The sequence below is a fragment of the Arvicola amphibius genome, chromosome X (assembly GCF_903992535.2).
Source record: "Arvicola amphibius chromosome X, mArvAmp1.2, whole genome shotgun sequence".
In the NCBI taxonomy this organism is placed as follows: domain Eukaryota; kingdom Metazoa; phylum Chordata; class Mammalia; order Rodentia; family Cricetidae; genus Arvicola; species Arvicola amphibius.
Window position 1 is genome coordinate 99,914,295 of NC_052065.1, and position 288,358 is coordinate 100,202,652.

General features: G+C 39.7%; 2 protein-coding genes, 1 non-coding gene and 2 pseudogenes across 7 annotated transcripts; 2 read left to right on the top strand and 3 right to left on the bottom strand.

Annotated features, from left to right (window-relative positions):
* Positions 1-47,587: 47,587 nt before the first annotated feature.
* Positions 47,588-161,817, bottom strand: Pls3 (plastin 3). 5 transcript variants are annotated; one of them, XM_038316026.1, is made up of 18 exons: positions 161,665-161,817; positions 151,698-151,753; positions 148,444-148,530; positions 90,460-90,540; positions 73,479-73,642; positions 64,642-64,771; positions 64,031-64,163; positions 61,650-61,731; positions 60,749-60,914; positions 59,531-59,673; positions 58,219-58,314; positions 56,473-56,668; positions 55,409-55,487; positions 54,752-54,866; positions 54,370-54,503; positions 52,486-52,609; positions 52,167-52,291; positions 47,588-48,819 (listed from the first exon to the last, which is right to left on the bottom strand). In XM_038316026.1, the coding sequence occupies exons 4-18, from the start codon at positions 90,530-90,532 to the stop codon at positions 48,687-48,689; spliced, it is 1,893 nt and encodes a 630-aa protein (XP_038171954.1). In that variant the 5' UTR covers positions 90,533-90,540; positions 148,444-148,530; positions 151,698-151,753; positions 161,665-161,817; the 3' UTR covers positions 47,588-48,686. The 5 variants fall into 5 exon arrangements, with proteins under 5 accessions (XP_038171954.1, XP_038171956.1, XP_038171952.1 ...); XM_038316028.1 differs by lacking the exon at positions 148,444-148,530 and adding an exon at positions 151,864-151,944 and having other exon boundaries at positions 161,665-161,798; XM_038316024.1 differs by lacking the exon at positions 148,444-148,530.
* On the top strand, positions 151,725-151,855 carry LOC119805641. Its single transcript, XR_005283955.1, has one exon. It is a non-coding gene; the product is annotated as a small nucleolar RNA SNORA40 (small nucleolar RNA).
* An 18,118-nt stretch (positions 161,818-179,935) lies between the features above and the next one.
* On the bottom strand, positions 179,936-180,033 carry LOC119805591 (annotated as a pseudogene).
* A 4,215-nt stretch (positions 180,034-184,248) lies between these two features.
* On the bottom strand, positions 184,249-186,253 carry LOC119805010 (TSC22 domain family protein 4). Its single transcript, XM_038316792.1, has one exon. The coding sequence runs from the start codon at positions 185,847-185,849 to the stop codon at positions 184,686-184,688; it is 1,164 nt and encodes a 387-aa protein (XP_038172720.1). The 5' UTR covers positions 185,850-186,253; the 3' UTR covers positions 184,249-184,685.
* Positions 186,254-212,422: 26,169 nt separating this feature from the next.
* LOC119804136 lies at positions 212,423-213,337 on the top strand (annotated as a pseudogene).
* Positions 213,338-288,358: the final 75,021 nt, after the last annotated feature.

Here is a 288,358-nt window from a genome sequence, read left to right on the forward strand (position 1 = left end):
ATGGTCTCTGGGGAACCCCCCCCCCAGAGCCAAGCCTCTTGCCAACAAGAAAATGTCTCCTTCAATTAAGATATCACTTTTCCTGTCTTCCCATACCTGTCCTTCCTCCATCTCAACTATCTCCTTCGCCCAAGCTCTTCCCAACCTTCCCATTCTCCCTTCTCTCTCTCCCCTTCCCTCTATCCCCCACTCCCATGCTCCCAAATATTGCAAGGTGATCTTGTCTACTTTCAATTTCCAAGTAGACCTATATATGCTTTTCTTTGGGTTCAATTTATTATTTAGTTTCTCTAGGATCCTGAACTACAGGCTCAATGTCCTTTATTTATTTATTGCTAGAATCCACTAATGAGTGAGTACATACCATATTCATCTTTTTGGATCTGGGTTATCTCAATCAGGATAGCATGCACAATTCAAGATGTCATTGGTTTTTTTGTTTGTTGTTGTTGAAAATACTTTCTATTTTTATTTTATTTATTTATTCATTAAAAATTTCTACCTTCTCCCATCCTCCCATTTCCCTCCCAGTCCCCTCACTTCCCTTACCCCTCACTCTCCACTCCTAAGAGAAGTCAGGGTGCCCTGCTGTGTGGGAAGTCCAAGCCCCCCCATCCATCCAGGTCTAGAAAGGTGTGCATCCAAACAGACTAGGCTCCCAAAAAGCCAGTACATGCAGTAGAATCAATATCCAGTGTCATTATCATTGGCTTCTCAGTCCACCCTCATTGTCAACCACATTCAGAGAGTCTGGTTTGATCACATGCTTGTTCAGTCCCAGTCCAGCTGGCCTTGGTGAGCTCCCATTAGATCAGTCCCACAATCTCCGTGGGTGGACACACCGCTCGTAGTCCTGACATCCTTGCTCATCTTCTCCCTCCTTCTGCTCTTCATCTGGGCCTTGGGTGCTCAGTCCAGTGCTCCAATGTGGGTCTCTGTATCTATCTCCATCTCTTGCCAGATGAAGGTTCTATGGTGATATATGCAAGATATTCATCAGTGTGGCTATGAGAGAATGCTAGTTCAGGCACCCTATCCTCTGCTGCCCAAGGACCTAGCTGGGGAAATCCCCTTGGACACCTGGCAACCCCTCTAGAGCCAAGTCTCTTGCCAAACCTAAAATGGCTCTATTAGTTAAGATATCTTCTTCCATGCTCCCATATCAACCCTTCCTCCATCTCAACCATCCCATTGTCCCAAGCTCTCCCCAATCTTCCCCATTTCCCTTCTCTCTCCCCATTTCTCCCTGCCCCCAACCCACCCCCACCGCCCTGCTCCAAACTTTTGCCTTGTGATCTTGTCTACTTACAATATCCCGGAGGATAAATATATGTTTTCCTTTGGGTTCACCTTCTTATTTAGCTTCTCTAGGATCATGAATTATAGGCTCAATGTCCTTTGTTTATGGCTAGAATCCACTTATGAGAGAGTACTTACCATATTTCTCTTTTGGGGTCTGGGTTATCTCACCCAGTAAAGAGTTTTCTATTTCCACCCATTTGCATACAAAATTCAAAATGTCATGGTTTTTTACCACTGAGTAGAACTCTAAAGTGTATATGTGCCACGCCTTCTTTATCCATTCTTCATTGTTTTCAGGTTCTGGCTATTCCAAATAGTGCTGCTATGAACATAGTTGCTTTTGCACTATGGTTGGGCATCTCTTGGGTATATTTCCAAGAGTGGAATTGTGGGATCCTGAGGTACATTGACTCCCAGTTTCTTGAGAAACTGCCACACTGATTTCCAAAGTGGTAGCACAAGTTGCATTCCCAACAACAATGGAGGAGTCTTTCCCTTACTCCAAAACCTCTCCAGCATAGGGTATCATTAGTATTTATAATTATAGCCATCCTGACAGGTGTAAGATGGTATCTCAAAGTTGATTCCACTTGCATTTCCCTGATCACTAAGGAGGTTGAGCATGACCTTAAGTGTCTTTTGGCCATTTGAACTTCTTATGTTGAGAAATCTCTGTTCAGTTCAGTATCCCATTTTTTAACTGGGTTAATTAGAGTTTTAATGTTTAGTTTCTTGAATTCTGTATATATTTTGAAGATCAGACCTTTGTCTGATGCAGGGTTGGGGAAAATATTCTCACATCGGTAGGTTACCTCTTTGTCTTAATGACAGTGTCCTTTGCATTACAGAAGCTTCTCAGTTTCAAGAGGTCCCATTTATTCATTTTTGATCTTATTGTCTGTGCTACTAGGGTTGTATTTAGGAAGTGGTCTCCTGTGTCTATGTGTTGCATACTACTTTCCACTTTCTCTTCTATCAGGTTTAGTGTGGTCATATTTATATTGACATTTTTAATTCATTTGGACTTGAGTTTTGTTCATGGAGATAGATATGGATCTATTTTCATTCTTCTACAGGTTGACATCCAGTTATGCCAGCACCATTTGTTAAAGATTCTTTCTTTCTTCCATTTTATAATTTTAGCTCCTTTGTCAAAAATCAGGTATTCATAGGTTTGTGGGTTAATATCCAGGTCTTTGATTGAATTCCATTGGTAATCAACCCTGTTTTTATGCCAATACCAGGCTGTTTTTATTACTGTAGCTCTGTAATAGAGTTTGAAGTCGGGGATGGTAATGCCTCTGCAAGTACTTTTATTGTATAGGATTGTTTTGGCTATCCTGGGTTTTTTGTTTTCCCATATAAAGTTGATTGTTGTTCTCTCAAGGTCTGTGAAGAATTTTGTTGGGATTTTGATGGAGATTGCATTGAATCTATAGATTGCTTTTGGTAGAATTGCCATTTTTACTATGTTGATCCTCCCAATCCACGAGCATGGGAGATCCTTCCATTTTCTGGTATCCTCTTCAATTTCTTTCTTCAAAGACTTAAAGTTCTTGTCAAACAGATCTTTCACTTCCTTGGTTAGAGTTACCCCAAGATACTTTCTGCTATTTGTGGCTATCCTGAAAGGTGATGCTTCCCTGATTTCTCTCTCTGCTTCTTTATCCTTTGTGTATAGGAGGGCAACTAATTTTTTTGGAGTTGACCTTGTATCCTGCTACATTACTAATGGTGTTTATCAGCTGTAGAAGTTCTTTGGTAGAGTTTTTGGTGTTGATTATGTACACTATTATATCATCTGCAAATAATGAAAGTTTGATTTCTTCCTTTTCAATTAGAATTTCCTTGATCTCCTTATGTTGTCTTATTGCTATTGCTAGAATTTCAAGCACTATATTGAAGAGGTATGGAGAGAGTGGACAGCCTTGTCTTGTTCCTCATTTGAGTATAATGTCTTTCAGTTTCTCTCCATTTAATATGATGTTAGCTGTCGGTTTGCTGTATATAGCTTTTATCAGTGCAAAAATACAATAAGGTATGGGAAAGAAGACAGATGCAAGACCTTGTTGGGCAAAGGGGAATGCCATTGCTTACCTTCTGGAGAGAAGGAGGTCCAGGCACTCCCTAGTCCTTCTCCAAATCTTCAGTGATCTCTAGAAAATCCTTATCTCTGAGGACTCCTTTTGAGGTTAGAGAGCAATCAGAGGGTTTCTATGAAAGGTTGAATCACAGTTCTTAGGTGTGTTCCCTGTTTAAACTCAAAATAACCTGTGTAGGTGTGGACATGGAGGGCAGGCACCTTTCTGATGAGTAGCTTGAAAACAGATGGCCTTGGATTCAGGGTGATGATTTTATTTTTGTGCCATGTGACTCCCATCTAGAGTTTCATGAGGTTCCTTTGGTGGTCAAAAGTGTATTTTCTAGCCACTTCGGTTTAGGGGGAGAAGCTATAGTCTCTCTGAGTTGTTTGACAGACATGAGTTGGCTATGAACACAAAGAGACTCAGTCTCAAGTACCTGTTAGTCAGGTCTAAATATTTGAGACACACTGTTCAGTCACAGGGCCAGTTCTGTAGTTTGCTTCATCAAAGGGATGTGTCTCAGACCCCTACAACACAGACAGAGGAAGGCTAAAGTTGTATTACTCAAAGAACATATGTTACTGCAGCCCCCATATGGCATATGATGAAAGTCAGGGGCTACTGCGGTTTTGGGAAATAAGGCCAAGTCTCTCTTCAGAAGATATTTCAAAGATGTGTCATCTCCCTGAATTAGTGAGTTAGTTTACTTCTGAGGAAAATAACTAAGACCTGATGGAGTTTTTAACTAAGACATGGATCATCCTGGTTCTGGAAGAATAAGTCTGAAACCACAATGTGACTTTGCCAAAATTCTATGGCTCATTGTTTCAAAGGGGGTTGTATTTGTGACCTTCTTGCAACACTGGAGATGTCTGAGTCCATTGCTTCTCAAGCTATATGTCCCAAGTGTGATTCTCATGGGGAACTGCAGGCACAGAGGCAAAAACTACGTCTCCTAGAAGGCCTCTGTGCACAGAAAGCCACTGTGCGCAACACGCATATCATAGTTTCGCCCCACCGGACGGGAAAACTACATTTCCCAGGAACACTGCAACTTGTGATAGAGCCTGCGCAAACCCCCTTTAAAAGTAAAAAACCTGCCATGCTCTTCCTCTCTTTCCACTTTTCCTTCTGCCCCTTCACCCCCACTGTCGAACACCCCCCTCCCTAATAAATAATCTTTCCACACACGTGGTTCCTGTCCCGGGTCTCCTCCCGCTCTGCGGTAAACAGCAGCTGTGCAAAAATCATAACACCCTGTCCCCTTGAGTCATTAAGGATGTGTGTGACTCCCTTGTTCTGAAGTTGTAAGAATGAGGTTGTTTAGCAATTATTACATGCCTGAGATTTCCTGGATCTCAAGGGAAAATAGTGACAATGTACCCTTGATCAATGTGAAATGGCTGAAGGACAGTTTTTGGTATTGAGGGGATACTAGTTTGAAACTCCCTTTGCCTTGAACCAAACCAAACCCCCTTGGTTCTAGACAGATAAGACTGAGGCCACCTGGGCCATTAGGGAACATCTGAGAGTCTCTGGTTCTGAAGGACAGGTCAGAAGACCCCTCCATCCTTATAAGAGTTTGGAATATCTGTGGATCTGTAGTGGTAGGGCTATAGCCTCCTTGAGAATTAATGGAGTGCATTCTGCTTCCTGGTTCAGAAGAGATATGACTTAGAACCCTCTGAGTCCTTGACAAAAGTTTGAGGTTCACTTCAGTCACTGGGGAAAGTACGAGTAAGTACTCCTGGGTCAGAAGGAATAAGTTTGAGGCCCATTTGTTAGAAATCCAGTTTTCAGAACACTAGCACAGAGTGAGGATATTTGAGGCATCTACAGAAAAAAAGGAAATTTGAGAACAACTTTCTTTAGAGACAACTTCTCATTCTGTGTTTGAGAAAGCAGAAAAGTTAAAGGTTCTGGGGGGAGCAGGGGAACATCAAGAGTAAATCTGGAGATTAGAGAATGCCTGAATATTTCCTTTTCTAATCTTCATGAGAATCTAGAACAACCATGTCATGCAGTGTGATCAGTCTCCAAGATGCTAGGAGGCAGTTTTCAGCTATGTCTCTGGACAAATTCAGCTATCTACTTCTGAACATGAAGGGTGTAGCTTCTGCTGATCAAGTTAAGGCACATATACTGGCTTTAGGGCACTGATGGATGCTCTAATATTCTAGGACTCCAGGTACCAGGGTCATTTTAATTTTGGACAGAGGCCATGAAGTCAAATGACTAGAACTGGAAACACACTGAGGATCTTAGACAGTGAGAGTTGTTCTGTCACCTACTAGATCAGATGATGTCAGTCTTGGGCCACATTAGTCAGAAGGAGCATATGCTATTCTCTGTGGGTCACAGATTGTATAGCATGTTCTAGGTAGAAGCTATGCCCTATTCTTAATTGAAAGGGAAATACCTACATTCTGAAACCTATGTGATACCTCAGTTTGCATCTGAGGTAGCCAGGAGTGGAAGTCAAAGGTTTCATAGATGTTTGATGACAAGGAAACATCCTAAACTACTATTGTTCATGTGGAGCACACAGTCGGGAAAGATGAACTAAGTTTATAGATAAGAAGATCTAGAGATGCCATGATAAAATAGAGTAGGGCCCATGCTCCCCTCTTGAGATGAGCATCTTTAGAACTTCAGTTTGACAGACTTGTAAGGTTTGAAGCCTTCATGGGCACAATGAGTATGTCAGGAGTTTCCTAGGGCAGAAAATTATGATTTGGTCCATTCTTGAATAGAAGGTACATTTCTGAATTCCATTTGGTCACAAGGAGCATACCTGGGGTTCAATGGTGTGGATAGGCTAAGTATGATGCTCACTCATTCAGATTGAAACAGTCTAAGGCTGCTTTGAACAGTGTAGCCATTGGAAAGTCTGAGGCCCCTTTAGTTACATTGAGATGGTCTGATACCTTCTTGAGAGGAGAGGCTATAACTCCAGTTCTATTTTTGAAGCTGGATCCTTTGGAGACTGCATGGGAAAGACCATGAATGTCTGTGGTTTCCATGTACAGAAGGGTCAAATATGGGTGCCCCATATTTATGCTGGAAGGGTGTGCCTCCTCCATGGTAAGAGAGGGAGTATTCCTGGACCTCTGGTTCAGATAGGTATTTCCAGATACTTTTGGAAAACAGGGAATGTTGTGGGACTCTCTTTTTGACCTGATGAATATATGAGTCCCAATTGAACAGGTAGCAAAGCCCCCAGTTCCTCTCTGACACTAGTGGAAGTTTTTCATCCCTCTTGGACAGAAAGAGCATGTCTAAAGATCTTCTTCATAAACATCAATGCTCTGTGGTGATGAGGAAGGTTTGGCATTCCCATTGGGGCTGTTTCCATCCAGAGATAAGCTGAAGCTTTATTTAGCTGTTGGGGAAGTTTTGATTGCTTTTTGAGTATACAGAGAATGTCTGAGTCTTGTCCTGATAGATTAGTAGAAGTAAGGCTGGAAGGCTAATGGGGAAAGGTGGAATGTTTAAGGAGAGGGAGTAGTTTCCATGTCCCCTTCTGTAGATATGGAACATTCTATGTTTGCTTCAAGATTAGCTTTTTGGGTCTGGTCCATTTTGATGGATGGAAAATGTCTGAGACTTCTTTCTGACAAAGCAGAAAGTTTGCAGCCCTCGTGTTATGAATGGGAAATGTGAACATCTGCTTTGCCAGAAGGGGCCTTGTTTGATTAAGTTTTGGTAGATTTGGAATGTCTTGAGATGCCTCGGGAAGAAGGATGCCTTCTGTAGCCATCCAGAGATCGTGAGGATCTGCAGGCTCCCTTGGAGATGGCAGGTCCTGTTTTTCTCTTGGAGAGTAACTTTTGGGTTTTTTTCTCCCTTTTGGAAGATGAATGTCTGGACTCTTTTTGTTTCAAAGAGGGTTGTTTGAGGCCCTCGTCTTTAGAGGGGGAAGCATGAACATGTGTTTGTTAGAGAGGACCTGCTCCAATTTGGTTTTGATAGACCTGGAATATTTATAGCTGCCTTGGGAAGATGCAGAACTTCTACCACCCTCCTCATGAGATCGTGAGGATCTGCAGCCTCCCTTAGAGATGGAAAGTTCTATCTACCCTTGAGGAGTAGGTTTCAGTTTCCGATCCCTTTTGGAGGATGAATGTCTGGACCCTGTTTTTGACAAAGACCATAGTTTGTAGCCCTCGTGTTCTGAATGGGAAACATGAACATCTGCTTTATTAGAGGGGACCTGTTCCAATTTGGTTTTGGTAGATCTGAAATTTCTAGGGCTGCATTGGGGAGATGGAGAATATCTTTGGCCATCCTCATAAGATCATGAGGATCTGCAGCCTCCCTTAGAAATGGAAGGTTCTATGCTCTCTTGCTGAGTAACTTTTGTTTTCTGGTCCCTTTTGGAAGACAAATGTATGGACCCTATTTTTGACAGGCAGGATTGTTTGCATTACTCATGTTCTGACTGAGAAACATGAACATCTGCTTTGGTAGAGGGGACATGTTCCAATTTAGTTTTTGTAGATTTGGAGTGTCTAGGGATGCCATCAGGAGACAAATTCTGAGGCCCTCCTCATGAGATTGTGAGGCTCTGCAGCCTCCCTTGGCAGAGGGAAAGGTAGTGAGGGTCTCTTTGGACTCAGTTTTAAGACTTATCCTACCTTTGTCAGAATTGGAAGCTTTGCCCCCCTTTTTGGAAGAATGATGAAGTTTCAAGTCTTCATCTTCTGATGGGACAGATTTGAGGACTGCTTCTTTTGAAGCATGTCTCGATTTTGTTTTCTTCATTTTAGAATGTGTGAAGCCACCTCCTGGTGAGGGATAAATTAGGGGAACAAGATAGGCTCAATACTGATGATGCTGGGAGTAGGATGCTCCTTTGAGGAATAAAGGTACAATTTGAGTCCTTTTTGACATATACAGAAGATGTGAGACTACATTTGACAGAAGGAAAAGATGTAAAGCCATCAAGCTGTGAAAGTGAATATCTGATATCCCCTTCAGGAAATTGGACATATCTTTTTTTAAGGACAAAACAATTATATTTATTTATTATAAGGGGAAAAACTCACAAAACAGGAAATGAGAAATCCAAGCACAGCTATGTCCCTCAGGAAAAGGCACAGAGAGAGTCAGCACCTGGAGATTCACACATTTTACCTTGAGTCCCAGCGAAGCTACGCCTTAACTAAGACTTAAAGATGATTGGCTAACAAGGTTCCCCATCATCTCCCCCTTTTGTCTAAACAAGAGTGATCCAAACCCAATACAAAACTTTATGCAATAGGAACATATATCGAGTATAAAATGACAAACAATGTAAGCAATATTAAGCAAGGAACACATGACAAATGTTTTAATAAGCATTCTATTTTAAGGAGTTTAAATCTTGCATCAGAAATAAGCTTGGCTAAATCATAAGAGGAAGGTTACTACGACTATCTAATCTTCAACCCCACAGAAGGCCAGAGAAGGGAGATAATAATACCTGAGTAGGCAAGAAGTGCAATCAAGCAGCTTCCAAAGTGAGCAATATATGACAGAGACAATTAGCTACCTGAGCAATCACCCAAAGTTTCATTTTCAGTGTTGAAGCAACCAACTTTGGCTAAGGCCTGGCATAACTGACAGACCATTTTCAGTGGCAGGAAATTTTTAAAAAATTTTTAAAAAACGTCTTACCCTGTCTTGGTAAGATTTGATAGTCTTTTTCCTTGTGATCTGTTTATACATTTTCGGATACCATGTACTTTGTCGGTGGTTGAAGTATGGACAGTTCCTTGCCTTGCCCAAAGGCCAATTGTGCCAAGAAGAAAACAAGCTCTAAGTGGAGTGTCTTCGGTGCTCAACATTCTCTCCAGAATAGATTGGTGCTATCAGGAGCAAATCATGTCTCATGTCAACAGAACCCTAAATTATTTAAATGCCATATTCTACAGCCCTAAATTATTTAAATGCCATATTCTACAGATCCTTGAAGTGACTGAAGATTACCTATCTATGCAGAATACAATATCTATGTATTTAAATAACCTAATTAATCTGACTGTATGTATAACAAACATGAACGACTATTGACCTATAATACTTAATACCTGTATAACTTGAAGACTAAGGCTTCATGTCAGTATATTAAATAATCTGTAAACAATTGTGTAGCAAATGAAGACAATGACGTCAAAATGTAACAATGTATAAGTATCATGTTCAGAGGTAAGAATAATGTATAATACAATACAAAAATATATCCTAAAGAGTGTATCGATATACAAAATATCCTAAACAGAAGTAGAAATTGATCTGAAAGAATAACTTTGCATAGGTGTACGCATATTATAAACAGAAATAAAATATAATTTGAACTTGTATCAATATACAGAAACTATACCAATGTAAATTATCTATAAACAATAGCTCACAATTATTCACTCTATTACCCAGTATTATTATCCCTTTTAAAACTTTTTTATTTTTTTCCTCATTTTTTTATTGAAAATTTCCACCTCATCCCCTCCTCCTCCCCCTTCCCTCCCCTCCCTTCCAACCATAACCCCACTCCGCCCCTCTCCAAGCCAAAGAGCCATCAGGGTTCCCTTCACTATGTTAAGTCCAAGGTCCTCCCAGCTCCCCCTAAGTCCAGGAAGGTGAGCAACCAAACTGACAAGGCTCACAGTGAGCTCGTCCATGCTGTAGAGTTCATGCTCATCACCGTTGTCCTTGGTTTCTCAGTCCTCCTCCACTGTCAGCCACATTCAGAGAGTCCAGTTTGGTCCCCTGTTCCATCAGTCCCATTCCAACTGGACTTGGTGGTCTCCCGTTAGATCTGTCCCACCATCTCAATGGATAAACGCACTCCTCACGGTCCTGACTTCCTTGCTCATGATCTCCCTCCTTTTGCTCCTCATAAGGACCTTGGGAGCTCAGTCCAGTGCTTCTATGTGGGGCTCTGTCATTTTCTCAATCCAATGCCAGGTGAAGGTTCTATGGTGATATGCAAGATATTCATGAGTATGGCAATAGGATCTGGACATGTGTGGCACCCTCTCCTCAGCTGCCCAAGGAACAAGCTGGAGGCGTCTTCCTGGATACCTGGGAACCCCACTAGAGTCAAGTCTCTGCCAACCCTAGAATGGCTCCCTTACTTAAGATATATAATTCCTTGTTCCCATGTCCACCCTTCCTATACCCCAACCATCCTATTCCCCCAAGCTCTTCCCATCCTCCACTTCACACTTTTCTCTCCCCATCCACCCATCCTCCGATCCCACCCGCCCCCAAGTTCCCATTTTTGTCCGGCAATCTTGTCTACTTCCAATATCCAGGAGGATAACTATATGTTTTTCTTTGGATTCACCTTCTTATATATCTTCTCTAGGATTTTTTTTTTTTACGAATTATAGGCTCGATGTCCTTTATTTATGGCTAGAAACAAATTATGAGTGAGTACATCCCATGTTCATCTTTTTTGGGCCTGGGTTACCTCATTCAGGATGGTGTTTTCTATTTCCATCCATTTGCCTGCAAAATTCAAGATGTCATTGTTTTTTTTTACCGCCGAGTAGTAGTCTAATATGTATATATTCCACAGATTCTTCATCCATTCTTCCACTGAAGGGCATCTAAGTTGTTTCCAGGTTCTTGCTATTACAAATAATGCTGCTATAAGCATAGTTGAATAAATGCTTTTGTAATATGATTGGGCATCTCTTGGGTAAAGTCCCAACAGTGGGATTGCTGGGTCCTGGGGTAGGTGGATCCCAAATTTCCTGAGCAACCTCCACACTGCATTCCAAAGTGGTTGCACAAGTTTGCATTCCCACCAGCAATGGATGAGTGTACCCCTTACTCCACATCCTCTCCAGCAAAGGCTATCATTGGTGTTTTTGATTTTAGCCATTCTGACAGGTGTAAGATGGTATCTCAATGTTGTTTTGATTTGCATTTCCCTGATTGCTAAGGAGGTTGAGCATGCCCTTAAGTGTCTTTTGGCCATTCGAACTTCTTCTGTTGAGAATTCTCTGTTCAGTTCAGTGCCCCGTTTTTTAATTGGGTTAATTAGCATTTTAAAGTCTAGTCTCTTGAGTTCCTTATATATTTTGGAGATCAGACCTTTGTCTGTTGCGGGGTTGGTGAAGATCTTTACCCAGTCAGTAGGATGCCTTTGTGTCTTAGTGACAGTGTCCTTTGCTTTACAGAAGCTGCTCAGCTTAAGTGTTATTATTCAATGTTGCCCTTAATGTCTGTGCTGCTGGGGCTATAAGTAGGAAGCGGTCTCCTGTGCCCAGATGTTGTAGAGTACTTCCCACTTTCTCCTCTAACAGGTTCAGTGTGTTCAGATTGATATTGAGGTCTTTAATCCATTTGGACGTGAGTTTTGTGCATGGTGATAGACAAGGATCTACTTTCATTCTTCTACAGGTTGACATCCAGTTATGCCAGCACCATTTGTTGAAGATGCTTCCTTTCTTCCATTGTGTGCTTTTAGCTCCTTTATCAAAAATCAGGTGTTCATAGGTTTGTGGGTTAAGATCTGGGTCTTCTATTCGATTCTGTTGGTCGACTTCTCTATTTTTATGCCAGTACCAAGCTGTTTTCAATAGTGTAGCTCTGTAATAGAGTTTGAAGTCAGGGATGGTAATGCCTCCAGAAGTTCCTTTATTGTATAAGATTGTTTTGGCTATCCTGGGTTTCTTGTTCTTCCATATAAAGTTGATTATTGTCCTCTCAAGATCTGTGAAGAATTTTGATGGGACCGTGATGGGGTTTGAATTGTATCTATAGATTGCCTTTGGTAGTATTGCCATTTTTACGATGTTGATCCTCCCAATCTAAGAGCAAGGGAGATCCTTCCATTTTCTGGTATCCTCTTCAATTTCTTTCTTCAAAGACTTAAAGTTCTTGTCAAATAGATCTTTCACTTCCTTGGTTAGAGTTACCCCAAGATATTTTATGCTATTTGTGGCTATCGTGAAAGGTGACGCTTCTCTGATTTCTTTCTCTGCTTCCTTATCCTTTGTATATAGGAGGGCAACTGAATTTTTGGAGTTGATCTTGTATCCTGCCATGATACTAAAGGAGTTTATCAGCTGTAGGAGTTCTTTGGTGGAGTTTTTCGGGTCACTTATGTACACTATCATATCATCTGCAAATGATGAAAGTTTAACTTCTTCCTTTCCAATTCGAATCCGCTTGATCCCTTGTGTTGTCTTATTGCTATTGCTATAACTTCAAGCACTATATTGAAGAGATAAGGAGAGAGTGGACAGCCTTGCCGTGTTCCTGAATTTAGTGGGATGGCCTTGAGTTTCTCTCCGTTTAATTTGATGTTAGCTGTCGGCTTGCTGTAAATAGCCTTTATTATATTTAGGAATGACCTCTATATCCCTAATCTCTCCAAGACCTTTATCATAAAGGGGTGTTGAATTTTCTCAAATGCTTTTTCTCCATCTAATGAGATGATCATATGGTTTTTATCCTTCAGTTTATTTATATGATGGATTACATTGATAGATTTTCGTATGTTGAACCAGCCCTGCATCTCTGGGATGAAGCCTACTTGATCGTAATGGATAATTTTTCTAATGGGTCTTCTTTTAGAAGTTCAATTCACCCCAATGAATTCAATTCACTCACCCCAATGAATGATGGATCTTCTGGTAGACAGTCAGGTTTCCTTGCTGGCCAAGCAGATCACTGACAAAGGGCCTACCTTGCTGCAGGCAGGCTATTGAAACAGGGGACCTCCCACCGGCCTGGGTGCACTCAATTCCAGGTCCCCGGTGCCCAAACAGGCTGAGCTGTGGGATTTTGTGGCCCCACAGACGGGAGGATGAAGGGGGGGGGGGATTCTGGGTGCAAGCTGGGACAGGACAGGAAGAGTGAGGCAGTATCTGCGGAGAATAACCCCTGCAGAAAGAGCAGGAAGTGTGTGGGGGTGGGGTTGGGGAATGTCGGTGATCCCTCTCCTGGCAGGTGCCGCGGTTCAGGCACTCACTCACCCCAATGAATGATGGATCTTCTGGTAGATAGTCAGGTTTCCTTGATGGCCAAGCAGCTCGGTGACAAAGGGCCTACCTTGCTGCAGGCAGGCTATTGGAACAGGGGACCTCCCACTGACCTGGGTGCACTCAATTCCCGGTCCAGTCGCCCAAACAGGCTGGGCTGTGGGATTTTGTGGCCAATTGGACATATCTTGATTACTGTTTTTGTTGCACTGAAATATGAAGAGCTTATTTTGGGATAAGAGGAATGTCTCAGCGAGTCTTCATGAGAAGGAATATGAATAAAGTTGCTAGGGGCACAAATGAACATTCTTGGAAAGTCTTGAAAAGCAGTGTTCCACTAATTCTTGGGTAGATGGCACAGGTTTCAGGGTCCCTTGGGCTCCTTTGGGATGTTCCTAAATATGATAGAAAGATGTTGGTGGTCCAAGATTCCCTTGGTCAGATATCAAAGAGCCCAGAACACCTTGGTTATATTTGAAAAGTCACAGAGCCCCCAGCACAGTTGGAAATGATTATAGAGTGCTTGACACAGACCTTGAAGGTTTACAAACTTCTTTTGTAGATGTCAATGGTTCTGTTCTTTTTGGAGTAACTCAGGAAGGTTGCAGAGTCTGTGCTGAAGAAGGTGGAAATCATAGAACATCTTGGGAAGTTGGAGAAGCTTCTATAATCCCATGGGTAGAAGATGGTATTTCTAGAGTACTTTGGGTAAATGGTGCTATTTCTGGTGTCCCATGGGGAGAGTCAGAAAGCCCAACTTCTCCTGAATCAGCTGATAGATGTCCTAAAGGCCCTTGATCCAGACAAGGGCATGGAGCATGTTGGGATGGCAAGGAAGTATCTGGAGACACTTGAGCAGATGGTGAATGTCCAAGAGATTGTTGCACTGATGTAGACAGTCACAGAGCCTCTTGTGAATGGAATGAAATTCCCACAAAACTATGCTGAGATTGTGTAGCTCCTTGTACACTTGAAGATATTGTCTGACAACCATGTTCTGAGGGTGTGGGTACCATAGTCTCATGTGCAGGTGGAGTGGGCCTCAGAGATCCTTAGTCAAGAGGAGAAAGTTCCAGAGTTTCCTTGGGAGACATTGATGGTCCTAAAATTTCATTTTCAGATACAGAAGGTGCCAGAAAATACCGGGCAGATCCTGAATATCTGAGAGACTCTTGAGCAAATGATGAATGTCCAAGAGAATCCTGTGTTGGTGTGGCCAGTCCCAGGGCCCCTGGTGTAGAAAATGCATTTCCTAAATAGATTTGCTGAGGTGGTGTATCTTGCAAAGTTACTTTTCCACCCAAAGACATTTCCTTTAAATGTTGGTCTCTTAGTGAAGATCTTCTAAGCCCCATTTGAGATGGGGCAGGTTTCACATGGAGACATTCCAGAGTTTCCTGGGAAAATGTTGGGGATCCCAGTATCCCTTGGTCAGGTATAGATGAGCCCCAAGCACCTTGGGCAAATGATGAAAGGCTCAGTGCCTCTAGGGCAGAGACCAAATTTTCTAAAAACCTTGAGACAGTTTTTAAAATCTCATACAGCTCTTGGTAAGCTGAAAAAGGTTCTGATGCCTTTAGTGTACATTCAGAAGGACCAGGAGGTCGCTCCAAAGGAGCCTGGATTCCTGGAACACTTTGAGATGATGGAGCTGGTTCTACAGACTCATGGACAGATGATGATATCTATCTAGTGCCTTGGGTAGATGGTGATGTTCCTAGAGTATGTTCTGACGTTTGAGAAAATCTGCAATCTCTGGAAGAAGATGGTGAATATGCTAAAAATCTCTTGGGCTAAAGAAAGGCTAAGATCCTCTTGGGAAGATGGAGAAGTTTCTGGAGTCCCTTGATCAGGGTTTGAATGTTGTAATACTCTTGTACTGATATGGAAGATCTCAGAGACCCTTGAGTAAACAGTGAATCTTCTAAACACCCTTGCTGAGGTGGTGAAGGTCCTAGAGACCCCTGGGTAGTTATAGACAATTCTGGACATAGTTGGTCTGACAATAAAGATTCCAAAGTCTCTGGTACAGATGGAGTAGGTCCCAGTGAACCTTTAGATGATGGAGAAAATTGAAGAGCTTCCTGGAGAGAAGATGATGATCCCTGAATCTGTTTGTCAGGATCACAAGGGCATAAAGCACCATGAGCAGATATTGAATTTCCCAGAGTTGCTGGGAGAGGTGTCATAGTTCCTAGAGTTCCTGATAAAGATTCTAAAAATTTCAAGACCTTTTGGTGAGATGGCAAAGATTCTGATGTCTTTGGGGTACATTGGGAAGGTCCCAGATACCCTTGGAAATGAAGCTGAAGGGGTAGAGCACCCTGCACATCTAATGGAGCTTCTACAGCTCTCTGGGCAGAAGATGATGTTTCTAGAGTAACTTCGGAAGATGATAAATTTTGCAGTATCTCATGGCAAGAGAGAGAATACACAGTTCCTTGGAGAGATGGGAAATGTGCTACAGCCCCCTGGTTATAAGAAGGGCCTACCACTTTGTGAGAAGATGTGGATGATTCTGGAGACCATTGGGAAAATGAGGAATATCCAAGAGACTTTTGTGATGGAGACAATTCCACAGTTCCTTGGGTAGATGAAATATTTCCTTCATAACCCTCCTAATGTAGTGACTGTCCTGGAGTCATTTTGGTGGGAGCAGACAATTTCTGCCACACTTGGTCTTGTGGGGAGTATACAAGAGTACCTTGTAAAGAAGATCCAGATTTCAAAGATCCTAATAGCACCTGGGTATTTTTGATAGACCTCAGAGGTCCTGTCATTGATGGAAATGGTCCTACAGTCTGTTTTGCAGATGTCAATTTTCCAATTGTGCCTTTGGCAGATCAGAGAAATTCTCCAGTGCCCTGGAAAGCAGAATACTCTAGAGTCCCTTGTGCAGATTTGGACATTGTCAGAGTCCCTTGTGATGATGGGCAAGTTCCCACAGTCCTTTCATCAGAACGAGAAGATAGTGAAGTCACTTGTGTTGATGGCAAGAGACCCAGATGCCCAGGTTCATATGGGAACATTCCCCTAGTCACTTGGGTAGATGGGGAATTTGTATATGGCTCTGGAACTGCTTGGGAAGGTGCTGAAAGTTGTAGAGTCCTTTCAGCAGATCTTGCTGAATGCAGCATTTCTTGGGATGACATAAAATGTTTCAGAGGCCCCTAGGCAGTTTTCAAAGATTCTAGATACCCTTGGCCAGAAGGGAAAGATTCTACAGGTCCTTGGATCAAAGTTAAGTGTCCTCTAGGCACTACAGGGAATGGAAAAAACTCCTATAGTCCTTGTAGCAGACTGAGAAGTTTTCACACACCACTCTCTCACACGTGACAAATGACCCAAGGTATTCTGAGAGTACTGGTGCTGTCTCAAAACACCTGAAGAATATACTGGATGTTTTGAAGACCTTTGAATATTTGGCAAAGAACTTAGGACTGAAAAAGTTTCCTCTATAGCTGTGGAGAGTTCCTCAAGTACATTAGAAGATAGGAAAGGTACTAGAGTACATGGATTAGATAAAGAAATTTCATGAGCACCTGGAGCAGATGATGAATGTTCTGTGTGCACTAGGGAAGACAAAAAGGATCCGTGAGGTGTCTGGCTAGATTGAAAATGTTCTGTAGTCCTAAGGGAACATGCTGAACTTTGAACAGTATGTTGGGCAGATGCAGAAAATTGTTGGGACTCCTGGGATGAAATTGGATGTTTCAAAGCCCTTTGAGAAAATGACAAAGTTCCTACAGTTCCTTGTGTGGGTGTAGATAGCTTTAGAGACCCTTGGGAAGATGATGAAGGCCCTAGAGACCCTTGGGAAGATACCCAAGATTCTAGAGTTCCTTGTGCAGATAAACTAATTCTCAGAGGCCTTTGATGAGATGGTACAGATCCTAATATGACTTGGGCATTGTGGGTAGATGCTAGAGGTTCTATAGTTGTTGTTAAAGGTCCTGAAGTCCATTTTACAGATGTGGACTGCCCTGCTGTGCCTTGGGAAGATATGAAATGACCCTCAGTACACTGAGTAGATCAGAAAAACCCTAGAGTACCTTGTGCAGACTTGGAATATTTTAGAGTCCCCTGTCCTGAAAGACAAAGTTCCACAGCCCCTTCATCAGAATCAGAAAATAGAGTTGTTTGTGATGGCGATACAGAGAGACCCAAATGCCCTGCAACAGATAGGGAATTTCCTCAGTTTTTTGGGTAGATGGAGAATTTATATATGGTTCTGAAAGTTCTGAGGAAGATGCTGAAGACTATAGAGCCCCTTTAGCATATCGTGATTCCTTTAGCATTGCCTGGGCTGAAATGGAATGTTTCAGAGACCCTTGGGAAGGTGTCAAATTTTCTAAATACCCTTGATCAGAAAAAAAGGATTCTGCATCTTTTTTGGTAAGAGTTGAATGTTCTATAGGCACTACAGGTGATGGTAAAACTCCTATAATCCCTGGAGTAGATTGAGAAGATTCCAAATCCTTTTTCACATGAGACAAATACTCCAATGTATGGTGGGAGTGTTGGTATTGTCCCAAAATCCCTGAGGTCTGGATGGATGACAAAGAACTTTGCACAGGTAAAGTTCTCTCTGGTGCTTTGTAGAGTTTCTTACATCCTTCACAAGATAGCAAAGGTTCTAGAGTCCCTGGAACAGATAGAGGTTGTTCCTAAGCATGTGGTATAGATGGTGAATGTTCTATATCCTCTGGGAAAGACAAAAAAAGTTCTTTGACTTTCCGGTCCAGATAAGAAAGATCCTCTAGTCCTTGGGGGAAGATGCTGAATCTTGGACAGTATGATGGGCCAATGGAGAAAATCTTGGAGCTACTTTGGAAAAAGTTGGATGTGTCAGTGTACTTTGCACAGATGGCACAGTTCCTACAATTCCTTGTGTGGGTATAGTTTTAGAGACCCTTGGACAGATAGGGAAGTCCCCAGAGCCCAATGGTCAGATGGACAAGATCCTAGAGTTCCTTGTGTAGATAAGGAAATTATCAGTGGCATTTGGCCAGGTGGAGAAAATCCTAGTTCCTTCTGGGTACTTTGATTAGTCCTTGACTTAGAAGCTGGATATCCTTCAGTACCCTGTGCCCATGTGGGCTTTACCAAAGTGGGTTTTGCATAAAGAGAAGGTTGCCCAGGTACCTGAGTAGTTGGTGAATGTTTTAGACCATCTTGTCCTGGTGTGTTCACTTCGAGAGTTGCTTGGGTAGATAGGCAAAATTCATCATCTTTTTGCAAAGATGGGGAAGGAACTGGACTTGATCGTGTTAGTGAAGAAAGTCCTGGAGTCACTGGGGTTTGTAGAAATGTGCCTTTAACCACTAGGACAAATGGAGACATTCCCAAATCATCTGAGACAGGAGACAAATAGCTAGGTGTCAACGGGTCAAACTTGGATGGTCCCAAAATCTCTTGGGAAGATGCTGACTGTTGTAGTACTTGTTGGCTATATGGTGAAGAACTCAGAGTTCCCTGAGTAGATACATAAAGTTGGTTTGATAGAAAATGTGATAGATCTTTGGATGCTGATAAAGAAGATTCATAAGATCTTGTGCCATGTTGTAAATGTCCTGTAGTCCTAGAAGGAAATGACAAAGGCCCTGTAGGCCCTTGGAAAGATGGTGATGTATCTGTGCAATACAAGTGTCCTAGCTTATTTTGGAAAGATGCTGATGGCGCCAGAATCAATGGAGAGGATGCTGAATGTTCTAGAGACCCTGATCTGGATGAACAAGAACGCAGTGTACACTGGACAGACATAGAATTTTCAAGATGCCCTTGATTAGATAGGCGAGTTGGTCGATTCAGTAGAATAGTTTGGAGAGGTTTATTAGCATCTGGAGCAGATGATGAAGATTTCACTGCACCTGGAGAAGAAAACAATGACATTTTTGTTCCCTGGTTAGAACACTGTCTCAGAGTCTCTGAAGCAGATGTTGAATCTTGCAGAGGACCTTGGACAAACAGAAAATGTCTAGAAGCTTCCTGAACAGAATTGGAAAGTTTTGTAAATTCATGATCAGATTGAAAACTTTCAAATTTCCTATTTGCAGATATGGGAAGTACCAGAGATCCTTTAGGATACAGGGAGAACTTTTGGGTAGATGGCAATATTCCTGGAGTTTCATGCTCATATGTAGTAGATAGTAGAACTCCTGTTGTACATGGCAATGATCCTAAAATGCCCTGTACTGAAAAAGATGGTTCCACAGTATCTTTTTCTAACTGAGAATTTCTCCCATCCCCTCAGGCAGATGCAAAAGCTTCTAGGGTCCCTTGTGCCAATGACAGCACTTCTAGAGCTCTTTGTGAAGGGGGTCTATTTCCCACTATCTTTTGGTCAGTTAGAGAAGTTTCTGAAGTCACATGTAGAAATGAAGAAAGTTCCAGAGGTTGTGGAGCACATGATGAAATTACTGTAGTCCCTGAAACTGATGTAAAATTTCTCACAGGCTCTTCTTCAGGTAAAAAATATCCATGAATCCTCTGGGAGGATGCGTGAGTTCCCACAATACCTTGGGAAGATTCAGAAGGTTCTTGAGACTCTTGGGCAAATGCTGAAGGATTCAACATCTCATGAGTCAATTTAAAGGGTTTCTGAGGCCCTTGAGAAGAAAACAAAGTTGCTCTATACACGGGGCCAGATTGGAAAGGTTCCTGAAAACTTGGGGCAGATGATAAATGCTCTCCACAACCTTGGGATGAGGACAATTTTCTTGTAGTCTGTGAGGCTGTTGAAGAATGTTCTTTGCCCTGTCCTACAGTTGAAAAATATTCTAGTTCCCCTTGTGCAGATTGGGATGGTCCCAGACACTCTGGAGGTGATGTGGAAAGCTCTACAGTCTCAGACTCTAGGGAAGATGGTAAAGGACACAGAGAGTCACAGAGAGAAAGGCAAAGTTTCAGAGGCTCTTGTGTAGTTTTCAAAGTGTCTTGAGGTCCTAAGGAAGATAGAGAAGGTTTCTGCACCTGAACAGTAGCTGCAGATGGTGGATGTTCCGTGTCTTCTGAGGAGGATAACAATAATTCCTCAGTTTCCTGATCAGGCAGAACAGGTACCAAAGGCTCTTTGACACATGGTGAAGGTAGTAGATGATTTTGGTCAGATAGAGAGGATTTATTATCCTCCTGGGAACAGGTGGAAAGTTTTGTAGGTCCTAGAGCCACTGATAAATTTTCTAGAGCCCCTTCTGCAAACTTGGTCATTTCCAGAGTCCTTTCAGCAGACCAAGAAGCTTCAATATCTCCATGGAGAGATAGCAAAAATCCTACCTTCATCTGGTCATAATATTTAGATGCTGAAGACCCAAGGGAAGATGGAAAATGGGCTTTGGTCACTGGTACAGATGCAGATAGGTTTATACTATCTGCTTCAGATAGGGAAGGTCTCCCAGCTTCTAATGTAGATGCCAAAGGTTCCAGAGAACCATTAGCAGATGGAGACTGTCCCAAAGACCCTTGTTCAGATAGCAAAGATCCCACCACCTCTTGAGGACAAGGGGAAGTGGCTTGAGTTGCATTTTGTAGGGAGGAATGTTCTGAAGGCTGTGGAGCAAATAAGGAGATTTATTTAGTTCCTGGAGCAGAAAGAAAAAATTCCTCAGACTCTCCTCTACTAGAAAGATGGTCAAGAACATTTGGGAGCATTTGGGATCCTCTTTGAAACCCTCTAGAAAAAGTAGAATGTTCTACATCCTCTAGTGTAGATGGCAAAGGTCACATAGTCTGTTTGGCAGGTGTGTAAATTTGCAGAGGCCCTTGAGTAGTTGCAAAATGTTCTAGGGCCTGGGAAGTAGATAAAGAAGGTTCCTGTGCATGTGGTGCAGAGGGACTGCCCTTTGCATCTTCTCTGTAAGATAACAAAGACCCTTGAAATACCAGGCCACATGAGGAAGATTTGAAAACTTCTGAGATGAAAGGTGAATGTGGAGACAAGGGGGAAGTTGATTTGCCTAGTTTTCTCAAATGGAGAAATTTCTCCATCTTTTCTCACATATGACATATGCCCAAGTTTCCTATGTTCTGATTCTGATGGTTCCATGATCCCTGGGGAATATACCAAAAGTCCTAGAGTCCCTTGGTTATATGGTAAATGATCAAATATTCCATGTTCTGATATGGACAGATCATCGAGTCCTTCAGCAGATTGCAAATGATCTAGAGTTTGTAGGGTTAATGGGCAAGATTGCCAAGAACCTGGTGCACTTGATAAATTTCCTCCAGCCTCTGGAGGTGACAAAGGTCCTTGAATGACAGAGCCAGTTTGGGTAGGTCCTAGAGTCTCTTGGGCATTTAGTGGATGTTGGTGAAGGCCTTGGATCAATGGAGAAGGTGGAGAAGGTCTTGAAGAATCCTGTAAAGAAGTAGGAGGCTTCACTGACATTTCAGGTGATGATATATTTTCCAGTCTCCCTTTGTGGATGAGAATATTTCCAAAGCCCCTTGGGAAGAAGGCAATGTTTCCCTAATCCCTTTCCCATATATGGAATTTTCCAAAGACTTTTGGGGAAATAACATAGGCCCTCGAGCTCCTGTGGCAGCAGAAGTAGATTCAGCAACCAGTGAGTGTTCTGGTGACTCATTTGCTAATGAGGAAAGTCTCATATGCTCTAGAGCAGATGATAAAGCTTCTAGATCCTCTGAAATACTTGGAACACTTTCCAGAACAATTTGTGAAGGTACCAAAGTTTTTAGTCCCTCCTTGGCAGATTGGCAAGGTTTCAAATTTCCTATTAAAAGTGCTAAGTGTTCTTGAGCCTTTTGGGTAAACAATGAATTACCCAGAGACCACTGGGCATATATAGAAAGTTGTTCAGGCTGTTTGTCAGCTAGCATATGTCCAAGAATCCTTGGACCAGATAGAGAGGATTTCAGACCACCTATGGCAGAAAGAGAATTTTTGACATGTTCAGAGTTAGATGACAAAATTTCAAGAAACTCTTGGGAAGATTTCAAACTTTCTTGAGTCCCCTGGTGGGTTGAAGAATGTTTAAGAGCTCCTACACTAGGTGGCATATATTCTAAAGCATATTGGGCACACTGAAAATGTGTGGTAACCCCTTTGAAAGATGATGGGTTTACCAGAGCCACTCTTGCTGCTTCCACATCTTGTATAGACCTTTGTTCCAATGTGGAGAGTTCTGAAGCTTATTGGGCAGACAGGGAAAGTTCCACAACCCCTTGAGCAGATGGCAAATGTCTGAGAGTTCCTGGTGCAGGTAAAGAAATTACAACAGGATCATGGTCAGTTATCATAGGTCTTGGAAACCCCAAAATGTTTTTCAATTGTCCTTGAGATCCTGTGTTGTGTGAATATGTCCCCATACCTACTTCCACAAAAGACAATGGTCCCAGCGTACCCTGGGAAGACAGGAAAGGTATAATATCATTTAGAGCAGATAGAGAATTCCCTGGAGTTCCTTTTGTAGATGTGGAAATTTCTACAGTCACTTGTGCAGATAGGGAATGTCCCACAGAACCCTGGGCTGAGGGCACAGGTGCTATGCTAACTTCTGAGGATGAGAGACTTCCCTTAAGCCCTTGTGTAGATGACATTGATGGTAGGGCCACTAAGCCATATTGAGGTAATTCTAGAATTCCATGAACAGGCAAGAATGGTGAAGGAGCTTCCTGAGACAGAGTTGAAAGTCCCTCAGACTTTGGAGACACTGGTAAGTGCTCAAGAGGTGCAAAGTCTGAAGATCCTAGAGCCTTTTGGGTAGATGGGAAAGTACCAGCACTTCCCTGAGTAGATATGGAAATATCCAGAGGCCTTTTTAAGGACACCAAGGGCTGTTGCAAAGACACCCCAGGTGAGCATGAATTTTCCAGAAAGCCCTGAGCAGAGGGGAAATGTTCTAAAATCCCTTGTTCTAATGAAGAAAATCCCTGATCTCTTGGGAGGTGGGGCAAATGTCTTGAATAATTTGATAAAGTTGGAAAACTTTCCCAAATCCCTTGGGTAGATGACAAAAGTTCTCTTGCTCCCTGGGCAGTCTGGAAACAACATGGGGCTCCTGGGGAAGATGATGAATGTCCTAGAGACCCTTGGCCAGATGATGAAGTTCCTAGATACCACTGCTCAGATGTTGATGGTACTGGAGTCCCTGGGGGAGATGGTAGGTGTTCTGCAGCAAGAAGGCAGGAGGAGGCAGAAGGATCTTTAGATGGTTTGGAGAACATAGGAGATGTCAGGTCCTCTTGTCCTAATGACAAAAGTCCAAGATGTCTTTGTTAAGATTTGAACTTTCTTTTAGACCCTTTGGCTAATAAGAAAGAGTTCAAGCATCCCAGGTCAGATTTAGAAATTGACAAAACCCCTTGGGTATAGGTAGAATTTGCTGGAGCTTTTGACAGGGATGGAGAATGTCCCTGAAGGCTTGGGACAGATGGTAAATGACATAGACCCTTTGGGACAGACAAAGAAGGGCATTGAGCCTCTTGGGAAATTATGGGATGTTCATGAGGCCCTTGGTTAGAATGGCAAGGTTCCAGAGTCTTTTGTTCAGGTGAGGAACATTTTAGGGCTTTTTGGACAGATATAGAATGCATAGGACTCATGTGGGGAGTACTTGTAGTAATTGATGTTTGTGTCAGAGCAGTAGAAGATGCACATACCCTTTTTGAGGAAGGGAGGGGTATGAAACTGCCTTCCTCAGATAAGGAAGTTCCGAAGTCTCCTTTATTAGAAACATCATCTCTCAACCTCTTTTTGGTAGAAATGGAATGTCCAGAGTTCACTTGAGAGAGAGCATGTTTATTATTCCCTTCCTGAGAAGGGATACGCATGAAACTTGCTTGTGTAGACAGGGAAGATGGTAAAGTACCTTCTTTAGATATGCTAGATCCTATGGCCTCTTGCTCAGAAGGGTAAGGTACTACTGTGTCAGGTGTACATGTGTGTATTTTTACTACAGATTCAGAATGAGAGGAAGTTACCAGAACCTGTGTAGGTGTGATCTCCCCTAGAGTTTCCTGTGCAAATGTAGTAGGTCTAAAATTCTCATGGGCAGCTAAGGGTGTTACTAGAGCTCCTTGTGTAAATATGGAAGTTTCAGGAACATTTTCTTTGGGTACAGAAGATGATAAAGACTTTCGTACAGAGACATTAAGTTTTAGAGATAGTTAGATAGGGAAAACAGGATCCAAGGGCCCTTTGGAAAATAAGGTAGAATTCAGAACCTTTGGAGCATTTGTTGGAAGTTCTGGAGTTGCTTGTGGGCATGTGGAAGGACTAACATCCCTTTGTGCTGATAGCAAAAGATCTATAGCCTCTTGTGTAGTTGTGACATACTGCTGATACCCTTGAGGAGATGAAGAAATTCCCACAGCCTCCTGTGAAGAGTGGGGAAGTCCTGTGGGTATTTGTGTGCAGGGAGAATTTAAGGAATCCCCTTCTCTCAATGTGAAATTTGCTACAGAATCTTGTGTACAGGTGTCGCATCTGAGAGCCATTTCTAAGAATGGGGATGAGGCTGGAACCCCTACTGCAAATACAGTCCCTGTATCATATATGGTAGAACCCAGAGAGTGCTGGACACATTGGAAATGACCATGTACTTCTTGTGTATATGTAGAAAATCCAAGAGCCTCTCCTACACATGTGGAAAGTCCTAGAGACACCTGAGGAAGAAGGGGAGGCTGTATTGTCTTAGCACCCTGGGTAGTTGTGGAACTTGCATGGCTCACTTGAACTGTCTTAGCATATCTTTGGCTATTTGTCTCCCATGATGAATCAGAAGGGCCTTCTTGGATGGCACAGTATATGTAAAGCTCTCTTGGTCTGATAGAGACACTGAGAATCTACCTTGCTCAGAGGGAGGATCTTTCCTTCTCCTTTTGCTACAGTGGGAATATAAAGAATATATTTTCATATCTGGATTAAGTTTGAATCTCCTTTTGTGAGAGAGAATAGGTCTTTGACCCTCTTCTCTAGATGTAAACAATTCTAGAGTCCCCTTGACAGATACAGAAAGACTCAGAACCCCTAGGGACATTGATGCAGGTGCTAGAGACCTTTGTGTACGTTGAGAAGGTACAAAGGTCCCTTGGGTAGACTTGGGAAATCCTAGCCTCTCCTGTAGATATGTGGACCTTTCTAGGGCCACTTCTGAAGATGGCAAAGGTTCCGGAATCCCTGATGTAGATATAGATAGTTTTGTTTCTGCTTGGGTAGGTATGAGTGGTGTGAGACTCACTTGGGGAACACTGATAGGGCTTGGTCCCCCTCTGTGCTATAAGAGAAGACCTGAGCCCATCTTCTGGTGGAGGACATTTAAAGCCCTCTTGCTTTAATGGGAAAGTTATGAAATTCCCTTTGTCAGAGGAGGCAGGATTCAAGCTCACTTCAACATATATGGATTGCTTAGGAACCTTCTGGGGAGAGGGAAAACAGGCTTGGCTTTCTTCATGAGAAGGTATAGCTCTCCAGTCATCTTTGGCAGCCATCAAAGGTGTTAAACTCCCCTGGGGAGTGGTGGTAGGACTCATTCCAGTTTGGGAAAATGAGAAATCACTAAGTACCCCTTTTGGAAGAAAAGATTTGGAGCTCTCTTTGAGTAATGGAGCCTGCTGTAGACCCCCTTGAACAGAAGGGGCTTGTCTAAAACTCTTTGGTGGAGAATTGGAATGATTGGTGACCCCTTGGCTAGAGGATTAACTTCTGAAAACCTTTCTTTAAGAGGAGACATGCTTGATTTTCCTTTCAGCACAAGGGAGAGGTATCTGAGATGCCTGGGCAGATATGTAGTGCCCCATCAACCTTTGATCACATTGGGTTCCTCCCAGAACCTCTATGGTGGATAGGGATAGTCCCTGAGCATCTTGGGAAGAAGTGGAAGATCCCAGAGCTTCTTGGGTAGGGACCCTTGAAATTGTGAGGAAATTACCAGTCCACATTGGTCAGTGGAAGAGTCAGCAGAAGACGGCCCAGGCAGTGTCATCCTCGTTGACCTTTTCACTGGCATCTCCAGCACAGTGTCTTGGAGATGTTGCAGATACTCTGGTGCCCGAATGGTCGAAGTCCATAGGTTCTTCAAACACAGTAGACATATCCAGCCTTCTTTGCACCTTCCCAGGTCTGTGCACAGAAGTTGAGGCCACTCGTTTTCTGGTGGCAAGAGGTAAGGCAGATGGTCTGGGTTCCCTGCTCAGTGGGTTACTCCTGCAGTCAGGAACCCCTGGAGGAAGTTGAACTTGTCCTTCCTTGATCTCTTTCAGCTCTTTTAAAGGGTCCAGGGTCTTCTTACTGGATGTAGTCTTTATAAGAGCTCTAAGATTCCGCATTCTATCTGCAGTACCAATGTTGGGGATTTTGAATGTTTTGTCCACATAAGGCTTTTGGCACCTGAACTTGTGCCGTGCAAGTCGAAGCACCAACAGTGGTGCAAAGTCCCTCGGGAATTTGGTGCTGGTCAAGTATGTCTCCCATAGGATTGTGCTGTCATCAATCCCTTGGGGGACACTGAAGGGGGTCCCAGGCCGGCAGCCTCTGAAAGGGGACCCAGGGCTATGAGGCAAGCACTATGGGGGCATTGGGATAGGATGTCATCATCCCATTGGGGGACCCAGAAGGGCGACCCAGGACGGGGAGGCTGGGAAAACTGTGGTCTCTGGTCAGAGTGTGACTGACCAGCTGAAGCTCTCTGGCCTCTCTCCACAGGTTTGGTCATTTAGCCAATAAAGTAGTTGAAAAGTAAAAAAGGGAAATTACCCCCTCACAAGGGGCAGCAAATGTACTTGCCAATGGTGACTCGCAGCAGGCAACATCTAAGCAATATCCTTGGAAAGAGGCTCTCCTTCCTGAGAAGCATGGACACGTCCGGTAGGCGAAGCACGAGTGACAGTTGGCCTCAGAAATCGAGCAAAGTTGAAGAGCCGCACTTGGAACCGATGTCCTCGGATCTGCACAGGCCAGTCCCAAGCTGTCTCAGCTGGCAGTTCTGCATGCACTAGCCAGGCAAACATCCAAACTTTCTGAATGAGGAACGCACCTAGGACCTTCTCCTCTTATTAGGGTCGAGAGTCCTAGGTAGTCTGGTGCCCACTGTCAATGGCAAGGACACAGACTGTTGAAGGGACAACATGATTGGGAAGGCAAGGGGTGCTTGGGAGACTTAGCTTTCCATTCCTCTTACACCAGTCTGGACCAGCTGTCAGAAGGTTGTCAGTGTTACAGTTAGGTCTGTTTGAGCTTCATAACTGAATGAGAAAGGGTGATCCAGACATTTGCTTCTCAAAAACTTTGGGGCCAGTCAATCACTGGTTGTGCTAGGGAAAGAATAAGTAATAGTGCTTGAATAGAACAGAGGATGTCTGGAACTGATATTACAAAGGGTATTCTGTATATCAAGGATGACCTCTCCTGGGATTTTATAGTAAATTGTTGACAACTTCAGTGAATGTCAGCCTGTATGCTGAAACGCATCTCTAGACCGCTTAATAGTACTTACTGCAGTGCTATTATTATGTAAATGTTAGTGTGTATGTATGTATATCATCTCTACACTACTTAATAATACTTACAGCAGTGTTATCATTATGTAAATATTAGTATGTATGATGTATATACATATATATTTATATATCAGGGAACAAGGATAAGAAAAATAATCTTCTTATAGTACAGAAGCAAGTTGTTTTTCAAATACTTTTATCACTTTTGGTTAAGTTCACCAATTCAGAACACAGACACAGTTGGACTCCTGAATGTAGTCCTTATGGCCTTAAACAATTGCTTTGTCTCTGTTTACATGTTGGATGCTATAACATTTACATATTGGATTGTTTGGGAAGGTCATATAATTTCCCTGAAGGCACAATATGGCTAATGGCTCATATTAGTGGCTCTGCATGGGCCATTCACTTCCATTCTAATGATGAAGCTGAAGTATAGTTACACAGAATGAATTTGGAAACCCCTAGAGAAGTTGATTCTTTGAAAGGTCATGTTTATTGAGCAGTTGATATACTGAGAAAGTGTAAATTTGAGGATATGGATTAAGACGTTATCTTATTGATAGAGAAACTTGCTTTGCTTATTGCATGTTTTTCCAATTTTACTTGGAGCACTTTTTGTTCTTGCTGGATAAAAGACTTTTGTTTATTTATTTTGGTGCTACGTCTGATTTGTGTGAAGGATTTCTGTCTCCCTTTGACTACACAGACAAGAGGGATTCAGAGGCAGTGGGGGCACTTTTCTATCATTCAGAGGCAGGAAATTTTTCAAAACCATCTTATCCTGTCTTGGCAAGATTTGACAGTCTTTTTTCTTGTACCCTGCTTGTTCAGTACAAACATAATGCACTTTCACAGTGGTCGAGGCATGGGAAGTTTCTTGCCCAAATTCCAGTTGTGCCAAGAAGAAGGCAAACTCCAAGTGTAGTGTCTTTGATGCTAAAGATTCTCTTGGGAATAGATCAGTGCTGCCGGGGCAATCATGTCTCATGTCAACAGAATCCTAACTTATTTAAATGTAATATTTTACAGTTCTTTGAATTGGTTGAAGGTTACCTATCTATGCAGACTACAACCTCTATGTACCTAAAAAACCTAATTATTCTGGCTAAAAGTATAACAGACACAAATGACTATTAACCTATAGTACTTAATACCTATATAACTTAAAGATTAAGACTTCATATCAGAATATTAAACAATCTTTAAACAACTGTGCAATAAAGGAGGAAAATGGCCTCAAAATGTGAACAATGTATAAGTATCTTGATCAGAGGTAGAAATATATAATGCAATATGATAAATATATCCTAAAAGTGTATCCATATACAAAATGTCTTAGAGGTAGAAACATGCATGCATAAAATATGACATAATAATTTTGCATAGGTGGACAAATATTGTAAACAGAAATAACAAATATAATTTGAACTTGTATCAATATACAAGAAACTATACCAGTGTAAATTGTCCACAAATATTAGCTGACAAGAATTCATTCTGTTACTCACTATTATTACTATTATTAGTGTGATAAGTTCACACTAAATTACCTATTATCCCATTCAATCATCCCTTTTTGTTGAGATCTCTAGGCCTACATAATTTCCACCCAACTCCCAACCCTATGCATGCCATAATCAACCCTTAAATAGTGTCTATAACTGTGAGGACAAACTTTCTTGGGAGAGGAGATATTGCTTTTTAGAATTGCTTCCTGCTGTGATGGGGACGATGCTTTTTCTATGGGATACTGTTAAAGTAAAATGATGCTTAAGAATGCTGTTTTATACAATTACAAATGGTTTCTCTGTAGTCAATAGGGGCTGTTTGTTGTTTGTTTGTTTTGAAATTCTTCTTTGGAGTTCTGGCCAGAACTTTGTAAGAATGTGTACCATTCCCGCAGCTAGTACCCAAAAACCAGTCTCATAGTATATCACTATCAGCATCATTACATATCAACCAAGTGGAGTTGTTGTTGTGAGGCCCCAACTTATTCCTGGAAGCTTCAAAGATTACTGCAGGAAAATCTACTGTTCATTGTGGAAAACTTAAGCATTATTCATATAAACATATATTCAGTGAAAGATATGATATAAACAAAATGGACATGGAGAAAAGTATATTATTATGTTAAAATCTATCTTCTTTCTATCCCATACCAGATGGCTCCTGACATGAGACAGAAAATCTGAATTTTTCTTTTAACAACATGCTTAGATTTAGAGAAGGATAGTCATTGTCCAGCTCCAAAGTCAACTCTTGTTTTTAATAGAGATGTGTATACATGTCCAAATAATCAAATTTTAACATGCTGATAATACAGCATCATAAGGTAGATTTCTCTTTGCTTGTTGATTCTTTCTGGATAGCTATCTTTTTATCTTTAGTCAACTAGATGTCCAAGGTCTCTCCAATCTTTGAAGATAAATATTTTCCTGCAAAGACAAGAACAGAAACCTTCCCCAACCCTTAAGAAGTTTTCTTAGCATCTGTATGATTGTCACCTCTGTGAATAAGCCATCATATTTGCTTCTCAAGAGGTTTATCTTTTTCAAACTGAATCTTTATCAATTTTGAAAGTAGCCATAGATTTTCTTCTCCTGTGGAAACAAGCACGAAATCCCTTCTCCAATGTAGCACATCTCCTGTTTTCTATTGTGAGGTCAGCACATCCTTGAAATATCCTGGCAGATTTAATTCAGAAGTTTTTTTCTATTATCTAATGTCTCTCTGTTGTTCCTTTCTCATTAGCATTAAGAATATTCAAGGTTAATAAAGTATTATGCAATCTATTTCTGGTGGTATTTTCCATCTCTTTCTGTTTGTTTAACATATCCTTTATAGTTCATTTTGATCTCTCTATAACTGCCTGTCCTGTAGGGTTGTTTGGTATACCTGTAATATGTTTTATATGATAATAAACAAAAAAATTATTTCATTTTCTTAGACACATATTCTGGACTATTGTCTGTCTTTATTTGTGCAAGTATACCCATGATGGCCAAAACTTCTGCTAAATGCATGATTAGTAAATCAACCTTTTCTAAGCTCAAGGCAGTTGCCCACTGAAAACCTGAATAAGTTTCAAAGATGTGATGTACATATATTAATTTCCCAAATTCTGTAAAGTGAAACACATCCATCTTCCAGATTTCCTTTGAGTCCCCTTAGGGTTACTCCCTGCTGGTAATGGTGTCTGGTTACAGAAAGAGCAAGTAGAACATTACTTTATAATCTCCTTAGCTTGTTGCCATGTAATAGAAAACCCTTTCTTTGAACCTTTGCTATTGACATGATGTTTCTTATGAAATTCTGAGGCCTTCAGCACACTTTCAATCAATAATCAATCCGTTTCTGCATTACTTTGTGCTAGAGAACTGAGTAGAACTGTATGGGATCAGATGTGTGTTATGTATATGTGGCAAAGCCTATTTCTGATTATATCTTGAACCTGTATGAATAATGAATTCTGTATCATCTGGTATAAATACGTCAGTTTCAATACGCAAGACAACTCTTTCTGCAAATACCTGTCTGGATACCTTGTGATATTGTTGAAAGAAGTGGCGGGGCTGTGTCCCGCCACCCGGCTAGCTTTACCCAAAATAATTACACGGAAACTATATTCATTTAAATACTGCCTGGCCCATAGTTTCAGCCTTTTATTGTCTAATTCTGACATCTTCCTTTAACCCATATTTAATAATCTGTGTTGCACCACGAGGTGTGGCTTACCAGGAGAGATCTTAACCTGCGTCCATCTCGGAGAGGAGAAGCATGGAGCTTCACTATGGTGACAGCCTGAAGCGGCTCCCCAACTCCTGCTACCCAGCATTCTGTTCTGTCTACTCCACCTACCTAATTTTCTGTTCTCTTAAAGGGCCAAGGCAGTTTTCTTTATTAATAATAAAAGTAACACATAGACACTCCTCCATCATGATATACCTTGTTCATTTGGGAAATGCTGTTCACTGCTCAACAGGAATCCTACCCTTGCAGGCACTCAGAGGCCCACCTCCACACTTCCACACTTCCGACAATGTCAATGAAGACACCTAAAAGATGAGCACTCTCCCTGCCTCCTGGAGACAACCCTTTCTATGCTCTTCCAACTCACCCTCTCTACCAAGACTCCTGGAGGCATCTTCTCTGAGGCTAGAAATGAAGCTCCCAGGGAGTGGGGAAGGGAGTGTCTGTGTTGGGCAGTGGGCTCTGACTTCCTAGATATGCCAGGCAGGCCACTCAGAATGAGGGTACTGCCACTTCCATATGGTTCCCACAAAGTGTTCTCATCCACCAAGCTGCACTAACATATACCGCCCACCCTGCAAACACACACCGTGTACTCGACCACTCCATACTCATACCCACATGAACTGGAACTGAAGGATGGAGCCTTAAAAGTCTTCAGCCACATGCCTACTTGCCATACACCTTTAACCCTGAGCTTACCAACAGAACTGTTACACACTGTGACCTCTGAGGAACTTCTTATGGCCTCACCCGGGACTAGTCTCCTGACCAGGGACAATGTAAAACCAAACACACACACCAGAGTTAAAAGTTCAAGGAGGCCAGGTGATACCCTCTGTTAATTTCATAGCCTTCTCTGAGTATTCTTGTAGCTGAGATGATGCTTGGACAGCACAGAGAGGGAGAAGAGGCTTTTTAACCCTTGACCCAGTGACTTCTCCCTGGGTATTATGCAGGGTGGCCTAGGCAGGAGAAGGCAGGTGTATGCCGCCTGAATGGGGGCACCTTATCAAAGAGAGGGGGTTTGTCAGGGGATGCAAAGGCAGTGAAACCTGGTCTGGATGGTATCCACAGGCCTGCCTGGCCTCTTCTGGGCAGCCTCCATTCCACACCCTACTCTAGCTGCTTCTACTGAGATTCACCCTGAGCCACCACATCGATTTGAGCTCGGTGCCCACTACGTATACACAAGCAGGTGGTACATGATGATGTTGGTGGCAGGTACATTCCAGACCTCTTGTAGGGTTTGGGGGATGTAGTTGTTGATCAGAAACCTCTTCTGGCAGGTCCAGGTCCCTGAATTGTGAGCACAGCACAGCTCAGAGAAAGCAAAGGAAATCCAGAGAGAGCCCTGCAGACAGAGAAGAGAGAGGATGGCAGGGAGGGAGTTATGTGGATGACAGACATTTAGCCACAATGGTTACCTGGCCCTGAGTACCTGGCCAGAGATGCTGGATAGTGTATGCAGTTTCAGGAAGGGAGTTGCATGTGCTGCTTTGGATGCTCAGCCAAAAGATAGGGGTTCCCTGGGCAGGCCTGTGCACACAATGCGGGCTGGCAGGCACCACAAAGTCCTCAAAGGAACCCAGAGGCATCCCAGGATGCAGAATCGCCTGAAGAGTGGTTCTCTGATCCTGCCAGACAGGGCAGCCTCAGGACCCAGGAGAATGTGCTTCCTGTGGAGAACAAACCAAGGGCCTTGTGCTTGTGCAGTTGACCTAGGTCCAGCTTGCTCCAACACCTCTCATGGGTCATGGAGATTCAGGAGATTGGCTTAGGTGCACTGGGTACATTCTAAGAGCTACGCTTTAGCCAACCCACAGTCATGTTCACAGAAGCACGGGGGAGCTGCTGGTGGGATCAGCAAAAACAATTCCAATTGATGGCAGTAGTGCACTGAGAACGCCAACTGTCCCAGGGCACAGGTACACTCCCTCTGCCCTTTCCAGAGAGAAAAAAGAAAAAAAGAAAAGAAATGCCAACCCCAAGCTAGCCACGCTCCAAGATGGCAGGCAGTCAACCAAGCAACTAGGCCAGGACTGGCCAGTGATGGGTGTCTAGGCCTGCTGCAAGGGACCTGTGGACCTTGACGGGTGGAGGAGTTCTGTGCAGAGATGGGCTTCATGGACCTCAAAGGCTTCTCCACCACACTGTTTTGAGACACTGTGCTTTGTGCTTGGGCCAGCCCCTGAAGGCTCTGCCTTTGGTTCCAGGGGAGCTCTGCTTGCCAGCGTGCAGGCAACTATAGCCACTGCATGCCATTCTGGATCACAGGGGAGAAGCCTTAGAGTCAAATTCCAATTCATGGACTTGGGAACCCTAGAGCCCAGGATCACCACCTAGCTGTGCAGCTAGAGTATTCTGAGAGCCGCCCCCTACCCCTGTCAGAGATTCAGCAACTCAGTCCTTAACTCTGTCCCCCAGTGTGAATGTGACAGCTGCCAGGTTGGCCTTGGCACAGGTCACCTAGGACCCATGGAACAGAAACAGGTGTCCATAGGCACAATGGGTCTGCCTACTAACCTCCATGGTAAAACACCAGCACACATAAAATGTTGGGGCAGCTGGCCCAATCCCTGCGTTCAGGGGCGTGGCTGCCCCAGGGGAGTAGGATACCCTTAAAAAGGATGGGGCACCGGAAGGAGCCCTGTTTTGCTATTCCCCGTGTTACCTTCTGCTCCGCTGGACCCTTGGTTCTGTAAGTTCCCTTATTTCCCCTTTTATTAAAACTGATTTATTATAAAAGGACTATTTTGGTTATTTCCAAACCCCTCCGACCGCCGGCACAAGCCGGTACCCTCCGGTACATTTGGCGCCCAACGTGGGGCAGAACCCAGGGGCAGTAAGTCTGCTGCGGTCTGCTCGCAATTCACAGGCTGGCTGAACCAGCTTAATTCTAATTCACATGATTGAGCCGGAGCACGCACTTTTTTTTTTTATTTCCACGTCTCCATACAGAGACAGCCCGCGGCCGAAAGACACAGTATCCTTTGCTGTGCCAGGCCTGCTGCTTTGCTCTGCCCAGGAGCTGTATGCCCGTGTGTGGTTAGGCCACCTCACGGGCCGCTCCGCACCGTGGGACCAGACAAAACCACGGCTCGCTCCTGCCCGTGGTGTCACCATAGCCACCAACGCGCTCAGCCCTGTCCAGCCGCCGGCCGTTGGGAGCCGCGCACGCGCGTGCGCTCACACGTCCCCCCTCCTACCCCCAGGGCGCCCGGTCGCCCACCAAATTGTTTGTGAAGCTCTTGCAGAGATTCAACGTTGATACTAAGGTAGCGGATCGCTACCCCCTCGCCCGCCAGCTGTTTGTGCAGCTTTTGCAGAGGTTCAGTGTTGATTTTAAGCTAGCGGAACATCGCCGCCGCTTCCACAGCTACTGTGAACTCTGCGAGGGATGCCATCTTTGGTTTCCGAAAAAAACGTGAACCTAGGTGCACTGCGCCATCTAGTGGCATACAACGGTAATTAGAGGTAATTTTTCATTTGATTGAAATTAAGCATTCAGATTGAAAATGTCTGATAATATCACTATTAAAGGATTCTATAATTTGTTTAATTACACGATGACTGAATTTTTGAGCGATACAGATGTGGTTTCCTTTGGCTGGATATTTACAGGGCTTGGTATCTTCTTTATTTTTATTTTTTTCATTACAACGTGGTTGGAAGATAGAAAAGTGATAGAGTCCCTACAGGCAGGAGTTAAAAAACTAAACAAGGACACAACTGGTTTGGAGAACACTAATAAACAGCTTGAAAAGATGGTTGCAGCTCTCGAGGAAAGGAATAATAGAGTCTCCTCTGAGATGGCTTTGTTAATTGAGAAAAATATGCAAGAGTTCTGTAAACGGTTTGAAACTTTCGAGGAGAAGTTTGAATCTCATGAGGAAAGGAATAACAGATCTCTCTCTGAGATGGCTTTATCATTTGAGAGGAAAATGGAAGATATGGAGGTAGGAACAGCTGATTAGAATCATAAGTTGCAATCCCTGTCTGTAGGAACTGAAACACTGTCTGAGAATTTGAATCATAAGTTGCAATCCCTGTCGGTAGGAACTGAAACATTATCTGAGAAGATTCGAACCATTGAATGTATTAACAAGACTTTATCAAAGGGCTATGAAAGATTACTGGACAGAATTTCAATACAAGATGGCACCATTCATGCCATAAAAATTCTGTCCAAGGATGAGACGTTATCGGTGTTGGACAAACTTCATACCTTTGAATCCTCTATGAAAGCCTTGGAACATAATACTGGGCAAGAGATTGAGGAATTGCAGAAGGCAATGGTAAATAGATTTGAAAAGATCGAGGAAATTATGGACTCTCATGAACAGGAGCAAATAGTACAGAAGAAAGTCCCAACCCCATCGATAAATAGAACTCTCTGGGATAGCTTTAACAGAACTCTACCTATTTTCCCAGTGATAACTACAGAAAAGGTGACTGGTTCTAAAAACCCTAAGGTCACCAAGGAATATACATGGGAACCCATCCATATGAATGATCTCAAAGAAATTAAACAAGCTGTTATGAATTTTGGGATGCATAGCTCCTTTGTTAAGGAGATGCTAAAGTCTTGGTCCATAACAATTAACCCCACCCCAAGGGACTGGTTGGACCTAGTCTCGGCAGTTTTAGAGAACGGACCTCAATTGAGCTGGAAGTGTATGTTCAGACAAGAGGCTAGGCTTTTAGAACAGCAGGAAAGATCAAAGGGAGTTGACATCACCCTAGATCAAATTATGGGTGAAGGACTTTATTCTGATCCTCTAGAACAAGCTAATTATGATGAACACACTTTATCCATATGTACTACCACAGCCTTGAAGGCTTGGGACAGGGTTCAAGACCCAAGACAGAGAACGGAATCATATATCAGAGTTAAACAGGATCCGAGAGAACCATTTGTTGACTTTTTACATAGACTAACTAAAGCTGTACAAATAGGGATATCTGACCCAGAAGCAAGGCAGGTAATAATTGAGTCCTTGGCTTATGAGAATGCCAATGTAGAGTGCAAAAGGGTTTTGACGCCTCTAAAGATCAGATCAGCACCCCTGGAGGAGTGGGTCTTACATACAATGAATATTGAATCGACTGAGTTTCACACCGATACATGGGTAGAAGAAGCATTGCCAACGGTAAAAGGAGACATCAAAATACCAAATGTTTTAATTGTGGCAGAATGGGACATATGAAACGGAATTGCAGACAAAGGATTTACAGAAATAATAATAATAATAATAATGCCTTTTCCAGGAATAACAGGAATAGGAGGCCTCAGCCTTCAGGGTTATGTAGGAGATGTGGAAAAGGTAGACATTGGGACGGTGAATGCAGATCGTCAAGAGATAGGCAAGGAAATCCACTGCAGGTGGGAAACGCCATGGGGGGCCTCTCGCAGGCCCCCATGGCGAATGTGGTCCAGTCATTTCCCATTACAACAGAGAACATGCCTTGTCAGGACAATTAGAAATCCCCATGTCTGCTGTTGGAAGCAAAAATAGCCCAAAAGATGAATTACGTGTATTTTGGCAAACTTCTATAAGTGATCAAAGACCGAAGTTAAGAGTGTGTGTAAATGGCATTTTCATTACTGGCCTGCTGGACACAGGCGCGGATGTTAGTATCATTACTCCAGAATCTTGGCATCCGTATTGGCCACTACAGGATGTAAATGTTTGACTCTTGGGAATTGGGACCCTATCTCGAGTAAGACAAAGCACGAGATGGGTTAAGTGCATAGGACTAGAAGGACAAATAGGAAAATTAAGGCCATATGTAGCTAATATTGCAGTAAATTTATGGGGTCGTGACCTATTGCAGCAATGGAATACTCAAATTAACATTCCTGCTGCCTCTAGAGCATATATTTCTGAGGAAAACATCAAAAGGTATTACAGATGGCGAAAACCAGCCTTTCGGGCTGTACAAGAACACAAACCAATGGATGCCCCTCCAGAATCACCAACGGCCCTACCTCTAAAATGGTTGACTGAGAAACCGATATGGACAAAACAATGGCCTTTATCTGAGGAAAAGTTGCAAGCTTTAGAACAGCTAGTACAAGGGCAATTGGATGCTCAGCATATAGAAGAATCTACCAGCCCTTGGAATTCTCCTGTATTTGTGGTTAAGAAAAAATCTGGTAAATGGAGAATGGTGACAGATCTCAGAGCTATTAACAGGATTATTCAACCTATGGGCTCTCTGCAATCTGGACTTCCTCTGCCTTCTTTATTACCAAAAGGATGGCCTCTCATAGTTATTGATTTGAAGGACTGTTTCTTCACCATACCTTTACAAGAAAAAGATAGAGAAAAGTTTGCCTTCACAGTGCCTACTTATAATAACTCTCAACCTACCAAGAGATACCAGTGGACCATCCTCCCACAGGGCATGTTGAACTCTCCCTTTGTGAATCAACCATTACAAATAATACGCAAGATGTTTCCCAAATCCATTATCTACCATTATGTAGATGACATTTTATTGTCTGATTCAAATGTGGATACCTTAGAGAGACTGTTTGAAGAGGTGAAAATAGTTCTACCTAAATGGGGATTACAGATTGCTCCCGAAAAAATTCAGAGAGGAGATTCTGTTGATTATCTAGGTTATAGAATAGGCTTGCAAAAAATTAAGACACAAAAGGCACAAATTAGGAGGGATCAACTGCAAACACTTAATGAATTTCAAAGGTTGTTGGGAGACATTTCCAGCCTTCGACCGGCTGTTGGGATAACACCTGATATGATAATTCACTTAAACAAAACCTTAGATGGGGAAAGAGACCTAAACAGTCCCAGAGAATTAACAGCTGAAGCAGAAAAAGAACTGACAATGGTTGAAGAAAGATTGCAGGAAGCACATGTGGATAGGGTGAATCCAGAACTCAGTTGTATTCTCGTCATATTGCCTTCAAAAATTTCTCCTACAGGAATTTTAATGCAAAGAGATGATATTATCTTAGAGTGGATCTTTCTACCTCATAAGCCAAGTAAGAAATTAAAAACCTATGTGGAAAAGGTTTCTGAACTAATCATAAAAGGCAAATTGAGACTTCGTTAACTAGCAGGCATAGACCCAGCAGAAATCATAGTGCCTTTCACCACTGATGAGATACGAAAATTGTGGGAAGATAATGAACCATGGCAAAGAGCTTGTGCTAACTTTTTAGGAGAAATTAATAACAACTATCCAAAAAGCAAAAGGCTTAACTTTATAAAGAGAACTTCTTGGATTCTTCCTTGAATTGTCCGTGATGCTCCAATAACTGGAGCCCGCACGTTTTATACTGATGCTAATAAATCAGGGAAGGCAGGCTACAAATCAGAAGACTTGAGTAAGGTGGAACAAAGTCCTTACGATTCTGTCCAAAAGGCAGAGTTATTTGCCATTCTTATGGTGCTAAGGGATTTTAAGGAACCTCTTAACATTATTACTGACTCACAATATGCAGAAAGAGTTATCTTACATATTGAAACTGCTGAATTCATACCTGATGATATTGAACTAACCTTATTGTTTATCCAGGTACAAGAAATGATCAGGAACAGACTTTGCCCTATGTATATAACACACATCCGATTCCATATGGGTCTGCCAGGTCCTTTAGCATGAGGTAATGCAGATATTGATCAGTTATTGATTGGTAGTGTGCTGCAGACTTCCGAATTTCATGAAAAGCATCATGTCAATAGCAAAGGCTTGAAGAAAGAGTTTTCTATTACATGGCAACAAGCTAAGGAGATTGTAAAGAAATGCCCTACTTGCTCTTTCTATAACCAAGCACCACTGCCTGCAGGGACTAACCCAAAGGGCACTAAAAGGAATGAAATCTGGCAGATAGATGTGTTCCATTTTGCAGAATTTGGAAAATTAAAATATGTACACCATACCATTGACACTTATTCAGGATTCCAATGGGCAACTGCTTTAAGCTCAGAAAAGGCCGATTCAGTAATCACTCACTTATTAGAAGTTATGGCCATCATGGGTATACCTGCACAAATAAAGACGGATAATGGTCCAGCTTATGTCTCTAGGAAAATGAAACGGTTTTTTGCTTATTACAACATTAAGCATGTTACAGGTATACCCTACAATCCTACGGGTCAAGCAGTCATTGAAAGATCTAATAGGACTATAAAGGATATGTTGAACAAGCAAAAGGGGGTGGAAAATACCCCCAGAAATAGATTACATAATGCTTTACTAACCTTGAATTGTCTCAACGCTAATGAGAAGGGGACAACGGCTACAGAAAGACATTGGATAATGGAAAAGTCTGTTGAATTAAATCAACCAGTTTATTTCAAGGATGTGCTGAACTCACAATGGAAGCCAGGGGATGTGCTGCGTTGGGGAAGGGGTTTTGCTCTTGTCTCCACAGGAGAAGAAAAATCGTGGATACCATCAAAGTTAATAAAGGTTCGGTTTGAAGAGGAGAAGCCCCTTGGAAAAGAAAAATAACAATTCATGCACAAGGATGGTGAACATACTGATGGTAAGAGACCTATAGTTTGGGGGCAGGGTTCTTTTCTTATCCCCACAGGAAGAAGCTCACCTTCGAAGGATCTGAGGGACCCTGGATACCTTGAACACTGATGGATGGAAACCAATTGCAACCCAACAAGGATGAGCATTAACATTGGGTAAGCTCCGTGAGTATAAAAAACAATTTTTTGAATGTGTGTCAATATGCATTTCTTTATAGATATTTAGAGCTGGTTTCTTGGAGTTGGACTCTGGCCCAGTCCCTCTCCAATTCCAAGCTTGTTTATAAGAGATTTCTCAGAGTTTCTGTCTCAGGTTAGGAGTCATGTTATGAGACAGAATACTAATAACAATAATGTTGATAATGATACCAATATATTCGCCTTCTTTGCCTTCCTTCATATCTATGGTTGTCTTTAATGCACCTTTCATTGAAGATATGCACGTATACGTCTGTATGAGTCTTTGTAGATAATGCTTATCCTTCTCGCAACAAACGACACAATTTTTCTTCAGTAACCTTTGCAGTTTCCAGGATGAAGACGGGGCCCCGCAACATCAACTCCAACTGGTTATTATGACGTCATGTTTTTGTAGCGCTAATATTTGGCCTTTTTTTTGGTACCAACTGCACAGAACACTTTTGAATAGTGCACATTTTTGACAATATTCTGGCCTGATTTCCTCAAAATATTCAAAGGCTGGACACATTTTTCCTAGATGAAATGTTACCCTGGGTACTCTACCATCATTCGCTTTCACAGGAACCCCTGAGAAGAAAAGTCGCCCCTATGTCAGCTGGAAGCAATCTTAGATGACGACGCCCCCCCCTCCCAACAAAGTTTACCCTCAGGTTTAGGGACACTAATTGGTGGCTGGTATAGGGTTGTCGGGTTGTGGAAGGCTTTATATGGACTCGGGGATATAAATTATGTGTGTGTGTGTGTGTATATATATATATATATATATATATATATATATATATATATCAAAAAAGGGGGGAGGGATTAACTGGTGATCTGAAGGAATAATTGATTTTTGTGAGTTATTGTTTTTTGAAAAACTATATGAGTGTTGATTCTTGTATATTGATATATTGAACATTGTATGAGAGTATGATACTACCTCTGTTTGAAACAATTGTTATATTGACATTGTTTACTATATTGCAATGTACATCTCTACCTCTGATATTATTTATGTAATGACATTGTTTACTATATTACAATGTACATTTCTACCTCAGACATTATTTATGTAATGACCCTGTTTACATTTGGAAATCATTGTCTTCATTTATTGCACAGTTGTCTATTCTATTAGTCATACAGTTAGATAAGTGTTGAGAATTATATGTTGGTCATATTTATATTTAGGATAATCAGGTTTTTTAGACACATAGAGGTTGTATTTAGTATAGATAGCATAATCTTCGACCTCTTTGAAGAGCTGTAGAACATGGCCTTTAATCTAACCTAGAGTTTCGTAATTATGAGACACAATCACTCCTGGCAACAATGCTCTACTCCCGAGAGAACGTTGAGCACCAAAGACACTCCACTGGGAGTTTGTCTTCTACTTGGCAGAACTGGCCTTGGGGCAAAGAAAACCCCATACCTCCATTACTGACTAAACTACGAAATATCCATAAGTGGATAAAACAGAATTGTCTTATCTTGCCAAGACAGGATAGGATAGTTCTACTAAAGGTTCCTTGTCGTTGTATAATGGTATGTCAGGTTTTTTTCAGGCCTCAGCCAAAGTTGGTTGCCTCAACATTTCTATCAAGATTTCGTGTGGTTGCCCAGGTAGTCAATTGTCTCTGTCTTCTGTTGCACATTTTGGAAGTTTCTCGTTTGTGCTTCCTGGTTGCTTTGGTAATACTACTTTCCTTCTCAGATTTTTGATGGGGTTGAAGATTAGATAATGGTAGCTACCTTCTACATTATTTAGACTTCCCAAAGTAGAGTGATTAGAAAAATTTTTTGTTATATGCTCCTCGCCTGATATTGTTTACTTCTTGTAATTTTATATTATCTGTTCCCATTGTATATAGTTGTATTTGGTTTCTGAATCTGCCTTATTTAGACAAAAGGCGGAGATGTTGGGGCAGCTGGCCCAATCCCTGCGTTCAGGGGTGTGGCTGCCCCAGGGGAGTAGGATACCCTTAAAAAGGATCGGGGCGCCGGAAGGAGCCCTGTTTTGCTATTCCCTGTGTTACCTTCTGCTCCGCTGGACCCTTGGTTCTGTAAGTTCCCTTATTTCCCCTTTTATTAAAACTGATTTATTATAAAAGGACTATTTTGGTTATTTCCAAACCCCTCCGACCGCCGGTACACACCGGTACCCGCCGGTACAATAAAATACTCCCAACCCTCAAGAGTCCTACACTCTGCCCTCATTGGTGCTTCTCTCGGCTCTCCCAAGTCTAGTTTCTAGAAATAGCTAGCCACGAAGAGAAGTGCCCATGTGTCTTTCCTTCGTTTTTTAAGCAATAGGAATCCAAAAGGGGATCTGAATGAATTTACAAAAAGTAGATTGGTTACTTTGGATTGTGCGTTCCAAACACAGAATCAAGAGCAATCCTGTATCAGACAAGGATAAAATTGAGAACCAACTGAGAAAGTATGTCCTCTGTTCCCCATGAATACAGTGGCTTAGACACTCCATTTACATAGACTTTGCAAATACATACACCTTCTGCACATACACATAAGTTTCAAAAATAAAATAGCTTACAAAAAGAATTTTGCTCTGTCATTTTCTCCATCCAATGCCAGGTGAAGGTTCTATGGTGATATGCAAGATATTCATGAGTATGGCAATAGGATCTGGACATTTCTACATAGGAGCACCGGACTGAGCTCCCAAGGTCCCGATGAGGAGCAAAAGGAGGGAGATCATGAGCAAGGAAGTCAGGACCGTGAGGAGTGCGTTTACCCATTGAGACGGTGGGACAGATCTAACGGGAGACCACCAAGTCCAGTTGGAATGGAACTGATGGAACAGGGGACCAAACGGGGCTCTCTGAATGTGGCTGACGGTGGAGGAGGACTGATAAACCAAGGACAACGGCAATGAATGTGAACTCTACAGCATGGACGGGCTCACTGTGAGCCTTAACCTTCACCTGGCGATGGATGGAGATAGAGACAGAGCCCCACATTGGAGCACCGGACTGAGCTCCCAAAGTTCTGATGAGGAGCGGATGGAGAGAGATCATGAGAAAGAAAGTCAGAACCATGAGGGATGCATTCACCCACTGAGACGGCAGGACAGAACTAATGGGAGAACACCAAGTCCACTTGGAATGGGACTGATGGAACATGCGACCAAATCGGACTCTCTGAGGGTGGCTGATGGTGGAGGCTGACAGAGGAGCCAAGGACAATGGTGATGGGCTTGGTCTCTACGAAATGGACGGGCTCTGTGTGAGCCTTGTCAGTTTGGTTGCTCACCTTCCTGAACCTGGGGGGAGTTGGGAGGACCTTGGACTCAACATAGTGTAGAGAACCCTGATGGCTGTTTGGCCTCAAGAGGGAGGGAGTGGGGGTGTGGGTGGAGGGGAGGGGAGGGAAGGGGGAGGATGAGGGGAGGAGATGGCAATTTTTAATAAGAAAAAAAGAAAATTAAAAAAAAATAAAAAAATTAAAAAAAAAGAATTTTGCTGTTCTGGATGTATTAGAAATACCTGTAATCTCAGCATTGGGCCAAAGAAAGCAGGAGGGTGTTAGGGACAAGGCACTAAGTCTGAAAAACAGAAAAAAAATGGATAAAGAGAACCTAAAGGTTCAGCTTAGAGCATGCAGCAACTTAAGAGACATGGCTGTATGTGGAATGTTTCTAGTTCCATGCGTTGTTCAAAGACTAAACCTTGATAAACTCTGTTGGGTTGCAAAAACTGAAATGGAGATCTATCTTGTTTTCTATTGTTTTTATATTAATTCTTTCCTTTATCATTCTAGATTATAGACGAAGCTTTAGTATTCCTATGGTTGAGTGAACACAAAGTGCAAAAAACAAGAGCCATGGTGATATGTGAACATATTATGCATCACAGTAAATAAAGTAGGAACTATATGATATGTATCTCTTCAAAAATTGTAATTGTCAATAATGTTGCTTTGGAGAGTACTGCTTCAGGATGATTAACAAGAAATACAAGGATATACAGGAACATATACAAATACAGACAAAGCTGTCATTTGCAAATAATTAGCATTTGGCTTAGTTTTTAAATAGGACTTGCTCATCCTAGCCATATTATGTATTTTTATAGAGTTTGGTATCTGAAATTATTTCTTCCATAAAGAAATTTAAAATTTAAGCTTCTCTGCCTTTTAAAGATCCCTGGGAACATGTGACTCTATGACAGGGCAGTTTTATTTGTACAAGCAAGGTGCTAGTATCCACAATCAGTGCTGTAAAATCTTCATGAATATAATTTCATTTCTTCTCTAGTTCATAAAACTCTAGTGCCTAGACTATGGATCAGTGAAAATGTGGATAGCCTTTGGTGTATGTCTTTCATCCCAGCAGTTGAGAGACTTAGGAAGAAGGATCTCTGAGTTGGAGGACAGCCTGGTTTACAGAATGAGTTCCAGTACAGCCAGGGCTACACAAAGGCAACCATGTCTTGGAAAACTACAAAAAAAATGAATGTCCCTGAAATTTTGTGAGAACAGGCCAATGCACATGCAGAAATGCAGCTTTTTTACTACTTTCCCCGCCCCCACAAAGATTCTCCAAATTAAAAGTCCTTACCAGTAATTTTGGGGAGCAAAGCCATTACAGTCTTCTGCCTGCATGTCTGCTTGCAGACCAGAAGAGGGCACCAGATCTTATTACTGATCTTTCTGAGCCATGTTTTGGTAGCTTGAAATTAGACTCAGGAAGAGTAGCCAGGGCTCTTAACTTCTGTGCCCTATCCCTAGCCCTCTGCATATATTCTTACATTCCAGAAGAGGGGACCAGATCCTATATAGCGAATCTGGAAAACACAGTTTACAATTCATAGTTTCTAAGAGAGAAGTGGCCTCATTGAAAAGCACTAGGGTGGAGGGGTGATATAAGGAAGGGATAGGTTAGGAAGTAATAGAAAAGTCCCCTCGTTGTGATTTGTGTAGGTAGGAAAGGTGTTTGGCTAGGAATTTGAATGATTTCAGTGGGTGAGTCTAGACTTACCTGGTAACTGGCCCTGGGGAGACAAGGGCTAGGGAAATACTCGTGAAGGGGGTGGAGATGGAGGGTGAGTTGACTTCTGCGTTTTTGCAGCAGAAACGCACTAATCCAAGGAAGATGTATTATGTCTAGGTCTTGAGCAGGGCATTGTCTTTAGGATCAACAAAAGCATATGAGGTCACACCATCAGAATCACACAGACAAAAACGCCCGATTAAAACAGGCTTCTGTAAAATATTTTTCTTAATTTGTTTTTCTTATGGATGTCTGATTCAGGAGTATCTGTTTGAGACCAGATCCATGGTAGAAAATAAAGGAGTAAAGGCACTGAAATCCCAAGGTAGGAGTGGTTTAAAATGGCCTTTGTTATTTAGAGCTGGGGGTTGAATCCTTGCTCTCAGAATTGCCAAGCAGGCTCTACCTGCTGAGCCACACCAGCAGTCTTGCAACTGACTTTTAAAGGCCACCATCAGTGTGGAGTTTGCTGCCTCCATTCCCTGTACTCTGCATCCCCAGTATTCTTTCCTAGTTGAGGCTCCTATTATGACCACCTGCATGCTGTTGGACCCAGCCTTGGGTCAAAGGCCCAGACTTCACTGGTTTTGTTTATCCTTCACTTATTTCTTGGCTACTTAGGTAGAAACAGAATCAGAGGGGAGGGGAAGGAGAACAATGGAGCCCATGAGGTCCTTTATCCTGGCCAATCAGGTGACTTTGTACTTCAGGTCAGCAATATCCTCATTGTCTTTCCCTGGAAAGGGCTCATTCCTGTTGGTGATTAAATATCTGTTTGTCAGGGATTGTGCTATGCTGTCATACTTAGCTATTATTCTTGTTTAATGTAGTCTTTCTATTTCTTTATGTACTTTTTCCTATTCACTTGTTTTTTCTAATTTATTCTTAGAAGTAGAATCTCTGTCAGTGGTCTGCAAGTATTCTTTTAGGATTCCTAGCTAGTGAATTCCAATAACAACAACAATAGATAAATAGATAAATAAATAAATAAATAAATAAATAAATAAATTTTAAAAACCCTTTAATTGTTTCATTTTGTGTTTTGAGACAGGGTCTCTCTTTGTAGCCTTGACTGTCCTGGAACTCACTCTGTAGATCAGGGTGACTTCAAACTCACAGAAATCCACCTGACTCTGCCTCTTGAATGAGGGGAATAAAGGCATGTGTCACCACCACCAGTTCTTTTTCTTTCTTTCTATATGAGACATGGTCTCTCTAAGCTGATAAGGCTGTCTTAGAAATGGTCATCCTTATGCCTCAGCCTCCTAAGTGTTGTAACCACAGGTGTCTATCACCATGCTTATTCAAACTATTTTAAGACGTTGTCATGTGAGTAGATTCTAAAAGGACAGGATTTCATGTTATCAATCACACAAAACCTTAAAAAGGCATCCTAATTCTGTGCTTGTCTGATAAGGCTCATTTGATATCCCAGGAATAAATTGGCTCTGATGGATACAACCAGGGGTATGGCCTTGGTATCCAGTAGACATGGGCTACATGATGCTTCTATTCTTCCTGCAGTGCACAGGATGGCCCACCTTACCTAACCTCTCAGAGAAAGTTATCCACACCCAGTGACAACTGTTTAGAGGTTAAGAAAGCCTGCCTTAATCATTTCTCCTCCCTGGCCAGTCAGATTCTCCCATTTCAAGGTCTGTACATTAAAGGACATTGAAAAAATTAAAGGTGAAGAGGGAAGGGACAATGGATAAAATATTTTCAGGGGGTTGAGGGTTGAGCCCAACACCTTTTGAATGTAGTGGTCTCTTCTACTGAGTGATATACTCTTACTGAAAAATATCTGGTAAATTAGAGGAAACCATTACGTGTACAAATTTTTTGTACTGTCCTTAGTTGCACACCTCTAATTCAACCCTCATAATAGACTCTACTACAAATGATTTTATAGAATGCAACAGAAAAAGGAGAAAATTCAGGTCAACATAGTCTTATTGGTATGGGGCAGAAGTACCGAGACTTAAGGCAGGCATACCTGCAAAACTGGCACTAGGAAATCCAAAGTGGAAAAACACAAGTTCAAAACCATCCTGAAGTACACAGGGAACCTATCTCAAAAGCAAAACAGTGAACTGGAGAGATGGCTCAGTCATTAAGAGCACTTACTGATCCTTCAGAGGACCCAAGTTTGCCAGCACCTTCCTCAAGCAGATCACAACAGCCTGTAACCCTAGATCCAGGGGAAACAGTGCCCTCTGTAGGCCACAGGCATCCACCCCCAAACACACAAGAGGAATAAAAACAAACATTTAAAACTAAACAAATAAAAAACCCCGAGACTAATTATTATGCAAATGCCTTTATTTGAACTACGAAGTTGCTACCAAATTACATCACTTTTCAGAGTTAGAATAACATAATAATCTCGAGAACTATAGCAAAAAGCTTGACAAAGCAAGAGAACATCAAGTCCGACATACATACTTTCTCTTTCTCATAACCACATCCTTGTTATAGGTGTTGAACTTAAAAATTTATTGTTCATTTGGCATTCTTTGCTTATTGAATCATTATCTAAATGCTGAGCTCACTTCCTCCTCCTAAGTGTCATGTTCAGCAGAATTTTAGATTGAAAGAGAGTTCTGTGATTAAGTTTTCAGACCAAAGAAGCAAGTGTCGAACTGACTCATTGAAGACAAAATATTCCATTTAATTTGAGCCTGGGTGTGAGGGGAAAACATAACCTATGGTCCATTTTCCTCCACCTATAGTCTATGCTTATTTTCATATATACTTGAAGCCCCTTAAAAAAAGTAGCAAATCAGCCGACTTGTTGACTGTAATCAAAATATTCTTAAATGTACAAAAAATAATCATGTAGAAAGAATACTGTAAAAAGATACTGATTTTTAAGAATAAACGAATGAGAAAAGCTTCTATTACATTCCGCACAGCCAGTTACTTCAGATTTTCAGCACTACAAAGTAAGCAAAGGAGACTTCCTCTCCACACAGTATCTGACCACAGTTCTTCAGTAAGAACTGGTAGGTCTGGGAAAGCAAAATGGCAAGCTAATACTAGTCCTATCTACCCATGTAAGCAAGCCTCAAGAGATGGACATCCTAAGAGTGAAAAGATACACGGAGAGATAATACACAGCGACAGGAAATATCAAGGGCAGCATTCTAGGAGGAGAGAGCAGATGGTCTTCTTGTGAGCATGTTCGGGTGTGCTGGACAGATCCAGCTCGAAGGGAAAGAGGAATTGCTTGTTACTAAAAGTCTGTCCAGAAGGCTGTCATGATGAGCTAGTCTTGTTAATCAAAACTGAAAGTCCTTTAAAAGACCACAAATTCCTTAAGTCATGAGCACTTCACCTGGCAATAGCTGACTGTGTAATCATGCGCCTGTGAGTAAGGTTGGTTCTATTCAGATTGGTTACTTTACACTCTCTTCATCCCCCTGCCCATCAAACATGCAAACACGGTCATGACCATCTTGGGTTTTACTTCCACGAGGTCTTCAGGGAGAGCATATACTCTGGCTCCGATTCTTCTAGCCATTGACACTGCATACCTAGTTTTGGGAGAAACAAAAATCAAGATAAGAGTCTTCTTTGTCAAGGGTAAATTTGAACTTTTTTTTTAACCTTTGAACTTTTTTAAATGATTTTTTAAAATTTTTGTTTTATGTACTTTGGTGCTTTGCCTGCATGTATATCTATGTGAGAGTGTTAGAGCCCCTGAAACTGGAGTTACGGAAGTTGTGAGCTGCCCTGTAGGTACTGGGACCTAAGGCTAGGTCCTCTAGAAAAACAGCCAGTGTTCTTAATCACTGACCCAGGTCTCCAGCCCAAAGGACACCATCTATTTCTTCTTATATAATTTGGTGACTGGGATACAAACTTTCTGTATTCAAAGTACAAATCAGAGAACTGGGCATGGTGGCACATGCTTATTACCCTAGCACTCTGGAAGCAGAGGCTGAGGTCCAAGGGTCCCTGGAAGTTTGAAAGTAGTCAGAACTACACAGTGAGAGAGTGTTTCAGAAAAAAAGAAAGTACCTATTAATAATTACACATTTGTTTTCTGTTTTATTTTTGTTTGAAAATGATTTTTTAACTTATACTAAATCAAAACATGAGATTTATTTATTTAATTTTATGTGTATGTGTGTGTTCTCTTCATGCAAGAATGGGCACCAAATGTGTTCCTGGTGATTTAAGAGGTCAGAAGAGGGCATTAGATCTCCTGAAAGCAGAGTTGCAGAGGTTTGTGAGCTACCATGTGGGTGCTGGGAACTGAACCCAGGTTCTTGGTAAGAACAGCAAGTACTCTTAACTGCTGAGCCTCCATCTCTCCAGCTCCAAGTTATACTAAGTTTTTACTGTCTACTATTTTGGACTTTATTTACTCATTTCTTCCAAATGTGGATGTGGAGTGAAAACAAAAGCCTGAAGCACTGATGTCATAAAAAAAATGACATCAAAAAAATGTGTGTGTGTGTGTGTGTGTGTGTGTGCGCGCGCGCGCGCGCGTGCGTGTGCAATTGCCTAGGATGAATGCACAATCAATTACAAAATTTTCTTATCCATGTAATGAGATAACAGATAATATTCTTTGGTGAGTGTGGTGCTGGGAATGGAAGTCAGGGACTTTTGTATGCTACTTCCCAAACATTAAGTGCCTCAAGTAAAACTAAGTGCTAAGGTCAATGCACCAGGTACTTCCAGATACTGAAGATATCAAGAGCTAGATGTGAGAATCTGCATGCTACATAGAGAATTGTTGGGCCAAGGACAGGCAAAGTATAAGATAAAATGATTAACATATACAGCTAAGAGAACAGGCAGAATCAAACCTCAAATGATTCAGAAAGCATTTCCAAGATGCTGCTACAGGAATCTTTATGGATATTAAAATACAACATTTTCAGTAAAAAATACTTCTTAAAGAAGAAAGAAATGAATTTCCACGATTTCCAGGGCAGCATCTTTGCTCTCCTACAAAGCACAGTTGAGGACTGGTTATCAGCATGTATTGGTAGTGTTATCATGAGTCCCCCAGTAAACTAGAGCACAGTCTTGGTCTTTAGTGAAGAAGGGAAGAAATGGTGGAAAGACCTACATATTGCTATAATGTAAGAAACTTCCAGGACTCGGGCTTCTAGTAAGGGATAGCAAGTGTGCCCAGCTGATTTGGGGACTGAAGAAGGTAAACTCAACATATATTGCAAGAGTGCTTGACTCATCACAAGTAACAGAGGCATAATTGGATAATGTGTTTAAATAAAAGATATAGACAAACACTCTAAAGTATGATCAGCCATCCTTGTAAGTGTTGTCTTTGCCTTGTTTGAAGTTCGTACATATTTGCATTAAATTGTCCAAATAATCCCCTAAATCAGGTGCTTAAAATCTTGAAGGGCAGACACATTGCTAATTTCCTTTTGTCTATTTGTTGATTATTTGTTTATTGTCAGTGTCACATTGTGTAGCCCAGGTTGTTGTTGAAATCAATATCTTCCTGCCTCAGACGGCAGAGTGCATAGATTAGTGCTATACGTCACCACACCCAACATACATGGTTCTTAAAATGGGGGGTGGGGTCTAAGGATCGAGCCCAGTGCCTCATTCATTCATCTCAAGCCCTATACCACTCAGCTACACCCCATCCTTTCTTGTGTGTTTTCCTCTTTTGAGACTGAGTCTTGCTATTTTGCATAGGCTGGCTGAGAATCTGCCCTTTTCTTGCCTTACCCTCCTGAGTAGTTGGACTTCTAGGCTTGTATCACAGTGTCTGGTTTCTTAATTGTGTTTTTATACATTTAAATCTTAAAGATTGTATTTATTTATTTGTGTGTGCCTGTGTATGTGGAATGCGTACTTATGGTGTGTGAACGACTTGTAGGAGTCAGTTCGTGGTTTGTACCATGTGGGTACTGGGGATCAGATACTGGAGTAAGAGCATTTACCTGCTGATCCATCTTGGTGACCCTTATCATTTTTCTTACATTAATTTTAAACCTTTGAACCCTGTAAAATAAAAGTATCTTCATCTTTATTTTGTGATGAACTCGAAGCTTAAAAATATTTCCCTTATGGGCTAGAGAGATGGCTCACTGGCTGCTCTTCCAGAGAACCTAGATTAAATTCCAAGTACCTACATGATGGCTCAAAACAATCTGGAAGTCCAGTGTCAGAGGATAAGACACAGTCTTGTGGCCTGTTCAGGCAATAGGCACACAAGTGGTACACAGGCATACCTGTAGGAAAAACACCCCCACACATAAAATAACTATATAGGTGGAAAATGATATTTCTCCTCACAGAAATAAGATTACACCATATTTGTATTTTTGTGTTTGACATTCATCTCCATAGTCACCCACACTGTTGCAAATGATAGAATTGGATTCATATAGAGGCTATATAGGTTTCACTGTCTTGAGTGGGCTCCACAAAGCTATTCTCACTAAGGGACAGAGGCTTGGGTATTTATGTGGAGGGGTAAAACGGGGAGATGTTGGTGACAGGGATATATAATTGATGGTAAATAGTGAAGAGATGAAGTGGTCAAGAATAGGCAAACACAGAGCTAGAACCTAAGTGGTTTGCTGCGTGCTCAGAGTAGAGTGCAGTGACAGTGGCGAGTGATGCTCAGGAAGGTTCTGTTACTATTTGTTAAGTGTTCTAAAATTGATTGTGGTGATGGATATAACAGTGTGAACAAGGTCAAAACCATTAGATACTGTATTTAAATGAGTGAATTGTTTGTCTGTGAGCTGTATCTCAATAAAGCCATTCAAAGTAAAGAGATCTTTTCCAGATGCCATCAATATCCAGGGAGAGAACCCATAACAGAGTGGATTCCCTGGCTATAATACCAGTGTTCTTTGTACCGACATGGAGCAATTGCCCTTACTTGGCATTATTGTGCTTGTCATCTTCAGTAAGACTCCCGCTCTTAACAAGGTCATAGTTAATGCAGCCTGGCTGGATGGCATCAATTAAATCCACAACCGCCAAACTGGAGCTGATCGTCTTGTCCTATTAAAAAAAAAAGGAACAAAATACTTAAGAATTTCACTACTTACAAATTATGTGTTCTTGATGTAAGCCTGGGCAAGGGAAGAAAAATCTTGGCATAGCTCAACAATAATTCTTACAAACAAACCCAAAGTTATCCTTAAAATAATTGCTATTATCTAGCAAATATAATGGATAATAATCAGTATACTGACCTTAAAACTCTGAATGGAAGTTGACTTTCCAGCTTCACTCAATGTTCGGTTCACCCAGTTTACAATGATGTCATCATTCGCTTTCTGACCTTCTCCAAGATCTTCCAGAACATTAAGGGTGTATCTAAGGGAATCAGCAAAGAAAGTCAATCTATTCTAAGAAGTAAAATAAGCAACAGAGAAATGTCTCATGTATACTTTTATCATGAAGAGTTCATGGGGGCTGGCAAGATGGCTTATTGGGTAAAGCAACATGATGCCTGTGTCTGACATCCTGAATTTTATTCCCAGATCCTACAGTGGGTGGGGAAAGATGATTCACAACAGTTAATCTCTGACCTTCATCTGAGCTGGTATGAGCCACGCTATACTCACTTACACACATACACCTCATACCCTATGCTTTGGCTGGTACCTAGGCAGAATGAAGGCTGTTATTTTTAAGAGATGTTCGTTTTCCGAGTGGGTGGGAAGACTGTAAGGGCCAGAACTCAGAAAGGAGTGCTGAGAAACAGCATCATCTGGACCTGTTGTACTTAGAACTCAACAGTGGCTGTGGTTGCCTGCAGAAGCCCCACACAGGATCATTGGCAGTTTATGCCACTGGGTGACAGCCAATATTTTATCATGGGGTGAAGCTCCTAAAAGTATCCCATGTTCCAAATGGATTGTCCCACACTGTGTACATATGGGCAGCATTAATCGAACTCAGTGGGCTATTTAAAAAAAAAGTATTAAAGTAGGAAGGGGAAGTGGGGGAAATCCAGCAGGAGTTTGAAGGGCTAGAAGAGGGGTTGGATATTATTAGGGCTCATTGCATACATATATGAAATTCTCAAAGAATTATTAAAAATATACCAAAATAAAGGACTCCTCAATTTCTTAAAAATCATAGTTATTATATGTATGTGGATACATGTATGCCATAGTATACCTATGGAAGTCAGAGAACCATTTGCAGGAGATGGTTCTGTTCCTTCACCATGCGAGTTTCAGGGACAGAACTCAGGTCCAGTCAGAGAACAATTTGCAGGAGATGGTTCTGTTCCTTCACCATGCGAGTTCCAGGGACAGAACTCAGGTCATCAAAGGCCTTTAACCAGTGAGGCATCCTGCTGGCCCAGATCTTCATTTTCAATTGGATACATATAAATGTCCCTATTTCTTCTTATATTTTTTTGGGAGGGGTTGTTCCTTTGTGGCAATTTTTCACTCTATAGTTCAGGATGTCCTGCAATTCTCTATGTAGCCCAAGCTGGCCTCCAACTAGACATCCCCCTCCTCAGACTCCTAGGTGCTGAGATTTCAAGTATGAGTCACCATTCTGGGCTTCTGACAGCTTATTTGTTTTGGTGGTCTGAAAACAGCCTCCATGCAGGCTAAGTATATCCTGGACCACTGAGCTAGAGTCGTACCCCAACTGACAATTAAGTTTGTTTGTTTTGGATTTTTGAGACAGGGTCTCTTTGGGTAGGTAGCTTTGGAGCCTGTCCTGGACCTCACTCTGTAGACCAGGCTAGCCTTGAACTTACAGAGATCTGTCTGCCTCTGTCTCCTGAGAGCTGGAATTAAAGGTGTGTGCCACCACTGCCCCGCCCATCTGACAATTTTCTTGAGTGACCCTGCATCAGACTGAAGTCTACACGGCAGACTTCTCTGAAAGATTGGCAACAACTACAGTTCTATCTAACTCACAAGGAGGTATCTCCCAGTAAAGATCAAACATACACTCAAAGAAAACTCATTTCAGAGCCTAAGTACAATGAGCTCAGAAACGTATTTCATGAACTAAATGATTAATTTAAATCTGTGAAAATATACTAAGGGTGAATACATAGACCCGTATTACTATGAAGCTTCAATGGCTAACACTGTACACAATACCTTCTCATCAGCTGCCAGACTAAAGCCAAGGTTAAAGTTGGGTTCCCATCATTCAGGTCTTGTCCTCCAATGCCAACCAGGGAGAATTTAGCTGGATGCTTCCCTAATTCAACTGCATAGTTGCAGTTTTCTAACTGCAAATGTTTAAAAAGAAAGGAATGGTTAAAGGTTGTCATTTGTTCAACCTACATGAGCTCTGTCTCCCACCCCTCTGTGAGTGTACACGCACAGTACATATGTGTGTGCATGCATGTGCATGTGTGTTGTGTAATGGCAGGAATCTGTTCAAAATCAAGACGCAGTTCCTATCCTCAAGAAGCAGCTTATGGTCAAGAGGTTTTGAAGCAAAAGAAAGAAATGAAGAAGATTCCAGATGTGCTACCTTTTTCATGTTGGCTCCCAGCTTTGGGTATGGAGGCTTGTTAACTTTACTCCAGTCCACAGGAATTTTAATTCGTTCATAAAGCTGTAAGATGACCAGGGCATCTTGCAGGTCACTAACAATTCAAAACATAACTTCATCAATAATTGTAAGGAGTAACACAAATCAAACAAGATCTATAAAGTCACAATACCCATGACTCATACTTTTCGCAATCAGTAAACACAATGAACAAAACTAATACTAGGGTTAGTAGGCAGAAGGTAGGAAAATAGTGAAGAAAGAGAATCCAGTTAGGTTACACACCATTGCATGTCAGCAAGAACAGTTCAGCCAGGAAGCTAAAGGCCTTAGAGAATCATGGGTAGTCGGCTACAACTATTCCCAGACTGTTTAAGAAACCCAAAGTACCTGTTCCCTAAGGTACCATCAAGAAATTTATATATTCTATTACTTACAGTCAGTGATCATGCAAAGAAAGAATTTAGACTTTCATGCATTAGGAAAATAACAATTGAAATCACTAATATGAAATATTAATAAGCAATATGAATAGTTGCTACGAATGAACGTGCAGAAAAATTTCAGAGCTGTCATTATTTATGCTAAATCCATTCATGATGTTCATAACTTCATAATAGCAGTAGGGCAGCTTACGCATAGAGATGGTTTACATGAGGATTAACACCAAGAGAGTTCATCCAGTTACGAAAGGTTCTTTCTTCACGAGTTTCTCCTATTAAAACATCCACAAAAATGCATTCAGTCATTAAATGTCTTCTATATAAACAGAGAGGACCAGTGCATATATTCATTTATTTTATGTGCTTTATTCTGATCTAATAATTACCACATGATAGTGTGCCACTGTGATTATGGATAGCTGAAATACATTTACTAAAACATAGGTTAAATTCAGCATGTAGTTGTTATCTTTCTGGTGGGTTTAAAAAGATGATCTAGTTAGACACGGGACTCATGTCTATAATCTCAGTCTTCATGAGGCTGAAGAAAGAGGATCGCCAGGAGTTCGAGACCAATCTTAGATTATGTAGTTTGTTTCAGACCAGTTTCCACTATAGGGTAAGACACTGTCTCACAACCACTTCCGAGGCTCTGGGGAATGTAACTAAGTTTATAGAGTGCTTGCCTAGGGTGCGTGAAGTTCTGGGTTTAAATTGTAACACTCTTAAAACTGCAGATGGAGAATCAGAAACTGAGGGCCATTCTTTATGACATAGTGAGTTCGAGGTCAGCCTGAGACACATGGAATGCTTGACTCAAAATAGATGACTAGATTAAAAAACTCAAATATACAAAACAGAAGACTCTTTTCTCCAAATAAATAAATGTGGGGGTTAATAAAACTTAAACCTGACTTACCAAAAAAAAGATATATCAGTAAAAACCAAAACAAAACGTTTGTTTACTAACTAGTCTCATGATAGTACCCTGGATTTTTATTTTCTTTTTTAGTCTTGGCTGTGCTAGACAAGAGTGCTGGCACTGAGCCACACTAATGATTTTATTTGCAAATTTTATTTCTGTCACCATCTCCATCCGGCAGTTTCCAGTTGTCACTGAGCACTGCATTTGCTTTTAGCAGATTCTTGCAAAAGCCAAATGGACAACGCAGCTCATGGGGTTGGCATCGCAGCATTTAGGCCTCTGGGGTCTTATGCTACAGGCTGCACATTAGAGTCACAGAACTTTTACATTACCTTCTAGTAGAGTCCAGTCAATGTCCTGGTTTTCAGGCTTAGTAAGTGCTGGATATTTATTAAAGAGGTTAGCTACAAAAGCTAAGTTCAGTTTGGGGTTTCCGCTGACAACATCAGCAGGGGTAACAAACTGTCGGCAACCCAATTTATCAGCTTGTTGAAGCATACTTTCAGCTCTCTTCAAGTCATCTGTTTCCTGTTTAAGCAAAAGAAGACATCTTTGAAAGGCCATCCAAAAATATATATAAATTTAACCTATAATCATAGGCTGGGAAATGGATCATACTTTCTTTCAGTTAACACATGGTACATTTTATATAATCATTTGTAAATGTAGAACCAGGAGGCACAGGTTTTGTAGTACCTTTAATTTCCCCAAGATGGGGCCAGAACACATGTCTAAAGAATGAATAAAGCACTTCACTGGGATTATTTCTCATGCCAAAATGCAGAGGGGGAAAAAAGATGTTACTCATTTTTTCAGCCATAATTCTTTGAAGATTCAATTTTAGATATGTATAGTTAAAATAAAAACCTTTTTTTAAAAAAAAAACAAATCTCTTCCACCCCCGTATGTCTGAGCATGCAGAATTCCTGGATGAAGGTTGTTGTGAGCTACTTGAAGTAGGTGTTGGAAAGATCACTATGGTCTCACCAAGAGTAGCAAGCACTCTTAACAGCTGAGCTATCTCTCCAGGCCCTTATTTCTTACTTAATGAAACATATTTGAAAACCAAGCAAGCACACCCTTGGAGTTAAAAGGGATGTTTGGGCTAGGCAGTGGTGGTGCATGGCTCTAATCCCAACACTTCAAAGCAGAGGCAGGAGTGTCTCTGTGACTTTAACTTCAGCTTTGTCTACAGAGCAAGTTCCAGCACAGCCAAGGTTACACAAAGACACCCTGTTTTGAAAAAAAAAGAACAAGAACAACAACAAAGTAAATAAAAACTAAAAAAAGGAAGCGGGTGTTTGCAGCAGTAGAAGACAGCAGCATGGAGGTCGGAAGAGAGGTTTGTAGGGGCAGATTGAAAGAAATGGGCAATATTTTGTAAGAATTTAGATCTAAGAAGATCAATTTAGCCCAAATTCTAGAGCCAGTGGCAAATCCTGGATGGCTATTCCGGCAAGACACAAAAGAATGTAGTAGGAAAAATCAAATGGGGAGGACTTTCTGGTGTGACAGCTCACCTTGACTGTCAGCATGACTTAGAGTGACCTAGGAGACACACCTCTGAGCATGGCTGTGATTGTATTTCCAGAGAGGGCAGGATACCCCAAATAGTTCCCCATAATGAATAAACTGGCCTTTAACCCTATGCACGGTGAATAAAGAAGAGCATGTATCTCTCCAAACTCGCTTTGAAAATGTTATGTCATTCATAAAATCCAGTACCACCATAATTATGGAACTCACAAATGATCTAAATAAATCAGGATACTTTGTCTCTTGTGAGTCACATGTACCACATCCTTTAAAATATTCTTAAAAGCATCAACACGACTACATGAAGGTACATAGAAATTTTGAACAAAATTATTTGGGTGTGGCACTTGCATTTAACCCCAGCAGTCAGAAAGCAGAGGCAGGTGGACCTCTATGAGTCTGCCAGTCTGCTCTACACAGCAAGTTCTAGGCTGGGTAGGCCTACATAGCAAGACCTTGTCTCAACAAAACCAAAGAAAACAAGGAACAGACAACACTAGTATAGGACTGTAGAATTTAAAAGAAAGAATACCCGTACTTACATTGAAACCTGACATGTTAATATCTATCCGTGGTTCACCTTCCTTCTGTCCTTTTGGTGCAATTTGGTTGAGCAGATGGAAATAGGCTTTGGAGTCCTACAAAAGAGTTGAAGATATCAGTGTGATCATGTGTGCTGAGAGGAACCGCATCTTACTGTCCTGTGGTGACAAGGACATTTCAATCACTTGTGTGTGTGTGTGTGTGTGTGTGTGTGTGTGTAAATAGATAGCGTTCTTCTCTGTCTTCTTATTTGAGAGATCTTTACCAAGAAAAGTCCATCTGTCTTGAATTTGATTTTGTTACAGCTTTCCAATGTATTGATGTCATCAACACAATAAAGCTAGTGCATGTTTCTGTACCTTCACTGAATTACTGAAGTCAAGAAGCTTGACAGATTAAACAAGCATGAAAGAGAAGAGCAGAAATCCCGGAAGCGTAGGGAAAGAGAAAATAAACACATTATATCACTACAAATCACAATAAATATCAACCTCTAGAGACAACATCTGCCATGTTAATTATGTATTTAATTAAAAGTAGAACTGAAAGTCTTAAAAGAGATACAAATATGGTTGGTAAAATAACATTTAACCTTTTAGGATTGGAATACATGTAGCAAAACAAATTCATTTCTCCCCTTCTCCCACTGAGCCAGGTACTGAGGTTAAGGCCTCACATGACCAACAAATGCAATAATTTTTTGCTTTTCAAAAACATTTAAAAAAGAGATTTCCACTGACTATGCACATTGGTATATGCCTGTACATATTCTTTAAGAAGGTGCAGGAAAATTGCAAAATTTGAAGCCAGCCTAGCTGACACAGTGAGCTGCAGCCCCAACCTCGAATACAAAGTGAAATCATATCTGAAAAAAACAAAACTGGACTCAGATACTAGAGGGTTTGCCTGGCATGTGTGAAACCCTAGGTTTAATTCTGAATCCCTCACAAAATTGAGTATGGCAACTCATATCATCCTCACCTATATAGCTGATCTGAGGCCAGCCTGGGCTACAGAAGACCTTGCTTCAAACAAACACAAAACAAACAACAAAACGAAGAAAAGTAGAATCATATAGATATGGTGGCATGTGTCTCTATGGCAGCACTCAAGAAGTAGAAACAAAATTGCAGTAAAGTTTGAGGCCAGCCTTGTCTACAACAGTGATGCCCGTGCTACATAGCAAGAGTCTTTCTCAAAACACAAGAGGCAGCAAGGCATGGTGACACTGTTTAATTTTGCTTTGTTAAAATGGAATAAAACCTCCTGAGTCATTACAACTCCCCAAATTCTGGTGCTTTGCGTAGTTACCTTGATGTCAGCACTGAAGTTGTTGATCTTTTGCCAGCCTGAGTTTTCCAGATGAAAGTTGGCCCATCTCAGCAGAAGCTCTTCTGGAGACAATTTCATAAGCTCCTCCAAAGTCTCACCATCTCGAAGCAAAGCCGCCAGTGCTTGTGGACATAAACCCTTCAGTCATTATATGAAATGCTAGTGTCCATGCTCCCCCCTTCTTTCTCTCTCTCTGAGTTTTAGTTTGAGATAAACTCAAGTCAGCCTCAATCTCATGATCTCCCTGCCCCAAACGCTGGGATTACAGGCAGAGAGCAGAATACTTAGTTTCACCCAGTCTTTTGATGCTTTGTGCGGTGGTAATAGAGATGTAAGTTCTACTACAACTGATTTCTAGCTTTGAGACACCCAGAGTCTGTGCTGAGGAGATGGGCTCAATCAGCAAAGGAGTTCCTATGAAAACACATAGGGGCCCGAGTTCAATCGCTAGCACCTATGTTAAAAAGTCAAGTATGGCGGCCCAAGTCTGTACTCTTAGAACTGTAGAAATGGAAGCAGGGGCTCCTCTGGGGCTTGCTGCCCAGCAGTCTAGCCAAACTGGTGAGCTCCAGATTCAGTGATAGACCTTCTGCTGGAACTGGAGAGAACTTGTTGGTAGATTGCTTGCTATGCAAGTATGAGGACCAGAGCTTGGATTCCACAACACTGAAGAAAGCTGGTTGCAGAGGTGTGCATCTGTAATCCCACTGTTGGGGAGGTGGAGACAGAAGGATCCCTGGGGCTTGCTACCAAATTGGTAAGCTGGCCATTCAGTGAAAGACTCTGTCTCAAAAACTACAGTGGAGAGTGCTTTAGGAAGGCACCCTATGTTGATTTCTGGCCTCCACTCACACATGCATACACACTTGTAAATCACATGTCCTCCTCTCCATAAACACATGTACTCACCCCCATAACCCCCCCCACACACACACACACAGAAAAAAGCCCTAGGTGGATAGAGACTGAGGTAGACACCAGTGTCAATCTCTGCATTGTTGCATCTTTATAGTAAAATCAAATGTGAACTGTCATGCATATGTTCGCAACCGCTGAAGAACAGAAGTGTACCGGTTGTTTTCCTGAATAGCTCTGTGTTTTCTCTAGTTAACATCTGCTCATTTCAGCTAAATGCAAGAGAAAGAGGGGAAAAATCACTCATAAATATCTTTCAAAATAACAACTGGATTCCATTACCTTCATTCCTGCTTAATTCAATGTCAGCGAACAAGCCAATCTTAATAATCTGCCAGAGCAGTCCCAAAACCAGATGAGGTTTCCCCGCCCGCAAATCTTCGGCACCAATGTTCACAACGTGACACCCAATGGCAGAAGCAGAGTTCAGTGCCAAGTTCAAGTTTTCCTGCAAGACAGCCAAATTATACACTTCTTGACCTTTCTTGCCCCACCCAGTCTACTTTTGCCTTCACTGAAAATAACACTAAGAAATCAACACAAGGTATTAGATCCATCCACCCAACATTCACAGCAAACAGAATTCTGCATCAAAAAGCAAAGCAGCAAATCTCTGCCTTGTTCCTATTATTTTTGTAGAATTCTACAGGAAGTGGACTTTTTTTTGGTCTCCTTGAATTCTGCTGATTTTAACATAAAAAGTCAAGTAACCAAAGTAAATGTATCCATGTGACTAGTGTCACGTTTCTAAATTGCCTTAATGTGAGTCCAGCAGTACATGGCATACAACCTACACATCTCAAGGGACAGTCCTGCCCCAAGGAACGTTGGTATACTAATCTACTACTACTCACTCACTGGGAAACAAAAAATGCTCCATCCCTTCAGCATATGAGCTAAGTTAATAGCTTATGTCATTTTGTTTATTTTGGCAATATCTTAACACAATAGGTAATAATAAAAGGAACATAGGGCTTTAAGTTCAATGAGGATCTGTGCCTCTGTGAACTTCAGCAAGTTCTCCAAGCCTTTCTGAGTCCCAGCTTGTTGTATCAAATATCCAGGATCATTCCCTACTCAGAGCTGCTCTTGAGGATTAAAGTAGAGCAGATAGAACACAGAAGCCATGTCCTCTATTTCAAACCATGGTATCATGGAGGAGGACACAGGGAATGTAGCAGACCTGAATGATGAAGGGCGTAAGTTTCTTCTTGTTGATTGCTCTCTCATCAATTGTATCAGGAACTGAAAGGTTGATCATTTTGCTGAAACAAACAAACAAAAGTTGATCTACTTTTAGAGTCTCTAAAGTTAGGAGAAGTAGTTTACTTTTTAGAGTGCTTAACTAGCATACATGAGGCCATGGGTTTGATCCTCCAGAACCACATAATTGGGATATGGAAAAGCTTTGATTCCCAGCACTGGAGGATGGAGGCAGAAGAATCAGGAGTTCAAGGTCATGTGTAGACTGTGTAGCAAGTTGGAGGCTAGCTTGAGACACAGGAGATCCTGTCTCAAACAACAACAGTTTGTAAATCTTCATCATTGTTAAAGTTTATTATATAATACCCCTCATTCAGGCTTAAAAATACAGTAGATTTGGAACTGAAGAGATAGTTAAGATCACTTACTACTCTTGCAGAGCTCCCAGGTTTGCTTCCTAGCACCCACACTGAACAGCTCACAACTGCCTGTAAGTGCAGATTCAGGGGATCCTATGCCCTCTTTTGGCCTCCACAGGCATCTTTACACTTTTGGTACACATAAACCCATGTAGACACATACATAATAAAAATAATACAAAATGTAATAGATGACTTCCATCATGTTCACCACAAGAAACTACATGTGTCCAAAATGCATACTGACATACTGGGGTATCCTAGTTCGAATAAACATTTTATTCATATATCATGTACACATATGCATATACACACATACAGATACAACTTGAATATAAATTTTGCTTTTTGAATATAAATTTTTGTTGTGCTATTGTTGTTTTGTTGTTTCTCTTCTTTCTTTCTTCTTTTATTTTTTTTCTTTTGAGACAGGATCTTTCTATATTTCCCTGGCTCTCCTGGAACTCACTATGTAGTCTACCAGGCTAGCCTCAAATTCACAGACATCTCTCTATCCCCACCTCCTGAGTGCTGGGATTACAGGCATATTCTACCACGCCCAATGTAGTGCCAAGTTTGGAAACCAAGGCCATGAACATATTAGGCATATACTGTGCCACTGAAGGCAATTTTATGCAGTATTTTGGGAGTACCTGTGCTTTGACTATCATTTGTCACCTGAGGTCAGCTGTGGAGTATTCCACTGTGGCATCATTATCAGAACTTGAAAAGTTTCCGATATTCCTGTAACTAACCTTTAACCCTTGCTCCTGTAAGTAAGCCTGATGAAACTCACTGGGTCACTAAAAAAAATAAGATAAGAAAGTAGAAGGGGGTGAGATGAGAAGCAGAAGGGAATCAGTAGGAGTGGGAGGGGGATAGGATAGGAAAGGACAATATTTAGGAATATGATCAAAATGGATTGCATATATACTATATGTATATGAAAAGTTCATAATGAAATCCAATATCATGTATAATTAGCATATGCTAATAAAACATAAAAATCACACAAAAGTTTCAGATTTGGGTTTTTGCATTAGGGATGCTCAAATTGTATATGATGCTATGAAGCTCACAGTGGCAACTGAAATGTAAAGGGTTTGACTGTCTACACTCCAGCCACAGGGTTACTGAGGTGGGGGAGCTTGCACAGAAACCCAGTATTTGGCCAGGCCATGGTCATGCATGCCTTTAATTCCAGCAGAGGTAGGGGGCAGAGGCAGGCATATCTCTGTGAGGCCAGTCTGATCTATAGAGCTAGTTCCAGGATGGCCAAGGCTATACAAAGAAACCCTGTCTTGAAAGAAAAGAAAAGAAAAGGAAAGGAAAGGAAAGGAAAGGAAAGGAAAGGAAAGGAAAGGAAAGGAAAGGAAAGGAAAGGAAAGGAAAGGAAAGGAAAGGAAAGGAAAGAAAAAGAAAAAGAAACCCAAAATTTATTATGGAGCATATTTTAGACCACTGTGGAAAACTGTCTCTGAGACCAGGAGCAGTAATGGACAATGTTGATAATCTTACATCATTTTTGCCAAGATACTGCTGGCTCTGGGGCAGCCACAGGGACAAAAGCATTTTTTTTTCAGAATTAGGGCACTGAAGAATGAGAACTGAAAGCTAGCCTCTTTTTTTTCCCTTTGGAAGCCAAGGTATTTCAGAATAAACAGAAACTGGCATACTTAAGTTTGACAAAGTTGCAATGTCCTGTTTGCTCAGTGATGAGGAGAAATAGGAGGCTGAGAGTTCTAGCTTATAAAAATGTCTCCACATTATGGCTGATTTTTACTTTTACAGACAGCTTTAGATATTGAATGAAAAAACAAAACCTGGGTAATTGTCCACTCTCCTTTCCAGACATCAAACAGCCAAGCATACATAACCAAATACATTCATTCTGTAGAGGTTATCTTTGGAAATCTGGAGACAAAACTAACTCGCATCTTACCAGAGCACAATTCCATCACCAACTGCTTTGAACAGGTCATCCGTATTTGGGTTCATGGGTATAACATGTCTGCAATCAGGATCGTTTTCCAAAGCTTTGTTTATCCAGTTCACAAAAGCATATTTTTCTTCCTCTAAAATTATATTAAGTAACAATAAATCAGTTCATACTGTTAATTAACTCTCTGTTAATCATTTGGCCCACAAACCTATGATTACTGTATAGTTCTGCTATCAAATACCACAAATATGTGGCCATAATCTTAGGACACTTGGAAGCAACACAGTGGCTATTAGGAATCAATTACAAAATTAGTGAGAACAAAAGAACAGGCTAAACAACCCTTAGGGAAGTTACAAAATATTGAAAAATATTAATGTTACTGCCTAACTCCGTGATAATAAGGACTATCATTATATAGATTTCACTATGTGTCTTACAAGATACAATTTTCTATCATGACTTTCTGGCAAATATCTGACCCAAGACCAATTATGCCATCAAGACTACTTAGACTATTTAATTAGAGAAACAAGCTTTGGGGGGCAACATAGAATGTACCTGCTAAGTGCACTCTATTGACCTAAGCACACCCATTATTCCATTATTACCTGAGTAAGAATGCTGTGTTCCTTCACTGGACAACTCTGAAGTTCCTCCCAGAGCACAAATTCCTTCTTTCCTGTTAATGGCTTTGCGGAAGGTTTTCGCAATATCACTGCTCTTTACCTCTTGGAAAATCTATCAATTAAAAGAGTTTCATTGATTCACAGTTTTCAAGGCAGCACAAGAATAAGCACATTTAACTCCTTTTTACCTGTCCGTCACCTATGGCGTTCTCCACAGGCGGTGGGTGTTAAGAAGGAAATTGGCTTGTTTGTGCAATGCTACAATACTGCCTCTAAAGATGAAGCGTCAATTGCACACACTTGCGAAACACATTCAGTGCTGCATGCATTGAATACACTTTAAGTTATAAAAAAAAAGTGTGGGTCAAAGGCGCAAGTAAATCTGTTAATTTCCCACTGTGAAGCAAAGCTTTGTTCTTAGAGAGAAGCTGAAGAACTTCCCCTTCTTCAAACCACAATTCTTAGCATTAAGACAAAGATTCATGAGTCAACCAAAAAAAAAATATTCTGTAGCATAATGTGGTAGCTCAGCAGTTCACTCAATGAAAAGCAACAGAATAATAAAAAAATTGTTAGGTTGGTGGTATAGATGACTATCAAAGAAATAAAAAAATAAGTACTAAGTAGGCAATGGTGTTGATAGTACAGAGTTCATTTCACTACTGTGGCAACTCGATTAAAATTCTGAAAAAATAAATAAGGATGGAGACAATAAAAGGCAGCACACAATAGTGCACATTCATATTCGGGAGGCAGAAGTAAGAGGATCTGTACAAGTTTGGGATGAGCTGGGTCTACAAATGAAGTTCCAGGCTAGCCAGAACTACATAGAAAGACTTTATATCAAGAAAGAGGAGGCCGGACAGTGATGGTGCACACTTTTAATCCCAGCACTTGGGAGTCAGAGGCCTGTGGATCTCAGTGAGTTCGAGGCCAACCTGGTCTACCAAGAGTTCCAGGACAGCCAGAACTGTTACACAGAGAAACCCTGTCTCGAAAATCAATGAAAGAAAAGGAGGGGATTGGGAATAAGGGTGTAAACACTAAAAAAGTGCTAGTGTGATCAGGGTGGTGGTGGCGCATGCCTTTAACCCCAGTACTTAGGAGGCAAAGTTAGGCGGATCTCTGTGAGTTCGAGGCCAGCCTTGTCTATAAGAGCTAGTTCCAGAACAGGCTCCAAAGAGAGAAACCCTATCTTGAAAAATGAGAGAGAGAGAGAGAGAGAGAGAGAGAGAGAGAGAGAGAGAGAGAGAGAGAGAGAGAGAGAGAGAGAAAGAAAGAGAAGATGGTGTAAAGCAGAAGGATTGCAAGTTCATGGCCACCTTGGGCAACACAATGAGATCTTGTCTAAAATTAAAAATAAAATTAGCCTGGCAAAGGTTGTGCACACTTTTAGTTCCAGCACTCAGAAGGCAGAGGCAGGTGGATCTCTGTGAGTTCAAGGCCAGCCTGAGTTCCAGGATTACACCAGTCAGGGTTACACAGAGAAACTCTTGTCTTGAAAAAAACAGAATCAAAATAAAGAAAAGGTGATATTAGAACTGTGAAGATGGGTCAGCGACAGAGCACTTGCCCTTCACACAGAAGTCCTGGAGTTTTGTCCCAGTTATGTGAAGAAAAATAGAAAGAGGAGGGGGGGGAGGAGGAAGAGGAGGAGGAGGAGGAGAAAGAAGAAGGAGAAGAAGAAAAAAGGCACAAATAAAAGGCTTTTTATTAGTTGTCCTTTTAAGACATTTGAGTATGGCTCCTCTTCTCATCAAAGAATCTGGATAACAAGGTAACTTTTAAGTTCTAATTGCATAATAACAAGTTAGAAGATTGCAAGTTTCATATCCTGGCTTAATAATGTGAATGAAAGAGCATTCTAAAAAAAAATCTGTCTCTATACTTTGGAAATTCTCGAATTTGCCTCACCCCAAATCTTTCTTCTGTTTGCCAGTGTGTATGCCAAAATTTGTCATTGTCAACTAGGGACAAGTCTGGCAACTTTTTACATGGGAGGAATACGTGCATGGAAGTCTCAGGACGGCTCAAAGGAGTTAGTTCTCACCTTCCACCTTTACATGCATTCTGAGAGATCAAATTCAGGTCAGCAGGCTGGCTAAGCAAGGGCTTTACCCATTGAGCCATCTGTCAGGCTCACAAAACTTTCTCTAAATGCCTTTAGAACTTCACTTTATGTGGAACAACATAACAAAAATTGCTGAACAAAGTCTAACATATGTCAAAGACTTTTAGTGTTGCTGCCTCGCACTCTCCTCCCTAGGGGAGGTCACCTCTAGCTGAGGGTCACACTGTGCAGCAGTTCAGACCAGAACAATCTAACCTGTGCAACACTAGCCCAGCTTTAGGCAAGACACTTTAGGAATTAAGCATTTCTAAGAGATGCCCTTTTGTAATCAGTTTACTTAAAAAAAAGGGACGTTTTTGCTGTTTGTTTGATTAGACCGCCTCTGCCTCCCAAGTGCTAGAATTAGAGGCATGAACCAGAAAGCCCAAGAAAAAAGGGATTCTTGAAATGGATATTGTCACTGATGATCACAGACATATTATCCAATTGCCATTCTCAAATCCCTACTTTCTTTGGTCCTATAAAATACTTTCATTTAGGAAAATACTATTCTATCAGGGTTTCTCCGTGTAACAGCTCATGGCTGTCCTGGAACTCACTCTGCAGCTCAGGCTGGCCTTGACCTCACAGAGTTCCACTTGTCTCTGCCTCCCTAGTGTTGGAATCAAAGGTGTGTGCCACCATGCCCAAGTCCTTTCTCTATTTTTGATGATGTGTCCTCAAAACTTGAAACTTTATGCTATATCTACAATGTTGCGAGATTACAAGATGAACAAATGTATGTGTGATTATAAGAGAATGGGTGGCTGAGCATGTAGCAAAGCCTAATTCATGCATTATTGGAATGCTGTCCCTTCCCTTTTGAGAATACATCTGCTGGGCAGTGAAGAGATGGCTCTGTAGTTAAGAATATTCGGTATTCTTCCAGAGGACTCAAGTTCCATTTCCAGAACTACATCAGGTGGTTCACAAGAGCTCCAGGGTGTCTGATACCTTCTTCTAGACTTTGTGGGTGCCTGTACTCACATATGCACAGGCACACATACACACACAATTCAAACAAAAGCATTAAAAAAAAGTCCCTGAGAACACACACAAACTCACAAACACACATGCATACACACACCACAACAAAGAAAATAATACGTATCTTCTGTGGTTGGAGTTAGCAGTTAAGACCACTGGCTACCTTTCCAGGGGATCTGGATTCAATTCTCTGCACCCACATGTTGGCTCATAGCCATGCACAATTCCAGTTCTAGAGGGTAAGATTCTCTTTTCCCCCAAAAACTTCTACAGGTACCACCTATGCACATAATATGCATATGTACATGCAGATATAATACACCCACACATGAAAAATAAAAAAAATAACTAACAAAATGTTGACAGACACTTGCAATCCCAGCAAATGGGAAGTTGATGCAAGAGGATTGCTGTGAGTTCTAGGCAAGCCTGGAAAACAGAGAGCTCCAAGAGAGCATGAGTTACGTAATGAGCTCCTGTCTCAAAAACAAACTAAAGAAACATAGTTTGGCATGGAGGCTCATACTTGTAATCCTACTAAGGAGATAAAGGCAGGAGTTCAAAACCAGCCTGGTTTACAGAGTGAGACCCTGGATCAAACAAAATAAAACAAAGTGACATAAAAATAAAAGAGTGTCCTGATTGTGACCTCCACTCTAGTTTAAATAAAATTGTGGAATACATGAAAATTGGACAGGTGTGTATTTCCTCATACCAAGCATATCACACATCAGTGCAAGACCAAAACATGTTCCAGCTTCAGAAGAAAACAGGAAAAGCTGTTTTTCTTGTTGTGTGTGCATTTGCTTCAAGCATCAGAACCTTCTAATAAATAACGTTGCTTAAATTTTCATGATTCTAGTTGAACGATAAATTCAAACTATACATCGTGGGAAAGTGGAATAATTCAATTGAAATTATCTTTGTGGTAAAATACCATATTCTTTCATGGGACCTGGAAACTGCTTGGGAATGATGTGGAAAGTCTAATTAAATTTGTTAAGTATCTTTTTTTTTTTGGTCCTGAGGACTGATTCCATGTTTACCACTGAGTTATATTCCTAATCCTACATTCCAAATATTTCTAAACAGATTCTGTCAGCCAACCTCAATTTGGTCCCATAACATTTTAGCCTGTCTCTTAGACTAAAACCTTAAAAAAATAAGAGAATTGAAAATACATTCGTCAGATTGGTTCACCAGATGAAAATCTGCCTTTTCTTTTCTACTTCAGTAAAGACATTCCTAGATCAGATTTTACAGGAATCTCAGAAATCAGAGTCAGTGCAAGACTGTACTAGTCTTTTCAATGAACCTTTTCAAGGCTGAGTTGTGATCCTACTGAGCTCAATGTGTTCCTTCTTCTGGAAACTGTTGCAGGCCTCAAGTTGGAAAAAACATTATTATTATTATTATTATTATTATTATTATTATTATTATTATAATACATTGGTATTTTGCCATGTGTGTTGTGTCTCCAGAATTGGAATTACAGACAGTTGTGAGCTGTCATGTGGGTACCAGGAATTGAACCCAGGTCCTCTGGAAGAGCAGTCAGTGTTTGTGATCATTGAGCCATCTCTCCATCCCCCGACTTTGCTTTGTAATAGGAGAAATATGAGAGTATGAGGGGGCCTGAAGCCCCACAGTTGCCACAAAGTTTGAGCACAAAAGAATCATTGAGACCTTGAGGTTTGCCAAGCCTAGGTAACCTGGTGAGACCCTGGCTCAAAAGATTCAATCAATAAAAATAGAAAAATTATTTCAACCACTAGCAGTTATGGAACATTTATTCTATGCCTAGCATTGTTCTAAGTACTTTGATGGTTTTAAATGATTAATCCTGTGGGTCAATTCTATTAGTAAAAAATTAAAGATTTATTACCATTATGTAAAAGCAAGTTCCCCATTGTGAAAACAAGAAATTAACAAATCACTTCTGTTTAAATATATATTGGCCCATCAGTCTTTCACAACTGAAGAAAACAATTGTTTTAGTTTATACCTATAAAAACCTAGTGTTCTGGGTACGTGGCTCAGTGGTACAGCATTTACCTAGCATGTGCAAGGCCTGGGGTTTAATCCATAACACAAGAAAAGTAAAGATAGGAAAAATAGCAAAAAGTAGAAAAGATCCAATAGCACAACATGGTAGCACATGCCTTTAATCCCAGCACAGGGGAGGGAGGAAGAGGCAAGCAGATCTCTGAGTTCAAGGTTAGACTGGTCTAAGGAGTGAGTTCTAGGACAGCCAAGGCTACACAGAGAAACTCTGTCTTGAAAACCTAAAATCTAAACACGTAAACAAACAAACGATAACTTCAGCTTTTAATACTTAAAATGAAAACAAATAATTAATTACAGTTCTGCTTTGAAGTTTCTATACCATATTTGGAGCCTTTTCTGTCATATATATATATATATATATATATATATATATATATATTTGAAAATTAATAGAAACTAATTTTGTTTGTACTTAATTTACAGTGAATACTCCTTTAAATTTGCATCCACATAAAACTCCCAAACCTAGCATGTGAGAACACATGTCTTTCTTTTTCAATATGCTAATAGCTGACAAGAATTATAGTTTCCATCTCTTGGTGAGTTAAGCCATAGTCCAAATTCTGTGACAACTTGCAAGGTGTCAAATCGGGGGCAAAGCCCAGGAAAGTAGACAGTCATTTCAATGTCACCTTTTCTTTAAACAGTCATGGCAGCAGCATTCTGAAAGATTATGTGGGTTACTTTACCGTCATAGTTCAAGTTTCAAAACACTACTGTTTCATGTGTATGAGTATTTTGCCTGCATGTATGTCCGTGTACCACATATGTGCTTGATGTCCTTGGAGACCAAAAGACAGCATCAGATCCCCTGGAACTGGAATCACAGATGTTTGTGAGCTGCCATGCCGGTGCTGGCAATCCAATCTAGGATCTCTAGAAGAACAGTCAGTGTTGATGAGCCATTTAGCTAGGGCACAGCTCAAGTTTCTTGATTAGCAGGGACTAACTAGAAAGGGCTACCCATCCTCTGGACAATGCTTGTCAGCTCACTTTCTTTTTCACGATCCACACATGCTTATTTTAAGTTGAAGCAGGGCAGATTGTTCACACTTTTAATTCTAGCACTCAAGGTCAAAGCAAGCAGACTTCTGAGTTTATATTAGCCAGGACAGTTTAAGTCTGTTCCAGGAGAGTCAGGACTACAAAGAGACATCCTGTTTCAAACAAAAGTGAGTGTAAATCCTTTTACTTCTAAAATATTACTTTGACCTAAAATGTTTTCTTTAATATTTTGTTTTAGAAAATTCCTACTGTTGCCCAAATTATTTTAAAGAACATACTAAGACAACTTAACCTTATTGGTTAAAAGTCACTAAAAATGCGTGGAAAGTGCAGTGTTTAAAAATATACAAAACCGAACGTTTTCCCAACATTATTTTTTTGTAGAAACATTGATAATTTTGTCCTCAACAATCCCAGTTAAACTACAAATCCTAATAACTTAGGCTGCTTCTTTCTAGCAAATACAATGATTCTCAGTGTAAGTTGTATCAGAAGCAACTGACCACACTTCCCTACTGCTCTGGCCTGCTTTAAATTCTCAGCGACCCATGCAAGTTACATACAGAGACATGCAAGTGCTCAAATCACAAATCATTTGTAACTTACTATTGAACACAGAATTCAATGCAAAAGACTTTGGCCAGAACTGGAGACAGAAATGATGGGAGGAAATCAGTTTCTCAAAAGAAAATGGGAAGAAATTTTAATGATAATAATGACATGAGCCTATATTTTTCAAACAGTGACCTTCCCTCCCCCACCTCTGATGAATGATTACATAGTCTATTTGCTTCTGACCATATGGTGTGTTCTTTGAGTTAGTTCTAATCAGAGGGAACATATCTGAAATTCACTTGTCATAGTGAGTCATGGTAACTCATGATAGCATATGTTCTAATAGCAGCTGTCTTGCTGCCTAGATAAAGTATAGAAAAGGAGGGTAGGCGTGTAGAATCTTGGTGCCAAATATTAAGTACAAATCACTAGTTTGCAGTAAATGGAAAAGAATGCCTAATAACATCTAGTCAAACTGAGACTTCCAGTAATAACAAATACTCAGGCAGTATGGTATGCTACTGTAACCCCAGCACTGGGGATGCTGAGACAGGAGGGATCACAAATTAGATGTCAATCTGAGCTACATACCCAAAGGTAGTCTTAAAAACCAAGTAAATCAGCTGGGCAGTGTTGGTGCACGCCTTTAGTTCCAGCAATCGGTGAGGCAGAGGAAGACGGATAGCTGCGAGTTCAAAGCCAGCCTGGTCTACAAAGCAATTTCAACAGTCAGCACTATTACAAAGGGAAACCTTGTCTTGAAAAACAAACAAACAAATAAACAAATAAAATAAAATAAACCAAGTAAATGAATAAATAAATAGTAATATTCATAAAATCTTAGGGTAGGCCAGTTACTGTAGTATATGACTTTCTTCCTCAGCTCTCTGGAGGCTAAGGCAGGATGACTATGATTTTATAAGTAGACTGTCTCAAAAACAAAACAAAACAAACCCTAACCAAAACAAAAACATAAACATGTATGTTTCTTTTTTGAAACAGGGTCTCACTTTGCAACCATGGGTGGCCTGGGATGTGCTATGTAGACCAAGCTGACCTTGAACTCACAGAGGTCTACCTACCTCTGCTCTTAGGGCATTCTTTTTTAAATTAATTTTTCATGTTTTTAATACATGTATGTCTGTGGACCACTTATGAGCAGTGCCTGAGGAAGCCAGAAGAGGGCGTCAGATCCCGTGGAACTAGAATTACAAACAGTCTGAGCTGCCATGCCTGTGCTGGGAGTTGAACTTAGGTCCTCTGGAAAAGCAGTCAATACTCTTAACTGTTGAGCCATTTCTCCATCCCCTTAAGGGTGTTCTTATCTGAGAGAAGAAGCAACAGCTCTTTAAAGACATCTTACAATAATTTCTTAACAAATCTAGACTGAAAATCTGTAAGTCAAAAAAATCTAGACTGTAACTGCTGACAGCTAAAATAGTTAGATCTTGATAAAGAACCATGTGCCTGTCACACATGCTGAGCTAAATGCTTACAGGGGAGAACTGTTATGCAATCAGCCAAGAACCTTGAATATCTGATGACACTAGACAAGAAAACAAAAATTGTAAGTGCCTCTTCCAAGAGACTGAAGGAATATGCTTCTAGCTGTTAATTATCATGGTGCTCACCCTGGAGGAAATGGTACAGTTAAATACTACTAGTACAGGGCTTAGGAAACACCTTTTAATCAGAAAGTTCAGCTTAGGAAACTTCTAAGACTGAGTCATATGATGTCATTAATCTTGTGAAACACTCTGCTCTCTACAGGAGAGAGAAAGAATGCTTCGAAGATGTCATTTAGCACCTTGAAAGATGACCTCTAATGACGTTCCTGAAGGAGATTTTCTGCCCACTGTGAGCATTGTGCTATAGCTTTGTTTCTGTCAATGTACCTTCCTTGATGTTTTGTTAAGTATTCGGTGGCTGTAAGAATTAAACTGAGTAAGCAGAAGTACAAAAATGTTGCTCGGTGCCAGAGTATTAACATGATGTGTTTAACTATTCAATACAATAGTATTTACATTTTAAAATTCCCACTAGACAATGGAGCAACAATGACATCTAATAATCACAGATTTTTCCCCATACTTACATAAACAAATTCATTAAAACTTATCTTCCCATCTTTGTTTCTGTCACCATCCAGCATGAGTTTTTGAATAATTTCTCTCACTTTATATCCCGGCAATGGCATATTAGCTTCCTTGAAAAGCTCATGAAGTTCATAGTCACAAATGAATCCATTGCTGTTGAGATCTTTGTAGAAAGGAAGAAAAAACAGCCAAAGAAAGAAAACAAAAAGATAGAACAAAAAAAGATTAGAAATAAATTTTTGAGATTATTATATCAAAAAGAATATTACCTCTTCACAAGCTTGCCTAATTGCGATCTTTTTTCATCATTTGGAATATAAGGATGTTTGGAAGGGAAATGTCTATTTTAACTGAAGGGCAATGCTTTGTTTATACCATGAATCTTGCATTTTAATTAATGTGTACACAGCTTTACCTAAAAGTAGCATTCCTGATTATAAGAAAATATAGTTTCTAATTAATAAAGCTATTATTAAATCACAGAACCAAGAGGAGTCTTAAAAACAATAATTTATATATCAACAAAGTTTTGTCATGGATAGCATAATTTCTACTGTACCTACACAGGAGTTTTATTCTCATTTTCTTCTTTTTACATAAGAGCTTTTATGGCATAGCACTGATTCTGTCTCAAGGCACATCTGATATGAAGCAACTGCTTTCAGAGTCAAGTTTTTTTAGTTCATGTAAACAAATGTTAATCTAAGACAATAGAGAGTTCACAGAATAAATTCAGTACTGAGTAAAGCAGATGTTTAAAATGGCTCTATAAATGTCATTTTTATTTTGTGGCTATTACAGTTTTAATAGGATATGCAAAACACTGATAAAAGAATCATGCTTATTCAAAACCATGAAAAATGAATGCAAAACCACCAACGAATAATTACAAGCTGGCATTTTGAAAAAGGTGCCATATGTATGCCTGTATGTATGATATGTGTGAATAACTTTTCACTTTCACCAGAAATAGCAAATAGGTAAATTGAAATCTAAAGAAAGAAACAATCTGCAAATAGCCCAAGATGACCAGGCCATGCCACTATTTATGGAAATGTTTCATGACCAGGGAATTTATTTAAAAATTCTGCCAAGGCACGGTGAAGTGGTGCATACTTTTAATCCCAGCACTCTGGAGGCAGAGGCAGACAGACTTCTGTGAGTTCAGGGCCAGCCTGGTCCACATAGTGGGTTCTAGGAAAGCCAGGGCTACAGCCCTGTTTCAAAAACAACAACAAGGATAACAAAGTCCCTGCTAAGTATTGTTTTTGGAACCAAAGATGCCACAGAATGTCTTGCACGTTTGGATCCCACATTCTAACCAGACTGCATACATAGAGCAGCAAGTGTGACTGTAAGACACAGCACAATATAACAATTCAAATATAACTTAGATAAAGAAATCTAGACAAGATTGCGGGACAGGGGTTGGGAGCACGGGGGTGGGGTGGGGATAAGGGGACATGGGAAGAGAGAAAGGAGAAGGGGAGGATGGGGAGAGCTTGAGGGAATGGGATGGTTGGGATGGAGGAGGGGTGGATGTGGGAGCAGGGAAGTAGATATCTTAATTAAAGGAGCCATTATAGGGTTGGCAGGAGACTTGACTTTAGAGGGGTTTCCAGGTGTCCAAGGAGATGTCCCCAGCTTGTTCCCTGGGCAGCAGAGGAGAGGGTGCCTGAACTGGCCTTGTCCTAGAGCCACACTGATGAATATCTTACATATTACCATAGAACCTTCATCTGGCGATGGATGGAGATAGAGACAGAGACCCACACTGGAGCACTGGACTGAGCTCCCAAGGTCCAAATGAGGAGCAGAAGAAGGGAGACCATGAGCAAAGAAGTCAGGGCCGCAAGGGGTGCGTCCACCCACTGAGATGGTGGGACTGATCTAATGGGAGATCACCAAGGCCAGCTGGAATGGGACTGATGGAGCATGTGATCAAACCAGAATATCTGAATGTGGCCGAGGATAGAGGCTGACTGAGAGGCCAAGGACAATGGCACTGGGTTTTGATTCTACTGCATAGACGGGCTTTGTGGGAGCCTTGACTAGTGGGATGTGCACCTTCGTGGACCTGGGGGGAGCGGGGAGGACCTTGGACTTCCCATATGGTAGGGAACCCTGACTGCTCTTCGGCCTGGAGAGGGAAGGGGAGGGGGAATGAAGGAAGGGGAGGGAAGTGGGAGGAGAGGAGGTGGAAATTTTTAATAAAAAATAATAATAATAAAAGAAAACTAGAAGCAGACAAGAGGATTAGACTTAGCAGTTATTCTCCTGCCTGCAGCTGAGAAATTCAGAAATATCTGGCCAATTTTGCATTGCTTGTGAGACAGGGTCTTACAATGGTGTCCTGGCTAGACTAGAATTTGCAGTAGTGATCTATCTTTCTGCCTCAGTCTTGTACAAGCTGGGATTACAGTCATGTACCCCAACACCCAGCTCAGGTTGAAGGCATTCCTGATTGCCATATCTGAATGTGGAGAAGAGTCACCTGGCATCCAGTGCGTAAAGTCTAAGGATACCATGAAATCTCCTACAGCACATAGGACACCACTAGGCAACACAGAATTCTGCAGCTCAAAACGTAAACAGCACTGAAGTTGAGTGACTCTGGGTTATAATGACATTGTGGGGGCTGCTGTTTAGACAGAATGGTTATGGAAGGCCTTTGTGCTGAGGTTCTATTTGAGTACAGAATTGTATGAGGCAAAGACAGACATCTGGAGTTAAGAGATTTCAAGTAGGGGAAAGAGCCACCACAGTGTGTAATGCAGATGTGCATGTAGTGTGCTCTGGGAACAGGGGAGATCTAGCATGCCTCCAGCAAAGTGAACAAAGAGGAAACAGGGAGGGTCATTTGGTGGGTTATACACATTCTTCTAGATTGCAGTACATATTAACTAAAATATTAACTATTTTATGTCTGCACTTTAGTTTCGTGTTTGAGTCAAGGTTATAGTTATAGTTTTGGCTAGCCTTGTACTACAGTGATTCCCCTTCCCCTGATTCCCCAAGTGCTGGGATTATAGGTATATGCCACCACCCCTTACAAAAAACATTGACTATCTTATCTAAGACTACTTCACCAATCATTTGAAGGCTGATGAGTATTTTTGTCTTTTTGGTTGGTAACTGGGTCCTAAACCAGGGCTACATGCTAGGCAAGTGCGTTGTCACTCTCAAAAGTAGTATACTTAGTCCAAAACCTCTTAAAATTCTGTTTAGTTGTAATACACTATATCTTTACATTCCTATTGATTTTTGCATTGGTAAAAAAATTACAAGCTCTACAACTGGATCCCAAGCTTTTGTATCAAATGCTCTTAAATATTGATTACAATTTGTTTTTTTTTTACTTATTTCTACACTTGAAAGACTATTTTCTCTGTGTTTATGTGTATGTGGTCATGCATACCATGGCAGAGGTCAGAATAACTTGAGGGGGTAGCATCTCTCTTAGCACTATGTGGGTTCTGGGAATTAAATTCAGGCAACAAGTGCCTGTACCTGACGAGCCATCTCACTGGCCCTTATTTAACTGTATGAACATTGATTGTGTATATGGTAATGAGGAGTGAATTTGGGGACTCATTGCTTGCTACATAAGCACTTGCTTCATTGATTTATTGACATACCCAATGCCACACCTTTTCGTTTGTCTGTTCTGAGACAGAATCTCAGTTACCCAGGCCAGCTTTGAACTTACACCACAGCCCAAGTAGTCTTTGAGCTTGTGATCCACTTTCTGCATGCAGCCCTCCAAAGGAGTTGAGATCACAAGCTTTCACAATGGTCCAAGAAACATTTAAAAATCTATTGGAGGGCTGGGGATATAGATTAATTTGTAGAGTATTTGCCTACCATGCATGAAGTCCTGGGTCCAGTCCTTGCCATTCTATAAACCTGGGCATGCTGATGCATGTCTGTAATTTCAGCACTCAGGAGGACCAGAAATTCAAGCCTACACAGGGAGTTTGAGACCAGCCTGGGCTGTATAAATCTGTACCTCAAAAAGAAATCTAGCCGGGCGGTGGTGGCGCACGCCTTTAATCCCAGCACTCGGGAGGCAGAGGCAGGCGGATCTCTGTGAGTTCGAGACCAGCCTGGTCTACAAGAGCTAGTTCCAGGACAGGCTCCAAAGCCACAGAGAAACCCTGTCTCGAAAAACCAAAAAAAAAAAAAAAAAAAATTAAAAAAAAAAGAAATCTACCAGCAAAAAAATCTGTATTTTTAAAGCACTCGATATTTGTGCGATCATTTATATTTCTTTCAAGGTAAAACATTTTTTTGTTTTTGTTTTCTCTTGCTAAAAACTTTATAATTTTTAAAAATTCAACATACAAACTAGTAGGTTTCTTTATGGTATTTGCATGCACAATATTCATTATACTTTGTTCTAATTAATTCCCCTTCTCCTTTTGGGTGGTTCTCTCCTCCCTGCAAATAATAGCGGCACTTGGTAAAATAATTTCTTTACGGCCAATTTTCACGTTCTTTGTGTTGAATTTAAAAGTGTCAAGCACTGAACTAACTCTTTGCTTGTACATATGAACTACTTATATACAGAAATGAAACCAGGAACATGTACAGTTCTAAAGAGAGGAGCATATATTCATCTGATTCTCCTACTTCCTTGACCAAGTTAATATGGGGCTCAGTACTATGGACTACATTAGGCATAGTGAAAAGTACATTGCATAGTTGAAGGGCAATAATTAATATAATAATTATATAATATAGGATCTAACTGGAACTTGACCGTTAATTTGAGTATCATCTCTCCAGGTTTTAGTGTTTGCCTGTGTTTTATTCAGTCTTTCAGATTGCATTTGTATGAATCATACTCCAGATTGGAATACATGGGAATTCATCGTGCTGACTGAGAACACATTTCTGAAGCCAGAAGTAGAAAAATAATGCTTATTAAATACAGACATAGGTGCTAACTTGATGGAGGAGAGTTATCTGTCTATGTTACTTTCATTGGTTAATTAATAAAGAAAACTGCCTTGGCCCTTTAAGAGAACAAAAAATTAGGTAGGCGGAGTAGACAGAACAGAATGCTGGGTAGCAGGGTTGGGGAGACTCTTCAGGCAGTCGCCATAGTGAGTCTCCATGCTTCTCCTCTCCGAGATGGACACAGGTTAAGATCTCCCTTGGTAAGCCACACCTTGTGGTGCTACACAGATTACTAAATATGGGTTAAAGGAAGATGTGAGAATTAGCCAATAAGAGGCTGAATCTAATGGGCCAGGCAGTGTTTAAAAGAATACAGTTTCCGTGTAATTATTTTGGGTAAAGCTAGCCGGGTGGCGGGACACAGCCCCGCCGCTCCATTCTACACTAACTATATGCTACCTAGTACTTCTCATGACCTAAATACAATATTCTTACCTTGGCAACTCTTCCTTGAGAAATCCACACCCATGTTCTTGGGTGTGTCTTACTTTCTCACAAGTGCCTCTCTTTTTCTTAACTCTTTCATTGAAAACTTTGCATTCAAATATTGGTCCTTTTCTCTCCTTCTCATGAATTGTTTTCTCTTTTCAGTGCTGGAGATGGAACCCAGCACCTTGCACATACCAGGCAAGCACGTTGTCACTAAGCTATATTTCCTGTTCGTGTGTGTGTGTGTGTGTGTGTGTGTGTGTGTGTGTGTGTGTGAGAGAGAGAGAGAGAGAGAGAGAGAGAGAGAGAGAGAGAGAGAGAGAGAGAGAGAGAGAGAGAGTTTGGAGATGAGGTCTGTGAACACAATCCAAGATGACCTTGAATTCTTGAGCTTTCAGTCTCCTGAGTGCAGGAATTATAGGGGTTATAGTAGTATGTCACCATACCAAGCTATCTACTCATTCGCTTATTAATATATTGTGAGGCAAACTTGGAATTTCTTTCTTTTCTTCGCTTTTTTTTTTTGAGACAGGGTTTCTCTGTGTAAAAGCCCTGACTGTCCTAGAACTCAATCTATAGACAAGTCTGGCCTCAAACTCACAGAGATCCTTTACCAGTGCCAGGATTAAAGGTGTAGGCCACTACCGCTTGGTTAAAATTGGAATATCTACTTTTTTAATTTATTATTTTTTTATTCTTCTCACATATATTACATAAAGTTGGAATTTCATTTTTTCTGTCTGTCTGTCTATCTATCTATATCTGTCTGTCTGTTTTTTTTCTTCCAGACAGGATTTCTCTGTGTAACCCTGGCTGTCCTGGAACTTGCACTGTGTATCAGGCTGGTCTCAAACTCACAGAGATCCTCCTGCCTCTGCCTCCCAAGTGCTGGGATTAAAGGTGTGCGCCACCACAGCCCTGCCTTGGAATTTCTTAAAAAGAGATTTTAACATACTTTTAACAACATAGTCTTTGTCACTGTCTTTTATTTTCTGTATGTGTACACATATATGGACGGGTACATATGCATGTGGAGGTGAAAGGTCAATGTCAGTTGACTTCCTCAATCATTCTCCACCATTTTTTTAATTTTTTTTTGGTTTCTCGAGACAGGGTTTCCCTGTAGTTTCTAGAGCCTGTCCTGGAACTAGCTCTTATAGACCAGGCTGGCCTCGAACTCAGAGATCCGCCTGCCTCTGCCTCCCAAGTGCTGGGATTAAAGGCATGTGCCACCATCGCCCGACTTGTTTTTTTAATTTTTAAATTACATTTTTAGCATGCAAGAGTGAGTGTGTGTGTGTGTGTGTGTGTACTCATGTGCACCCTCATACATGCCTGGAGGTCAGAGAACAACTTGTAGGAATCAGCTTTATCCTTCCTCAATGAGTGTTATGTGAGTTGAACTCAGGCTATGTATTTATTAAGCTTGGTGGCAAATGCTTTTACCTGCTGAGCCATCTTGCTGGCTAGAGATTTTCAGATTTAAGTACAGGCATTAAGGAAAGAAGGGTGTGGGATTCTTGGAAATCACCCCAACACATTTTTCCAGTACTTTTGGAGAAAGAAAGAACGTGTTCCCTTTAACTAAGGAAACTCTGGCCACTTCAGTGTTTGAAAGGGAAATATTTTGAAATGTATTTTTCTTTTCTCTGACTTGTGAAAGAGCATTAATCAGAACACAATTTAACCTTTTATTCTTGTTTTCTGTTTCCCTCTCCCAAAGGTGAGGACCGAACCCAGTGCCTTGGGCTAGCTAGGCAAGCCCTCCACCACTGAGCTAAGTCCCCATACCCTTAAACTTTCATTCTTGATACCAGTTTAGACTTGGCATACACCACCAGGTACTCCAAAAGTGTTCTTTTGGTATCATGAAAGCAGAAGACTGACAGACTTAAAGATAAATGTCGAAAAACCATTATGGATTCACAGCATAATGAAGCTATCCTGAAAGTCTGTCTGTCTTTTCTTTTATTAGGTGGAAATAGAGATTTGAATAGCACAGAGAACCGCTGTTTGCGTAAACACCATCTGTAATAACATCTGGATAGCACAGCGAACTACTGTCTGTGTAAACTTCTTCTGCAATAACATCTCTTGAGCATTAATTAGAACACAGGTCAGCGATGTGATTAAAAGACACCGGGAAGTAGCCACCTCCAAATATAACCACAAAATAACCACACACGGAAAGTCCATTTCAGAGTCGGGTAGGAATAACAGACAATTTTAGCAAAGGAGAGGAAACCTTAAAAGGGTGGGTTGGAGGGACAAAAAATTGTCATTTTAAGGCAATCCTCCTTATTAGGTTTCACACTTCTTGACAAAGTTTTTTTTTAGCATTAATCTCCTTATCTTTTTAAGCATTTCGCATACCACAGTTCCTTGCATATAGCGAGCAACAGGAAGAATTCTGCCTAAAGAAACTAATTCTCAGACATTAACCAGAAAAGAAAATGCTCTAATCCTAGATGAGTGTTTTCAAAACAAAACTAAGCAGCAATGACCAAAAATACAGAAATAGCACCAAAAAGATGGAATGCCAGTTCATCAGGAAACCAAACCTAGACAGAAATATCTCTTAAATAACATTTAATCTCTCTCCCTTTGTTCTAATCTTGTCCCCACCAGGCAAAGTCAGATCTGTAATTTGCTTTGCTAAGTGACCACAATCATCAAACAGGACCTAAGTGCAGAGAGCAGAGACTACTATCAGGGCATCTTTTCTGATGCAGAATTCGGCTTTGCCTTGGTAAAGAAGTATCACTGAGCTAGGGGACCTCGTGGCTGCCTGTAGTCCTGGCTACTCACCTGACTGGTCACACAAAGGTGTCACTTAAGTCAGGAGTTCAAGAGTAGCCTGGGAAACATAGCAAAACACTTTCCAAAAACAGCATTCTAAGTCAGTTTATGCTACTCTTGTCACAGACACTAGCCTGGAAGCAAATGAGAGAAGGAAAGAATCAGAAAAGACCCATGGATTTCACTTGAACCAATGGCTTTCAAATTCTTGTAAAGCTTTGGAATTCCTGAGGAAGTTTATCCTTTACTTCTCCCAAGATTAGAATGCATAGCATCTTTCTTTCATAAACTCTACTTGGCTACCTCTGTTGATGCTAATCCTATTTACACTATGACATTTTAGTGTTAGCATCAGCAAATCACATTGATCCTTCACTAGGAAATGGAAGTTCTACATTGGAAGAGAATAATTTTAGTGTCATTAAGAAGGCAGAGCTATCCTTAGATCAAAAGGGAGGGGAAAAAAAGCAGAGCTAGCCTGAAAATGGCAGCAGCTAGTAATTAATTTTACAAAACCTCCCAGCTGCTAAAGTCCTTGGAAGACACAACATAGTGTGTAATTATTTTCAAAGCATTTTATGCTGATTTTATTTTCAGTCTCCAGTTTCAAAAGAAAAAGCAGAAACCAAAACAGTAACACATCCTTAAGCAGTGACAGTGATCTAAAGTTCCAGAAAATGAGGGAGTACATGCTAAATAGCTGGCGTCCATCTTGTCAGAAACAGCATTCACCAAAAGCTCAAGACCATGTTTGATGGTGAACTTTTCCCATTCTGAGTTTTGATATAAACATAAGATTTTAATAATGTGTGCATGTGAGAAACAGACCCAGATCAAAAGCAGTTTTAACTGGAAACTAAAATCAAAAACACCAGACACGAAGGTAGCTTTTTATTTTCTCATTAAAGCTGCCAACATTCTGGATGCCATTTCTGGCTCATTCACTGCTTCTATGCATTGGTACGATGCAGAAGAGGCTTAGCATTCGGAAGACTTGTCTTTTCTGCCATCACATTTCAACTGACTTATTAAGATCATAAATGGTTTACATACAGCTTATGTATGTACAGCACTCACAACACTACAGTGAGCATTTTCATTCTGGAAATATGGTCAGTATGGGTAGACTACCAAGCTATGGGAAGAAAAGAAATGCCACCTAACTACCAAGCAAGTGCTTGCACAAGGTAAAGAGCTAACATTTCACTAATATACCAAGTGTATTTAAACAACAAGCACAGAAAAACATTCTACTTAAAAAAGAAATCACTAGGAGGCACTCAAAATGGCACCAGACTGGTTGCTGAATTCATCAAAAATGAACCAAATGTTGGTTACAAGGAATTCACTGTCTGTTTCTCTCTCTGTCTTTCTCAGATGACACTCGTGGAGTCACATCTGCATTTTATTATTCTCTTTTACCAAGTATTAGTTTAAATGCCAGTTACCTCCTTCAACACCCTCCCCCAAGTTAAACCTCAAAGTAAATAAACTTATTATACAGCCATGTTCCTGCAGAAGTTTGAATCACACCAAGAATGCATAACCTTAAAAGGAAATGTTTTCCCTCCCCTTGCATCCTGTTATTTAAGCTATTTTAAGTCCTTGTCTGGAGAAAGCTGAGCCAGAATTCAAGTGGTTTTGATTTTAGCTGCTGTTTTACACTGCCCTTGTCTAGGGGGTTGGCACTATAATCCATCACTTCAAAAGCATCTTTTGGGGTGCTACTTTGCCTTATAAATCTAACAGTAAGAAAGACGAGGACTTCCTTTGACCCTCAGGGTGTGTGTGTGTGTGTGTGTGTGTGTGTGTGTGTGTTGCTCTAATGCTCTTTGAGTCCGTCTAAATTTGGTGATTCTTACAAAAAGGTTACAACTATATGCCCTCACATGCAATACATAGTTGGAATCTACATTAAACCACTGTGGATAGTGCTCATTACAATTTAAAGAAGAAAATCAAGTACAGACTCACTTTTTTTGGAAAGGCTAGGGTTAAAAAGTTCAATTTAGCTTAATAAATGTATTCTAAATATATTTTTAATTAGAAAATTGATAATAAAAATTTGAATCTGACTCAGAGAGGCAGAGGTAGTCGGATTTCTGTGAATTTGAGGCCAACCTGGTCTACAAGGCGAGTTCCAGAACACCCAGAGAAACACAGAGAACAAAACAACAGAAACAACAACAAAACAACAACAAAAAGAATTTAAATGTGTGATAATGGATTTCCACAAAAACATTGCTTTAAAAACTCAACCAGGGGCTGGAGAGATGGCTCAGTGGTTTAGAATACTTGCTGCTCTTGCGACTCAGGTTCAGGTCCCATTAACAACCTGGTGACTTGCAATCATAATTTCTGCTGACACCCTCTTCTGACCTCTAAGGGTACCAGGCACACATGTGGTGCTTAGACATACATGCAGGCAAAACACACAAAACAGTACTCAATAGTGGATTCCCAAAGCGCTTGAAGACTGGACGAGTCTAGAAGACCTAGGCTGGGCAGTTAGAAATATTTATATTTTTTTGCATATTTCTAGCAGTTTGGCTATAGTTTTCCACCTGCTGCCACTCTCCCCCTTTAAAAATATTTATGTACACATGCTCAAATAGACATAGTCTCATATGTGTGCTGTTTACACTCTCACACAGGTACTTGTACAACTTTACATTTCTCAAGCATGGTCTTCAGATTACCCCCAAACTGACAGTGTGGAAAGTTGCCACTTAATCTTGTGAGGTAGACTCTCGGTACCACATGTTGGTCTTCTACTTGTCAAGTAGCTCAGGCTAGTCTTGATTTCCACTTCTTCTTGTCCCTCCTTACAAATTTGGGGATTACAGATTTGTACCACTATGACCGGTTTTATTTATTTGTTTGTTCATTCATACATTTTTCTTCCTGTGGGTCTAGAAATGTGTGTATACATATGTGTACGTACACATATACACATGTGCACACACACACATGCACACACACATGTATACCCAAAGCCTTCTATATATTAAGCAACCTGGGCTGGAGAGATGGCTCAGCCGTTAAAGGCTAGGCTCACAACCAAAAATATATATTAAGCAACCGCTCCCCCATGTAGCAACAAAACTAGCCTGGTAGTTTTTGTATTTGTATGTTTTAAGGTATAATGAAGCAAATGTGCAGTGGTGTAGCTTTATCCAAAACTGAAAGTGAACTGGACTAAACCGCCAGCCACGTTTTGTGGCACTGTGATGCGGTTTTTATATTCTAGAGGATATAAAGTAATTGGAAATAATTCAACTTTCTGGGCTGCGAGAAATCTGGTACAACTAAATCACCACAACCAAAATGTCTTGACTTCATTTGGTGGGCAACCTCAAAGGAATGCAGCACACTATTCCCAGTCACTCAAGCATCCCAAGTAGTCTTGTGTTTCAAAGATCCTGACTTTTATGTTTATAAAAGTACACTATAGCATGCTTTGGGGAAGAAGAAAAAAGTCATATTTTATTATTTTTAATAGATTTATTTTTAATTATGTATATGTGGGTGGTATATACATATGTGATTGCAGCTGCCCAGAGTTCCTATGAGAGTGTCTGATCCCCTGCAGCTGGAGTTATAAGAGGTTGTGAGTCCCATTTGTGGGTGCTGGGTATTGAACTTAGGTCTTCTGCAAGAACAGCAATTAGTTATAAACAGTGAGTCACCTTTCCAGCCCTCAAAAGTCCAATTTTAAAGAAAGTTGTTGCGAGTCTAAAGCCAAACTGAGGATTTAAATTACCTGAGATTCATTATTGGAGGTAAATAATCTAAAATTAAAGTCTTAGAATATAAAAGACATATTCTTTCATCTAGTTAATATTCATTCACTTCGTAAGTGAATGAAAACATATATTTATTAGTGTTATGTTTTTTGAGACGGGGTCTTACTATGTAGTCCTGGCTGATCTGCAACTCTCTATTTAGACCATGCTGGCCTAGAACACCAAGTAGTGGGATTAGGTGTGTGCCACCACACCAGGCCTGAAAATATATTTTCGAGGCAGGTTTTGCTATCCAGTCTTGGCTAGCCTGGTACTGTTGAAATCATCCTGCTTCAACCACCCTAGTACAAGAAGTATATCACACAAGGGTAAGAATTATAGGCAGGGACCAACATGATAGGATTTATTCTCTCTAGAAAAAAAATTACGCAGGAGGGCAGCATTTAAATAAAAACAGAAACATTTGTTGTGTATAGGGGGAGGGGACACTACGGTTTCCACTAACCCAGAGGGAAATACTGAGACAATAGTTGAGATAATTAAAATAATTACATGCGATTAGAACTTAACAGTAAGCAGGTGCAAAAAGCGAGAGAAAGAATTTTAAAACCTAATACTCAATTTATTGCTAGTAAAGAGAGTTTCAAAGCACTATTAATTGATTGCACAAAACCTGTGATTAGTCATAATTACAGAGATTTTCTCTGCACACTATGATTTTGCTGAATTTCTAAGCAGATAATCAAGGCTATTATTGTTAATAGAGGAGGGAAATGATTTCCATATTTTGTCACAATTGAAGTGATACAAAGCAGTCTTCTCTGCTCTTCCCTACTACACAAAGTAGGAAACAATTATCCTGGCCAGGAAAATAAGTTCTAGAGACTTTTTAAGCAACTAAGTGATCTTCAAATAAAAAAAATGAGAAAATAAGTTCCACAACACCTTTGACAGCTGCCTTAGGGCTCTGAAACTAATACCACCTAAAAACTACAAAGAGGTTTGAAGGAAAGTCAAATGATTCAACTGTCAATGTTTGAAGGAGTTCCTGAAAGGTAAGCCTCTACAGAAGCATTTACCACACATATACTTACCTCCAAAAGACAGGCAGGCAGACAGACAGACAGACAGACAGATACATACATACATGCACACACATGCATGTGCCAAAAATATCTTTCATAATAAATTTTTAATGATGGAGGACTCCCATTGGCTAATAAAGAAACTGCCTGGCCCATTTGATTGGCCAGCCTTTAGGTGGGCGGAGTAGACAGAACAGGAAGAAGGAAGTGAGGTAGATGGCTCAGTCAGATGCTATGACTCTCCTAAGTTAGACAGACCACCGTGCCTCTCCTCAGAGAGAAGCCAGATGCGATGAAGCTCCAGCCCAAGATGGACGTACACTAGAATCTACCTGGTAAGGCACCACTTTGTGGTGCTACACAGATTATTAGATATGGGTTAGTCAAGATGTGAGTAAGAGGCTGAAAATAAGGGCCAGGCAGTGTTTAAAAGAATACAGTTTCCGTGTAATTATTTTGGGGCATAGGGCGGCGGGAAGCCAGCCCACAGCTAATCACTACATTTTAACAACAATGACCCTTTGAACTTACAACTGATATTGCTAAAACCCCAGGACATCAAAAGACCGCTTATGGTTCCTTGAGATTCAAGTAATTAAATATTTAAAGGGAACCTAACATGTATGTAACATTGCGTTAGATATTTAGATGGGGAATACAGCAGAGTACTACTCAGAACAGGCAGAAATATTGGCCTCATGAATTCTAGTTAGCAGCTTGTATGTTAGTAAAATGAGGTATACTGAAACATGTGCCTGGTATGGGATTCATAGTTCCACCTCCTGCCTATGCAAATTTAAGCATTCCAAAGTGGTAGGTTGTTGTTGTTCTGGACATTTTGCACTCCAACCTCTAATTCAGCAGTTCAACAAGGGTCACCTAAGACCATAGGAAAATACAGTCATTTACATTGAGATTCATAACAGTAGCAAAAATATAGTTATGAAGTAGCAATGAAAATAATTTTATGGTTGGAGTCACTACAACATGAGGAACTGTATTGGGTCACAGCATTAGAAAGGTTGAGAACCACTGCTCTAAGATCCTGCACTTACTAAATAAACTTTAACCTTGTTTCCACAATGGCAATAACAGGTCAACTATTACTTTGTCTTAACAGAGTAGTTAAGCTGTTTATCTCATAAAAACTACTCCAAGTCCCACCAAGTGACTCACATTTGAATTAATGCTAATGTAAAACAAACAGTGAACATAAATATTTCTATGAGGCCACACATGAGGTCAAGGCCATTCAACAACAAGCATTTCTTTTAGGAGGCTAGGCATGGTGATTAAGCAATGCAACATTAATAAGTCATGGGCCCTACTCTAATGCTCTATTCATAAACAAACTATGCTGCTGCTAATACTGAAAAGTGAATGTAAGCAAAAAAACAATGGTCAAGGAAATACATTCCTAAAGCATTTATGATCAGAACAACCCTAACGAATATTGACAAAAGAGAAAAACTTAATAAGAGGTCACCTCTTATGACCAAGAACTCATTTGGTAATTTTCATCAATTGAATGTTGTAGAAGGAATGGTGGGGCTGTGTCCCACCACCCGGCTAACTTAACCCCAAATAATTACACGGAAACTGTATTCTTTTAAACACTGCCTGGCCCATTATCTGTAGCCTCTTATTGGTTAATTCTCACATCTTCCTTTAACCCATATTTAGTAATCCGTGTAGCACCACGAGGTGTGGCTTACCAGGAGAGATCTTAACCTGCATCCATCTCGGAGAGGAAAAGCATGGTGACTCACTATGGTGACTGCCTGAAGTGTCTCCCCTCTCTTTCCCACAATTCTGTTCTGTCTACTCCGCCTACCTAATTTTCTGTCTCTTAAAGGGCCAAGGCAGTTTCTTTATTAATAAATGAAAGTAACACATAGACAATCCTCCATCAGAATACATGCTTCCATTCTTAGAGTTATAACTATAGCAACTTAATGTATTGCTTTATCAAATAAAATCAAGAATCAGAACAATTTAACTTCTATTTAGGTTTAGGATAAGATATGAATAGCCATTCTAGATGGGTGTTATTATTCTCTCCAAGGTGTACTGTTTCTATTAATATACATGCTTTTATAGAAAATGTGGATCATGGATCAGGGATGTAGTTCAGTTAGGAGAGAGTTTGCCTAGCACACACAAAGGCCTGAGTTCAATCCCCAGCAGCACATTAAGCTTGGTGTGTTGGTAATGTCTGTAATCCCAACCCTAGGGAGGCAGAGGGAGGAGATTCAGAGTTTGAAGTCATCATTAGGCTATTTGGAGCAAATTTTGAGACCAACCTGGGCTAGAAGAAACTATGTCTCAAGAGAGAGAGAGAGAGAGAGAGAGAGAGAGAGAGAGGGAGAGAGAGGAGAGAGAGAGAAAATTAAATGAATCAATCATTAGGAAACATAGATCCCTTTTTTTTCTTTTATGTAAGTGGGATTTTTAAGCATATGTTTAAGAGTAAATCTGACTTAAGTATTAAACCATTATGCTCTAGCTTCACCGCCTTTAGTTTAGGCAATGCTAAAAAGACATTGCTTACCTTAAGCCAGCGGTTCTCAACCTTTCTAAATGCTGCGGCCCTTTAATACAGGTCCTCAGGTTGTGGTGGCCCCCAATCATAAAATTATTTCTGTTGCTACTTCATAACTATTGTTTTGCTACTGGTATGAAAAGTAGTGTAAATAGGTTTGGAGATGGACGATAGCCAAAGGGGTCATGGCCCACAGTTTGAGAACCCATGCCTAAGCACACACTGCCTCCTGTGAGTCTACATGTAGTTAGTTCTTATTCCATCTCACTTTATCTTTTAACCACTTGATCCTTTATCACTTGTCTAGTATGTATAAAAACAAACATACAAAAAGGAAAACAAGCCATGCCTAGAATTCCAACTCCTTGGGGAGGTGGGAGGATCACAAGTTTGGATCAGTCTGAACAGCTCAGTGAAATTGTTTCAAAATATCAATGGCTATGGATGTAGCTCAGTGATAGAGCACTTACTTTCCAGACATGAGGTTCTGGGTTCAGTACCTTGTTCCATATGTAAACTATGCCTTTGTCTCTGCTATATTTTTTATTTATTGTTAGAAAGATGGATAGTTTACACAGTGAGTTCAAGGCTGACTAGCCTAGGTAGGATACAGAATGAGACTCCTTTCTCAACCTATAAATACCACAGGAATGGTGAATTCCATCTAATGCTCCAATGTTCACTCCAAACACTCATCTCAGAAAAACAGGATATTCCAGATGGATATTATGGTGTGCACCTTTAGTCTCAGCACAAGGGAGGCAGAGCCAGGTGGATTTCTGTGAGTTCAAGGCCAGCCTGGTCTACAGAATGAGTTGCAGGACTGCCCTGTCTCGACCCACTCCCCTAAAAAAATGATATTCAAAATACAAAATTTCAAATAACATAGCAACCCTGATTTAATGACTAGAGCCTTGAACAAAAAAAAAATACTTGTCCATATTAAATAGTAGATATAATTAAAATATTTTAAAAACTAAAAATTTATATATACAAAATAATAGAGAAGATAATGTTACAAATTTGAGAGGGAGTTGGAGTGGAAAGACAGCACTGGAAATGATATAAATACAGTGCTCATATAAAAATACTAATAAAATTTATGGCATTTCTTTCTTCCTTTCTCTGTGTGTGTGTGGGGGGGGGGGGGGTCAGAGGACAACTTGAAGGAATTAGATCTTCCTTCCACCATGTGGGTTTTCAGGACTGAATCAGGTAAGTACCATTAACCTTTGGGCAATGCCTGCCCAAAATCATACAACTTTCACTCTAACTTTAAGTCTTTGTCCATCTAATTTTTTAAGTCAATCTCACTATGTCGTTCAGGCTAAGTCTGATTCATGACAATTTCTCAAGATATAACAGTAAGACCAAATAAAAGTACCATTCCTATGGTTATACTATAAAATACACTCACCAACTTTTGCAAAGGCCTCTTTGAGTTCATCAAGCTCATCTTTGGAAATCTGAGTGGTTGCCATCTCATCCATGTAAAGATCTACAGGAAAGCAAATAGTTTAGTTCAGTCTTCAAAAAGGTTTGTGAATACATAACATTAGCATTCTTGCTAAACTAAAAACACACTAAGTAGACTTGCAGACTACTAAAACAATCTGAATAGGTAATCATATAGCTATGCCTAAAATAAAGAAAATAAACAGGTGACGAATCATCATTTATCAAAAGCTATACAGGAAAAATGTCTGAATCTATCCCTTTAAGTTACATTTATTCATTGTGTGTGTGTGCGCGCGCGCACACGCGCATGCATACACAGCCATACATGTGTTTGGGTGCACACATATTACAATGGACATGTAGAAGTCAGAAGATAGCTGGTATAGATTCTCTCTCCAACATGTGGATCCTAGGAGTTGAACTCAGGAAGTATCACTTGGTGGTAACTTTGTCATCCTAAGGATAAAATCTTCAGCTACCTTAGAAGAGTATAAGAAAAGTACAACAAGAAAGTGATGTACAACAGAATCTTGGTTTTTTGTGCCAACGTGAAGGCCGAAAATCACTTGGCTAGCAATTTCTATAAAATAAGTCACTAATTTTAAACAGTATACTGATACCTATCAATCACTCTTAAAGGAGAAATATAACAAATATATTTGGGTCTGATATAGAATCAACACAAGTATGTGTTTGTTAATATACACATGCTATATTAAATTGTTGATATTATATAGTAGATATAATTTTATATATTTTTTAAATTTATAACTTAAATATATTTCTATTTACACAATAATAAGAAAAAGAAGAGGTCATGAATTTGAGAGGGAGTTTGGGAGGGACATGAAGTTGAGAGAAGAAAAAGAGGGAAAATGTCGTAATTAAATGATAATCTTGAAAATAAAAAAATGCTTTCAAAAAAGAAAGAAATATCTCCAGTAACAATTTTGACACAAAAAGTAGCAACTTTGCTTAAAATAGTAAAATTTCTTTAAAAATTAAGCTATAACTATATGGTAATAATTCTAAATTTATTCTATGCATCATAAAAATGTTTAACAGTGTTAATCACAAGAATACTAAATAAGATTAATTGCAGTCTTATTTACATATATTTTAAGCAATCATCTTGGTTTGTTTTGAATTGGGGTCTCGTTCTATAGTCCTCTCTGGACTGGGACTCCCTATGTAAAGCTGGCTGACCTTAAACTTTTGGCAATCTTCCCACAATTACAGGCTTATGTTACCATGTCCAGCCAATCATGGTTTTAATGAAAAATTATTACCCATTTCCATGAATTATATGTGCAGAACAATGGCACAAAAATCTTGGGAGTTGAGAAAATCCAAAACATGCGGTTGACCTCTGTCTCTTAAAGGCCCTTTCTAGTTTGGGTAGTTTGAGTCAGTAATCATTTAAAACATGTCAGTAAGAAAATTTCCAAGCAACATCAAAACCTTATACAGCTTATTTCATTCATACACTACATATTATTTCTGTTTTAAAAGGAAAATTAGGAATTAAGCCGTGACATAAACCACCCCTGCTCACCACCCTTATTCCAGTTGGCAGGAATGTACATCTTTCTGTCCCACTTCCTCCCTTTTCAAATCTATCCTCTACAGGCCTTTCGACCCCCTTTATATCATCACACCATAGTTTTTAATTATTTTATTATTCTTTTTTAATTGTGTATGTGTGTGCACGCATGTGCACAATTGTGCAGTGCCTGTAGAGACTAGAAGAAGGTGTCAGTTTCTTGGAGCTGTGGGTATATGCAGTTGTGCTGGCCCTCTAACATGGGTACTGGGAATAAAACTATGGTCTTCTAGAAGAGCATTCTGTGCTCCTGGCTGTGGAGACATCTCTTCAGCCTCAGCACCACACCTTACCTTCAATATCTGTTACAGGCCCAGTTTTTGCCTCTGAGGAATTTACAATCTCAGGAGGCAACCAAATAATTAAAATAGGACAGACAATTAGTTGCTGCAATAAAAGGTATATAGATCTCCATTTTGAAGAAGCTTGCAGGCTCTGGAGACAAAGGGTTAGTGTCTTCTCAAGATGGCCAGGGAAACAGTTCCTTTATTCTTCCTATAGAGTAAGGAAATGCTGAGATCTCAAAGATATTTCAATTTTCTTTCTCTATTTTGAATATTTCATACAGGTTCTCCCAAAGAAACTAAAAGCATCCCAGACTGGTTTACACGTGGAACAGAAAATTTTATATCCTTGCAGCATCTGGACACTTCTTAAACACTAGTCATGCCGAGTCATTGCTAATCGTCCAATGGCATAGTGTATTCTCAATGGGCAAGCAATGAAACCATCAATCAGTAGCCTGGTGCTGCTACTTCCTAACTGTATGTCCATGGGTATGTTTATTTCATCTCTGTGAGCCTCCGCTTCTCATTCACAAATAGCACTAATAATACCTGTTTCCCGGGGAACTCTCATAAAAATTAAAAGTGACGTATGTGAAGGCGCATTATGAACTACAAAGCACTATACAGCAACTTCAAACCCTCAGTGAAAGAAAGCCGGGAATAAATAACCCCATAAGTAATTGTGAGGGGCTGTAAATATTAGGCATCAGTCTACTAAGACCCTTTAAATGGCATGCATGAAGAGTTGTCTCGTCTCCCTATAATTATTGACTACAGAGTATATAACAAGCCTCCCTCATACAGAAAAATTACAAGCCTTCAGTCAAAGTAGTTGAAGAAGGATGGGCCTAAAGAAAACCTGCCAGCCATATTTTACCTATGACTCGATATAGGCTCTTTCATAAGGCCAACTTCTAATGCAGAACTTGAAGTGCAGGCAACTGAAACATTTTAAAGATAAAAGTAATTTTAGTTTAAACATTTCAAAATCATCCACAGCTTGTTAATATTGTTGCATTCCTCCTCATTTGCATTTTCTCTTGAGCAATAATGCAAAAGAAATGTTAAAGTGGTAAGACAAAGATTCAAGTTTAAATCCAGTTTCACATTGTGTGATTGCCAGGGCTCTCATAACGTCTTTTTTTTTTTTTTTGTCCCCTAAGTCTGAAGTCAGTCTTACCACAAAAGTGAACTGAACTCTGTTTACATAACATGAAAGATAACTCATATTCGAAGAACAGAATTTCCCTCCATTTCATTTCGGCAAATGAAATACTAGTCAAGGATAAAAGAAAAGCCCTTTGTTCTGCCTGGGTTCTGTTTTTTTTTCCCCCCTTGCTCTGTCTGCCTGATTCTTCTGTACAGAGAAAGCAGCCAGGAATTTAAAAAAAAAAAAAAAAAAAAAAAAAAAAAAAAAAAAAAAAAAAAAAAAAAAAAAAGCAACCTCTCTTTCCTAAACATCCGAGACACGGGAAAACAGATTTTCAACTCAGGGAATAAAACAAAACAAAATGAAGCCTTGTTTGTTTTTTTCATAAAAGGATATGGTGTGCAACTGGGTATGAATTCAGGGCGTCACCCAGAGAAGAATCTTATGCCTATGAAGTCATCCCTAATTACAGCGTTTGACTAACAATACAGCAATTATGAAAGCACTCCACTGGCTCATTTAACTATACAGAAACCCTGGACACAAATCCTTGCTGAGAATGTTTTACCTGAAACTATTACTCAAAATTTGAAAGCTGTTTGAGGGAGAAAAAGGAAGTTCCTGATTTCTTTTCCTCAGGCGCTCAACTTGAGAATATGGCCTACTAATGTGTGTCATTCTGTAGCAAGGCTGGCTCAGGAGGAAAGGTGCCACTTCCAGGAACTCCTTGATGGGTAATCAGCTTGGTTTAGGAAATATTTTATATATATATATATTATACACACACACATTTCCTTTGCAATTAGACTGAGCAAATAAAGGCTAAAATGGGATATGGCTGGGCTTGTGTTAGAGGGCCTGACAATCAAGTGTCCCAAGTGTCATTCCCAACACAGCAGAAAACAAATTGATCACCACCCAAGCAACCCATGGGGTATTCTACGGTTAGGGTTAGGGTTAGACTTTGTTACCATAATTTACTCGTAAATTATGCAAAATGGAATTGGGAAAGATGTTGATTAGTTACAAGATTGCACAATACACGACTTAAAATTCCCAAAGAAAGCATTAAAGGGTGAAGAAAACACGGAAGAATGTATTATTTTGTTATAAAGAGAAGGAAAACCTAAGGATGTGGCCATCATTGTGGGCAAACAATTCAAGAGCAAGTAACAAAAAAGGGGTTATTATTTGTCACCTTCTTCCATTCAAAACAGGCAGTGCTTTGGAACGCCCACACTTAACATTCCTACCTGTACCAACAGAAACTGCCACCCTGCCTCCTCCTCAGTTAGGTAAATCAACAGCACCAGTCTCAAGGTTGGACGGGTGTGTGCCATTCTGTGGGCTAAAGCTCACCTCTTCCTGCGATTACTCAAACTCCAGTGCCATATTTCCTAATGACTTTGGAAGAAGTCCACCCGAATATCTAGCACATTCACGCCTTACTCATCTGCACATATCAAGCCTTCTTCATAGAAGGCTTAATTAATATACACTCAGCAGTGTGTCAAGCGCCACAGATAGAACAATTAAGACCCTCAAGCCTTTTTTCTCTAGAAGAGCTTATTGTCCACTGAGGGAAACAGACAGCAACTCAAAGGCATCATACTAGAGCTATCACAGTCATTTGTGCTGAGTGGTGTATGTCAGGGAACATTTTCTATGAATCTGATGCGACCTTTATCTTCTAGGGTTAGTGTTAGAAAGAGAAGATGCTGTCTGGGGCTGTGAAAATACAGGATGTCTGGGGGAAAGCCTAGGGTTACTGGCGAGACACAATTACAGAAGGTCAGAGACCAGCTGAGATGGAACCAAGGGGATGAAGGTTGTTAGCAAGAGTAATTCCATTTGGCCTCACTGCCAATCCCTCCCCTTCTTTTCTCAGTACTATCAATCCCAGGGCCTCAAGCATGCTAGGCAGATGCTCCATCAGCGAGCCACATCCCTGGCCTCATTACCCACAACCAACTCTCCTTTCTGTTATACCAGGCCTCATTTCCAGTTCCTCCTCAGTCTCTAGGTAACTACATTTGATACTACTGGTTACCACCAAAGTTTGTTCTTTATGGGTGAGTCAGTCAAACTTTGGGATTCTTCCATCAAAGTCTTTTATCATTTCAGGTGTAATCAGTTGTAGAAGTTTCCGTAGTCTCTCTCCTTGCTGACAGGGTTTGTAATATAACCCAGGCTGGCATTGAATTTGCCATCTTCCAGCCTGTCTCTAGGCTGCTTTAATTACCAGCATGCACCTCCATACCCAAGTAACATTTATCTATTCATCTGTCTGTCTGTCTATCTATCTATCTATCTATCTATCTATCTATCTATCTATCTATCTAAATATCTATCTATCTATCTTTTAGGAAATATAGTTACCATAAGCGTAGCATTTAATACTCTTTGATGGAAATGTCCATGGCTCCTTCTCATTGACCATTATCACATCTCATTGGCATCTGCCCAACCTCTATCACAGTACTTGAGGAATATGTAATAATATTTTAAATGAAACGTCAGCACGTCCTTGTAAGTTTCTACTTTAGATCCATAACTGCATAGAACTTATTTACTGTGGGGTAAGCTACTTGTTTCATATACAAAAATTATAAAAATGGAAGTTATTTCTCAGAAAAATCTCCATAAGCGTGGTAGTATTGCTATTCAAATTAAAAATTATTTCGTTACTTTTGTATGTGTGTTATTCACATTGAACAGAGGCTTTAGATAAGCTTGATCACTTAAAAGACACACAGCGAGAAAGAGGTGAACAAGTCTTAAACCCCAGACCTGTCAATATTCTCCATCAGTATCTGGTGGAGCCCCTCAACAACTTACTGAAGGGTAAAAATAGAACTTATTCATTATTGTATTCCCTATAGCATGGACACAGTAAATTTAATTCTTTTCTATTCAAAACATAGCCTGTAACTATCATCTGCAACCATTTGATTATGCCTGCCCCCAAATTCACCAAGATATAATTGCTTGTGCCTAAATTAATTGTTTAACATCTGCTTGGCATTTCAGGTCATCCTTCATAGTTTTATGTCTATTTCAATAACCTTCTGCACATGTTTTTCTTTCTCTAATTTTGAGACAAGATGTCACTATGCAGCCCTGGCTGGTCTGGAAGTGGTAATCTTCCCTCCTAAATTTGCCCAGTGTTGGGATTATAGGTATTTGTCACAATGTCCCACAGCTCGCCTTCTGACCACTCCACCTTAACTCTCATGCCACTACCCTGATTTGACTCTGGCCTTTCCTCTGAAGACTTCTTCTCTCGACATCTATTTTTCACCTCTCTCTCTCTCTCTCTCTCTCTCTCTCTCTCTCTCTCTCTCTCTCTCTCTCTCTCTCTCTCTCTCTCTCTCTCTCTCTCTCTCTCTCTCTCTCTGCTTTTCCTTTCCTCCCTGCCTAGTTTGGTTACTGTCAACCTCCAAGGTTCTACAGGTGCCTTTTCTTCCCCCAAAGCCTGATGCTTAATGCTCTATCCCCCTCTTATCTTTCTTTTCAGAGCACACAGATTTTAGAATCTTGCCACAAAGTTCAGCAATTTGATTACAGACTTCCTCTTTAGTTACATAAGTGGGAGACAATATGGCTGGGATGTCTATCATCCTATTTGATTCCATTAATCAGCTTCTTCCAAGTCTCAAGTATGACCCAAAATATTTTTTGTCAATAAATCAGAATCATTATTTGACTAAATGTTGGTCAAACTCCTCACTCTGTGGGTCTTATTTTAAGGTAGTTTATTTCTGGAGACTGGAATAGACACTTATTTCCCACACAGCTAGCTGTATTTTTCAAGGATAATGAAATATCCCAATAACTAATAATCATAAAAATTACAAAATATAAGCTAAATCTTTAGGATTCTGGTACATTTTTCTTTGATATGGGGTCTTAGGGCATCCCAGGCTGGCTCAAACTTACCAAGTAGTAGAGAATGATTTTCAACTTCTGATTCTCTTGCCTTCACCTCCAAAGTGTTCAGAATACAAATGTGTACTACCAGGCCCAGTTTATGGAGTGCTGATGATTGAACCCAATGTCCTAAGTATACACTAGCAAGTATGCCCAGCTCAGATTCTATTATTTTATCATCTAAATTGTTTCAGATGTGTGGCAAGTGATCTAAACCAGTTATAAAACTTTGCCTAATACACAGTGCTGCACATCAAATGTAAAATTAAAACGACATATGGGGCAAGGCGGTGGTGGCACACTCCTTTAATCCCAGCACTTGGGAGGCAGAGGCAGGCAGATCTCTTTGAGTTTAAGGCCAGCCTGGTCAACAAAGTAAGTTCCAGGACAGGCTCCAAAGCTACACAGAGAAACCTTGTCTTAAAAAACACAACAACAGAAAACAAAACAAAACAAAAAAAGCCCACATATAGGAAGAAAAGTGATCAATTGTTCCAACTACCCAATAACCTACTTTTCAGAACTTTGGGCTCATAGCCAGCAGAACCTATGGAAGATAATTCAAAAGCTCTTAGCAAATATGATCATGCTATTGAGAAATAAACTTTTGGCAGAAAACATATATAGGAGTCCCTCTAACTAATGCTATCTTGTTCCCATTGGTTAAAGTATAAAGGAGTCACTTACATTTTAACTGAAATGACAAATTCTGTGATTTTATGAAATATTTAGAATATAGGGCTGGAGAAATGACTCAGCAATTAAGAGCACTTCCTGTCCTTTCAAAGAACCTGGGTTTGCTTCCCAGTTTTCACATGGCAACTCATATTCCAAACTCCAATTCTAGGATAGTCAATGCCCTTTTCTGGCCTCCTCGGGAACCAGCCATGCATGTCATGCACAGATATACACGCAGGTATAACACTCCTACACATAAAATAAAATAAAAAAATAAATCGTAAAATATTAAAAACATACACAGAATCTAGACAACAGGCTGAGCAAAGACTATACAGAGCATGCCTTTTCCAAAACATTGAGCTCAAATAGCCTTTGACTATAAAATAATTTCATAGTGTCCATTGGTACAGCTCAGGGGTAAAGAGGCCCTGTTTTCAAGCCCTAGCAACAAAAAAATAAATAAAATAATAATATAGTACACAAACACTTTTCTTGTTATACACTCATTCCTATATGTAAAACTCTTCAGTGTAACAGTATTACACATTGCTTAATTTTTTGAAATCAAGACCCTCCAAGGCTCAGTGCTACAAACAGCCTCCCCTTCGTATTGACTTTAATAACTCAGTCTTAAGGTAAACATCTGCAAACAACTGTGTATCTATATGGTCACTTTTTGCTTTTTTATTGATTTTATTGAGCTATACATTTTTTCTCTGCTCCCCTTTCTTCTTCCCCCATGCCCTTCTACCCTTTCCCAAGGTCCCCATGATCCCAATCTACTCTGGAGATCTTGTCTTTTTCTACTTCCCATGTAGATTAGATCCATGTATGTCTCTCTTAGTGTCCTCATTATTGTCTAAATTCTCTGGTATTATGGTTTGTAGGCTGGTTTTCCTTGCTTTATGTTTAAAAACCACTTATGAGCGAGTACATATAACTGTCTTTCTGGGTCTGGGTTACCTCACTCAATATGATGTTTTCCAGCTCCATCCATTTTCCTGCAAATTTCAAGATGTCATTATTGTTTTCTGCTGTATAGTACTCCATTGTGTAAATATACCACATTTTCCTTATCCATTCTTCGGTCGAGGGGCATTTAGGTTGTTTCCAGGTTCTGGCTTGACAAACAATGCCGCTATGAACATAGTTGAGCACATGTCCTTGTGGCAAGATTGAGCATACTTTGGATATATACCCAAGAGTGGTATTACTGGGTCTTGAGGAAGGTTGTTTCCCAATTTTCTGAAAAAATCACTATGCTGATCCAATATCCAAAGGGGCTGTATCAGCTTGCACTCCCACCAGCAATGCAGGAGTGTTCCCTTTGACACAGTCAACAAGATAAAATGGCAGCCTACAGAATGGGAAAAGATCTTCACCAACCCTACATCAGACAGCGGTCTGATCTCCAAAATATACCCAAGAAATTGGTCATCCAAAGAACAAATAATCCAATTAAAAAAATGAAGTACAGATCTAAACAGAAAAATCTCAACGGAGGATTCTTAAATAGTTCAATTATTTTAAAAATATTTGTGTGTGTGTGTGTGTGTGTGTGCACATGAAAGAAAAAGCTGATGGATCCCACTACTACAGCTGGAGTTACAGGTGCATAGTAGCTGTGTAATGTGGGTCCTAGAAATAAACCCTATATCCTCTATAAGAGCAGTATGTGTTCTCAACTACTGAGACACCTTTCCAGTCCCTCTTCTTGTTCATTCTAGTTAAAATAACATAGGCTGTGTGGCATAGAACTATAATCCCACCTACTTGGAAAGTTAAGGCTAGATGATTCTAAGTTCAACACCAACTGGGGCAACTTAACAAGCTATGTTTCAAAATATAAAGTAAAGATGATGCTGGAGATATGGTTCAGCAATAGTGTGCTGGCCTAACATTCATGAAACCCTAGATTCAATCAACTGTACCACCAAATGACACATGAAAGACAGTATACAAAAATATGTCAGATAATGTAGTTCAGGGACACTTGTGATGTAACTTTAAAAGTCTTATTACTTGGGACTGGAGATATGTCTCAGCAGTTAGGAACACCGGTTGCTTTTGTAAAGGACCTGGGTTTATTTCCCAGCACCCCTCTGCAGATCAAAGGTGTCTATAATTCTAGTTCCTGAGAATCTGACATCCTCTTCTGGTCCCCAAGGGCACTGGATTCATGTAGTGCACAAACATATGTGCAAGCAAAATATGAACACACACATTATAAAAATAAATACATATTTCTAATATTAATTAATTTTATTTTGCCTACATGTATGTCTGTGTGCCACATGCATACAGTGGCCACAAGAGGCCATAAGAGGGCACTGGTTCCCCTGGAACTGGAGTTACAGATGGTTAGAGTAGCCATGTGGGTTCTCGAAACTGAACCAAGGCTCTCTGGAAGATCATAAGTGCTCTTAACCACTGAACCATATTCCGAGCCCCAAATGATTAAATCTTAACAAGATCAAGTCCTTTGCCCCCTTACAAAGTATGCTTTCATTTCCAAATCAAATGATACTGACTGGAAGACTTTTGCTGAAGGCTTCCTCTATCCTTTGCTCTGTCCCAAGACCTTGCTTCCCTTAACTATAATTTTAACTTAGATGTATCTAAAACCTTTACGGAAACTTAAACATCCATATTCTGTGAATAGTAAAGAAGATGTGGCTGTCTTTTGCATGACCCCAGAAGATGAACAAATGACCTGTAAAGGTTTCTGAGAAGGACAAGAGAGCAGAGATGCCCACTTTGTGAAAACTCATATACAGATTTAGTCTAAGCTATTTTTGCCCACTTTTTATTTCCTTAATACCGGCAACCAGCTAAACCTTCCTAAGTTTTTTTTTTTTTTATGTGTTTCTTTTATTTAGCAGTAAGAACTCCTGTAGCCTAGGCTGGCCTCAAATACACTGTGTATTGAAGATGGCTCAGAATTTCTGATCCTCCTGCCTCTGCTTACCAAATGCTGTAATCACAGGTATAGACAACCATGCCTAGATCTCAGATTTTTGTTTGAATGATTTTAAAGGAGATACATCATACAATCATAAATGTTAGCCAGTAACCCCTTCCCTAAAATTCTGTAAGCCACTCTCCCACACACAAACAGTGTGGTGACTACCTTCTGCCTTCTATGTCTCCTTCACTCATCTGTGAGTTCCTGGAAAACACAGATGATATCACCTATGATTTTGTATCTTAGCTCACAAGTACCCACCAAATGCTGCTTGAAAACATAAGAATTGATGGGGGTGAGTTGGGAGACTGAGCAGACCTACCTATCAGGCAGCCTATCTAGTCATCTTGCGTGGTTTACAAAATGCATATTCTTGAGCTGAGCATGGTGATACCTATAATTACAGAACTTGCGAGTGTAAGGCAGGAGGATTGTGAATCCCTGGCCATCCTGAGCTGTGCAGAAAGTTCAAAGACAGGCTAGGCAACATAAGGAAACCCTGTCTAAAAAAGGAAACAAAGTCTCCCAAAACAAACAATGCTAAACTAGTCACACTCAGGGTGTAGGTTAGGCGTAGAGTGCTTCCCTAGAACGATGGGCTCAGTCCTTACAGTCGTCAGCGCCAATAAACAAGAGAATGAATGATTAAATAAACAAAAAAGGTTGTTTATTAGAGAAAACTGAAATAATTAAAACCTAAGACCATAACAAACTCACATACTTTACATGCACTCGGCCTGTGATCATGTTTTCCTTATTTACTCTGGTTTCATACTTCAAGCTACTACAGAACTCCTCAAGATGTTTGCACCCTATTCTTTGAATGTAACTGAAAGTCAAACAGAAAGAAGTTTAGAAATAGTTCCTGCTGGCTTTTGACATATAAGTAGACATTTCACCTTTATAATATGGCAAATGCATGGATCATGTTTTGACAGGCTTGTCATTCATAGGTAAAACTGGATGTTTACAAGTAGACATAGGTAGGTGGTTAAAAAGAGCTCATTATACTTCAAGTTTTGTGCTATTAGCACTTTCAATATGTAAAATCAGGAGAAAACATCCAGGCATGGTGGTGGTACAAGCCTTTAATCCCCGCACTCGGGAGGCACAGGCAGGTGGATCTTTGTGAGTTTGAGGCCAGCCTGGTCTATAAGAGCTAGTTCTAGGACAGGCTCCAAAGCTACAGACAGACCCTGTCTCAAAAAAACAAAAAAAAAAAAAAGAAAAGAAAAGAAGAAGAAAGAAAGAAAAGGAAAGAAAGAAAAGGAAAGGAAAGAGAGAGAGAGAAAAGAAAAAGAAAAGATATAAATTCATTTTCTGAAAGTATTTCTATTCTATTCTAGGATAGTATAAGCTAGATCCTAATTGATCTTTTTCAGTACCAATGTGTATGAGTCATTCAAATCCCAAAGGGTGCCCAACTCTGTGTCATTTCCTGAAGGAATATGAAACACTTCCATTTAAAGTAAAAGTTTCCTTTCACCTTTGGCGCTTAATAAACCCAGATAAGATCTCAGAGCAATGGCTACTTAAAAAGAAGTCACTAACTGTTCCAATAACAGCAATGTTTGACTTAACGTACATTGAAGCCATTCTTTAAATGCTTGCTGTAGAAAAATTTTATAGGTTTTTAATGCAAGTCCTAATAATGATTTAAATATGTCAAGCTCAAAAGACTCCACCCAGAGGGAGGAAAGAGATAGGAGAAATTTTCTTATAATCTCAAAAAAAAGTAATAAAAAGACTTAACTGATGTAACTCCATTTTTACCCTATTTGTTTACCAAACCAATGTGTACAGTAGACTGAACTAGGACATACCTCCTTTGAAAGCTTTCATTCCTTTTGCATTTCTCCAGCAAATTTTTACACCTCCTACCCATAAATTGTGTAAAAATCATGCTGTTGCTCATGAAATGAATTGCCCTTCATCCCTGAGGGGTCTCCAGCCTCCTGTCCTGTGAAAATGAACATGTTTAAAAAGTCAAGTCCTGGGATTTGTGTTTGTACATATGTGTGTGTGCAATATCTGAGTAGCTAACATGTTCCAATTCAAAACAAAAATACTACCAAGTCCTATCACCTACAATATGGAAGTCACTAGATACAGAGTTCCAGCTCCCTCTTCTATCAGCAGGGTATCCGCCACTAAAAATGCCTGCCTCAGTATCATATACCTTCCCAATTCAAAGACTGTACTCGAGCTGAAAACACTAGACTCCTGTCTCATACTACATAGGTGATGCTTCAGAGTCGCGATTATCCTATGACTAGCTATAATTCTTTCTGTCAGAAACTTGGAGAAATAAGCCTTTTAAGAGCCTCTGCTTTGTATGATTGAAAACCCTGCTGGCAAGATGAGCACTGTGAGTGACCCGCCACTGCTTCGTTACCGTAACACCACCTATCTAATCGTGTCTTTTGTGAATTTCAAACATCAGCACAGCTCGTTGACATAAAGCACTTTGTAAGAACAGAGATACCAATCTCATCGTGACATGTTCTAACATGACAAGCCACCTCAACTTCGTACAAAATACAAACCCAAAAGCCTTTAACAAGAATCAAAGACATCTGAAATCTCATTTCTTCTCTCTTCCACTCGAAAAACACAGATAATAACTCTATCTATCGTCTACCGTATTACTTCTACATTGAAGCATCAGACTTGACAAGTAAAGATTATGTAAGTAGGACTTCAAAGCAAAATGTAAAAAAAGAGAACATTCCCTACATTGAAAAGAGAGAAAACAACAGAATATTCATAGAAAGAGGTTAACTCATAGATTTCTTAAACAATTTGACTATACTTATACAAAATTTAAAAGTGATTACAGTCCTTCACCTAAGAATAAAATAATACTTTTATATTTTTACAAAGTCAGCTTGGCTTAAATATTCAGTAACCTAAAAGTTAGCAACTACAAAAATTATATGAAAAATAGTTACCCTTTCCGACGGGAGGCAAACCTGTTTCTTCTCCTGAAGCACTCACTAATAGGACCGTCTCCCACGCCCAGAACTTGAAATCTGGAAACCCAACATTCTTCTTACAATTGCATCTTTAAAGAGCAAGTCACAACACTTCCTGCTAGCAAATGAACACCCTGACAAAGGAATGATACAATACTTACGAATCTCCTTCCTGGCTGCCTGGCAGTACTTTGCCAGAGGTTGAATAAATTCGAACATAAGCACAACCTTCAGAGAAAACTTTATGCTTTCATTTTGGCTCCACTTTTAAATCCAGACAGGGAATCAAGGGAATTGCAAGTTGGTTCAGGTCAAACAGCTACAACCCTTATACACCTATTTAGAGTTTGGGCAGTAGCCAAGTAACCTGCTTATTTTAGAACACAAAGAACAGCTTCTCCCCAGTGTCCAAGCCACTCATCCACAGTCAAGTACATTACTTGGAAAGGCAAATTAACTATCTCAGGACACTTATGCTTTCTATTATTCATTCCAACCACAATCCAAAATTTATACTCCATATTCCAGCTGTGCAGCATTTTATTTTACTTCTGGTTTCTGTTAGAACACTAAGCTGACATGTGTCTACCAGCACAGTACCACAGAGTTAAGCCAATGCTTGCCGAACTGAGTACTGTTCTATCAAAAAGACCGTCTCACTTTAGTAAAGAGTCAGACTGGGTATGAAGCCCAGCTCCACATTTTAATACCTTTACGTGTTCTTAGGCAAGATGTTTAAACTCTTCGGCCTGGTTTTCCCAGCCAGGATTATGATGACCATACGTATTTTGGGCTGGAGCTGTGGCTCAGACACAGTGCTGACCCAGTACACAAAGAGTCTTAGGTTCCATCTCTAACACTGTAAACAATAATAATAATATGAAATACTTGCTGGGTGTGGGCAGTCCACACCTTTATCCTACCACACGGGGAAACAGAGGCAGGTGGATCTCTGTGAGTTCAAGGCCAGCCTGCTCTACAGAGCCAGGGCTGTCACAAAGAGAAAACCCTGTCTTCAAAAATAAAACAAAACAAAAAAAAAATATTAAATACTCCATAGTACAGTAACTATTTATACAGTGTATAGCATTTTAAATGAGTTGGTTTATGCCATAAATAAAGATCATGGTAATTACTAGATGTTGATAGTCACCCTTATTAAAAAAAACTTCATATTTGCACTAGCAATCCAGTACTGACTAGGCTCAGAACACCATTTCTATAGAAGACCCAGCGCAAATTATTAATGTGAGAGGAATTGAATGGAAGCATGGGATCCTTAGATATCTGACAGTCTTGAAGTCTTTGTGACCCTAAACAGATCACTTAGCCTCCCTGAGTCACGCATCCCTATCTGTGAAAATGGAGCTAATTCTAAATACCTTTAAAAGGCTGCCTGGGAAGATGGTAGTATGCAAGAGTGTCAGCATCGAGCATAGTGTTCAGTAACTGGAGGGTAGTATTGTATGGCCTAGATAATACTCGTTTACTGATATCTTCTCTATCTACCATATAAGAAGGAAATAAAATGAGATATGCTTGATCTTCCCAATAATATAAAACCAAGCGATGCATCTTAAAATCCAATTAGCTTCTCGGCACACCAGATGTGACAGTGCATTCACTTGTGAAGAGGAACTGTCACTGGAGAGTCCCCATTAAGAGGCAGACAGTTGGCTCTGTCCTCATCACTTCCCACTGCCTACCAATACTGGATTACACTTCATTGCCTTAATGGACATGCTTCAGTGCATTACAGCTCCCATCAAAATCCACATGAAATACCAAAAAAAGCAACACAATCCAGAAGAGACAGAATGTACCAGGAGACGCCAGAGGACATTTTTGTTGTTGTTGTTCCTTTTTTCGAGACAGTGTTTCTCTGTCCTAACTCTGCTTGTCCTGGAACTTGATCTGTAGACCAGGCTGGCCTTGAGCTCAGAGATCCACCTGCCTCTGCCTCTCGAGTGCTGGGATTAAAGGCGTGCGCCACCTTCACCTTACCTTATTTTTCATCAGCCTTAATTGCTGACTCCCATATGAATTCTCAACTTTTCAAGTTCTCCATTTGCCAAAACAAAACCTATCACTATCTCCCCAAGGCCTGTAAGGGTGCCTAGTACTTGCTGAGGAGCTCTAAGCCCCTGGTATTAACTGGAAGAAAAGTGCCTGTGTTAGTGTTATTGTGTATTTTGCGAGGTAAAAATACTCTGGCACAGAGGTAAGGAGACAGTAGAGCGAGACCAGAATACTGAGTTGGTTTTCCAGCAGAAGCTGTTTCATCAGCCACACCAGCTGCCTCAAATCACTTAGATGGATCGCTGCCCAACTGCTACATAGCTAACCCTTTCAGATGTTCAACATTAGCACCGGGTGAAGTAATGTTTTAAACTAAAATGAGCAGCTTGAGAATTGACTGTCTTTTTCTCTTTTACAGATGGTTCTAATAGATTACTTAGAAAGTGTATCTCTGACGTTTTTGGCCCATAGGTAAGTGTATATTTTTCCAACTTTTCAAACTCAAATGCTAATATCTTTCCTCCCTAATACCCAAGAGTGTACTAGGTTCCATCCCCAGCACTAGAAAAAAATCCCAAACAAACTATCGCCATACCTTTCCTAAAAGAAATTTCTTTAGTATTACTAATGCAACCTTTTTTTTTAAAAGTTCTTTAGTATGTGGCTCACTTTGTAAATTTCTTTCATCACTCACTGTCTGATAGGGGCACTATAAGAAGAGTTGGGCCTGATGAGTTTATCTGTTTGCGTGTAGACATTCTGTGACTGTGTGGCTAGAACCTGTTTTTACTATGGGTAATGAAAAATTGGCTGGGAAGAGAAGACGGTGGCCAGGGGTGAAGAATGAGCTTTACAATTGTACATGCAGGCAAACAGAACGAAACAAGTTCATATTACATTCTCAGTTCTCCTGATGAATGGAAAGCCAAGGGAAAGCACGTAACAAATTGTCTCTCAGATCTTACAATCAAAAACAATGAGGTTCACACACACCCTCAGGGTGGAAAAGAAATATTAAGAGGCACACCCAATAGCATCACAGGAGAGTTTCATATACATAGCAGTTGTATATAGCAGTGTAATGTGTAGCTAGAAAACAAACTCTAGACCATATTTTCCAACTTTCACTCAAGCGTCATGCTCCCGTCACACACCCCTGCTGTGTTATTTTTTTCTGCATGTGACTGGTAACCAGGGAGGCCCCTCCGTGCTGCTTAATGATGCACCTCAATACAATGATCTAATTTCCTTTTAAGAAAAAAGAGATTACCCATTTCGTGACTTAAAAACACCAGTGAGTGAAGTATTTATGAACAGGGATCTAACATATAAAACAGGAGCCAATATACCACACAGGAGACTACTATACTACTTGTCATTTTTAACCACATTTCAACATTTCAAAAATGCATCCTAGAAGCAGTATTAGGTACAACTGACTTCCTGTTGCACAAACAGGGCTGGTTGTAACACCCAAATGGAGGATCTGCTTTCAGGATCTTTTCTTTTTCCTCCCTCCACCCCGACAGCTCTTGAATGGATCTGGGACTTGTATATTGCCATGCAAGTGATTTACACTGATATATGAACAAGGCTCTGTCATTTTTTTTCATATGTGGGAGTTAAAAAAGGCATAACCATGCATCAATTTAGCATTCTGAGATACCAATGAATGACAGTCCACCTCCATAAACACAGGCTGCCTCATAGATACTTAGTCCATATCCTAATTCACTTATCGTCTACAGACTTGACCAGAGCATTGACACTGGGAATGTAAACACTTTACAGTGCTCCCATAGCTGCTTAGTTGTAAGGCATGTGATATGATGCTAAAAGATAAACAAAACTCACTTGGTGGTCCTGGCCTCTAATTCTGTATCTACTGGGGAGGCTGAAGCAGAAGGATGGCAAATTCAAGGCCTGGAGGGGATATGGAGTAAGTACAAGGGTAGCCTGGCTAACTTACTGAAGATCTTGTCTCAAATAAACCCTCTTACTTAGTAGTAGAGGATGTATCTAGTCCATACACAGGTCCTAGGCACAATCCCCAATATTACAAAAGGTTTATATACAATCAAGCAGGTAAGCAAGCAAGCAAACAAAGATAAAACAAGCTCTATGTGGTGGCAGATGCCTATAATTCTAGTTACTGAGGATGAAATTAGATGTGAGGGAATGGAAAGGTAATGAGGCAGGAGGATCAGAAGTTTGTGCCAGTCTGGATAATATCTTGTCTCAAAACAACATGGTTGACAGGGCTGGTGAGAAGACTCAGTAGTTCCGAGCATTTGCTGCTCTTCCTGAGGAACCCTTTGGTCCTTAGTACCCATTATTGTGCTGTAACTCTAGCTCAGGGGATCCAATGCCCTCTTCTGGCCTCTTAGAGAGCTGAACTCACCTGTACACACCACACACACACACAAACAAACACACACACGCACACACACACACACACACACACACACACTTTCATATTTAAAGGCAATTTTATTCGTGCAACTACAATGACAAGTCATTTGAGAAATATTTTCTCTTCTTATATCTCCTTTAGAATCTAACAAATGGTGGCACAAACTATGCAAAGACTTTTAGACATTCTGATGAGTACATATTTTTCCCTCTTCATATGCAAAATTCACTTAACCCAATCTATTTTTTTATTCAGTCCACAGGAAATAGTGTTCTGGTCAATTATATTTAAAGACTAAAAGTATTACTTGCACATAGTATACCACTGTGTTCAGTTCAAACCTAGGTTTACCCAATAAATAAGTAATACACGAATTTTTGTCCCACTAATATAAAAAACAGTTTACAGCATGCATGCCTTCAGATACTTATCTAGTTATATACACACACACAAATCTTTTTTTTTTAAAAAAAAGGCAACTAAGGAATGCTGAGAGTGGGCAAAAATATTCTTTCCCAGGGAAGAACACACCAGTTATCGTATACCAAGTGATCACCCCTTGGTATACAATAAGCAAAATTATACATACTAATAATGTTATATTTAAATATTAAGAAACATAGACACATACATGTACATATATATGCAACAATTTAAAAAACAGAGGCCATGAACTTGAGAGTAAGACAGGGATACACTGAAAGGGTTGGAGGGAGGAAAAGGAATTGGGGAAATGATAACTATATTTTAATTTCAAAAAAATAAAAATATTAAACAAAATAAAATGATTGTGAATGTAGCTAAGTGGTAGCACACTTGCCTATCATGTATGAGGCTCTGCGTCCAATCCAAATAGAGGCAGGGGAACAAACATCACAAACAAAACACCAAAGTCAAATGCCTTAACAATGTGACCTTGCAGCTTACACTGATACTATAATTTATTTAAAGTGTGAAGGTGGAAAAATCTACACCATTCAAAGGCCAGAAAGATCAAAGAAAAAAAACTTTAATATGAAGCTAAGTAGGGGTGTAGCTGGATATGGTGCTATAAGCCTGTAAGGCAAGTACTTGGGACAAACATATGGCCTTGTGAATGCAAGGCAAATGCTTTTACATTGACCTACAGCTCCAGCCCCTGGATTTTTTCACATTTAAGGAGAGAAATGGGACACAAAAATATCTTAATTTTAGAGGACAGACAGTTGGGAGTGTACGGTGGTAGGGCTGGATCTGGCAGGAATTAAAGAAAGAGTTGGGGTAAATATGATCAAAATACACTGTATAAAATTCTCAGAGAATTAATAAGTATTAAATTCTTTCATTTCAACATTCCCAGGATGACTCCTTGTTACTATAGATTTATTAACTGTTTCAATAATAAAATAACATGTTCTTAAATAAACCAGGATTCTAATTGTATATTAAATTACATCCCCAATGCACTAAAACTAAAGGTTGAAATAAATCAATCAAAACCATCTTCAGATGAGACAGGGTCTTGTCTTAGAGGCTTGCCTCAAACTCACGATCCCCCGTCTCACCCTCCGAAGTGCTGGGATTGCAGCTGTGATTCACCATTATGGACTTTTCTCAGTGCGAAATATAAGTTCTCAGAAAAGGGTTAGCCGTGTTCCACATGGAACAGCTTCCGATTTAAGACATCTGCATTCTCTTCATCACTAATAAAAACATATAAAGAAATAACTTATATGCTCTCCACCTTTCTACCCTGATTGTCTCTGAATCAGAAAGGAAGGGAGGAGGAGGAAAGGGAGGAAGGAACAGGAAGGAGGAGTAGAGCGTGGAAGGGAAAGGAAACACAACAGCAAAACTCCAAGCAAACTAAAACAGTTCCCTCACCTTTTTGGCTTGGACCTGAAAAGCCACAAAAAACTTTCTGATGCATGCATTAAATCAACGTAATCATCATATTAAAAATTACAGCTGGGAAATGTTATGAAGATTTAAAAAGCGTAATACCACTCACTGTATGCTACCATATAGCATTTTTAAAAAGCACTATTATTTTAAAAAAGCAATCTCGAATTTGTGTTGATTTCCTTTTCAATTAAATCCTTTTTATGTTAGTTGCATTCTGGGTGGGACATTTTACCAATATTTTGTTTTATAAAATCTTGCACTGATCACTGGGAAAAGATCATTTCATCAAGCTATATAGATATTCTAAATGCTGACATTTGTGTGATGCCTAGAAATCATATTAATTAATGACACCATATATCTCATTAGAAAACCATATGTATGGAGCCAGGTGTGGGAACTCATACCTCTTTGTAATCTCGGTCTTTGGAAGGCAAAGGCAAGAAGACTGTCTCAAGTCTTAGGCCAGTCTGGCTCCATAGTGAATTGCAGGTTACCCTGGGCTACATACAGTGCAAGTCTCTGTATTAATGAGTCTAGACTCCATCCTTAGTAGTGGAAGGGAGAAAAAGGAGAAAGGAAATCAGTACACAAAAAGTCCAAGTATTGATAAATAAAGGTGGCCAATGCAAATGTCAAATAATTTTCAGTTTGACTTAACTAATTTTATCCTTGTGAAACAAGTACTCTATTGTTCCTTTCATGTCAAGAACATCCAATTCACTTTACAAAACTCTTGAGTATGTTTATGTACACATGTGTGGTATATGTACACATGTGTGTACATGTTTACATGCCTGTAAGCTCACATGGGATGAGCAGAGGAGAATGGTGGGGTCCTGTTCTATAATGCTTCACTTTATTCCCTATAATATACTATATTAAACTTCTTTACCTATACTATATTATACTATAAACACATTAATATAGTAATATTGGGTGGAGAATGTAAGTTAGTTGGTAAAGAGTTTGTGTAATATGCATGACACTCAGGGATAAGTCCTCAGCACCAAGAAAATCAGGCGTGGTGGTGCACACCAATAATCTTAGCATTTAGGAGCTAGAGGCAGGAGGATCAGAAGCTCAAATTCAATCTTATCTTTCCTATATAATGAGTTCATGACCAACGTACCATATTTATTAACCCTGATTCCCCAAAACGGGAATTATATTTCTATTATGACTATGCTAATGTGGTACACGTGCTATTAGAAAACACAATGTCAGCTGAGCAAATTGCAAAGTATTAGGGTGCAATTTTAAAAATAAATAAAAGAGAAATGCTAGGAGAAAAAAAACACATGAAGAGGAAAACTTAAAACAGAAAGAGGGACTCCTTGGTTTTCCTCTATAAAAGGAAATGAACAAGGGATGTGAGCAAATATGGGCATGAACACATGGTGTCTCCACGCCAGCCTGTCATCTTATTGTCCTTCAGGCCAGGAACCATCATGTCATCTCCTTTGAGTCAGCCCGCGCACTGCTCACACGGGCAGAGATAACTACGTCATCTATTCATTTTCCACGGTGACTAGTAAGTATACTTGAGTATCCCAGAATTCTTCAAATGACAGAGACACATTTCTGAAGGAATTTATACCCTAATTTGAGCCTCCGGTGTCCTTTCAGTCCCCCCACAAAAAATGGAATTAAGCCCATCCTAAAGGATAAATCCACAAGTGAAGCCCATAGTATTCCTCAGATAGTGAGGAGGACAGGTGTATGCAACACTTGCAAAGGAAACAGGGCAGTGATGATCAAAAATGAAAATATTTACTTTAGTTACCAGCTTCTGGAATATATTCCAAACAAATAGTCCAGTTTTCCCTATTCAAATCAGATAAAATATTCAAGAGTTCCACACACATTCAGTGGAGGTTTAGAAAGGCTAAGCAATGGCATTAAATGACTTCAAATATTTCTAGAGCCTTAACCTTGAACAAAGTATATGAGGGCAGTGGTTTTTTTTTTTTTTTTGGTGTACTTCCTTTAGCAATCTACTTCGGCATCTAACTCAGTGCCTGGCACACAAGCAGGCACTGAACAAACCAAACTTGTTCCACAAGAAAGAAAAATCTCATTTAGCTCTCAAGACATCACTGCTCTGGCCTTGCAAACTTTACAACTGCTTTTTGACCTCACAGGGAATAATGAAAGAAATCTTCAAAAGAAAGCGCTGTTTGAGCATTTCCTGCCCGCATGCCCTAGTCCAAGATTAACCTTGTCAGTTCTTAGCAAGGCATATAAAATACCCTTTAAATGACTCATTCAGATGAAGTGGTAACATGAAGCCAGAGCTTCTAGGATGCCAGTTTCTACTTGTTCCCAGATGTTGCTATCACTTCAAAGTGTTAAATGCATTCATGAAATCTCACATGTATTTGCATAGGAAATAGAGTCTGACTTCCGCTACCACTGCAGTGACAAGCTCACAGAGAAAACTTGTGGCCTCGTTGTCTAATAAAACATTCAGGATATTGCCAACATTCATTCAGCTTAAGAGCTGCATAGTGTCAGCTCAAATCTCCCTTGGAATTCTTGCAAATATACACACGCTTTCAAAACACAAACCAAATAAATTCTATGTCATTAGGACTTGGCAGTGCACAGCCTGCATTGTATCTCTCCAGAATATTATTTTTGGTGCTTTCACAAAAACAACTAGCTGAAAGATCCAATTTTGGTTGTGTGTGTGTGTGTGTGTGTGTGTGTGTGTGTGTGTGTGTGTGTGTGTGTGTGTGTGTACATGCGTGGTGCACTTTTGGAATTATTCTTTTAAATAAGTAAGCAATTCTTAGCTTTCTGTACACTTCAGGCATCCTTTGCTAGGTCCAATTCAAGAGGCTTCTATTTTGTTTCTAATCACTGTTCACTAGTTAATTTGTTTGGTGTGTTACCATCAAGGTTTTCTTCGCTTCACTTAATTGTTTTTAATCTTCACAGAGTTTAGTATAGCAACAATGGTTGCTATTTTCTACACATAATGGCCATTGTTAAATCTGCCTCAACACAGAACTGTGAACACAATGTAGATTCATCTCTAAGATTGGCCACAAAAATTCCAGTCTCGTAAAGAGGTTATATGCTCTTACCGTGTGTATATATATATACAGGAGAGATGATTTACAAGTTTTATTTCAGTTTTGCTGAGAAGCTTCATTGTATATCTTTGAGGATAGAGCAGAATTCATCAACACAATACCAGGCTGGCCCAGATTGCTATGTCTGAATTTTAACCAACCAGATTTGTTTGATTTGTATTTCATTTGGTACTCCGTTAACCTGGTATAGCTAAACACATCTCATTACAATGAATTTTGCCACAAGTCAAAAGGTTCTTCCGATCTTCCCTTGCTGAATAACACATTTGTGTCAGAAACTGGCTGAGACCTTCAGAGGTTTTCCACTGGGATTGACTATTCTAGGTTGACTGTCTCTTAGAATTCAAGGTTTTTCAGGGTGATTGTTTTTAATGTGCACTGGCATTTTGCATTCATGAAGTTGTTTGGTCCCCTGGAACTGGAATTACAGACAGTTGTGAGCTGCCATGTGGTCCTGGAAATTGAACCCAGGTCCTCTGGAAAAACAGTCAACGCACTTAACCACTGAGCCATCTCTCCAACCCCCTGCAGGGTAAATTTTTAAAAGACAAAAGTAAAGGCTACTAACACCACTCAGTGGTCAGAGTGACAGGCCAGTATGTGCAAGGCTCTGGTTCTATCTCCGTCATTGCAAATAAAGAAATAAATAACCCTGAAAATAAGAAATACATAAAAAATACAATCATTTATGTGAAAAACAACTTGAATACCTGTTTTTGATGAGTACCATATCATTGCCTCTTAAAACAGCAACAAGCTTCTGTAGCTGTTGTACCCAACCACTGAACTATACCACAAGCTACATGTAGTTTTTTAACCCTTTGTTTTCTTCTTTAGACATATATTGAGACAGAGTCTCAATTATGAAGCCTACCATGCCAGTCTTGAATTTGCTATAGCGACCAGGTTGGCTTCATCCCGTGATCCTCCAGCCTCACTCCCCCACATGACAGGTGTGAACTGCTATGCTTCACTCTCTTTCACAGATTCGACTTTTTCTGTTAAACATAGGTCTTTCTGAATCTGTACCTATTACCTCAGCCATTACACATGTCATTGGCAGCGGTGATAGTAGACAGCACTGTGACAAGTGTCACTAGGACCCAAGAGCTATATGTTAGAGAAGCTCTCAATATAGAACAATCATGTTGCCACCTACAGAGAGCAGAACATTTGAACTGTGATTTCGCTGTTTCTGCTCTCTGAATCTAATCACTTAATTCTGTCTCCCAATGTTAAAATTTTACTAAATGAAATAAAAGGCAATGAGAATAAAAAAATGGGATGGAAAAATGAGCCATACAGTTTTGTTCTGTGCCGCCCACGCTGAATTGTTCAATATAAAGAGAGTCTAAAAGCACTTCTTGAGAAAGCAGGGCAGAAAGGAAATCATGATGTTGGTTCATCTTCCCTCACCCCAGTGCAATAAGGTGACATCTTCTTTCCAGTTCCCCACTCACAATAAGTCTGGCAGGCACCATTGTTTTGTTTTGTTTTGTTTTTTGTTCCAACCTGACAGTAAATTTCCCAGTGTTCTTTGAAGTCAACCAGCTTACCAGACGCTTTGGGAATTGTTAAGGTATTATTTTTGGTAGAATTTATAATGAAAGCCTGAGAACGCACAAGTGTTTTCGTTTAAAAACTTGCAATTTACTACTACTACTTCCCAAACAGTAATGCCCCAAATCCCAGTGGTTTAATAGCATATCCCATTTTGTTACTTTGAGACATCATGAATTTTGTTCGGGGCAAATGATGGGCTAAGCCATACTTCCCTTAAGGCATGCACAACACAAGAGTTTGGAAGTCTCATAAGCAATTGCAATGGGTGGTCTTCATAAATTACAAAAAATAGTGCCAGTCCCACGGTGGCTTGTGCTAACAATCTGAGTAATCAGAGGCTGAATCATGAGGACTACCTGTATAAAGGCAAACGGTAAATTCCAGGCCATCCTGGGCTACCGAGTATGATCCTGTCTCAGAAACACCCAAAAACGAAATAAAAAATAAAAACATCCCACAAGTAAAACTTAAACCTTTCCTTAAATTCAAGCAAAGATTCGTGATTTAGAAAAGCTAAAGATTCAACAATAGTTAGAAAAGCCTACATGTTCTAAATCAAGGAACGCATTGGCTCTGTTGTGGCAGCTAACATCTAAATTCCAGCCCATGAGAGGATGAGTTTTAAAGCAGCCTATGCCTAATCAGTGTGACACTTTATCTTATCCTGGCTCCCACCTACCCCAGAGGATATGTAATTCCTGGGCTGGAGCTCAGTGGTAGCATATTGCTCTGGCAGGAATAAGACTCTGGGTCCTATGTTGACAGATATAAAACAACAAAAGAGGAAAGTTTCATTCCCTTGAGAAACTTCTGTTCTTGACAACTCCAAAGGCATTCACATTATATTTTAAAAGACACTTTTGTTCAATGTTTTAAAATAATTTATAAAGGATATAAGAATGTGTTTTGCCATAAAGAAATGATAAAGAAACAGGCAGTTTGGATGTCATATGCACATAATCCCAGCCCTCAAAAGAATAGGGAAGAGAATCATACGAGTTCGAGGCCAACCACAGTACACACAAGCAGTTACATACAACCAGGGTAAACACAAGCAATGTACACACACCAGTGTACGCCCAACCAGGGTACACACAGAAGTGCACACACAACCAGGGTACACACAAGAAGTGTACACAACAACCACAGTAAAGACACAAGCATTGTACACACAAACCGTGGCACATACTTGGAAACAAAAAAGATACATGGCTGAGGGGGCTGGTACCTTTATCTTGATATATTATACAACATATCTTGATATATTATGACACACATGAATGTGTCAAATCATGTTGGATGTAATTTTTATATTTGTTTGTCAGTTAAGGAAATAAATTTAATTTTGTGGATAGAGAGTATTTAGAGCCCTGGCTAACACACAGAGCCATCTATGAAGACTAGGGCTGGCATAAAACTCACCGACAATCTACCTGCCTGAGTCCTGGGATTAAGGGCATGTGCTCACCACGCCTGGCTAAATTATTCTAAACTATAAAATAGATATCATTGGGGTTGGGTATGGAGAGCTCGACTGACAGAATGCTTGCTTTGTACGCCTGAGTCCCTGGTGACAGTCCCCAGCACTTCCTACAAGCAGAGCTGGGATCAACACCTGTACTTTCAAGAACTGCTGGTTGTGGTAGAGGCAGGAAGATCAAAAGTTCCAAGTCATCCTCAACTCAGAGAGAATTTAAGGCAAGCCTGTGCTACATTGACATTTTATCTCTTAAAAACAAGGTACAGGGTTAGAGACAAAAGCAAGGAAGGAGGTATCTTGAATGAGAGGAGGCCATTATAGGGTTAGCAAGAAAACCTGGTATTTAGAGAAATTCCAAGGAATCCACAGGATGACCCCAGCTGAGACCCTAAGCAATAGTAGAGAGGGTGCACTGAACTGACCTTACCCTGTAGTCAGATTGGATGACTATCGTAAATGTCACCATAGAACCTTCATCCAGCAACTGATGGAAACAGGAGAGACCCTCATCGGAAACACTGGACTGAGCTCTCCCAAAGCCCAGTTAAGTGAGTGTGAGTGAGACAGAGCAGAGGAGGTCAAGACCATGATGGGTTCACCCACTGAAACAGTTTACCTGAGCTAATAGGAGCTCACCAACTCCAGCCAGACAGGGAAGGAACAAGCATAGGACCAAACTAGTCCCTCTGATTGTGGTTGACATTTGCATGACTGGGGCAAGACTGAGGGGCCACTGGCAGTGCACCAGGATTTATCCCTACTGCATGTACTGCTTTTTGGAAACCTAGTCTCTTCGAAGGATGGCTTTGCTCAGCCTAGATATAGTAGGGAGGGCCCTGGACCTTCCCAAAAGCAATGTGCTTACCCTCTCTGAGGATTGGATAGGGATGGGGGTGGGAGGATAAATGGAGGGAATGGGAGGAGGGAAGGGGAAGTGGAGAACTTGAATTGGGATGTATAATATGAAAACAAGATTAGTTTTCTTTTTGAAGAAAACAAGATTTAGCATTAGTGCTAGACAAGGACTAAATTGTTTTCCGTAATAAAATTACCATTTGAAAAATGCATTCCCATTTACGTATATTAGGAAGTTAAGATAGAGACAAAGGATCACAAACAATTTTAAAGCCAGCCTCTGTTATAGTAAGCTAAAAATCAGAATGAGCTAAACTCTATCTCAAACAAACCATTACTTAAGCCTTATATAAAATTAATTGAAATGGCTAGTAAGGTGGATTATACTGTAATTTCAGCAACCCAGGAGCCTAAGAAAAAGGGTTGTATGTACATGAGTTCAAAGCCAACTTAACTTATGCATAACAACTTCCAGACCATCCCAACCTATATATCAAAGACCTTATCAAAGGGAAAACCAAAACAAAGCTGTAGGGATTGAGATATGGTTTAGCAGTTGAGAACACTGTCTGTTCTTCTAAGGGCCCTCAGTTTGATTCCTAGCATCCATATGGCACTCACAACCATCTAGAATTCTAGTTCCAAGAGGTTAAACACCTCCTTCCTCTGGCCCTAAAGGCATAAGGTGTACATGTAATGTACATAACATGCGAGCAGGCAAAAAAAACCCAGGACATATAAAATAAAAATTAAGAAAATTAAAAATGGATCATAGAACTAATGTAAAATTAGTCTTTGGAAACATTTGAAGAAAAACAATCCACAATCAGATTTGGTTGAACGTTTTTGGACATGACATAAAAAAAGAAAATATTGCATAATTTTTAAATTTTCAACATTGCTAAAATATTGCTAATTGGAAATATGGGGAAATCATTAAAATTCTTTTCCTTTTGCACTGGTGGGGTGTTGGTGATCATGCCTTAATCAAAAACGCAAGGGAATTAAAAGCAGGTGAGTAGACGAATTAAAGCCAACCCCAGAAGAGGCAGCGGGGGTAACCAATCTCAAAGTTTTTTTTTCATTCTGTGAAAGACCCTGCTTATGCCAGACAAAATAATGCATATCAGAATCTTATCAAAGGACTGATACCTATAACATATAAAGAACACTAAAAATTCACAATCACACAATATAACCCAATTACAAAGCAAAAGACCTGTAAGACATCACACAAAAAAAGAATATATTAAATGCAGAATAAACCCCTGAAAAGATGTTTAAAATCATAGCCATTAGGAAGGAGGGAAGGTTTAACCACTACACCTTGGTAGAATGACTAAACAATGATATCGTCAAGGAGAGGCAAATACAGGGGGAAGCTGGACTATTCACACATTGCTTGGGAAAGTAGGAAACAATATAGTTGCTCTGCCACCATAGTCTGACAGTTCCTTACACAACTGACATCCAACTACCATTCAAGCCTCATTACTGTACTCTTCGGATAGTAATCCCATGTTAGACTTCTTGTTAACTGTGACAAAATATCTGACATGAACAATGTAAGTGAAGAACAAAGTATTTTGGTTCATGATTTCCGAGGTTTCTGAGTCCATGGTCTTGTCTCCATTGATTTTTAGCCTATGGTAAGGCAGAACTTCAGAGACTAGTCTCTTCATAGTGGACTGGAACAGAGACCAAGAAGTGCACGGCACAAAATATAGTCCCAATGACACATCCTCTGTGACCTATTTCCTCCAGACAGGCTCCACCTCTTAAAGTTTCCAAAGCAGAACCATCCAGTATTCAATATATGATCCCATGCAAGACATTTCATATTCATACCCTAATAACTTCCCCAAAATAAAACTTACACTTAGGCAAGTAGTAGCACACAAATGTTTATAGCACCTTTATTTATATCAATAAAAAACTTGGAAATGAGCAGCGAGTGTAGCTCCATGGTAGGGCATGTGCTTAGGGTGCTTGAAGTCAAAAGTTTAACCCCCAGCAGGATGGTTCAGTGGGTAAAGACACTTGTAACCAAGAATGATTTTAGTTCAATCCCTGGAACCAATATGGTGGAAGGAAATTACTAACTCCTGCAAATGGTTCTCTGCACTCCACTTGTGTGCTATGACGCACGCATTCCACCCTCCAATAAACAAATAAAGGTCTATTTCCTAGGCACGAGTGATTGTGCAAAACAAACCATGTACCAGATAGCCAGGGTGTGGAGATGTTGGAACACTTTTTTTAAGCAACAACAAAATACAGCTGGAAATGGTCCAAATGTCCTCGAATGGATGCATTGTTAAATAGCAATACACCCACACCCACAGACTGCTATTTAGCAATGAAAAGGAATAAAGAATGGATATGTACAATATTCTGGAAGACTCACCAAAAAAATACATTGAATGAATAAAGCCAATTCCCAGGCTTGGTAGCCTATGCCTGAGCAAGCGCTGAGGGTGAATAATCACAAGTTCAAGCTAGGTCAGCCTGGCTCATAGTAAGGCATTGCATATAAATAAAATAAAAAAGAGAGAAATAGAGGAGCTAGAAGGAGGGTGAGAGAGGAGAGGAAGGGGGGGAGAGAACTCAAATTCCCAAATGTCCCATTATATAGATTACAGAATTGATAAAAAGTATAAAAATAGATAACATATTGGTGCTTTCCGGGTCTCAGGAACGGGGGTAGAGGAAGGAAGGAAGTATGTGTTGTTATAAATGGAGAACAAAAGACACTTTGGAGGTGATGGAATGTTCTACATCTTGACTGTCTGTATCAATGTTAGTATCCTGGGATAGATATTATTATCCTGTTTTAGCAAGCAGCTACCATGGGAGGAAATTGGGTAAGAAACACAAGATGTCTTTGTGTCATTTCTTACATATATGTGTGAACCTACATTTATCTCAAAATAAAGTGAATAAAAATCAAATTCAGAACTAAATAAAGAAGCCAAGTGTGGTGGTGCATACATTTAAACCCAGCACCTAAGAGGCAGAGACAGGCAGTTTTCTATGTCTTTGAGATCAGCCTGGTCTACTTAGGGTGTTCTAGACAAAACAGGACTTGTCTTGTGAGACTCTGTCTCAAAAAACAAAACAATAAATAAATGAATAAAATATATACAGTAATCCAACTAACATCATTTTAAAAATTGTTCCCATAGTCTTTCCAAAACATTAGTATAAATATTGATAAACTATTCCCAATAAATTATCAATAAAAAAAAACCATAAAAATCCAAAACAAATCAATTCCTACATCCACTAGGGTATTTAACCTGTATAAAATTTTTTGATCTATACCAAAATTCAAAGGAGCTGACATAAAAAAATATTCCAAAGCTAAAACCCATCAGTATGTTTGATTATTAAGATAATTAGAAATGATTTTTAGGCCAGGCAGTGGTGACACACACCATTAATTCCAGCACTCGGGAGGCAGAAGCAGGAGGATCTCTGAGCTTGAGGGCAACCTGGTCTACAGAGATAGTTCCAGGACAACCATGGATACATGGAGAAATCCTGCCTCAAAAAATAAACAAACAAAAAGGGAAATAATTTTTATTTGCTGAAAAAAAAATAAAGTTCAGTATGAATCCGGAATCATAAACTCCTAAAACTAATTCCTTCCTGGACCTTCTCATGGGTCATTCCTTGATCACCTTCACTCCTGCCCTGAAATTTCTCTCAGAGAAAAGTTCTGTGATTTCATAATTGGAAATGTTAATTCTCTTCTTCCTCCTCCCTGTACCCCTAATCCTGGTTTAACTTCTTTCCCAACACAAGAGCATCTAACATATTACATGTTAAGGTTTTAATATGAAAAGTCTCATCACGAGGGGCTGAGTAGATGGCTCAGTTGCAAAAGTACTTGTCATGCAATCATGAGAACCCAACCTTGGCTCCTCAACACACATGTAGAAGCATGGTGGTGCTTTGTGCTAACCTGTAACTCTAATGTTATGAGGAAAGGCTCAGAGATAGGCAGAACCCCAACCATCATGGACCAGCCAGCCCAGGAGAATCAATGAGCTTCAGGCTTAGTGAAAGACTGTCTCAAATATTAAATGAGAGAAACCGAGGAAGATACCACACATGTATACATGCTCATTCACTTGTACATAAACACAATCCACACTAACAAGTACACATGCAAACACACATCACATTCCACAAAAGGGTCATGTGTTGAAGACATTGTCTCCAGCTTGTGGAGTCAATCACTGAGAAATAATAAGACCAGAAGGCCTAGATGTAATCACTAGATACAACCAATGATGGATTCATAATCTGATGGCATTACTCAGGATAATAGAAATTTTTGCAGACCAACAAAAGTCCTGAGGAAACAGGTCAACCAGGCCATGTTCTTGATGGAAGTATTCAGTTTCGGGTCTCTTTCTTTCTGCCCTTTCTGGCTGACATGAAGTAATCTGCACCATTCACAAGGATCTACTGCCTCATTATTCTGCCTTACCTCAAGTCCAAAGCAATGGAGTCAGCTTCCCTTGGGTTGAAATTATGGTCCAAAAATAAATCTTTTCCTTTAAACTGTTTCTCTAATATATTTGCCACAACAATTACTTGAACATACTTTACCAATGTTATTTTTGTTGCCACCTCTACTAGAATGTTAAGTTTCTTTCTTTTTTTTGTCTTTTTTTTTTGAGACAAAGTTTCTCTGTGTAGCTTTGGAACCTGTCCTGGAACTCACACTGTAGCCCAGTCTGGCCTGGAACTCACAGAGATCCACCTGCCTCTGCTTCCTGAGTACTGGGATTAAAGGTGTGTGCCACCACCACCTGTCAATAAATTCCAATTTACTAGAAGCCAGGAGTGATAAAAATCCTCTGATAGACTTGTAACATATTGAATTAGAGTTTTCAAAATGTTTTGGATGGATTAACCATATCAGATTATGAATTTGTGCTTGTTAGCACACCTAGAACTATTGACTAAAGAGAGGACGTAAAAAACATTTCACTGTTCATCACATAACTATTATTAAAGCATTTCTATTAGCTAGGAACAAATTGTCTGGCCTAAGCTGCTTGAGTTCCAGGGAGTTAATGGCAGTTTTAAAACATGTCATAGTATCTGCCGTTCTGTTAGTATCTGAAAGAAAACAGCAGTTAGTATAAACCGATTCAGGGAGGAAGAGGCAGTGCTTTCAGGCCGTTTGGAGCATGGGTTTGGTATTGAAATGGACAGAGAACAGTGCCAGACTAGGTCTACTGCTAAAATCTGGATCTTTTGTGACAAAGGGGTGCTCCTCCATCAATAACCTCAACAATTGTAAACTGAGGCTAGTCACAATCAGACTTCCATGGCTTCACCTGTAAAAATCAGAACCCCCAGTTCAAACGCTGGTATATTGTTTGATTAATCTTAGTATACCAGACACATTGTAGACAATTAACAAAGGTGTGTTACAAGAATTAAGTAATTATACAGGACGTTCAAAATAGGTCTCCAGGAAATGGTACTGACTTCTAGTTTTCCTTACACAGAGAGGCCTCTCCTTTCCTGCACAGTTTTAAGTGTCTGGGAGATTTAGGAGCTAGGACCCAGGAAGTTTTCTTTTTTTCTCTTTCCTCAGCAATCTTTTAACTAGTCATTTGTACCCCCATCACACTGGCTTCCCATTCCTCCACTTATCTCCACTTATCCACTCCCTGCCCCACCAAAACCCACCAAGTCCAATCTGTGTTGCCCATAAAGTCACTGGAGCATGATCAAACTTGCAATGGCCAGCCCCTTAAAAACTGAGTCCTTCCCCACCATACCTCCCACAGAAGCCACCAACAGGGACGAGCTACAGTATCTTTCACAGTTTCAACTGAGTATTTTCAATAATTTCCCAGGAAGTATTCTTCTTACAGATGAAGCCAGAAGACAAGAGCAAAATAGTGTTCTAGGGACTATCAGCTATTTTCTTTTCTTAATTTCTCTAAGGGTTCTTGAGATAGGATCTCATAACAGCCCAGATTGGCCCCAAACTTGTCGAGATTCTCCTGTGCCAGTGTCTAAGTACTGGGGTTACAGGAGTGTCCCATCACACTTAGTTTGCTATCATCTACTGTCACCTAACGTCACGTGGTAAACCTGATATGCTCGAAGCTGAAACGGTTCATCTCCCCTCTCTCATATTCACTCCTACAAAGTCAACAGAGTCCTCCCACCACCGTGCTTCTGAACCACAAAACACTAATCTCTTTTGCAAATGTCAAGTGTTAAGAGGATTCCTCATTATATACTACGGTCCTTTGTAGCTTTTGAATTTTTTGTTCTATGAGAACACATTTGAAAAATAGAAGCATTCCGTAATTCTTTAGGTTAAAGATAACCATTGTTTTCAAGCATTTACTATTTAACATTGCTTATCTTTGCTCTTCAGTAGTCAAGAATGTAATGAAACAAATATGTGTCTGGGTGTGGTGGTGTGCCTCTATTTTCAGTTACTGGGGAAGGTGAAGCAGAAAGATCATGAGTTTGAGGCCAGTCTTTGCCACACAGAGAGGCTAAAACAACAATAACATATATTTAACTGAGCATTCTAAACATCTACCAAACAGTACATTTTAAAGGCCTGATGACACTGGTTTGGAATTCCAACTACTCCAAGGGCTGAGACAGGAGGATAAGTGTTCAAGGCCTGCCTGACCCCACCCAAAGAAAACTAAGATCTTTTATTTACTTTGCATTACTCAAGGAAAGGGAAAATTTTACTGGACGCTGATGTAGGAGTGTTTCTATCTATCTGCTGTTTCATTGGTTAATTAATAAAGAAACTGCTTGGCCTGATAGGTTAGAACATAGGTGGATGGAGTGACAGAACAGGATGCTGGGAGTGAGGCAGATGCCTCAGGCAATCGCCCTGCCTCTCCTCTCTGAGGCAGATGCCTCAGACAGTCGCCATGAAGCCAGCCACCAGGTCAGACATGCTGAATCCTTACCGGTAAGACACCACCTCATGGTGCTACACAGATTATTAGAAATGGGTTAATCAAAATGTGAGTTAGCCAGTAAGGAGGTTAGAAACTAATGGGCCAGGCAATGTTTAAAAGAATACAATTGGTGTGTTGTTATTTCGGGGCATAAGCTAACCAGGCGGCCAGGAGCCGGGTGGGACGAAAAGCAGGCCTGCCCGCAGCCCCTCACTACAGGACACAAAGAGAAAAATTTACTGGAAGCAAATCACTGATAAATACATAGGTAGAAAATTAATAGCCAAATAATGAATAATAACAAGAAAATAATAGCCAAAGTTATTCACAGCTAAGATTCACATTAGGAGCAGAGGAGAAATAAATGAGGCATTTTTATCAGTACAACCTTTTAACTCAGAATCTTGCCTATAGTAAATGTTTAATACTGATGCATTCCACCATTTATAATAACTGTAATGTAGAAACAATTCAAATGACCACCCCTGAGTGAATGGTGGATATTGCTACATAACCAAACACTGATCAGGCATACAAAAACAGTAACGCCTGAGAATGTGGGTGACTTTAGATAGCACTGCAACAAGTGGAAGAAGCCAAATGCAAAATAGACTTAATTCACATGCAAAAAAACAATTCATATAAAAACCCAGGATAGGGAAAATTATGAAGATGCATAGTAGATTAGCAGTCCCTTAGGGTTAGGAGGGTATGTATCTTGGGAGAATTATGGGTAGAAAGTCCAGCATTTCTATGTGAAAAAAAATATATATATATATATATATGAAAATGGATTGTAGGGGGCTGAAGAGATGGCTCAGCAGTTAAGAGCACTTGTTCTTGCAGAAGACCCAGGTTTAATTTTCAGCACTCCTGATGTGGGAGTTCCCTCTGTATGCGGTGAATACCATTGGTTAATAAAGAATCTTCTTTGAGCCTATGGCAGGGAAAAATACAGTAAGGCAGGAAATCTGAACAGAGATATATAGAGAGAATAGGCAGTCAGGAAGCTGCCATATAGCTGCCAAGGGAGAAAGACACCAGAACAGAACTTTACCTGGTAAGCCACAGCCTCGTGGCAATACACAGATTAATAGAAATGGATTCACTTAAAATATAAGACCTAGCTAGAAATACCCTTGAGCCACTGGCCAAATAGTATTGTAATTAATATAGTTTCTGTGTGATCATTCATGTCTGAGCAGCCGGAAAACGAATGAGTATTCTCTGCCTACACACTTCCTTGGCGACTCACAACTGTACCTAACTCCAGTTCCAGGGGATCTGACATCCTCATCTGACTTCTGTGGAGACATGGCATGCATATCGTACAAAGACATATGTGAGAGCAAAACATCCATACACACAAAATACAATAAATAAATATTTTTTTAAAAAGAAAATGGATTGTAATGACATACATGATGGGAGATGGACTAATAAGTGTTGAACTGTATATCTGAAGAAGATAGAATGGGCATATACATGCAGTTTTTCAATAAACCTATCAAAATGTGAATGTATCATAGCTTCTTCTTTGATAATGAAGTTCAGCAGCTCTTACCATGTAAATGCCATCCACACTGAGGGATAAAAAGATGGCTCAGCTAGTAAGAGCACTCATTTTTGTAGAGGACTTGATTTTGTTTCTAAGCATCCACTTTGGGAAGCTTCTACCCAATCATCTACAACGGCAGTTCCAAGGAGTCTGAGACCCACTTCTGACCTCCATGGGTGTAGGCATGCATACTGTGCACATATGTACATGCAAGCAAAACACACACATAAACTAAATAAATTAAAAAGAAAAGAGAGAAGATATTATTCATATTTATCTGTAGGTAATGGAACATGCCTGCAACTTCAGCATACAAAAAGGCTAAGGCACGGCCGGGCGGTGGTGGCGCACGCCTTTAATCCCAGCACTCGGGAGGCAGAGGCAGGTGGATCTCTGTGAGTTCGAGACCAGCCTGGTCTACAAGAGCTAGTTCCAGGACAGGCTCCAAAACCACAGAGAAACCCTGTCTCGAAAAACCAAAAAAAAAAAACCTGGGGCTGGGGCTGGAGAGATGGCTCAGAGGTTAAGAGCATTGCCTGCTCTTCCAAAGGGACTGAGTTCGATTCCCAGCAACCACATGGTGGCTCACAACCATCTTTAATGGGGTCTGGTGCCCTCTTCTGGCGTGCAGGCATACACACAGACAGAATATTGTATACATAATAAATAAATAAATATTAAAAAAAAGAGGCTAAGGCAGGAGAATTACAGATTATAAACTAGCCTGGGCAACATCCCAAATTCCAAGCCAGAATGGGGTTACATAGTGAAAATGTCTCTAAAAACAAGAAACAAGCTGGGTTGATGGTGGTGCACACCTTTAATCCCAGCACTCTGGAGGCAGAGGAAGGCAGTTGTCTGTGAGTTCAAGACCAGCCTGGTGTACAGAACAAGTTCCAGGACAACCAGAGCTGTTCCACAAAGAAACTCTGCCTTTAAAAACCAAACCAAACTAAACCAAAACCAAACCATAAAACAAGAAACAAAACAAGGTACATCCAAAGCATTCACTCATAATCAATCATCTGAAATAGCTAAAGCCAGGTACGGTAATAAATTCCTGTGATTCCAGTCCTTAGAAGGCTTGGGCAGGAGTATTTTGAGTTTGAGACCAGCCTGAATGTATAGCACTTGGTAGAGTGCTTTCTTAATGCATGAAGCTGTGGTTTGGCTCTTCAGTACCACCTATACCAGGTGTTGGGGTACATGCCTATAATCTCAGCACATGAGAGACGGAGGCAAAATAATCAGAAGTTCAAGCTCATCCCCAATTACCTAGCAAGCTTGAGTCTAGCCTGTGCTACATTATTCTTCCTAAAAGAATAGAAAACAAAGTTTGTTGCCTAGGTTTGTATCTTGAATTGCATTTCTGAATTTCCTGCTAGCAATTTGCATGCATGTGTCACACACACACACACACACACAGGATGTGAATTTCAAAGGACTATTTGAAAAGAGTAAATAATGCTGTGGGAGGGCTGGAAGTTGAGGAAGGAGAGAGTAATGGGGTGAATATTGTCAAAGTACATTATGTATTTGCATAAAGATTTCATGGTTAATTCTTTCATTTTGTACAATGAACTTATTCCAATAAAAGTTTTAGTAAGTAAACAAATTAGCTAAAAAGTAAATAAAACCAAGAACACCATTATTATTGCCATGGCAGGAAGTCATTGTGTCATAAATCAGTGGTCTTCCAATTTGGGTTTTTTCAATATGATTTTTTGCCCCCACCTTTACTTTTTTTCTTTCTTTTCTTCCTTCACTCAATCATTTCTTCTTCCTGAGAATCAAATCTAAACCCAGTAAAAATTCTCCCACTAAGGCATATCTCCAGACCTTCAGGTCTATCAGCAGATATTTCAGGATCATTCCTTTTCACCAACTCAAGTATAGTAATAGGTACGCTCTACCTATATGCTCCATATGGGTTCAACCAACATCAGCTGGAAAACATTTAGAAAGACCTGTGACTGACTGTATTGAACTTGTATAGATCTTTTCTTGTCCTCATTCTATAAACAATCCAGTTAACAATCATCTGCTAAGATAGTCTATGAGGTATTGAGGAACCTAAAGATGATTTAATGTATGTGGGAGAGGGGTGTGAACATAGCTCAGTGGTTAAGTTTAGAATGTAATGTGAGATGTCTTTGATTCAGTTCTCACCTCCTCATATAAGGATGAAGACCATGCATGGGTTATACGCAAATACCACCTCACTTCATATAAGGGGCTGAAACATCTGTGAACAGCAGTATTCGAGAGAGTTCCTGGAACCAATTCCTTGTGAATATGAAGGGAAACTGTAAATGGCACCTGTTGTGTGTCAGGCCACTATGAAAGAACCAGCAGAGGTTTTCCTTGGGATTTATTTGCTTAATCCCTACTTGTATAGCTCATCAGTTGGTAGGACTTTCTCACTGCCCTTGTAGAAAACTATATGTATTGCTTTGATTCTGTCCTACCGGAGGGAGCAACTGTGAGATCTGAAATCCCAGGTACTCCTACCCAGTCTAAGGTCTGTGAAAACCATGAAGTGCAAGTTAGCTACTTGCACTTTATATGCAGGTCAGAAAGAACCTAAGAGAATAGGAGCTACAGAAAGGTTGAGCAGTGCTTGTACAAGCCAACTTTTCTAAGGGCTTCTGTATACATGAATATCTGGGTATTTCCACAGCAGCAGAACCAACTACTACTGTAGTTGGACACAACATCTCCAATTTAGTAAAGCTGGAAAGAATTTTAGTTTCGTAAAAACAAAATGGGGTGTGGCGCATTTTCTAGCCAAAGGGCTATTTTATTCCAAGACACTGGTGTCTGCTGACCTTCATTTATAGGCTGAGCAATGTTCTATTTAAGTAAAATTAACTCATAGTGGGCTCCTTTTTTAGGACGTAATAATTATTGCAAAGAAATAACAATGTTTAAATGTGATTTGTTCTTAGTTTAGATTTGATTATACTGGGATATAAGTAAATGTCTTTGTCCATACAAAGTTTAAATTTAGAAAATATTTTATGTTCAGGAAAAAGGCCATATTTAAATTCATTTCTACATGTAAAATATTTCTAAGAGGGAAAGGAGGTGTCTCAACAGGTAAAAGTGATAGCCAAGCAAATCTGATGGCCCAAATTCAATCCTGGAAAGAATGTAAAAAGCCAGAAGCGGTGATACACATCTGTAAAGCCATCACTCCTACAGAGAAGTGGGAAGTGGAGAGAAGAACCACCCTAGCATCATCCATCTGGACTGGAAGAAGCAGAGCTGCAGCAGAAACAAGAGAGACACTGCCTCAAGAAGGTGAGAGGCAAGAATCAGATCCCACAGGTTGTCCTGATGTCACATGCATGTATGCACGCGTGTGCACACATTAATTAGGATAATAAAAAATTTTAGATTTTGTGAGAACCAATATTGCCTTTGTGCCCTTTTTCTTCTCCTAAATTGCAGGAATTATCTTCTCCCTGTTTGTCATCTCAGCACATAAACAGTCTTAATTAAATACTTTTATTAATGATAGGGCTGGAGAGATGGCTCAGCAGTTACCAGCACTAGCTATTCTTACTGAAGACCTGGGTTTGGTTCCTACCACCCACGTGGCAGCTTACAACTAGCTGTAACTCCAGTTTCAGAGAATCCAGTGCTCTCTTCTGGGCTCTGGGGACATTTATGTATGCATGCAGTGCACATGCACACATGTGGACAAAACACTCATACACACAAAAATAATTAAAAATAAACACTTTGGTTAACTGACTGGATTATAAAAACCACTCACAGGAGATGTTCATATTACTTCATGAGTTATTTATGTATGATATATATATAAATGTCTAGATAGATAAGATAGACAGGCAGAGATAGATACTTAAATGTACTTGAGTACATTTTATAGTTTACCCAAGTTTCTATTTATTAATAGCCGAAAGTCCTTTTTAAGAAGACAGTGTCTTATGTATTCTAGGCTAGCCTCAAATATAATCTTAAACTTTTGACCCTCTTCTTTCTGCCTCCAAAATGCTGGAATTTACAGGCTTGTGCTTCTGCGAACCAAACACAGGGCTTGCTATATACCAGGCAAGTACTCTACCACTGAGCTATATCCTCAATACCCCCCCTCCTTTCTGTCTAAACCTATAAACTTCAATTTACTAGACATACCAAACTTCCTTCATCTTTCTACAGATCTCTAGTTTGGGAAGGTTTCACTTGCCGGTACCATCAATACTTCCAGCACCGTCAATACTACATGCTAACTTGAGTTTCATTTGAGAGCTAACAGAAGCTAGACTACTTGGACTTTAGATTTAGATTTTTTTTAAAAAAATGCTTGAGGTTACTTGTATTTTTGAACATGTAATCTGTTGATATAACTTTTAAAACTTCATTAAGTTGGTTCTATTTTTAAATTATGATAGGACAACTATTAGATGTGATTATTTAAGCCATGTCTGTTAACTCATCCGTGCCTATAATCCCAGCTACGCCAGAGGTTGAAGGAGCAGGATCAAAATTTAAAGTTTATCAGGATCTTGTCATAAAATTTAAATAAATAAACAAATAAATAAGGGCTGAAATCGTAACTCAGTCATATGGAGTTTGCTCAGCATACACAAAGACCCGGGCTTAATCACCAGAAACATACTCTGACAAATGATAATTTCCTTATAACCACGAATAAAAATGGTTCAGCTATAGCTGCAAGCTGAAGATTCATAAGTTGCTTAAACCTTTTTGGTTTGGTTGGTTGGTTTTAGTTTTCTTGAGACAGGGTCTTTCCACATAACCCTGGCTGTTCTGGAACTCTGTAGACCAGGCTGGCCTTGAACTCACAGAGATCCACCTGCCTCTGCCTCTGAGTGTTGGGATTAAAGGCGTGCACTACAATGCCCAGTTTGTTTAAAATAGTTTTGAATGTCTCAAAACCTCTCATTTCCTGGACTTTGCATTTGAAGACTTCTACCAGGGGAAAAATGAAAATAATAAATTCAAATTTAATATTTAAATTTATCAGTTTTCCAAGACTGTATGCTACCTTGGAAAAGATACTTAGGTAAGTGCTTGCAGCAACCATGAAGACCTGAACCCATGGAAAGAGGGAACTGACTCCTGAGAGGATTCCTCTGCCCTTGAGCAAATAAATACAAACACACATAAACATTTTTTAAAGAAAGGATACTGATTTAATTTTTTTTTTTTTTGGTTTTTCGAGACAGGGTTTCTCTGTAGCTTTGGAGCCTATCCTGGAGCTAGCTCTTGTAGACCAGGCTGGTCTCGAACTCACAGAGATCCGCCTGCCTCTGCCTCCCGAGTGCTGGGATTAAAGGCGTGCGCCACCGCTGCCCGGCTCTGATTTAATTTCTAATCCTGTGTCTTTTCAACATTTCAGTTTTCACTCATTTATTTTGTCTATGCTATTTTTCTCTAAAGCAATCTTTCCAACATTGGTATTATATTCCTGTGAAAACTGCAAAGTCTTGAAGCCTCCTCTCCCATAGTCCAAACCTGACCTCAACATTAACCATTACCTTTCATCCTTGTTTAAGCTATATTTGCTAATGGCTATGAGTTTATTGTAAATAGTACATGTAACTTATTAGGAGTCATGTTTCCAATTTTCCTTTGAAGAGAAGTTCTTTAGACTGCTGGATACCATTTTCTCATAAAAAGATGAATTCAATGAAAAACAGGTTTCTGAGCTAAGCAAAGCTGCCTACACCTTTGCTTAAATTATCTGCATTCACAATGAAAAGCAACAGAAAATGAAATTTTCATAATATCATTATGTAAAACCAACAAGGGCTGGTGAAATGGCTCAGTGAGGAAGAATGTTTGCTGCCAAGCCTGAGGACACAATTTAAATCCCAGAGACACCTACGTGGTGGAAGAAGAACTAATTCACACAAGTTGTCCTCTGATTTGTGAGCTTCACACACACACCAATGCAAAATTTAAATCAAGCCAAAAATTCCAGTCTTTTCCTGTTTTCGATTTATTTTTAACTTAATTATGTTTGTATTGGGGAGAGGTATGTGCATATGAGTGTATTTACCCTCGGAAGCCAGAACAAGATGTTAGAGTCCCAAAACAGGAGTGACAGGCGGTTGTAAGCCACCCTATGTGGGTGCTGGGAATGGAACTCAAGACCTCTGTAAGAACAGCAAGCAGCACTCTAACTGCTGAGCCATCTCTCCAGCTTCCCCCACAGCCTATTTTCTTAATAGCAAATTGTAGTAAGAAAAGGATTAAATTAGTGGAAAATTAAGAGATCCAAATCTCTCACAAAGATAGTGTAAAATATTAAGCTATAAATGGAAACGTTTATTGAGAGTCTATTGCATTTTATACAAAGTAAGGACTTTCTATATTTACATATAATTATAATGTGTATATGCATTCATTTTCCACATGTGTATCACAACTTAAACTAATCAAACTTCTATTTTCAATGCACTAGTTTCAGAATTACACAAAATGCCTTTCCTAGTGAATATTTTTAAACACAGATGGTTGAAGGAGAGGACACAATTTAAAAATGAAAATGATTCTTAGGAGTAAAAATAGCCTACTCTTCCGAACTAGTCATGATTCTTGGTTATTCTAAAGTCATTTAACTGAGCTGGACTGATGGCTCAGCAAGTAAAGGCATTTGCCACCAAGCCTAATGACCTGAGTTCAATTCCTAAGACCCACAGGATAAAAGAAAAGAACTCCACCCTCTCCAGCTTGTCCTCTGACTTCCATATGCACCATGACAAAGGCACACACACAAAATAACTAAATGCAAAACCTTACATTAAGTGAGAACTCCCATGACTCAGTTTTCATCATTCCTGGCATATACCAAAAGGGCTGCTGTTCTATTCCCAACAGCAAGGAAATGGAATCAGCCTAGACGTCCAACAACAGATAAATGGGTTAAAAAAAATGTAATACAAACATAGTGGGCATTTTATTCAACTATAAAGAAAAATAAAATTTATAAAAAATGGATATCTGGAAAACATTATTTTAAGTTAGATCACCCAGATTCATATATGCATCATATATGTTCTCTCATATATGCATCCTAGCACATATTTATACATATGTAGATAAGCAGAAGGTTAGTGTGGCCATGAAACTAGAAAGGAGACTATTAAGTGTGGGGAGAGGTAATGAGGAAGGGGAAACTGATACAACATATGAGATGAAAGCAGAAAGGAGCTTGAGGAAGTGGGGAAGGGTACAGGAGGAAAGGGGAAAAGAGATGTATAGGAAAAGAAACAGAAACAAATTGTCCAAAAATGACATAATGAAATCTAAATGTGTGCACGCTAAATAAAAATGATGAAAAAGAATGAAGTGTGTTACTTTCACTGGTTAATTAATAAAGAAACTGCTTGGCCTGATAGGTCAGAAGATAGGTGGGTGGAGTAGACAGAACAGAATGCTGGGAAGAAGGCAATGAGGCAGTCGCCATGATTCTCCGATCGGAGACAGATGCAGGTTAGGATCTTTCCTGGTAAGCCACAGATTACCAGATTTCCTGGTGCTACACAGATTACTAGAAATGGGTTAATCAAGATGTGAGAGTTAGCCAATAAAAGGCTAGCAGTATTTAAAAGAATACAGCTTCTGTGTAATTATTTTGGGTAAAGCTAGAGGGTGTGCAGGAGCCAGGCGGCGGGAAGCAGCCTGCAGCTCCTTCTACAAGCCGGGTGGGAACGCAGCCCGCTGCTCCATCTACAAAGTAGAAGGCAAGAGACTCTGTATTGACAACCAATAAAGAAAAAGAACCATAGATTTGCAAGGAAAAAAAAATCAATTGATGACATTAACACGATTCCTGCATAATATTTGAAAGAGGAAATACAAAAAATGTTACATGTAGGTTTTTATTCTGCTGTTATTAGATATATCTGATTTTCCATTACATTCAAACTGACTTAGTAAGCATACCTTTGCTTGTAAGCTGGAGATCATATACATTCAAGTATAGATATGTTTGGGGCTTAAATAATAAGAACAGCCTGTCTTTCTGTGTGTGTGTGTGTGTGTGTGTGTGTATGTGTGTGTGTGAGAGAGAGAGGGGGGGGGCTGGGTAATGAATCCAGAGCCTCACGCATGCAAAGCAAATGTTTTTCCATTGAGCCACACCCCAGTCTTCTGGAAGCCCTGTTAAAGCCCTAGCATAGTCATGATCTACTACAGTATGCTGGATTTCTATAGTACCTGTCTGCTGAAGAGCCAAGGCTTCACGTAGCTCACTTATCCTTTCAGCAAGCTTATGAAATGAACAGATTAAAAACAGATGCCTCAAAAATCAAGTAAGCTCCAGATACGAGGACAACAGTGATTTACTGAAAAGGGCCTATCTGTCCAGACAGTGGAGGGATAAAAGACCAGGGATTCCAAACCCAATGCCTTATTTATAGTAAACATTGCCACGCTTATCATCAATCACATTTCTAACCTTTAAGAAAAAAAAATTTTTTTGGTTTTTGAGAAAGGGTTTCTCTGTAGCCTTGGAGCCTGTCCTGGAACTAGCTCTTGTAGACCAGGCTGGCCTTGAGCTCACAAAGATCCACCTGCCTCTGCCTCCCAAGTGCTAGGATTAAAAGCATGTGGCACCACCTCCCAGCTAAGAAAATTTAAGTTTTACATATTATAAAATCAGTCTGTAGCCAGACCTGGTGGATACAAGCTTATAATCCAGAGTATTTGAGAAGCTGAAGCAGAAGGATTACAAATTCAAAGGCCTCCTTGGACTACAAAGTGAGTTTGAGACTAGCCTGGCTTAGCAAGATTCTATGTCAAAATAGAAAGCAGTAAGTGGGCCTGGCATATAGCTCATTAGTAGAATTCTTGCCTGATATGAGGGAGGTCCTGACACCCATCTTCAGGCCTGAAAAAATGAAACCAAGTTAAATGATCATATAACTGGGAACAGGGGCTAGAGTGATGGCTCAGTGGTTAAGATCATTGTCTGATCTTCCAGAGGACCTCGGTTTGACTCCTAGCACCCATAGAGCAGTGTGCAACTGTATTTAACTCCAGATCTAGGGGTTTAACACCCCTATCTGGCCTCTATGGACACCAGGTACTACAAGTGATACATAGGCAAAACACTCATACACATTTAAAAAAAAATTCACAAAACAGTGAACTGAGAATGACCAGAATTCTGACATTTTTAAAAAGAAATTTCAACCAACTGAAATCATTGAGCTACTCCATATTTCCAAAGAGAAAATGCTTTGTGTCTAGTGCATGGATGGACTAAATGCTGTTTACCAATATAACAATTTTATTTGTTCCTCAAGGTTAAATTATGGCTCAGCAGCAATTCCTCTGAGACTATGTCCAATATGTTTTCCACTTCATATTTTTGTTTTGTTTTGCTTTGCTTTTTGAGACTAGGTCCTATGCCACTGAGATTGGCCTCGAACTCACTATATGCACTCACATCCCAGGCACTGCGATTACAGCCCTGTGCTGGCAAACCACTCTCCTCTCACAGTATTTGCTTTTAAATGTAATGTTTCTTCATCCCTAGAACAATCCATATTCACATTCTTCTTACAAGTGCTAAGAATATGGCAGCCTTCAATGTGACTGAAATTAGCTATGAATCTTTTGAAATTGCTTCACCTCCATAACTGAAATAAATGAACCTACGTATTGTGAGACTGGCTTCTATGAATGGCATTTAAGGACTAGGAAGATGGTTCAGCGGAAAAGTGTTTGCTGTGCAGGCTTGAGGACCTGAGTTCGGATTCCTTAGCACTTATGTAAAAAAGACACAGGAGGTAGGTAGTGGGCCCTTGTATGGAAAGCACTGAGGAGGTGGAGACAGGAGGATCCTCAGGGCTCACCAGTCAGCCAGTCTAGCCAAATAGGCAAGCTCCAGTTTCAGTTAAACCCTCTGTCTTTTTTTTTTCCTTCGAGACAGGGTTTCTCTGTAGCTTCGGAGCCTGTCCTAGAACTCACTCTGTAGGCCAGGCTGGCCTCTGTAAATGGAGCCTGGAACTCAGAGATCCACCCGTCTCTGCCTCCCAAGCGCTGGTATTAAAGGCTTCTAAATTTCTTCTAACCTTAGTTTTATTTTTTATCCATCAAACTTTTCCCTTTAGATCATATTCTACCAATATCCTGTCATACTAACAAGTACAAAATAATTCTAAAAACAAGATACTCAAGCTGTCCTATATTGATAGATGTTCATTTTCAAATTTGATTACATACCTGCTACTTTTAAAATCAGCTATAAGCAAAAAATGGCCTGGTAGATATACATTCCACCCAGAGTATACTATACTGAATACAAATACAAATTCCTGCCATTGTCAAATATGATAAGAATATGATATCAAGAAATATGGAAAGCCAAGTAGAAATGACACCTAAAACAGAACATGGAATAAGAAGTGGACTTTATTCTTTTTTCCAAGAGCATCCGTCACTTTAGTGCTTAAGCATCATGGCCAAACTGCTGTTTTTTTTTTCTTCTCAGTAGCAATCATACTATTTTGCCTAGGAGGAAAATTTCACTCAGTTTCTTGTTGTAGGAGGCCGCTTATTCATTCCCGGATGCCCAGACTTGAAATAACCACACAGAAACCATATTATTTGTAAAACTGTTTGGCCAATAGCTTAAGTGTATTTCTGGGAAACTCTTATCTTAAATTAATCCATCTCCATTCATCTGTGTGTATCACCACGAGGCTGTGGCTTACCAGGTAAAGTTCTGGCATCTGCCTCTGGCAGGGCTACATGGCTTCTCCCTGACTGCACCTTCTTTCTCCCAGCATTCAGTTTAGTCACCCCCCCCAGCTGAGTTCTGCCTTGCTATAGGCCAAAGCAGTTTCTTTATCCATTAACCAATAAAAGCAACACATTGACAGAAGGACTTCTCGTACCAGTTTCTGATAGTGCCCTGGACACTAACACTTTGCCAGAATAGTCAAGGTCAAGGCTAATGTGTGTATAGCAGTTGTAGAAGAGACTTATCTCAGGGGGTGGTAGTGCACACTTTTAATCCCAGCACTCAGGAGGCATAGGCAGGCAGATCTCTGTGAGTTTGAGGCCAGCCTGGTTTGCAGAGTGAGTTCGAGGACAGGCTCCAAAGCCACACAGAGACACCTGTCTTGAAAAAACAAAACAAAAAGACTTATCTTGTTTAAAATACTACCCAATCATCATAACTAATCCTTGTACTTCAAATGCCACAAACCTAAGCACATTTTAGCAATCAGACTCAAGAGAGCGTCAAAGAGATTAGATACGTTAGATTTCAATGCTATTTACAATATTACAACAGAGGCAAAACATAATTTAGCCTGCACTCCAGGCAACTGGTTAGGTCTAAGGGTATGATTTAAGAATTGGACTCACACTTGGTAGTTGTGGTGTATACCTTTAATCCCAGCACTCAGGAGGCAGAGTCAGGAGAATCTCTGTGAGTTTGAGGCTAGCCTGGTCTACAGAGCTAGTTCCAGGACAGCCAGGGCTATATGGAAAAACCCTGTTTTGAAAAACAAACTAAAAAACAAACAAAGAAAAATCTGAGTTAATTAAATAATGCTAAATCACAAGTCAGCAGCAATGAGTGTTGTTTTAAATGTATGGGCAATTTAAGAAGTGTTGTGGACCTGAAATTAGTGGTGATTCTGTTTAGCATGGATCGGGATGCAGGACATATTATGGTGTCTTGGCTCATATGTGGAGGAGGTGAAAGGACAACTTTCAGGAATCAGATCTCACCTTATATCATGTGGGCCCAGGGGATCCATTTCAGGTTACCAGGCTAGGTGATATGTGCCTTTACTTACTGAGCCATCTTACAGGCTCATGATTCTGGTTTTCTATGACGTATAAAGGTTGCAGTCAAGTTTGTCAGTATTCCACCTCTTAAAAATGATTTAGATCTAGTATTTTTTGTCTGAATTGTGTTGATATTTATTTTGCTTTTAGAGAAAGAGAGAGAACAAATGAAGCTGAGTGGGGACAGGATCTGAGAGGAGTTGGGGGAGAAAAAAATATGATCAAATTGTATTGCATAAAACTTAAATAATGATTAAAGAAGAAAAACTTCAGTATAACTAAAAAAGCTCTGTAAAATACTTTTCTTCCTGACTTATTGAGACAGGCTCCTATGGAAACCAGGCTAGGCTCAAGCATGACCTGGAATCCCTGATCCTCCTATGTCTGCCACTTAAATGCTGAATGAGAGATGCATGTTACCATAACCAGCTTTAAACCAATTTTGAAATAACTTTAGATTGACAAAATAACAACAACAATTATACAGACTGTGTTAATCTTCACCCAGCTATAACTAATATCATTTTATATATCTATCTAAACATTTTTCAAAGTAGGAAATTAACACTGGTTATTAATGTTGAGTCATAGCACCTAATGCTGAGTTTCATAGACAATCTATTTGACTGATCTTTTAAAGTTAAATTTTTATTAAAAATTCAGTCAAGAAACAAACAAACAAACAAAGAGATTAAGTCAGTCTAAAATTAACCAGGCAGTGGTGGCACACACCTTTAATCCCAGAACTCCAGGGGCAAAAGAAGGTGGATCTCTCTGAGTTCAAGGCCAACCTGGTCTACAGAGTAAGTTCCAGAACAATCAAGACTGTTACACAAAAAATCCCTGACCCAGAAGAAAACATAAATGAGCAAATAAATAAATAAATAAATAAAGTCTAAAATTATATTGTCACTTCACTTCCACTAGGGGAGCTCAACTCTAGGAGTTCAGGTACAATTTAGACTTCTTCCTAGCTAATCAGAGCAACAGGCTGGTTGGGAAAACAGAACCGTATGCTTTAAGATAGCTGTAGTTTTCATGCTCAGAACCTCATGCACAGCTGAAAATGGGGTACAGAAGCTCTTCAGTGTTTGACAGAAATAAAAAGTCTGGGAGGAAAAACACAAAGCAAAAATCTCTTAAACATTCCCAGTTACTTTAAAAATTATTTGTGTGTGTGTGTGTGTGTGTGTGAATATATGCACACACAAAGCCAAGGAATGATGTGTAAACGTTAGCGTACAAATTGCAGGAGCAATTCTTCTACCCAATAGTTCGAGATTAGACTCAGACAGTCAGGACTGCCAGCAAATGCTTTATCATGTGAGCCATCTGCGAAGCCTCCTCAACCCCTACCCCTCATTTCATTTTTGTAGCTTCTGCATTCATTGTTTTTAACAACTAATATGTACAAACAGCCTATTTTTAAAAGTAAGTGTGGCTTTTAAGTTCCTTACCTTGGAAACGCCTCTATATGTTTCTTTTCTTCCATTTGTTTGTTTCCACAACTTATTTACTTATGGTTTTAATCATGTAGTTCTTCTAGATTTTGGATTCCTGATTCTGCTGCCTCTAGCTTCTACAAGCTGGGATTACAGTGTTTGACACAACCACACCTGGCTGCTCTACCTTGTTTCCATAGTTATACAATTGAAATAATGAAACAGCCATGTTTTCTCCAAGGAGCAATTACAATATAGGATAATATGGGAAAGTCATTCCATAGTCTTCTAACCAAACCACTCTGGAACACAATCCCTAACCAACTTTGGAAATTTTGTGTCAACTAGTTTTGGCTAGGATTTCTGAGCCAATTTTTAGTCCAAACTACAAATAACTGATAGCTAATTTTAGTCAAGGGATTATTCACCACCTTTAAGTAGATGCCCAATATAGAGAAAAGTTCAATGGGAGTATAGGCCAGACCAAGGAATATGGGTATTCTTTATATTTTTTAACACTATCTTGTGGGATATGGCTTCAAAATTAGAATTTAGCAATGAAATGAGACATGGGTTAAAGGTTAGCTTTCTTAGAAAATTATTTTAAAAATATTTTTTAAAATTTAGAAAAGCCATATGGAATTGTTGGGAAGTGGATGTCATGTATTTCAAGCTTTTGTTCTTAAAACAGTGCCTCTTTTTTCATTTTAAAAATATTTTGCTTAATTTTTATTTTGTTTAAAAATCAAAGCAACAAATCCCCTTCTGTTCCCTCCGGCAATTCCAAGAAATCCCTTCAGTGGAAGCTAGCTGACACACACTGCCCCCTCCCCCTGTTTTGTCTTGGTAGTTTTTGGAATAAGGGCCTCAGCCATTGCATTCCTGTTTTAAAGTCTAAAGAAGTCATGTGACCATTACCCTCGGGGCATCAGACACTTAAGGCATGTGATGTCAATGGCATGTGTGGGACCTCAGCCATTAAGTTGCAATTCACAGTAAACATCTCCGGGATAAATTTTTAGACTCAAACACATAGCGATGTTGAAATGGAGCAAATGCTGACTGTTCAGTAGGTTTTAACTTCACCTACATCTTCTAACTACTGTGGCCACGCAAAGTCTCTCACCCTGTCTACATTACCCCTAACAGGAAGAGCAATAGCAGCATCCCTTCCGTATGGTCGTATACAGTTAGGCTCCCCAATTCAAATCCAAGTTAGACCTGAACGACTTGGGTAGTTAGTTACACAGCTCAAGTGAAAAGCAAGAAGTCTTTAGGATGGAAAGTGTCAGCCAGCCAAGCTGTAGCAGCTAGCTAGGGCCTGGAGCCAGGCGGAGGTTCGGAACCGCCAGCACTTGACCAAGCAGAAAAGCAGCAGCAACTTTGGGACTGGCGACACGCCAGGGCGGGGGTAGTCTGTGTCCCCAGGCCTCTCATTAGGTCGCTAAAGTAAGGCGGGTGGAGAAAAGTAAACACAGGCAAGTGCAGCTGTGCCAGGGAATGGGGTTCCAGCCACCCTGTTTGCTCAACCTCCCAGGGATCCTAAGCGGTCCCCGGTCCGAAGCTGGGCTGGTGAGCTCTGGGTTGCAGGACGCAAGAGGACCGCCAGCGCGTGGCTAGGGGAGAGAATCGAAAGGTACCTCTGGGCTAGCCTGGAGAGGTTCTGCAACGGAAAGAAAAAAAAAACAAAAAACAAAAAACAAAAACAAAAAAACAAAACTGCTTACTCATAGGGAGTTGCGGCTCGGTCCCGACGCCCAGGGTAAGAAATAGAGAGGTGAGCGGGCGGAAGGTGGGCAGCCAAGGCCAGGTTCCTTCCAAGGGCCACCGCACCCTCTAGGCGTCCCTCCCTTCCAGGAGCCACGGGGTCCTCAGGAACCCGCTGGGTCACCCTCAGCAGTTGACCGGAAGCTAGCTGAAGGCAACCTAGGCTTCGGGCTCCGGGATTTCCCAGTGGCTGAGGAGGGAGGGAGGGATGGATTGGGGAATGGCAGTAGCTGGGAAAGGACAGCAGAGGGAAGTTAGGCACACGGTTTCCACTTCAGGGCAGTTGCTGCCTTAGGGAATCTGGGTAGGGGTTGGCTTCTAGGACCGAGAACCTCCCGCCGGCGGTGGGCAACACGTTAAGAGTAACCAGAGACCAAGCACAGTAAGCAGAAAAACTGGTGGCAGCGGGTGGGGGATAAGGAACCCTTTGGAGCTCCCACCCATCCCGGAGGCGAAAGATCGTCCTGGAGCCTCAGACCCCAGATGAAATTTTCCTCCGTCTCCCCCTTTGCCCAACCCCCGCCTTCTGGTGCAAGGCACGTTCCTGCTGAGGTTCCGGGAGATGCTCTCGCTAGGACCCACTCTTGCCCACGCCCAAAAAAACCCTCTTCCCCTCTCACTGGAGCTGGAAAGCACTTACGTAAAGTCGCAGACTCGTGGATCCGGCTCGAAAGCTTCCCACCAAGCACTCAGACAACTTCTGGCCCTAGGAATCTCTGCAGCTGTGGTTCTAAAGCCAGCGCTCCCTCCCCTCCTGCCAGCCCCCTCCGCCCTGCGGCCGCAGCCATTGGCTAGGGTGGTGTTCACCAGCGGCCTGGGAACCAGGAAGGGGATTGGGCCAGGAGCCTGTCACATCAACTGGGCTGGGAGCTGAGAGGATGGGCACTCAGGAGAGATGAGAACTGGAACTCTGTGTTTGCAAATCTTATTCTTCGCCCTACCTGGTGTAAGAACTTACAAATCTATAGTGCCTGGCTTGGAATACATGTTTTAAAGAACATTACTGAAATAACTGTAAGGTTAGGGGTTTCGTAATGTGTTTGAATGTTGCCTATTTACGTCAGCTATGGGGGTGAAGGTGCAGTTTTTCTCTTCATTAGGAAGGTATAGTACAGAATTTTGCTCTGTCCAGATCTGGCGCCAAAGAACTTTGCGGGGGAAGCCTCTATCCAGTTTCCCTTTGTTTCTGCCTGATATGTTTTGAGAGAGGGTCACACTATGTAGCCAAGGCTGGCCTCAAATTGGTGATCTCAGGGCTCAACCATCTAGTACTGGGATAACCTCCTAGCACCACCACGCCCACTTCATCATAGTCAGGGCAAGGCCCATGTGTATTTGGCTCCAGCCAAATGAATTGTTGTCCTAAATCACCTGTCTGGTAGCTTTGTACTTGAAGCGTAAGAGGTAGGTGAAAGAATGAAGAGGCAGTAGAAATCCCTTGACTGCACTGCAAGAGTCACTAGGTCTTCTCCGCGTGCTGGCCCCTGAGAAAACTTGGAGACATGTGTGGTTTTATTTCATCTTCTCCCTTGCCCACAGTCCCGCCTCCTTGTCACTGTCACTACACGTTTCCCCCAGGATCTATTCCAACTCATCCTAGGTCCAAAATCAGCCTGGCGGCCCAAAGGTGAAAGTGTCCCCTGAGTCCCGTCTAAATTGAACTGTAGGAGAGAACAGTAGAAAAAAAAAAACAACAAAAACTCTGATTACTTCCCTGTTCATCACCATTCCGGCCCTAAACATTTTGTTGTTGTTGTTGTTGTTGTTGTTGTTGTTGAGGAGGAGGAGGAGGAGGTGTGTGCTTGGTATGTTTGGTAAAAATTTAAAGTTGGTTCAGTTAAGTTCTGTGTTACATATGCCAGGAAAGAACTGGAAAATAAGAGAAGCTTAAAACTTGGATGCAAGTGCCAGTGAGATGGCTTTAGTGGGTAAAGGCGCTTGTCAAACCTGTCTACCTGAGTTCCAACCCTGAACCCAAACGGTGGAAGCAGTGAACTGCTCTCTGCTATGTGACCTCCATTCTTGGGCCTTGGTGCATGCGCACACACATACAAACACACACACACACACACACACACACAAGTAAATAAATACACATAATGCTTTTAATTAATGCAAATTATATGCTACATGAAATCTTTTCAAAAATTTTATTATAGAAAGTATAAAGGTAAATTTGATTTAAATAATGTATGCTTTCTTCCAATATGTTTAAATGCTTCCATCATTGTGCTTCTCTATCCAATAGTTACTATGAATTTTCCCAGAGAAACTACTCTATTCTGGGTGTGGCATTTTATACTTGTGACCCCAGGAAGGGCAGGATGAAAGAGGATTGCTAAAATGTTCAACGCTAACCTGTGCTACACAGTGAACTGGAGGCAAAGAGAATGGGGGAGGATTCGACTTGTAGGGAATCCAAGGCCTTTTTTTTTTTTTTTTTTTGGTTTAAAGACAGGGTTTCTCTGTGTATCCCTGGCTGTCCTAGAGCTCACTTTATAGACCACACTGGGCTTAAAGAGATCCGCTTGCCTCTGCCTCCCAAGTGCTGGCATTAGGCAAGTGCTACCTTGGCTCTAGGCCTTCTTAAATGAGGGGGGTACACAGGGCCTACAAACTAGACTAGCAAGCAAAGACTCGGCACTGGAGAAAATGGTTAAAAATTAGTCAATGATTAGCCAACTACGAGACCTTAGAAAAGGCCCAGAAAGGTGAATAATGAGAGTGCACTTGTGCTTTTAAGAGACATTAAATTTCTGTTATGTGTCATGTTGCACTGAGTCAGGCAGGGTGGAGCATGCAGTGTGCTATCACGCACATTTACAGGAGGCTCCAGAGTGAGATTCACAGTTTTCCATAATTAGCCCAAGGCTTGGTATGGTCACTGACACACTTTATACTCCATTTTTGGACACACTAAATAGGCAAGTTTGGTTCTCTCCATTTACTATGCCCGTCACAGCTGAACAATTCCCGCCCACTTTTGAGATAGAATCACTAACCTCACAACAATGCATCAAGTTTCCGGCAGTGTTCCAGTACAGGGGAGTTCATCTAGTTTAACTCTGTGTTTGATTTTACTTTGCTTTTCTAGTTCCAGAATTTAAAATAAGGCAGAGAGGAACAGCAAGGTGGCTCCATGGGCAAAAATGCTTGCTTTGAGGTCTGAAGATCTGAGCTCAATTCCAGAAAGTGGTGGAAGAAGAGAACCCAATCTTCAAAGGTGTCCGCTGACTAACACATAAGCTCACCTCACAAGTGAATTGCACCCGAATGTGTATAAGCACGTGCTTGATGGATGAATTTACTGTAAAATAAAATAAGACAGACGGTAGCAATTCTGCTATGTAGAATGATGGAACTTATCTGTAGCCCCAGTGCTCATGAGGCAGATGCTAGTTTGGGCTACAGAGTGGAAAACTTCTCTCAAAAAAGGTAGAAAAAAAATTTAAATGTTAAGTGTATGTTTTATTTACAGGTATATGTTTCTTAGTAAAAACAACCCAAAACCTCACATAGCTGGGGAGGTAGTATATTTGGTAAGGCTTTGCCTAGAATTGGGAAGCCCTAAGGTGAATCTCTGCCTGAAATCCTAATGCGTTGGAGATCTGGGTAGGAGGTTCAAGGTCATCCTTAGCAGTAGTAAGCAAGGCCTGCCTGGGGTACTTTAGGCCCTGTAAAACAAACAAAACGGAACCATCTTGTTCATTTTCAGGTTTTATTTGTATGCCCTTGTGTGGAGGTTAGAGGATCACCCCAAGCAACACGCCTTAAGAGATGGTGCCACACGTCTTTTTTTCTTTCTGCATGTATGTATGCTGTGTGTGTGTGTGTGTGTGTGTGTGTGTGTGTGTGTGTGTGTGTATGATGAGTGGTCATGTGTAGTGGTAGAGTTCGTGTGCATGCACATGGGTGTAGAGGCCTAAAATTAGCCTCAGGTGTTTCTTCCATTACCTTCTCTTTGTTTTTTAAGGCAGGTTTCAGGCTGAACCAGAATGTAGGCAGTTTTTCCCAGGGATCCTGTCTCTACCTCTTGAGCACCAGGATTTTCAGGAATTTGCTACTTGCACCAGCAAAGAGCTTTATCCAAAGAGTCATCTTCCCAGCTATGCCTTTTTTTTGAAAAAGACCTCTCTCTATCTTGGATCCCCATGTTTGCCAGGCCCGCCCTTTATCAACTGAGCTATCTTTCCACCACCTCTAAAAGTCTCCAAGTTCAGTCAAAAGAGGTGGGGTATGACTCGGTAGAATGTTTGCCCACAGGGAACAGCACACGGGGATCAATCCTCAGCACCAAAACAAAGCATCCTCTACACAACACACACACACACACACACACACACACACACACACACACAAACCCTCAGTCAAGCTTTACTCTTTAATGGCAGTTTAGCAGTGCATACTTTTAAAACTGTGGTGTGATACCTCATTACCTCAGTAATTCCCAAGAGATAATGTGTGCCTTATGCACACAGAAGCACACTTTTGGATTGTAATTGAGATTCCTGTTTGACAAGCCCAACAATATAACCCCAGTAGAATTCCTTTGTAATGTGTACCACGAAGATAGCCAAAGATATAGCCAAGCTACCTTTCATTCCAAGGGTATTTTCAAAGTTCAGCATTTTGATCTCTGGAGCCTCACTCAGGGAGAGGTGTTTTTAGACTGCTTTCCTTTCTGTTGCCCTTACACTCCGTGAATTGAACACAAGAAGGATAGTTTACGAAGGTAACCTAAAGTTGATGGTTTTCTTATCTATGTAAATCAGCCTGCCCAGATGATCTTCCGTTTCCCCCCCCAGGTGCTTGCAGGCAGATAATAGGCTCTAAGTCCTCTAAAGCTCCTTACAAAGTCCTCTGGTCTGTCAAGTTCAGTGAATGTTTATTGTACTAATGGTTATTTTATGGGTCTATTCTTGTAAAACAATAGTAAGGAAAGCTAGGTATAGGTCTCTTAGGACCTTGTGAATCAATAACCTAAGTGTTTTTAGCTCTTTCCTTCTGTTTCCAATTTTCTATCCATCACAGCTTTGTGATAAATAACTTCAAATCAATAACATAAAAAGTTGAAAGCAATTCCTCCTGTCCTTTTTTAAATATTTATTTATTATGTATACAATATTCTGTCTGGGTGTATGCCTGCACGCCAGAAGAAGGCACCAGACCCCATTACAGATGGTTGTGAGCCACCATGTGGTTGCTGGGAATCGAACTCAGGACCTTTGGAAGAGCAGGCAATGCTCTTAACCTCTGAGCCATCTCTCCAGCCCCTCCTCCTGTCCTTCTTGAAGCTAATAAAAGGATTCAATTTCTCTCTTAGGTTTTTTTCTCTGTCCATTCTACCTTTCTGCATGTGTGTTTCCATTTTCATTATTGTTTTTCCCAACACCTTTTCAATCTAGTCCACTGGTTTTCTCTGACATTTTCTGAGGGTTCTGGTCTGTATGGTCCTATACCAATGTGTTTGATGTTATCTTATATCTTATTTTGTTATTAAAGAGTAAATTAAAAAAATAAATAAATTATTTAATCTGGCATGGTGCTGCTTTCCTTTAGCCCCAGAACTTGGGAGCCAGAGGCAGGTAGATCTCTGAGTCTGAGGCCAACATGGTCTACAAAGAGAGTTGTTAGGATTCAGGCATTATGCTGGCCCCTGTCACCTGGCAAGATAAACCCAGGCAGTACCCTGGCCAACCCAGGGTCCTATGGCTGCTACATCACTACATATGTACACAGAGGTACAAAGGTCCCTTTAAGAGACAAGCTCTGCCCACTCCCCCTCTCTGTTTTCTGGCAGCTCTTCTGAAGAGTCAGACTGATCCTTGCCTCTTCTTCCTCTCTGAATTTCTCTTTTTCTCTTCCCTTCCCCACTCCTTTTAGCTCAATAAAACTCGCACATAAGCTCTTCCTGCATGATGTATTTGTCTCCCACCCATGGTGAGGCCTCTGGCTCCCACCCCACAAGGTCCACTTTTGCACCATTTTACAAGAGTTTAAAAACAGATAGGGCTACACAGAGAAAACAAAACAAAACAAAATAAAATAAAAAATACTATTAGTAAACCAATAAAAGGTCTTGAAAGATCATGGTTCAACAAGTAAAGAAAGGTGTTTGCTACCAAACTAAATAACTTGAGTTGGATACCTGGGACCCACATGGTAGAAGGAAAAATGTCCACTGACTTCCATGGGCATGACAGCATGTACGACTGAGCTCACACACAATATTTTTTTTCTTTTTTGAGACATTTTCTCTGTGTAACCCTGGCTGTTCTGAAACTCGCTTTGTAGGGCAGGCTGGTCTGCAACTCAGAGATCTGTGCCTGCCTCTGCCTCCAGAGTGCTGGTATTAAAGGGGAGTGCCATCCCCATCTGGCGGTAATAAATTAATAAATATAAAAAGTTGAAAACTAATAATAACACAAACTTCATATAATATAATCTTAAAAGAATCTTGGTCAGTTAAATACTAAATTATTTATCAAACTGATTTACTCTATTGGTTTTAAATTATAAGGCGTTTTTGTTTGCTTTTGAGATTGAACTTGAGGCTTTGAGCATAGCTGGACAAGCACTCTACTTTAGAACCGCATGGAGTCCTAGTCCCAATTGCATCAGTTAATTGTACCTATTTCACCATCTATTTTCAAGACCTCAATTTTTTCTGGGTCGTAGGAGCACAACATTCAGGAGACAGAGACAGGCAGATTTCTGAGTTCTAGGCTAGCCAGTGTTTTTCAGGACAGCCAGGACTACACAGAGAAACCCTGTCTCAAAAAAACAAACCAAAAACAAAAACAAAAAACAAAAAATGAAAACCATCATTATTTTAACAATTATGTTTTATATGAGAATTGTATTCTGTGTATAATGCATTAGATTCTTGGACTAACTCTTGATTCTATATTTCTATTTAACATGTTCTGACACATCATTTTTATTAAAATGAAGTGTGATTTTAAAGATTTCTCAGGTAATTAAAATATTAGTCATGGAGTAAATCTCGGTAGAGCTAGAAAAGTCTTTAAATTTTTTTGAACCAGAGAGTGATAATTTCAATAAGCAATCTTATTGTTCAGTGAGGACTGCTTTTCACGTTTCTAACTCAAAATAAAAACATATGTGAATCACGGATGCTAATTCTTTAACTCGGCACTTGTGAAATATTTTTCTAGCTGCAGAGGTTACACTGAGTCTAAAGGTCTTGTAATGCAGGCCGGTTGTCCCATAGACATTTTGTCAAAAAAATTACTGAGACATATCTGTAGCTACTTAAGAATTTTGTTGAAACTAAGAATAAAAAGCAAAAAGTTGGTTGAAATACATTTGCTAGGATTTGGGCATTTTAAACCAACATTAGCTTTCTATTCTACAGCTTCACTGGAAGTCATTGTCATCATTGGGTGTGTTAAAATTTCAAGTGTCCCTGTGCCCCTTGTCTTTGTTGACTGTTAAAAGATTTATTTAAGCAATGGGCATGGGGATACACACCTGTGATTCCAGTAATTTGGGAGGCTGAGGTAGCAGCAATGAAGGGTTGAGACCAGCTTAGGCAAAGTTGTCCTCTTCATGAACTAACTAATAAATAAATGAATAAATAAATAGCTAAATAAATGAGTGGGTGAATCTATAACTATTCTTTTATAAGTGCTTGCTAGGTACTACCCTTGAATTATCCTAAGAAGAATGAATAAAGCATATTTGCAGAACACAAGGATTTAGTCTTCTAATACTAGTTCAATGGCAAAATCAACGCAAGTGAAATAATGAGAAAACAATGTAAGATAAATTATATTAAATGCATGCTGTAGGGATTATGAAAACAATGTATGAAAATAACAGGGCTGAAACCCCTAGAGGATAATCCTTTGTGTGGCAAGCTCAGGGAGGTTTAGAAAAAGGATAAAACATTAAGAGCTAAAAAGAAGCATCAGAAGTCCTCTTATGATGAAAAGGGGGGGGGGGTTAGGTGTGTTTCTGGGATTGGGCTTCCTTTCTGGCCTCCTACATTCCATTTGCAAAACAAAAGCTAAGGATTTGCCCAAAGTAAAGGACTCCTGATACCATCAATGGGTAAACAGATTGCTTGAGCTGTCGTCTAATTATCCATTTAAAAGATAAATTACCCTGGGTGCCAGACCTCCTCCTATCTGCCAGATTCAGTCAATTGTGACCAGCAAATATTTTTGGATTTTATCTTTTACTAACCACATAGAGTCCTTTTCCCTTGTCACTGTTATTTTCTAAATAATACAACTGCCATTTTATCCAATGATTTAAAGTACACTGTAGGATTCGCATAGGTTAGATGCAAATGCAAGTGGACAAGAGTCCAGCAACCAATCTACAGATGTGCACTGGAAACTTTATTGGATACACTTACTGTAGAAACATAAAAGACTTGTGACTCTTGTCTTATAATCATTGAATACTACATTACAGAATGTCTTGCGTTTGTCTACGGATATTTTGTGTTACTTTTGATATAGGGCTGTTAAGTACCTCATGCTGTCTACCTAATTGATACATACTACATTTTGTTTTTATTTCTATTTTTTTAGGTTTTAAGAACTTTTTTTTTAAAACAGAGTCTCCCTATGTGGCCCTGGTTTGCCTGTAGCTCACATAGATCCTCCTGCCTCTTCCTCTTGAATACTGGAATTAAAGACACATGCAACCATGCCTGGTATTGTTTCATTTTAAAAGTTATTATTATTATTATTATTATTATTATTATCATCATCATCATCATCATCATCATCATCATCATCATCACTACATCTTTCACGGTGTCCAAGTTCTGGGTTGTCTTGAAAAGTCAGCTTGCATTAGAAAAATGAGCATTGCCTTCTCTTCATCAACACAACACTATGACCACCAAATACAGCCCATCCAAAACATACCCAGGAAAGCTACCGAGTATGCCAGTGCATACATACAGTGACTACCTGTAGAATTTAGTTGACTATTTCCAGGAGTTTGCTCTCTCCTGTCAGCATGAGTTCCAGACATGGAATTCAGGTCATCATTAGGCTAGCACTGCAAGGTTTTTGGCAGCTGAGACATCTTGCTGTCTTTTTTTGTTTGTGTTTTGAAATTTGTCCTTGCGCTGTAGCCTAGGTTATCCTGAAAGTCAAGGTGATATTCCTGGTTCAACTTCTTAAATGCTAGGATTGTAACACTTTGCTTTTAGAAGACATATGAATAAGGCTGTAAGTTGTAAGATGTCACGGTAGGTGAGTGTGCTAATCTCTATCGATCATCTTGTGTGTCTAGGTTATAAAGTATTATTTTGAGTGAAATATTTGAATTGAAATCTTAAGCAGAATGTAAATTTCAACCACTGAAGGTTTCAGGAAAAGAAAGTTCTGCTAAAGTTATCTTGAATAATCATGGGAATAAATCATAAAGCACATTTAAAAAAACATAATGATGATACTTTGGGGTCTTAAAGAAATTATGGCTCATCTGTTAGAATTGGTTGCTTAATTCTTGAATATGTTCAGACCACATTTTGGTGAAGTTTAGAGTCTGTGTCTCTTTTTCTTGGGGGTATGCTCGTGTGTGTGTGTATATGTGTAAGAGAGAAAAAGAGAGAAAATACATATATAATATTTTAAAATACTATCACTATTTACTATTTCTGCAGCAATTCCAATGTTTCAATATTTGAGTGTGTACTAAATATGCAAAATAACATGTTAAAAAACAAAGATACTGACAATGTTGAATGAGTGGATGAACTGTGCACAATCAAGCTAACTAAAAATGAAACCAGCTATAAAGATCATATGTTGTTATGATTCTAGTTACATGCAATTTACAAAAAAGGAAGCTAGTGGTTTCTAGGAAGGAGAAGAGTTGGAGGAAAGTAAGAAATTAGAGCTCATGGAGGAAGGGGTTCCTTTTAGGTCAATGGTTCTCAACCTGTGGGTCGCAACCACTTTGGGGCTTACATACCAGATATCCTGTATATCCAACATTTACATTATGATTCATTAACAGTAGCAAAATTACAGTTATGACGTAGCCATAAAGTAATTTTATAGTTAGGGTCACTACAACACGAGGAACTGTATTGAAGGGTCACATCATTAGGAAGTTTGAGAACCGCTCGAGGGTTTGAGGAAAAAGATCCAAAAATAGATTGTGTTCGTTGCACAATGAATTGGCTAAAAATTATTGAGTTATACCCTTAAAAAGTGAACTGTACGGTATAAAAGTTAAATCTCAGTAAAGCTGTCACTGCAGGAGATGGGGGGGAAGTGGGAGAGAAAAAGGGAGACAGAGTGTGAATGAGGGATAGGGGAGCTTAGGCACAAGGCAAACAATACTAATGAGGCAACAGCATGACAGCAGAAAACAAGTAGTGGATCTGAAATCACAAGATGTTTCTGAACTCACAGAACTCAAAAGGGCCTTTGAAGATAAATAATCCATTTCTTGATCAGTGTGAACCCTTGTTTGGCAGATATTAAAAAAAGATGCAATTCAGTTTACCAAAAATGAGAGTTAAAATAAATGTTACAAGATTATTTTAAATTAAACTGGAAGCAGAATTCTGGTAGCAAAAGATGACATGTTTTTTCTTTAATATTTTTAGAACAGTTTGAGTCATCATATGACAACTAGTTCAAAGACTTAAATCATAGACCATTTTTAAATGTAACTTGCAATTATAAAGTTAATTGGATATTTATCTAATTATCAGAGGGGTTCTATTACAAATGTCATAGAAGGCTTACCTATAAGAGTATTCGCTGGTACCAGGCAACATCTCTTGGTAGCACTTTTTGTTCAACTAGTGGACAAAGGCAAAGAGACAGGTGTAAAAATAAATCCTTTTTCACAACCTAGAACCCACTGATCAGTATGAGTTTTGATACATATAAAAAGAAACATGATACTTACACAAGAGGAAAGAAACATCTCTGGGTTATTTCAACATCAAGTATGTGCTGGCTGGGTTGTTTACCAATGTCATCAGATTACCTGGTATAAGGGTGCAAGCAGACAGGAAAGCTGTCTTCCCACTAGAGTACCCCATTCACATACTCAACAGGCAAGATGACTTCCAGGTAGTGGACGAGATCCCACAGGCTTTTAACTAAGCCTAACAAAGTGCCACAAACATTTGTGTTTATGTAGACAGAAGGGTGTACATGTGGGCGTGTTTCTGTGTGTGGAGGCCAGCTGTCATCCTGTGTCCTTGTCCACCCATAGTTTTTTGAGATAAGATCTCTTACTGTTAACTGAGGCTCTTTCATTAGACTAAACTGGATAGTCAGCAAGTCCTAGGGTTCTACTTGTCTTTCTAGCACCAAGATTACACATGGGTGCCTCTGTGCCCAGTTTTTTAAATATTAGTACGTTGAGATTATACTAATGTGCTCTCTAGTTTTATGTCAACATGACATATGAAGGAGTCATAATCTCAGTTGAGAAAATGCCTCCAGAAGACCAGACTGTAGAAAAGCTTGTAGGGTATTAATTAGTGATTGATGGGGGAGGGCCCAGCTCATTGTGGATGTGGATACTCCTGGGCTATTGGTCCTCAGTTCTATATGAAAGTAGGCTGAGAAAGTCATGGGGAGTAAGCCAGTAAACAGCACCCCTCTTGGCCTCTGCACCAGCTTCTGTGTACTGGTCTTGTGTGAGCTCCCGTCCTGATTTCCTTCAGTGATGAACAGCAATGTGAAGCATAACTGAAATAAACCCTTTCTTCCCCATGGTTTTTCATCACAGCGATAGTAACTAAGACAAATATTTTAATCCTCGAACCTTTCCCATGTCTCCCCTCTCCTTTCTGCCTCTCAAATTCATGGTCATTATTGTTATATGCATGCATGTGTGTGTGTGTGTGTGTGCGCGCGCGCACGCACACACACACTTGTATTTTTTCTCATTGTGCAGCCTGGCTGGCTTTGTGCAACAAGCTACATTTGAACTCATAGAGATCTTCCTGACTCTGCCTCTTGAAAGTTGGGATTAAAGTCATGCCCCACATATATGCCTAAATATATAAATAAAATTTGCTCAGTCTGGATAATGGTACTTGCATGTATGTTTTCAGGGCTGACCATATAGTATTAGAAAATCCCTCTGGAACTGAGTGGGGAGAGTGTTGTTTAAGAAGCAGGAGAATGGGGATAGGACACAGAAGATAGAAAAGCAGAAGGGAAGATATGAGGAAGGACATCAGGCTTTTAATGTGGATAATAGGAATCTGAAATCAGGTCCCTATGCTTGCTTGGCAAACACGTTACTGACCGAGCTATCTCCTACTCTCATACAAAATTAAAATAAAAAACATGGGCTGGAGAGATGGCTTAGTTGGTAAGAGCATATCATTGTTCTTGTAGAAGACAAGTTTGATTCTCAACACCCACACTGGATGACCCACAATTGCCTGTAACTCCAACTTGAGGGCATATGATGACCTCTATAGATAGGAGCACTCTTGGTGTAAATACACCCTGCCTTAATTAAAAATAATATTAATTAAAAAATAAAAATTCAAACACATTATAGAATCCCCAATAAAGTATATCATATAAGATCATGCTACTAAGAAATATTTTTAAGTCAAGAGTCAGCAATATTTGTTGAAAAGGACTGGGATTTTTGCGTGTGTTTGTGGATGATGATGGGTGGTATTACTCCAGGGCTTGAGAATGTTAGCCAAGTGTTCTGCACTCGAGCCACACCCCAGCCTATGCATATAAGTATTCCTTGCATACAGGTCATGTAATCTCTTTTAAGGACTCAGGTCTGTTGTAGTAACACAGAAGCAACCATACAAAGCAAGTAAGCAAATGGGTGTCGGAGTATAGCATACAGTAGATAGGCCATCTATCACCAAGTGATGTGTCCAATCTATAGCTCTTTTCTAGTTCTAGTTCTTTTTTTTGTTTGTTTATCGTTGTGCTTTAGAGACAGGGTCTCCCTGTGTAGCCTAGGATTGCCTCTTGCTCACTGTATAGCTCAGGCTCGCCTGTACATACAGAGACCCTCCGTTTTCAGTTTTCTCAATATTGGGATTACAGACACTGCTCCTGGCTCCAGAATTGTATGTTTTTTAAATGTTCTTTTAAAAATTCGTATACAAAGTATTAGGTTTTGTTATGGAACTTTCAAACAAAATTCTACCCTACATAATCTCCCCCAGTCCCTTTAGTCCCCTCATATCCACCCCACATCCTTTCCTGCTTTCTTGTCTTACGTGCCCTATTCCTCTTCTCTTCCTAAAGACCTCTCTTTCCCTCCTTTGTAGTTCATAGGGTATATGCACATTGGTAACCATTCATACACATGTCTATTCATTAATAAGTACAATCTGCATATGCAATAAAATGGAACTTTTGTCTTTCAGACTCTAGATCACTCCATTTAATATTTTCCAGATTCATCTATTTTCTTAAATTTGTTTTTCACTGCAACTGAATAAATTAGTAGTCTCAAGGGGTATTCTTCTAAGAAGTGTATCATGACATGATATGAAACAGATTAAAATATGAATTAGAGCCTGGTGTGGAAACTCATGCCTCTAGTCTCAGCACCCAGTGGCCTGAAACAAGAAGCATACAATGACTGAGGCTACCTTTAGCTCTGTACGCCAAGGTTAGTTTGGGCTATAGTATATTACCCTATCTCAAACAAACAAACAAACAACAACAAAAAGGCCAGCATGATAGAAATGACTGCAATCTCAGCACTCAAGAGGTGTATAGGGGAGTATTAGGAATTAAAAGTCACCCTTGGTACTTACCGAGTTTTTGGCTAGCCTTGGCTACATGAGATTGTTTCAATTAGGCAAACTTAAATTAGTGAATCAAATAGAAATAAGCATCCTTGCTTTATCATTTATAATCTTCAATAGCAAACTGACAGATGACCATCTGCTTCCTTTTCCTTTCACTTTTAAAATGTCAATGCAATCCTACTGGTAAAATTTTGCTGGAGAGAAAATGCAAATCATAACTATAATCACTACTCGTTATGAACATGTGTCTCTATGACATGTTCCTTCAAGAATTTTATAAACATTGCCATGTTTAATGGTAACCATTCTTTCCCTGATGTAGGAGTGTTTCTATCTATCTGTTGTTTCATTGGTTAATTAATAAAGAAACTGCTTGGCCTGATAGGTCAGAACATAGGTGCGTGGAGTTAGACAGAACAGAATGCTGGGAAGAAGGGAAGTGAGGCAGTTTGCCATGGAGCCAGCTGCCAGGTCAGACATGCTGAATCTTTCCTGGTAAGCCACAATCTCGTGGTGGCATACAGATTATTAGATATGGGTTAGTCAAGATGTGAGAGTTAGCCAATAAGAGGCTGAAACTAATGGGCCAGGCTGTGTTTAAATGAATACAGTTTGTGTGTTGTTATTTCTGGTGTAAAGCTAGCCGTGCGGGAGCAGGGCGGGATGAAAAGCAGGCCTGCTTGCGTCCTCACTACATTTCCCTACTAGTAGCATTATTCCCATTTTCCGATAACAAAATAAGGTTTACAGAAACTTCTATCAGGCATAATGGTACACACCTATAATCCCAGCATTTGAGAGAATGAGGCAGGATAATCATGAATCCCAGGCCAAATTAGGCTATATAGGAAGTCTGCCTGAAAGTGCAATAATAGGGCTTGGGATGTAGTTCAGTTGGCAGAGTACTTGCCTAGCATGTACAATGATCACCGCCACTATGAAATGTGGGCACAGGAGCACATAGCTGTAACCCCAGTACTCAGAACATGAAGGCAGATGGATTAAAAATTCAGTGTCATCCTTGGCCACAGAAAGTTTTTAAGGCTATAAGCCAGGGAGAATTCGCAGTGGTTATACATGTTTGTCACCTAGCTTGACTAGCAGAATTCAATCCTAGAAACTCACATAGTGGAAGAGAATTGACTTCCCCAGATATCCTCCACAAACCTATCTAATATACATATATGTACACACAAAAGGTAAACAAATGTAATAATAACAACAACAGCAATAATAATAATAGAAAGTCTGAGGTCAACTTGGTCTACTTGAGGTCTTATCTCGAAAACAAATAAACAGGTCTGTGAGATGGCTCAGTGACTTTAAGCTACTTGCCGCCAAGCTTGATAACTTGTGTTCAATCCCTGGAGTTCAAATGGCAGAGAGAAAGAACAGACTTCGACATGTTTTCTTTGACTTGTAGATGCATGCTGCAGCATGCATGCATTCTGCTACACTAGCACTTCTAGCCCACAAAATAAAGTAGTACTTTAAACCCAAATTATAACACTACTTATGACTCCACCTTTCTTCTCAACTCCATGCTCAGGTCTGAATGTTAGTAACCACTCCCCACATCCATTTAAGTACTAAATTCTCATCAATAAGGGATTGGTATTAAAAAGTGGGATATTTGGGAGGTCAATAAATAAATAATAAATGTAAATTTAATTTAAAAATTAATAAGAAGTAGACAAACAAAAACACATAAAAAAATCTATGGAGGCAGAGACAGGAGGATTAACACAAGGCTATTCTGGACACATAGTAAGTTCCAGGACAACTTGGCTTACATAGGGATATCATGTAACCCCCCCCCCAAAAAAAATCAAGTGAAAACAACAAAATAAAATGAACTAACAGACTAAGCAACTTTTTCCCAAGATAAGTTTAGCCAAAGAAAGAAGACTTGGGGTATGTGGAAGCAATGATTCTGTCTCATGTCTCACTATAACTCATAATTGCAGCCAGGGAATTTTATAGAAAACATTGTTGAACTTCAGTCATATGAAATAAAGCATAAATAACACTACTTATGACTTTACCTTTCTTCTGCCTTCCATGGAAAATTAACTCACTCATAGGCAGTAACTTTCTTAGCTAAGCATATTGATTTCATTTGATGTGAATGTTAGTAAGTTTTCTACCCTCCATTCAACTTTTGAATGCTAATTGAAAATTAGGGTATTTGGGAGGCGATTTGGTCAAATGGATGGAATGGTATTACTGTCCTTATAAAAGTGACCCCAGCACCAATACGTGGTGGTACACACCTTTAATCCCAGCACTCAGGGGGCAGAGACAGGTGGATTGCTGTGAGTTCAAGGCCAGCCTGGTCTACAGAGCATGTGCCATTACAGGCTCCAAAGCTACACAGAGAAACCCTGTCTCAAACAAAACAAGAACAACAAAAAGTGGCCGCTGGTAGCTTTCTTGTCTCAACCATGTGAGGACACTTGATGGCATCATCTATACTTCCGAGTCCTAACATGACCTGCAGTCTGTCTTCTGGAACTTGATCTTTTTTAGATGCCTTACTCTCTAGTTTGTGACCAGTGAATTTCTATTGTTTAGAAATCATAAGTATTAGTCTAAGACAGTGGTCCTCAACCTTCCTAATGATTCAGTCCTTTAATATAGTTCCTTATCTTGTGGGGAGCCCCAATAAAAAATTATTTCATTACCACTTTATAACTATAATTTTGTTACTGCTATGAATTGTATGTAAATATCTGATACACAGGGTATCAGATATATATGTGACTCCCAAAGGGGTTGTGACCCACAGGTTGAGAACCACCAATCTAAGGTAATTTATTAGAGTAACACAATCAGGCTAAGACATCACATTTATAACTAGACTGCTGTTAGCTGTGTATAATAGCATTCTTCTTACTTTGTCATCATTCACCCATGGCATTTTCTTTTTACCAAATGAAATTCTTAGTTTTCAGCAAGTAAAAAAAAGCACTGAGAAGGAAGGTAGAACTATATTCCTCCTGCTCAGGAATACTAATGCTGTGGGACAATGGTCTTATACCCTGTCACTTGTATTGTTTTAATAAAACACTGATTGGCCAGTAGCCAGGCACGAAGTACAAGTGGGGCAACCAGGTGGAAAGTGTTGCAAGGAGGGAGGCTTGTTGGTTCCTGGCCCGCCCAGCTAGCTTACACCTGAAATAATTATACTGAAACTGTATTAATTAAATTACTGCTTGGCCCATTAGCTCTAACTTCTTATTGGTTAACTCTTACATCTTAGTTTAACCCATTTCTAGTAATCTGTATATCACCATGAGGTCGTGGCCTACCAGCAATGTTCCAGCAGGTCTATCTCTGATGGTGGCACCATGGTGTCTCTCTGACTCTGATTTCTTCCTCCCAGAATTCAGTTCCATCTTCTCTGCCTACCTAAGTTCTGCCCTATCAATAGGCCAGGGCAGTTTTTTTTAATTCACTAACCAATGAAAGCTGCACACAGACAGAAGGACCTCCCACACCAAGGAAGTATGACCCAAACAGGAGAATTTTGGGAAGAGGAAAGGGTTGGTCTGCAGTTATCACCCAGACACAGAGGAAGCAAGATGAGAATGTCTCACTGATAAAAGGTACCAAGCCACGTGGCTAACACAGACAAGAATTATGGGTTAGTGTAGGATATAAGTGTTAATATGAAGCCTGAGCTACTCGGCCAAACAGTTTATAATTAATGTAGATCTCTGTGTGTTTCTTTGACACTGAACGATTTTGGGATGGGTAGGACAGAAATCTTCTGTCAATATACTAATAGTGTTGCTTTTGTACTATTAAGACTAAAAGCAGCCAAGCATGGCAGTGAATATTTGTAATCTTAGAATGTGGGGGTTGATACAAAAGCATCACTGAAAGTTTAAAACCAGCTAGGGTTACAAAGTGAGACTCTGTTCAAAACAACAACCACTACAACAAAAACTTGAAGAATGAAGAGTTTTAGGTTTCAGGCTGTATTCTATAAAATATTACAATACATATATATATATATATACATATAAAATTTTAATTAAAGGTTTTGTCGTATCTATTATTTGGTACAAATATAAACTGATAGATTCTCATCAGTACATTAAACAGAATAGAGACAGGAAGAATTTACTAAAATTTGCAGACAAAACAATGTTGCAGCCCAATTTTCCCCACCTGATGAACTATATATTATGGATCAGATCAATCATTACAAAGGAGTTGTTTTAAGCAAATTCAATACATTCAAGAACCAATGTCTATAAGCAAAGTCCCTAAATCTCACATTTCCTTTCATTTTATCTAATACAGAGGCTCTTTCCACATCAGATTCAGCTGATAATGGAAACAATATTGTTTCAGTGAAAGAATCATTATGGATCATCTCTTTCAGGATAGAGCAGTAAAACAGAGGACTGGAAGAATCTAATGACTTCTTATGAAGCCTATTTGCAAAGTTGCTTTAAGTAATGCCATTTCCCTGCCTGGTGGTAGCATATGTCTAGAGTTCCAGAATTGAGGACGCAGAGACAGGAGCCTTGTGATAAACTCAAGGTCTCTGTGATCCTGTCTCAATGTCTGTCCTCCCAAATTGTGGTATCCTGGAGGATTACAAACTTCTTTTTCTACACTGGAATTTAGAGAATGGTTGTGCAAATATGCTAGATAGTTATACTTTCCTATTTTACTGGCTCATGCCTTAGAGTAGGCTGGAATGAGAGGTCCAACACCCAAAGTTGTCCTCTGACCTCTACAAGAATACCAGGTACATGCATACTCTCACACACAAATACGTACATGCATAAATAAATGAATAAATATTAAGAAAAGATGAGAGAGAGACAGAGACAGAGACAGACAGACAGACAGTTCAACAAATAGGGAAAAGAAAAGTGGCTGAGCTTCGAAAAGAAATCAATTCCAAGAAGAAAATATAGGCAATACTTTGGAAGACAAAAGTGTAGGAAAGGACTTTCTGAACAGGACTCCATTCACTTAGGAGTTAAGGGCAATAGCTGACCAACAGGCACTCATGAAAGTAAAAGTCACCTGTCCAGCAAAGAAAACAATCAACTGAGTGAAGAGGAAGTTTCTACAGCAAGAGAAAATCTTCGCCAGTTACATGTGATAGACAACATGCAGATAATTAAAAAGCAAAGAAGGGCCTAGAGAGGTGGCTCAACACTTCCAGAGACCACACCTTTATCAGGCAGCTCACAAACGTTTTTAATTCCAAATTCAAATGATCTGAGGCCTTTTGCTTCTAAGGGTACCTGCATTCATGTGCATATATACTCACTGTAGACACACGTAGTACCACGTAATTAAAAAGAATAAAATTAAATCTTAAAAAAATCCCCAAGAATCAAGAAAAGAAATGACCCAGTTGTTTAAAAATGGGGGGCTATGGATGTGAAGTGATTTCTTTCTTTTCCAAGACCATGTTTCTCTGTGCAATAGCCTTGATTGTCCTGGAACTCACTCTGTAGAACAGGCTGGTCTGGGACTCACAGAGATGTGTCTGCCTCTGTCTCCCAAGTGCTGGCATTACAGAATTCTCAAAAGAAGACATAAAAATCACTAAAAACAATATATCTTGGAAAACATTCAGCAGCCTTTGTAACTAGGGATATTCCAATTAAACGTACTTTGATATTTCATCTTAACGCTAGAATCAGAATGGTCAAGTTCAATCAAACAACCCACCACAAATGCTGGAGGAGGTGTGGAGCAAAGGGAACAGGAACCTCTCATTCACTGTTGGTGGGATTGCGAACTGGTCCAAGCAGTTTGGAAATCAGTGTGACCAATTCTCCAAAGGATGAAACTAAATCTGCCATATGACTCAGCTCTACCATTCCTCAGCATATGTTCAAAAGAGTTGTTATTTTTCCACAGAGACACTTGACCAGCCATGTTCATGGCTGTTCTATTCACAATAGCCAGGAAATGAAAACAACGCAATTGCCCTTCAGTTGCTGAATAGATAATGATAATGTGGTACACAGACACTACAGAGCTCTATTCAGCTTTTATAGAAAAAAAATGAAATTTGCAGTTAAATGGATGGAGCTGAAAAATAATGTACTGATTAGGGTAACCCATGGCAAACCAGATCCAGAAATACAAATGCTGAAAGTTCTCTCTCATCTGTAGATCCTAACTCTGAAAAAAAATCACATAAATTAGAAAAGCAGAAAGTGACCATGGGATGAGGAGATAAAGGACCTCTAGATAGGGAGTTGCGTGGGTAGCAGAACACAGAATCTATGAAGGACAAAAATAGGAGAAACTGGGAGGGAGGACAATGGAGAGGAGGGTAAGATAGTAACATGTAAAGGGAGAGACGGTACAATGAGATTTCTTTAAGAAGGCATTAAAAATGATTGCAAACGCCATAGAGAAATATATTATTTTATATGCTCACATAAAAATACATACATAACATATATTTAATCCAGACTACTGAGGAATTATATATACATATAACTGTAAATTAAATTGAATGGAATTAAGCCACATGTGATGATAATGCTCCATAGAGTAGCTAACAAAACCCCTAGTGCCAGGGATGGAAAACCTCCCTCTGAGTCATTGGGCAGAGGTGTCCATGAGAGTGAATGCATGTGTCTGTGTGCTATGTGTATGCCTTGTGGCTGCAGAGGCCAGAATAAGACACCAGATCCTCTAGAACTGGAAATACAGAGGGTTGTGAGACACCATGTAGGTGCTCAGAGTTGAACCTGGATCCCCTGGAAGAAGCAACCAGTGCTCTTAACCACTGAGCCATCTCTTTAGCGCCTCATATATGGCAATTTTAAATAAAATAAAATAAAAATTTAAAAATTCAGGAAATCAGGAAAAGTACTGTCCTAGTTAAGTTTCCATTGTTGCAATGAAACATCATGAACAAAAGCAACTTGGGAATAAAGTGATTCATTTCTACTTACACATCTGCGTCACAGTCCATCATGGAGGGAACTCAAGGCAGGAACCCGGAGGCAAGAACTGGAGTGGAGACCACCGAGGAACCCTGCTTACGGGCTTGCTTCTCGTGCCTGGCTCAGCCTGGTTTTTATATCACCCAGGACAATCTGCCCAGTTGGTTTAAGCCTTCCACATCAATCATTAATCAAGAAAATGTCCTCACAGACTTGCATACAGCCCAATCTGATAGGAGCATTTTCTCAACTGAAGTTCCTTCTTTCCTAACAACCCTGGCTTGTGCCAAGCTGACAAAACCAAAACAAAACAAAATCAAAAAAAAAAAAAAAAAAACCCAGCCCTAACTAACTCTCACAGGAAATGCAAGATGCAAGCTTTAAGGAACTAATCCATGATCAGTGGAAGCAAGGCAGCTCCAGGGAAAGCTAAAGAGCAACAGCTCAGGGGATAAAGGGAGAGCTGATGATTTGTTCAGCTTGAGACAGCTTGCCTGCAGATACATCAAAGCAGGCAAAGATCTTTTCTTTTTACTGTCCTTTGAGTCGGCTCTTCACTAATGACTGCATCGTACTGCATGCATTTCCTAGGGAGGCTGGAGTCAATTATTCACTTCATTTAAAGAAGCTCTGAGTCTGCAAAGAGGTCATTAGCCAGGTCATTGTCCCACACAAAGCAAAGACTTAATTAGCTTTCTTTCTTTCCATCTTCTTTCTCTCTTATCTTTGAATACATAAAATCCTCTCCTGTTTGGTAAGTAAGTGCAAAGCCAGGCCTTTTCCCACAGTCAAATCTGAGCAAGTTGTCTGACATGTGGTACTTTCCTGTAATCCCAGGCCAGGTGAGGCCAGCCAGGCAACACAGAGACACCCTGTTTCAAATACTAAACCGAAAGCAAGCAATCTGGGGGACAAGATCATGTTGTATCTCTATTCAGTAGGTTGGCAGCAACACTAGAATAGTGTAAACTTCAAAAAATTCACAAGGGGCAAAGGTGAGTAAGGATTACTAAAGGTTGGCAGTACTTCCTTTGTTACTTGTTTGTGAACACAGAAGCAATACTATGCTGGATTACAGGGCCCCTCACATTCTAGATGATCACTTCATCACTGAACTCCATCTCTGGTATTCAGGCTCCAAGTGATGCCCAGCCTTTCCTTGCTTCCAGCAACATGATTATATGCTGGAATGTCCCAAGACACCTATGGATATGCAATAACTCAGTTATTGCCTAGAATTCTTTTAATTTGGCTTGCATACTAAAAATAGTAATAGTAACATTTAAAATAGTAACAGAATGATTTAGAATTTTAAAGTCTTTCCCCTGCCTTATTTTCACTTTAAATTTAGTAAAATATTTTTCAAAAATAAATCAATATCTTCCTTAGTATTATATTAATGTGTTTTTTGAAGACAGGGTTTCACATAGCCTACCTACGCTGATTTCAAGCTTGCTTTGTAGCCAAGGATGACCTTGAATGTCTGATTTTTCTGCTTCTACCTTTGGAGGCATGAGTATTGCAGGTATGTACTAGCACACATAGTTTTATGTGATGGTAGGTTTTTGAACCCAGGACTTTGTGCATGCTAGGCAAGTATCCTACCAATTGATTTTCAATTTTAACCCTAAGCTTCATGCTTGTGGAGTAAACAAAGTCCTCTGAAAGTTTGGACGCGCTCAGCATCTAGAAAACTGGGCTTATTGAATGCTTATTCACGGTACTGCAATTTTTTCAAATGTCTTATAGGATTTTATTCATAATTAGCAATGTAAGTTTTGTTTCTAAAGAGAAAATTTATACATTAATGTATAATATTCATGAAAACACAAAGTATTATATAAATTCAAAATATGCACAATTATTAGTAGGTTTTACAATTATCTAAAAATTATATTAAGTGGTAGTTTTCTATTTATAATTTCTGTTTTGGTTATTTATATTAAATTATAAATCTTACATTAATCTATTAAATTTTAAATTAATCACAATGACTAGGTTCTAAATGTTTGCCTGTCAGCAAGCCAAAACTCAAGGTTTTCAATCTCAGCATGAGTCCCCTTTTTCCCCAGTGATCTCCTAGATTCATGGTTTCACTTACAGTCCTGAGGCTTAATACATATCCTGTAAAAGGGCTGTGGGTCTGTCCTGCATAGCAACTGGATCTTTTCCGATAAAAACACTTCCTTTTTCTGTGTAGCCCCAGTACGCTGCCAGATCATTCAGTGAGATTTCTTTCTGGTAGTGTGAGTTTTCACGTTCTATGTGGAGTCTGACAACGTGTCTAAGACTGTGAGAACATGACATAACCATCCACAGTACATCTATGATTCAAGGTGCGGGCTGTTGCCTGTGCTTGGCACTCATATCCTATTTGCTTCAGAGAGCTGTTCTCTTATCGTTGCTTGGGTTCTGGCATTTTATCTGGGAAGCAATGAGATGCATAATCATGATTCACATTTTAAATTAATTCCAACTAAACATAAATGGCTGAATTGAAAAATCAATTGAATTCCTGCTTGGTTTCTTTTTTTTCCCCACCATCAATTATTCAGGGTCATAAGTCTGTTTAAGCTTTAAAAGCTATTGTAGCACTTGCTTCAGGATCTTCTTGGAAAGGCTCACACATGAAAAGAATTATTTCTCCTTTTCTCAAACCAAACACAAACGATCAGATATTGAAGACAACATACAAAATACTAGTACATTCCATAGATTCTTTATCTGCTGCTGCTTCTCATTCTACCCCAGCTCCCACATTCCCTTATATATTCCAGCTAAAACAGATAATCAATCATTTCCCAAATATACTTGCATCCCTACATTACAAGCTTTCAGAGGTGGAAAAGGTATCTATGCTCAGGAGCATCAGAACGTTTTTGTAGGGCTAAGTCTCAAACCCAAGATCTAGTACATGTTGCTTCCCCAGACTGAGAGTCAGAATTTAACATTTGTCTCATTGATATATTATCTCTGTGACTTTGGAAAAGTCACCTTGTGACTTTCTGAAACCAAAGAAGACTGCATTGAGTTGTCTATCAGAGCTATAGCTAAGACACAGGATTTGAAGCCATTTATGGTGGCACATGAGTGTTGCAAGGAACCACTTGTTCGTCCCGGCCACCCAGAACTGAAATAATCACACAGAAACTGTATTAATTAAATTGCTGCTTAGCCCATTAGCTCTATCTTCTCATTGTCTAACTCTTAAATATTAATTTAACCCATTTCTATTAATCTGTATATCACCATGAGGTCATGGCCTACCAGCAAAGTTTCAGCACCTCTATCTCCAGTGATGGATTTATGGCGGCTATCTCTCCACCTTCCTTCTCCCAGAATTCAGTTCCATTCTCCCTGCCTACCTAAGTTCTGCCCTATCAACAGGCCAAAACAGTTTCTTTATTCATTAACCAAGAAAAGCAACACACAGAAAGAAGGACCTCCCACACCGTTTCCCCTTTTCTGTTTAAACAAAAAGGAAGGCTTTAATGTAGTAAAATTACATATAACAAAACAGGTATCAAAAAGAATTACAGTTACAATATTTATACCTACATTATCTTTTATCATAACTAAGGAACACTATAACTATCTATCTATTCTTTAACTCCATCAAAGACTCCAGAAAGATATAATATTATGTAAGAAAACAGGAAATGCATTGTCAGCAACTTCCAAAACTCTAGAATTGACAAAGACAATGCCTGGACAGTTACCTAAAGTTTTTCTGTACTATTAGGGTATCCATCTTCAGCCTACAGGCCCATAGCATCCGGCAGACTTTTCCACAAAGCAGGGAATTTAAAAAACAGTTCTGCTTATACTGGCAATTTGTCCATCACATTTTTCTGTGTCCTGCACAATGCATAGCAGACTCTTTCATGAAGCAAGAACCCCAAAGGATTATCTCACCTTTAGGCAAGTTCAGCAGTCATTTCTCTGTGCGTTCTGCATGTCTAGTTCATCTAACAAACTCCATAAGGAGCCTCTTTGATGCCCATCTTCCTCTTGAAGTAGATTGGTGCTTCCAGGAGCAGATGTGTCTCATTGTCATGAAAAGTCCTAAGTTATTAAAACATTTTAAATGCCATATTCTGAAGGTTTCTGAAAGATTTGAAAAATACCTATCTAACTTAAATATATTTCTATACATCTAGAAAATATAACTAATATGATTATAAGCTTGGCTATTATAGATGAGTATCTATTAACTTATAATTCTTAATTATACATTACATTTTGAAATGAGCTACACAAACACAATACCTTAATCAAGATCAGAAATACAGGGCTGGAGAGATGGCTCAGCAGTTAAGAGGACTGACTCTTCTTCCTGAGGTCCTGAGTTCAATTCCCAGCAACCACATGGTGGCTCACAACCATCTATAATGAGATCTGGTGCCCTCTTCAGGGGTGCAGGTACACATGCAGGCAGAGTATTGTATTCATAATAATAAATAAATAAATCTTTAAAAAAGATCAGAAATACATATACATATAACAAAATTGACCTCAAATTTGTATCAATAAACCAAGATCCATACCAATACAAACTATTCATCCCTATAGCACATGAGTGGTGCAGGTTTGTAATCCCAGCATTTAGGGGATTTAGAATCACCATAAATTCAAGGACAGAGTAGTGTACATACTAGTTTTTCAGGCCAGCCTGAGCTATGTAATGAGACCCTGTCACACAAAAGAAAATAAAATGTAGGATTTGATTATGCTTTTTACAGCAAATATTAACTCATTCATTCTCAATAAACTATGAAATCTTTTTTGTTAGCACAGTGCCTGGTAGACAAGGGTATCTTCAAATTCCCTATGTAGTTGAAGATAACCTTGAACTTCTGATCCTTCTGCCTGAGTGGTGGGACTATAGTCATGTGTCATTGCCTGGCTTATGGGATTCTAAGGGCTTAAGGGCTTTGTATGTGCTAGGCAATCACTCAATCAATTGAACTACATCTCCAGCTCTAAACCATGAAATCTTTAAGACTCTCCCTTTGTGTATTTTCAGCTTGGGCAATAAAAGTTGGTGGTATTTAAGTAGACCAATAACTGGCTTTAGGGCTCATGTTCTCATTCTTTGTTATGTAACTCTTCTATCTTCTCATTACACTATCTGCTTTATAATGCACCCACTCAGTGTGTTTATGGTTTCTTTTCAGTTTTTAATTTTTTTTCAGTTTTGCAGTGGTGGGGATGAACCATGTTAAGCAAGTACTCTATCCTTTATTTTCTCAGCATGTCCTTTTACCTATGGATAATTAAAGCTGGAGAGCTGGCTCAGAGGTTAAGAACACTTGCTGCTCTCCCAGAGCATTGACATTCCCTTCCTAGCACCCACATTGCTTGGCTCACAGCCTCCTGTAATCACAGTTCCAGTTTAATCCTAACCCTATATCTCTAATGCTTCCAAGGATATGAGAACACACATGGCACTCACTTACATGGACACAGACACCAGATATATACACAAATAAAGATAAATCAGAAAAATCTTTTAAAATATGAGAATTTCACTGGGTGTGGTGTGCACGCGTTTAATTCCAGCACTCAGAGGGCTGAGGCAGGTGGATTTCTGTGAGTTCAAGGCCAACCTGGTCTACAGAGTGAGTTCCAGGACAGTCAGGGCTACACAGAGAAACCCTGTCTCAGAAAACCAAAAACTTAGACAAAAAAACCAACCAACCGAACAACCCCTCAAAGCCCCTAAAAACAAAACAAAACAAAAATATGGAGAATTAAACTCACTGAATCAAATTTCTCCCTTTGAGTATGGAAATGATCAATATAGGACTGAAATAAAAATCTTGGTTTTACCTCCTTCCCTCCTTCTCTCCCTCCTGTTCATTTGCTTTTTCTCATCTTTGTTTATAAAGAAGGACTCCTTTGAATCAAAATCTAGGACTACTTCCATCTAAACTAAAAATTCCATTATTTCCTTGAATTTTAAATATAGCCCCTTAGAACTCATCAACTAAGAAGAATGCCTAAAAGTTGGCCTTCCATTTTTACTGTGGTTTTTCCTAATATTATATTACTATGGCATTATTATATATTAAAATCTTCTCTCTTATTACTATCAGGTCCAAAGTTTTCAAAGTTTGCCTACAACCCTCCTCTCTAGTCTCCTGTAACTTTTCTATTACTCTTGTGTCTATCTCCCTTCTCTGTTTCCTTTTGTGTTTTCTTGCAAAATACAATAACCTAAAATAATCTCACCAGTGATGGAAGACGTGTTGGGGTTAAAGGCATGTGCCACGACTGCTTGGCCCCCTTTTTTTCTTCCTCTTCTACTTTCCTTTCCTTCCTCCCCTCCCTTCCTCCTTCTGTCAGTCTCCCCTCCTCCCCCTTATTTCCCCATCAACATGTTGGCCTCAGACTCTCTATGTTGCACAGAATAACTTTGACCTTCCAATCCTCGAACCTGCATCTCCTGAGTGCTCAGATTGGAGGCATCTATTACCATGGCTGGTTTTTGTGGTGGCAGAGGTTTAAGACAGTCTTTGTGCATGGTAAGCATGCACTCTACCAATGGAGCTACAACTCCAGCCCTAATTTAAGCTTCTTTATTTATCCATAGCCCCAACTCATCTTTTTAGTAATTGAGTATTACTTGTTTCTTCAGATTTTGTCAGTGCCGAAAATGCCAAACCTTTCTCCTCCTTCCTTCTTCACTTAAGTAGCTCTGTATAATAGCACTCCAATGTATTTTATTTACAGCTAATGAAAGAGAAGCTATTTGCTTTTACACATCTGAATATATCACTGTTCATGCTAATTTTAGTATGAAATAAATCAGCCTACTCATCCATTCACTTATTTATGACGTATTTATCTCAATAACTTGGAATATTCCAGACATGGTGGTATTAAACAGCAGTCCTAGCATTCTGGAGAGAGACACATGATAATTGCTCCTTTCCTCTAAATTAAAGACCAGCCTGTTCTACATAGCACGCTCAAGGCCATCCAGGACCGCATAGCAGCACCATGTATCAAACAAACAAACAACAAGGTCCAGTGTAGTATGTGAGGCAATTTTCTAAATGGGCAGATTAAGACAAGGGCCGAGGTTATATTTCAGTGGAAGAATGTGTGCCAATCATGTGCAAGGCCCTTGGGTAGCATCCCCAGCATGACCCCCAAGCAATGAGCATACTGGCGGGCCTGTTCTCTTGGAGGAAAAGGATGAATGAGTGGTATAAATGAAGTAAAATAGATCTTTAGAGGAGAGATTCCTCTGAGCTGAAAGCCTCATGTAATTAGCTTCCTTCAGTAGCTGACCAAAGCGACATGTCAGTTTCATGAAGCCAGCCAGCCTCGGCAACAAGATTTTAAAATATTCCAACTTAACATAGAGAAAAAATGGGTTTTAATAGTCTCAACAATGGGCACAGTATCATTGGACAACAGCAGCCTGTGCACAGTTGCAGTGCTCCAGCCAGAAGGCCTCCTTTCTTTTTCTCAGGTTGTGGAAATGAAATAAAACAGGCCTCAAGAAGAAAACGCAGATAATTTCCAATTTTGTCGTTTAATAAATGGCTTGTTGGCACTGAATATAATGAAAAAAAGATAGTTCTTTTGCCACCAAAGTATGACCCCGTGGCCTTTCTCCTCACTCTGTACCCTGTACTTTAGATGGTAAACAGCAATTTGAGTGGCAGTATTAAAGAGGTTAACTCTCTGTTGCCCAACACGTGGGAAGCAGATTCCTTGTGTTCATTGTCGTGGCAAAATCATGTTCCTGGGTCTCTGCCCTCATGTTCACTGAAGATGAACATCCAGAAATAAAAATGGGGCCCCCACTGACAGGAGAGAGACCACCAAAATCCCCTTAAAATTAAACATTACCTTTACATTGATCTTGAATTGCAGTGGAACTTACATTCCGTCAATAAGCTTCTACCATCCTAAACTCAAAGGAAAGTACTGCAACAGTTAAATTTCGTATATGCACCTATGTGTAAGTACAATCAAGAAAGGAACCATTGTTGTTTTCTCCTTGTAGCATAGTCATTTTTTTTTTAAAAAAAATAATGTTATTTTCGTGGTGTGAGCACCTTTAATCACAGTACTCAGGAGGAAGAGGCAGGCAGATCCCTTTGTGTTTGAGGGCAGTCTGGTCTACAGTGTGTGTTCCAGGACAGCCAGAGAAGTTACACAGAGAAACACTGTCTCAAAACAGACCCCAAAGTTATATTAGTATATATCCAAGCTAATACAAAATTTTAAAAATTAAAAAGAAATTAAAAGATTGTTAAATAAAAATTGGGCTTGGTGATTCACATCTTCAATACCAACATTCATAAGAAAGAGGTAGAAAGATTGAAAGTTCAAAGATTATCTAAAGCTTCATAGAGAGTTTTAGGCCAACATGAGATCATGTCAAAATCAAACAAAACAAAACAAAACCCCCAAAACATAAAGACGAAAACAATTTTATATTACAGAACTAATTCTGAACATTAAACTTTATTCATTGTTATTATTAATTTATTATTATTATTGCATTTGTAGGAGATGTGGATATGTAGGTACCTGTATGATACATTGAGCATGTGGTAGTCAGAGGTCAACTTTTTGAAGTCAGTTCCCTCCTTCCAATTTTATGTGGGATTCAGGGATCAAACTCGAGTCCTCAATCTTGTACAGCAAGTGTGTTATCCATTATGCCATCTTGTTGGCTCTTGTCTGATACAATGGTATGCAACTTTGTTAAGTTTAGTAGATTCATCAAACTCAAATATTGAAGGAAGAGGTTGGGAAAATGGCTCGCTGAGTAAAGCAATCATCACATAAGCATGGGAACCCTAAATTCATATTCTCAGCATCCATAGAAGAGCAGAAATTGATGGCTTGGGCCTGTCATTCCAGCACTGGAAGGCCCAGACAGGTGGATCCTAGAATTCACTGTTCACCCAGCCTAGCTAATTGGTGAGTGCCAGGTTCATTGAGAGATGGTGCCTCAAAAAAATGTGGGGAATAACTCATTCTCAACTTCTGACCTCCACACATATGTACATATACGTACAGATACATAAACAATATTGTTGATGGTTACTTAAGCTTGATTTTGAGATAAAGAAGAAATAATTGTTTATTATGATTTTGCAACCCCAACCTTAGAGAACATTCTTTGTTATATAGCACTTCAGCAGGTTGGCTGATTGTTAGGGGACAGGTTTGCTTTCAGTGTGCAGCATCACAGAGGTAGTTTATGGTTTCTGATTTAGACATTTACAGATGTGATAGGACAGATTCCAAACTGATATTTATAAAGTCCTTTAAAATAGCAGTTAAAAAATACTTGTAGTTTTATTTTTATGTTAAACATCTGAGCTGTGTTTTATGAATTCATACAGCTTTATTTTATTTATTTACCTTTGAGACAAGTTCTCATTGTGTAGGCCTGGCTGACCTGGAATTTGATCTGTAGGCCAGGCTGGTCTTGAACTCACAGAGATCTGCCTGATTTTGCCTCTCAAGTGCTGGAATTAAAGATGTGCACCACCATTGCCTAGGTTTCAACTGTTTCTTTAAAATTTGTTTTTTTTGTTTTTTCCATATAATTATTATTTAATGTTTATTTATATATTAGTTATATATATTTAACATAACCTACCATATCCAATATTTCTATTTAAACATAAAATTAATGTAAAATAATTATATATTTCATGCTTTTGAAGAAAGAATATCTTTAGAATGCAATAAACTTGTTTTTGATGTGTGTTATATATCAAACAAGAAAATGCATGCAATATGACTAGATTTTAGAGACCATACTTGTGAATGCACAAAGTAGAATCGGTGTCCTCTCCTCTCGTCTTGTCTAAACAGCAGTTTTGTAAGGAGTTAAAGTACATGACTGGGAACTTAATGTCTTTTTATTGTTTCTCCATATCTTCTGGAAGATCAGAAAACTCATAAAAATATTAGAATTTTTGTAAAAAGATTTATTTTTTATTTTTTAAATTTTGTGTATACGGGTGTGGGGGTGCGGAGGTACGTAGATATGTTCGTATGAGCACAGGCACCGGGGGAGCCCAGAAGAGCTCATCAGAATCCTTAGAGCGGAATTCAGACAGTTTTATAAAATAAATTAATAAATCATAAAAACAAAGAACAACAACAGTATAGGGAATACTTATTAAACAGCCAAAATTAGGGAACACCCCCTTATATATACTCTGTTTTGATGTTGTTTTTGTTTTTTGAAATGTTCATATCAATATTTATAATGGCAAGAACTATTTTAAGCAACTCACTTTTATCGAATATTTCTACAGTATGCAATTTAGGTTCTCTTTAAAAAGGCTTTATTAGTTAGTATATGTCACATATAAGGATCTCAGCACCACAAACAGTTGCTACTTGGTGATTGAGACACATACAGCTGGCCTTCACCATCATAATTAACCAGAAGTAGCAGAACTCAGAGGAGCCAAGTAACCATGAGCACCTAATTTGCCATGCCCACCAATAAGTAGGAAACTAATTTGGTTGGCAAAGTGGATAAATCAAAATTTCTTAAGAAAGATTCTACTTAATTTCCAAACCCAAGGAATGACTCATCCATATTATCTGACAATTCACCTACTCTCTTTTTTTTTTTTTTTAAATATTTATTTATTTATTATGTATACAATATTCTGTCTGTGTGTATGCCTGCACGCCAGAAGAGGGCACCAGACCCCATTAGAGTTGGTTGTGAGCCACCATGTGGTTGCTGGGAATCGAACTCAGGACCTTTGGAAGAGCAGGCAACGCTCTTAACCTCTGAGCCATCTCTCCAGCCCTCACCTACTCTCTTTACAAGGGCTTTACTTTTTCCTCCTACGATCCTTACTCAACATATCTGCTACCAAAATCTATTGCTTTTAAAATGTCGTGGAAGAATATTTTGTGTGATTATTTTTCCTGTTCTTGAGGCTGCCATTCACTGGTGATAGGACCTTCTTCAGAACTCCAGCATAGTCTGATGGTAGACAGTTCTCTAGGACTTTCTTGGAGCTCCAGCAACAGATTGGGACTGCTGGGATATTTAGTCTTGTGGGCTGACCAACTACCAGCTCTGTGGTCTTTCCATCATGAGGCAGCCATTGCTGTACTACACAGATCACAACCTGTAAGCTACTCCAATATGTCACAGACAGATGATAGTAGGTAGGTAGGTAGACGATAGACAGAGAACCTCACTAATACATTCACTGTTATATGTATTTTCACAGACCAAATAGTTTAAAAACAAGTATGTGTGAGTGAGTGAGTGTGTGTGTATGTGTGTGTGTGTGTGTGTGTGTGTGTAGCAACAGTAAGGAAATATATTACAGTGCCAAATTCAGAAAAAAGGAAATAACAGTAATATCTATATTACAAGTAATTTCTGAATTCTTTCAGGAAATGCCCTTGTTTACATGTGACATATTTAATTTTGGTATACCTCTCTTAATATCCCAGATATTATGAATGAATTAATGAACTAATTTCAACCATTTGGGTTAATCCTAACACCAAGCAAATTTGTACTATCCATGCCCAATATCAACATTTTGCAAAATACCATTGTTTTTCTGAGAAAGTCATAGTGAGTAATAACATCTATAAGATAATGAAATTTCCTGGGAAATAAAATTTGTTTTTAAAATTATATTTGTGGCTGGTCTGTGGGGGCACATGCCTTTAATCCCAGCACTTGGGAGGCAGAGGCAGGAGGATCTCTGTGAGTTTGAGGCCAGTCTGATCTACAGAGTGAGTTCCAGGACAGGCTCCAAAGCTACAGAGAAACCCTGTCTCGAAAAACTAAAAAAAAATAAAAAATTATATTTGTGTGTGTATGTGTGTGTTTGCTTACTATAGCACATATGTGGAGGTAGGAGGGTACCTGGTAGGAGTCAGTTTTCTCTTCCTACCATGTAAGTCCCTTGGATCAAACTCAGGTCTTCAGTGTTGGCAGCAAGGGCCTTTATCTGCTGAGCCCCTTGCATGTTCTTAACATTAAGTTATTAGAGCCTAAAATAATCAATCTTTAACTTTTTTGAGTAACTTTATGTTTTGTAAAAAGAACAAAAATTGATGCAGCATGTATTATTCCATGTGAAATATAAGTGTTAGCCTGTATAATGTCCTGCACAATTGTGTTTCCTCTTTTTTTCCCATTTGATCCTAAAAGTTAATCTACTCATCCACTGATATCTATAAATAAAGTCTTGTTTATACTTAGTTTGTGGCAATTGCTAAGTGACTTAGGATCACATCTAAATTGGGACACGATCTTCCTAACTACCTCGTGGCACTTCTAACTTTTGGATAGTTTCAAGAAATGTGAAATATTTTCTTCCACTACAAGTTTTTATTGACTTTGAGTATTTCAACAAAGTGATCTTTTCTTTTTCTCCCCAGGGCTGGAGATGAAATTTAGGGCCTTGTGTATGCTAGATGGATACACTAGTCTTAAGCTGTGTCCCCAGCTTCATCTACATAATGAGGCCAGGCACAGTCACACATTAAAATATAACAAGTTGCCGGGCAGTGGTGGTACATGCCTTTAATCCCAGCACTCAGGAGTCAGAGGCAGGTGAATCTCTGTGAGTTCGAGGCCAGCCTGGTCTACAAGAGTTAGTTCCAGGACAGGCTCCAAAGCTACAGAGAAACCTGTCTTGAAAACAACAACAACAGCAAAAATATAACAAATCTTCATCTGTCCTCAAAGCAGGGCTCACATGTTTAACAAAAATGTAAGACTGTAAATAAAGTTGATGATCTTGAATGTGTCAAAGTCTCTTCAGATTTTTGAGTGGGTAGCAAACATCTCTCTCTCTCACATACACATTACTTTTTTATACAATTTCTGTAGCTTTGAATTTAACATATGAGTCATGTTGTTTCTGCATCCAATTTGATAATTTAGCTTAATGCTGGATCATTTTATTCCATTAAAAGAGAGAGAGACCTACATTTACAGGCAAAGCAAATGGCTCATATGGTCATCTGAGTGATGCAGAAAGAATAGCTCCCATCATGACATGAAACTATATTTCACTAAGGATGGAATGAAATTACAGAAGACTCTCATGTGTAGCTACTTTTTACAGATGATGGTCTGAAATAAAGCCCTGAGTGTCTGTAGTATCTCTAAACATTGAGGTTTTAGAGTATTAGTCATTATTAAGAGTATATAATGTGAGAAGTGGCAATGAGAGGCCTACCTTTACTTAGGCTTTGAGGCCGGGCATTATATTATGTCTACTGCATTTTTTAAACTTTAAAAATCTCATATATTTCTTCATAAATTCCCATAGAATCATTTAGATTTTTAAAAACATAATATTTTCTAATACATATTTGTTTTGTGGTATCAAATTGATCCAGGGAATTCTACCAAATAGTAAAACAACCTAGCATCAAACAAAGATCAAGAGCTATTTTCTAACACCAGCCTCTTTTCATAATTTCAGTGTATTACTGGAGAAGTCCATTCATCCCTCTAATCAGAGTTATTATCTTACTAGCAGTAAGGGCAATTATACATGAAAACTCTTTGAATCATGACTATTAGGCAAATATGAGGCATTTTATTACAAAGAACTACCAAAATGAATGTTGTGTTTTATGTTCTCCGAGGCATAAGCCAGGAACAAATGTAGTGTGACTACACATAAGTATTAAGAGCTTAGACATGTGGCTCTTCCTTTGGTTGAAATAGTATCAAATTCTGGGCTTTTTTCTCTCAAAGGAAGAAACAATTTTTTGTAGTGAAATAAACAAGCCTTATACACTTACCATATATATATATATATACATATATATACATATATATTTGTATGGATGTAGGTAATCCTTATGTACTTACTATGTATATAAAAATATGTATGTGTGTATGGAAGTACATAATCCTTATGCACTTACTGTCTACAATGCTTGTTGCAAAGCCTTTCCCACACCTTATATAATTAAGCCCTTGAAATAGCCCTACAATGCGAATTTTTATCATTAGTGCCACAAAGAGAAAGATCAAGGCTATTTGGCTCCCCTCTCAACCATCATGTTTTTATGTCTTCCAACACTCTTGAAAATCTGTTATTGATCAAGCTTTTGATTTTAGTGGAACACTGCTCAGAATACACACAATGTATATACTCCAGAAGGGGCTCTGGAAACAGTGGACTGCAGGCAATTCCCCACACCCCTGAGGAATCTGGTAAAAGAGAAAGGGGATACATATGACGCTTTGTTGTGTAGCTCCTTCTAAGCACTTAAGCATAGGACTAACTAGAGAAAAAAATTGCTTGGTTTTCATAACAGGACATTATGCTAACAAGAGCTTGTCATAGCATAAAATACACTCAGAGTAGAAGCTTCTAAACAGACACATTTTAAACAAAAAAATCTTTGAAGCGAGGTGTGCTAGCACACACTTGTAATTCTAGCATTTTTGAGGCTGAGTTCAAAGCCAGTTTGGGTCTACAGAGACCCAAAATTTCAAAGAGGATTCTTTTCTTAAAATGGTCAATATGACAGCATAGGGAAAAGAATATAAAAGCTTGAGATAGGCAGTAGTTGATTGAGGAATTACCTGGGTAAGGCTGATACTCTGCAGTTAGATGGAACTTGTCAGTTATCCAAGGTCTTCTTTTCTCTTTGTACTTAGTTCATAATGACAATATTCTTTTTTTTTTTTTTTTGGTTTTTTCGAGACAGGGTTTCTCTGTAGCTTTGGAGCCTGTTCTGGAACTAGCTCTTGTAGACCAGGCTGGTCTCGAACTCACAGAGATCCGCCTGCCTCTGCCTCCCGAGTGCTGGGATTAAAGGCATGCGCCACCGCCGCCCGGCTCAATGACGATATTCTTATGGGGAAAATGGAGTTCATGTTACCATGTCATTTAGAGATATTCTACTTTTTCAAAGCTATAAAACTGCTATTTATTTATTTTTATGGAGCATTGATTGAACCCAGGGCCTTACACATGCTAGGCAATTGCTCTACCACTGGACTATATTCCAAGCCCTGAGATAATTTAATTGTCTTTTAAAACTTATTTTTACTGAGATAAATATTTTTCTATGCACCCTTTCTTTCCTCTACCCTTCCTTTCTGCCCTCTCCCATGCTCTCCATGATCCCAATTTACACGGGAGTATTGCTGGGTCTTGAGGTGGGTTGTTTCCTAATTTTCTGAGAAATCACCATACTGACATCCAAAGAGGTTGTACCAGCTTGCACTCCCACCAGCAATGGAGGAGTGTTCCCTTTACCTCACATCCTCTCCAGCATAAGTTGTCATCACTGTTTTTGATCTTGTCCATTATTGCAAGGTGTAAGATGGAATCTCAGAGCTGTTTTGATTTTCTTTCTCTGAAGGTTAAGGATGTTGAGCCTTTCCTTAAGTGTCCTTCAGCCATTTTAGATTCCTCTGTTCTCTGTTTAGGACTTTACCCCATTTTATTAGATTATTTGTTCTTTTGAAGACCAGTTTCTTGAGTTCTTTGTTTATTTTGGAGATCAGTCCTTTGTCTGATGTGGGGTTGGTGAAGATCTTTGTCCATTCTGTAGGCTGTCATGTTGTCTTGTTGACCATGTCCTTTGCTTTACAGAAGCTTTTCAGTTTCAGGAGATCACATTTATTAATTGTTGCTCTCAGTGTCTGTGCTACTGGGGTTATATTTAGGAAGTGGTCTCCTGTGCCAATGTGTTTGGTGTACTTCTCACTTTTTCTTCTATGAGGTTCAGTGTGGTTGGTTTTATGTTGAGGTCTTTAATCCATTTGGACTTGAGTTTTGTGTATGGCTATAGATGCTATAGATATGGATTTATTTTCATTCTTCTACATGTTAAAATCTAGTTATACCAGCACAATTTGTTGACTGTGCTTTCTTTTTTCCATTTTATATGGGTTTTTTGGCTTCTTTGTCAAAAATCAGGTGTTCAAAAGTATGTGGATTAATACTTGGATCTTCGATTTGGCTTTATTGGTCCTCCTTTCTGTATTTTTGCCAATACCAGGTTGTTTTCAGTACTGTGGTTCTGTAGTAGAGTTTGAAGTCAGGGATTGTGATGTCTCTGGAAGCTCCTTTATTGTACAGGATTGTTTTGAATATCCCGGGTTTTTTGCTTTTCCATATGAAGTAGATTATTTTTTTTTGATGTCTGTGAAGAATTTTCCTGGGATTTTGATGGACATTTCATTGAATCTGTAGATTGCTTTTGGTAAGACTGCCATTTTTTGCTATGTTAATTCTGCCTACCCAAGAGCATTGGAGGTCTTTCCATTTTCTGGCACTTTCTTCAGTTTCTTTCTTCAAAGATTTAAAGTTCTTGTCATACAGGTCATCCACTTATTTGGTTAAAGGTACTCCAAGATATTTTATGCTGTTTGTGGCTACTGTGAAGGGTGATGTTCTCTGATTTCTTTCTCAGCCCATTTATCATCTGTTTAAAGGAAGGCTATAAATGAAATCCTAAAATGAAAGAAGGACCCTAAAATGAAATCCCACACTAGCTCGGAATTGAGTATAATAAAGAGTTATTTATTTAGTGGCAGACTCACAGATCACAGTCCTCTGCATTAATGGGGAAACAGGAACCAAATTCAGCATCCAGAAGAGTGAGAGAGTATGCTTTACATCTGCATTTATAGTATAAGAGGCCAAGCCCAAGTGGGCTGGTAATTTATAGGCTGCTGGCTGAAGGAGTTCCTACAGCACCTCCCCCCTTTTGTTTAAATAAGAGAGTTCTAAGCCTAATACAAAATTATATATAATAAAAACAAATATAAAGTATAAAAATTAGAATTACAACAGCATAAACAATATCAAGCAAGAAATATGTGATAAATGTTTCAATAATTATCCTATCCTAAGGAGTCTAAGTCTTCTATTATAAATGACTTGGCCAAGTCATGAGAGGAAAGAAATTATGACTATCTAGTCTTCAACCCCATTGAAGACCTGAGAAGGGAAATAATATTATTTGAGTAAGCAAGAAGTACAATCAAGCAACTTCCAAAATGTGCAACAAATGACAGAGATAACTTGCTACCTGGGCAATCAATCGACGTCTCATTTGCAATGTTGAAGCAACCAACTTTAGCTAAGGCCTAGAGCAACTGAAAGACCATTTTCAGAGTCAGAAAAATTTTTTAAACTGTCTTACCCTGTCTTAGTAAGGTTTGACAGTCTTTTTTCTTGTATCCTGCTTGTCCTGTCTGGACATTGTGCATTTTGTCAGTGACTGATGCATGGGCAGTTCATTGCCCAAAGGCCAATTTTGCCAAGAAGAAAACAAGCTCCAAGTGGAGTGTTTTCGGTGCTCAACATTCTCTTGGGAAATAAATCGGTGCTGCCAGGAGCAATCGTGTCTCATGTCAACAGAACCCTAAGTTATTTAAATGTCACATTTAACAGCTTTTTAAAGTGGTTGAAGATTACCTATCTATTCAGAATACAATCTCTATGTATCTAAAGAACCTGAGTAGTCTATGAGTATGCCAAGCATGGATGACTATTAATCTATAATTCTTAATACCTATATTACTTAAAAACTAAGATTTCATATTAGAATATTAAACAATATTTAAACAACTGTGCAACAAATGAGGACAATGATATCAAAATGTAAACAATGTATCTTAATCACAGGTATAAATGTGTAGTGCAATATAATAAATATATCCTAAAATTATATCAATATACAAAATGTCTTAAGCAGAGGTATAAGCATGTATCACACAATATGACAAAATAACTTTGCCTAGGTGTACAAATATTATAGACAGAAATAGAAGCATATTCAATATAATTTGAATTTGTATCAGCATATAAGAATCTATACCAATGTAAATTTTCAGTATATAATAGCTCACAAGTATTCACTCTATTACTCACTATTATATTATTAGTGTGAATAAGCTCATGCTAATCTATTATCCCATCCAATTTCCCTTCTGTTTTTCAAAGAGATCCTTGAGAATACATAATTTCCACCCCAACCCTCAATCCTATACTAACTATAATCAACCCATAATTGATGTTCCTAATCCTGAGGACAAACTTTGTTGGGAGAGGGGACATCATCATCTAGAATTACGTTCAGCTGTCATGGAGGCAATGTTCTTTGTATGGGATCTTGTGAAAGTAAAATGATGTCTACTGATTTTTTTGAGTAAATCTTATATCCTGCTACATTATTGAAGGTATTTATGAGTTGTAGAAGTTCTTTGGTAGAATTTTTGAAGTTACTTATGTAAAAAACAAACAAAACAAAACACAACAAAACAAAATGCTTCATGATCATCCTTGTTCAGGGGCCATGCTAATCTTCTCTGTATCATTCCAATTTTAGTATATGTGCTGTGGAAGCAAACACAATAATTTTATTGTTAATAATACAGTCCTCCAAAGATCATCTCTAGGTTTGGTGTAAATGATTATTTTGATAAGCCATCTGTAAAAGATTTTATAAAGGTTCTTTTATTTTAAATATATGTGTGCTTTGCCTGTACATATGTTCATACTTTATGTGCAAGCCTGGTGCCCATGAAGAGCACAACAGATGCTCCAGAACTGGAGACGTGGATGGTTGTGTGCCACCATGTGAGTGTTGGGAACTTAAACTTGTTGCTTTTCAAGAGCAACAAGTGCTCCAAACTGCTGGACCTTCTCTGTAGTCTAAGCATTAACTTTAGCTTTTAGGGATATGATTGTTGAAGCTACGAGGCAAGCACTGTACCATTTAGCTAGATCCATGACTTCCATAAAATACCTGCAGTTTCTTCTAGATTCATAACACCGAGTCATTAAGACTGTTAGTTTACTGGACAATGGTGGCACACACCTTTATTTTCAGAACTTGGAAGGTAGAGGAAGACAAGTCCCTGTGAGTTTTAGGCCAGCCTGATCTACAGAGCAAGTTCTAGGACAGTCAGGGCTGTTACACAGAGAAACCCTGTCTCAAAAAACAAAACAAAACAATAAAATATATTAAATATTCCATATTGCAGTTACTGCTTTATACACTCTAGAACATTTTAAATGAGTTTGTGTATGTCATATACGTAGGTCATGGTAATCAGTAGATGTGGATAGCCACCCTTATTAAAAAGCTTCTTACCTGCTTTAGCAATCAAATCACTGAATGGCTAGAAGAAAACAGAACAGTGGTACTGACTAGGCTCAGGACACCATTTCTATAGACTCCTGCCTAGCTATTGGCCATTCTGTTTTATAGTACACCAGTCAGAGAAATACATCTTCACACAGTGTACAAATATCCCACAGCACAAGGCCAAGCATGGGCTAATCGTATATACTATTTCCAGAGAAAGCCGCCAACAGTAAGCCTCCTCAGACAGCACTGTGGCTGCCAGACTTTGTCACTGGTATGCCGCCAGAGTATATATGCATGCTGAACACTTTCTCTTACTAAAGTCCTAACCTTTAGCTCCAATTTGAATGTTACCTTTTCTTTACATTCTTTCATTTGAAGTGGGCTTGGTTCCTCACATTCTCACTGAGTGGGGCCTTTTTAATTCCAGTGTGAGTAAGGTCAGGATGCCCTTGTGGGTTTTGCTCCTATTTCCCCTTTCTTTCATTCTTGTCCTTTTTCCTATTCTCTCTTCCCCCTCCCCTCCCTTTCTGTTAAATATAATATTTCTTCTTCTTCTTCTTCTTCTTCTTCTTCTTCTTCTTCTTCTTCTTCTTCTTCTTCTTCTTCTTCTTCTTCTTCTTCTTCTCATATTTATATTTATATAATGAATTTTATCTTATTCACCCTCCTCCAAAAATTCCTCCCAGATTTTCCTTTTCCTGTCTCCTTCATATTTTGATGTTCTTTAAAAGTTTGAAAAATATGTGGATGTTTGGTCTGCATGGATGCTCATATACCGCATGCATGCTTGGTGCCCAAGGAGGTCAGATGAGTGCATTGGATCTCCTGGTACTGGAGTTACAGACAGTTATAATCCACAACATGGGTGCTGGGAAAAGGACTTGGGTCCCCTGCAACAGTAGCTCAGGGCTTTTAACTACTGAGCCATCTTTCCAGCCTCTTCTACTGACTTTCTTATTTTATTTCATTTTATTTTAAAAACAAAACAAACTGTCTTTTTTCATTTTACATACCAATCCCAGTTCCCTCTCCCTCTCCTCCTCCCATGCCCTCCAAATACTCCCTACCCCACCCCCATCCACTCCTCAGGGAGGGTAAGGCACATTGCTTTGAGGAATGTCCAAGGCCCTCCCTACTATATTTAGGCTGAGCAAGGTACCCTCCATATAAAATGGGTCCCAAAAAGCCAGTACAAGCAGTAGGGATAAATCCTGGTGCCATTGCCAGTGGCCCCACAGTCTGTCCCAGCCATACAAGTGTCACCCACATTCATAAAGTCTAGTTTGGTTCTATGTTGGTTCCTTCCCTGTCAGGCCAGAGTTGGAGAACTCCCATTAGCTCAGGGAGACTGTTTCAGTGGGTTTACTCATCACAGTCTTAATCTCTTTGCCCATATTCTCATTTCTCCAACTCTTCAACTGAACTTTGGGAGCTCAGCCCAGCACTCTGCTGCTAGCCTCTGCCTCTGTTTCCATCACTCATAAGTGGATACTAGCTGTAAAGCAAAGGATATTGAGCCTACTGACTTTCTTATCACAATCTACTTCATCAGATTCTTTTGAAACTAGTTTGCCATTTTAATGGTTTCCAGCTCATTACAAGATTTGACTTTACAATGCTGCCCATATTTGTTTCAAACTTGAGTGCCCAAATAATCTTTTTTTACTGGGCACAATTGGTTTTGTTTTGCTGGTGATCTAACATAGGACTTTGTGCATGCTAGGTGAGCTATTTCCCACTCAGCTACGATTCTGGTGCCAGAAAGTCCCTGGCTACAAATGAGGTAGCAGGTGAGCAATCTCATTTAATGACCCAAAAGCTAGTTCATAATGGGTCTGGGTTGATTTTCTCTTTAGTCTCTATGAGTCTCAGTGAAGTTGTTCACTTTGGCATCGCCTGGGGAATTGTGAAGCTATGAATCATTTAGCACTTAGCTTTTCTATTGTCTAAAATTAGAATGTCGAATGTATGTTTATTTAATATAGAATATATCTAAATAAACTATGAAGCTACATCAGCCAGTAACTAAGTGCTTCGGGTTTGAGGTGAGAATTCAGTTTCGGTGATGGGAAGGCATCCAAAGTTGAAAATGTTTGCAAGACAAGGCTGTGTTTGGTTGCCATTAGACTTGGGCAAATAACCAGTTTAGTAAGTGACTCCATTTGGCAAGACCAACCCCCATTATTTACAGCCTCTCTCTGTAGCTCTCTACCTGTGCTATCTTGTTTGTTCAAATCAGTTTCACACCAACCTTGTTATCATATACATCACTGTCTATTTAAAATAAGGAGGCAGGGGAGATGGCTCAGTTGGTAAAGTACCTGTTGCACAGGATGACAACTTTGTTTTAAAACACAAACACCCATATAAAAGCCAGGTGTGATGGTCAATGTCTCTAACTCTGGCTCTGGGCAGCCAGGTAAGGGGCAAGGGGCAGAGAAGCAGTGGCAAGAGGAACTTTGAAACTCACTGGACAGACAGTCTAGCCTAAGACAGACAAAGCTGTTCTGTGTCCACACCCTGTCTCCCTGTGACATAGAAAAGAGCACTATTATGGTGCAGTACCAGGTCATGATAGCTCTTGGGCTGCTTATAAGCCATTTTTAATTCTCTCATGCAGGTATATTTGTGCAGTGAATATGATAGAGTAAGTTTTATTAGTGGCATGAATTCTTCAAAATCCATAAATGTCTGTATAAAGGAGACATGGTGTGTAGAAGTCTGTGCATTGAAAGCTATGAAGTCTTGCCTCAGTTGGGAATTGCAGTTTCTAAGTAATCAAAACTTCCAGCCAGGCCTGAAGAAACAGAAGGCTGGGTGCAGGCAAGAGTCGACACTGTGTAGATCTAGACATGCTATTTTCTAACACTTTAGCTTAACACACTTGCATGATGGCAAATGCTCAAAATCCCAGTACTTGGGATATTGGTAAAGGTGGTTTCAAGATTTCAAAGCATTAAGTAAGACATAAAAATCAAAACAAAATCAAGAAAAAAAACAAACCAAAAACCAAACAAAAACAAAACAAGAATAACAATAAAGGAAACAAGGAAACAAAACCAACATCAATGGATAAAGACTGGTTTATAATTATTTTTTGCAATCCATGCAACAGTTCCATTTCTTCAGGTCTTTAAGAAAGCTTCCAAGGCAGGTGTGGTGACGCACGCCTTTAATCACAGTACTCGGGAGGCAGAGGCATGCCAGTCTCTGATTTTGAAGGCTGCCTGGGACACAGAGATAGTTCCAGGACATGGTTACACAGAGAAATCCTGTTTTGAAAAAAACTAAACAAAAAAACAAGCACAACAACAACAACAATGGAAAAACCAACACCAACACCAACAAATCCAGCATCCAGTTCAATGCCGCACTTGAGTAGCTCATGAAGAGTTTCATACAAAACAATTGTTTTTTTTTTCAAGTTTCTTCAGATTTTTTTAATTATAATTATTATTTTAATAACAACCTGAATCCCAAAAGTTGAAGATACTGTCCATACACCCTCCCCTAGGCAGAGGAGAGGGGCGCTTGGAGGGGACAGGGTAGGGTGGGGGGGGGTAGAACCTGCCAGGGAACCTCCATCTTCCCAGGCCATCTACTGCTGGGGGAGGGGGTCCCCAAAACACTGATACCTAGGGAAGAAGGTGGACTGGGTTCTTTCATGGATGAGGGGCTCCCGATAAGCACCCTCCTCCTGAGCTGTCCCTCTTCCTAAAAGGCCTGGGGACTCTGGGGAGGAGGACCAGGTGGGACGGGACAGGCCAATATTGAGCCTTGGACTCCCATCCCTGGGCGTTGGGGTTGGGTGTGGGCATTTAAAGCTACATAGGAAAAGGGGGCAGGCAGCTGGCACAAGGCCCAGCAGCCAATGGCAGCCCCCCAAAGGCACATTGTAAGGGAAAGGAGGCTCAGATGGAAGGCCCGTTAGGTGCAGAGGGCCCGAGCCGTGGAAGTCCCGAGGATGGCAGCTGGGCCAGCTGCTCCGGGCTGGCCAGGGCACGCAGCAATCCATTCTCCTGCTCCAGTGCAGCGTTCCGTTCTGCCAGGTCTCGGATCTGCTCCTTCAGTACCTCTACCTCTTCGCGCACGGCAAACATGAGGTGGGACTTCACCAAGTCCATGGCTTGTTCAATCTTGTTGTCAATGCCAACCAGGCTTCCGGAACCACTGTCGTCATCACTGTCCAGGTGACCACTGATGGCCAACATGGAACGAGCCAGGCTGAGGCTCTGGGCTGCTGCGGCTCCAAAAGGGTCTGGTGACTTGTGGACCAGGCTGGCATCGAAGTAGAGGGCTGGGGAGTTGGGGCGGGAGTCGATCGGAGGCACCTTCCCCGTCTCCTCTGGACCAACTAATTCCATTCTCAGCCGAACTGCTCCATCTCTTCTCCGCGACAGTGGAGGGGTTCCGGCTGCTGAACCCCCGGACTCCACTTCTACCCTCAGAGAGGGTTGGGGCTGAGTACTATCTCCAGTCCCAGGCCCTGGGGGGTGGTGCTGGGGTGGAGAGGCCGACAGCGGGGGGGTCTCCACCTTGGCCTTGCCAGGCCCTGCCAGCTGGCCCAGCCCCCCTGTGAAGGAGCGGGCCTGTGGTCCAGGAGAAGTGGGGGGCGGGCGGAGCCAAGAGGTGGGGCCCTGAGACAGGCCTGGCTGTGGAATAGGGGTGCTTATGCCCAAGCTAGCCAGCTCCAACCTAGAATCCAATGATCTGCCTCCGGTGCCTCCTGAGGCCCCTCGAATTCCCTCCAGAAGCCGGCCGAAGCTTGGGGGCTCCAAGTCTCTCTCGTAAACATCCACACACGTCCACCGACCTCGACGATAAGGCTCTCCCAAGCCTTGGGGCAGCTTCACCACCCGGAAACGGGAGGCAGGGGCTCCAGGTGGTGGGGAGCCATTCCGGGGGGTGCCCCTGCCCCCTGGATCAGGGTTGGGTTCCCCATTGGGGAGGCGGGGCGGGGGCCCAGCAGGAGCTGGTGGGGCAGGGGGATCCGAAGCCCCTGGGCTTCCTGGGCCCTCATAGTCCGTGGTGACGCTGGTGATCTGGAAACTACTTTTCTTCTTGCCGCCACTCATGGTCCCTGGGGCTCCGGACTAGGCTCGGGTGGGGGAGGGACTGGGCTCCTGCAGAGGGGCTCAGGCACCTCTGGAACAAGGGGGCCACATGGCAGGGACATCGGGGCCCCTGGGGACGTCTGGGTCCGACATGGCAGGAGGGCCTTGTGGGAACTGGGGGTGCCTGGTTAGTGACTGGAGTACAGGGGAGGGGAGGTGGCGGGAGGGGGGAGGGGGCAGAGGCAGGTTTTTCCTGCTGCTGTCGCTGCCGAAACCCCAGAGCTGAGCTTGCAAACTCTCGGGCCTCGGCCACCGAGCTGAGCTGGAGAGAGGACCTGGGGACTAAAGACGTCCTTTTTTTCCCCTAGGGCCTCTTGGGCCCCTGGGCAATGCAGGCCGCGGCAGATGGTAATCAAGGGCTACCTAGTACTCCCCGGCGTCTGCATCTCACTCTGCCAGGCATCTCCGTGGAAAGTTTGCAATTGAGACGAGAAGAAACAGGCGCTTCCACGGCGGAGCCCAGGCTCGGCCTCGGCTAACACTCCACGGGTCTTCCCGGTCGCTGTGGGAGGGGGCGGCTCAGCCCCCCGTCGGCTCCAGGTCCCTTGAGTGGCTCGCTCAAGGCTCCTCCCACGTGGCCCCACTGGATGTAACTCTGGGCTCCTCTGCTCCGCTCCGTCTCTGTCTTGGTCTTGGCCTCTCTCTTTTCATACAAAACAATTGTAACATGAGGGCTGGCTTGTTGCTTGGGGTTTCTGTCCTGCCCTGTACCCCATAGCCAGCAAGTCCCAAAGAAAATCACATGGAGAGTTTACATTAGGTTATAAACTGATTGGCCCATTAGCTCAGGCTACTTATTAGCTCTTGTAGCTTATATTAACCCATAATTCTTATCTATGTTAGCCATGTGGCTCAGTACGTTTTTCAGTGGGGCATGTCACATGTTGCTTCTTCGGTGGTCTGGGCTGGACTGGGAGGAATGGGCTTCCTCCTTCCTGGAATTCTGTTCTCATAGCCCCGCCTCTACTTCCTGTCTGGTTGACCCACCTATACTTCCTGCCTGGCCAATCAGCATTTATTCAAAACATGATTGACATAATACAGACAATTGTCACGCACCAAACAATGTCTTTGCTTAAGGGGAAAACTTGAACTTTCATGTCTGTTTTCATTCTACATTTCTTTTTTGGTAGGAGAGTCTGAAATAGGGTCTCATATAGGTAAGAATGGTCTCAAACTTGCTAGGTAGAGGCTGGCCTTCAACTCAGGACCCTTATCTCTCTACTGTCCAAGTGTTGGGACTGCAGGCATGTACCACCATCCTCTATAATCTTAGTGATGCTTTATTTGTAAGTATAAATGAAGAAAAGCCAGGTGTGGTCATGTCTGCTTGTAATCCAATTACTTGTGAGACTGAGACATGAGCATCATGAATACGATGCTGGACTAGGCTATTTGGAGACATCCTGTCTGAAAACAAGCAAACAAACACAAAGTTACATACACATTAACAACAAACTAAAAAGGTAGTATTTGAGCTGAGTTCTTAAATTATGTGAAGAAGAAAATAAGGCTTCCAATTAATGTAAAAAGTACTCTGCACTGAAAATGAGAAGTGAGCTAAACATAGTGGTTCATGCCTGTCACCCCACCGCAGAAGCTAAGGTAGGAGGATGATGTGGTTCAGACCTGCTGTTAGAAACAAAAGAAAACAACAACCTGGAATGGAAGTAAACTTGGAAACAACCTTGCTTTGTCTATTAAGGACAATAAAACCAATATTTGTGAAGTCCAGTGGACAAAACGGATGAGAATCAGAACTGCAACTCCCTCCTGTAGAGGATGATAAACTAATATATATATATGTGTGTGTGTGTATATATATATATATATACCTTGTCTTTGACCCCTACTTTGTCTTTTACTGTTAGTGTTAGCCAAGGGAGGTTTTTAAGCCAAATAAATGAATAAATGAATAAATAAATAAATAAATAAATAAATGCCATTTTCAAAATGGTCACTGTGTTTTGTATTGAGTCAGGGATCACACTCTGTAGCCCAAAGTGGCCTGGGGCTCACTATATATTCCAGGGAAGTCTTGAGCATATGGCAATTCTCCTGCCTCAGCCTCCCAAATATAAGATTATTGGTATGTATGCACTGCTGCACCTAACTTAAAAGGGTCACTATGAATGCTAAGTAATTCCTGTCCTTACTTCATTTAAGACTGTATTAGGGAGTGATTAAAGCATCTTTCTTCAAATTATGCCCAAGAGGGGTGAAATTACATTCCTGTATGTATGGGCCACAATCACCACAGTTTCCTTGATCACTCACCTATTGATTAGAAAGCCTAGGCACAAATGTTGTTTGAGGATAAAAGCACTAATTACACTGGGTTTAAGGAAAGGGTGGGAGGCAGAAGTAAAATTTGTCAGTGAATGAAAATGACAAGTAAGTCCATATAGACCACGGGGTGACCTGATTATTAGTGGATGGCCACATATACCGTTTTACAAATGAGAAAAAAAATGTGTGTGTGTGTATGTGTGTGTGCATGTGTATGGGTCCATTGTGGAGATCCATGTTGAATTTCAGGAGTCATTCCTTAGGAGCCATTCATCTTTTAAAAAAACAAAGCAAAACAAGGTCCCTCGCTGGGCTGGATCTGACCACACAGGCTAGCCTGGCTGGCCGGTGAACTCAGGGATTTATTTGTTTCTACCTCCACAACACACTGGAATCCAAGGGGACACCACCACTCCTGCCTTTTGTCATGTGGGTTCTTGGTATTGCTCTTGGTCCTAAGGCTTGTAAAGCAAGCACATTACCAACTTCTTACAAGTAAGACTATTTTTAGGCTGGTTGGTGGTGGCACACGCCTTTAATCCCAGAACCCGGGAGGCAGAGGCTGGCAGATCTCTGTGAATTCGAGGCCAGGCTGGTCTACAAAAGCAAGTTCCAGGACACAGGACAGTCACCAAACCTACACAGAGAAACCTTGTCTCGAAAAAAAAAAAGAACATTTTTAGGAGTTTAGCTAACTGGATAAAAATCACATAGCTATTTGGTGTATGATTTAGGGCATAAATCTTAATGTTTATGAAAGTAATTGCACCATTGATTCCTAACTTTAAAAAAGTATAGCTCTTTTCTTTGGAACAGTAAACTTATGCAATGCACCGTAGGTCATGAACTCCTACATATCGAAGTTGTTCTTGAGAAAGAATGTACTCTTGGCTGGTATTTTCTATCCAACACAGGGCTCAATTTTCTGAAGACTTTTTTTTCTTTCTTCTTTTAAATGTGATAATGGAAGACATCCTGTTTGCTGATAAAGGCATGCCTGAAAGCAATGTACATTTTTAGTGAGTTAGCAGAGATGGTCAAACGTTTTCATAAAGCATATGAGAATCATATTTAGACTTGTAGGTATGGACATCTACTCTTCTGTGCATTTCCACAAATGCAACTGTGGACAATGTGAGTGAATCCATAAGCATGGTTGTGTGTCAATACAGCCTCACTTATTCCAGCTATGGATGTTTGTCTGGGGAAGTCGCTCAGTAATAACATACTTGCTAGCATGTATGAGGCTTAGGATTCAATACCTGGTACCATAAAGCAAAGAAAAACAAAAATAAAACAACTGCTATATCCATAAAATCTAAACCCAAATACACTTCTGGAGCTCAGGTCATAGTTTTCTGGCCTCTGGATGACAGTGGCTATAATCTGTTGCAAAAGCATAATGTTATAAACCTAACATTCTTGTGTTTGTGCCTTACCCTGTATTTGTATCCTTTATTGTGTGTGTATGTGTTTGTATGTATTTGTGTTGATTTGTGTGTGTGAAAGCCAGTACTCAATGTCAAGTGTCTTTTCTCATTCTTGTTCTATCTTATTTAATAAAAAATTGTTTATTTTGTATCATCTATCTATCTATCTATCTATCTATCTATCTATCGCTTGTGAAATGCTCATTGTGCTAAGGCAGGTCTGTGGTGGTCAGAGGGCAACTTTTTGAAGTCAGTTTTCTTCTACAATGTGAGTCTTAAGGATGGAACTTGGATTGTCAGGGTTGGTGCAGGTACCTTCATCTGCTAAGCTAACTTGTTGGATTCCCCTTTATTGTCTGAGACAAGGTTTTTCATGGAACATGGAGCATGTCAATTTGGCTAGTCTTGATAGCCAGCATGACCTAGAAATTGTCCTTTTTCTGCCTCCCAACTCTGGGATGGCAGCCACACACTGCCCTACCTGTTCTTTTATATCAGTGCTGGGATTTAATTTAGGTCCACAGACTGGTCCAACAAGCATTTTATCTACTGAGACATTTTTCCTGTCTTTATTTGTGACCTTTTACAAATACATTTTTGATTAATTTTTTTCTTTAGATTCATTCATTTATCCATCCTCCTCATGGAGGCTTCCTGAGGTCTCTGTTAGGTGTGCTCATGGTTCACTGTAGAAAACTGATAGAGACTCAAACCCAAAATCATGTACAGGAAGGTAGATGAAATCTTTTTCTAGAATTAGTACTCTTTATGATAATTAATATAATGACAAAAAGTTTAATATATATATATACATATGTATTAATCTTATACATCTTATACCTTAAGAAAAACTGTTAGAGTCAATATAAAACCAAAGGATTATGAGATTAGTAGTAACTAAAGAGTTCTTGCATTTTTGTTTTTCTTCTGTCCCGTGTCACTTATCCACCGAGCCATCTCTCCAACCTTAACTCTGCTTTTTAAAATGCAGAATCTCACCCTGTAGACTAGGCTGGCTTTGATCTGATAGCATTACTCCCTCCACATCCTTCTTAATCCTCAGATTACAGGTGTATATTACTATGCTCCTCTAAGGGTTTGTAATCTTGTTATTACATCTGATTTCTGTTATAAATAATTTTAATAGCAGAAAACATGACTATATGACAAGTTTCCTTCCTTCCTTCCTTCCTTCCTTCCTTCCTTCCTTCCTTCCTTCCTTCTTTCCATCTCCCCTCTCTCCCTCCCACCTTTCTCTCTTTTTTGTGAGGTTCAGTTACAAGTGTCAGTTGATTAGACATGGTTTCTTGTTGGCTATTAGCAACAAGCAGGGAAACGTAAATGTGTATGTCCTTCAGCACGCACTTTCGGTTACTCCAGGACACATTTTACTCTTATAATAGAACATTTATTTTAACAATTCTTCTCCAGTTCCCTTCACAAACAAGATCTTCACAGGTTTAAAGAGCAAAGCGTTAGAGACGTTAAAGTAGGAAGTTGCCTGAGATGTGTTCCTTTTCCTTTAACATATTCTCCTAGCCCAAAATGCCAGGATTATTTATATAACAAAATATTTCCCATATTTCTTATGTTCTCATTACTGTTTTTCATAGGTTGAAGCTTTTCTCTTTGAAATCCACCTTCTTTCACAGTTACTTGCCACATAGAAGCATCTTTGTTAAATTAAAAAGTCCTTTATAAGATTCTTTTAAACTATTTCTGAAAGCTCATTCAGAAGAGCTAGTGAACATTTCTCTTTAGTAATCATTATAGGCTTTAAAAACTGTGATCTAATGCCAAGGATCCATGCTAAAACATGAGGAAAGCTTATATAAATGCCATTACCACCAGAGGAGACCACTGTGTGTTATATACATTTTTCTCCTACCTTTTATCTTGCCATCCCTCTCTTAACTAGCTAGGAACAACTTTGTTCAGATGTCTCAAATTTATGTCACCTCAAAGTCTTGCTTTGAAATAAACTTGGCTCCCATTCAAGCGCTGGTTCCCATTGCTCTTGGCAGTTTTTTCCATGTTTCTAATTCACCTGACTGTGTCTCCATTAGCACCTGCCTTTGCTTTCATTAACAAACATTTATTGAGCATCTTCCTTGAGTGTGTTTCCATCCAAAATGTGCTCAAAGGGCTCTAATCCATGAGGTAATTGGGTTGCATTGTTGCTTCCTATGCAGTAAGTCACAAGAAGGCAATAATGGCAACCACAGTTATCTTTGATGCTGCCATTTAAAATTGTGTTGGATTCATCCTGTTCTTCCCTGTTTTGGTGAGTCCTGCCTCTTACACGTGGTGCTAAAACTACTGTGGTAATGTCCCATCTTGAAAGAGCTGCAGTGGTTATATGTGTTCATTTTAGTCCTGCTCTTTATTAGCTAACCACATGTGTTGTTTTTGTGCTTTGCATTACAACCTTTGATGAGCATTGCCTATCCTAGTCATCTTGTATCTGATTGTGTAGAAGTAGAGCCAGAGAGAGGGATTTGGTTTCATATGGAGGGAAGAGAAAGCAAAAGAACCTGGAAAACATGCTGCTTGCAAAGTCTAGACGTGCTCTGTACATTGAACTGCTGCTGTAAAGAATAAAGCAAACTGTAGAATTCTCCCCATGGGGTGAGTATAAAGTCAGTTCTTCTCCTGCTCTTCCTCGTCACCTTTTCTGTCTTAGTTACTGTTGTATTGCTGGGAAGAGACACCATAATCAATGCAAACTAGAAAGCATTCAGTTGGGACTTGTTTACAGTTTAAGAGGCTTAGTCCATGACAGCAAGGATCATGGTGGCAGGCAGGCAGATATACATGGTGCTGGAGCAGTAATGAAACCTCCCATCTTGGCAGCAAACAAAAGGTGGAGAGAGTGAGGCTGGGTCTCCTGTGGGCTTTTGAAACCTCAAAGCCTACCCCTACTTCCACACCTCCTCCAACAAAGCCACACTCCATAATCTACCAACTGCAGAACCATTCAAGTATATGAGCCTATGGAGACCATCTCATTCAAATTATCACATTCTCCTGCTAAGGGATGGGGCAGGGTCTCACTCTCTAGCTCAGACTAGCCTTGCACTTGTGACATGCTTATTATTCAGGTACATGGGAGGCAGGAGTGTCAGGCGTTTAGGGTTATTTTCATCTATCTGGTCAGCCTATAATATATGGAACACCATCTCAATTAACAACAACAAAAAATAGAGAAGAGAGAGACAGAGGGAGAGAGAGAGGGAGGGAGGGAGAGAGGGGGAGTAAAAGAGAGAGAGACATGAAAGAGAGGAGAGAGAATATGAATGTCACTCCACATTAGAAGATAACCTTCTGGGAGCTGTGGTTGTGACAGCTGAGGGCAATTCTTCAGCTAAAGGGGAACAGCTGGGATGCTTTTAGAAGCCAACTGCTTAGCAGCTGTAAGATGGACACACGGCTGCGATGTGGGTGGAATACTAACAGAGCCGTCTTTATTAGGCCTTTTCAGACTTTCGCACAGCCACCCAGAGAGTTTGCTAAACATATTTCAGAGGGGGAGAGAGAGAAAGGTTTTAGGATTTCTTTGGTTTCTCCGCTGTGAAGCATGAGAATATATATATTACGCACAAGTTTCATGTGCTGTTGCTTCACGCCCTTGGATCACAGTTTAAGCATGGCTTTGTATATCTGCTCATAGTGGGTATCCAACAAATGCTCCCAAGCTTAAGTGGATACCATGTGGGATTGTCAGATAAAATATGTGTCCAGTTAAATTTGATGTAAATTCATGAAATTGGGAATGATTTTAGTATAAATATGTCCTAAAGATTGCTTGGAACAAAAATTTTGTCATGAAGCCTCCATTTAAATCTAAACATATTTGCTACATTTGATTACTCTAATTCTCCTTCTTCCATCTATGTTACTGTAATAAACATGTTGCAAGTGTCCTGTCGAAAATAAAAGTGAGAATACCAGGCATGGTAGTACACAGCTTTAAAACCAGCAGCACTCAGGTGGCAGAGGCAAGAGGATATCTAAGTTCAAGGTCACATAGCAAATTCCAGTGAGACCCTGTACAGAAAAAAAAAAAAAAACAAAAAACAAAACCTAAAAATCAACTAGGGAAACTGAAAATGGCAAGAAAAGATCCGTATACAAGCCATAATAAGGGAGAGAGGAGTTGAGATTTATTTGAGGATATGGAACCTTTCTGAATGTGGAATTGTGAGTTCAGCTTCAATGTCATGTACCTATTAGCATAAAACTAACTTAAGGAGCTGCGTGTTTGTTCCACTCTGCTTTCCAGAGTAAGTAAGTGGCTTGGAGGTTGCCCCTTTATCTTAACAAGTGAAAAGCTGATTACAATGAAATGCCCACGATTATCTCTAGACCCCAAACAGAAGAGAACACAGGCAAACTCCTGCCTCCAAAACAGAGAAGCTAGACCTCTATAGAGAACCTCTATTCACCACAGCAGAAACCCATGACCAGAAACATTCCTGGAAAATTGTGCCAGGGTAGTGTAATTGATGTACAGAGGAAGGGATCAGTGGGTCGGACTCTAAGAGCGGAACACTCTAGGATGATTAGGCATTGTGCCAAGCTGGGTATCCTTAAACTTGGGGAGGCTGAGGTATGTGGATCCCTTGAGCCCTGGAATTGGATTCCAGGCTAAGGAACATAGCAGGACCCTGTCTCAAAACAGAATCTCCTGGCGGGGCCTAGCTGGGGTGTATGTGCCCAGTTCTGTGAATTTTGCCTATAGGATCTTCATCTGGTTCTGGCAGTGGCTACTGGAAAAAAAAAACCCTGCACTCCTAAGAGGGGAAGAACAAAAGAAAAAGTTCATTTAGCTCTATAGCCAGCCTAATCTCCTGGGGATTTATCAGAGAGCAGCTGACTTGAGGCAAGGGAAATTCACAACTCCGGCTCACTCTAGCCATCTTAATGCCCACTTTTCCAGGTTGGGGAGGATTGGGAAGCACTTGTGATGTTGACAGTCAGAGGTAAAGGCTCTCAAGGAGCCTTTCTTCCTGAAATATCTTGCCACTACATCAGTAAAGGTCTAGTCTCAGAAGTTTCTTGTACCCAGTAAATGACACCCACCTTCAAGGAAAGAAATTACAAGACATGAAAAAGTAGTATGCAGAAACAATATAGTATCAATCATAGTTCTAATAGAAGTGAGTCAGAGCTGGTGGTGTGGCTCACTTGCTTACTTAGAATGTTTCATGCCCTTTGTTTAGTCCCCCAACACCACAAAGAAAAACAACTCAACAATAACAAAGCAAATGCAAGCCTCCTGTCATCTGAAGACAAGGAGACAATTTAAATGCACATCACACGTGTATGATGAATTAAAATAAGCAAATCTGGAAAAGCTACCTAACATATGATTTTACCCCCACTGCACACTGGAAAAGATAAAACTATGGAGTCAGGAAAATGATCAGAGTTGTCAGTATTTAGGAAGAGTGAGGGATGAAGAGTTGGTACTCAGAGGAATTTTAGAACAGTATAATTTTTCAGGATGAATTTATAATGGTGGTTACATTTCATCGTTCCATTAGCAAAAGCCCCAGAATGTAGGATGTGAGGCACCCTTGCTTTTGACTCTAAATTTTGGGTGATAATGGTGTTTCAGTGTAGATTAAACAGTTGTATCAAATGCTCTTCTCTGGTTGGGGATTCTGAGACTGGGGAAGACTGCATATGTAATATTGGACTCAATGAATAATATTGATAGCTAAGAACATAAAACCATATTAAAAACAAAATCTATACTGACTCTAGAGATGGAACTACCTGGGTGCAGTGAAGAAACAAATAAAAAAAACCACAGATGTATACACAGAGTGCTAGGATTAGGTGGTCTGGTTCTCTTCTTGAGAAACTATGGTGCCTTAGAAGTTCACCGTGTTTATTATACAGATTTGCACAAAGAGGTAGGCTTGTTGCATACAACTGAACAAGGAGGCAGAATTATTATATACAATTACACAAGGAGTCAGGGTTTATGGCACATAGTGGAATCAAGGAAGCAAGTTTAGCTAACCTAGGTAGGAGAATTCTCCATAGGGAGTAGTCTTAAGCTGTGCTAGAGGTATTCTGCATACTCAACATCCGTTCTCAGTCTCCTCTATGCATTCCAATTAAGCCTTCTACTACTCAGCGACTTCTCCAGGCCAGTGTGAGTGAATTTTTGTTAATTTGTATTAATTTAACCTGGCCATTTATGTTAATACATACACCCTGCTAAAGCTTTTATTTCTTGCTTTTTTTAAAATATAATACTTAATATACTAACTACTTAGTTATAGTACTTAATATACTACAGTATAATTTTTCCCACCCCTTGCTGGAATATACATTCTATAACATGTTGGGGGCCTGCTTGTTGGGGTTTCTGTCCTGCCTGGTACCCCACAGCCAGCAAGCCCCAAGGAAATAACACAGAGATCTCTATAAGTTATAAAGCTGATTGGCCCATTATTAGCTCTAGCCTCTTACTGATTAACTCTCACATCTTGATTAACCCATTTTTCTGATCTATTTTAGCCATGTGGCTCAGTACCTTTTTCAGTGGGGCAGATCACATCCTGCTGCTTAGGTAGTCTGGGCAGGAATGGGAAGAATCAACTTCCTCCTTCTGAGAATTCTCCTGTTCTCATTGCATCATTTCTATTTCCTGTCTGGTTTTCCCGTCTATACTTCCTTCCTGGCCAATCACTATTTATTTAAAACGTGATTGACAGAATACAGACAATTCTCCTGCATCACTTCCTCCTCTTTTTAAAAAAACAAACAAAAAAAGGAAAATATCCATAGTCCATTTTTTTGAAATGTGGGTGTAGTATTCCAGGCTACTTCCAGCTCATTGGGGGTGCTGATAATATTATGGGAACCTAAAGAAAATTTAGAATTATCATCAAGTCCTGACAGAAGTGAGTCTTGATCATCTCAGGCAGCAGTCAGGATGTTCAGGATGAAGAACTCAGACATCTGGGCCATCTATTCCTGCCGGAGATTTCTCAGGTGGTCTTCCTTGATCAAAGCTGATTTTTCTTAACTCTGAATAAATCCAGAGCCTCTCATTTTCTGTGGAAATAAAAGCAAAATCTCTTCTCCAAAGTAACATACCTTTTGACTTCACTTTTAAAGCCAAGGTATTTTCAAAATACTTATCTTGGATTAATTCAGCAGCATTTATAAGCAAATATCTTTTAGCAGCTGTTGCTCCTTCCTCAGCATTCAAACAACTCAAAGAGAGCATAATAACACACAGTATCAAGATTATCTGTGTATTTTCCATCTTTATGTGGCTTTATTTTAACATCTATTTCTTTTATTTTTCCTTTTACTTTTTGAGACAGGTTCTCTGTATATCTTTGTCCTGGAATAACTCTGTAGACCAGGCTGTCCTTGAACTCACAGAGATCCGTCTGTCTCTGCTTCCCAGGCAAATCCTACCAGCATGCACCACCACAACCGACTACTCTCTTCTTTCTTTCTTTCTTTTTTTTTTTACTCTGAGTTTAACCTTTAGCCTGTATATATTTTTAACACACTAAACCATTTAGAGGTTTTCTTCCTCTTTGAATCTCTCTTTACTGTATATCTCTCTTTTTCTGACCACATGGGTCTTTAATTTGGTAAGGAATATGGAGAAGTTTTTTGCCACAACTCTATGGCGCTTTAAGGTCCTTGGCAGCAAGCAAGCTGCAACAGTGTGTCCATAAACAACAGTCAAAAGCTCCTATGGCATTTTCTTGCCAGAGAGCAAGAGGCAACAGTGTATCCATAGCTCCATAGTCCAGACCGCCTGCTTGAAAGAGTCAGAGTTTTCCCTGGCAGGACGGCCCAGAAAGCCTGCATTATAAAACAGCACAGTTTTTTTCCTGCTACGGCTGAAAACTGAAATGCTTTACTCCAGTCTTTCCCAAGCTTTTTCAGGCTTTGTGTGGATGCAGTTATCCATGTGGGCGCCATTTTGTAACATGTTGGGGACCTGCTTTTTGGGGTTTCTGTCCCGCCTGGTACCCCACAGCCGGCAAGCCCCAAAGAAATAACACAGAGATCTCTATAAGTTATAAAGCTGATTGGCCCATTATTAGCTCTAGTCTCTTACTGACTAACTCTCACATCTTGATTAACCCATTTTTCTGATCTATTTTAGCCATGTGTCTCAGTACCTTTTTCAGAGGGGTAGATCACATCCTGCTGCTTAGGTGGTCTGGGCAGGAGTGGGAGGAATCAGCTTCCTCCTTCCCAGAATTCTCCTGTTCTCATTGCATCATTTCTACTTCCTGTCTGGTTTTCCCATCTATACTTCCTTCCTGGCCAATCACTGTTTATTTAAAACATGATTGACTCCCTCAGAAAATTGAATCCTCAGAAAAGATCTTCACCAACCCAGCAACTGACAAAGGTCTGATCTCTAAAATATATAAGGAACTCAAGAGACTAGACTTCAAAATGCTAATTAACCCATTTAAAAAATGGGGTTCTGAACTGAACAGAATTCTCAACAGAAGAAGTTCAAATGGCCAAAAGACACTTAAGGTCATGCTCAACCTCCTTAGCTATCAGGGAAATGCAAATCAAAACAATTTTGAGATATCATCTTACACCTGTCAGATTGGCTAAAATCAAAAACACCAATGATAACCTTTGCTGGAGAGGTTGTGGTGTAAGGGGTACACTCATCCATTGCTGGTGGGAATGCACACTTGTGCAACCACTTTGGAAAGCAGTGTGGCAGTTTCTCAGGAAATTCAGGATCAACCTACCCCAGGACCCAGTAATTCCACTCTTGGGAATTTACCCAAGAGATTCCCAATCATACTACAAAAGCATTTGCTCAACTATGTTCATAGCAGCATTATTTGTAATAGTCAGATCCTGGAAACAACCTAGATGCCCTTCAGTGGAAGAATGGATGAAGAAACTGTGGAATATATACATGTTAGAATACTACTCAGCGGTAAAAAACAATGACATCTTGAATTTTGCATGCAAATGGATGGAAATAGAAAACACTATTCTGAGTGAGGTAACCCAGACCCAAAAAGATGAACATGGGATGTACTCACTCATAATCGGTTTCTAGCCATAATTAAAGGACATTGAGCATATAATTCAGGGTCCTTGAGAAGATAATAAGAAGGTGAACCCAAAGAAAAACATATAGTAATCCTCCTGGATATTGGAAGTAGACATGATCGCCGGGCAAAAATTGGGAACTTGAGTGTGAGGTGAGACGGGGCCAAGGGAAGATGGGGAGAGAAAAGCGTGATGGGGAGAATGGGGGGAGCTCAGAGGAATGGGATGCTTGGGATACAGGAAGGGTGGATATGGGAGCAGGGAAGCATATATCTTAATTAAGGGAGCCATCTGAGGGTTGTCAAGAGACTTGACTCTAGATGGGTTCCCGGGTTTCCAGGGAGATGCCCCCAGCTAGTTCCTTGGACAGCTGAGGAGAGGGAGCCTGAAAAGGCCAGTTCCTATAGCCATACTGATGAATTTCTTGCATATCACCATAGAACCTCCACCTGGCGATAGATGAAGAAAATGACTGAGCCCCACATTGGAGCACCGGACTGAGCTCCCAAGGTCCTGATGAGGAGCAGAAGGAGGGAGAACATGAGAAAGAAAGTCAGGACCATGAGGGGTGCGTTCACCCATGGAGACGGTGGGACAGAACTAACGGGAGATCACCAACTCCAGTTAGAATGGGTCTGATGGAACATGAGACCAAACCCGACTCTCCGAATGTGGCCGACGGTGCAGGCTGACTGAGAAGCCAAGGACAATGGCGCTGGGCTTTGATTCTTCTGCATGGACGGGCTCTGTGGGAGCCTTCTCAGCTTGGTTGATCACCTTCCTGGACCTGGGGGGAGTTGGGAGGATCTTGGTCTTAACATAGAGTAGGGAACCCCGATGGCTCCTTGGCCTGGAGAGGGGGGGGTATGGGTGGAGGGGAGGGGAGGGAAGGGAGAGGAGGAGGGGAGGAGATGGAAATTTTTAAATATACAAAAATAAACGATATAAAAAAAGAAGTAAGAAAAAAATAAAACATGATTGACAGAATACAAACAGTTCTCACGCATCACATTCTATGAAGTCAAGATCTTTATTTTGTTCAATGATGTAGTGGTTAGTAGAGCCTCAGGCCCATACTAAGCACTTAGTATACATTTTTGGATGGTTGGCTGGCTGGATGAATGGATGCATAGGTAAGTTAATTCATGGTTTGTCCCCTGAGCTCCTGATTACTTATGGCTGTCTAAATCCCCACATGTAGTTGAGAGTTATGGAGGTGAGGAGTTGAGAGGTACAATTGTCTGAGATCTCAGCCCCTATCAGAAGGGCTGGATTTGACCAGGGGATTATCTACCTCTGCAGGATTTCAATGTATTAAAATCTGGCCTGTCTGTGGAAAAGAAGTCTGATTGGGCCTAAGAAGGAGGGAAAGGGCCTGCTTGGCTTTTGAGCTGGCAATAATAGGCCCATACCAACATATCTTTTGTAGATGATGCTTGAGCAACAACAAGATGGCAATGCTGTTTTCACTTGTGTAAAGGGACCTTACCTTTTGAAGTTAATTGCAATAGGTCTCAGGCAGGGATTTACTTCAGATTGAGGTCTAACTTCCTTTGGTGGATAGTTCTGACCAGCCCAAGTCAATGCTTAGTAGCCTACACTTATATTAGGTAATTGGAAATATTTCTGAAGCCTGTGAACAATTCTCCTTTGGATTCTACATATTACCAAAGAATACCATTTTTTTTAGATTTGTTCTGTCTTTAACCCTTGGAATCTTTGCATGAAGGCAAAGAGAGAAGTCCTGCTGGAAGTGTAGGTTGGAGAGCTGAGGGAAGGAGAGTTCATAGAGGGCAAAAGCTAGGTGAAAAGTTTGTGGGAAAGGTTTTGTGTCTTGCTTGTGATTGGAATAAATTAGTGACACAATGACTTCAGTTAGCTTTGTCCTTGGCAACCGTTTGGAATAGGAACCTCCAACCAAAGGTAGGTTGTAACTGTCTGCAGTGATGCCTCCACAGAAGACACTGCTTATCTGCAGCTGTGATTTGTGTAACTTCTGAATTTGGAAGCTAATGTGCCTCATAATATATTAAAGTTGTTACCTAACAAATCTTATGGAAGAAATTCTGAAGTTTATAAATACCTGACATGATTCTTTTCTCCCTCTTCTCTTCTCTTCTCTTCGCTCTTTCTTCTTCAGGGAGAGGGAGGAGAGGGAGGCGATCAAAAAGTTTCCTCTTCTCCCTCCCCTCCTCCCCCCTCCCCTCCCCTCCCTCCCCTCTCCTCTCCTCTCCTCTCCTCTCCTCTTCTCTTCTCTTGGCCTCGCCTCACCTCTCCTAGTCATCACCTCAACTATCCTACCTCCCCTCCCCTCTCTCCCTCCCTCCCTCCCTCCCTCCCTCCCTTTATCCTTTCTTTCTTTCTTTCTTTCTTTCTTTCCTTATTTCTTTCTTTTTATCTATTTTTTTTTTTTTTTTGGAGACAGGACCTCATTATCTAGCCCGGCTGACCTAGAACTCTCTATGTAGAGCAGGCTGGCCTGGATCTCACAAAGACTTCTTTGCCTCTGCCTCTGAATTCTGGGATTAAAGATTTGTGCCACCACATCTGGCTGTCAGATCTTAATATTTTATTAAAATTTTAATTTTATGCATATGCATGTTTCGTGTGCATGTATGTCTGTACACCACATTTGTGATTTTTACTACCAGTGACCAGAAGAAGTTGCAGACAGTTGTCAGTTGTCATGTGGATGCTGGAAATGAGACCTGTCCTCTGGAAGTGTATGTAGCAAGTGCCCTTATCCACTGAACCATCTCTCCAGCTGCTCCCAAACATTATATTTTAAAAGAAATATATTTTGTGAGACCAGTTTTCATCCTGGTATAATATCTGTCATCAACTTAAAAGGCATATGAGCAAACTCCTTTTGAACTGTCAGAAATTTTATAACACAACATTTTTTGGGTGCTCATATTTTCATTCTCCTCAACCCAGAATATTTTATTTCAATGTAATATATTTTTATTTTTGAAATTCTTTTTTTGTCACCTCCTAATCTTTGCCATAAAATAAACTTACATTGTAAGGAACGTTTATTTCCTGTTTCTGCTATGGCCTGCAACATTCATCATACTCTTTTCACTGTAGCCATCACCACATAATTAGTTAAAATACAATGAATCCATTACAAAGCAATTTACTTAATAAACTTAAGATATTACCACAAATATATTTTCAGTGTGAGGAAAAAGGATTTTACTTTAGTTTTTTGTGAAATTAATTCATATATCTTGATGTTGCTTATTGTTCAAATGAAATAAAATTCAGCATTTTTAGTAGACTTTGGTGTCAAGAAACACTGTTCATATAAAATAGTAGATGGGAATGAAATTAATTCATTTCAAACAATATTGTTGAGTATTTCCTAAATTATATACCAGAGATTGCATAATTATCTATCATAAAAGTTATAGTTATCATGACCTACCAAATGACAGCTTAGTCCCTCCTTTGATTTTGTTGAAACCAAGGCATTAGAAACTACTTCTCTTTACCAAAAGGCAGCATAATTCACATAATGAAATTTCTCAATATTTCCCATGTTTTCTTTCCAGGAGGTTTGAAAACTCAACTAAACTTAGAGATCAGAGATTAGTTGACCTGTCTCTTTCTTTTATAAGGTGGGACAAATGAAAGTATAAAAAGTGAATGGTGAGGTATGTTTTTATACATATCAAGTTTAAAAAAAGTTGTGTATGGAAGTCGAAAAAAATTAAAGTCAATCTAAAAAAGACAAAGCAAAGGCTGGGGATATATCTCTATTAGGAGACTGCTTGCCTTCCACGTACAAACCTCTTGGTTCCCTTTCTGGCCTTGAATCACAGGCATTTTTGTATTCTCAGCACTTGGGAGTTAGAGGCAGGAGGATTGGAAGTACCAAAGTATCCTCTCTTACATAATCAGTTAAATTGAAAGGACAGTATGGAGGTTTGAAAGAAAATGACTCCCAAAGGGAGTGGCACTATTAATATGTGTGGCTTTGTTGGAGCAGGTGTGGCCTTGTTGGAGGAAGTATGTCACTGTAGGGGTGGGCTTTGAGGTCTCCTATGCTCAAGCTATGCCCAGTGTCACAGTTCACTTCCTATGCCTGTGGATAAAGAGGTAGAACTCCCAGCTCCTTCTCCAGTACCATGTTTGCCTCCATGCAGCCATGCTTCTCACCATGATCATAATGAATTGAACTTCTAAAACTATAAGCCATCACAATTAAATGCTTTCCTTTATAAAAATTGCTTTGGTCATCCTGTTCCTTCACAGTAATTGAAACCCTAATTAAGACGGGCAGGCACTGCATATTGATCATCTTCTTGGCTTCATATTTTTGTATAATATTTTGAACATAGTAGTTGTTCAACATAGGGTGCTTTTTTGTTTTAAAGAGCTGGGAATTGAAACAAGGACCTTGCTCATACCAGGTAAATGTTCAACTGTGCTCCATCTGCAGCCCAATAAATAGATTTTAAGTGAGTAAGGGTGAATATTTAGAAAGGGAGTGTGTGTCTATCTTAGAGAGGCCTTAAGTAACCCCTATCTTTTGAGATCATAGGATATTCATTGCAAACCAATTGTCTTCAATGCTTTAAATTATGATATAGGGACTCTGGGGACTTACAGAATGTGTTATCTTCATAAAACAACACACATAGAGTGGTGTATGTAGATCTAGACTCAATAGAGCTTCTGTGTCTGCTAGCCCCTGCAGTATATATTGCAAAGCAATCAATAGCAAAAACATGAAGACATCAGGAAAATGAGATTGTGTAAAAACTAAAGGAGAAAAGAATCTGGGTACTATAGAGACCAAACAGTAGACACAGCTGTTGACTCTAGAGAACAACAGAACAAGAGGAGGATAAAATGAGCAATAAAAGGCCATTGAAACACACCTGTTCTAGTGGGAGACAGGCCTTGGACAGTATCTGGTTACATGCCTAGAACAATTTCCCTCTTATTTATTTTAAACTCTGAGTAATCTAGGGATAAAATTGACCTTGGATGAGGTATTGCTGTAGTCTTTCCTATAGGCAATATCCTTTTAGTATCGCTAGGCATATATATATATATATATATATATATATATATATATATATATATACACACACACACACACACAGACACACACACACACACACACACACACACACACACACACATATATATATATGCAGTCAAAGACAAAGCACAGGAAATTTATCTTTTAAAACACAATGTCAATAATATAAGAAAGACAAAAATTATTTTGAAAGTAAACAGCCAGCTCAGATTAACTCTCCCTCTCTTCTTCTTTCTCCCCTTTACAGTCCCTGTTGAATTTTGCAGATAAGTTCTCAAGTGCCCAGACTGGCCTCCACATCCCTATGTAGCCAGGGGTTCCCTTGAGTTTGTTTCCACCTCACGAGCACTAGATTACAAGTGTTTATTACTATTCTCTTCTTAAATTGTGGTATCCATTGTTAAGCCTTTTTTTCTCTTTCTTTTCTTTTTTTAAGTATTTGTTTTGTATGTATGGGTATTTCCCTTTCATGTGTGTACCTGTTGTCCATGGAGATCATAAGAGAAATTTGGAGCCCCTAGAACTGGAGTAGCAGATGGATGTGAACAATGTGGATACTGGTAGTTGATCCTGCGTCCTGTACAAGACAAGTTCTTCTTACCCCTGTGTCCTCTTTCCAACCCACAAATACTTTACTTATTACTTTTTCTGCATAGAAGAGATTATTGCTATACCAAAATAAAATTAAACAAAAATTTAAAACCTGACAATTTTTATTTTTATTGCTAATGATGTATGCATACCTAATAGGAAGAAGACCCTTTTATAGGGATTTTACTTTTGAGATTATAATAATAATTACACTCTTTCTTCCTTCCCTTTCTATTTTCTACACTCTCATCTATACCCCTCCATGCTCTCTTTCAAGTTCATGGCCTCTATTTTTCATTAATTGTTGTTACATAGACATATGTATATTCATATATGTATATATTTCTAAATACCTATATGTTTTCTTTTTATACATTTTCTGTTAGACGAACTAAAGAATCTCCTAGTTGGTCCCATTCATGGTTTATGTTAGAATCTTTTATAGAATCCCCCACTCCCGCTGTTGAAGGAACCCAGGGCCTTACAGATTCCAGGCAAACTCCTTTACTCTTAGTTAGGTTTCTAGCCCTTTAGAGACATTTATTAACTACGCTAAGAATTCAGTTGTCAGTGAGGCTGGTGATGTTGAAGGATGTTACCATGTTTGGAGAGTGTTCAGAGATCCTGAGATGATAAGGCATGCTTCATGATGGAGGAGATGAAAAGAGAATTATGGAAGTCCAACGGGTTTAGGTAATATTTTTGCCTTAGGGTAAGTCACTCTTCTCATTTCTGTGATAAAGTAGTCAATAAGAGCAACTCAGAAATCAAAGGGTTTATCTTGCCTCTTCATGGTGTGTGGGGATAGAATAGCTATTTTCCACCTGTGGGCCATGACCCCTTTGAGGGTTAAATGACACTTTAACAGAGTTTGCATATAAGCTATCCTGCATATCAGATATATACATTATGATGTCCAACATTAGCCAATTACAGTTATGAAGTATCAATAATACTTCAATAACCATATAATCTTATGGTTGGGGTCACCACATCATGAGGAACTGTATTAATAACTCATACCATTAGGAAGGTAGAGAATCACAGGGATAGAGGCTTCCATGACAGCAGGAATACGTTGTGTCTGGTCACATTGCTTCCAATGAATGCAGTTGTCCAGATCACTTTCTCCTTTTTATTCAAGCTGAAGGCCTCAGCCCATAGTATTCTGCCCGTCATATTTTGGGTGTGTATTCTCTACTCAGTTAAACATTTCCAGGAGTGCTTTCACTACATTTGTGTGTGTGTATTCTCTGTTCAGTTAAACATTTCTGGAAGTGTTCTCACATACATGGCCAGAGGTGTGTCTCCAGGATGATTTTAGATCCTGCCAAACTTACAATTTTAACCATTACAGGCTTTATCTGAAAAAGCAAGAGGGATTCACTGAATACTTTTTGTGTTCTAAAATGACAGATATGTGATTTACAGCTCCCAAATTTCCCAGAGCTTTCAGTTCTAAATGGATTGCAGGACTGAGCAAAGCTAGCCCTAGAGGCAATGCTACTTCATGCGTTGGTCCAGAGTCCTAGCTGTAGATGAGGATAGAAATAAATACCTTGACTTGATGGGGGTGTCAGGGATGAAAAACAAACAAACAAACAACAAACAGGATTTACTGATAAATTGATGATAGGGAAAGAGCTTTAACATTTAGGAGAGCTTCCAATTTTCTGGCTTGGGTATTGAGTAGATAATGGCACTTTTGACTTAATATACATCACATAAGGAGACAAATAAATGTAGGGAAGTGGTTAAAAATCTTGAATCCACTTCCTGTTGTACTGAATTATTGGTACATAGGAAATACACAGGGCAGGCAAGTGATGCGTTCAGAATAAAGATGTATGAAGGTGTCACTGCCACATGATTGAAAACTTGAGAATGGATGAAATAAAGTTAGGAGTATATGCTATACCCCGAGAAACTCCAACACTGCAAATTTGCTCAAAATGGAGAAACAAAAAGCAGGGCATAATGGCCTCCAACTGTAATCCCAGCACTTGGGAGGTAGATGAAGCAATATTAGAAATTGAAGTCCAACCTTGAATACATAGCAGATTGAAGCTACCCTATGTTATATGAGACTATGGCTCAAAACAAAACAAAAGAACAAAATGGAGAAATAAGCCAGACAAATGCAAGGAGGGCAAATTCTCGGAATCAGGATTCATTTTTTCCAGAGGAGGCAACTGAAATAGGCTACTATTTTAGAAGGTTAGGGTACACTGTTTCAGCAAGGAGGGAGTGACCTTGTAATTTCAGCTCATCATCCCATGGTGGCTCCAACATCCCCCTTAGTTATAGGCAATAAACACAAGAGCAAGGTGGTTTAATATACAGAACTGAGGCACATGGAAAATATGATTCTCCTTTTGAATGTAATGAAACTTATTGAGAAATGTGCTGGGTGATTTTCCACAATCATATGACAAACTATCTTATTTTTTTTGACCAGAGAACCAGGCTTCCTAGTTTTGATTTATTAGCACACATATGAGCCAAACACACTAGAAGTCACAAAAAAAAAGACTCACATTCCTTTATAAGGGAGAAATCCTACAATTAACTTATTGGGAAAATGTCTACAGGGTTATCAGTATTATGTCTATGTTTGTCAAAAAGACACAGGAGGACAACCAAAGGGTGCATCACACTGTAAAATGCACAGTGTGGTGGAACTGCTTGATGTCTGCAAGGTTCTGGAAGCATAAAGCCCTTTGAACCAAGGAGCATAAACTGTCCACGACCTTTGAGTTCACCTAGGGTTGGGTATCAAAGATGATCTTTCTTACTTTAAATAATAAACTGGACACTGGCTGAAAAGCTTAAGCTAAAAATGGCCTAGAACTTCTGTGCCTAAGACAAATGGATGAACGGAACAGGAAGTTTGTAGAAAGAACGACAGAAAAATACAAAGGAGGGTGAATGGAAACAAACTGTTGGTTACTTTGATTTTTTATCCCAACAATGAATTCAACTACTATAGATCTTATTTCAGAAAACCAAGTCTCTTTTTAGAAAGATTGCACATTGTATACATTTCTAAGCCCATGATATTAATAAATCTTGGAAAGACAGAAGAAGGAGCGGAGAGTGGGGCAGGGCGAAGAATGAGAATGAGAGAGTCTAAAAAACAGACTCTGTGTCTGCCTGACAGCCACTGGATGAAATCACAAAGAAAACACTGGCAAGAGATCAGGCCTCCTGGAATCCATTAAATACAAAGCCGGAAGCAGACTAAACGCTGGTTACAGCTCAGCATGCTACATCCAGCGTTGAGCAGAGCTGTTTAAGGCTAAGCAGATCCAGCAATAAACTTTCATCATCAGCATTCATAAAATAACAAGAACGGAAGTTTGCTAGGTCACAGAACAACTGCTGCTGTTACCACAGGGCCTAGCACATGCCAGACAAGCCCTCTAGAGCCGAGCTGCAGCCTCAGCCTCCATGTGTCTGTTTTAACCAGAAACAAAGACGTCTGTGGGACATTCAGTGAGCTCTCAGTTTTGGTCTTACAAGTTTGCATGGTGCCTCCAGGAACCACTAGTCCTTGTGGCAGTTTTTGATGGTGTACTCAGAAGAAAGAGGGTCCTTCCGGTCTATTTAAGCTTGGATTTAGAACACAAATTTGTGCTAGCCTGCAGTGGAACTCATGTCCACCTTGCTGGACCTTTGTTGGTGGATCAACTCAATAGACGATTGCTTTATGCTAGATTGACAGTTGGTATAACCTGTGATAGACAAAGCGATTATGTAGAAATCAGACAGACAAGGTGCTGAACACAGAAGTAAGTTAATAGGATGAACAGGTTACTACAGAGGCTTGGATAACCTAGGAAAATGATTTCTGATGTTTTTAGAAAACATTGCATTTTAATAATTTTCTGAGAATTTCATATACTACATTTTGATCATATTCACCTCCAACCCCCAACTCCTACCAAATTACCTCTTAACCCCCTACTCTGCCAACTTCATAGTATCTTTTCATTTTTACTATTCTATTAAGTCCAATTTGCATTGCCTATTTATTGCTGTGTGGGTGGCCATCCAGTGGAGTGTGGTTGACTGACCAATGCTTACATATTTAGAGGCACCTAACTGTTCCCATCCCATCAATTGTCCATGATTCCACAGTAAGTGGTGGGATCCTTTGAATCCCTTTTCGCTTTATGCTAGAATGTTGACTATGATTGCTGTTTATTTGTTTGTTGTTTTGCTTTAGTTTTTTGCTTTTTGAGACAAGGTTTCTCTGTAACTTTGGAGCCTATCCTGGAATCACTTTGTAGACCAGGGTAGCCTCAAACTCATAGGATCTGCCTTTCCCTGCATCCCAAGTACGGGATTAAAGGCATGTGCCAGCACTGCCTGACTGGTTCTGTTGTATTTTATAAAACTATATACTGGTTGATGTTTTTTATTAATATATGCATTTGCCGATTTTTCCTACAAAACACAGAGATGCAAGTGTTGGAGGGAGGTCGCTTGTTGGTTCCCAGCTACCCGGCTAGCTTAGACCCAACATAATCATACAGAAACTGTTTTAATTAAATCACTGCTTGGCGCATTAGCTTTAGCTTCTTATTGGCCAACTCTTACATACTAATTTAACCCATTCCTATTAATCCGTGTATAGCCACGTTGCTGTGGTTTACTGGCTAAAGTTCCCAGCATCTGTCTCCAGCAGCTCCATGGCTTCTCTCTGACTCCGCCTTCTTTTTCCCAGCATTCAGCCTAGCTTTCTCTGACTACCTAAGTTCTGCCTTGCTATAGGTCCAAAGCAGTTTCTTTATTCATTAATGATAATCACAGCACACAGAGGAGACTCCCACATCATGCAAGAAATAAAAAAATAAATATTTACCTGTGGAAATGGAAGCATCACATTTCAGATCTCAACAGAATCTTAAGTAGCACACATACACACACACAGATATGTATACATACATATATATTCCTTTTTATTTAAATTTTTATTTATTTTACATACCAACCACAGTTTCCCCTCCCTCCTCACCTCCTTCCCCCCACTTCCTTTCTACCTCCCCCATTGTCCATTCCTCAGAAAGGACAAGGCTTCCCATGGAGAGTCAACAAAGCCTAGCATTACAAGCTCCTCCCCCTTGCATCAAGGCTGAGGGAGCCATCCCACCATAGGAAGTGGGTTTCAAAAAGCCAGCTCATGTGCCAGGAATAGATCCTAGTCCTACTGCTAGGGATCCCACAAACAGGCAAAGCCACACAACTGTCACCCACATTCACAGGGTCTAGGTAGGTCCCATGCAGGTTTCCTAGTTGTCAGTCCAGAGTCAGTGAGCTCACAAGAGTTTGGGTCAGCTGTCTCTGTGGGTTTCCTCATCATGATCTTGGCCACCCTTGTTCATATAATTTTTCCTCCATCTCTTCAACAGAAGCTTAGACCAGTGTTTTGTAGAAGGAGCTGCGGGCTGCGTCCTACCGCCTAGCTCCTGGCTACCGGCTAGCTAGCTTATACCCCGAAATAACAACACACATATTGTATTCTTTTAAACACTGCTTGGCCCATTAGCTCTAGCCTCTTACTGGCTAACTCTCACATCTTGATTAACCCATTTCTAATAATCTGTGTAGCACCACGAGGTGGTGGCTTACCAGGAAAGATTCTAGCCTACATCTGTCTTGGGTCGAAGAATCATGGCAACTGACTCACTTCCCTTCTTCCCAGCATTCTGTTCTGTCTACTCCACCCACCTATGTTCTGACCTATCAGGCCAAGCAGTTTCTTTATTAATTAACCAATGAGAGTAACACATAGACAGATGACCCTCCTCCATCAGTGTTTGACTGTGCATCTCTACATCTGCTTCCATCAGTTACTGAATGAAGGTTCTATGATAAAAATTAGGGTAGTCACCAATCAGATTACAGAAGAAGAACAGTTCAGGCACCCTCTGCACTATTGCTAGGAGGCTTAGCTGGGATCATCCTTGTGGTTTCCTGGAGTTACCCTGGCACCAGATTTCTCCCTAACCCCACAATGGCCTCTTCTATCAAGATATCTTTTTCCTTGCTCTTCCTCTCTGTCCCTCCCTCAGTTTGACCATCCAGATTTCTCATGATCCCATTCCCCTTCCTCTCTGCTCTACCCCTGCCCTGCCTCTGGTTTATTCAGGAGGTCTCATCTATTTCCCTTTTCCAGGGCTATCCATACATCCCTCTTAGGATCCTCCTTGTTGCCTAGCTTCTCTGGGATTATGGATTGTGTCCTGGCTACCCTTTGCTTTATATCTAATATCCAATTACAAGTGAGTACATACTGTGACAACCTAGATGCCCCTCAACTGAAGGATGGATAAAGAAAAAGGGAGTACTACTCAGTGGTAAAAACAATGACATGAAATTTGCAGGCAGATAGGTGGAACTAGAAAAAAATTATTCTAAGTGGGGTAATCCAGTCCCAGAAAGCAGTGCATACATTTTATGTGGGTTCATTTTCAAAAATGTAATGTTTCACAAACAGCCAAATAAAACAGCTCAAACTTCCAGGACAGCTCACTAGCAATGGATTTCCATATCATTTTGACCTATAATCTACATGCAATAAAATTCATCCTTTTGCTTCATTTCATTTTCATTTTGTTTTGCTTTCAGATTGAGTCTAATGTAGCCCAGACTGGCATCAAACTTGCTATAAAGGCAAGGATATTTTAAATTTCATTCCTCATTTTATTGCCCTAGCCAGCCATGTTTTCAGATTATAGGTCTGTGACACTATGCTCCATTTAAAATTTGCTCTTTTTCTCAATTTTTTTAGTATGTTCAAGTTGTTATGTAGCCATAACCACATTTTATTTCTACAATGATTTTCATCACTTGCCTCAAGGAAACTCGCTTGACTTCTTTTGTAAGTCAATTCACTTTTCTCCTTCCCCTCAACATTTCCCAAGCATTATGTGCTTCCTGTGCATGGATAAATCTACCGAATATAATAGAGGTCATTCTATACTTGGTCTTTTGTAATTGTTTCCTTTTACTTAGCATGTTTCTGAGGTCAATCCATGTTATAGCATGCATCACCACTTCACTCCTATTCATAACAAACATCACACCATAATTGTTCATCAATTCATCAGTGGACAGTGGACATTTGTTTGTCATGAATAATGCTGTTATAAGCATTTCCTTTAATGTTCGTGCTTTGAAGTTATGTGCTTTCATTCTCAGTCTTCAACACGCACAATGAGGCTGGAACTCAGGTCCTTAAACTTGCACATCAAGTGCTTTACCCACTGAACTCTCCCACCCTCAAACTGGGTTTCAAAGTAGCTGTACCATTATCATTCGTATCATCAAAATTTGAATGATCCAGTTTCTTCACTTCCTCGCTAACACCTGTTATTAGCCCTCTTTTCATTATAGCTACCCTAGCTCATGTGAAATAGAGATGTCAAGCATGTAGCACTGTTTCCAAACACATTCCATACAATTCAGAATTTCTCTATCATTTAGGATTTGTTACAGTTAAGGAGACAATACTGACACATCATTATTGAATCAAGTTCATAGTTCACATAAGGGGTCACCTTGGGTGTTGTACATTCTATGAGAGGTTTTGTTTTGCTTTATTTTTTATTTTCACTTGTTAAGACAGGGTCTCCTGATGTAGTTCAGGCTTCCCTTGAATTCTTGACATTTTTGCTTCAGTCTCCATGTCATAGGATTGAAAATGTATACCACAGTCAGGTGCTGGTGGCACACACCTTTAAACCCAGCACTCAAGAAGCAAAGAAAGATGGATCCCAGTGAGTTAGAGGTTAGCCTGATCTACAAGAGCTAGTTCCAGTACTGGCTCCAAAGTTACTGAGTAACCTTGTCTCAAAAAAAATTAAAAAGCTGTGCCTGCGCATGCATGGGCTAGCTCGCCGGCGGTCCTGCAGACGGGTGCCCGCGGCCATGGGAAATGCAGTTATCAATATTGACTTCAGAAGAGAGAAGGTTAACAATGGAAGACATTGGAAAGGTTACCAGAAAGCTGTCGCCATCAATGCCAGACTTAGTCGATGTCACAGGTTAAAACGTTTCCCCAGAGAAGAAAGACCGTAAGCACCATGATGGACTCAGAAGCGCATGATAAGAGGACCCCAATGTTGACCTCTTCAAACCAGGTTCTGTCTCCTCACATTGCAGACGTGGGTGAGATAAAGCATTACTTCTGTGGCTGCTGCGTGGTGTTCAACAATGTGGCCATGACGTACCGGTTCAGAAGATCCTCTTTCGGCAGCAGCTGTATGGCATCAAAACCCGGGATGTGATACTCCAGCTGAGGAGCGATGGGTTTCGAAATTTGTATCGTGGGATCCTTCCCCTACTGATGCAGAAGACAACCACACTGGCACTTATGTTTGGTCTGTACAAGGACCTGTCACACCTGCTCCCCAAGCATGTGAGCGGTGCTCCCGAGTTTGCCACCAGAAGTATGGTGGCGCTGCTTGCCGGGACAACAGAAGCCATTCCCACTCCATTCGAAAGGGTTCAGACTTTGCTTCAGGACCACAAACATCACAATAAGTTCACAAACACTTACCAGGCCTTCGGGAACCTGAGATGCCACGGAATTGCAGAGTATTACCAAGGCTTTGTGCCTATCCTTTTCTGAAATGGATTCAGCAATATTCTTTTTTTTTTTTTTTTTTTTTTTTTGCGGCCTTCGAGGGCCCGTTAAGGAGCATCTGCCTACTGCCACCATGAATAGTGCACATTTGGTCAACGACTTTATCTGTGGAGGTGTGATGGGTGCCATGCTGGGGTTCTTGAGCTTCCCAATTAATATTGTAGAGGCTCAGATCCAGTCTCAGATTGGTGGGCCGTTCCAGTCTTTTCCCATGGTTTTCAAGACAATCTGGCTCGAGCGGGACAGGAAGCTGATCAATCTTTTCAGAGGTGCCCATCTGAATTATCATCGCTCTCTCATCTCCTGAGGAATAATCAATGCAACCTATGAGTTTTTGTTAAAGATTGTATGATAAGGTCACTACAGGAAATGTTATTCTCCACCAACTAGACCTAAAGAGAGTGCAATCTGTCTTTGTTCCTAATTGGCTTAAATACCGGTTGGCGTAAGTCCACGCCATAATAAGTTACGGACAAAGCACTGACAAAAACATAAAAGGTTTCAGTGGGCAGATGTCAGGGTTTTAGTTTGATCATTACTCAAGAGCTTTAGGCTGTTACCTGGTAACTAGCCGTGTGTCTGACGACCTTTTCAGGGCAGCTGTCAGCCAAGATAGATTCCTTTTCCTCCCGGAAGCAAGCGTTGCTAGGCCTTCAGTGTGGAAACAGTGGCATCAGCAGCCAGAGCGTGCGCTCTGTTCTCGGGCTTCTAGGCTCACTTCTCACCTCCTTCATTGCTTCTCTGCCCTCGGGGGGGTCATCTTCACTAAACCCCAACATTGCACGGAGGACGAGCATCTTAGCTGTTTAGTTCCATGATGAATTGTCGGAGTTAGCTTTGAGACTAAGTGCTGTTGAGATAGCCATTATCCACACTTTTTATTTAGATTTGGTAGGACTGCTTAGATTTGGTAGGAAAGCTTCCATTTCACTGTTTAGCTTTGAACATTTTCTGTTTAATTCAGAATGTGACTTTTAAGCCCTTCTAGAATGTTCCTGTGCTTTTTTACTGAATTCATTGCCAAAAGATAGGGTAACCAGTGGGGACATTGCCCCTTGTGAGTAGTACCTGTCATGTTCGTCTATCCTGTTCTCTGGTACTAGACTTTAAAAATAAACACTTCCATAAAGTTTAAAAAAAAACAAAAAAGTATACACAACTATACCTTCTTTAAAAAAGAAAAACTTGGTTATTGCTATTTTTTATTATATTGAACTGTGAAAATTTCTTATGTGTTGAAACACATTTTAATTTTTGGCTTTTGAAACAGGATTCCTTTGTGAAATATGCTTGACTGTCCTGGAACTCACTCAGTAGACCAGGCTAGCCTTGAATTTACAGAGATTTGCCTGCCTCTCCCTCCCAGGAGCTGGGATTAAAGGCATGAGCCACCACACTTGTCTCATAAATACCTTTTTAGATCTATGTCTTGCAATATTTTCTCATACGCTGTCAGTTACCTTTGTACTCTTTCTTTTGAGGTCCTGGGATTGGGAGCACATGCTGCTGAAGTACCGTGACACTGAACTGCACGCCCATCCTGGAGTTCCTTGCATTTGTGTGATGCCTTCCCTTGGAGTAGTCACTACTTTAACATATGAGCTTCAAGAATAAGATAGAGGTTTGAGCACGGTGGTGCATGGCTATAGACTTGCTCCTCAATAAATGAAGTAGGGGGGTTATGAGTTTGAGGCCAATGTGTTAAGCTAAAGGGCTGGAAGTATAGCTCTGTGCTATAGACCTTATGTATTATTTTTCAGCAATGCTATAAGTATAGTTTAGGCTGCTTGCTTTATATATTACTTTAATAAGGTCTTACTATGGAGGTCTGGTTTTCTTGGAATTGCTATGTAGACCAAGCTATCCTTTTACTCATGGTCCTCCTCATGCCTCATCCTCTGGAGTTCTGTAATTACTGGCATGTGACATCATGCCTGGCAAATACTGCTCTAGTTAAGAAATTTAAAATCATTTCCACGTAAAACCAATGTTATTCATATCCAGTTAATTGCCTGAGAACATATCAATTAATTCCAAATACAGTACTGATAACGTTTATGTACCTTATCAGGAACATGAAAGTCCAGGAACATTGCTCAAGCACAGTCACCGTCAGTGTATAGGTGCTTCAGAATCACTGGGAGCTCTCCTTAGGCATTGAAATTGTAGCTCACCTTCATCAGACTTTCCCATTTAGTAGACTTGAAACAGAGAGTAATAATTGGCCTTAACTTTCTAAGAAGCCTCAGGGAAATGCTGCTACTGACCGTACTAAGCCACATGGTGAGAACCAGGCATAAAGCAGCCCTTTCCCAGAGTGTTTGTGCTTAGTAACAGCTGTTGAATGGTGGAAGAATTTTACTGATTTAGACAAATTTCTTTGCCGAGAGTCTCCTCCACATTTTTAATCTATGAATGTGTATTTCGATCTCCTAAGGGTATGTTGCCACCAAATTATTGAATGTGGCCTAATTTTCAAAACCTTTTTATTGAAATATTATGGGTGTGTTTGCATTTGCATTGTATGACTGATGATCTGTTTGTGTCTCACTGTGCTGCAAAGCTGTCCCTCGACCATGGAAAATGAGTATCATAAAATGCAGAATATCCAAAATTATGATAATACTGTTCTTCATTTGACACTGTCTGGGAAACAAAACCTTTCCTCCACTGTCAGTTGTTTCCAATGGAAAGACCACTAAATATGGTGACCCAAATCTAGAGTGAAATGTCAGCAAGGTACACTATTATATAAGGGTTTTGAAACACTGAGCTACAGGCATGACAAGGTCATTTCTGTCTTGAAGTCAGAGCAACTGTGATTTCCCAAACAATATGCTGCAGAAATGTTTTCACTTCGTTTAAGCTTTGATCTTTTTCATTTATGAATATTAACTTCAAAACTACTTGCCCAGTTCATTCATCCTTCCTTCCTCCCTCCTTCCTTCACTATCTCCCTTTCTTCCTTCCTTTTTTCAATGAGTGTTACTGAAGAGCAAAACTTTTTGCAGGCTCAGTCAGCCACTAGCATTTTCAGTTCTACCTGTCTCTCTAAAAAGTGTAATATGTTGTCAGAGAAGAATTCTTTGGGGGTTAGGTAAGTAACTTAGTTGGTAGTGTGCTTGTCTAGCATGCATGAAAGTCCTGGTTTGATCCCCAGCACTGCAGAAATGCACGCCTAATAATTCCAGCTCTTGGTAAGTGGAGGCTGCCCTCTGCTATTGAGAAGGCTTAAAAAAGTGAACAAAGTTATTTTCACTATTGTAGTATGTGGGGGGGGACACTGATGGATACCTCTAATATACCCACCACCCCTTTTTCCTTGTCACATAAAGCCCATTTTGGCTCCATTAGTTTCACTTTTGGGATAGTCACTATGTTGCCTACTAAGGCTGTAAAATCCTTGTCTATCTAAGCCAATCATTATCTTTGTGATTTTTCAAAGTATGGTGATGGCCTTCAACTTTCATTTACTATGCTAGTAAAAGGCCTTTCTAAAACTATTGGTCTGGTCTGCAAATAGTATTCACAGGATGCTATGGTCTTTTCTCCACTGGCTGTGGCTACATCTAGATGTTATGGCTGGGGCTGCAGTAATTATCTTGTGATCACGAGAAGAAACAGCCTGAAGACAAAACTGGAAAAGACCTTGCCCTTGAATTATTCGTTGAAACACAGCAAAATATCAAACAAGCAAACAAGAAAAGCCCCGTGGAGCTCCCTGACCTTGGGACTTCTTGGTAGTAAAGTAAACATTTTCATGGTAGTTCACACTATTTGGAGCAGGATTTTGAACTGCACAGATGATTTCAAAGCACACATTATGTCCCATTCAGTTTCATCACAGCACACCTATTCAGCTCAGCTAACTTAGTTTGTTACCATGAGAGTTGTAGTATACAGTTACGTTCTTCTGGTCTTTTATATGCCATGTACTGCACTGATAATCACTGTTATCTGATTCCCAAACTTGATCTTCTCCTTAAAATTTGGTTTTGTCCCCTCTTTTCCCTTTTCAATGTAGCCCCTTCACTTTCATGCCCAACATCTAATAACACCCCCCGAATACAGCAGCCCCCACAGTCTCTTTATAAAAGGAGCTCCCACTCATAGACATAGGTCCAGCATCTGCTTGGTACCTTCTGTGATAACTCCTAAATCTTTATTTACTTTTGTGATACATTCTTCCATGCAGATACCTAAGCTGTAAACCTAGCTGTTGTCAACCCAGCTGTGGCTCTTCTTATTATTCTACTGTTCAATGAGTCATCAGAACCTTATTCATGGGGCTGAGTAAGAGATAGTTCAGTGCTAGTGTTAGGATCATAATGTGGATTCCCATCACCCATGTAAATGTTAGGAAAGTGTGTTGGCCAGTCTGGTATCCCAGCACATCAGAGTTGGGGTATCTCCAGGTTAAACTGCCTGAATCGTTGGGCTCTAGGTTCAAGAGAGAGACTCCCCATAAACAATGGAAATAAACGGAGAGCTGATAAAGAAGACACTTAGTGTCCAACTTTGGCTTCCACTTGCACTTGCACATGTGAGTATGCATTCTCACCATGCACGTACATGTATAATATGCAAATCACACACAAAAATATATAAATAAAGAAAATGAATGTTAGGTGGATAAAAAATCTTGAGAAGTGTGATTGAAAGGGTGGTGTGCATAGGAATATAACTTCAAGGTAGTCAGAGAAAATCTCAGCGTAAGACTTGAAACAAAGTGAAGGTTGGGGACATGAATGACTGAGGGTGGAAATAGTAAAGATAGAATAACCAGAAAGTAGAGAGGCTCAAATGCGGGAAAGTGACAGAGGATTCAGATTTAAGACATCAGGAACTAGAGATATGGTTCAGTATGCAAAGTCCCTGCTGCACAAATATGAGGACTTCAGTTTGGCTCTTCAGTATCCACATTAAAAAAAAGTTGGCCATGGAGCCTGAAGTGGTGGCTCAGTACTTAAAAGAACGTGATGCTCTTGCACAGACTCTGGGTTTGGTTCCCAGCATTCATATGGTTACTCACAGTCATTTCCAATGCTGGTTCCAGGGAATCCAAACAGCCTCTTCTGTCTTCTGCAGGCACAGAGAACACACATGATGTAATACATACATTAGGTAAAACCCTCATTCACATAAAATAAAAACAAATGACTTTTAGAAAAGAATCTGAGCATTAAAGTGTGTACTTAAAATCCCAGTGATTGGGAGGTGGGGCAGAAGGATCTCTGGGAATTGTTGGGCCGCCATTTTAGCCAAATTGGTGGGCTACAGGTTTAGTTAGAGTTCCTGTCTCAAACAATAAGGTGGAGAACAATTAAAAAGTATATAAGATGCTGACCTTTGTCTCTATTGACCTCTGGCCTCCATGTGCATATTCATATACTTGCACACACAGCTGCCTGTTTCCAAGCTTGATGACTTGAGTTCAGTCCCCAGGACCCCCATGGTAGAAGGACATTGTCCTCTTAACTTCACAGGCACTACAGCATGTGCTCTCCCCAACCAAAATAAATGTAATAAAATGATGTTAAAAAAGAGGAAGCAAGACACAAATGTGGCTGACCTGAAGGAGCAAATAAATGAGCAACTGGAGATGAGTTCCAAGTAGAAATAGAATCTGATCTAGTTGGGTTCTGTGATTGTAACACTTTGGCATTTCATTCTGAAAAATGTGGCTTTGGAATAAAGGAATTGTATGTCCTGCCTTTGGTTCAATAGTATCTTTCTGGTTGCTGTGTTGATGGTAGAATATATTGTAGGCAACCAAAAGAGGACCAGGGGCCAGTTAGGGGAATTCCCTACTACATTCTTTGAATCTAAGTCAACAATATCCATTTCTATATCAAGATAATGGTGGTGAGATCTAGCTGCATCATGGATAGGTTTTTGAAGGATTGCTGACTGAACAGGTTGTTGGTAATGGACTGTAAAGAAATATGGCTGAATTTTTTATTTTGATCCTAGGAAACTGGAAAAAAGGGAATAACCTTTTAGAAGTGAAGGAAAAATATAGGAGCAAACTGGATTGAAGGCAACATCACAGAAATAATCTGGCATCTGATAAGGCTGTAAAACTTGCCAGGAAACCAAGTACAGATGTTTGGTAAACAGCTGGAGATGTGACCCTGGAAATAGTGACAGAAGTCAATGATTCTATATATTTGGAATTTTTGGCATAGAGATAATATTTAAAGAAAGAATGATATTACCAGAGTTCCTAGGAATCAACAGATGGAGAAGAGAAGGATTGCTTAGTAATGGGCTCCTTAGAATGTGAGTCAAGTAGAGGGAAACAAACTGATCATGATAGTCTAGTAAAACAGAAGGGTACAGAGTCCCAGATGTCAAGCAGAGAGGGATTAGACAACTTCATCCATTACTATGCATAAGGAGACCATGTTTTAGCAGTGGATACAGTAATGTGAAGGTCATTAGTGATCAGGGATAAAAGTTTCAGTGGGAACAATGGAAATGAAATCCCAAATTCTGAAGTTTAAAGGAATCATGGGCAGTTTTTTTTTATTTATGCATGCTTTTCCCCCAGGAGACTGGGCTTCTCTGTGTAACAGTTCTGGTTTTCCTGGAACTTGATTTGTAGACTAGGTTGGCCTCACCCTCAGAGGTCAACCTGCCTCTGCCTCCTGAGTTCTGGGATTAAAGGCGTGTACCACTACCACCTGACTTATTTATGGTTTTTTTTAGTCATCCTATGAAGGCTAAAGAGGAGCTGATAGAGATACAACTCAGTAGATGAAAAGTCTTTCTGCTTACTACCCATGAGGACAGGGAGTTGATACTCATTCATGTAACAATCAAGACATCTTGTGTACACTTGTAATCTCAATTCCTTGTGGGACCAAGGCAGAAGGATGACTGGGGCTTGCTGGTTTACAGCCTGTTCTCTTGCCTCCACATACACATATGAACATGTATACCCACAAAGACATGCACACACATGGTCACACAAAAAACAAATTTTAAAGGAATAAAAATATACACAAAAGGAAAATAATTAGAATAACAAAACTAGGATGCATTCTAATTGGTTCATATTTATAAATATATAAAACTATAATTTAACCAATAGTTAGAATTTCTAAAGAAAATTCAGGCTGAAATGATTCTGGAAATGAAGAACTCAATAATCCAAATTAAAGTCTCCATATAAAGCCTCAGCAATAGAATGGATCAGGTAGAAAACAGAATTAAGGCTGCAAGACAAAGTATAGAAACTGGACCCTTTAGTAAAGATAAATGACTAACTAGACTAAATTAGTATTAAAAATGGTAGAGAACCCTTAGATACCATATATTTTATCCTTTATGAATGTATACACACACACATTTATGAAAGGCAGAAAAAGACCTAATCAGCTCAAACTTTCCCAGCCAACCCAGCTCCTGAGCTGGACAAGTAAGGTCCACAGATCCTGACAACTTTCCTCAAACCTGCCCTGTCTTCACCTTTACTCAAACTTGTCCTGGTGTCAGCAGATAAGGGGTCTCTGGACCCTGACACCCACTGCTCATACTTCTGTGCTTCTCTTAGCTCCCATGCTGATAGGTAAGCATTCCTCAGACCATCATCCCCTGGCTCACTTTCCACTTCCAGGAAACCAAATCCAGATGTAAAAGTCTCAGCACAAACCCAGAAATGACATGACCATCCAATGAATCATTTTTCTTCAAAAATTCCTATTCCCATAATAAGGAACCTCGATGAGAATAAACTTGAAAAACTTTCAGACAAAGAATTCAAAGAATGATAAGTATTTAAAAAAAACTCAAAGAAAACATGACTGTACTTCATGAAAGCAAAAATAGATGAATGAAATAAGGAAGTCAATCCAATATATAAAACTATAATTTAACCAATAGTTAGAATTTCTAAAGAAAATTCAGGCTGAAATGATTCTGGAAATGAAGAACTCAATAATCCAAATTAAAGTCTCCATATAAAGCCTCAGCAATAGAATGGATTAGGTAGAAAACAGAATTAAGGCTGAAAGACAAAGTATAGAAACTGGACCCTTTAGTAAAGATAAATGACTAACTAGACTAAATTAGAATTAAAAATTGTAGAGAACTCTTAGATACCATAACAAGATGTAACAGATGTAACCTTTGGGTTATAGCATAGAAGAAGAATACAGTGGCAAAGGCATAAAGAATAGTTTCAATAATATCAGAGAAGGACCAGGAAATCTGCTTGGGAGTGTTTCTCTCAGAAATGGCCAGGAAACTTCGCCCATCATGATACCTCAGCAATATGGTTGCTTAAACGAGACCTAAAAAAGAGCTCCAATAGAAAAGCTAATGTCAAAGTGAGGGATCTAACCAAAGAACTGCAGGTAAACTCAGGAATACTGAGAAGGGAGAAATAGTCTTCCCTAGAGATGAACTATTTAATTCATTATCCAATACCAAGTGGTCAGCCATAAAACCTTATAGATACAGGTAACACTAAGTGGATATGCAGATAACAAAGAAAATCAGGCCATTAATTTGAGACTGAGAATTGAGGGGTACGTGATAGTGGTTGGAAGGAGGAACTGGAAAGGGGGAAACAATTTAATTACATTTTAATTTAAAAAATTAAAAATAATCATAGCAGAAATATTTCTAAACCTAGAGAAAGGTGTCCACTGACTACAAGAAACCTAAAATCTCCAAATGGACAGGATCATAAGATTGACTTTGCATAACATGCTATATTTAAAATAGTAACAACATGAAATAAATGGTGTTAAAAGTGTAAGTAACCAGACCCAGAAGGACAGAGGCTGCATGTTCTTTCCTGTGTGTATGTTAGCTTCGAATCTTTAGATACACGTGTTTGAAAATGCCATATTATGGGAGTAACCAGCCACTTTCCTATTGGATTTTAAAGCCTGCTCTGTATGGTGGAACTCATGACAGTATTGTTAACTGGCCCAAAGCCTGTGGCTGCCTGAGTCTATTTTTCTGCTAAATGGACACAGGAATAATCTGTTGCATAAGTTTTTAAAATCTGTTTTGCTTTTCTTTTCTTTCCTTTATTTTTATTTTAAGCAAGGTCTCATCATATAACCTTGAGTGCCAGGAACTTGCTCTGTAGTCTAGGCTGGCCATGAACTTAGTTCTGCCTGCCCCTTCCTTCCTAAATTCTTATCTTTATAAACTTAGATTAGTAAGTCTTTCAGTCCTCATCAGAGAAGTTTCTTTTTGCAATAGATGGTGACAGTCACAGCTTCTGTTTTTATCTTGACATAGCTGGGAAGTGACAACCTCAACTCAGGAGTTGTGACATTTGAATAGGCCTGTGGACACATCTGTGAACTATTTTCTTAATGGACAATTGATGTAGGAGTACCCAGCTCACTCTGACAGTCCTGCTCCTGGGCAATTAGGTCTGAGCTGTATAAGAAAGGTAGCTGTTCTTGAATCCCATCATTTAGGATTCAGAGGCAAGCAAATCTGTGAGTTCAAGGCCAGCCAGGTTTAACCCTGATTTAATTAAAAATATTTGCATATACTATATAATAATAATGTTCATAATAAACATATAGGCTATACCCAACATTAGTCTTGTATTTTTTTGATAATTGAAATTTGTATTAAAAGAAAATATATCTTCATACTATTTCCAAAACCATAATAAAGCATTTTGTCACGTCTTCACTGCACTTAATATGTCACAACCCAAAACTTTTTACTTTTTGTTTAAACATATATTTTATTTAATTGTGATTAAAATAATTATATGTATGAGTGGTTTGGTACTACTTTTGTGTCTGGTGCCTGAGCATGTTAGAAGAACATATCAGATCCCCTGGAACTGGAGTTAGAGGTGGTTGTGAGCCAACATGTGGGTGCTGGGAATCAGATCCAGTTCCTCTGGAAGAGCATTTAGTGCCCATAATTGCTGACCCACCTCTCCTGTCCCTAAACATATTTTAATCATAGTGTGTTTGAAAGGCTTTCTTGTATTCACTACACACCTAGTACTTTTGATGTTTGTCTGTCAATAAGTAAAGGAAAATTTAAAATGAAACTTTTACAATCAGAGTAAGTGACTTAGGAATCTACTGAGTCAGCAGAAGGGTTGGCACATGGGCACAAAGAGACATGCTGGCACTTCCATACATAAGCTCAGAAACTGGTAGTGCAGTAGATTTGGCTGGGTCACAGTGGAACAGTTTTCTAAAAAAAGACATTGCTGATGGGAAGAACTGGGTTTGGACATTTGAAAACAGGATCTGGGTGAGATAGTAATTGATGAGTAGGAGAATGAGTGAATTTGGTAATGTAGCATGTTTCTTAAAAACCCACTAAAAGTCAATTTAAGGTTGTTAGTTGTAATTGGAGGTTTCTCTCCCGCCTGCCGGTTCCTGTAGCACTTATGAAATAATCATTTGGAGGCTTAATATTAACTATAATTGTTTGTCCTATTATCTCAGGCTTATTAACTATCTTATACAACTTAAATTAACCCCTTTCTATTAGTTTATATTCTACCACGAGGCTTGTGGCTTGTTACCTCACGTCTTTCTTCTCCAGCAGCTGCTAGCATCTCCCTTGACTCTAATTTCTTTCTCCCTATATTCAGTTTGGCTTTCCTGCCTAGCTATATTTTGCCCTGCCATAGGTCAAAAGCAGATTCTTTATTAATAACAATTGAGAAAACTCCATCAACTAAAATCCAACTCTCTGCCTAATCCTTACCTATACCTCAGCTCTTAAATGCAGATGGAAAGAAGAGAAACAATACAATGAATTGATATAGGATTGCCCCCTATATACTTTATCAATTCATTGTATTGTTTCTCTTCTTTCCATCTGCATTTAAGAGCTGAGGTATAGGTAAGGATTAGGCAGAGAGTTGGATTTTAGTTGATGGAGTTTTCTCAATTGTTTCAACTGAGGCAAGATGAAGCTAGGGAGGGTATGATTACAGGGACTGGGCCCTGAAAGTGATAATTTGGAAAATGAGGCCATGAGACAGTTAAGGGAGAGTAGAGCTAGAAAGTCTACTCCTGAATTGAGGTATGCAGCAAACTTGCATAAACATAAAAACACTTATTGCTTGAGACCTATGTTCTTAATAAAAGTTATATCATTAGCCGGGCGGTGGTGGCGCACGCCTTTAATCCCAGCACTCGGGAGGCAGAGGCAGGCGGATCTCTGTGAGTTCAAGACCAGCCTGGTCTACAAGAGCTAGCTCCAGGACAGGCTCTAAAGCTGCAGAGAAACCCTGTCTCAAAAAAAAACCTAAAAAAAAAAGTTATATCATTGCAGACAAATGGATGAACTCCCCCGGGGACTACTTCGTGCCACTTACTAAAAACAAAACAAAACAAAACAAACAAACAAACAAAACCCCAAAACCAAAACACAAAACCAAACATAAATTTTGGTATGTGTGCTTAAATCTTCCAGTGAGCGAGCTTGGTACCTCGCTTCACCTAATTTATACATTACTTCTCTGGTGAAGGGCTTTAGCTCCTGAAAAACCATCTATCAGACTAAAACATACTTCAGGGCCTCTGGCACCTTGAAGTCTGAGGAAAAGCAGATGAATGACTAGAGATAGTAAGAAGGGGGTTAAGGAGAAAAGTGGAAGAGGGAGGAGGCAGCAGGCCTTGGCAGTAAAAATGCCCAGGAAGTAAAATGTGTCTAGATAGAGTACTTTAAAAGGCACCAGGAAAACAATGAAGAAGAGTAATCAGGCTGGCACAAGGCAAAACACAAAAAGTATTTTAAAAGATGTGATTAAAGCATCAAAAATTCTGTTGTCTAGGATGCTTCTCAAGGAACGAACCCAAATTTCCCTATAATTGACACATTTGAAGAGAATTTTGACTTATTGCTTACACAGGCAAAAATATTTTATGTATATACATTCACACTGTACTCCCAATAGTTCAAAATGCCAGCTCTGTGATACTCTCCATTTTACAGAGGAATACATACAGTAAGTCACTTCCTTGAGCCTTTCTCTACTTGAGTCGAAAGCCATTGCCCCTTTCATGGCTCAAACCATCTCCCAGCCGACAGAGATGCTGCCTAGGAAGGCATCCCTTTAGCAAGCTATAATTTGAACACCTTTCATTTTTTTTATATTTATACCTCACAGTTCTAAAACTGAACCAAAATGCCTGCAATTGTGTCCATGAAGATAACATGCTAACTAACCACACAATTAAAAGTTTATGAGAAATCCAAGGGTATATAGAAATGTTCCTTTGAATCAGTGCATTTAGTTAAGCATCATAAGCCACAAAGATTTTAGCATTCTGTCCCAGTCCCCAGCCCCTTTTTGAAATAAGATCTCACTATAATTCTTGACTAACCCAAGAATCACTATGTATATCATACTGACCTTGAAGTTGTGGCAACCCTCTTACTTCAGTCTCTTGAGTGCTGAGAATACAGTTTATACACTACAAACCTGGTTCTTTTTAGAATTCTTTTGATATGCTGAACTGTATATTCATTTATTTAATTAGTTATCAACTAATTGCATTGCTGGGTTTGGGTCTACAGCCTCATACTTGCTAGACAATCTCTGTCCAGTTGGGTTGCATTCCAAAGTTCCACATTCATTTAGTTTAATTGGATTCATTAATTTAATTTTGTGTGTGGTCTTCACCATAGATATTAACACAGCCTTCGCTGCTGTTTTGGATTGAGAGTCTTTTACATATTGCATTTATATATTGCTGCTGCTATATTATGCTATGTAATAATGTAAAATGAATGCTAACTGAAACATTACTAGAAAATAGTCTTTGAAGGCATCTTAGGTGAAAGCTAATGCTAAAAGTCCCTGCAAAAATAACATTGCTTTAACTATATCTGGACTGGGCTTCTATAGATTTTGGCTAAAATTTTGTTTTCTTGCTTATTGAAGGATAGCTGGGAGGTAAAAGGCAGGAGATAGAACAAATGTAGTGATTCACAGGTCACTATGGCACATGCCTGCAGTCCTGATGCCTGGAAAGCAGAGCAGAAAACTTAGAAGGGTTCTAGGCTATTCTCAGGTCTTTTGAGTTTTAGGTAAGCCTGGGCTACATGAGACTTTGGGTTCACTCCTCCAACCTCAAAAAAAAGCACCAGAGAAAAGGTAAAGGAAAATAAAAATTTATTATTTTGAAGATATGTAATTATGTGTTATGTATTTGTAGTACTGAAAATTAAACCCAGGGCCTCACACAAGTAGGCAAGCAACTCTATACAACTGAGATACACTGACAGCCCATGTTTATACTGTTTAGTTTTTGTTCTCCTCTTATCTCTGTCTCTGTGTATCTCTCTCTGTCTCTGTGTGTGTTAACATATTTCAAACTATACAGATGGAATGAAATTATTATTTCCCCATTTAAATTTTGTTCATCTTAGAGCATGTCTTCACCATAGCAGTAATGCCATAAAAATCTGAAGCAAACACACGAGTAGACAGAAAGGTGAAAAGAAGAAATTCTGATTTATGATTTCAGCCCTCTGTGGAATGTTCTTCTGTAATGACCTCAGACAAATGACTGCGGATATGCTTCCCCAGCATTTCTTGATGGAATTTCATCACAGAATGTGGGCCGGACATGCAGTCTGTTTTTGCTGTCACAGAAGCTGCATGGAAAAATACTAAGTCATTTAAGCATTTAAGCCAAGTTAAAAAAAATCCAGTAATATGTTAAAGAGACCCAAGTAAGCTTCCTCAAGGCAAAATAAAAAATTCAATATATCAGACTGTTTGTAAGAATAAAACAGCAAACCTTTGTTGTGGCGATGCATACTGCTTTTTTTATTTGTGAACTTGACAAAACCTAGACATATCTGGGAAAAGGGAACCTTAACAGAGAAAATGCCTCCATTCGATTGTGCTAAAGGCATGCATGCCTGTGGGGTATTGTCTTAACTATAGTTTGATGCAGGAGAGCCCAGCTTACTATGGTTGATGCTACCCCTAGAGAAGTTGTCCTGGATAGTACAAGAAAGCAAACCGAGTAAGCTCCTAGGAGCAAGTTAGTAAGCAACATTTCCTACAGCCTTAGCATCAGTTCCTGACTCCAGGTTCCTATATTGACTTCCCTTCCTGGTGGATTGTGATGTGGAAGTATAAATAAAATCAATCCTTCCCTACCCAAATTGCTTTAGGTCATGGGGTTTTATCACAGCAATAGAAAGCATGAGAGACCCTATTTCTGTATGAATCATTTTCTTTATATTTCTTCTAAATATATTCATGTATTAGGCAATATTTTGTGTCTGGATTACCTTACTTCTTCCCTGTCCTCGTCCCTTTCCAGATGCCTGTGTAGGATGAGGGGCTGCTTGTTCTTTCCCAGCTGGCTGGCTCACTTAGACCTGAAATAATCACACAGAAACTGTATTAATTAAAACGGTGTTTGGCCCATTAGCTCTAACTTCCTATTGACTAACTCTTAACATCTTAATTTAACTCATCTCTATTAATCACGAGGTTGTGACCTACCAGCCAAGTTTCAGCAAGTCTCTGGCAACAGATCCATGCCGTCTCTCTCTCTGCCTTCCTTCTACCAGCATTCAGTCCATTTTTCCCCGCCTACCTAAGTTCTGCCCTATCAACAGGCCAAGGCAGTTTCTTTATCCATTAACCATTAAGAGCAACACATACACAGAAGGACTTCCCATACAATTTCCCCATTTCTGTTTAAATAAAAGGAAGGTTTTAACTTTAGCATAGTAAAATTATATATAACAAACAGGTATCAAACAAGAACTAGAGTTACAATATTTATATCTACTTTATCTTTTATCATAACCAAGGAAACTATAACTATAAATTCTTTAACTCCATCAACTACTCCAAAAGGATATAATATTACCTAAGTATACAGGAAAAACATTGTAAGCTGTAGAATGGAGCGGCGGGGCTGCGTCCCGCCACCCGGCTAGCTTTATACTCAAAATAATTACACGGAAACTGTATTCTTTTAAAACACTGCCTGGCCCATAGTTTCAGCCTCTTATTGGCTAATTAACCCATATTTAGTAATCCGTGTAGCACCACGAGGTGGTCGCTTACAAGGAGAGATCTTAACCTGCATCCATCTCGGAGAGGAGAGGAATGGCGACTCACTATGGCGACTGCCTGAAGTGTCTCCCCTCTCTTTCTCAGAATTCTGTTCTGTCTACTCCACCTACCTAATTTTCTGTCTCTTAAAGGGCCAAGGCAGTTTCTTATTAATAATGAAAGTAACACATAGACACTCCTCCATCATTCCCCTTTTTCTGTTTAAACAAAAAAGAAAGGCTTTAACTTTAACATAGTAAAATTCTTCAACTCCATCAAAGACTCCAGAAGGATATAATACTACTTAAGTAAATAAGAAATATGCAACTTTCAAACTCTAGAAATGACAGAGACAACTCGCTGCCTGGACAGTCACCCAAAGTTCCTCTGTACCACTGGGGCATCCATCTTTGGCCTTCAGGCCCATAGTATCCAGCAGACATTTCCATGAAGCAGGAAATTCCAAAGACAGTTCAGTCACTTTCTGTTGTGTCCTGCAGAACGTCTTGCAGACTCTTTCATGAATCAGGAACCTCGAAAGACCATCTTACCCTTAGGCAAGTTCAGCAGTCCTCTCTCTGCAGGTTCTTTGTGTGCAGTTTATGCAACAGTCCAGGCAAGAGCAGTTTCTTGCCCAAATGGCTAACAAACTCCATAAGTAGCCTCTTCAATGCCCATCTTCCTCTCGAAGTAGATTGGTGCTGCCAGGAGCAGACGTGTCTCATTATCATGAAAAGCCCTAAGTTATTAAAATCTTAAATGCCATGTTCCGTAGATTTCGAAAGATATGAAGAATGCCTATCTGAAATATATCTATGTACATCTAGAAAATCTAACTAACATGACTACAAGTTTGACTATTGAAAGATATGAAGAATGCCTATTTAACTAAAGTATATCTCTCTCTATATAGAAAATCTAACTAACATGACTACAAGCTTGACTATTATTGATGATTATTCATTAACAACCTATATTTCCTAATTATGCATTACATTTTAAAATGAACTACACAATCACAATAGCTTAATGAAGATCAGAAATACATATACAAATAACAAAATTGACCTTAAAATGCACACCAATGCAAATTATTCATATCTATATTATATCCCCCTTTAAATGTAAAAGAACATTTATAAACAATATTTGGGAATATGGGCACAGTTATTTCTCTCCAAACTGCTTCCTACTGAATGGGGGCAATGCTAATAAGATCTTTCATGGTGTAACCTGTCTGACAGGTTTATCTCAGTCGGCAGTGGAGCGAAGTAATTTTTTGAGGGTGTTCACAGCAACCTTTCAGGAGGGCGTGGTCTATCATACCATATTGGGATAGAAGCAATCCACAGGGTGTCATCCTCTGTGAAAACAAAAGAAGGCCCTCTTTTCCAAAGCATCATGTTCTTAGATCTAAATTCTGAAGTCATACCGTTAAGATGTCCATTCTGGTCTAGCCTGGCAGCCCATATAATGAAATGTCTCTCTGTATTTAGCTCCTTTACAGTCAAAAATTTCAAAGAAAACACAATAAAATACATAATTCAGACTCTCTGTGAAATTTGCATTTTTACGTGACTTATTTTTACTCTATCCCTTTACTTTATTCTGTCTCTTTAAAGACTTTACCTTTTTTTAAAGGCATTAACTTTATTCTCTATATTTTTTCTTCTCTCTCTCAAGTCTATGTACATTTATCCAACATTGTGACCCGTATTGGGGTCTTCTATGTCTGAATCTGTCCTATTGTGAATTTGTAATTCTTTACTGTCCATAAACATGTTTGATTTGCGCCTTTAAATCGCTAAGTGCTTAAGACTCTAAGCTGTGACATTCCTGGGTCAAAAACAGGTACTGTGTGCTTGCCCCGCCCAGTCCAACATGGCGGAGCTGCTTGTGACTCTGAATCGGTTGCACCTCTGAGCTGCAGAGCCGCAGGGCTGTTCTGGATGTTGGCTCCACCTCTCTCCAATTTCAAAATGGAGGACGTACCATTTTCTACTAGCTCTGGGGCTGCCAGGTAGGAGCCACACTCAGCACTTTAACTCTGAGACTGAGCGTGCGGCACAAAAACTCTTTTCATCCAAGTTACAGCCAAATCTGACACGCAGAGCACTGCACAGTCTGAAAACATCTCTCTGTATGGCGGCAGAAATCTGCCATGCTCTTCCGCCTGCCTAAGCCTGATTCTGCCATCTGCCCAGGTGCAGGCAGGGAGCAGTGAGCCATTGGCATGGTCTCAGAGTACTTTCTTTCCGATCCTGAGCAGGCACACAAACATCCAGTCCCATAAAAGCCATTGAAATGCTTTAAAGCCAGAGTTTGCAGTGGCCGCACAGCGCAGGAAGCTGTGTTTTAAAATGACTCAGCTTTTTCTCTGCCACTATTGCCGAAACAGGAAATCTGTATACAGCACGTCCTAGCAAACAGCAAAAAGCTGTGTTAAACTCTCTCTCCCTTTTTTAAGCTCTCTCAGGCTTTTAAGTGGATTTAGTCACCACGTTGGAGCGCCAATCTGTAGAAGGAATGGCGGGCTGTGTCCCTGGCCATTTTACCCAAAATAATTACATGGAAACTGTATTCTTTTAAATACTGCCGGGCCCATTAGTTTCAGCCTCTTATTGGTTAATTCTCACATCTTGTTTTAACCCATATTTAGTAATCTACATAGCACCACGAAGGGTGGCTTACCAGGAGAGATCTTAACCTACGTCCATCATGGAGAGGAGAGGCATGGCGACTCACTATGGTGACTGCCTGAAGTGTCTCCCCTCTCTTTCCCAGAATTCTGTTCTGTCTACTCTGCCTACCTAATTTTCTGTCTCTTAAAGGGCCAAGGCAGTTTCTTTATTAATAATGAAAGTAACACATAGACACTCCTCCATCAGTAAGCAACTTCCAAAACTCTAGAATTGACAGAGACATCTCACTACCTGTACAGTCACCCAAAGTTCTCCTGTACCATTGGGGCATCCATCTTCAGCCTACAGGCCTATAGTATCCAGCAGACATTTCCATGAGGCAGGAAATTTCAAAGACATGTTTGCTTATATTGGTAGTTTGCCAGTCACTTTCTTCTCTATCCTGCAGACTGTCTCACAGACTTTTTCATGAAGCAGGATCCCCAAAGGATCATCTCACCTTTAGGAAAGTTTAGCAGTCATCTCTCTGTGAGTACCACATGTCCAGTGAAGCAGTCCAGGCAAGAGCAGTTTCTTGCCCAAATGATTAACCAACTCCAAAAAGAGCCTCTTCAATGCCCATCATCCTTTTGAAGTAGCTTGGTGTTGCCAGCAGCAGATGTGTCTCACTGTCATGAAAAGTTTTAAGTCCTAAAACATTTTAAATGTCATATTCTGAAGGTCTCTGAAAGATTTGAAGAATATCTAACTAACTGAAATATATATCTGTCTAGAAAACCTAACTAACATGACTACAATCTTGAATATTATAGATGATGATCTATTAACCTATATTTCTTAATTATACATTAAAGTTTTAAATGAACTGCAAAAACACAATACTTTAATCAAAAGCAGAAATACACATATAACAAAATTGACCTTAAATTTGTATCAATAAACCCAAATCCATACCAATGCAAATTATCTATATCATATCCCCCTTTAAATGTAAAGAAGCATTTACAAACAGTATTTGGAATAAGGGTGTAGTTTTGTCCATACTGCTTCCTGCTGATTGGAGATGCTGTTAATCAGATCTTTTGTGGTGTATCCTATGTGCTAGATTCATCTCTGTCAGCATTTGGGCAAAGTATTTTCTTTGTGGGGGTATTTCCAACACCCTTTCAGGGGGTCTTGTTCAATGAAACCATATTAGTCTAGAAGCAATCCACAGGTTCTCATCTTCTGTGAAAACAAAAGAACTTCTTTTCCAAAGCAATATATCCTTAGACGCATATTCTGAAATCAAGATACCTTTAAAATATATCTGCTGGTTTAGTTTAACAGCCCATATAATGAAATGTTTCTCTGTACTTACCACATTCACAGTTAAAAATTCAAAGAAAACACAATAATATACACAATCCAGACTGTAACATGAGGGCCTTCTCATTGGGGTATCTATCCCGCCCAGTACCCCACATCTGGCAAACCCCAAAGAAAATCACACAGAAATCTCCATAAGATTATAAACTGATTGACCCATTAGCTCAGGCTTTGTATTAGCTCTTATAGCTTATATTAACCTATTATTCTGATCTATGTTAGCCATGTGGCTCAGTACCTTTCCCAGTGGGGCAGATCACATGTTGTTCCTTCAGAGCCTGGGCAGGAGTAGGAGGAATGGGCTTCCTCCTTTCCAGCATTCTCCTGTTCTCATCACCCCACCTCTACTTCCTGTCTGGTTGATCTGCCTATACTTCCTGCCTGGACAATCAGCATTTTATTAAAATATGATTGACAGAATGCAGACAATTCTCCCACACCACTTCCCCCACTTTTTTTAAACAAAGGAAAATATTCATAGTCCATTTTTTGGAAATGTGGGTGTAGTTTTCCAAGCTACTTCCTGCTGGTTAGGGGCGCTGATAATCTTATAAGGACCTAAAGAAGATTTAGAGTTATAATCAAGTCCTGACTGGAGTATCCTGTGAGTCTTGATCATCTCAGGCAGCAGTCTTGAATCTGTTCTGGAAGTAGAACTCAGACATCCGGGACATCTGTTCCTACCGGAGATTTCTCAGGTGGTCTTCCTTGATCAAACTGGATTTTTCTTAACTCAGAATGAATCCACAGCCTCTCATTTTCTGTGGAAACAAAAGCAAAATCTCTTGTCCAAAGTAACATACCTTTTGACTTCAATTTTAAAGCCAAGGTATTTTCAAAATACCTATATTGGATTAATTTACCAGTATTTATAAGCAAATATCTTTTAGTAGCTGTTGCTCCTTCCTCAGCATTCAACCAATTCAAAGAGAGCACAATAGCATACAGTATCAAGATTCTCTGTGTATTTTCCATCTTTATGTGGCTTTACTTTAACCTCTATTTCTTTTATTTTTCCTTTTACTTTTTTAGACAGGTTTTCTGTATATCTTTGTCCTGGAATAACTCTGTAGACCTCGCTGTCCTTGAACTCACAGAGATCCTCCTGTCTCTGCCTCCCAAGTGCTGGGATTAAAGGCCTGTGCTACCACACTTTGAAGTCACAGAGGTCAATCTACCTCTGCCCCTGAAAGTCACAGAGGTCAATCTACTTCTGCCTCCCAAGTGTTGGGATTAAAGGTGTGTACCACCACACCCAACTATTCTCTTTCTTTCTTTTTTAAGAACTTTAACCTTTAGCCTATATATATATATATATATATATATATATATATATATATATTTTAACACACTGTAAAGCATTTAGAGTTTTTTTGACTGTGAATCTTTCTTTTATTGTATATCTCTCTTTTTCTGACTACATGAGTCTTTAAGGAGAGGATTAAAGCTATGGTTTTGACAGCTGAATCCAGCCCATTCCTTAGCTTTCTAGCCTCATGACAGAGGTACCAGCTGTAGCCTTGTTTATTGCCATGTCATGATTTGGGTACTGGGGACCCAAAGATAGTCTGACAAGAAACCATACTATAACTTGTCTCTGTTGCTCTTAAACTGATCTGTATTTTGCTACTTGAAAGTTTACCAGAGGATGAATATTTCTACAGACGGAGTCTTCACAACAGAAAAATACAGCAGGCTTAATAGCATGAACTACTTTGTGATTCTCCTTCCTCCCTGTTGCCTAGTCATTTGCTAAATTGTCTATTGATCTCTGCTTTTCCTTCTTTTTTTTAAAAATATATCTTATTTGCGTGTATAAATGTTTTATTTTCATGTATGCCTGTGTTCTGCTGGTGCCTGTGGAGGCCGGAAGGGAGCATTAGCTCCTCTGGAACTGGACTTTTGATCAGTCATGTGGGTGCTGGCAATTGAATCTGGGTTCACTGGAAGAGCAACTTGTGTTCTTAATTGCTGAACCATCTCTCCAGTCCCTTGCTTTCTTCCTTTTTTTCATCTAGCATATGCCATTCATGTTCCTGGGCCTTTTTGAGTGATTTGGTACACATAAAAGTAGTATTTTCCTAGTATAGAATATCCTATGAAAAAACTTTATTAATACAAAATTCAGGCAACATAAGCAAAAATAGAAAACAATAGAAGTTTTTGAGTTTTGGTTATAGCTCCATTGTTAAAATGTTTGCCTCAAATGTACAAAGCTTTGGGGTTGAAACTCTAGATCCGTATAAAACTAGACCTAGTTGTTCATGCCTATAATTCCAGCACTTGAGATATGGAAACAAAAGGATTGGGAAATCAGGGTCATCTTTTGGGCTACAAGAGACCCAGTCTCCAAGTAACTAATTAACTAACTTGTTGACTAACTATTTAGCTAACTAACTAAAAACATTTTGTGTGTATTAAAGATTGTACCCAGTTCCTCACACATGCTAAAAAAAATATTCTAAAACAGCCAGAAATCAAGTTCAGTCAAGTGGTCATATTGTTGTGAGCTATCCACCAGAGGAGGCTTCTGGGACACAGATTCAAGACAACAGAAAGTCATTATTAGCCAACCAGTAATACATTGGGTGTCTGGACCCCAGTGCAGTGATGATCATTTCTCAGCATATGCTTTTTTCTTATTTATTTGTTTTGTTTTTGATTTTTCAAGATAGGGCTACTCTGTGTAGCCCTGGCCATCCTGGAACTTGCTCTGTAGATCAGGCTGGCCTCGAACTCAGAGATCTGCCTGTCTCTGCCTCTCAAGTGCAGGATTAAAGACATACACTGCCATGCCACAACTAAGCATGGGTTTTTAATCCCAAAAATTATATTCTGTGTTGCCACACCTCAGTGAGTAAGAACAGCTATTCAGAAGCAGAACTATAGAAGCCAAAATGCAAGGTTAGTACATTTAGGGATTTTCCCAGCACTTTAATGGATTAGGTCTTTGTTCTTATTTTGGCAAGGGTTACTGCCTAAGTGCTGGTTTTCAAGGTCTAAATGGTACTTTCATCATGGCTTCAGTTGTGCTAAAGTATGGGGGAGCTGTTATAGTATGTCCAGTTTTGGCTTGGTAGCAAAAAGGATGTGTTTTATGTTGGGAAGATGGATTTGTGACTAAAATCCTTGTCATACAAATGTGCAGAAATGAGTTCTGATTCCCAGAAGTATCTGTAACATCAGCCTTCCTATGGTAAAATTGGAGATGGAGCCAAGAGAATCCATTGATGCTTATGGGCCATTTAGCCTTGTGTTTGTAGCAGTGAACAACAAAAGAAACCCTGCCTTAAGGTAGAAAGTAAAGGCCAACATTCAAGATTGCCTTTTGAGCTCCACATGTGTCACTGAATGTGTGGACTATTTTGCAAGCATCAGTAGTCACACAGACACATCACACAAATACACACAGATATTTTAAAAAGACCATTTTAGTTACATAAGCCAATTCTTTGTGGCATTCTTTAGACAAAACAAAAGTGCCTCAATCTAGTTAAATTGTTCATTTCTCCTTAAGAAGGGTCATGCAAATTGTCTAAAAGATGAACAGTAGAGGTCTGTGGGGTTAGATGCCCCAAGGTACCTCTTAAATCACACTGTGTAGCAACTAGCTGCTCTCAATTTCACAAGGCCTACACTGATGGTGATTTCAGATTTCGTTTTCCTTGTCATTGTCCTCAAAGCAAAATTCTTTTGGGTCATTGCTCAGTCCCAAATTGCTCTAAAGAAATTTTGTCCTCAAGTTGCAGTGCTAGAAGAAGCAATGTGGCTATTTCTTTCTGTAGTTCTCTTTTACCTCAAATCCGATATATCCCTGCTAACTTGGAGCAAACACTTTCAGTATTTGAGATAATTTAATATTATTTTATGTAAGAGACTAAGATAGTCATTGTGGGAAAAGGTGAATCTTTTATAGACTTCTACATAGTTAGTTGCTAAAATACCACTTTATTCTTTAAAAGTATCACACACTATAATTGTTTTTTTGAAAATTTCAGGGGGTAAAACAACAGTTTGCAGTGAATCGCAATATATACTTTCAATTTAAAATCGTATTCAAAATAGAGGCACTGCAATTTATTCATGATTTAGTTTAAGAGTTTCATTCAGCCCTGTAACTCAGGAATTTAGAGCTCAAAGACACATATACAAATAGAACAACAAACAGCATTGAACTGGGAACCTTCTTTTTCTTTTACATGTCACATGGTAACTTACAGTAGCCAGCCTGTCCTTGATTAACTGAATAGGAACTAATTTCCACATTTTCAAGACTGTTTCTGTGGTGCTGGAGAGAATGCTCAGTGGTTAAGAACAATTCTTTCTCTTGCAGAGGACTTGGAGTTTAGTTCCCAGCACATACCTAGTGGTTTAAAAACATTGGTAATTTCAATTTCAGGGGATTCAGAGCACTACTCTGGCCTCTGTGGGTATCTGGAAAATACTCATCTGATAAAATACTCATATACATAAATAAAAATAAAATAGAATGAAAAGTTAAGAAAAGCAGCAATAGAGGAAGACAGCATGGATCTTAGGCTTCCACATATACATGTATATACATCTATACACACACAGAAGCATGTACGCATGCACACCCAACAACATACGTATCACACACACACACATACACACACACACACACACACACACACACACACACACACACACACACATATATACTGACAGATACAAACTCACAAAAGGAACCAGTCATAGTTGACTGTATGTGGGACTAAGCTGAAATGGGATTTCAACTGCAGAATGGCTAAGGTCACTTAGGGAGTTAAGTTTTCTGGAAGTCTTTACAAATTGATTTTTATTTATTTAACAGCTTGAGAATGTTTATGGCTTGCTCTTTAAAACTTCTCTTCCAGGAGTTCCACAGGAAGACTGTGCCACACAACTGCAATAAATACGCTGAGGGCCCAGGTAAGTCCCATACAAGTTCTCTATTTAGCAGTGCAGTCTCTGTGAGCCCCTATGGTCCCAGGTTAGTTGACTGTGTGTGTTTTCCCATGGTGTCCTTGGTCACTTTGGCTCTCATAGTCTAGTCCTTCCTCCCCTTCTTCCACAGGATTTCCCAAGGTTTAGCTAATGTTTGCTATGGGTCTCTGCTTCTGTTTCCTTCAGTTGCTGGGTAAGCCTTTCTGATGAAAATTGAGCTAGACAATGATCAGTGAGTACAGCAGAATATCATTAGGAATCATTTCGTTGACTTTTTTTTTGTTAGTCATGCTTGGTTGTATCCTAAGTCTCTGGGCTGTCAAGCCTCTGGGTCCTGATTCTCTAGGAACTGTCAGGAGTGGGCTCCTTCTCATAATATGGATCTCAAGCTGGACTAGTCATTGGTTGGCAAGTGCCATAATTTCTGCACCAAGCATATCTTATAGACAGGGAAAATTGTAGGTCAGAGCTTATGTGGCTGGGTTGGGATATTAATCCTTCAACTGGAAGGTTACAGGAGATGGCCGTTTTAGGTTCCACATCTTCCATTGCTAAGAGTCATAGCTAGGGTCACCCTCATAGATTCCTCAGAGTTTCCAATGCACTAGGTTTCTAGCTCATTCCAGAGATCCCCCGATTCTAGTTGTCTTTCCCAGATATACATTCAGGAAAAACACGACTGCACATGAAGTAAAAATAAATTATTTTTTTTTAAGAAGAAAGGCATCACATTATCTAGGGAGTAAAGTGTACATAAGTTTTGGGGAAGATCTTGCCAGAAGTCTGAGGGGCAGACAACCCGAGGTGACAATGAGTTTGGCACACTGTAAAATGTTGGACCAAGGATACCAAGCAGTTCAGAGATGTAGATAGAAAAAAAACCTGTGTATTGCCATGTTAATTGTGACAATGGCTTAGATTAGATTTTCAAAAGTTGCTAAAGTCCTCTGGGAGGATAGAACAGGAGAGAAATATGATCTGAGCAGTGACAATTTGAAAATAGTCCAAGGACTCTTGCGTCTGTGGATCGCTGAGAATAGTCCTGAGTGCTGATAGCGTGTTGACAGAGCCTTCTGAAAACCCCTCCCAATCTCTTCGTTTAAGATAAATGAAAATTATACTGTGGGAAACTTTGTAGTTTGCAGCTTTTTTGGTTCAGGATTTCAGATTGCTGTTTTCATTTTCCACTCTTGGCTCTTGGGTAGATATGGTCCAAGGTCTGTCACTAGTGGTGACCTTGAAGTATTCAGGGTTCCTTTCTTTCTTTCTTTCTCTTTCTTTCTTTCTTCCTTTCTTTTCTGTTTTTCTCACTATGTAGCTCTGCCTGTTCTGGAACTCCCTCTATAGACCAGCTGGCCTCAGACTCAGAAATTGCCTTGCCTTTGACTCCCAAGTGTTGACTTTTTTTCTTCCTTCCTTCCTTCCTTCCTTCCTTCCTTCCTTCCTTCCTTCCTTCCTTCCTTCCTTCCTTCCTTCCTTCCTTTTATCTTAAATCTATTAAGTTTTCTTTTTTTAAACATTTATTTCATATACAATGTTCTGCCTGCATGTATGCTTACAGGCCAGAATGGGGAACCAGCTCTTATTATGGATGGTTGTGAGCCACCATGTGGTTGCAGGGAACTGAACTCAGGACCTCAGGAAGAACAGTCAGTGCTCTTAACCTCTGAGCCATCTCATATGCACATTATATGCCTCTATTTATCCCCCAATCAATCCCTCTCTGATCTGGTAGTGTTTCTGTCCTTGGACTAAATTAATTTCTGACCAGATCACTCTCCCCTGACTCCACCGCATTTACTCTGTTGCCTTACTCTGACATCTCAGATCCAAAGCTTATCTGTAAATATTCGCAAGGTTTATGGTAAAAAGTCCTCTTCTCCCTCTAAGATGTATGTGTCTACTTGAGAAAGAATTTAAAGTGCAAAGTCCTCCAGTCACGACATAATTCTAGAAATTCCTTTTTTCCTGCTTTTTTTGTCTTTTTAGCAAAACAAACAAACAAACAAACAAAACAAAAACAAAACAAAAAAACTTGTGAGGTGAAGTTCTTTAGCAACCAAATGGCAGAAACAGATTTAAAATCTAGGAAGAGATCTTTGTGAAATGTAAGAAATTATGTCATAGTATGATAGTATGTTGCCTTGTTGCTAATGTTCTCTTAATTTACCATTTAGAATTCGGTTTTCCTCACTGCCTGTACGCTTTGCCAGTATTTACTCAGAGTCCATTTTTCAAGGGGCAGTTGCCTCCTCTGCCTGCTATACAGGAAAATACATTTTAAACCTTTCAAGTTGTTGAAAACAATAGGGAAAATGTTTTATTTCTGTTGTCATAGGCATAATAAAACTATATAACCAAGACTAACATTAGTTTGAACTTTACCTTGGAACATATCCATGAAGAACAAAGGAAGAAATTTTTTTAATGCAGCTTATATGGAAGACACTTAGACATCAGAGAGTTATAGCTTGTGAATTACTTGTCATAGCCTGGACCCATCTTGATGCTTTTGCATTGTTTCAAAAGTTGAGCCCTCTGTTCCTTTGCCATTTTCTATCTGTTTTTCCATTATTTCAGCTATTCATTTACTTTGTTGAGATTCTTTATCTTTCAAACCACATTATTTGGGAGGATAGCTGTGGTCTGCATGAGACTGATTGTCAATTCTGATTTGGGAGAAAGGTTCTTGAAATCCAACAGTGCTGAGGCTCATTTCTCCATGTCTCAAGGGATATCATTGGTACGGTTCACTAAATTTTCAAAAATTCACAAAGAATGTGGGACAGTTAATGTATTTCAGCCATATTATTTTAGAGTAAGATTTCTATGAGATTGATAGCCCTCCCCCAAAGCTGTATTTTCATTTTTTAAGTAAGATGAAGAAGGGAAGGCAGCTAATTGCAGATTGACTTCCACATGTCTTTGTTATAATACAAACTTCACAGAAAATTTTCCAATGTAGCATGTCACATAGCTAACTTCCATTATTAGAGTTCTCTCTCCTTACATTCTCAAAATATCTCAACTAAGCAATGTACAGATGACATTAATATGATCATCTTTTAAAAAAAATCCCATAGACAGACAGGGAAATGCACTGTCTCTGATTACAGGTAGCAAGTGGACTATTAGGCTTTATTTTTTTCTTTATTTTTATTGTTTTATAAATAACACCATTCAAAATTTGCACTTCCTCCCCTCCCCCCATTTCCCTCCCACTCCCCCCCCCCTCACTCTCCCCTCTCCCCCTCCAGTCCTAAGAGAGGGCAGGATACTCTACCCTGTGGGAAGTCCAAGGCCCTACCCCTTCCATCCAGGCTTAGGAAGGTATGCATCCAATTTGACTAGGATCCCAAAAAGGCAGTATATGCATAGAGACAAATCCCAGGGCCATTATCATTGTCTTCTCAGTCTGCCCCAGTTGTCAGTTTGATCCCATGCTCGTTCAGTCCCAGTCCAGCTGGATTTGGTGAGCTTCCATTAGCTCAGGCACACTGTCTCAGTGGGTGGACCAACCCCTCGCGGTTCTGACTTCCTTGCTCATATTCTCCCCCTTCTGCTCTTCACCTGGACCGTGGAAGTTCAGTTCAGTTCTCCCATGTGGGTCTCTGTCTCTATCTCCATCTGTCGCTGGACAAAGGTTCTATGGTGATATTCAAGATAGTCATCAGTCTGACTACGGGACAAGGGCAGTTTAGGCACCCTCTCCTCAACTGCCCAGGGTCCTACCTGGGGACATCCCCATAGACATCTGGGAACCCCTCTACAGCCAAGCCTCTTGCCAACCCCAAAATCGCTCCCTTAATTAACATATCTTCTTCCCTGCTCCCATATCCGTCCTTCCTCCATCTCAATGATCCCATTCCCCCAAGCTCTTCCCAACCCTCCCCTTCTCCCATCAAAAATACCAATGATAACCTATGCTGGAGAGGATGTGGAGTAAGGGAAACACTCATCCATTGTTGGTGGGAATGCAAACTTGTGCAACCACTATGGAAATCAGTGCGGCAGTTTCTCAGAAAATTGGGAGTCAACCTACCTTGGGATCCAGCAATACCACTCTTGGGAATATACCCAAGAGATTCCCAATCATACTACAAAAGCATTTATTCAACTATGTTCATAGCAGCATTATTTGTAATAGCCAGAACCTGGAAACAACCTAGATGTCCTTCAATGAAAGAATGGATAAAGAAAGGGTGGCACATCTACACATTAGAGTACTACTCAGCGGTAAAAAACAATGACATCTTGAATTTTGCATGCAAATGGATGGAAATAGAAAATACTATGCTGAGTGAGATAACCCAGAACCAAAAATATGAATATGGTATGTACTCACTCATTAGTGTATTCTAGCCATAAACAAAGGACATTGAGTCTATAGTTCATGATCCTAGAGAAGCTAAGTAATAAGGTGAAGCAAAAGACAAACATATATAGATCCTCCTGGAAATTGGAAGCAGACAAGATTGCCAGGCATAATTTGGGAGCATGGGGGTGGGGGTGGTGTGGGAGGAAGGGGAGAGAGACTATTAGGCTTTTAAGCAAGGAATTGCTATCATTTTCTGTAGAGGTCCAGATGGTACCTATTTCAATCTTTGTGCATCAGATGATCTTTGTCATGTCTCTTCAATTCTGCTGCTGTGGTCTGAAAGCAGCCATAGAAGTATATAACTGAATGGACATGAATGTGTTCCAATTAAACTTCATTTATCATAACACGCTTATCCTGATTGTATGATGTGTTATTTGTGAACTCTCAATTATAACAATAGACTTTTTATTATTGTACTATATTTTTTTCTGCTCCTCTCTTTTCCTCCCCTCTCCCCTTCTGCCTTCTCCCATGACCCCCACGCTCCCAATTTACTCAGGAGATCTTGTCTTTTTTTATTTCCTGTTTAGATCCATGTATGTTTCTATTTAACAATTATGTTTCTATTTAACAATAGACTTTTAAATTGCCCTCTCATTACATTGAAGTGTACATGTGTGAATGAGTGTGTGTGTGTATGTGTGTATGTGTGTGTGTGTGTGTGTGTGTGTGTGTGTGTAGGTTAGAGGTTGACTTTGAGTGTCTTCCTCAGTCACTCCCCATATTTTTTTCAGATAGGGCATTTCATTAAATATGGAGCTTATCAATTTGCTCAAGATGCTTGAACTACAACCTCCAGAGATCTGACTGTGTCCCCAGCACATCTACCCCAGCCCCTGAATTGGAATTGCAGTCATGCCCCATGGCACCCAGTTTTTATATGGTTGTTAAGGAGCCCCAAACTCAGGTCCTCATGCTTGTGTTAGATGGTTGCGTTATTGACTAAGACGTCTTCCCAGATCCAGGAGAGGTTTCTTTTTTAATTATTTATTTTATTACTTTTAATTATGTGTATACATATGTTTTGTGTGTTGGTGTGTGTATGTGAATGACTGCCTATGGAGGTCGAAAGCATTATACATTTTGATCTCGGGTAGCGGGTGGTTTTGAGTCACTTAACATGGGTACTAGAAATCCAATTGTGGTCCTGTGGAAAAGCATTATGAACCCCTAAACATTGAGCAAACCCTTCAGACAAAAGAAGCATTCTTTTCTTTTTGAAAAAAAAGATTTATTTGTATTTTATGTGTGTGAGTGCACTGTATGTGTATATGTGCACTTTGTGTGTGCCTGGTACCTGTAGAAGTCAGAATAGGGCACTTGATTCCCCGGAACTGGAGCTCCAGATAGTTATGAGCTACTGTGTGGATGCTGAGAACTGAAGCATCCACATCCTGGAAAAGTAGCATATGCTCTTAACCACAGAATCAATGTTCCAGTCCAAGGAGAGAGTTTCCTAATAGAATATTTTCAACATACCCAAAAGACATCATGAAATTCTTGGATAATTGAGAGGATGCCACGAGATACTGTGGCTACATGATAATTTTGCCATCCATCCTAGTGTCTTCATTGTACTTCATTGTACGTAGTCACTTCATCAGCTGTCTTGATTTGAGCTGATTTTTTTTTTATTTCGACAGAAGTGTCCAGACTTCAGATGTCAATTTTTCATAAATACTATTTATGTAGTTGCCTTTGACAAAAAGACTCAGGATTTTATTTTATTAGAATTTCTTAATGGGTTAAACAGCAAATTTCATAAAGCAACTGCGATGCTAAAAAAATGTTTATGGGAACCAGCTGAGGAAGAAAAAGTCGGGTTTACTGGAATGCTGCTCACTCTACTTTCTAATTTGCACTTGGTCAAGTATCACTTTATATAGTTTTGCTTTGTGTAAGGATATTTACAACTCATTCAATTTGTTTTTTGTTCTCAGAAGACATGTACTTGTTTATTGCTGTATAGGAGAGTAACCATGTACAACTAGTTTTCTTCCCCTCAGAGACAGAGCAGAGAAATGTCCTTCAATAAGCACTTTCACATATGTTTGTTTCATTTGATAAAATTCAATTATTTTTACAGATGAACCAGAGAGAAGATAAAGTTACTTGCCCAGGGTCACCTAACCAGTTGAATGCAGATGGAATCGACAACAGGCCTGCTGGCTCTCAAAGGCTGCTCTTTCCCCACCACAAAACAGTGTCTACAGGAAGCTACTTGCAGTTCTTGGCAGGCTTTGCCTCCCTCCCCCCTCAAGTTCTTTTCAAGTAAGTCACAAGAAGACTGAGTAGCTGAATATTTGATTCTTTCATATTTTGGAAATACATGCTTTCAAAAGGAGATATGGTGGGTTTTTTTTTTAAACAACCATAGTTCTGGAACTAGGGTATTTCCAAATAAGGATACTGTTCAGAAATTATTTGCTTTCTTGGCAGTCTCCACACATTCTTTGTGAATGCAACTCCATTTCCCATCTTCTGTGTTCAGCAAGGACTCAGATGGTATTAAAAAGCTTTTAAAGGTGTGGCTTAGTGATATTCTTTGCAGATTTGAAATAACCAGACTTCCTGGCAGCATAATGTCACATTGTGAAGGAGCTGGCTGATAGATTAATTAATTCCAAAGTTGACTTGTGTTAGAGTGCAGTTTTGTATAGTCTGGATCATGGGTATGAATTGAGGTTAAACACAAATGTCAAAACATTACGATACAGGAGATTGAAGGAGGCATAGGATAGAGCAGAATCTATTAAAATCTACCTTGTTTGAAAATACTGTGATTATTTCTAACACCATATAGTCCAGTTTAAAAAACATGAAATTCAAAAATATTAAAATACAGTTTTCAAGTATATGCCTTTACATAAATATGGGATCCTGATTATTTTGTCTTTTTTACAGGAAAGCTCTGAGAATATAGAAAATCGTGGCAAGACAAAATGTGAAACTAGGCAAATTATCACTTAAAACTGATATGAAATGTAGGAAGCATACACTTCAGTCGCTGTTTGCAGAAATGCAGCAATTTCCTCTGACATTTCTAGTTAAGATTTGGAGCCTGAATATTGACATTCAGTAAGGAAGGACTGTGAAAAAACATACTAACCTTTGTCCTAGGATCTCCTAAGCAACACCTTATCTTTTGGCCATTAGTAGTTGGGGTATCGGAGGACAATGGGTGAGTGACAATGAGGGGGTGACAGATCTGGAGTTGTTATTCACAGGTCTAAATGGATTACTGCTGAGATGGCCAATTTTCAGCTCAGCAGTCCATGGCTCATTTTCCCACTACTTCTGTGACTTTGGAAACTGCCACCACTAACACATTTCTGTATGGGCAAGAAGTTCCTCACAGCCATAGCTTGCTAGGCTCCTGGTGTATCCCTGATATAATTACAGGGAAAGAAGTATGGGGTTTGAAGTCATCTCGAGAGTCTCTTGCCACTTTGCTTGTGCATGCTTATAAATAGAAGCACTTAGGAGACTGAGAGACTCATGGTCAGTTTCAAGCCTATCAAAGCTATGTAGCAAGATCCTGTTTCAAACAAAACAAAAGAAAACATAAGCTGACATACATAACTGTTCCCACAAAACAAAAATCTGGTTTCATTTAAAAAATGGTTTATTTATTTTTAGCTTATGTACATAGGTTTTGTTCTGTTTTTTTGATTTTCAAGACAGGGTTTTTCTGTGTAGCCTTGAAGTCTGTCCTGAAATTCACTCTGTAGACCAATCTGGCCTCGAACTCACAGAGATCCGCCTGCCTCTGCCTTCCTTGTACTGGGATTAAAGGTGTGCACCACCACCCTTCGTGTAAGTCTGTGTAAGGGTGTCAGATGCCCTGGAACTGGAGTTACAGACAGTTGTGAGCCATCATGTGGCTGCTGGGAGTTGAACCCAGATCTCTTAACCAGTGCTCTTAACCACTAGGCCATCTTTCCAGCCCCACCCAGTCCCTCTTACCTAGCCTTTCCCTTTTCTAAATTTAAATTTTCTTCTTCACAGCCTGGATAACCCATGTCTGTAATCTCAGTATTTATGAGGCAAACTGTAGGACTGAAATCTAGAAGCCAGCCCAGACTATGAGGTGATAATGGCTTTAAAAAAATCAGTGTAACGGGGGGGGGGGGGGGGTGTTTTGGCTCTTCCCTGGGAAAGACCGCTTCTCCCACTCCCAGCTTGTATTTATTTGTTGGGATTGAAGCCCTGTGAACTTTCCTCCTTCCGTGTTGGCATATCCATTGGTTGTATTTTACAGTTAAGACTGGATACAGAGAGAGAAATGCACCCACCCCACCCCCTACATAGTATATATGCAACAACAATTAAAGAAAAAGAGGCCAGAAATTTGAGAGAGATGGGGGGTGGGGAGACATGGCTGCATGGGAGAGACTGGAGGGAGGAAAGGGAAAGGGAAAATGATGTGATTATATTATAATTTGAGAAAATAAAAGGAAATATCTTCTGTTTCTAATGAATTTCCTTCTGTGTTGGTTTAGACTTCTTATATCACTGAACTTGCAAGTTAATTCCAGGGCTTTTGTTGTTAATTATTGGATCACTGATTCACCCTATTAATTTCTTCTCACAATTAGTACACTAAGCTGGAGAGGTGGGGGAAAAGGTACACTACAGTGAGAAATAATGGCTAGCATTTCAAAATGTTATCCTTTCATCTTGACCAATAGGATGAGTAAGTTGCTTTTCTGTGACAATTTCTCTCAGTATTTAATAAACTTTATTCTGAACTCTGCAAATAACATAATAAGATGACATTCAGAAGTATTAGCATAATCCAGTGAAGATGAAGTCCTTAAAATCTCCTGTTTTTTTGAGATGTATGGTCACAGAGCTGAAGAAAAGGCTTCTGTCCTCAGAGTTTCAACTTCTGTCTCATCCTAGAACAGCTTCAGAGTCACTGTGCTCGCCAACCACAGCAATGGGTTGGAGTCCTGTGGCTCTTCTCACACTGGTGTTACCATTACCTCCTCATGTCAGGACTGCAGGTCAAGGGAGCCTTGAACCCTCTTGAGTTAGTTGTGTGGTTAATATCTGAAGTTCAGCTAAAGACCATGTTCTTAAGAAGATACAGGGGCCTAGAGATGTAGCCTAGTGAAAGCAAAGTTGCATTTGTAGTAAATAATTTTTTTGTTTTTTTTTCGAGACAGGGTTTATCTGTAGCTTTGGAGCCTGTCTTGGAACTAGCTCTTGTAGACCAGTCTGGCCACGAACTCACAGAGATCTGCCTGCCTCTGTCTCCTGAGTGCTGGGATTAAAGGCATGTGCCACCACTGCCCGGCGATTATAATGTTTTTGAAAATGCTTATGTATCTTTGTTGGTAGACTTTTCCTTCTAGACTGCTGATTAGCTCTGTCCCACCAGCCACTCTTAAATAACCACCCAGAGACTTTTTATTAATTATAAATGCTCAGTTGATAGCTTATTACTAACTAGTTCTTCAACTTAAATTAACCCATATTTCTTAACTATCCTCTGCTACATGGTGATACCTTCTTTGAGCATAGGATGGATGCTCATATCCTCTCTCATTTGCATCTGGCTTGTGATTACCAAGAATCTGCCATCTTTCTTCCCAGTGTCCTCCTAGGCTGGCTCTCTTCCTGTACAGCTATAGACCAGTCAAATCTTTATTAAACAATGAGTTTAACACATATTTACACTGTACAAAGATTGATGCACAGCATTTATTCATTTGAGATGCAGTATGAATGTAAAGATTGAGGTATGTTGATTAAAGCCTGCATTACTGTAGGAATTGGGATGAATGTGTCCTAGCTTCCTAAACAATTTTTGTTTTGGTTTTGTTTAGATGGAGTCTCATTTTGACCATGCTGTCTTTGAATTTGCCATGTAGCCATGGGTGGACTTGATCATCTGATCTTCCTGCCACTGCTTCCTGAGTGCTGGGATAATGGGCATGCACTACACTCAGTTTTCTGTAGTATTGAAAACTGAACCTGGATTCTTGTAAATTATAGGGAAACACTTTTCCAACTGACCCTCACCCACTAGTCCAGGGACTTTTGTTTAAAATAAGTGATTATGTATCTTTGAAAATGTACCCTCTCTATGTAATGCATTCTTTTTTCGGTTTCTTAACTTCAGTTTTACTTTTTAATGCAGTATGGCTCAGTGACAGAAAGCTCTCATACCATACAAATAAAGCAAATTTCTGCATTTTTATAATATATACAATAGCATATTTGCATCTTATTTATATAAGAACTCTTGCTACAAAAGCTTGATATTTTTTCTTCTCCATGTATCTGTTAAAAGAACATTGGAAAAACCCTTTGAAGGTGAGTGCTTCAGCAAGAGTTTGTGTTTTTTCTTCCCATCATTCTCTACTGCTACCTGTAGTGTAGACAAAGTGACAAAAGCTCTAACTACCATTGGACAAATGAGAGAGCAGCATGAATTCAATACAATTCAAAGAAAATTCCCAACAATTTAGAACAGAAAAGCTAATTTCAAAACTACATGTGGAAAAACTGAGAATTCACAGTAAGATTATGAAGAAATAGTACACACATTGACATGATGTGACTTCTTCATTTTTTAAAAATGGAATTTGGGGTTCTGTATTTGATTTAGAAGCAGGAAAGAACATTACAGAAAAAAAGCAAGATCAAAAGACCATAGTTTAATAACCATAACATGAATTTTTGTTTTTATCACTGCTTTATGATTACATAAGATGTTAACATAACTGAATCTGAATGGAAGATAAACTAGAAGCTTTTTAGCTTTACAACCTTTTAGGTCTATAGTTATCTAAAATAAAACTATTTTGGTAGAGTTACTGACCTCTTGTCAACGTGACAAACAAAGCACTCCCTAATTAGAATCTTAGTCATTTATATCCAAGATGGCACATTGATATTAATATCACAATATAATCATAAATAACTTTAAAAGCACCACAGTCCTCACAAACACATTAAAACTTCAGTCTTTTCAAAATATCCAATCTCTCTAAAAATCCAAAATCTCTATTAAAAGTTCCAACTCTAAAATATTCCAAGTCTTTCAGCTGTGGGCTCCTGTAAACATCAAAATTAAATTAAATACCTTCTCACTTCAAGAGGGAAGAACCAGGGCAGAGTCACAATCTGAATGGAGCAAAAAAAAAAATTGTACAAATAACTCCACATTTCCACATTTAATGTCTGGGATTCACTCAGGATCTTCTGGGCTCCTCCAAAGGGCTTCGGTCACTTCTTTGGCTCTATCCTCTGCAGCACACACAGCTTGTATCTAAGCTCCAGTAGGCTCCACACCTGCTGCTAATCTTGGTGGTCATCCCATGATACCAGCATCTCCAAAATGCCAGGGTCTTCTCCTGCAACTGGGCTGCACTATCCCCAATAGCCTCTCTTAGGCTCTCCTCATGGTACCAAGCCTTTTCTCTGTATGACCCCTTCAGTCCCGGGCTTTCAATTGCCACTGAGTCTGTCCCTTCACCAGTGGCCTCTCCTGGCTTTTCACAGTGCCAGGCCTCAAATGTGCTCCATAACCCCATCATGTCTTCAAAACCAGTATCACCTGGATGATACGTACACAACCAAGTTTGGCTGCCAGAGTAAGGCACAACTTTGGCCACTCTGCAAAACAGCTTTGGTGTTCTTTTAGGAAGCACTTACCAGAAAACAACAATGCTGCTCTCTTGCTTGCTCCCCCCTCTCTCTCTCCCTCTCTCTGTCTCTCTGTCTCTGTCTCTGTCACTCTTTATCACTCTCTGGGTTGTTTTATTTCAATTGGTTTGGTTTGGTATTTGGTTTTTGTCTTTTTAGAGACAGGGTTCCCTGTGTAATCCTGGAACTCACTCTGTAGACCAGGTTGGCCTCAAATTCAGAGATCCATTTGCCTCTGCCTACCAAGTGATGGGACTAAAGGTGTGCATCAACATATCTGGCTTTCTGGTCTTTGTTTGCCTGTGTTTTTTTTTGTTTTGTTTTGTTTTGTTTTGTTTGAGATAAGAATTTCAATGTAGTTTTGGAGCCTGTCCTGGAACTCACTCTGTAGACCAAACTGGCCTCAAACTCACAGAGAATTTCCCTCCTCCTGAGTCCTAGGATTAAAGGCATGCACCACCACTGCCCAGCTTGCTGGTCTCTTCCTTTTTATTTATTTATTGATTGATTTTTTATTGATCTCTTCATTTTTCTATGCTCCCCTCCCTGCCTCTCTTCTCTGCTTCAACACTCTCCCATGGTCCCCATGCTCCCAATTTGTCTTTTTCTACTTTCCATGTAGATTAGATCTATGTATGACTCTCTTAGGGTACTCGTTGTTGTCTAGGTTCTCTGGGATTGTGATTTGTAGGCTGGTTTTCTTTGCTTTATGTCTAAACACCACTTATGGGTGAGTACATATGATAATTGTCTTTCTGGGTCTGGGTTACCTCACTCAGTATGATGCTTTCTAGATCCCTCCATTTGCCTGCAAATTTCAAGATGTCGTTTTCTGCTGTGTAAATCCATTTTCCTTACCCATTCTTTGGTCAAGGGGCATTTAGGTTGTTTCTAGGTTCTGGCTATGAAAAACAATGCTGCTATGAACATAGTTGAGCACATGTCCTTGTGGTATGATTGAACCCTTTGGATATATACCCAAAACTGGTATTACTGGGTCTTGAGGAAGGGTGTTTCCTAATTTTCTGAAAAATCACCATGCTGACATCCAAAGGAGCTGTAAGAGCTTGCATTCCCGCCAACAATGCAGGAGTGTTCACTTTATCCCACAACCTCTCCAGCATAAGTTGGCATCAGTGTTTTTGATCTTGGCCATTCCTATAGGTGTAAGATGGAATATCAGAGTTGTTTTAATTTGCATTTCTCTGGTGACTAACTAAGGATGTTGAACATTTCCTTAAGTGTCTTTCAGCCATTTTAAAATCCTCTGTTGAGAGTTCTCTGTTTAGGTCTGTACTCCATTTTTATTGGATTATTTGTTCTTTTGATGACCAATTTCTTGAGTTCTTTGTATATTTTGGAGATCAGACCACTATCTGATGTGGGATTAGTGGAGATCTTTCCCCATTCTGTAAGCTGTTGTTTTGTCTTGTTGACCATGTCCTTTGCTTTACAGAAGGTTTTTAGTTTCAGGAGGTCCCATTTATTAATTGTTGCTCTCAGTGTCTGTGCTAGTGGGGTTATATTTAGGAAGTGGTCTCCTGTGCCACTCCTTTCAAGTGTACTTCCCACTTTGTCGTCTATGAGGTTCAGTGTGGCTGGCTTTATTTTAAGGTTTTTGATCCATTTGGACCTGAGTTTTGTTCATGGTGATAGATGTGGATCTATTTTCATTCTTCTACATGTTGATATCCAGTTATGCCAGCACCATTTGTTAGATATGCTTTCTTTTTTCCATTTGATATTTTTTGCTTCTTTGTCAAAAATTAGGTGTTCAAAGGTATGTGGATTAATATATGGGTCTTCGATTCTCTTCCATTGTTCCTCCTATCTGTTCTCATGCCAATACCAGGATGTTTTCAGTACTGTATCTCTATAGTAAAGTTTGAAGTCAGGGATTGTGATGCCTCCAGAACTTCTTTTATTGTACAATATAGTCTTGGCTGTCCTGGGTTTTTTTCTTTTTCATATAAAATTGAGTAGCAGTCTTCCAAGGTCTGTGAAGAATTTTGCTGGGATTTTAATGGGCATTGAATTGCATCTGTAAATTGCTTTAGGTAAGATTTGCATTTTTTACTATGTTAATTCTGTCTACCCAAAAGCATGGGAGATCTTTCAACTTTCTGGTATCTTCTTCAATTTCTTTCTTCAAAGATCTAAAGTTCTTGTCATACAGGTCTTCCACTTGTTTGGTTAGAGTTAATCTGAGATATTTTATGCTATTTGTGACTATTGTGAAGGGTGATGTTTCTCTGATGTCTTTTTCAGCCCATTTATCAACTGCATAAAAAAGAGATTCTGATTTTTTTTGACTTAATCTTGTATCCTGCTACATTACTGAAAGTGTTTATGAGCTGTAGAAGTTCCTTGATAGAATTTTGGGGGTCTCTTATGTAAACTATCATATCATCAACAAATAGTGAGAGTTTGACTTCTTTTCCAATTTGTATTCCCTTGATCACCTTTTGTTGTTTTATTGCTCTAGCTAGGACCTCAAGAATTATATTGAATAGCTATGAAACAACTGGACAACTTTGTCTTGTTCAGTGTGAACACTGTGAATTTCTCTCTATTTAGTTTGATGTTGGCTGTTGGCTTGGTGTATATTGCCTTTATTATGTTTAGGTATGTTCCTTGTTTCCCTGCTATTTCCAAGATCTTTATCATGAAGGGGTGTTGTATTTTGTTGAAAGCTTTTTCAGCATTTAATCAGATGATCATGTGGTTTTTATTTTTCAGTTTGTTTATATGGTGGGTTACATTGACAGATTTTTGTATCTTGAAGCATTCCTGCATCTGTGGGATGAAGCAGACTTGATCATGGTGGATGATGCTTCTGATGTGTTCTTGGATTTGATTTCCAAGTATTGTTTTTAGTATTTTTTCACCAAAGCTCATGAGTGGTATTAGTCTGTAGTTTTCTTTCTTAGTAATGTCTTTATGTGGTTTGGGGTATCAGGGTAATTGTAGCCTCATAAATAGAATTCGGCAATGTTCTTTGTTTCTATTGTGTGGAAAATTTGAGGAGTATTGGTATTAGTTCTTCCTTGAAAATCTTGTAGAATTCTGAGCTGAAACCATCTGGTCCTGGGCTTTTTTTGGTTGGGAGACTTTTGATGACTGTTTCTATTTCTTTAGCACTTATAGGTCTGTTTAATTTACTTGTCTTTATTTAATTTTGGTAAGTGATATTTATCCAGAAAGTTGTCCATTTCCTTTAAGTTTTCCAATTTTGTGGAGTACAGGTTTTCAAAGCATGATCTGATTATTCTCTGGATTTCCTTCATGTTGGTTGTTACGTCCCCTTTTCATTTCTGATTTTGTTAATTTAGATATTCTCTCTGCCTTTTGGTTAGTTTGGATATAGGTTTGTCTATTTTGTTGATTTTCTCAAAGAACCAACTCTTTCATTGATTCTTTGTATTGTTTTCTTTGTTTCTATTTTGTTGATTTCAGGTCTCAATTTGATTATTTCCCGTCATCTAGTTCTCTAGGGTAAATTTGCTTCTTTTTATTCTAAAGTTTTCAAATGTTCTGTTAATTCACTAGTGTAGGATTTTTCCAGCTTCTTTATGTAGGCACTTATTGCTTTGAACTTTTCTCTTAACACTGCTTTCATTGTGTCCCATAAATTTGAGTATGTTGTGTGGTCAATTTCATTGAATTTTAGAGTCTTTAATTTCTTCCTTTATTTCTTCCTTGACCCATTGATGATTTAGGTGAGGATTGTTTAATTTCCACGTGTTTGTGGGATTTCTGGAATTAGTGTTGCTGTTGAATTCTAGTTTTAAGCCATGATGATTTGATAAGGTACATTTTTTTTTTAATCTGTTGAGGTTTGTTTTGTTACCGAGTATGTGGTCAATTTTTGAGAAGGTTCCATGAGGTGCTGAGAAGAAGATATATTCTTTTATGTTTGGATGGAATATTCTCTAGATGTCTGTTAAGTCCATTTGAGTCATAACATCTGTTAGTTCCCTTATTTCTCTGTTAATTTTTTGTCTGACTAACCTGTCCAGTGGTAAGAGTGGAGTATTGAAGCCTCTCACTATTATTATGGAGGTTTAATGTATGGTTTAAGCTTTAGAAGTGTTTCTTTTATATATGAAGGTACCCTTGTATTTGGGGCATAGATGTTCAGTATTGAGATTTCCTCTTGATGGATTTTTTTCCTGTGACTAATATGAAATGTTCTACTTTGTCTCTTTTAATTGATTTTAGTTTGAAGTCTATTTTGTTAGATATTAGAATACCTACACCAGCTTGCTTCATAAGTCCATTTGATTGAAATTTTTTTCCCCAACACTTTACTCTGAGGCTATGTCTGTCTTTGAGGTAGAGGTGTGTTTCTTGTATGCAGCAGAAGGATGCATTCTGTTTTTGTATCCAATCTGTAATCCTGTGTCTTTTTATAGGTTAGTTAAGTCCATTTATATTAAGGGTTATTAATGACCAGTGATTGCTATCTTCTGTTAATTTAGTTTTCATTGTTGGTGATGTTAATTTGTGTGTTTTCCCTTCTTTGGGTTTTGCTGCTGTGAAAACATCAATTGTCTATGTTTTTGTTGATGTAGCCAACTTCCTTGGGTTCCTTCTAGTATTTTGTGTAGGGCTGTGTTTGTGGCTAGGTATGGGTTAAATCTTGTTTTGTCATCGAATATCTTGTTTTGTCTTTCTATGGTGCTTGAAAGTTTTGCTGGGTATAGGAGTCTCAGCTGGCATTTGTGGTCTCTTAATGTCTGCATAACAATTAACCACAACCTTATGGCTTTCATTGTCTCCATTGAGAAGTCAGGTCTAGTTCTGATAGGTCTGCCTTTATCTGTTACTTGTCATTTTTCCTTTGAAGCTCTTAATATTCTTTCTTTATTCTGTATGTTATTTTAATTATTATGTGGCAAAGGGACTTTCTTTTTTGATCCAGTCTATTTAGTGTTCTGTAAGCATCTTGTATCTTCATGAGCATATCTTTATTTAGGTTAAGAAAGTTTTCTTCTATGATTTTGTTAAATACTTTTTCTGGGCTTTTGAGTTGAACTTCTATAACTATTATTCTTAGGTTTGGTCTTTTTGTGGTATCCCATATTTTCTGGATATTTTGGGTTAAGCTTTTGTTAGATTTAATGTTTTCTTTGACTGATGAGTCTATTTCCTCTATTGTATGGTATAGGAGGTTCTTCTGTTCATGTGTTGCTTTCATTGGTTAATGAATAAAGAAACTGTTCTGGGCCTGATTGAGCAGAACATAGGTAGGTGGAGAAAAAACAGAACTGAATGCTGGAAGGAAGAAAATAGAGTCAGGGAGAGCCACCATGGAGCCATCAGGGCGAGAGATGCTGAATTTTTCCTGGTAAGTCCATATGGTGATACATAGTTAATAGAAATGGGTTAAATCAAAATGTGAGAGTTAGCAAATAAGAGGCAAGAGATAATGGGCCAGGCAGTGATTTAGTTAATACAGTTTCTGTGTGGTTATTTTGGGTATAAGCTAGCCAGGTGGCCAAGACAAACAAGGGACCCTCTCCTTGCAACAATTGTATCTTCAGCTCTTGAGATTCTCTCTTCCATGTCTTGTATTTTGCTGTTTATACTTGTATTTGTGGTTCTTGGTCATTTTCTCATGATTTCTGTTTCTATAATTCCCGCAACTTGTGTTTCCTTTATTGTCTCTATTTCAGTTTTCAAGTCTTAAATAGTTTCTTTCATAGCTTGATTGCTTTTTCTTGGTTTTTTTAAGGAATTTTTTTTTCCTCATGGTTTTTTATATTTAAAAATTTCCATCTCCTTCCCTCCTCCTCCCCCCTCCCTCCCCTCCTCCTCCCCCTTCCCTCCCCTCCTTCTCCCCCTCCCCTCCCCTCCCCTCCACCCATACCTCCCCTCCCTCCCTCTCAAGGCCAAGGAGCCATCAGGGTTCCCCACTCTATGCTAAGACCAAGGTCCTCCCAACTCCCCCCAGGTCAAGGAAGGTGATCGACCAAGCTGAGAAGGCTCCCACAGAGCCCGTCCATGCAGAAGAATCAGAGCCCAGAGCCATTGTCCTTTGCTTCTCAGTCAGCCCCCGCTGTTGGCCACATTCAGAGAGATGGGTTTGGTCGCATGATCCATCAGTCCCATTCCAACTGGAGTTGGTGATCTCCCATTAGTTCTGTCCCACCGTCTCCATGAGTGAACGCACCCCTCACGTTCCTGACTTTCTCCCTCATGTTCTCGCTGCTTCTGCTCATCAGGACCTTGGGAGCTCAGTCCAGTGCTCCTATGTGGGGCTCAGTCACCTTCCCCATCTGTCGCCAGCTGGAGGTTCCCTCACGGTTCTGACTTTCTTTCTCATGTTCTCTCTCCTTCTGCTCCTCATCAGGACCTTGGGAGCTCAGTCCGGTGCTCCAACGTGGGGCTCTGTCATTTTCTTCATCTATCGTCAGGTGGAGGTTCTTCTTATTATCTTCTCAAGGATCCCAAATTTATAGGCTCGATGTCCTTAAATTATGGCTAGAAACCGATTATGAGTGAGTACATCCCATATTCATCTTTTTGGGTCTGGGTTACCTCACTCAGAATAGTGTTTTCTATTTCCATCCATTTGCCTGCAAAATTCAAGATGTCATTGTTTTTTACCGCTGAGTAGTATTCTAGCATGTATATATTCCACAGTTTCTTCATCCATTCTTCCACTGAAGGGCATCTAGGTTGTTTCCAGGATCTGGCTATTACAAATAATGCTGCTATGAACATAGATGAGCATATGCTTTTGTTGTATGATTGGGCATCTCTTGGTAGATTCCCAATAGTGGAATTGCTGGGTCCTGGGGTAGGTTGATCCCGAATTTCCTGAGAAACCGCCACACTGCTTTCCAAAGTGGTTGCACAAGTTTGCATTCCCACCAGCAATGGATGAGTGTACCCCTTACCCCACAACCTCTCCAGCAAAGGCTATTATTGGTGTTTTGGATTTTAGCCAATCTGACAGGTGTAAGATGATATCTCAAAGTTGTTTTGATTTGCATTTCCCTGATAGCTAGGGAGGTTGAGCATGACCTTAAGTGTCTTTTGGCCATTCGAACTTCTTCTGTTGAGAATTCTCTGTTCAGTTCAGCGCCCCATTTTTTAATTGGGTTAATTGGCATTTTACCGTCTAGTCTCTTGATTGCTTTTTCTTGGTTTTTTTAAGGAATTTTTTTATGTCTTCCAATTTTTTGTTTGTCTTTTACTCCATTTCTTTGAGGGAATTTCTCATTTCCTCTTTAAGAGTCTCAAACATTCTCCTGAAGTTATTTTTAAGTCATTTTCTTCTGCTATATATATATATATATATATATTGTTCAAGTCTTGCTGTTATAGGGTCTCTAGATTTTAAAGGTTTCATGTTGTTCTTTGTGGTGTTACATGTGTTCTTACCTTGTCTACTCATTATGTGTTGCTTTCATCAGTTAATGAATAAAGAAATTGTCTTGGCCTTTTGATAGGGCAGAACTTAGGTAGGCGTGGAAATCAGAACTGAATGCTGGGAGGAAGAAAGCAGAGTCAGGGCAAAGCCATGGATCCTCCACCTGAGATGGACACCCAATTAGAATCTTTCCCAGTAAGCGACTGCCATATGGCAATATACAGATTAATAGAAATGGGTTAAATCAAGATGTGAGAGTTAGCCAATGAGAGGCTAGAACTAATGGACCAAGCACTGTTTTAATTAATACAGTTTCTGTGTGGTTATTTTGGGTGTAAGCTAGCTGAGCGGTCAGGACGAACAAGCAGACCGCTCCCTACAACAGAGACCCTACTACCTCTGCCTACCACATGCTAGGATTAAAGGAGTGCACCATCTTTGCCCAGTTCTTTTCAACCTTTAATTTTTTTTCAATAATTATGTGTGTGTGTGTGTGTGTGTGTGTGTGTGTGTATGTGTGTGTGTTCATGTGCATTGAGTCTGGATGCTCATTTATATATATATATATGTGTGTGTGTGTGTGTGTGTGTGTGTGTGTGTGTGCTTAGATGTGGATGCCAGAAGTCAACCTTGCCATTGTTGTTCCTCACGAGCCAGCTACTTTTTTATTTTTTGAAAGAGATGCCTTTGCTGGAGAGGTTGTGGAGTAAGGGGTACACTCATCATTGCTGGTGGGAATGCAAACTTGTGCAACCACTTTGGAAAGCAGTGTGGCAATTTCTCAGGAAATTCGGGATCAACCTACCCCAGGATCCAGCAATTCCACTCTTGGGAATATACCCAAGAGATGCCCTATCATACTACAAAAGCATTTGTTCAACTATGTTTATAGCAGCATTATTTGTAATAGCCAGAACCTAGAAACAACCTAGATGCCCTTCAGTGTAAGAATGGATGAAGAAAGTGTGAAATATATACATATTAGAGTACTACTCAGCGGTAAAAAACAATGACATCCTGAATTTTGCATGCAAATGGATGAAAATAGAAAACACCATCCTGAGTGAGGTAACTGAGACCCAAAAAGATGAACATGGTATGTACTCACTCATAATTGGTTTCTAGCCATAAAAAAAGGACATCGAGCCTATAATTCATGATCCCAGAGAAGCTAAATAAGAAGGTGAACCTAAAGAAAATCATGTAGTTATCCTCCTGAATATTGGAAGTAGACAAGATTGCCAGACAAAAATTGGGAACTTGGGGGTGGGGTGGGATGGGGGTAAGGGGGGATGGGGAGAGAAAAGTGTGAAGGAGAGGATGGGGAGATCTTGGGGGAATGGGATGGTTGGGATATAGGAAGGGTGGATGTGGGAACAGGGAGGTATATATCTTAATTAAGGGAGTCATTTTAGGGTTGGCAGAGACTTGACTCTAGAGGGGTTCCAAGGTGTCCAGGGAAATGCCCCCAGCTAGTTCCTTGGGCAGCTGAGGAGAGGGAGCCAGAAATGACCCTTTCCTATAGCCATACTGATGAATATCTTGCATATCACCATAGAACCTTCATCTGGCGATGGATGGAGATAGAGACAGAACCCCACATTGGAGCACCGGACTGAGCTCCCAAAGTCCAAATGAGGAGCAAAAGGAGGGAGATCATGAGCAAGGAAGTCAGGACCACGAGGGGTGCACCCACCCACCGAGATGGTGGGGCTGATCTAATCGGAGCTCACCAAGGCCAGCTGGACTGGGACTGAAAAAGCACAAAATAAAACCGGACTCCCTGAACATGGCGGACATTGAGGGTGGCTGAGAAGCCAAGTACAATGGCACTGGATTTTGATCCTACTACATATACTGGCTTTGTGTGTGGGGGGCTAGCCTGTTTGGATGCTCACCTTCCTAGACCTGGATGGAGGTGGGAGGACCTTGGACTTCCCACAGGGCAAGGAACCCTTACTGCTCTTTGGACAGGAGAGGGAGGGGGAGTGAAGGGGGAAGGGGGAGGTAAATGGGAGGCGGGGAGAAAGCAGAAATTTTTAATAAAAAAACAATAAAAAAGAAAAAGATGCCTTTTTTCATGGGCCTTAAGGCTTCTTAACTGGGCACATATAAATACCCAATAAACCCAATCTGCTTGTCTGTGTTTCCCAGTGTTGGGATTACAAGTGTGTTTTGCCATGCTCAGATTTTTTAATGTGGGTGCTCAGGATCCAAATTAGTTCCTCTTCCTTATTCAGCTTTCACTTTACTAGTTGAGCTATTTCTCCACTCCCATTCTTCAAATTCTCAAAAATGTATTTTTGTGTTACTTTCTACCCATTAAAAACCATTATCAGTGGCTGGAAAGATGACTCATTTGTTAAGAACATGTATTGCTCTGGCAAAGGACACAAGTTCACTTTCTGGCACCCGCATTAGGTGACACAAGCAGCTAGAACCTAGCTCCAGGATGTTGGATGTCTTCTGAATCCTTAGGCATCCAGAGACACTTGTACATACTCAAATGTACACATAGTTGACAAACAAAATAAATCTCCATTAAATCCATCCATCTATCTTTCCACTTTATGTTTCTTGCAAGAACAACTCTACACATATTTTCATGGTACCTTAATATACTACTTAGGAAGCCAGTTGATAAGACCCTTGGGAAAGAGCAAGCATAGCCATGAAATAACACCCCATGTCACTTGGGAAAATGGTGTTACTAGATGCTAAACCAAACTGCTCACAGTTATCTGGACATATTTCCTTTTTGCTCCATGATGACTTTAGCTAGTTCTTGAAAAAACTGATCATTTTTCAAGTTTTTGGGTCAAGGGATAACACTTGGATTGTTTCCACTATTAGACCCTTTCATAGCTTATACTTACAAACTGAGTTTCCTTTATTCTTTTCTCCCTGAAGACACAGGTATTGAAAAGAAAAACAGCTCAAGCTAACTGGTCTTAATCAATCTGATGGATGGTTGCTAACTTGATATGATTAGTCCATCAGTTAGGGTATGATATTATAGAATTTTGATTCATTCCACAGGCCATTTGGCCCTTTTATTACTTTCTCCATTCGAGTCTGTTTTATTTGTAATAAAAAAACTAAAACAACTATCATGTCACAGGTTATAGCTCTGTAACATGACCACATAAATCATTTTCTTTCTGTTCAAAATTTTGACAGTCATAATACCTACACTTTACTGAATTGGAATTACCTTAAATCATTTTGTCCCTTAAGAGAACCTGTTGCCAGGCCTACAAGTTTCTGCTCTGGTTACTAATGTAATCCAACCAGTAAGGCAGTGATTGAGTCCACTTCTCAGTCACTCAAGTCCAAGCAAAAGTTAATTTTATCAGTTGCATCAATCTTACCCAAAGCTTGATAATTTGATCTGATTTTTTTTAGCAGACTGTTTTTCCAGAGTGTGTCTGGAAGATGATGATACTATGGAAAACAAAAAAAAAAAATAACAGTAGGGAAAAGGGTGATGATCTTTCAATGTATTCACCACATTTCTCTCCCCTTCTGTTTTTAGCATTGACTACACAATCTCTTCAAGCTCATGTAGATAATTTATTGGTCCCCACAGTTCACTATTCTTTCCACTCGTCTCACAACCATTGATCATCATCTTCTGTGGGCTTTGTGAAGGATATACTTAAGATTGGAAGTGACCTGTATGTCAGAGTTGAGAACTTCAAAATTAAATGCTTACCTGCTTAGAGATGCTCCCCAAGTATCCTTGTGCCCTCACACAAATGTTTAATATTTAATGTCCAGATCAAGTGTCATCTCTTTTAGAATTGTTTATCATTTTTCAACTTTCTTCTTTAACTACTAAATGACTCAGGAACTACTCTCATTTTGTACTACTTTCTATGGGCAGTTTTGAGGTCATTGTCTTTCTTGCTTCTATCTAAAAACTATTTCTCAATTTTCTCAGCTTCACTATGAGGTAGATAATCTGAAGAGGAAAGAGCAACATATACAAATGAAATATAACTTCCTTAAACCTGTATAGCTAGTATAAAGCACTGGCATGATCAGAGCCTGTGTTCTTTTGTAGTTGATTATCCCACAGCATTCTGTTGTGTTTGGTCTCAAGTGCTGCTTCTCAAATTGTGGCACATGGGCCTCTGCTGTAGAGCTGGGATTTATCTCACATATTAAACTAAGTACAAGTTTTGGTTCACAGCACTGAACAAAAAACATCAAAGGAAACATCTCTGTTGTTCTAGGATATGACTCTTTGTGATGCATGGGTAGTTTTACATTTATACTATTCTATTTATTTATTTGTGAAATATACAAAAAATAAAAACAATTTATTCTCAACATTTTGAAAATACAGGGTTTTTTGTTTTAGTTTAACCTTGTTTTAGCGGTACTGGAAATGGAATCTATGTCCTCACTTTTGCTGATCAATCACTCTACCTCTGAGCCACAGTTTCAGTCTTATATTTTTATTTTTCTGGACTAAAACATGTAAATAGATGAGGATTATTTTGTAGTACTCTTGGGTCTTATTCTTCTGCAGTCCTCTTCAGTGGCAAACATTAGTTTAAATTTAATGTTTACTATTTTTCTTCAAAAATTTTATTATTGTATTATTCATTTATTTGTGTGTATGGTATGGGAGTTCATCGGATATTTTTCAACAAAGTTCATTCCTTCTTCCATTATGTATATTTTGGAGATCAAACTCAGCAAATCAGACGTGGGAGCAACAAAGTCCCTTTGCCTGCTGAGCCATCTTGCCTGTCACATCTCAAATTTCTAATGTATTGCTAGGTATGTATATGGTAATATATAATTGTATTATTTTACTTGCCTTCATTCTTTATATGAATGTCATATCACATGCTATTTTGCTACTTGTTTCATTCTGTCAAGATTTTTAAATTGATATTTATGGATTTGAACCAGTTTATTCATGCATACAAAATTCTGTGTATACTCAATTATATTAGTGTGTCACAGATTTATTTTAGGTTCTATAGATTCTGTTTCACTGACATGTAAGATACTTTCAAAGATTGATATGATAATATGATAAACAATTCTTTACCTAATATTCTTGGACATGTCCCTTCAGGCACCTGTGCTACAATTTGTTTTCCAGATACAAATCAAAGAAGAACAGAACTGATAGGTCATATATTATATAGATCTTCAACTTTATAATAGAGTATCAAATTGTTCTCCAAATTGTATTAATTTTCCCTCACTAAAAACATATAAGAATTATTATGATTTACTAAAGAATTAATTTTATTTAAACTAAACTATGTGCATACATATATAAAATATTGCATAAATAATTTATTTAAAATACATATATAGATACATATGTGTATACACATGTGCTTGCGTGTGTGCACATGGATACATTGCCTCTGGAAACCATGAGATCACCATGGATTCTTTTGAGCTGTAGTCACAGATGGTTGTAAGCTACCTCATATGGATACTGGAAACTGAACTTGGGTCTTCTGGAAGAACGGCACATGCTCTTAACTGCTGAACAACCTATCCACCTTAAGAGAATTATTTTTTCTTATCTCAAAAGATTAATTCATTTTTACCATCTTTGCAAGTAGAAAATGTTCTTCCATGTTTTTATTTAAAATAGAATCTTTTCTCATACAATATATCCTGATTATGATTTCCCCTCCCTCTAACCTCCCAGTGACTCCCCTCCCTTCTCAATCCATACCCTTTCTGCCTCTCATTAGAAAAGAACAAGATTTTAAGAGAAAATAACTAATATAAACACTAAGCTAATATCTATAGTATATATATATCTATATATCTATATCTATATATCTTTTTTTATTTAAAAATTTCCATCTCCTCCTCTCCTCCTCCCCCTTCCCTCCCCTCCCCTCAACCCATACCCCCCCCTCCCTCCCTCTCCAGGCCAAGGAGCCATCGGGGTTCCCTATTCTATGTTAAGACCAAGGTCCTCCCAACTCCCCCCAGGTCCAAGAAGGTGATCAACCAATCTGAGAAGGCTCCCACAGAGCCCGTCCATGCAGAAGAATCAAAGCCCAGTGCCTTTGTCCTTGGCTTCTCAGTCAGCTTCCACCGTCAGCCACATTCAGAGAGTCCAGTTTGGTCTCATGTTCCATCAGTCCCATTCCAACTGGAGTTGGTGATCTCCCGTTAGTTCTGTCCCACTGTCTCCATGGGTGAACGCACCCCTCACGGTCCTGACTTTCTTTCTCATGTTCTCCCTCCTTCTGCTCCTCATCAGGACCTTGGGAGCTCAGTCCGGTGCTCCAATGTGGGGCTCTGTCATTTTCTTCATCTATCGCCAGGCGGAGGTTCTGTGGTGATATGCAAGAAATTCATCAGTATGGCTATAGGAACTGGCCTTTTCAGGCTCCCTCTCCTCAGCTGCCCAAGGAACTAGCTGGGGGCATCTCCCTGGAAACCCGGGAACCCCTCTAGAGTCAAGTCTCTTGACAACCCTCAGATGGCTCCCTAAATTAAGATATATGCTTCCCTGCTCCCATATCCACCCTTCCTGTATCCCAAGCATCCCATTCCTCTGAGCTCCCCCCATTCTTCCCATCACGCTTTTCTCTCCCCATCTTCCTTTGGCCCTGTCTCGCCCAACCCTCAAGTTCCCAATTTTTGCCTGGAAATCTTGACTACTTCCAATATCCAGGAGGATAACTATCTAGTTTGCTTTGGGTTCACCTTCTTATTTATCTTCTCTAGGAACACGAATTATAGGCTCGATGTCCTTTATTTATGGCTAGAAACCAATTATGAGTGAGTACATACCATGTTCATCTTTTTGGGTCTGGGTTACCTCACTCAGAATAGTGTTTTCTATTTCCATCCATTTGCATGCAAAATTCAAGATGTCATTGGTTTTTTTTTTACCGCTGAGTAGTATTCTAACATGTATATATTCCACAGTTTCTTCATCCATTCTTCCACTGAAGGGCATCTAGGTTGTTTCCAGGATCTGGCTATTACAAATAATGCTGCTACGAACATGGTTGAGCAAATGCTTTTGTAGTATGATTGGGCTTCTCTTGGGTAAATTCCCAAGAGTGGACTTGCTGGGTCCTGGGGTAGGTTGATCCCGAATTTCCTGAGAAACCGCCACACTGCTTTCCAAAGTGGTTGCACAAGTGTGCATTCCCACCAGCAATGGATGAGTGTACCCCTTACTCCACAACCTCTCCAGCAAAGGTTATCATTGGTGTTTTAGAAAGTAGATCCATATCTATCACCATGCACGAAACTCAAGTCCAAATGGATTAAAGACCTCAATATTAATCTGAACACACTGAGCTTGATAGAGGAAAAAGTGGGAGGTACTCTACAACAAATGGGAACAGGAGACCGTTTCCTACGTATAACCCCAGCTGCACAGACATTAAGGGCAACATTGAATAAATGGGACCTCCTGAAGCTGAGCAGCTTCTGTAAAGCAAAGGACACTGTCACTAAGACACAAAGGCAGCCTACTGACTGGGAAAAGATCTTCACCAACCCTGCAACTGACAAAGGTCTGATCTCTAAAATTTATAAGGAACTCAAGAGATTAGACTTTAAAATGCTAATTAACCCAATTAAAAAAATGGGGCGCTGAACTGAACAGAGAATTCTCAACAGAAGAAGTTCAAATGGCCAAAAGACACTTAAGGTCATGCTCAACCTCCTTAGCTATCAGGGAAATGCAAATCAAAACAACTTTGAGATACCATCTTACACCTGTCAGATTGGCTAAAATCCAAAACACCAATGATAATCTCTATATCTTTGTATGTCTATATCTATCGATATATATGGTTTGTTGTAGACCTATGCAGGTCCTGTGTTTGCTATTTCAATTTCTGTGTGCTCATATGCACCTTGTTTAGTTGATTCAGAGGGCCTTGTTCTCCTGGTGTGTCCTCCATCAATTCTAGTTCTTCCAGTGATGATGACTGGGTAAGGCAGCAATCTGAGTTTCTTATATCTTGTATCTTTATAGGCATTTGCTTCTCTAGGTTAGGAAATTTTTCTTTAATGGTATTTTGAAAATACTTTCTGAGCTGGGTATCCTCTCCTTCGTCTATTCCTAATATTCTTGGGTTTGGTCTTTTCATAGTGTTCCAGATTTCTTGCATTTTTTTCAGAAGTTTTTTAGATATAACGTTTTTCTTGGATGAATGTACCCATTTCTTCTATTAATATCTTTTAGGACTGAGGTTCTTTCTTCCACCTCTTGTTCTCTTGTTGTTGATTGCTTCTGTTTTTTCCTGTTTACATTCTCAAGGTTTTCATTTCCACAGTTCTCTCAGTTTGGGTTTTCTTTATTGATTTTATTTCCAATTTTAGGTCTCGAACCGTTTTATTTATTTCCTTTCACCATTTGTGGTTTCCTAGATTTCTTTAAAGGATTTAATAATTTCTCCTGTAAGGACTTCTATTATCTTGACAGTGTTTGTTTTAAGGTCTTTTTCAACTATATTGGAATAATTAGGTCCTGCTGTGGTAGGATAGCTGGGCTCTAGTGGAGACATGTTGCCCTGATTACTATTGATAGCGTTCTTATGCTGACACCTCTGTGTAGGTGGAATTTCCTTATACCGCAGCTGCTCTCAATAACTCAGTGGCTTAATATTAATAATGAGTGATTGAGTGATAGTTTAGATTTTTTTACCAGCTAATTCTTACATTTAAATTAACTCATATTTCTTATCTATGTTTTGCCATGTGGCTTATGGTTTGTTACCTCATTTTCTACACATCCTGTTTCCTTAGCGGCTGGCTGGAATCTCCTCTGACTCCAACTTTCTTCTTCCCATCATTCTCCTAGTTTGTTGTACCATCTATAATTCCTGCCTGGCTACCAGCCAATCAACTTTTTATTAAACCAATCTGAGTGACAAATCTTCATAGTATACAAAAGGATTAATCCATAGCACCTATGCATTTTGGTTTGGGTTGATTATTGGTTAAGGTTCTGATTCTGGATTTGTCTTTCTTTGGTGGGTGTTTTATTCCTTGGTTTCTGTTTCCTTTCTGAATTTTTTTGGAGAGTCTGGTGGTTGTGAACTGCCTGTTTTCATGACCTGCTCATATCATGTGTTCATAGGGAATGCCTGCTGGTGTTGGAGACTAGGATACTGGAATAAGCTGGGGACATGAAGTTGGAGGAGAAGGTCTTTGTGATCTATTGTGAATAAGATCAGAGAATAAGGCATTAAATCAAGTTTTCTGCTACAGAGCCAGGGAATTGTTTCTCAGGAGCAGTGGGAGAGATTTTGATCTGTCTTCTGTCTACTTGTTACACTGGGAGGAACAGCCCTTGGGTTGGTGGGAGTCCTTCCTGGAGTTGAAGTCTCAGACAAGGCAACAATTTGGGGGGGGGGGAGTTTAGAAAGGGAAGATCTGTGGGATCTACAAGGAGATAGGAGCAGAAGAAAGGTAAGGTTGTCATGGTTGATCTGCTGTAGTACTTGAGATTGGGGAATTGGGTCTTGGGGAACATAGAGCAAGGAGAAGGTCTGAGGGAAGCTTACCTGGTTTTCTGCAAGGCATTTTTTTAGCAGGTGTACCTTCTGGATTTGGGAACTCAGGGGAGAGAGGTTAGAAAGGTATCATCTCTGGGAAACACAGGAGTGGGTAGAAGGTTAAGAAGGCATTTTCTGGTGTTCTGTTGAAGGATGAGACCAAGGGACTGAGTCCAGAAGAACAGAGAAAGTGTCTCTGATGTTTCAAAAACATTGTTTTATTATTACTTATTTTTGTTTTGAGCCAGGGTATCATGAAGCCAACTAAGCTATACCTTGAATTCCTGATCCTATAGTCTCTACCTCTCAAGAACTGGGATTACTGGAGTGAGTTATCAGATTTGACTTAATTTTAATTACATTTTTGTTTTGTTAGCCTCCAATGTCATAATTTTTATTGACACATTTAAATTAAAAAATTGTTTTTATATATGAGTGTTTTACCTGCTTGTATGCAGGTGTACTGTATGTTTCCTGGGGCCAATGGAGGTGAAGGAGGCCTTAGATTCCCTGGATCTGGTGTTACAAATGAATATAAGCTACCATGTGGGTGCTGAGAATTTAACTTGTGTTCCTGGAACTTGTAGTAAGTGTGTTTTAACACTAAGAGAACTTTCCAACTTCTATTGAATCATTTTAATATGTGTCTGCCTTATCATTCATCTTTATGCACTGTCCCTTCCCCTCTTCTCTCTCTGTTACTGGTACTTTTTTCCTTGTAAGTACTTTCTATACCTCTTTTTCACTTAGGTTTTATTACTATCATTTTTTCCCTCTGATCTTTAGCCTTCTTCCTCCTCTTTCAGAGTGCCACTCCTATTTCCATTCTCTGCTACTGTTATTTTGGGTTTGCATTTACTGATTGTTGTAAGTTTGAGAAACTAATGGGATGTCTTCATTTCTAAGCTGCTTATTTTCCCTTGTAAAAATACCCTTGACTTGCAGAGGCCCACAGCCAAATATTAGGCAGAGCTCAGGGAATTCTGCAGAAGTGGAGGAAGAAGGATAGTAGGAGTCAGAGAGGTCAAAGACACCATAAGAAAACCCATAGAATCAACTAACCTGGGCTCACAGGGGTTCGCAAGGACTGAACCAATAGCCAGGGAGCCTACATGGGACTCTCCAAGGCCCTATGTGTATATGTTACCGTTGTGTAGCTTGGTCTTCTTGTGGGACTCCTAACAGTGGGATCAGGGGGTGTCTCTGACTCTTTTACTGGCTTTCTGAACCTTTACTCGTACTGGATTGGCTTGTCCTGCTTCAATATGAGGGGAGATGCTTAATTTTACCTCACCTTGATATGGCATGTTTTGCCAATATCTATGGGAAGTCTGACCATTTCGGAATAGAAATGGAGGAGGAGTGGTTGTGTGGGGCAGAGGGGAGATGCGGAAGAGGGATTGGGAGGAGAGGGGGAGGGGAAAGTATGGTTGTGTTGTGTAATAAACAAATAAAGGAAAAATAGACAAATGTAATTGACTTTAAAATTTATTTGCTTTAAAATTTAATTTTTGGTATAGTGCTCAGTGAGTTTTCACCAATGTATAAAATTGTGTGATCCAGGAGGTGGTGGCAAATGCCTTTAATCCCAGCACTTGAAAGGCAGAGGCAGGTGGATTTCTGTGAGTTCGAGGCTAGCCTGGTTTACAAGAGCTAGTTCCAGGACAGGCTCCAAAAGCTACCAGGAAACCCTGTCTCGAAAAACCAAAATAAAATAAAATAAAATAAAATAGTGTGATCATTACCACAAATATAATATACTTTATAGTAGCACTATGAATTCACCTCTCGTGTCACAGTTTTTTTGTGACTGAGAGTCATCTAAACTAAGTTTGCCTCCCAGTTATTAAACTCAGATAGTTTTTGAACTCTTAGTTCTCTTGCCTCACAACCTGAAGTGCTGGGATTAAATGTACAAGCCACCCACCCTGCTAAATATCTTCCTTTTTATTTAAGATTTGCATGGTGTATTTTCCCATAATTTTTGTTCTGTTTTTAACTAAGAAATGTCATGAGTTGGATAAATAGTCTTTCCCAAGGAAGAGCAGAACAATTGGTTATCCAATACAAAAAAATTATATATATAATTACACAGATAAAGTTGGTTAAATTTAGGAATATAGGTATATATTTGCATATATGCATGTAACAACAACTAATGAAAAAAAAAGAGGCCATGAATTTGAAAAAGCAAATAAGGGTGTATGAGAGGGTTTGGAAACAGGAAAGGGAAAGTTAAAATTATACAAGTATAATTGAAAACTCGTGAAAATATTTTTACATTTTATGTGTGTGCATGCATAATTTTATGTGTCTGTGTACCATGCTGTGTGTTTGTGTGAAGATCAGAGAGCAAGTCCATGGAGTTTGTTTCTAGGGACAAATTTAGGTTGTCAGCCTTGGGGGCTGTTAGTGCTTTTCCCCGCTGATCTCTCTTACTTGCCCTTCCATGATTTTATTCTTATCTTTATTTCTGGTGAGTTTACTATAAGTTCATAAGAGTCTTGTGGTTTTCCTTATTTTGGGAGGAAATAATAACAAATTGTATTATGATTACCAAAGAATTATAATAGTATTAGAACAAATATGCCTAAGTCTGCAAAAGTTCAAAATAGTAAAAGTATATTTCCATGAGATTTCTGTGTTTATGGAGAATTGGGAGCTGCTCTTTTTGGATTTACTCTAGAAACCTGGATGATGTCATTTTTTATGGTTTCTTTACATGTGTGTTCAAAAGTCTCTTTGAAGATATATATTTCTTCTGTAGTGTGGAGCTGCGTTCCTGCCCCTTGGCTTTTGGCCTCCGGCTAGCTTATGCCCCGAAATAATTACACGGAAACTGTATTCTTTTAAACACTGCCTGGCCCTTAGTTTCAGCCTCTTGCTCACATCTTGATTAACCCATATCTAATAATCTGTGTAGCACCACGAAGTGGTGCCTTACCGGGAAGTTCCTAGCATACGTCCATCTTAGGCTGGAGCTTCATCGCATCTGGCTGTAGAGGCAGGGCAATTGTCTGAGCCATCTACCTCACTTCCTTCTTCCTGTTCTGTCTACTCCACCCACCTAAGGGCTGGCCAAGGCAGTTTTTTTATTAAAACAGAAGAACTCTCCCACATCATATTTCCAGCTGGAGAATAAAGCATGGAAAATTTGACACTATGAGAGACTTAGATGTGGCAAATAAACATCCTTTCACATTCCACTGGCTGGTACCCAGTCACAGAACCCCAGCCAATTTTCTGAAGAGCTGGTAAATTGAGTCTAGGTATATGCCCCAAGGAAATAAAAAGAGAGTTTGCTGAACCTTTGTTTGGACTTGCCAGTGTCTTTTTAAAAAATTTCTTCAGCAACCAAACTGACAAGGCTCACAGTGAGCCCATCCATGCTGTAGAGTTCATGTTCATTGCCGTTGTCCTTGGTTTCTCAGTTGCTCACCTTCCTGGACTTAGGGGGAGCTGGGAGGACCTTGGACTTAACATAGTGAAGGGAAACCTGATGGCTCTTTGTCTTGGAGAGGGGTGGAGTGGGGGGAATGGGTGGAAGGGAGGGGAGGGAAGGGGGAGGAGGAGGGGAGGAGATGGAAATTTTTAATAAAAAAATGAGAAAAAAAACAAAAAAAAACAAAAAAATGTCTTCAGAAAAAAATAAAAATAAAAAAAATAAAAAAAAATAAAAATAAAAAAGTCTTCAGTATTTTGATAGACTAAAGTTTTATTGCTGATTCCCTAACAGTCTTTACACTGTTGAATTTAACTATGATCTTTTAGTTTTCTATAAATTATACCATGAAGTTTTTCTTTAATTTGTTATTACACTAATTTATATAATTGGATTTCTCAATTATTAACCATTTATTATTGGGGAAAATGTTAATATGTCCTGTGCATTATGCCACCCTACCAGTTATTCTTGCACCCTATGTAGAATATTTTGCATTCATGTTCCCACTAGAATTTAGCCCATGTTGTCTGTATTTCTTCCTCCTCTAGCTGTCTGGTTTTGTTTTCAAGTCATGCCAAGTCTAAGGGCACCATGACTCTGGTAGTTTCATTTCTCTAGTTTCTAAATTACCTCTCTGTTATCTTAGTAACACTTGTGCATACAACTTTAGTCTAGTATCTGACCTCTATTTTGTGTACTTAAAAAAAGAATCCTGTTCATGCATTCCTTTTGAATAAATGATTTTCTGTTTATTCTGGCTTTCTATTTTTCTTGGTCACTTTGGGTTAGCAATTAGATTTCTCATTATCACAGTCTATTCTCATCTTGAGGCTACTTGATAATTTCCTTTGCAATATGATGTGGGATGTCCTTCTGTCTAAGTGTTTCTTTCATTGGTTAATGAATAAAGAATCTGCCTTGGTCTGTTGATAGGGCAGAACTTAGGTAGGTGGAGAAAACTAAACTGAATACTGGAAGGAAGAAGGGCAGAGTCAGAGGAAGACACTATGGAGCCACTGCCAGAGTCAGACATGCCGAAACTTTGACAGTAAGCCACTGCTATGTTGCAATACACAGATTACTAGAAATAAGATAAACTATGATGTAAGAGTTAGCCAATAAGAAGCTAGAGCTAATGGGCCCAGCAGTGATTTAATTAATATAGTTTCTGTGTGATTATTTCAGGTGTAAGATAGTCGGGCAGCCAGGACAAACAAGTGGCCCCTTGTAGTGTGAAGCGGCGGGGCTGCGTCCCGCCACCCGCCGCCGGCTAGCTTTACACCCGAAATAATTACACGGAAAACTGTATTCTTTTAAAACACTGCCTGGCCCATAGTTTCAGCCTCTTATTGATTAATTCTCACATCTTTCTTTAACCCATATTTAGTAATCTGGGTAGCACCACGAGGTGTGGCTTACCAGGAGAGATCTTAACCTGCGTCCATCTCGGAGAGGAGCAGCATGGAGACTCCTATGGCGAATGCCTGAAGCGTCTCCCCAACTCTACTTCCTTGTTCCCACAATTCTGTTCTGTCTACTCCACCTCTCTTAAAGGGCCAAGGCAGTTTTCTTTATTAATTAACCAATGAAAGAAACATAGACAGATAACTCTCCTCCATCATTTCCCCTTTTTCTGTTTAAACAAAAAAGAAAGGCTTCAACTTTAACATAGCAAAATTACATGTAACAAAACAGTTATCAAGCAAGAATTACAGTTACAATATTTAAATCTATTTTATCTTTTATCATAACTAAGGAAAACTATAACTATTGAACCATTCTTCAACTCCATCAAAGACTCCAGAAGGATATAAGACTACCTAAGTAAACAAGAAGTAAGTAACTTTCAAACTCTAGAAATGACAGAGACAACTCGCTGCCTGGACAGTCACCCAAAGTTCCTCTGTACCGTTGGGGCATCCATCTTCAGCCTTCAGGCCCATAGTGTCCAGCAGACATTTCCATGAAGCAGGAAATTCCAAAGACAGTTCAGTCACTTTCTGCTGTGTCCTGCAGAACGTCTCGCAGACTCTTTCATGAATCAGGAACCCCGAAAGACCATCTCACCTTTAGGCAAGTTCAGCAGTCCTTTCTCTCCGGGTTCTTTGTGTCCAGTCTATGCAACAGTCCAGGCAAGAGCAGTTTCTTGCCCAAATGGCTAACAAACTCCATAAGTAGCCTCTTCGATGCCCATCTTCCTCTCGAAGTAGATTGGTGCTGCCAGGAGCAGACGTGTCTCATTGTCATGAAAAACCCTGTTATTAAAACATTAAATGCCATATTCTGCAGTCTTTGAAAGATATGAAGAATGTCTATCTAACTGAAATATATCTCTACATATCTGGAAAATCTAATAACATAACTACAAGCTTAACTATTATCAATGATTATCCATTAACAACCTATATTTCCTAATTATACATTACATTTTTAAATGAATTACACAATCACAATACCTTAATCAAGATCAGAAATACATATACATATAACAAATTGACCTTAAAATCCATACCATTGCAAATTATTCATCTCTATATCATATCCCCCTTTAAATGTAAAAGAACATTTATAAACAATATTTGGGAATGTGGGCGCAGTTATTTCTCTCCAAACTGCTTCCTGCTGAGTGGGGGCGTTGTTATTTAGGTCTTTCATGGTATAACCTGTGTGCTAGGTTCCTCTCAGTTGGCAGTTGAGTGAAGTAATTTTTTGAAGATGTTCACAGCAACCTTTCAGGAGGGCGTGGTCTATCATACCATATTGGGATAGAAGCAATCCACAGAGTCTCGTCCTCTGTGAAAACAAAAGAAGAAACTCTTTTCCAAAGCATCATGTTCTTAGATCCAAATCCTGAAGTCATACCGTTAAGATGTCCATTCTGGTCTAGCCTGGCAGCCCATATAATGAAATGTCTCTCTGTACTTAGCTCCTTTACAGTCAAAAAAATCAAAGAAAACACAACAAAATACATAATCCAGACTCTCTGTGAATTTTCCATTTTTACGTGGCTTATTTTTACTCTATCACTTTACTTTATTCTGTCTCTTTAAAGACTTTACCCCTTTTTTAAGGCATTAACTTTATTCTCTATATATTTATTTTTTTCTCTTTTAAGCCTACGTGAGCCATTTAAAGGCCTTCTATGTCTGAATCTTTTCTATTGTGAATCTGTGATTTTTTACTATCCAGGAGCATTTCTTAAAAGGTTAACCACTTCTTAAAATAATACGGTACTGCCTGTTTATAGCCAAGTCTAAACCTTAACTGCGCTGTTATCATGGTAATTACGATAGTTCCTGCCTGAGGTCAGCACAATTCAGCATGGCGGAGCAGAGCCAAAGCCGCTCCTGCCTCAGTCATTTGGTGCCCCTGAGCCGCACACAGTTCCAGGCACACAGCAGTCCACATTGGAGCCGCACTCAGCAGTTTAATTCTGAGACTGAGCGTGCAGCACAGAAACTCTTTTCATCCAAGTTACAGCCGAGTCTGACGCGCAGAGCAGTCTGAAAACACCTCTCTCTCTATGGCGGCAGGAATCCGCAAATGCTGTCCCGCTCGCCTAAGCCTGATTCCGCCATCTGCCCAGGTGCAGGAAGGGAGCAGTGAGCCATTGGCATGGTCTCAGAGTACTTTTTTTCCCAAGCGGGCAAGGTTTTTAAGTGGATTTAGTGACCACGTTGGAGCGCCAATCTGTAGTGGTAAAGCGGCGGGGCTGTGTTCCCGCCGCCCAGTTCCCAGCAACCAGCTAATCCGCCGCCGGCTAGCTTTACACCCGAAATAATTACACGGAAAACTGTATTCTTTTAAAACACTGCCTGGCCCATAGTTTCAGCCTCTTATTGATTAATTCTCACATCTTTCTTTAACCCATATTTAGTAATCTGGGTAGCACCACGAGGTGTGGCTTACCAGGAGAGATCTTAACCTGCGTCCATCTCGGAGAGGAGCAGCATGGAGACTCCTATGGCGAATGCCTGAAGCGTCTCCCCAACTCTACTTCCTTGTTCCCACAATTCTGTTCTGTCTACTCCACCTCTCTTAAAGGGCCAAGGCAGTTTTCTTTATTAATTAACCAATGAAAGAAACATAGACAGATAACTCTCCTCCATCAGCCCCTTACTACAATTGGCATGCTAACGTGGTGGACCAAATCCATGTAAAACCTGAGAGGGCTTGAAAGGAAATTCTAGACACACACATACAAAAAAACCCCACAAAGTTTAGCTGTGTTTATTTTTCAGCTGGAGGTTTGCTGCAGCTCCTTTAAGAGAGATTTTCCTGATTCAGATGTAGCAAAGGAGAAAAGGCCATGCTGTTTTGAAATGCCAGCTTTCTGGGTCATGTTCCAGTGAGAACTCTGACTCTAAAAGTCAGGATGTCTGGCCACAGAGCATTTAGAGGGGGGTTGTGAGCAGACTGCTGCAGCTTGTTTAATGGCAACATGGACTGGCTATGTGCCAGAGAGTGGGGCAGTGTGCAACTCTTAGAAGGGAAGCAGCAGGCAGCTCTGCCATGCTGGACTGTGTGAGTAAGAAGGCAATACCGTATATACTATACTAATGGTGCAGCTTAAATTTTAGAAAGTGCTTAGTATTTTAAAAAGCGCTCTTGGACAGTAAAGAGTTACAGATATGCAATAAAGACAAATCCAGATGAGACATAGTGTTGGATAAATATATGTAGGCTTGGAAGAGAGAAGAAAAAGAGTAAAGAGAGTCATAAAATAAAGTTAATGTTTTTTTAAAGGGTAAAGTCTTTAAGACAAAGTACCATAGATTAAAAGGAGTAAAGAACAATAAGCCATGTATAAAGATGGACTAGACACAGAGAGTCTGGATTATGTATGTAATTGTGCTTTCTTTGAATTTTCTGACTGTGAAGGAGCTAAGTACAGAGAGACATTTCACTGTATGGGCTGATAAGCTAAATCAGCATGTATATAACAAAAGTATCTTGACTACAGATATGTTGTTTTGGAAAAGAGGTTCTTCTTTTATTTTCACAGAGGATGAGAAACTGTGGAGCCATTCTAGGCTAATATGGTTTGATAAAGTATGATCCCCTGAAAGGTCAATGTAAACACCCTCAAAAAATTACTTCATTCAGCTGCTGACTGAATATAGAATATACCATGAAAGACCTGATTAATAGCACCATTAAACAGCAGGAAGCAGTATGGAGATTAATAACTATGCCCATATTCCCAAATATTGTTTATAATTGTTTGGTTACATTTAAAGGGGGATATGCTATAGAGATGAATAATGTGCTTTAGTATGGATCTTGGTTTATTGATACGAATTTAAGGTAAATTTTGTTATACTGTATAGGCGTATTTCTGCCCTTGATTAAGGTATTGTGTTTATGTAGTTCATTTCAAAATGTAATGTATAATTAAGGAATGTAGGTTAATAGACAGTCATCTATAATAGTCAAGATTGTAGTCATGTTAGCTAGATTTTCTAAATATATAGAGATATATTTCAGTTAGTCAGTTATTTTTCAAATCTTTCAGAGACCTTCAGAATATGGCATTTAAATGACTTAAGAATTTAGGGCTTTCATGACAGTGAGACACATCTGCTCCTGGCAGTACCAATCTACTTCAAGTGGAACATGGGCATCGAAGAGACTCCTTATGGAGTTTGTTAGATGAACTGGACAGGCAGGATCCACAGAGAAATGACTGCTGAACTTGCCTAAAGGTGAGATGATCCTTTAAGGTTCCTGCTTCATAAAAGTGTCTGCCAGATGTTCTGCAGGGCACAGAAGAAAGTGATTGACAAACTTCCAATATAAGTGGAACTGTGTTTGAAACTTCCTCCTTCATGGGAAAGTCTGCTGGATACTATGGGCCTGTAGTCTGAAGATGGATGCCCCATGATACAGAAGAACTTTGGGTGACTGTTCAGGCAGTGAAATGTCTCTGTTAATTCTAGAGTTTTGGAAGTTGCTTAAAATGTACTTCCTGTTTACTTAGGTAATATTGTATCCTTCTGTAGTCTTTAATGGAGATGAAGAATTTATAGTGATAGTTATAGTTTTTCTTTGTTATGGTGAAAGATAGAATAGATATAAATATTGTAACTGTAATTCTTGCTTGATACCTGCTTTGTATATGTAATTTTACTATTTTAAAGTTAAAACCTTTTTATTTAAACAGAAAAGGGGAAATAAGGTGGGAGGTCCTTGTGTCTATATGTTGCTTTTATTGGTTATAGAAAAAAGAAATTGCTTTGGCCTTTTGATAGGGCAGAACTTAGGCAGACAGAGAAACCTAAACTGAATGCAGGAAGGAAGAAGAGCAGAGTCAGAGGGATATGCCATGGAGCCGCCACCAGAGTCAGAAATGCTGAAACTTTGCCGGTAAGCCACTGTCATATGGCAATACACAGATGAGTTAGCCAATAAGAAGCTAGAGCTAATGGGCCAAGCAGTGATTTAATTATTTTGGGTCTAAGCAAGCCAGGAGGCTGGGAGAAACAAGCAGTTTCTTACTACAGCAATACTGGCTTATTATTCAAAGATAGTTTTTGTTCATGTTTACTTCAAAATTTGACAAAAATTTTGATTAGTATTCCATTCAATTCATCAAGTTAAGGATACCCAGAATCTTTATTAGATTATGGAATTATTCTCTTCTTAAATAATATCCTGTTCCTCTTTGTTGAAGTTTTTTATCTTAGTATTATTTATATATTTTTCTTAGGAATACTAATCTTACAGTTGTTCATAATTTCTCATGTGTTATTCCAAGTATAAAATAACTTCTATTGTTTAATATTTTGTCTGGAAATCATGCTGAACTCTCACTTTGTCTATTGACATTTTTGTTTATGTTTTGTTAGCCTATGAGTTTGTTTTTCAAATAATTGCATTTATTTCTTCTTATATTTTACATAATTATTAATGTCTTATTTAGAGTTTTTATTGCTGTGAAGGTATACCATGACCACAGAAACTCTAATAGAGGAAAAACTTTTAGTAGTGGTGTCTCAATAACAATAGCGAGGTTTAGTCCATTACTGTCATGGCAGAAAGCAAGGCAGCATGCAAGCAGAAACTGCTGGAGAAGGAGATGAAAGTTCTTACATCTTGACTCATAGGCAGCAGATGTCCTCTGTCTCACGGGGAGGTGCTTGAGCATACATAAGCCCTGAATGCCTGCCTTTACAGTGGCACACTTCTGAAGATGGAAGTTAAAATATAATCCCACCATAGCTCAGAAATGAGTATAATAAAGGGTTATTTATTTAGGAGTAGACTGAAAGATCACAGTCCCCTACACGAATGAGGAACAGAAACCAAATCCATAAGCTGGGAGAGAAGGCAAGCATGTGATTTATGTAGCATAAGAGGCCATGCCCAAGTGAGCTGGTATGTTAGAGCCCGTGGGCCATAACATAGATAACTATTTTCCCTAACTGGACTGGTATGGAGCTGCAAGGAATAACCAGACACAGCTTACATGGTCATCATGGAAGGGCATCTCAGGGTCCTCTTCTGAAGATCTCTCTGCATTTATTATCCAAAACAGCTTTTATACCAACACAAAAACTGAGCGGGAAAATACATTAGACCTGTCTCCTAGGTAACCAGGTGAATGGCATTTTGTCGCGTCTGTATCTACCTGTCTGCTGTGTATGCTAGCTGTCACATAGGCTTGAATCAGCATCTCTATAAGGCATCCTCCAAATTACAAAGGAAGGAGCAACAATATCCTGACCCTTTGTTAGGCAGAGACAGCTTGTCTGCAGAGCTACGTGACCCCCTCAAATGGGTGCCACACCATATAGAAATATGGGCCTACACTGGTATGTTAAAGGCTACTGACTGAAGGAAATCATGTAGCACCACCTCCATTTGTTTAAATAAGAGAGTTTTAAACCTAATAGAAAACTATACACAATAAAAACAGATAACAAGTATAAAAATCAGAATTATAGTGAGTATAAACAATATTAAGCAAGGAACATATGCTAAAAGTTTCAATAATCATTCTATCCTAAGATGTCTAAATCTTGTATTAGAAAGAGTATGGCTAAATCATAAGAGGACGGTAACTATGACTATCTAATCTTTAACCTCATTGAAGGCATGAAAAGAGAGATAATATTACTTGAGTAGGCAGGAAGAGCAGTCAGGCAGCTTCCAAATTTTGCAGTAGATGACAGAGACAACTGGCTACTTAGGCAAACACCCAAAGTCTCATTTGCAATGTTCTAACAACCAACTTTGGCTAAGGCCTAGAGTAACTGACAGCATTTTCAGAGGCAGAAAATTTTTTCAAAACTGTCTTACCCTACCTTGGCAAAGGTTGGCAGTCTTTGGTTTTGTATCCTGCTTGTCCAGTCTGGACAACATGCATTTTATCAGTGATTGAGGCATGGGCAGTTTTGCCAAGAAGAAAACAAGCTCCAAGAAGAGTGTCTTTGTTGCTCAACATTCTCTCAGGAATAGATCAGTGCTGCCAAGAGCAATTGTATCTTATGTCAATAGAAACATAAGTTATTTAAATGCCATATTCTACAGTTCTTTGAAGTGGTTGAAGATTTATCTATGTACGCAGACTACAATCTCTATGTATTTAAAAAACCTGGTTAATCTAACTGTAAGTATGACAAACATGAATGACTTATAATAAACCTATAATACTTAATACCTGAATAACTTATTGACTAAGACTTCATATTAGAATATTAAAAATTATTTAAACAACTGTGCAACAATTGAGGACAATGACCTCAAATATAAACAATGTACAAGTGTCTTGATCAGAGGTAGAAATGTATAATGCAATATAATAAATATGTTCTAAAATTGTATCAATATACGAAATGTCTTAAACAGAGATAGGAACATACATGCATACAATCTGAAAAATTACTTTATATAGGTGTAAAAGTATTGTAAACAGAAATAGGGACATATTCAATATAACAAATACAATTTGAACTTGTATCAATATATAAGAATCTATACCAATGTAAATTGTCCATAAATAATAGCTCATAAGTATTCACTCTATTACTCACTATTATTATTAATATGAGTAAGCTCATACTAATCTACCTATTATCCAACTCAAATTTTCCTTTTGTTTTCCAGAGAGATCTCTGAGCCTACATAATTTCCACCCCAACTCACAATCCTATATCAGTTATAATCAACCCCTAATTTATGTCCCTAATCCTGAGGACAAACTTTGTTTGTAGAGGTGACGTCATCTTCTAGAATTACTTCCAGCTCTCATGGGGGTGATGTTCTTTCTATGGGATCCTGTAGAAGTAAATGATAGTTACATTTCAAGATTACTGACTGGTATAATTGGAAAAAGTCTCTGAGTACTCAGTAGTGTTTTTCTGAAGATCTTATTTGAAGTTCTAGCCAGAATGTGGTAAGAAGATGCACCATTTCAGCTAACCAAGTTGGAATCATTTTGAATAGGTGGTACCCAAAACTGGTCTTAAAGTAGCCCTGTCAACATCATCAGCCAGGTGGAGTCGTTGTTACAGGGCCCAATCTTTTTACTGGAAACTTCAAGGATTACTGCAGGAAAATTCATTGTTCATTGTGGAAAATTTAAACATTATTTATATAGACATATATTCAATAAAAGGTATGATAGAGACAAAAATAGGTATGAAGAAAAGTATTTTTTTCTAAATTCTTCCTTCTTTCTGTCCTATACCAGATGGCTGCTAACATGAGACAGAAACTCTGGCCTTTTCTTCTAACAACATGCTTGGATTTTAGAGAGGGATAGCCATTGTTAACTCCAAAGCCAGGTTTGATTTTTGAGTAGGGATGTATAAATGTTCAGATAATCAAATTTTACCATTCAGATGATGATGCAGCATAAATATTTTCATCTTTAGGCATCTAGATGTCTAAGTTCTCTCTACTTTTTGAAGTCTTGCAAAGACAAGAATAGAACCCTGCCCCAACCCTTATGAGGTTTACTTACCTCCTGTATGATTGTCACCTCTGTGGATGAAATATCATTTTTTTTCTCAAGAGGTTTCTATTTTTCAAACTGAATCTTTATTAATTTTGATGGTATCCAAAATTTTTCTTCTCCTGTGAAACATAGCACATTGCCTGGTTTCCATTCTGAGGCCAACACATCCTTGAAATACACTGGCTGATTTAATTCATAAGTCTTTTCTATTATCCAGTGTCTATCTGCTGCTATTGTTCCATTCTCATTAGTGTTAAAAAAAATCAAGGTTAATAAAGCATTATGCAACCCATTTCTGGGGGTATTTTCCATCACTTTCTGTTGTTTACTTTGTAGTTCAATTTGATATTTGTATAACTGCCTGACTTGTAGGATTGTTTGGTATACTTGTAATATGCTTTATATTATAACAAGCAAAAAAGTATTTCATTTTCTTAGATACATATGCTGGACAATTGTCTTTTTTGTGCAGGTATACCCATAATGGCCATAGTTTCTTATAAATGCATTATTACTAAATCAATCTTTTTTATTATTTCAGTTTTGTTAAGATAGAATAATACAATATGAGTTCTTTGGGAATTTTAAAATATTTTCTTTTCATTAATTTTTACTAAGCATACCAAGAAATAGGTTTCACTCTGATATTTTAATATGAATATATCAGTATACTATATGATTTTTTTATTTTTTCACTCATAATTTCATGGAGGTTAGGAGCATGTTGTAAGGATCAATAGGTCATACCCTTTTATTAATGTCACCCCATAATATTGGTATAGCACCACTATTAATATATTTTTGGTGGTCCTTGGGATTGAACCCAAGAACTCAGGCATACAGGATCAAGTCCCAATCAAAAACAAGAATTAAAAGCAATAGGGGGCATTGTGAATTTCAGTGGAAGAGAGGGCCATGAGAGAGTCAAATGGGGTCTAAAACAATAAAATTCATTATATAAACATATGACACTTGAAATAATAAACTGAAAATATTAATTGCTGGAAAAAGCCATGTTTGTTTTCTCTTTTAGTCTGTTAATATTGAAAAGCATGTTGATACATGTTTTTGAAATGGACTATTAAAGCAAATGCTATCCATATTAAATTATTTGAAAAGGAATTTCTGCTTGACAAACCAACATTGGACCATTAAACCTTTATGAGAAAAGAAATGATTTATCTAGATTAATCTGACTAATATTTTTCGTTTTAAAAAAATATTTTTGGGATTATAATATTCCCCCTTCCTTTTCTTTCCTCTACCCTCCTACATAACTCCACATGTTATCTTTCAAATTACTGTCCTCTTTGTTCAAAAAGGTCTTACAAATATATATGTGTAATATGTATTTTAAAATGCAAATATAAATATTTGTATGTTCCAAAATACATAAATAGAACCTGTTTAGTTTGCATAATGTTACTTGTATGTATGTCTTTAGGGCTGACATTTTGCTATTGGATAATCAATTGGTGTGCTCATTTCTGTTACTCTTAGAATTGTTTAGTTGCCAGAAGTTCTTTGTGTCTGGTTGAGGCCTCATGTTCTAGGCAGTCCTGCTATTGAGACTTTCTGGTTATAGATTCCAAAATTTTTAGAAGACAAAATCTCATAGAAAATTCCTTGTTCCTCTGACCCTACAATCTTTAAGTCCCCAATTCTTCAATAGTCCCTGAGCCTTATATGCAGGAGCTGTGTTGTAAATGAATCTGGTGTGTCGAGGCTTCATAATTTTGTACTTTGAACAGTTGTGATTTTTTTTCTAGTGGTCTCCGATTATTGAAAGAAATTTTTTTCTCTTTTTTTCTCAGTTTCAAGGTTTTTATTCAGAAACACATTGTCTTTCAATTACAAAATAAAACTTTTAAAAATACATTATAAAATAAAATATAATGTGAAATACAATTCCTGTTCAGTTTTTGCATATTTCTTTGCCTACCACTCCCAATTCTTTACCTGTGTCAGTTCATCTTCACAGTCTCGAGTTAAGTTATCTAATGCCATCTGTTCACCTTTTGAAATACCGAATAGAGTATTACATGTGGAGAGGGGACTTGCTATTAAGTCTATAACTGATCTTTAGAACAGAAAACTGAGGCCTAAATCAGTACCTACGCTTTTCTAACAACTTGCAAGGAGTTTTCCTGATGAGAGGTCTGGTCTACACTTATCTATAGGTATGTTCTGGCTAGTTTTGTGTCAATTCGACTTAAACTAGAGTCACTGGAAAAGAGGGAGCCTCCATTGAGAAAGTGCCTCCAGAAGATCTGACTGTATATCGGCCTGTAGGGCATTATCTTAGTGATTGATGTTGGAAGGCCTGGCCCATTGTGGTTGGAGCAACCCCTGGACAGTTGGTCCTGGATTCCATAAGAAAGTAGGCTAGCTGCTCCCATGCTGAGGGGATCTGGAGAGGTGAGTAAGTGGCTACATGGCCAAACAGCCTGAAGGGACACGCTCTTTGACAGTCCTGGGGGACTGAATCCCCCTAAGCTTATCTGCCAATCCAGCAGGGTGAGTTCCCTGCTACTGGCTTTCTTTACCCCAATCCATCCTGCCCCCAAACCTGCCTTTTCATCTGAGAGATCCTTGGATCCACTAACACAGCCTGCTTCAGGGCTGAGGGGTCTGGAGAGCCAGCAGAGAGTGTTCCTGCCAGTGTGTCTTCATTCTACCCTCCCACCCTGTCCCCCCAAACCCGCCTTTTTGTCTGTGAGATCCTTAGAGCTCTGCTCCTGTGCTGAGGGGATCTGGAGAAGTGAGTAAGTGGCCATATGGCCAGATAGCCTAAAGTGCCACACTTTCAGTCCCGGGGGACTGAATCCATCCCCCCTCCAATTCCCTAAGCTTTTCTGGCCATCCAGCAGGTGTGTTCCCTGCTGCTGGGTTTCTTAACCCCATTCCACGCTGACCCCAAGCCTGCCTTTTCATTTGTGAGGTCCTAGAATCCCCCAGAACAGCCTGCTTCAGGGCAGAAGTGATCTGAGAGCCCCCTCCAGTGCTGAGGGGACCTAAGAGAGGGCAAACCAAGAAAATCTCCCAAGTACACAGTCAGCCACAGAAAAGATTGGACCAAGACACCAAGATTCTGCTGGCCCTCATGTGAAGGAAGAGATAGGCAGGTGCCAATGCAAGAATTCCTCCAGCATCCTGAAAAGCAACATGATAACCCCAGAACCCAGTGAACATGCAACAGGAAGACTTGAGCATTCTAACCCAGAAGAAGCAGAAGAAATCGACTTTAAATGTAACCTTATTAAAATGATGAAGACCCTTAAACACGAAGTGAAAAACTCCCTTAAAAAATGGAACAAGACAAGGCTGTCTACTCCCACCATATCTCTTCAATATAGTGCTTGAATTTTTAGCAATAGCAATAACACAACATAAGGAGATCAACGGAATTCGAATTGGAAAGGAAAACGTCAGACTTTTGTTATTTGCAGATGATATAATAGTGTACATAAGTGACCTTAAAAACTCTACCAGAGAACTCCTACAGCAGATACATACCTTCAGTGATATGGCAGGATACAAGATCAACTAAAAAAAATCAGTATACCTCCTATACACAAAGGATAAGAAGCTGAGAGAGAAATCAGAGAAACATCACCTTTCACGATAGCCACAAATAGAATAAAGTATCTTGGGGTAACACTAACCAAAGAAGTGAAAGATCTATTTGACAAGAACTTTAAGTCTTTGAAGAAAGAAATTGAAGAGGATACCAGAATGTAAAGATCTCCAGTGTTCTTGGATTGGTAGCATTATCATAGTAAAAATGGCAATCCTATCAAAGGCAATCTATAGATTCAATGCAATCCCTATTAAAAGCCCAACAAAATTCTTCACAGACCTTGAGAGAACAATAATCAGTTTTATATGGAAAAACAAAAAACCCAGGATAGTCAAAATAATCCTATATATGTATCAAAGGAACTTGAGGAGGCATTACCATCCCTGACATCAAACTCTATTACAGAGCTACAGTAATGAAAACAGCTTTTTATTGGCATAAAAACAGAGATGTTGACCAATAGAATCAAATCGAAGACCCAGATATTAATTCACACACCTATGAACACCTGATTTTTGGCAAAGAAGCTAAAAGTATACAATGGAAAGAATCTTTAACAAATGGTGCTGGCATAACTGGATGTCAACCTGTAGAAGAATGAAAATAGATCCATATCTGTCACCATGCACAAAACTCAAGTTCAAATGGATAAAAGACCTCAATATAAATCTAAACACACTGAACCTGATAGAAGAGAAAGTGGGAAGTAGGCTGCAATACTTAGGCACAGGAGATCACTTCCTATGTATAACCCCAGTAGCACAGACAATAAGAGCAACAATGAATAAATTGGACCTCCTGAGACTGAGAAGCTTTTGTAAAGAAAAAAAAAAACCAGTCAGTAAGACAAAATGGCCTCCTGTCCCTTCCCAGCTTGCACCCAGAACCCCCTACCCCGCCTCATCCTCCCGTCTTTGGGGCCACAAAATCCCACAGCTCAGCCTGTTTGGGCGCCAGGGACCTGGAATTGAGTGCACCCAGGCCGGTGGGAGGTCCCCTCCTTCATTAGCCTGCCTGTAGCAAGGTAGGCCCTTTGTCAGCGAGCTGCTTGGCCTGCAAGGAGACCTGACAGTCTGCCAGAGGATCCATCATTCATAGGGGTGAGTGAATTGAATTCATTGGGGGGAATTGAACTTCTAAAAGACTAAAAGAAGACCCAAAGGGGATTATTCAGAGGAAGAAATGGGCAGGCGCCAATGCAAGAATTCCTCCAACAATTTGAAAAACAACATGAAAGCACCAGAACCAAAGGAACTTATAACAGGAGGACTTGAACACACTAATCAAGAAGAAGTAGAAAAAATTGACTTTATGAAAGTAATAGAGTCCCTTAGACAGGAGGTGAAAAACTCCCTTAAGGAAATGGACGAGAAGAATAACAAAAAGTTTGAAGAATTGAGTAAATCCGTAAATGATATCCTAGGAAACCAAGAAAAAACAATCAAACAGATAATGGAAGCAGTGCAAGACTTGAAAACTGAAATGGAGGCAAGGAAGAAAACACAACCTGAGGGCCAGCCGGATATGGAAAATCTATGTAAACGAACAGAGACTACAGAAACAAGCATAACCAACAGAATACAAGAGATAGAAGAAAGAATCTCAGATTCTGAAGATACCATAGAGAAAATAAACGCACTGATTAAAGAAAACAGCAAATCCAACAAATTCGCATCACAAAAGATTCAGGAAATCTGGGACACAATAAAAAAACCAAACCTAAGAATAATAGGCGTAGAAGAAGGAGAAGAATTACAGCTTAATGGCCCAGAAAATATATTTAATAAAATTATAGAAGAAAACTTCCCAAACCTAAAGAAAGATATTCCTATTAAGGTTCAAGAAGCTTACAGAACACAAAATAGACTGGATCAAAAAAAAAAGAAAAACCATCCCCTCACCATATTATAATCAAAACACAAAACATACAGAATAAAGAAAGAATATTAAGAGCTGCAAAGGAAAAAGGTCAAGTAACATATAAAGGAAAACCTATCAGACTAACACCTGACTTCTCTATGGAAACCATGAAAGCCAGAAGGTCCTGGATAGATGTTTTGCAGAAACTAAGAGACCATGGATGCAAGCCCAGATTACTATACCCAGCCAAGCTTTCATTCACTATAAATGGAGAAAACAAAATATTCCAGGATAAAAACAAATTTATACAATACATAGCCACAAATCCAGCTTTACAGAAAGTAATAGAAGGAAATTCACAAACAAAGGAGTCCAGCATTGCCCAAAATAACTCAGACATCTAGTGACCCTTCACCAGCACATCTCAAAGAAAGGAAACACAAAATCTCTACTACCAAATAAAAAAAGGACAACCGGAGTTAACATCCACTGGTCATTAATATCACTTAATATCAATGGACTCAATTCACCTATAAAAAGGCACAGGCTAAGAGATTGGATACGAAAACAAGATCCAACATTCTGCTGTTTACAAGAAAAACACCTCAACCACAAAGACAGACATCTACTCAGAGTAAAGGGTTGGGAAAAGGTTTATCAAGCAAATGTACCTAAGAAACAAGCGGGTGTGGCCATACTAATTTCTAACAAAGTTGACTTCAAACTAAAATCAATCAGAAGAGATGGAAAGGGACACTTTATACTCATTACAGGAAAAATCTATCAGAATGAAGTCTCAATCCTGAATATATATGCCCCTAATACAAAAGCACCCACTTATATAAAAGAAACATTACTAGAACTCAAGACAGCCATCAAACCAAACACACTGATAGTGGGAGACTTCAACACTCCTCTTTCACCAATGGACAGGTCAATTCGACAGAAACCTAACAGAGAAGTAAGAGACTTAATATAGGTAATGAACCAAATGGACTTAACAGACATCTATAGAACATTCCACCCAAACAGGAAAGAATATACCTTCTTCTCTGCAGCTCATGGAAACTTTTTGATAATTGACCACATACTCAGTAACAAAGCAAACTTCCACAGTTACAAAAACATATTAGTAACCACCTGCATCTTATCAGATCACCATGGATTAAAATTAGAATTCAACAACAATGCTACCCCCAGAAATCCTACAAACTCATGGAAACTGAACAGTCAACTACTGAACCACACCTGGGTCAAGGAAGAAATAAAGAAATTAGTCTTTCTTGAATTTAATGAAAATAAAGACACAACATACTGAAACTTATGGGACACTATGAAAGCAGGGCTAAGAGGAAAATTCATAGCACTAAGTGCTCACTTAAAAAAAACGGAGAAAGCACACATTGGAGACTTAACAGCACACCTGAAAGCTTTAGAAAAGAAAGAAATAGACTCACGTAGGAGGAGTAGAAGACTGGAAATTATCAAACTGAGGGCAGAAATCAACAAAATAGAAACACAGAAAACAATCCAAAGAATCAATGAAACAAAAAGCTGGTTCTTGGAGAAAATCAACAAGATTGACAAACCCCTAGCCAAACTAATCAAACGGCAGAGAGAGAACACACAAATTAATAAGATCAGAAATGAAAAGGGGGACATAACCACAGACACAGAGGAAATTCAGAGAATCATTAGATGTTACTACAAAAGCCTGTATGCCACAAAATTGGAAAATGTAAAAGAAATGGATACTTTTTTAGATAAGTACCATATACCAAAGTTAAACCAGGACCAGGTAAATGCTCTAAATAGTCCTGTTAGTCACGAAGAATTAGAAACTGTTATCAGAAACCTCCCTACCAAAGAGTCCAGGACCTGATGGGTTCAATGCAGAATTCTACCAGAACTTCCAAGAAGACCTAATACCTATACTCCTTAAGGTATTTCATAATATAGAAACAGAATAGTCATTGCCAAATTCCTTTTATGAAGCTATAATTACCCTGATACCTAAACCACACAAAGACTCAACCAAGAAAGAGAATTACAGGCCAATCTCACTTATGAACATCGATGCAAAAATTCTCAATAAAATACTGGCAAACAGAATCCAAGAACACATTAGAAAAATTATCCACTATGATCAAGTAGGCTTCATCCCAGAGATGCAGGGCTGGTTCAACATACGAAAATCTATCAATGTAATCCATCATATAAATAAACTGAAGGAAAAAAACCATATGATCATCTCATTAGATGCAGAAAAAGCATTTGACAAAATTCAGCACCCCTTTATGATAAAGGTCTTGGAGAGATTAGAGATACAGAGGTCATTCCTAAATATAATAAAGGCTATTTACAGCAAGCCGACAGCTAACATCAAATTATATGGAGAGAAACTCAAGGCCATCCCACTAAATTCAGGAACGCGACAAGGCTGTCCACTCTCTCCTTATCTCTTCAATATAGTGCTTGAAGTTCTAGCAATAGCAATAAGACAAAACAAGGGGATCAAGGGGATTCGAATTGGAAAGGAAGAAGTTAAACTTTCGTTATTTGCTGATGATATGATAGTGTACATAAGCGACCCGAAAAACTCCACCAAAGAACTCCTACAGCTGATAAACTCCTTTAGTATCATGGCAGGATACAAGATCAACTCCAAAAAATCAGTTGCCCTCCTATATACAAAGGATAAGGAAGCAGAGAAAGAAATCAGAGAAGCTTCACCTTTCACGATAGCCACAAATAGCATAAAATATCTTGGGGTAACTCTAACCAAATAAGTGAAAGACCCATTTGACAAGAACTTTAAGTCTTTGAAGAAAGAAATTGAAGAAGACACCAGAAAATGGAAGGATCTCCCTTGCTCTTGGATTGGGAGGATCAACATAGTAAAAATGGCAATTCTACCAAAAGCAATCTATAGATTTAATGCAATCCCCTTAAAGATCCCATCAAAATTCTTCACAGATCTTGAGAGGACAATAATCAACTTTATATGGAAGAACAAGAAACCCAGAATAGCCAAAACAATCTTATACAATAAAGGTATTTCTGGAGGCATTACCATCCCTGACTTCAAACTCTATTACAGAACAACAGTATTGAAAACAGCTTGGTACTGGCATAAAAATAGAGAAGTCGACCAATGGAATCGAATAGAAGACCCAGATCTTAACCCACAAACCTATGAAAACCTGATTTTTGATAAAGGAGCTAAAAGCACACAATGGAAGAAAGAAAGCATCTTCAACAAATGGTGCTGGCATAACTGGATGTCAACCTGTAGAAGAATGAAAGTAGATCCGTATCTATCACCATGCACAAAACTCAAGTCCAAATGGATTAAAGACCTCAATATCAATCTGAACACACTGATCCTGTTAGAGGAGAAAGTGGATAGTATCATTTCATTAGTCCTTTCAACCTACACAAACCTTGAGACATTATTCCATTAAACTTCCCATTTCTTTCATTCCTCTGTCCCAACTTCTATTCCTACACTGTTTCTCCCTTTTCCCCCGTTTCCATCATAGTTTAATTTATTCACCATAAAATTAACTTATTTTAAATACACAA

Excerpts from the sequence above, each read along its gene's own strand:
- LOC119805010 (XM_038316792.1), bottom strand. The coding sequence starts at position 185,849 with ATGAGTGGCGGCAAGAAGAAAAGTAGTTTCCAGATCACCAGCGTCACC.
- Pls3 (XM_038316023.1), bottom strand. Across the intron at positions 64,772-73,478 it reads GTTTTAATGAATTTGTTTAT|ATTTTCCAAGAGGTAAAGAG; the intron begins GTAAGTATGGGG and ends TTTAATTGATAG. Across the intron at positions 48,820-52,166 it reads GACAAGCACAATAATGCCAA|GTATGCAGTGTCAATGGCTA; the intron begins GTAAGGGCAATT and ends TCCCAAAACTAG.